Source organism: Bactrocera oleae, chromosome 6, assembly GCF_042242935.1.
Source record: "Bactrocera oleae isolate idBacOlea1 chromosome 6, idBacOlea1, whole genome shotgun sequence".
NCBI lineage: Eukaryota > Metazoa > Arthropoda > Insecta > Diptera > Tephritidae > Bactrocera > Bactrocera oleae.
In genome coordinates, this window is record NC_091540.1 from 43,323,468 (window position 1) to 43,584,295 (window position 260,828).

A 260,828-nucleotide genomic window follows, 5' to 3' on the forward strand; every position below is an offset into this window, starting at 1 on the left:
TTGAGGTGTCCTGATAACGAATTTTAGTTTCAAAATTTTCCATCACGTAAAGCTATTTTTCTCAGAAAAAATCCCACGTGTTAGGAAATATTTACTACCTTTTTAGGTTTTAGCAACCAAAAGTTAGCAAGAAACAGCCTCTAACATCACAGTCGTAAAATGACTGTTAACTAGTATTACCTTTGAAACTTTCACTAGAAAATTCCTATAAAGCTCTTGTTTTTTAAGTTAATCCTGATAGAGAAACCTATTACAAATAGGGTTTGCGACTTCGCTAAAATACTCCTAAATGTAGACAACATTTTCATATACATTTAAATAATATAAAAAGGGTGTCTACATTTGGAAATGACTACAAATTTATATGTACATTTACTATCTGATCAAATTTGACCCGGATTGATCTATTCAAACTGCGTGCACAAACCGAATAGATGACAACATTTTTCCTAAATTGGTACAACTTTTTTTTTATCCAAACGACCTGAACCTTTGACATCAAGTAGAGATCGCAAAAGAGAATCTTAACAAAGCAGCTGAGGACTTTAAATTCATTAAATGCACCAGTGCTAATGACGAGATTGGCTTTGTGAATATGACGTCAAAACGGTTTAAAAATCTAGCGAATGGCGCCCTAAAATTGAGCCAAAACTGAAAAATCCAAAATCCCGCTGAAGGCTCTGAAGGCCAGCCGAGGCTTATTAAGGCTCTAAAGAATATTGGATTAATCATTGACATGGTTGTATTGTTTCGGGAGCTTATTTTGAAGGCTTTATCAAAGATTTGTTTTTAAATATGTGAAAATGTACTTTTATTGTCAGTCCAGGTCAAATTTGTTAGTATTTTTGATGGAATGGTAAAGGCAAGTAAAAAAATTTTCCAATAAAGGTGCACACTTTTAAAATTAAGAATTGTTGCAATAAATAAAATAACTTCGTAATTGAACTCATTAAATGAATTAACGAAGTCATAGTTTGATTAACTCTTATATTTTCTATGATTCCTGCCGCCCCAAATATTGCCCTTTAAATTATTGTTTTTATTACATATGGACTAGCCACTATCTGTCAAATATTCAGTTATAATTTTAGAATTAGCAAATGTTCATTGCATTTCATAAAAATTGAAATATTGCAAAGTTCAAAGTGGCCACAGAGCCAAAAAGAAATAAAATCGCAGCTTCACCGCTATTAGCATGCATTGAAGCACTTTGAAACGCCTCCTGCTTTACATTTGTTGCGCGCTGTGTACCATGAATTTGCATATCGACAAGCGTTTCCATGGCTCATTTGCATATGTGCGCCACATCGTGGCCATATTTGCACTTCAGAAGCATATCGGTTCGTATGGATATGAGTACGAGTGTGTGCAGCGGTAAATGCATGCAATGATTAGCGGTTTTATGGTTGTATAATAACATATTAAATTATATGGAAAAATGGTGTGTTGAGTGCTGCCGCAGTTTAGATTGATCGATAGGTGAAAATATTGGCATTCAAATTGCCAAACTAGACAGATCGAATGTACCAGCAGCACAAGCGGGCGGGCAGGCAGGTGGACGTGCTGATACATAGATACATATTATATTAAGCTCTTGATTATCTCTTGCAACCTAGTTAATTTGATTAGTTTTACCGATTGGCGTTTGTTCTTTGGATAATAACGCGACTAATGCGTTATAATTGGTCTCTGAAATTCAGTATTTTGGGTGAACCAACTGTGGCCCTAAAACAGTGATTATATTAGTACAATTTTTTAAGGGTGTGTATTTGTGATTGAAATTATCAGCTGCAACTTTATAATTATTGAACTCTGAACGCCCAGTTTGATTGGTAGCTTTAGCTATAGTGATCCAATCTGAAAAATTTATTTGCAGATTATAGAATTGCCTTGGATAATAATCTTTGTTACAACAAAAATTTTTTCATACAAATACTTGAGTTTCAGCGATCAGTTTGTATGGTTTGTATCTCACAACTCGCCATATTCTTGATTTATATATATATATATATATATAGGATGTCCGACGTATCTTTTTAGGTGATATAGTTGCATTCAATATTTACAAGCACAGACAAGAAGATACACTGTTATTAAAAACAGTGATTTAGATTCTTTCTAAATTTCATCATTTTTTACATATTGACCAAGGGGTGCGGTATTAAGGCAACAAGAAGTTCGAAAACACTTATATATATTAGGAAGTATTGATCCGATTTTTTGGCACAAGGGCATGTTGTCATCATAAAAATATTTGCCCTGAATTTCAATGAGGAGGAATGGTTGGATGACATTACGTACCAAATTTGCTTGAAATTGGTGAAGTAATCCTGAGTTTAGGATTTCACCATGGTGCCCCGCCCATCGTCCCATTTTTACACATGCTCCTATAAATATCTCCCCCACCATCTTGGTTTTGAAATTTAACGCTGGTGGCACATTTATTTGGCGAGTTATCACACATCAAGTAGTTTTCAAGATAACAAAGGAGTGCGTGGAGCAACTTTCATCAATATATCCCAATTTTTACTCAAATTATCGCTTGCCGGACGGACGGACGGACGGACAGACTGTCACCCAGATTTCAACTCGTCTTGTCATCCTGATTATTTATGTATATATAACTCGATAACTACCCCGATTCGTTTTAGGTGATACAAACAACCGTTAGGTGAACAAAACTATTATCCTCTCTGTTAAAAGAAATCACCTCACCTATTCTAAAATATAACTAAGGTTATTATACATAGTTCATACGCATCATCTTGCAATATAGATACAAATTATGGCACTAGTCAGATTGCAAAAAGATTGGAAAAATCTCCATATGCATGAAAAAAATGTATATCTAATTGCATGTACACTCGTTCATCGCAATATAATTGTAATAGAAAGTCAAAAAAATCGACACCTCTCTCTTACTGTAGTGCCTCATAGTTGCCTAATTTTCATAATTATAAAATAATTCAAAAATATCCATAAAATTAAGGAATCACCATGCTCCCAATGTGGTACAGGGACGCACCTAGACTTGAAAAATCAAAGGTCGCACTTGTCGCATCTATATAAGCGCTCCTCTTATGGGTGGTTTATGGGAAGGAGTTGAAAAAGCTTTAAATTAAACGTGAAAAAAAGTAGTTTCTCAATTCACGGCCATATTCTCAAAGGTGCACCCATACTGACCACATCTCAGCCAGGCGCGGAGTCGCCATCCTTAACAAGCCAATGATAAAAAAATTTAAATAAAAATACACTAAGTAGAAAAAATAACTCCTAACTCTATAAACCCGCAAAATGAAGTTACTTTTCTCAAGTATCAATTCTTACAACTACATACGAGTACATAACATCAATTGTAAACAAATATTGCTTCTTAGCGATAAATATGGATATTCAACGACTCCCTTGGCTACTTCCCCCCAGCAGTATGTCGAAACATATGCAACAGCATATAGTAAGTATGTGTAATACTAGACAAAAGATTCGCCTAGGGGGTTCAGGATGTATAAATGAGCTTAGCCTTCTCTATATATACGCACCACCCTACTCGGGAAAAACTGGTGCATCCTATTACCACCACGCACCACACTCAAACACTACCACACAGGACAACACAACACATCACAACACAACGCTTTTACACCACCAGCTAACAAAACGGATGGTTCCGCAACTTTCTCCTCACTTCAAAAAAGCAGCGATTTTGTGCGCTACATGCCATTCGATTATATACATCGAGGTGACACACGTTTTCTTAACTCGATCAGTCGAATGAGAATCGGGACATTGGCGGAATTCAAACTGACACATCGTTTCGTTCACCATCAGACCCGTTTATTTATAATCATTTTAAATTTAGCATAAATTGCTTTGTTATAAAAAAACTTTTTAAATGCATATCCGAGATCAATCGCATTTCACTTAAATATAATATTTAACGCGAGTTTAGGTAAACTTTTAACAATTTAAATTCCCTCTAAATATGGCATCCAATTATTCATGTATAATAAAAATGTGCTTTTTGAACTCCTAAAATCTAAAAAGTTTCTAGATAGTAAAAAGAGCTTAATTATTGATCTTCGAGTGCCTTTTTTTTGATGACTTTGAGACCCCAGAAGTGAATTACTAGAGTCTCAAGTAAAAATATATTTGTTAAAAGAACACCTGATCGTAGTTTTTTTTTCATGGAACCCGTACTCATCTAATGCTTAGAAACAATAGGCAGTATACTCTCCTCCATGCGCAATCACATATTTTCACTGGTATAACAAATTTCAAATTGCAAGGCTTCAGCCAATAATATTTGTGGGTAAACTATCATTAGTTGACAGAGTACCTCCTTTCGGCGTAAAATAGACAGATAGTGTGTTTAAAACTGGCATGCAATAGATATCTATCGCCTCCCACTGAGACCTAAAGCCATACAACTGTTTAAAAAAAAAAAAAACATAAATATAATAAATATATTAAGAGGCAAGCGTGAAGCCGTAAACTAACTACTTAGAGACATATGCACATACACATTAAATTCTTCATATTACCGAGATCGTGACACATCGTGCGCCACTTCTGGCGCCCACCAGGCAATAAAGCAGAACCTATCCAACTGAAATGGAAACGAAAAGTATACGTGCGCAAAGAGCCGAAGCAAAGGTCGAATGACACCTGTCTCAGTTGCAGACTCTGCGCAGTACTACTATACATATATGTGTATATGCTAGATATTAGTGCGAAATGTAGAAACGTAAGCAAGTTAATATATTTGCTGTCACTTAAATCATGAACTAATAATAATGGCTTACACATGGAAAAATAACAATAATATTTCAAATCTACCAAAAATTGTATGTGAGTGCACCAGCCATGCAACGGCATCTCTCGTGTCATTCCATGGCAGTGTGAAGGCCAAGTGGCAGATCAGCTGTTGGATTTTCGGCTGGTGGCTTGTTTGTCTTGTCTTGGCTTGGTACTTTTTGTTGTTGTTTTGGGGTATTGTTGCTGTCCTTCGCGTTGGTTATATGCCCAAAACGTGCAACTGATATTTTTTTAAATTTCAGCTAATTACTTTCATTAGCAATAAATCACAAAAATAAAAACCACAGCAACATGCATGTGGCAGGCATTTTAATGCTTAAAATATATATTTATATATACAACTATATGTATACAAATAATTACTAATGGAACATGGCTTACTGGCAATTGGCCGGTAGGCTGGTTCGACAAGTGCTACAAGTGGTTGGTGGCAATTATACTGCAAGAGCGCCGAAATGCCATAAATTACCGAAATAATAGAAAATTTTAATCGCATTGCGAGAAAATTTTACAAAAATAAACGCTTATATTTTTATGTAGGACGCCATGTATGCATGTGTATATATAGCTGTTTCGTAGTTGGGCATTTATGTTGTAGCTTGCCACATTTTATTGCTGTTGCAGATTGTCTGCATGCAACGCTGGCGAATTTATAGAAAATATTCAATTTTTTGGCAGTGCACGGTAATCGATTTGTGTGCTGACATAATAAATACAACAACAAATTGGCAGAAGTTTGGCGGTACTGTTGGGTATTGCTGTGCTGCGGGTTTTGCAAGGAGAGTGTTGCAGCATGCGGCGTGTAGTGTCTACTGGAAATTAAAACCAATCTAGATTTTACAATAACGTTGGCGCGTTGAAAAAAATGTTAAATTAACTAAAGACACGACAAGCGCTCATAAAAAGCACGAAAAATTATAGTGAAACAGGTGCAACAATTGGGGGCGCAAAGCTTAAAACGTCAATGATGGGCGTAAAGAAAAACATATACAACTAATGTGGGTTACAAATTTTAATTACTTTCTTTTCTATTGTTGTTTCAACTATTTGTTTTATTTTCTCTTGATTTCTTCTATTTTGTTTACTGTGTAAAGAGTGTTTTTATACCTCGAGCAGGTTTGCCACGAAGTACCCTAATCCAGCTGAGTCGATTTAGCCATGTCCGTCTGTCTGACCGTCTGTACGATGTGTGTTCAAGGGAAAGAAGAATTTTGATTTGTCGCGGGCTGTGATTATCGATAAGTTTGTTTTTTTGTTTTTTATAATCGGCCACATCTATTAATCATGCACTTTCATTAGGAGCCAATTTATATTAGTAGAGTGTTTTTGACAACAGAAACAGACACGTTTTTGGGTGCTCTCCGATTTTTGACTTTTGAAAGAAATGGATCAAAGTATATGTATTAAATGTTGCGTTAAAAATGGAATAAAGTGCTCCAAGGTACGTGAAATGCTGACTGTGAGAATCGGTGAGTCCACTTTGTCTCAAAAAAGTGTTAATAAGTGGTACAAGCGCATTACAGAACGCCGAGAAGATGTTGATGACGATGATCATGCTGGAGCAGCGACCATGTCAACAAGCGAAGAAAACATGGATACAATGAAAAAAGTTGTTCTTGAAAATAGTCGAATCGCTATTAGGAAAGTTGCAGAGGATGTTGTCATATCAATCGGTTCATGCTATTCAATTTTCTCGAATGTTTTGGGCATGAAACGTGTGGCAGCGGAGTTTGTTCCGAAATTGCTGAATTTTGAGTAACAGCAATGTCGCATTAGTAGTAGGAAAAGTTCTTGTATGGAAACGTTTTTATTTGCCAAAATATAATGATGAAATTTGGCATTGATTATTCTTCAAGACAATGCTACAATACTATGAACATATTGTTTAAATTGGCTCATTATAGCATATAGCTGTTATACAAAATCAACTTTTATGGAAACGTTTTTATTCTTCTGCTCTTTCCATTATTTTTTCTTTTGAAACGAGAAAGTATGTTTTTCCCATCGCTCTACATTTGTGATTTATCCTTTTTCCCAATTCTTGATCTTCTATTTCAATCATTTCCTGAAAACTTTTGTGCCAGCTTGAGCTCCAAGCGGTGATCGCTGTTGACAAGATTGCAAGCCAAGAAATCACAACACAAACCTATTACACCAGAAAAATGTCACAAAATGTACAACAACTATGAAGATGATTCCATAGTATTACTCCAGCGATAGTTGGTCTCCGTGCAAAGTAATACCTTACTATACCCAGTCAAAATTTACACACACACTTACACCTGTGTACCTATGCTCATACATATAATATTTACGAGTAGTATTACACCAAATCGCTTGATGAAGGAAATAAAATTAAAGTCACGGCTGGCAGCGTGTAAATTGTTTGACTGCTGCTGTTGACTGCACTTTCGTATTTCTCTTGCGCCCGAGTGCCGTCTTTGCACTTGTTGTAATCGGCAACAGGTAACAGGCAACAAGCCACAAGCAACAACAGTGCCAAGAAATCTATCCGCCGTTGCTAATGAAGCGACTGAGTGCACATTTCGTACCGATAACGACCGATAGGCGAGGAATAGTGTATATTTCGTGCTTTCATTGCGCGACATAATCTTAACGGTATGCTGTTGGCGTTTGACTGTCTTCATCACCCTACGAAGGAAATTAGTTTCGTCTCATTACTTATTTGGAGGTCTAGTGATGCTTGAAGTACATAATTAAATTAGAAAATGGCTATCCATTCAGTTACTGTAATGACGATGGAAAAATAAGAAGATCAGATGCGTAATGCTATTCTGGTGATGTTTAGAGCAAAGTTTGATTGAATTATTATTGTGCTATGTCTGAGCACAATCTAGAGTTTTCCTGATATAATTTGCTGTATATTAAAATAAATATCTAAAGTTTGACTATCGAAAATGCCGATAAATGTTATTTGAGCCAATACAAACATGCCAACGTTTAATCCAAATTTTCAGTCAATTAGAATGGTGGTTTCGGCTTGTTTTTGGACCGCCAGTTTCACATCTTGAACCCACGTCTTGTCACCAGTAACGGTACGTTTGAGGAATGTAGGTCTTTCAGCTACATTGTCAACCATCTCTTTTGCGATCTCTACGTAGTTTTTGTAAAGATTTAGGTATTTTGGTACGAGTCCAGTATTGACAAGCTTCATATCCAAAATAATAACCGAAATAAGTTTCATCAATCCATAAGAGAACTGAGATTCTTTGTCGTCTCTCTGATGCCAACACGATGATTTTCAAGCACTTTTTTGTAACTTTTTCGAAGCTGTCGTCATTAAAAGTATTAGATGGACGAGTCGCATGAGACAAGTTTTTGATGATGACCTTTACTGAATGCCATATGCCACTGATATAATTATTATGGTGCTAGAGTAGACTCCCTGAAACACTAGTGCAACAAAATTTCAAGCAAACTCGTTGTATCAATCTAAAAACAAAATTTATCGATTCGGCTTGGGCGCGTAATTTAATAGATGAACCATTCCATGTAAATTGGAACACTTAAACCACAAAAACATTAAAATTTGGCAAAAAAAAAACAGAAAAAAATTAATAAATAAAGCGCGCTTATAAATTTTATCTGGAAAATTTTATAAATTCCAAAAACAAAAACCTAATATTTACTTTTCTCAGTTTTTTTTGATGCACACTATGGCTACCAAAACTTTTCTCCCTTCTATTTCTACCTCAATGAGGTCTACAACATCTGTTGCTGTGGCCTTTCACTAAATAGCCAACTCTAACGGTATGCAAAAAATAGAATCTGCACGATTTCAATTTGATTAAAACACAAATGGAAATTGATAATTTATCGGCTACCAAAAACCGCAACAAGTGTCGGCAACAACACTACAACAACAAGTGCAACAACACAACAAATAGAAGCAGCATCAATTGGCGGCGCAGTTACTTGCCACTTGCTTTGCAGTAATACTCCACTAAGATGTGAGTCCATCTGTCAGCGAGTGGCATGTGCACCTACTTATATACATATATCTATTTACAAATATAGAAATCCATTTTTTTCGAATAAAGAAAATTATGTAAAAAGCCAACGCCAGCCGTAATTGACTTGACGAAAACACACCCATTTTCAGAGTATCAGAGTGAGGCGAATTACTTTTGCGCATGTGTGTGTGTGTTTGTGGCAATGTAATAAACTGTTCGAAGTTTTCCAACTTGCTACAGTTTTTCTATAAGGATTATTTACCGTTTTTTTTTGCTGCAGACAGCTTACTTGTTGGGCAGGCAAAAAGCCAACGCTTGTAAGTAAAGCCATAAAAAATGTCACCCCGCTTAGTTATTGCTTATTTTTTGCTTGTTTGCAGCTATTTAGCTTAAGTCGTATGTGTGTGTGTGCATGTGTGTTGTTTTGCCGGTAATTGTCACTTAACATTAATTCACACTGCTTAGCGGTTCATTACGGGTTAATGCAATGATAAATTTAAGCCTACTTTAAGTTGCAAGTACAATGTTGCGCGATTAAAAGCTGACCATAACAACAAACACTGCCTCATATATACACACAAATGAATTTATATAGAAAACCGATCATTCAGTTTTTTATTTTGCTTTTTTCACACATTAAAGCTTGCAGTTTTCAGCGTTTTTGCCAGCAATTGTTGCCTTAACTTTTTCGTTTTACGCGTTTTCCAACTGCCGGCATTTTTATTTTCCCGTTAGTAACATGTGTGTGTCCACATGTGGATGGTGAGCTGCTTTTCTTGTAAGCCAGCCTATCAATTTATTGCTCCTTTTATTGCGGTATTATGTTGTTGTTATACGCGTTATGGCAACACAATTAGGCGCTGCGGCTTGTTGTTCGCGCGACACCACCAAAAATGGCCAAAAACACCGCTCAACTCCACAACGCCGCCGCAGCCGCCGGCGACTGAAAATCCAGCGACACATACAAAAAAAAAAACAAGTAAATGTGCACGTGTGCGTCTGTGTGTGCGAACTTCGCCTGAGATCTTGGCTGCGGGCGTCCATTCTAAAAATTACTTGTAACAATTGTTGTTGTACAACGCGTGAGTGTTGTAATTTGGTTGCATGTGTTAATGTGACAAGTTTTAGGTTGCCTTTTATGCAAGTGCCTGGCATTTGGCATGTGGCAAGCTGCTACATACATATACATATGTGGAAATGCTTATTTTCGTCTGTGTGTTGTGGCAGTGTCAATATTCGTCTGATAAGCATGCGACATTTGGTGGTTAAGGAAATGCATGTTGGTATTTAATTGAGCAAATGAGGTTCGTTACTGAAGTCTTTTGTTTCGCAATGACAGCCAACTTATTAACTACTAAAAGGTATTTCTAGTATGAATTAAAAAGGCGACAAGACAATGAACGCTATTTTTGCATTTATAGAGAAAATCATTATTTTGATTTAAATGTAGCGCTGTGTTAAATAAATATTTTGTTAAATTATAAATCTTCAAGTTTATTAAAAATTTTCGCAGAAAAATTCAGAACAAACATAATTTGTATGATAAAAGAGAGTGTGCTATTTTATGAAAGCACGATAAAAATGATAGGATGTTCAAAACGCGTCTTTAATCTTAACTTATAAATAAATATATATAAGCATTGAATTATTTTGAATTTCAATTACTCATCACTAACTTTATCTTTGTCTTAACTATCTCAGTTAAGAAATGTACCTAATATTTTATGGTAACTAAAATAATTAAACAATTCTAAATGTTCAATGTTTCTAGTAAAAGCTGCACTGAGCGTAGTACCATATCTTGTAATGCGACATGCGACATAAGACAAATGGACGAGAAAATTTGATACGATAGACAAAAAGTTGCGCTTTAATAACACATTTTTAAATTTCTAAAATAAGACTATTAAAGTGAGGTCTTTTTGAGTTTGAAACATTTGCTGACATTACTGACAGCCAAGGTAATCTAAGCTACTCTTTTATAGTAGTTTTGAAAGTATTTCCGGCTAGGTATGATACACGAATTGGCTCTTGCACTGTACAAATCATTAAACAATTCCTAGTAATTACTTTTTGTATGCGTAAATATATCTTTTCTGCGAATGATTTTTATAAATATATGAAGTGTATCCATTTACGAGCTATTTGTAACAGTTATGGATATATTTCTTGTAAGAATGTAATGCCATTACTATTAAATAGCTCACCAATTCCTGCGATAGCTTTTTAGTCTTTAAAAAACAGTTTATTTTAATAAAAACCAATATTATCGTTTTGAATTAACTTCTTTTCTTATTTAAATTGATGTTTTTTCCAGTATTTTTGGTTACTTAAAAAATATTGTTAATTTATTTTCTTAATTTTTTTTTCAGCATCCTACAAATAGAGCCCCAAATAAACTTTTTTTTTATTACAAAACAAATCTTAAAATTTTATGTAAAATTAACAGTCGAGTCTCATTTATAATAATTCCGAATTTTTCCAAAACTCGGTATTCAATTTGTTACTAATTTTTTCATTCATTTCATGATATTGGAGAGCCAACTGCGCTAGTATTTCATATTTATGTATGGAAAAGAAGGAAATAAATGAAAGAAAAGGAAAGGAAAGAAAAGAAAAGGAAAGGCAAAGAAAGGAAATAAAAGAAAAGGAAAAGAAAGGAAAAGAAGTGAAAGGAAGGGAAGGGAAAGGGAAAGAAGGGAAATAAAAGAAAAGGAGAGGGAAGGAATGGAAAGGTTAGGTAAGGAAAGGAAAGGAAAGGAAAAACCAGAAAGGAAAGCAAACGAAAGGAAGGGAAAGGAAAGGAAGGGAAATACAAGGAAAGGAGAGGAAAGGAAATAAAGGTATATGAGTCTACGAATTCCTAAAAAAAAGGTTATTTATAAATATTTTTTTTTGCCTATTCCAACTTATCTATATTAAAATTCTATAGATTAAGGCAGATAATTGTTTTTATTTAAGGCACGAAGTTCTTGGTAGATATGCTGATCATTTTAAATAATCAAGAATTTTATAAATAAAAGTGATCTTTCCAGTTGCTTATACTATGTGATATGCAAAAATCGAAAATAGTCTGATCAAGTTCAAATTTGATCTTTGAGCGAAATTTTATTTGTTTGGAGTGAAGGTTTTTTGAAGTTTTAAAAATGTATAGTTTTACAGTCGACCAGTCATTTTATATAAGCATTAAGTTTATTCTGACGACTGTTGTTTTTCACATAATCAGAGTTATTTCAACATAGATTTATTGCACACAAATTGCAAATAATTAACAATTTTTGTGTTGTGCCTAGATGAAAAATAATCTGTGAGGAGTCTCGGTAACTTTGCTCAAATCGCTGCAAGCACTTTAGTTTCGCTGATTATTATCACACTCATAGTAGTCAACGGTACTACTATTTGCGTTCACACATACACACACACACATACACAGGAACATATCTGGGCATCGAAAAACCACAATAGAAGATTATTCACCGAAATAACTAACAGAGACATGCAAATAACACAATTGGGCCCAAGGCAGCTGGCAGCTACTATTGACCATTGTTTCATTGCAAGTAAGTGCACTGCTGAGGATGTGCATATGAGCGTGAATGGGTGTGTGCATGCGGTGCAAAGACCACCAATGCCTAATGTTGCACAAGCAATGTTTTCAATTTTATTTCGGTGGCATCAATTGCAGTCGATTGTGCAACATGACTGCAGAGATTTACATTTCCTTGCCACTTTTTCCAACATTATATATACCGTTACAGAAAAATAAAACGCTCTCGGCGATTTTCTGCTGCTTTCGTTGCTACCGCGCGGTCGCCTACTTTGTTTTTGATACTTTGGTTGTTGTTGTTTGTTTGTTGTGCCCCCTATTTTGTGGCGACAGCAAAGACACATTTTCTTACCCGCCGTCAAAGACTTACAATGACCAACAACATTTTCGTGGCGACTTGTGAAAGTTGTTGCAAATAACAAAAGCCACAAGCAAATAAATGAAATAATAATACATATGTATGTATGTGTGTGAGCGTGTTTAGGAATACTAACGAAACTGCGCGCTTTCGGTGTTGTGTCCGAGCGCAGCGCACTTGCGCTTGCATTGATTTAGGCTGATAGCGGTGGACCACCGCCACCGCCACCGTCAGGCGTTGGCGATTGTGTTGCAAGTGCCTGCCATATTTCGTTTGTTGTTGCTATTGCACTGCTAGAAGCACCTGAGCTGCAACGCGGCTGTGTTTTGTAATACAATCTGTATGAACTGACCGAGACTCCTAGTGTCGGCAGCGCGTCGTTTACACTCGGCATTGGTGTGGATTATTGTATTTCAGAAGATTTTTTGACCAAAACTAGCAAAACGCTGACAAAGCACATTGTTGCACCCGCTCGATTGTTATAAACGTTGAGCGCAACATTTCAATTTTTACACCTGAGAAAGGGAAATAAACTCTCAGTGTCCATTTCGGCCGTTTGCCACATTACTGCAACTGCTACAATTTTTGTGGACTATTGCCGCTTCTATTTAACCGCCTTCGGTGGCTTTATCAATTGTTGTGGTCACATAAGGAACCATTGCGATTGCTTGTGGCTGCCAGCAACAGCGCCTGGATGCTTGTGTTGCTGTGACTTTTGCTGCTGCATGGCACTTCTGTGGTCACTAGTGTGCGCTTTGGGAATTGAAACAATTGCATTTGTTATTGTTCAACACCATTTCGGCGGATTATGATTATATGTGCCAAATCAACATGTTTCTTCGGTGGGTGGTTGTGTGAAAGGAAATAATATAATCAAGATGTTGTTGTGGTGCAGATTTGCCTAACGGTTGCACATTTTTACGTCAACATGGAGATTGGTGAAAATATAGTGATCAATTTGTAGATAAGCAGAATTACATGTTTTGACCATAAACAAAGGTAGCAAAACTCAAAGGGAAAGAAAACATGAATTCAATATAATCTCATTATTTGTAAATTTTTGGATTTTTTGAAATATTTTTGTTATGTAAGGTATTGGTATTAGCTAAGACTCTCACGAAGTCGGTTAAAGTATTTCTTTAAAGACAAATTTTGTAGACTTTTATGATTTGCTGAATTTTCGCTTACAAACTCAGGAGCCAATTTGCTTCTCTCAAAGTAAATGTTTAATATTGTGAAAATTACGAAGCAACAAGGTTTTAAGGCTTAACTCGTAAAAACATTGAGCGTTACAATAACTAAAAAGTTGTAAATTGTAAATAAAATTCTAAAATAATTTAATAAAACTTAAGAAAATGTATGCGGAAATGAGAAGAATGAAAATATTATACCAGTCCATTTATTTAGCGTTTCAGTTCCTAGTATAGTTCTGAAGACATATTGGACTAGGTTATACTGCATTTTTTATGGTATTGCAGCCATAGCTCGTTTATGTTCTAAGATTTTCATTGTTTGGATCAAAAGTTTAAGGTTAACCAAATCAGTGGCACAATTTGGAACAATGTTGCAGAGGTATATAAAAGAGATTCTTTGTCAACTACATCATGGAAACAAGTTTATGAGGCTTAACTATCGACTTTTGGAAGGAGCATATTATATGTAGTGGACTTATATTTATGTTCGTTCGGAATATGTCTAGAAGACATTTCCAAACGTTTAATAGCAGTCCGATACATTTAAAAGCAAGGATATTGGGTGCCATATAAACTGAAGCCAAGAGATGTTGAAAGTTGATTTTGCGTGTCAGAAATGCTGCTGGAACGTTACAAAAATAAGTAATTTTTCCATCGGAATGTGACTGGTGATGAAAAATAGATTTATTACGGTAACCCAAAACGCAAAAAATCTTATGTGAAATCTGGCCAACCAGCCAAATTACCGGCAAAGCCGACTGACCATGATGTCAAGGTGGGTGAGATCAAAAGGTGGTCTAAAACCGCGTGACAACAACTCATTAAATTGAAGCTACCGATTTCCGAAAAATGCCCGGAACTCGCGACCAGATACGATACAATAACTTTCTATCATGACAACGCTCAGACTCATGTTGTAAGAGCGGTTAAAAACTATTTGGAAAACAGCGGATGTGAAGTTTTGTATCCTTATAGCCCAGACATTGCACCTCTGCCTATCATTTGTACCGGTTAGTATTTGAAGAAATTGCTTCACTGTCAATATTTTTATAGTTATAATTTTTGTACCACAATATGTGTTACATTTCGTGATATTTGACCAGAAATGTTTCGGGTAATCGATCGATTCAGAAAAGAGAGTATACAGCGGCGTTTTAAATCCTCATTTTGTTCCAGTGAGAAAAAACTTTGTTTATTAATAAGAAAATTTTTCAAATTGACAAATATATGTCCCATAAAAATAACGCAGCTTCAGATATCTTTCTTGAACCCCAACTTTACCTACTCCACTAGTCTCAATCGGCTGCATGGGGGCGCAGATGCCTTTGAAGCCCACTAATCACTCGTACAAACATGCGAGTGAACTGAGATGTTGGAGTGGGAAAAAACTCCCATTATATTAATTGCTATTTTGTGTAAGCTTCGTACGTGTTCATAATTTCAATGAAAACCCATTTTTTGACAAACCAAACCAAACCAGAAAAGGAAATTTATAACAAGCTCCGTGCTGCACATGCCACGACATCTCTAACACTCATAAATAAAGACCGCATCAGCGTGTAGCCATCTGTGAGATGAGTACGAAGAGTAAAAAGCGCAACCGATTACAGTTGACTGCTGACAGCACTTAAAGTGGACTGACGGACTACCTGCCTGCCCGCTGCCCGCTGGCCTAACTGACTCGCAAGCAGACTGGCGTGTGAGTGAGCACTGGATGGACGGGTGAAAGCGGAAGAATTTGTTAGAATCTCGCGCTCTGATAATTCCTTGCTTCAACAAGCTTTTGCTTGTTTGTTGTTTTTGTGCTTGAACGTGAAAGGAGGTGGCCAATGAGTTGTGTACGGGGTTGTGATTTCAAGTGCAGCTGAGTTTGGGCGTGTATGTGTTTTGACATCGTCAAGAAGCAGATGGCCGCACGTGAGGTGCACAGCAGTGCAACAACTTTTCCAGCGATGCAGAGAATGCGATGATGACCAACGAGTAATCGCACATAAAGACGATGCTGTTCGCAATTATGCACTTCGGCACTTCCTCTTTCACCCAGCTTCTGCATAGCATTTGGTAAGTTATTTGATAGCTCATTATGAAGTTGAAGTTCCTTGAAAGCCGGCGTCTTCCATCGCCGTGACATTGAGTGAGAATCGCTTGTGTGCCCTGCTAGGTAAGGTGCTGACAAGCGTATGAATGAGTTATGAGTGGTGTGGGGGACTAGACAAACAAGCTTCACACCAGGTAGTCAGTCAGTCAGTCAGCGTGTCAGTTAAATAGTGAGCTCAGTTGCCTAGCTGAAGTGCAGGAACGTGCTAGAGCGCTCCGGTACGTGTGAATGGCCGCGTAAAATTTATGAATGAATCATTCTCAAGCGCTATAGTGGCGTACAAGAGCGTGTATATGTGTGTTCGAGGAACATGTCATTTGTACACGTACGTTGTTGGGATATGTGTTATGATTTTAGCCTTGCACATGTTGTTGATTAAGATTTTTTAAATATTTGTCAGTCGTTTGAACTGAAATGGAGTTAACTATTTTCCCAAGAGTTCAAGAGATTGTGCGAATGAGAAATACTAACATTTTCTGTGGAAAGTTCTTCACCTATTTTGTGAGTTGTGTGCTAAAAGAAAGTCGATCATCTTTAAGGAGTTTACAGAATGTAAGTTTGTTGTGTTGTATATTTCTCATAATAATATTTCTTCATTGCATTCCAGGTTCCTCTGTTTCTTTATGAAAAATACACTATTCCTATTTTGAAAGTTTTAGCCACTTGCTTCATATACTCTTATGGAAATATGATGATGGTGAGTTGGGTTGAAATTATTTTAACTGAAAGTTAACTCAATTATTTTCTGATCAAATTTGAACCGGACTGGTCAATTTAAAATGAGCGCCCGCACTGAATCGATAAATTGATACAACCTTTCTATGTTTGTGTGAAGTTAAATCTCTACTTATCAATTTGTGTCTGTGTGACAGTTGTTAGTTTACGACAAAGTGGTTTTATGGATATGACTTCGCAACTGTCCAACAATCTAGCGAATAGTGCTCAAAAAAACCACAAACCAAAGAAACCACAATTCGCTGGAGACTCTGAAAGCTATCCTAGCTGAGGCTCAGAACAAGTGTATGAAAAACTGGATTAAGCGTTGGTATGCTTGTATTGGTTCCAAAATATATTATTTTGATGAGGATAATAAAGATTTGGATTAAAATACGTGAAAATGGTTTTTTTTTGTCAGTTCGGTTCAAACTATGTAAAAATACTTCTTGAAGGTAATTGTTTACTTTTTACTTTTTATTTCTTATTACAATTTGTATTCTACTCGTACATATATGTAATTACAGAAATCAAAGATTGGAATTCATATCTGCAACAAAAACCCTTGGCCACAACTATTTTGTTTTGTTTTTATTTAATTTTGGTTTTGCGTATTAACCATCTACTTTTCTGTCTGCTTGCGTGGGTTAATTGAAGGTCTTCAATAAGAAGAAAATTGTAATTGTTGAATCTGCGTGGGTCGCGCTGAAGGTTTTCGTACGTGCACCGAACCAACTGTAGATGCATCAAAAGTTGTTGCTATTTCCTTGGTGAGTTCAGAAATTAAAAGCGAAATGCTAAAAAGGCGCGCTTTCCAAGTTTTTAAGCTGTTTTTAGTGGTGGGTGCTTTCTAATGAAAGAACCTTGTGTCAGGTAAAAAATCTAGGTTTGACAAAACCTGCTCAGTATCTATCGCCATAAAAACAATGTTCTTTTTAGTTTGCTTTAACTTCAGCTCCAGTTTCACCATGTCACAATTAAGTTCCTAAAGCACTTAGCTCCAGCAGCAGAAAAAATACACATTCGGTTGCCATTTAAATTTTTTTCTGACCACATTATTTCACCAGCATTTTAATAAAGCAGAATGTGCGTATGGAATTTTCATGTATGTGTAAATGCTGTGCTATGCTATGCTATGATAGACCATGTGTGTTATGCGTGCGTATCTAACGGTGTGTACTTGTGACAGCTCTTAACATCTTAATTGGATGATTTAGGTGTATCGATGATAGCGATAAAAAGCTGCGTGGAATTGAAAATTAACGTAAATAAGGTGAGACAAGAAGGACAGGAAGGTGTTAGATGAAGCACTAAATTAAGTATTAATTGAAAATTTTTGACTTGCCTACAAAAATAGTTCATACATTTTATATAGTTATTATGTCAATCTTAATTCTCCCCTCTGCGTCGCAATTAATGGCAAATTTAGAGTCGGGTTGAAGCTTTCAGCCATTTAATAATTATTAAGAGTATATTTTATTGTAAAAAAATCTTTTTATGCTTTTCAGTTTTAGTCTGCTTCGAAAGCAAAAGAAATTACAAACTTGTCGTTGCTCATTTCCTCTCATAGCACCCTTTAATTTTTATCCATTATTTGTTTTCATATTTATAATTTCATTTCTGGTTACATCAGGCCGACTTAATTGCTCCAGGATATAAATCATTTTACCAGCTGATCACTATCGACAGCACGCACGCGCGTTTTTACCCGCAACGCGAATAGCGACAAAACTAACAACAACAATAACATTAGCAAAACCATAATTGTACGAACCGTACAACAGCAAAGTGAATGTTATGAGAGAAGTAAAAAATGTGGTCCAAGTGCGTCAAAGTAAACAAAGCTATAAACATATGTATATAAAAAAAATTATAAACCATCAAAGGCATATTTACATGTGGCTATGCGTATGTGAACAGTGTCAAGCAACAGATAGGAAAAATAAAATTTTGAAGACAAAATATATTAAAATAATTTACAAAATTCAACTGGGTAAGTAAAATTACTTAAAACTTCTTTTTATTTCGATATTTAAAAAAAAAAAGTCTCGAAAAATTGTATAATCTGCAGAGATATTACCAGTTACGTACCATTTTGGAAAAGTGCCCGGTAAGAGAAAAAATGTATTACGTATGCATACAGACATACCTTTATATACGTAAATTTACGCTCAGCTCGTCCTTAATGACAGCAACAATTTTGTGTATATTTCTAAGTTTAACAACTTTCTAATACCCTAAACAGTTATAAAAAATGTTGCCTTCATTTCGGCGCCCAATTTTTTCGAGTATCGCAATCGCCCAATTCTTTACTGATTGACTTGTAAGTTTGATAGTCTTTTTCGATCCAAATTGCTTAGAGAGACATGTAGTGTCTTTTATATATAGTGTGGGGTGGAGAAATCGTTTTTAATACTAACTGGTGTTCAAAGCAATTAATACTAACATGCTTTTGCGTTTTTCAAGGTTTTTGTGTACGAAATTGTATTTTTATTCCAAAGTAATTTGACTAAATTTTTAAAATATTTTATTTCACTTGAATCTAGTTTTTATACAAAACAGGTCTGTATATATGCGAACTAATCCCTCATTTTTTGAGGTATCGATTTAAAATTTTGAACACGAACCTTTTTCTTAAAAAAAAGCTGATCATTTATATATGCCCACTATATAGTAGCTGCCATACAAACTGAACGATCGGAATCATGTTCTTGTTAGGAAACTTTTATATTTGTGAAATTTATTCTTGGTTCGGTGCATCCAAAGCTTACGTTTCTTCTTGTTTTTTGTTTGTTTTAAATATGATAATTTTGAATTAAAAAACACTAAAACTGCAGCAATAGATTTTTCTCATATTTCAGAGCTTCCAACTATACGGAAGTTTGAATTAAGAAAATTCTCATGAGATAGATTTTTTCAGGAATTTTATGCGATGTAAATATTTTTATCCTTAATGGTTCAAAGGTTATGATATTAATATTACACAAAAAAAATTGTTTATAAGTTTATATGAGATGAGTTTAGATGCTCTCCGACAGCCTTCAAAATTAAAGTAAAAGTCCTGCCTGTGAGGGATATTTTTTCTCTGTATATAGGCTAATTTTAACCCATAAATTTGGTATTAGTTTTTTTGGCTCACCTTACTGTTCAATCGTAATTTTGTTTAAGATCTATGGATATTATTTAAAAAATTTTATTTAAAATTTCACAAAGGCCTAAGTGCGTCGTCAGGCATCCACCATATCGACTTTATATAAAATTAAATATATAGGCAATTATTTCCCGTAAACATTATATAATTTGTTTATCAATTGTCTGAAAGACAACGCGAAATTAAATTTTCAATCAGTTATTGACGAGCAAACCACTGTGCGACTTATAAAAAATAGCTCTGAAGCGAGTGATGGTCACCAGCAGTGCACAACAATAACGAACTCTTCGCTGCTTACACTTCAGCTTCGTTAAAAATGTGCCGAGAGTGCTGTTGATTTTCAGTGATAAGAAATGAAAGAAATGCTTAAAAATTAAACAACAAAGTTGAACAGATAATTTTTCTTCGCATACTCATATGGAAAGTCAAATAGTACGTGTGTGTCGAAGCTAATTGTTCCAGACACAAGAGCCAGGCTGGGGGTTAAAATAAATTGTTGTTGTTGCTAGTTGCTATTTCTGTTTGCCGCGCTGTGGCATCCGAAAAATGTGTGCAAAATGCATAACACTTTTTATTGTTCTAACAAGATTATGTGCATTTCTGCATATTTGTGCATGAACGTATGTGTATATGTGCATTTTGGCACAATGCAACATTGATATATGTCCAACACACGTTTGCACTCATTTCAACAATTTGTCAATCGCTGTATCAAATCATTTTCGAGCATTAGTCAGCGTGTTTGGTGTGGCAACAATAGCAGCCGCGGCGGCGGGCGGTGGCAAACCATCAGCAAAACGGTCCACTAGATATTGCTGCTGCTGCCTACAAAGACTGTTAAAGTGTCAAAGCGAGAATTGCTGAGAAAACACTTTGCGAAAAACAACCAACGAGGAAGGATACAATTTCGGCCGCGGCGGCAACGGCAGCCATTGGCCGTCAATAGGCAACGGTTTTTGTCGCCAAAAGCGCGCGCCAATGCGATAACACAGCGACACAGCACTTTGTTACAGTTACACATTTACAGTTGGCAGTCGCGGCAGCGCACACAGTTAAGGCGTCCGAAGTGCAGCGCCGCAATAATGGAAAAACCTGCGCGCGCCACAGTCCGCTGACAGTAGTAAAGTGAAGAAAACGAGGAAAAACGAACGCTTTTGACATGACAGCATGTGACACATTGTCACCGTTACAGCTCGTTGTATATAAATTGCTATTTTATGCCGCTGGTCGGCTGTTACTCTGCTGCCATGCATTGTTGGTATCGATGTGTCGATGTGGCAACGGCAGGCAATCACTTAGCGGTAATCTAAGGCAAAAACGCGGCATTTGACAACGCTTTTCATTTATTGTCCCACAGCCGGCAGGCGGGTGCTGTTGCTCATGGAATTGCAACATTGTTGCGTATGCCCTTCGCTCCGCGCTTATGCATTGGCACATAACACTCACATTGCATTCACTCACATCCCCGCTGTTGTTGTTGTTGCGAGCAATTGCAAATTGTTCTAGCAATCAGCACAGCAGACAATTACAATTGATAGTAATGCAGGAATTTATAAATTTGCTATAATTTCACACAAATATGTGCTATACACTGAGTCGGTAAGGAGAATTGCATGCGCGATGGAAGTGCAAGCGAAACAAGTTCGTCGCTTAAGTCTTTGGTTTCCCACACACTTTGCCCTAGAGAATGCTTGTAACACATATACATATGCATTTATTAGTTAGTACAGAATGTATTGCTAGTGCAGCGTATAAAATATCTAAATAATTATTGCTAATTTCATTTTAAAATTTATGAAAATGGCATGAAAACTGCATCCAACATGACATGAAAGTAATCGATACTTTACTATTTAATTCAAAATGATATCGCTATGCAAAAACACATAAAAATAAATTAGTATGTAGTTAATTTTTATATTTTATTTAGATTTATAATTGTTGCTTTGTATAATTTGCTGCTAATTTATGCCAGCAATTAGTTGATTACTAAAGGCGCAGGTTTTTTTTTGCGCTAACTAAGTGCTACGGTTATATATTTATATTAACGCGCATTAATTTATCATTCTTTATGAAATCATATTTAGTCACGTACTGACATATTTAAATTAATCTGTATTTTATTTGTTTGGAATAATAAATTCCACCAATGAAAATAATGCATATATTTGCCATAAAGCGGGACTTATTTTGTAGTTGCGATATAATAAATACTAGATCTATTGCTGGGTTTCCGCTCATATTTGTAAATAATATGAATGGCATACATTATAAAATTATATAATGTAAAACTCTTGTCATCCACCTTCATAAAATTTTATATTTCGCATTAACGGGAGTTTCAATTTAGGGTATTGAAGTGACAATCTTCTAATTGTATGCCCTCACAAGTGTGTGGAGTAGCATATATGTACTGCAATTTCATATTTCATAATTCATGTTTAATTTTTCATATTTCATATTTCACATATCATTTTATTTCGAATTCTATATTTAATTTTTAGCAATATTATTGTTCTCATTTTCTATTTGTCTTCTGAATTTCCCACCTTTTACATATTCTATAACCACTTACAACTGTTTTTTTTTTTTTAGCTACACAACAATAATTTTGCGAAATACATTTTGCTACTCAATATTGCTCACAGGCACTCACAACAACATCAATAAAAAATTTTTTGCATATTAGCGGCATTAAGTGTGATTTATCAACATCACATAGGTAGTCGACTGATCATCAGCTTTATCAGTTGCAACAGACTGCATCTAAATCGCAGAGTGATTCAGCAACGCGGCTCACACGAGGCATGTTGATGTTGTTGCAATCTCGTTAACTGTTTGCTATTACTATTTTATCTACTCGGCGAGTTTGCGAAGATTTTCAGTTTGCATAAAATATCGAAACTTTTATGCAAATATTCACATTTTCATATGACAGATAAAAATCTAAACATCATTAGTTAGATGAAAATGTCGTCGGTCGCCTGTTGCCGGTCTCAGGCTGTTGCTATCGGCTGTTGTTAGTGTATCTCAATACTAATGGAAGTCTATATTGCATTTGCATATAAGTGCCAGTACTTGTTGTTTCTGCTAATAGCGATTAGAATATTAAAGCTTGATAAATATGAATTTTATCTTTGACTTTTATATTAATTTATTTCTTTACTTTTGTAATGGGTAGCGCTTAAAAAGTTACAGGTAATTTTATAATGCAAAAATTTTGCGAAATTAATAAAATATAAGTTTGAATATGAATTATTAAAATTAGTATTGAACAGAAAGGTTTGGGTTCGCCGAATATACCACGCATGTATTAAAAAAACGTTATGTGGTGGTGTTAACTGCTTGATTGAGATTTTCATATAACCAAATAGAGGTTGCGGCTATTCGAACTTTTATGTCTTTTGCTATTATCTTGCTGGAACGCAGATATTTAATTTTTTATCGATTTTAAATAATTTAACTATCTTTATTCTATCTTTCTTCTGAAACTTAAGTAATAAAAGCAAGTATTGATAACTAGGTTAGGCATAAAGTAGTGATATTGCGTTTACCGGCTCGTTTTGAAGGTACTCCAGGAATAGTTTAAGAAAAATCATTGAGCTATGTTGTTAAAATCCACAAAAAAAGTTTAGGGTTTCGGAGATTGCTTGAAGCAATGCACCTCAATTTTGTGGAATAACAGCCAAGCAATGTAGATTAGGTTAGGTTTAATGGTCCGTCCAAAGGAAAAAAAATGGACATTATTTGGACAGCTGAGAACGTCAGTCCATTGTGGCACCTAAATACTCTACTCTACATTGCATATAGTCTAGCATTTAGTAGGTGTTCGAATAACATATTCAGTACTAAACTTGCGGTAATTGTATAATACATATTTGAACTTTTATCTCAGCAAATACAGCATTTTGTTGTATTTGCCGTTTGGCATTGGCGCTGAGCTGTGCTGACGGTTAGATTTTTATGAGGGTTTTAATTGACATTTGTTTGGTTAGATTAATCTTGTTAGTGACGCGTTTGTCAGCCGCTAGCGATTCGAAGTTCGACAATTGACGTAAATCTAAGCGCTAAATTTGAAGCGAACGCCGGCGCTTTAGTGCGTTTGCACCCTATTTAATCGCTTTGTTGACGTGTGTGTGTGTGTGTGGTGCTTTGTTGCAAGTAAACCTCCGCGACATTGCCACGGCAATAGCGCATATTTCATTTGTTGGTTATTGCAGCTGTGGTTGCTGTTGTAGTTGTTGTAGCGGCTGTAGTTGCTGCTGCCAGCGCACTCCAGTTTCGCTTTGTGCGCGATGGTTTGGTGCCGCTATGACACTCCGGCCTTGCCTTGACCCAATTGCGGCATTGCAGAATGCGCACTAAGATACGTAAAGAATACGGGTACCAAAATGTAACAAAAAAATGAAAATAATAAAAAAGGTTTAAAATTCGCAAAGGTACTAAAACGATTCAGTTCTGTGAAGTTCACTTCATTTGTTCAACTGCTTTTGTTTTTGTTTTTTTTTGCTTTTGTTACAGTTATTTATTTTAGCTTCATAGCGCCATGTTTTCAAGTGTTGATTCATTTCCAGTCGAGTGTTGGCGTCTGCGTCATCGTCGTCGCACAAATCAAATGTAAATTGTGGGCTTTAAGAGCCGCATAAACATAAAAATAAATGGTTCACGAGTATTGCGTGTTGCCATGAACTTTTACCGAAGCAAAAATGCCACAGATCTATAATTGTGCAATGATTAATGAACTTGTAGGCCATAAAATCGGTACATAAGGGCTGCTATTACTTAGAAAACATTCCTCTATCTATATATTTGTTGTTGTTGCAAATAAATAAAGTGTTTGAAAGTATTTGCGCAGAGAAATAAGTTAATAAATTGAAGGCCAAGGCGGAAAATTGATTCGCACTCATGCAGAAATGTATAAAAATGGCATTCGTTGGTTGTAAAGTTTATAATTAAATTGCGATTGAAGTGCTATAAATTTAAATTATTAAGTATTAGAGCTATATTAGAGAATTAAATTTCAAAATATGGTCTCAAAGCAGGAATTTGTTTTTTTTTAGTTTCAAGTTATTGAGTCTGGTAAAAAGAAATTAATTAATTGTGTATTAATTTGAAGATTTTATTTGGCATAGTTATACCGATCCGATTGAAGTTAAATATGCGCCGTGTTATTCTGTAGCTTTTTGCCATTTGAAGGGTAGTTTCATAATGACACCCTCATAGAAGCCTTTGTCACTATTGGCTAAGAAATATGATGGTCTATTTCCACTAGCTTATTTTGAGGCGAATCACTATCACGGTTTGATCACCAAAATCAGTCATAGACAAGAACAGATAGTAATCTCTTGTTGTCAGGTCCGGATTATAAAGTCGATGCATAAGAACCCCCCAACTAAGCCCCCGGAGCTTCTGACAATTTACTATGATTGTGTGTACCCTGGTGTTGACCTGACGGAACACAATTCCTCTTATATTGTCCAAAGCTGACTACTTCTGGTGATTGATTCCTTCAGACGATCCAATTGTTGACAGTACAGGTCCGAATAAAGAGTTTGGTAGGGGAACATACACTGTTTGTGTTTTTGGACCCTGACCGCATCGTTTGGCGTTGTCGTAAGTGACCCATTTTCCATCAAAAGTAAACTTTCGCTTCAGAAATGGATTGAATTTGTTGCAATTCAGAAGCGATTTGCAAAGGAAAATAAGTCCATTAGGTTTTTTTTCACTTACTCATTTGGTGTGGAATTCATACACCGAACTTTGTATCCAGCCTTATTTAAGTGGTTCCAAAATGATTTTTTGTGCAGAATCGACAATTTCCATTATTTTATTGATATTTTCTACAATTGGCCACGACAATTGGTGAGACCAAAATTGCGCGTGATTGGCTGTTAAAGTGTCAGGACCATAAACATTACTCACATTTTGAACGTCTGCCTTATGTTTTCGCCTTAATCGAAGAAAATTTGTAAATTATGGTGAATCTTTTTTTTGCTGCTGTCCATATTTGACGCGTGCTAAAACAATGCTGAGTCATAGTAACACAAAATTGTCTCAATTTTTTTTGGTAAGAAATCCTGTCTTTCTAACGCCATATAGCGAATCCAAGTTTCACTTACAAAGCTATATTTATACTTATTATATTATTATTCTTTTTATAGAAGCTTATATATAGATTTTTCGAAGTTTATTGTTCGCAAACATGTAGATTCTTTATGCTTATTTAATAATATGAAATCTGGAATAGAGATTATTTGAGATTTTTAGGTAAAATTTTAAAAGTCATTCAGTCATTTTATTTTACTTTACTCTATACACAGTGTCGTCAATAGCCATTGCAAATTTCCAGTGAGAAATTTAACATATCGGACCATTAAACTACTCATATAGTTTTAATCATATAGTTTTAATATATGAGTTAAGATATAGCCAACTTTTTGCACTATTTATACTATCATTATTCATATAACTCGTTTTTTGTTTGTTTAATTTTCGAATTCATTAATACTATACGAAACTCGGCAACTGTGTACTAGCCAAATCAATTTTTTCGGGTAAAAATGTCATTTCTTCGGTTTTCGAACTTTGCCTTCAAATTCGAAAAAATTGACTTCAAAGTGGAAGTTTTTTTGAAATATAAATTTTTTAAATTGCTTCGAAGACCCAAATTGAGCTTCTCAAAGCAGCTTTTGAAGGATTATGCTAGCAGTCTTTATTCACATTTATCCAAATGTGTTCCATATACTTTTTCCCCAGAAAACCCTGTGCTTTTTAAACGAATTCGGCCAAACACAACTAAATTTTCATTTTAGTTTATCAACAGGAATTCACTGCCATCAAAGTTGCCCGCCACATGGCCACTTCACCCACTCGCAGTGAGCAACACAGTTGAGCGCAACACAATTTGCAGGTCAAAAGGTTTCCATTTTTAATTAACCTATTTTTTAGCGCGTGTTCAGCAACAACAAAAAACAAGCAAAATGCACGAACTTCCAAGCAAGCTCAAATTAATGCAAAATAATCCAAATAATAAAATACAAAACTAAAACAAATTAAATGTCAGTGGCGAGTAATTGATAAATCATATCAAAGTGGCATGCACTTGCAAGCCGTTATTTTTGCACTGTTGCATTGCACCGGCCAGTATTTTGGGAGCTGGAGAAAAAAACACGAATCTCAGATAAAAGCTGCAATTTAACATAAATGATAAAAACAACAAAAAGGCAAGAAACAGAGCAAAGTGTAAGAGGCAGGGAAGGTGTGTGAGTTTTGCTCGCATTTCTTGTTGTTGTTGTTGATTTTTTTTACGGCATATGCATAAATTAAAATGCCAGTGGCATTACAATTGAGAAATTTAATTAACAGCAACGCGGCATACTCACTGACACACACACATTCCTGTCTACATGCTTGCCACGGCTTGCGGCTGTAATAACTGCGGCATAAACAAACTTTCCTATATGAGTTGTAAGCGCGCACTAATAACTCATGTTTTCTTGTACAGGCTGTTGCCAACAACAACAAATTGTAGAACAACAGCAATGTGGCAGCCAAACACTTTTTAAGGTGTCAAAAGTGCGCGCTGCACCACCCCACCGAAACGTGTGCGCAATCGCACCTAGCAATGAATTAATAAATCCTTATCAGCCGCAATCAGCTGTGTGCGAATAAAGCAGCGAAGTAACATTTTGCCGCGTTCGATTTTTAATTGTGTTGATTTTGGGGCGCGCAACACGCAGAAAGCGTTGTAGCGCTGCGACTGCGACGGCTGTTGGTAGCAACAAGCGGGCGGTCAATGTTGCCACCTACATTGTGGCCAGCGGAGTTGTAATGAATACCGTTGTGGCGGTGGCAATCGGGGGCGCAGCGACCAAGTTCGGTTCAAACTAGCGACTGGTTAACAAGCGGTTGTGCTGAGGCTCAATTACTCAGCGCCCAAGAGGCCAGTGAGGCTGACCAGTTAGCAATGAACTTTTGCTGTACAAAGCCAACCAACAAACAAAAGCAACAACAAGTAGACAATTTTAAATTTGAATTTGTATTTTGTTACAAAAATCGAAAGAACCTAGCAACGGGCTCAAATCAAAAATCCAAAATAAAAAAACAACAAAAAAAAACCGTTAACATGGCGGCGCTAGCCATTGGTGATGGAAAATACACACATTTGCCAGATTTTGACTTTGAACTCAGCGCCGCCGGTTTGCATGTGCAATTTGCCTTTTTTTTAATTTTTTTCTACCAAGCGCTGCTGCAACTACGCCACACCAACACCAACAACTTCTTTTCTTTTATTATTCATAACGGTCAGCGAGAACAAGCTGCCAGCGTTTGCACAGAAGTGGCAAGTTGGATTTTCAAAATTGCACAAATTATATTTTTTGAAAAATTTATTTAATTCTCGTTGTTATTGTTGTTGTTGTGCTCGTTTTAGCTCCATAGCATGTTGCATTTTTAATACAACACCTACAAAAATAAATTGCAACCGATTGCAACATTACCGCTTGCGTTGCTGTGTGCCATTCATGGCTTTTGTGTGCAGCTGCACAGCATAAAACAACAACAACAACACACGAGTTAACATAAATAAGCGTCATTCAATGAGTTCGTTGGTGGTCATTAACGGCCGACAAGAATATACCATTGCCTGCTGTTATTGAGATGGCTGCGCGCTGCCGCAGTTGACTGTTGTTGTTGCTGTTGTTGTTTATGGCGTATATAACAAGCGTTAATTTGTTGCAATTCTGTTTGTTGTCTGTTTTTTTCAATGTTAATGGCGGTTACTTAAAATAAGCCACTGGGCATTCCATCATTTTAATTTAAGAACGTTTCATGAACGGAGGTGTTACTTGCAGAGCTATCCAAGGCACGATCAGAATAGGCTGATTTAATTACAAAAAGACGTGCAGTTAAACCGAGACAAAAGCAATAAAATTATTGAAAATTTATATAGATAATAGGGAGAATGTTTGAAAAATTTGTTTTGGATCTGTGATCTGGTAAACTAAAACTTTGCAGAAGATTTATTTAGTTCGGTAATGGCTCGCTACAATTTGATTAGTTGTTGTCGGTCATTAATGGTTTCACTCGATTTTAGAAACAGACGCAATTCTGATCCCAATTCTGAGCATTATCTTAGCATCATACTTAGTCCAGGTTTCACATATGAAATTTTTTAATTAGGGTTGTCTTAATGGATCAAGTTCAAGTTCCAGACAAAACCTCCACTTTTAAATTGTGCAAACCACTTTGACCGCGTTGACTTGGCTAGAGCATGGGCACGCTAAATTCCACTAAATATTAAAGTATTGAAAAACTACTCTCAGCAAAATACATTATTGTTAATTACGCTTTAAAAGATAGACACATACTAAAAAAGACACACAATAAGAGTAGATTGCAATATATGTTAGGAATATTGGAGCAATGAAGTTTTAATCAAGCTATGCAATCTCTTGGCAAACCGCGCGAATATTGGAATGCAATACATAAAATAAGAAAAATATGTATTTTAATAATTTTTTTTTTGCGCTCTTAATATTGCTCTTTTGATCTATAATTCAATATTTGACTACTAAATGGATAAGTGAAAGAAGTAAAAGGTAGAGATCCATGGCAAAGTCGCACCAGGTAATGGTCGTGTAAAACTGGAACTACTACAAGTGCTATTTTACAATAGCACCAATAATTGTAGAAAGTACGCCAGCTTTTTAGATGCCAAAAAAAAACGCGTATATATTTTGAGATTTTTTTTTGAATTATAAAGATAATGATCTAAAATTAGTTTAGCCTTTAAATAACTAAGTGCTTTGGGGACAAACATTTATTTGTAAATCACCTCGTTTGCTTTCGTTACTCGACTTTCCATTTTAAAAAAGGGTTTATTTCATTCTACAAAGGTCCGATTGGATATTCGTGTTTTAAATTTTTCCAATTTTTCGGAAGAGTCCGTTTTACGAGTTTTTTGACGAGTTATCTGTTATATCTATTATCGTAAGATATAACAGCTTCTCTGTGCCAACATCGTGAGCTACTTAGGAATAAGTAGATTATACTTTAGAAAACAAGTTGTTTTCCAAAAGTAGGTTATAATCAAAAGTATAGCATAATCAAGTATTTACCATTACTTCGTCTTACTCAATGACCAGAACTTGCTCTGTAACTCATTGCTCAGCCATAATGTCCCTTTTCTTCTAAGAAATAAAAAAGCCATAAAAACACTCAAAGTTAACAAAAACATTAAACACTTTTGCTGCTTTGAAAAAATATAAATGCAAATATTATTTGCGATTGCACAAACTTTTCTATTTGCTTGAAACCCACATTTTTTATTCCCCATATTTCATTCATCCATTATGATTATTGTTATTATTGTTATTACTATTGCTTGTGCATTCCTATTCTGACCAGTTGTTTGTAGTTGCTTTTGTGATTGCCGCAATTTTAATGATTATTTTACATGCGAACACATAGTCCGCTGCCAGCAAATCAGCAAATGCAACTTTTTGCATACTATAATAAGCAGAATTATTTGTATTGCCACACGCAAAAGCAATGGATAAAAAGAAGGCTATATTTATAGATATATATTTCCACACAAAACCTTGGCAAGACCGAAACGAATTGCAATATGAAATAAATACAACAACAAACGCTCGGTTAGCATGTAATGCATATAATAAGCCATTATAGTTTTTGTTCTTTAAATTACTAAATCGTGGGAAATCTACTTAGATAGCTGCATATACATACGTCAGCCGTGGCAAAGCAGTAGTAAATGTTGCATAAATACGCTGGAAAACGTGCTCAGCGGCTTGCATGCGCTGTTAAGTGTGAACTAAACAAAAGACTTAAGCGCCGCACTCGGCAGATGTTAGACACAGCATGCGTGTGTATGAGTGGTTAATCCCAAAACAGGGTCTGTTAGCGTTGTTATGAGTAGGTTTGCTTTTGTTGTTGTTTTACTACTTACTTAATAGTTTTGTTTTCACTTTTTTTTGCTATCGTTGTGGTGAAAATAGTGTAAAAGCTATGCAAATACCTCGTTTATTTACCAGTTTAAGAGTGCGCTGTTGCACCTAATACCTTGCTGAGACATTAAAAAACTCAAAACTAATTGCAATGTATGTGTACGGAAATCATCATAAAGATTTTAGTGCCCATTTGACATTTTGTAACCAATTTTTTATACAAATTAAAATATTATCTGAAATTTAAACGCTTAGATTATGATTAATACATATTTTATGGGTATAATTCCATCGCTGTCAACTCATGAGTGCCCACTATCCGGCTTAACAAGTCTTATTGCAGCGATAACTAAATACTACAGTTTGCTCTGATTGCCTGCTGTGTGGCTTAAAAGCTCACGAGGCAGGCATGTGCCTTCATATATAGCGACGGCGCGCATTAAATGCGTACCGCAAATAGCGTGAAGCACGAGGAGTGCATTTCAATAACCGTTACAAAAAAATATACAAAATTGCAGAAAAACGGCAACGAAAGACTTCTGCAAAAACCAAATAGTTCAGAGTAAAAAGTGTGTAAGCAGCAGCCGCTTGCCACCGTAGTTGTCTGGTGTAGCTGAGCGATATCCAATTCGTGGTAGCGAAGCACTTTTTGTCAACCAAAATGATGGAGGATGTTTGCTTCGGAAAGCGATTTAATTGAGATTGATATATTTGTTGTCACTTACCGCCTGCACGGATGCCAGTTACTACAAACACACACAATAATCTTGTTGTAATGAAGTACCTGCCAGGCTGTTGGTTGTAGGTGCTCGCGTGGCAGTGTGACAAGTGCGTGGTGCGCGTGCTCCATCTTCACACATGCTGTCCGTGCCTGTGTGGTTGGCAGTTTGGTTGATGGCTAGCTGATAATTCCATTATTTTATGTACTTGCACTTGCATGCTGCATGCCACATACGCTGACTGCACAATACATGCCTTTGGTGTGGGCAGTATTGCCTGTTATTCTGTGTTCTTCTTGTGTGATTCTGCGCGGGCGTTTGCGTTTCAGTTTGCTTAGCGCTGTGTGGCAGGAAGCAGGACTGCAGCGTGTCTTCATTTCATAAGTGATTGTGATTTCCTGTGAAATTATTTCTGTTACAATGTATTTCAGTGATTAATATCGAATTCTTTGGATTAATTTAACGTTTTTCTTTTGGAGCGCTAATCTTGTCATACACTTGTCATTATTTTGTGGTTGATCGGTCTGTTCGGTGGTTAATTAGTTGCATATAGCTGTTGCTATCTTGGGTTCTGCACTCTTGAACTCACATATATTACTATTATTGGAAGCAAAACTTATTAATATAATTGTTGTTGGCAGGAACTTAAAGTGCGAGGGATCCATCATTTAGGTACTGTAGAGATTTAAAGTGATCAGTTGGCTCGATTTAGATATGTCAACCAACTAAAAGGAAAATGTTTTTATTTCTTAATTTATTGCTTTTCTGAGACGGAGCTTGCCGTCAAATATAATATAATATATTAGATTGACCATGAGGTGAGGTATGCAGATAAGTAAATTTATTTTGTACTTTTCTAATGAAGATAGTCCATTAGTGCATATGACAAAATTCCGGATATCACTATTTCTTATATGAAGATCAAATTATAGAGAAAAAAATTGAAATTAATAAGCTTTGAACATTTTAGGGAGCTGGATGATAATTTTAAACAGCCACTACACATACAAGGTCCTGCCATAAGTCGCGTTACAAGTTCAGGCTGATATAAAAATGAAATTATGATACATTTTTTAATTAAGTAAAATTTATGTAATAATGTATGTACTAAAGGAGCAATGCACAAACTTTCATTCGAAATCGTCACCTTTTTTCACACAAGAAGATTCGGCTATTGAACATCATTGATAACAGCACGCACATAAACTGGAGTCTAATGGATTCAAGTCTGGACTTTCGGAAAACCAGTCATCTACAGCAATGAAACCAGGGATATTGCTTTTAAGTCACTGCTGGATGTTTAATGCCTTGTGGGCTGGAGCAGAACTTGCTGGAAGATCCAATGACATTTAAATATCCTTAACTGCTTTATCACGTTTTTTAAAACATTCTTGGCTGTTGACCGCGTCCCACTGAAGGAGGCCCTTTCAGTTGTTGAGCCAAATTTGATTCAAACGCATTGCCTTCATATGGAGATCATCTCGAATAAGTCCTGATATTGACTTGTCGATATATAATATTAATTTCCCTTGACTTAATTTTCTGTTTTCTAAGGGAATTTCTGCGAATGCTTTCGGACGATCACTTCATTTTCTGTCATCAACTGCAGATGGACGTTTGGAAAAAACGATCAGCAGTTTGGTAAACAGTTCGGAATCTTTATAATTTAATAATTAGGTAAAATTGTGTTCTAAAGGAAGAAAATAAAACACTGATAAACAAGTATTTTTAATTTACCTAAAATTATATCTTTTTTCATCGCTCATGCATATACCTATATATACACAGGCCTTATGCACGTCATTTTCCACCTACAAACAGAGACGCATTTATCAGACCTGATATTAGTAGGTGCTACTATTGCGCAATTTATCATCCTATACGCAGGCGCAGGCGCAGCACATTCACGTGTATGTATAGGTATATGTCACATGCTCTGAATTGCGCACTGATTTCGATCTAACTGAGCCAATTTATAATAAATGATTTAATTAATTTACTGCTTCGATGCCGGCAGAAGAAGATAAATTGATTTCTATATGCACCACCAACTGAGACAGAAGGCGAAAAAGTCTATGAAATCATAGCTCAAGCATTTTCTGACGGATACCACGCACACCCGCCGCATATACTGCATACAAACACACTGGTCTGTGACGCTGCAGGCGGATCTAACTAAGTGGGCTAATGGTGAAGCGTATTGTAGCATTGTGCTATGATTGTTGTCCGTTCGGAGCGTTCTTGACTTGATTTCAAAAGATTTCGATTTTTCATAATAATTTTGTATTAATATTTTCAACAACATAATTCTTTTAATAAGCGCATGTGGCGTTGCCACAGATAGTGTTAGCTTTAAATAAATGTGCACTGACACCGGTTACATACTGACACATGCAACATACTGACCAACACTATATAAATTAACCATATATGTATGTATACGTATATATCAGTAAGCACCTACATATGTATTGATAACTTGTAATACACTTTAGTTTAACCGCTATGAAGTGAAATAAATTGTCCAAAGGTACATTTTTGAATTGACAGCGGACATGAAATGTAGCGAACGTGCAGCGCATTGTGATTCATATGCGCCAGTCTGTAACAAAATTGAAAAAACAAAAACAAAAAAAAAAAAGGCGAAAAAATCAATTCATTTTTAAATCAGCCCGCATAGCGAACTTTGGTGTTGCTTTTCGCCAACGAAAATGTGGAGCGATTCATGTAGCTCGCAATGTTTACGGCAAGAGATTTGTGTTGCCGCCACAGAAGCGGCAACCACTTGACTAGCAATTGATATTTAATTAATTTGTAGCAATTGCTGCATTTAACATGAACGCTTACACATGCAAAGCCTTTTATAGACATTTTGCGGCGCTTGGATGAGAGCAATGGCCAGATGCCAATGTGAATTGCCAGCGAAGCACAAGAGACTTAAGACACAAACTTGATTGCTGTTTTGTGATAGCTTCAATATCTTCCCATACATTTTTAGAGCAGCGGCAATTATAGTGAGTATTGTCAGCAGAAAAAGCATATTAATGCACTAACAAAATTTGGTATTATTGTGCTTTTTGTGACATATTGATTATTATTATGAGGATTTGTATAAATTTAGAGCAGTTGATGACTTTAAGGTAGTAACTGCTATACTTATGTGATTTTTCTCCTATAAAACATTACAAAAGAAAAGTTTCTTAGATTTATTTTTACCTTTTGTTTGCTTTTCAATAATTTCAAAGTTAAACTGCTTCCTCATTAATCTTTAAATTACATTTCTTTTTGATATAAAAAGTATGTATAAAATGTATTATTTTTGACAGACTCAAATGATAATCTTAAAATGTAAAGAAAGCTTTTGCTAGGCACCCACTGAGTCTGCTTGACGTAAAACTAATGAAATTGTGGTCACCTCGGGTATAATCCCGCAACATTTTCCACAGAGTTTTACTTCATTCGCTTGCATTTATAATTTTGGTTTGAAGGGAGTACGAAATAGAAACGATTTTTCTCGAAAAAGCTTACTTTTTGTTGAAGCTTTTTCTTTGACTCGGCGGCTATGTAAGCATGTTCAACTTTCGAGTGTAGCGATGGAGAAATTTGGAGCACATCTTGGAGAAGTAAAATCATCAAGAAAATGTGAGAAATTACCACCAGATGAATTACCAGTGATAGCATTGACCCAGTCTTGTTTTTTAATTGGAAGGTGCTCCAGGAAATGATATAAATAGGGTGGCATTAAAACATTTTTTTAGCGCAAGCTGTTCGGGTGATTCGGATTTTCAACAGAAATTCAAAGTTTGCATTTCATGTCTGTAAACATTTTTGAGTGGTATTTTCAAAGAAATAAATTCATTCAATATTTAGACTTTTTTAGTTTGGAAGAACTGCAAAAATTGAGTTCTGCATAGCTAGCCAAAGCTTCTGTATGCAAGATATCAAACTATTCAAGTTTTTGAAATATGTTCGCTTTCAATAATCTAGATGTAATTGATAATAGCGTTTTTAACTTCTATTTCAGGAAGGAATCAATAAAGCGATCGTGAATAATATTTAATTATTTTACAGTAAACACTCAAACTAGAGAATGTGGTAAATATAATTTGGAGTACTACTTCGCCATTTATCAACAATTTTTGGTGGGAACATGCTTCAGTGAAGCCAACTTAAAGCAAAGCGCTTTGAAGCCTCGAGAAACTGTGCAAACTGTCTGTATACAAACTAGACCCAGACATACCAGATGTATATTTTGAATAAATACCATAGAAGTCTAAACGATATTTATCACCACTCGATATACTCATTGAAGCGAAAGCGTCTAATGCCGCTTTTCTAATGGTTCGTTTCTGTCGAAACATCTCGTCTATGGTTAGAATTTTTGTAATCTACGGATGAAAACACATAGCACATGATTTTAATTGGTTGGAAAATTATTCAAAATAATTAAAATTAAATTTATTTAAAACAAGAGAAAAAAGGGTTACTTTGCTATACGCTATAGTGATGATATCAAAACAGTATGTTCGGAGATTATAGCACTGTCTAGGAAAATAATCTGAAATTTAAATTTGACTCAATTTTGATCTATTAGCTTGTAAAGCAGTTTTATGCTGTAGTGATCCGTTATTGGCCATTCTGACATATTAGCAGCTTCTTGGTAAGATTATTGATAAGAAATTTCTGATCGACACCTCAAAAATTGAGGGACTAGTTTATTAGAAATATCGTAAGTAGTTGTTGCAAGTGTTGCATGCAAACAATTTGCAATCAGCAAACAAGGCATGTTAGCAACATGTCAAAATCTCAAAACAAAATCAAACAGAAGCAATTCAATCAGCGATTGCATGTCATGTCAGCTGCGCCGATGACGCTGACGATCTCGTCAACGCTGACAGCCAGTCAGCCAGCTTTTAAACCGTCAAATTAAGAGCAGAAATAATTGCCTGGCCAAGGCGGGGAAATAATACAGATTTCTTGAAAAAATCGCGTTTATAAATTAATGCATTTCTCAATAGAAAAAATCAATAATGCATAAAGAATTTTTAATCACCCGGCAAGCGCTATGGCACTGGCAGTTCCTGCACAACTCACGCGGTAGCCGCAGGACTACAAGGTATTGGCGTGTGGTCAATCGACTGGACAACAACAAATTGAAACTTCAAACTGGTTTCATACATAAATTGAAGTGCAAAGCAGAAATTTATTTTTCCTGCTTAAACTTGTTGTGACTGTGTGCGTGTGTGTATGTGAGATGCGGGGAAGGGAGCGCGGGGCTGCATGGCATTGCTTTGAACCATTGATTAAGTTATTAAAAACGTCATACAAACAAAGTCGCGAAGCGCTTAGCACAATACGTCGAATGGTCAGCTGAGCAGATGCCAAGAGCAATGAAATTGCAGCTGATGTGTGCTACCCGTGTGTGTATGTGTGCAATATATAACTTCTTATTGACATTCCATATGGGCTGCTCGCCGCGGTCCGTCCGCGTTTTCGGACGCCTTTTAATGGAAGCAGCAATTGGTTAATACATTTTTAAAATCGTTTTGTCAGCATTTAACGAGTTATTATTGCTGCGAGTCATATCTTGTTTATTAACATAAAACAAAAACAATAGCAAATGCACACACACAGGTAGTTCATTGCAGTGTTTAGACTCGGTCACCTGTGGGCTCCTGCTTAACTGCGAGTGTGTGGCGCGCAGAGTTTTTCAAAAATTTTAATTACGCTTAATTTGCTGTTGCAGCCAATGCTTTCAACGCTCAACCCCACAACGCTTAAAATACAAATCATAAACGAAATAAAATATTCATGTGGTTCAGCGCGCCTCAACAGCGTGACAAGCACGCGTGGTGTTTTTCTTGTATTTGTAATTGCGAATATTGTACGCGTGCTTTTCAGATTTTGGTGCTGGCCGCAAATAATTTAATAAGCAGGCAGTCAACATATATCGCATTAAACATGCGCATATAACGTGTCAATAAATCATTAAATATTGAAAATATTTCTGCTTGGTGTTTGTCTTTCGGTTGCTCGTTAAAACCGTTAGTGGAGGATGAATGCTTAAAATGTTGTTAATTGACTAAGCCATTGTAAAGTATGTGGTGGTTTAACAGTTGGTGGAGATTTTTAACTATTTGCTGGGCTCAATGCTTAAATATTACTGTCGTTTTAAGAAAGAAAAAAAAACATGAAAACAATAAAAAAAAGGTCCTTGTAAGCTGACAGTTTCATTTTTGATGTGTTTTTAGGCATCAAATAACAGTATATATTTTTATATATTGACCATATAAATCTGACAGATTTATTCATACAAAATTGAAAACTAATATTACTCACTTCACCAGTAAACCTTATTATGCACATAATTAATTTCTAGTCTTAAATAACACTGAAAATCATTCTAATCATCTCATTTCTCTCAGAGAACTTCAAATTTTGCATTCGATAAAGTTGTGAAATTTTTAAAATTTAGCGGATCTGAACATGCCATATATTTTATAATATTGCTGAGCTAGAGTGAGTGCACACCCCTCTGAAGGCAGCTGTGCTTCGGAGCAGTATATCTACTACTACATTGACAGCAGCCACCTCCGCTAGAAAGAACACCTCCGCTGGTCTTGTTGCTTAAAGCTGGAGTTGATGGAGAGCTCCCGACAGGAAACTCCCCTTGCCACCTTCCTCTTAAGCTACGATAAGTCCGAGTAAAAGTTCATTGCACTTCTTCTCCATTAAGCACCTAGCTCAGTTTTATATTGATGGCTGAACCAGAATCTCGTTTCTCCAGTTATTTCAACAGGTCGTTCACGACCACGATTCAGAAAAATTTAAATAGTGCCTCTATTTGTCTTCCGAATCTTAATTATTCTGCCCATTTAATTACATGATGAAAGTATAAAAAGAAAGTATGTGATAGTCATTATACTCGTATGGCATTGTAAACATAATTTCGCCCATTTCACAGAGCAGTAGGTTGGCGAAAAATGTAATGCCTAAAGAAAGTAAAAATACAAGTCTAGACAGCCACGGTGAATATTCGAAAAAAGTTTTTTAACAATGGAGTTCTTATACTAGTCTGTACTATTTATTAATTTTAGTCGTATTAAGGTTCTGTTAGAGAGACATAGGAATGTGCGCAATTTTTAGTCAGAAGCAAACAAAAGGAAGCTGTTATTGATGCGTCTAGGAGGAGTTTGTTGAAAGAAAAAGGCTCTATGCCTCCTCGATGAATTATGGTAATTATCACCAAATCACGCTATAATATAGTAAATATAATAAGTGAATGATAGTTCATCAGAAGGCTCAACTCGTCCTCTTCGAATGGAATATTTAGAATATTTAGCAAAATTACTTAAGGGAGTTAAAGCGTTGTTCATAAGAATATTGAATAAGAAAAACATTATGAATGAAAAAGGTCATGTGTCATTCATCTCATCATTATTCTTTAATTTTTATTTACATGATGAAACTAAGAAAGTCTATTGGCAGGAAATATATTATATATTATACTAAATATCAAGAGTTTATGTACACAACTAATAAAATAATTCAGCCATATTCATATATTTATACGAATGGTATTAATTTTTTAGTTTTCCAGTTATAAAAGTGTCGCTGCCTAACCTTCAGGTCATAACTTTGCGCAACTCTTACGCAATGGCAGCCAATACCCAAAAAATATAACCGATTCAAAGCAAAGAGCTTGCGAAATCTATGCAAAATGCCGTTGGCAGCTGTCTGTAACCATCAATATAAGCAAAATGATGTGTTGTTGTAGCGGAAAATGTGTTTGTTGTGGCTCGAAGCGTCAAATGTGACTTCTGTAATTTCTCACAGCAACACTTTAAGGAGCGTGCAACGATCCGTTGCAAAAACGAGCATCAACATTATGTTCACATGTGTACAGTTTATTTGTTTATTTACATGTGTGTGTGTTAGTGTGTATGTATGACTGTGTGCAGTTGAAATAAATGTGCAGCAGGCGGAGGAGGACATCCCACGCGTGTGTTTTCCATCAATTTTCATTTGCCTTGTTTGGCTATCAGCGTGCGCAAAGACGAGCATAACCAAGCGTTGCAGCAGTGGCAGCAACTGTAAGAGCGGCAATGGCAGGAAAAGCAATAACAACAATAATATGGCAGTTAGCAGTAGTTGGAGCAACATCAATTGTTGCCACCAGTTGGACGCTCCTTGCGCCCACCGCTGTGCCAAAAATATATTGTGAGTCAGTGGTTATTTTTGTTGCTGTTGCTATTGCTTTGACTGCATCCATCAGTTGTGCAAGCGATCTCGATTCTCATTTATGATCGTTTTTTTTTGTTTTGTTTTTTTGCTTTTGCTCTTGTTGTTGTGCTTAATGCGCAGGCGCACAATTGTTTTTCCGCCAACTAATAGCCTGCAATTGCCATTGTTATTTTTGTTGTTGCTAATGTTATTGTCGCTATTAGTTGGTGCGCACACTTACTATACGCGGCTACTATATAAACGCAGCGATTTCGCTAAATCAACAGATGAGGTGTTGGTAATTGTTTTATGTTGCTTCTTCTTCTTCTTCATTTCGCTTCCTCCATCGAATTTGCCACGTTCGTACTGTTTGTTTAATACAACAATTATGATTGTTGTTGCTTTGATTGAATTGCTTGTTTTCGTTTTGCATTGCTGTTATAGTAGCAACATTTAGAACTTCCGCTTGTTGGTTTTTCTTGGCGTCTCCAACAGTTGTCTTCAATGTTGCCACATCCGTTGTTCCAGTGAGCGCGGCCTCAAGTGCGGACAGCTGCCGTAGTGACACAGTGTGGCAGCGTGTGAACTCATTTGCGCAATTGCAGCGCAGCTTTTAGTTGTTTTTTTCTTAAACTTCTTTGCTGACTTGGGGCGTTGAGTAAATGCAACGCCTGCGCATAGTTTTGAGTTATTGTTTTGGTTACATTAATGATTTGGTTGTAAAAATTTTAAGTTGTTTTGATTCGGAGTTTAAGTATATGTAAATCTACTCTTTGGTTTATATGTTACATATGTAAAATAGTTGAAAGCAGATTTTGAAAATGTGAAGTTACACAACGCAGTTTATAATGTTGCATCTTAAAATTTAAGTGAGGTCATGTCTAGACTAGATTCAGTCAAAAGGTTATTCCATTATTTTTGTGACTGTGTATAGAGTTGTCTTCTCGATGAGTATAGGTTAGGTTGGGTTAGGTTAAAAGGTCTACCCTAACAGTGGATGTCATACTTAAATCCAATTTGTGTTAACAAAAATTCCTGTTTTACTCCAACACTTTTCTAAAAGCTGAAAATTACTTTAACCTTAAAATATATTTGACCATATTCTCCAAAAATAAGAAGCGTTGCTGGCTGATTGGCGTAAACCTTTGATTTAACATACCCACCGGAAAAATAATCTATAGGCGTTAGATATAATGATAATGACGGACATTTGACTGGCCTATTTCTCGAAATTAAATCCCCAAACTTTGCACCCAGTGTGTCAATGTTAAGACGTGAAACATGAGGCGGCACACTGTCTGGTTAAAAATAGAGATCGAGCGCGTCGATTTCATCAAATTCCGGGGAAAAAGTCGGGCAACATCGTACCGCACTAAATAGTAAATTTTTGGGATACGATTGCGTTTTCTCAATCGCACGAGGATTCCTTTACCCCAATGGGGACGATTTTGTTTGTTGACGAAGCCATTAAGTCAGAAATGGGCTTCATCCGGGAAGATGTTTTTCGACTTACAGTAGCCACCAAAGAACGTTAATTTGCATAGTAATCTTGGAGAATTTCCAAGCGTTGTACCAAAGTGAAACGTGGCACACTGAAAAAATTTGACACAAAGCCGTAAACAAACATGGCCACCACGAGTTGTCAAAATCACGTCATCTCTATTGGGCTGTATTTGTCAGCTAATGATGGAAGGCAAACGATTTTTGATAATTATTTTGATTTTTAAGCCACTTGAAGCATACGTTTTTTACAAAAATTACTTTTTTTTGGAAGCCTCCATTTTGTCAAAAATCAAAATCTTAACTGGTCCATAGATGATTCCTTGTATTCGTCTGTTATAAAATGTTTTTTAGTGCTTTTTGGTTTTCAGATAATTTAAAGCATAAATATTTTGCTCACTGCCAAACACTATTCTTCGTAGGTTCTCATGGAAATCGGCTGCGGGATCAAAAGAATGCAAAATGCTTTCAAAATGGATCATCGATTGTTAAATTACATTATATTTTGTAAATGCACATTACTTTTATTTATTTATTACAGTTTTTCACTATTTTTTAGTAATAACATGACGTAATTGCTGTTTTCTCTGTGAGCGGCCCCTAGTCAATGAATGTTAAATTCGAAACGTTCGCATGTGCCCAAATATCTATATTTGGTATTGAGACATTTTTAATCTTACATATTCCGATATATAGCATACTGTTCTTTCAACCTCTTCAGCAAACATATTAAAATGCACTATGCGGTACCATACCGCACACCTTAGCTGCCTAGAACTTGGCAAATGTATTTGTGTCTATTTTTATAACCGCAAGAATTGGGTTAAGCTTGTTGACTCTGGATGCCGTCACCTTGGCTTCTTGTCATTGTTTTTCTAAACGTGCAGTTGTACAAACATTCGTAGGCAAAAATAGACAAAACTCGTGAATTGACACCAGATGAGTCACACTGACAGCATTTGGTGGCAGAAATTTTCATTCTAGTCGCAAATGCTGCCGATGCTGTTGACAGACTGTTGACGGTTCTTTGGCAACGCGTTGACAGTATGGGATGACGTTTGATTGCCGAGATGTTGTCGTTTACCGAGTGAGTATGCCGGCTGTCGTTGTCGGCCATTGTGCGGCTGTGTGTGTGCCACATTGTGGCGTTAGTTGACGCTTGGTTTTCCCACGTTCAATTAGATGCATAATTGCCATATTCGAAATGTATATTTATTGCGCAATCGGCTGAAGCTTCAGCTTTGATTTTAAGCTACTGATTAAAAGCGCATTTTTCGGCCGCGATGGCTTTCAGCGCTAACACATTGCAGTCGATTATTTGCATGAATTTTAGTGGAATTTACTTTGTATATGTGGGTTTGTGTGTGCAGCGGTTGCGCCGCACCAATTGAGCGATAAAATTCACGGCTTTTGTCACTTCTGTTACATTTGTCATTCAATTTTCAAATTCGCATTTGATTTGCGCCGTGGCTGTTGATCTTATCAATGGGTTTTCGGTCACGCCTTCGACGCGGTGACACACTGACACAAGCGCACGCATGCAGATGCAGGCATAAACACATATACACACCACACACATGCACATGTGGATAGCTGTCAGCAGTTCATATGCATAAAAGTGACGCTGCCGCTGCGCGTTGCCCATTTATGGCGGCTTTGGGTGGGTGATTTGCGGCAATCGTTATTACTGCTGTTGCTGTTGTTGTGCTGCATATGTCAAAGCAGTTGACATTTTTCTATTGCATATATTTAGCAGCGATATTGCCGTCGTTACCCATATTGCCTGCGGCGCGTTGCTCACTTCATGCATTTTTATAGATTTTTCCGTAGTTTGTTTGCCTCTTTTGCTGCACATGTCGCGTTGTTCGTGTGACATTTTACACACATAATAAATTAAATTTATTAATATTTATCGTCGTGCAAAGGGTTGTCTTTGCTCACAATGTTGCTCAAACATTTTTTTTATTTTAAAATTTTTATTTCAAATTTAAATTGTCGCACTCCTGTTGGTTGCTGCGGCATGCATGTGGTTGCTGGAATGTTAATCGAGTTCATGACAATGCGATTACGCTGAAAATACCAGTACATGTTGTATCGATCATTTATTGCTTTCGATTGTTTAAGCGAAAATTTATTGCAGCGCAATTAACCTGTTGCAGTCTCATTATCATTGACCTGCGCGTGTGTGATATACTCACTCTGGCTTGTAAGTGCGCTTTTTATGTGACAGCTTCCTTTGAGGTTGCGTTTTTCACCTCTTTAATTGCGAGCAATAAAATCTATCGACAACTGTCCGATTATTCCATTTACAAATGCATTCGAGTAATAATTTGTCATTTAATTAGATTGTTTATAGTCATGAGTGTTCATGTGTGTGCTGTTTTAAATTCTTTGTTGAGACTTTTATGAGTAACGAAAAGCTCGTAAAAGAAAAAAAGTTTAAGAAATAATATTGGATGTATGCATTAATTCGTACGGGTTTTTTCGAAAATTAAGACTTTATTGTGAAAATATTGTTATAAATTGTTCAAAGTATTACCCATCGGAAGCTACGATGTTAGCCCATCTTTCTGGCAGTTTGTGGATCCCATCCCAAAAGAACTTCTCCGGTTCGGAGGTCAAGAAAGAATCGAGCCGATTTCTGATACCCTGTTCTGCAGTGAAGCGTACTCCGGTGAGGGCATTCTGCATTGATCTGAACAAGTGATAATCGGAAAGTGCTACATATGTCTGGGCTATAAGGCGGGTGAGGTAGAACTTCCCACCCACAGTTTTCCAAATAGTTTTTAACTGGCCTTGCAACATGTGGCCGTGCGTTGTCATGATGAAAAATTATTTATTCGACGAATCAATTGTTTTCGGTAGAGATCCCCATTGATCGTTTGACCCGATTTCAATAGCTCATAATAGAGCACACCCTTGTGGTCCCACCAAATACATAGCATAACCTTGGCACCATTGATATTCGGCTATGCCGTGGATGTCGAAGGTTGGCCAGGCTTCACATACGATCTCTTCCACTTTGGGTTATTATAATGAATCTATTTTTCATCGCCAGTGACAGTCCGATGCAAAAACGACTTCTTTTGGTGGCGTTGAAGCAACATTTCCGACATGCAGAATCGACGTTCGACGTCTCTTGGCTTTAATTCATAAGGCACCCAATTTCCAAGCTTCTGGATGAATCCTAATGATTTTAATCGTCTGGAAACGGTTGCTTGATCAACTCGTAATACTTTTGCAAGTTCTTCTTGCATCTGGCATACATCTGCGTCGAGCAATGTCTCCAATTCTTCGTCTTGAAATTTTTTTGGCTGTCTGGGTCGTTCTCCGTCGTCTAAGTCGAAATTGCCACTTTTAAACCGTGCAAACCGCTTTTGGCACATTCGTTCGGCTAAAGCATGGTCACCATAAACGTCTAGTAAAATACGATGGCTTTCGGTAGCACTTTTCTTCATGTTAAAGTAATGAAGAAGAACTCCCTGCAAAAACACTTTATCTGGTATAAATTTCGACATTTTCAAATGAATGAAACAAATTGTTGTTCATCTATTGAAAACGACGCGAAATGACAGTAGCTTTGAAATAAATATAGACACAGACGAACACGACGCGAAATAATACTGGTACAGTCCTCTCTTAGAAAACCGCATGAATTAATGCATACACCCAATAATAGTAGTCAAAACCTAATTAATATACATTTCTAATTTGTGATGTCCGGCATATGTGATGGCAATTTTTTGTTTTAATTTTGAAGCTATTCATTTCAGCGTCATGAAATTATTTGAAGAAACTCGAAAGGTTTTAATTTATTTATTAAATGCTGTCTAAAACATATGATCTCTTTCAATAAGAATGATCTGAATTGAAGTTTGAAAATTTGCTCCAAAAATATTAAAAGATTTGCCAAATATTTGGAAAATTTGTGTAAACGCTTTTCTCTGCTCGCATTTCTTTGCTCGGTAAGTTTGGGCGCACTTGTCAAAAAAAATGTATAAGCAACTGCAACAACAAAGTTACCGTAGTTTAATTTGGTATAACGGAGTTGACATCTAGCTCTTTAAAATAAAGTGGTATACCTCTAACAGCTATCGTTCTGTAGATTTGGGGCAGCTCGTAGCATTGTGAATAGCTCAAATGACAAATTACTTAAGAAATATGGTCTTATTGTTACAGAATATAATCATTTTGTTCGTCTAACGGTTTGTTGTATCACCTAACCCTAATCGAAATATATATCGAGTTATATATAAGGGGTGATCAATTTTGAGATTTCAAGTTCGATTTAAAGACATAAACACAAACAAATTTTTTATCATTCGAAATAACATTATTTGGCATTTATTGTGTGAAAATTATATTTTGCAAATGTTGAGTCCAATTTTCGATGACTATTTCGACAGGTAACTGGCGAATGACATGCGTGATGTTTTGCTCAAAAGCCTGAATCGAAGCGGGATTATCTGCCTAGACTTAGAACTTTACCTATCCCCACAGAAAGTGGTCTAACGGTGTGATATCACACGACCTTGGTGACCAATCGACCTCAAAAAGTCTCACCGACCGATCACTTTTAAAGAAATGTGGATCGATGATTCCAGCGTCCCACAAACCACACCAAATCGTGTTGTCTTCTCAATGAAATGGCAGCTTTTGAATCTCTTCAGGTTGCGCTTCGTCCCCAATTCGGTAATTTTGCTTGTTTACATACCCATTGAACCAGAAATGGGCCTCATCGCTGAACAAAATTTGGCTCGAAAGCGTCGGATCTTCTTGGAGTTTTTCAAGGACCCATAGAGTGAAGCAATGTCGCTTGGGAAGGTCGACCGGCTTCAGTTCTTGCACAAGCTGCATTTTGTACGCTTTCAATTTAAGATCTCGACGTAAAATGGGCCAAGGTATTTCATTTCATACGTCAGTCGGAGTTGCTGCGAACGGCGCCGAATCGACTCTCCACGGTCTTCGTCTACACTCTCAGCTACGACCGATTAATTTTCTTCACTGCTTGCTAGGACGTGGTCTATTCAGTCGAATATTATTCAATAATGAATGCTGTTGACGATTATGTTTACTATAAGTAAAGTGAAGCTCGCGAAACACATTTTTTACAGAACGTGAATTTTCCTAATTAAGTTGAACGATTTGTGAACGTTGTTCAGTCGTTGTCTTTCAATGATAAAATTCCAAACAATACCAAACAAAAATAATATGACAGCTTAACACGTTTCACGCGTGATTTGTCAAAAAAAGGCTATTGAAAAAAGTACCTCTACTTGGATCACCCGTTATATAAATAATCAGGATGACGAGACGAGTTGAAATCCGAGTGACTGTCTGACCGCCCATTGAAACTTGTTTGATCATTGTTTCAGATGGGCGGAATTGGACCATTATTTTTACGCCCACAAAACGCCATTAATCGAAAACCTATAAAGTGCCATAACAAGCTCTAAATTAAGAAACAAAACTGGCACTTGAGGTTTAAAAATCTTTAAAAAAAAGGGTTCGATAGTAAAAAAGGGCTTAATTGGAGCCGGTTTTAAACTTAAACGATGGGCGTGCCATCGCCCACATTTAGTTGAATATTCATATCGCGAGACGTACTCGACCGATTTCAATCAATTGCGTAAAATCACAAGACGAAAACCACGCCTTCTTCTCATATAATACAATTTTATATGCCACCTGATGAAAGCACTGTCCATTTTACAAATAAAGAACTAATCAATGTATTCGATTAAATCTTTGGACGAATAGTGCTATTAAGGTAACCAAAAATTGTCTAAATCAAACTTGAGCTATTTAAGCTCCTAAATACCGAACATGTGACCCACAGTTCCTATTGCGATCTTTTTAACGAAAATATCGGTCAACCGGTGAGATATATTATACAAATTTGAGATAATCCTTTTCTGATAATAATGTGTCTATACCATATATGAAAAATTGGTTGAATCGGATCAATTATTCCCTTAGCCCCCATATACCCAATAGAAAGATTTTCAAACTTCGGGCTAATTTTTTTATCGCATATATCGGAAAGTAAGTAAGATATCTTAGTAAAATTGACTGAACGTATAACATTGGATATAAAGGGTGTTTTTTTTAGAGGTATAGAACTTTAAATTGCAATAAAAGAACGATGGATTATTCGATTGACATGCATTTTATTTATCCGAAAGATAATCTTGTGGCATTACAATCTAAATATGATTTCTGGCATATGACCGCCACGGCTGGCTCGGATGTAGTCCAATCTGGACGCCCAATTTTCGATGACTTTTTCCAACATTTGTGCCGTGTATAGGCAATAACACGTCGAATGTTGCGAATGGTTAAGCGTTTGTAGTTAGCTTAGTTAGAGTGTAGCGCTGTTAAATCACAAGATCTTGGAGCGCAATTCACAGGTCCAAAACGTGAAATTAGGCAGTCACTAAACGTGTCTTTCAATAAATCCATTGTGGCACGAGCTGTGTCTTGTTGAAATAACAGCTCCTGGACATCATGTTTTTCTAAGTGGCAGACATTATGTTTATATAATTAAACTATTGAAAGAAAAGTGCTTCCTTTAATAGGGTTCTGATTTTAGTGGAAAATAATTCAATTGTTTTCAGCTTTTTAATCTTTTTTCTTTAATATGAATATAAACTATAGTCAATGGATATATCAAATACTTTCTTTTGGACAATAGGGTAGTTGAAAAATTCATATTATTATCAGAAATCCAAAAAATAAGAACTTTTAAAATTTAATACTGATTGATTATTTAAAGAGTGATAAAATGCCTAGTTCTTCCTTCTTTTTGAAGTGAACGAAGTTTAATTGATCGATACATCAGTTGAGGGCGGAAAAGCCAACCAAAACTGCATACGCAATTCATTGGACGTAACTTTAGTCTGTGATATTCGTATGTGAATTGATTTGAAAGTCATTTCGTCCCAAAAGCTCGCAAAGTAGATATAGAGCTCTCACTTAGATATTTTTCTCGTTTACAGTATCATTTTTTCTTAGGATTACCCTTTGTAAGTGTAGTAGTAATTCGATTGTAAATAGAGAAACCAGCGGTTCTCATTAATATGTAGGTTAATAGTTAAATGTCTTCGGTTGTGGTTATTCATAGTCCTGTGGAGTTCAGAGAGACAAACTACATGATTACTAATAAGGAGAGTCCCAATATTGTCGCGCCAAAGCTTTTTATTTTTCCACTTTATATGAATTTTAGCAAATACCTGACAATAATAGCTTGTATAAATTTAAAAAACATATGTTATAATAGACCGCTAATTGGTAACGTACAGATGATGGTTGTTTCCCCTTTTCAAAATAAAACCGACACATACAGTTAAGAGAGATTTATGCCGAATTCATTCAAGTTACAATACTTATTTTAATAATATTTATTCAGAATTTCAAATTGAAATTTGTTCCCTGCTGATGTACTTATTGTATATACAAGTTTATACAGGCACAGTCCGTCGCAGTTATTACCGATGTGAAAAATTCAAATTTCTAAATTAAAATAAAACTAAACTTGTGTAAGTGGTCTTACGTCAACACTACCGATAAACCAACTGACAATACCGATTACTTAGCTTAGTCGAATCCCAGTCACAGAGGTTAAAAGCATCGATTGTGGTGAGTGGCATCTGTGCATGCTTCAACTGATTTGCGCTACTACAAGTTTTTTTTGGCTATGGCTAAAAACTATATACAAATATACATATATACAATATTATGTATTGTGACCAGCCATGCTTCACTAGTGTGTATGTAAATATGTGTTTGTGTAGCCTGTGTATGCTAACAGTTTAAAGCGTGCAGCGTGTAGACTGGAGCATTAGGTCACACTTGTCACGTTGCATGTGACGCGCGCGTCTAGTGCTCATTTGAGCAAATTGAGTAAACCTACAAAACGGTACTACCTGCACTAGAGGTATATGCCTCGAATTTATAATATATTTCTCCTAAATATTGATTATTCATATATTTTTATTAGTTTTATTGGTGTTTTTCCAATAACCATTTATAATAAAATAACGATTTATTGTTGTTGGCTCTTTCCTTTCCACACCAACTGCCACCATTATTTTGTAAACCAATATTTATGCGCTTGAATTGTCGGTGCACCTGCAGGAACCCATACATACAATTTTTAACAAACAGGTTTTGATTTTATATGAAAAATTCATGAAATTTTTAGTTAGCTTTCAAGGTTGAATATTATTACAATAAATACTTGGTTATATACCTATTAAAATGTTGAAATATCAGAGAAATATTTGAAACTTGTACTATCAAAAGTTTAGCTATGGTAAACTGAACTTGTTTATCAGATGTTCTCGCTTTACACCCTTGAATTATAGTTTAACCTTTGATTGATTTTTTTAACAAAATGTCAATATAAATTTTAGACGCTGTCTAAATTTTACATACGCAAGATCTTCGGAATTTCTTGAATTACTAAGTTAGCTGGGTTCTGAACATGTCTCTGCTACATTTATACTCTATTTTCTCATTGGTCCTTTTGGTTGGTCTTCATTTCGAAATCTAAGGTTATAATGTGTTCTTTTTATGGACATTTCAGTCGAGTATGGATTTTCAAAAGCAATCATTAAAATAAAAATTTGAGCCATATAAAGATAATTTAAAAGGAAATATTGTACCTTGAGCCAAACACCGATATCTCTATAGCTAATAATATTGGCCTAAGTTAGCCGGTTATTGAAATGTATAGGTATTAAGATTAATACCTCCTCTAACGTTCTCTCCAATTACCTATGGTATATATTATGTATTTGGCTGAGATATTTTGAAATGAATACTTTCAAATCAACGATTCGTTCAAATACTATGGTTATAGATTTATAGCTATCAACGCGCGATTCGCCAAAAGTGGTTTGGACGTTTTAAAAGAGCTTGGAAACGAAGAAGAGGAGAAACTGGAAACATTACTCGATGAAGATTGTTTCCCCAAACAAGAAAAGTTCGCAAAATATTTTGCAGTCATTCAAGCAGCCATTTAAAAAAAATTAGAAGCAACCGGATACATTCAAAAGTAAAGAGGGACGCCATATGATTTGAATCCCAGAGACGTTGAAAGACGATTTTGTTATAAGAAATATTGCTTGAGCACTATAAAAAGAAGTCGTTTTCGCAACCGATTGTCACTGGTGATGAAAACTGGATCTATTACGATAACCTTACGTGCAAAAAATTATATGTGAAACTTGAACAACCAGTTAAATCAAGGACAAAGCCGAATATCCATGACACCAAGGTACCCATGCTCTGTATTCGGTAGGATCAAAAGGTTAAAAATTATTTGGAAAACTGCCGATTTGGAAGTTCTGCCTCACCCGTCTTACAGCTCAGACCTTGCCTGTCCTGACTGCCGGTTTTACCGGTCGGAACAGAGTATCAAAAATTGGCTTAATTCGTTCTTTGCAGCCAGTTCTTTTGGATTGGAAAATGACAATTATTTCAACATAACTAATAGTTAACATATTCCCCACTGAATACTTAGTTCCTTACAGGGTCCGGTTCGCTCTCATCTCACTTGCTGTCGCCGGCAGTTCTCCATATTATTCACCATATTACCAACTGTTGCTACAGAATATTTTGTCTATGCGCACTTTGAACTCCATTTGCGATCAATTCGCTATGATTACAATTGTTATGCGGTGACGAGGACGATGGTGAGCGTGTTCGTGGTGGCAGTTGCAAGCATGTTGCTGCCGGTGCCAAAATATTGTCGAACGCTTGTTGTTCAGCCTGTTGCCTTGGCGAGGGTATTGTGGGTGCTGCTGTTGTTAGCGTTGCCACTGCCGTTGCTGGTACTGCTATTTACATGTCGATCGTTGGTGAAGAATTGTTGTTGCAACACGCCGTTCGGCGACGGCAGACATAAATAATGCAAAACAAATTTGGGCTGCAGCAATCCTTATGCAATTTCACTTTCGTTCATTCGTTTAACCACCGTTGATGCGGTCGTCGCCTAAATCGATTTTTGCGTTGGCACCGTCGATGGTGATGTGGCACGCGGATGTGTGTGTGTATGTGCATTGCTATCACTACTTCTCTTGGTGTTTGCTTTAGTATTGGCATTGTTGATGGTTGATGTGCAGCCGCCGGCGCAACTAAACTGCTAAGCATCACTGCTGTATGTGTGTGTTGCATAATCACGACAGTGCCACGGAGGTGGAAAGTACCGGCCGTAGTGGCGGTGGCGGCTGGTGTAGCAGTTCACCTCGGCAACAGGTCGCAATTACAATATTTGCAAGCGGAATTTCCATTTTTCTAACCAAAATATTTCATCGCTTGGTAAAAATGTGGAAAATAAAAGAAATTTATTGGCTAAGTGGCATAAACATTGGCCAAAAACGAAATAAATAAAAACATAAAATATATTGAGGTGAATTGGAAAATGTTCGCCAAGTGACATTTGCCAGCGATGTGAGTGGGTGAGCGGTCGAACGAAGTTATGCATAAATTTGCAGTGTGAAAATTACAACAAATTACGTAAGCGATCGCTACTAATCGATAACCGGCATATTTGCACGACAACTAATCAAGGCAAAAGCAAAAAGAACACACAAAAAGATGAAACTTTTTTCTTGTGAATTATTATTGCATTATATATGGTATTACCTCGGTTTCATAACTGCCACTATGTCATTTCACAGTTCAAAGCAATTGCGGCTCACATTGTTGTTCTGCTATGCGGTTAAGTGAGCAGCGTGTAACGCAACCGTTTGGCGGCCTGTCAGCAACTGCTGGCATATTAAGAAATTAAGCATTTAATTATATGTGATTGTTGCATGTAGAACATGCCGCAAACAATTGCATGCCACACATCACAAATACAGGCGTAAAGCGCGAACTTGTCATGCTGTGCGCATGCGTTACGATTTTGCACTCTCTGGTGCCAAACGCTCAGCTGCTGAGTGCGCTGCTACGATTGGCCACTGATGTTTAGTTGAAATGACTTAAACGTGACGCTTCGAGCGCGTGAAACTGCATGCGTCAAGTAAAAAAACTAAGCAATACAAAGCAAATGCACACATAAAACCATATTGTAGCTAGCGCGCTTAAATGTTGCACTTTAAATGTTATATAATGCTTAGCAAGTCATAACTTATAAATTCATTCGGTAAGTGCAACAACAAAGGGGTGTCGGAACATGGCTACGGGCAGCCAACAACAACAACCATTGGCATTACTCCCCCAAAGTAAGAATTCGCTGCATGGCGACACCAGTAGCTGTAACGGGCAACGGCGGTCGCAGCACAACAACAATGCATCGGTAGCTGCTGCCGCGCACAATAAACCAGGTTAGCGCCATTTGTATCGCAGCTGCAATACCTTGACGGCACGTCAATTCAATATTACAACAACAAATTGGCTATTAATACCTTTATTTCTGCTCGTGGCCGCTCTGACTGCACCGCATTGTAATTTTGCGATAAGCGCTATTGTTGCGCGCGCTTGAAACAAAAACAAAATTAAATCGAAAAACTCGCAATCTCAATGCGGCTGGCAAATACAATTATGTGCATGACTGATATGATATTTCAAAAAATCATAAATAATACGCAGATAACTACCCTCTCCAAGGAAAAATATAGTCAAGTGGTGTAGAAGTCTTTTCTTGAAACTGAAACTGGCCACCGGAGTTCAGTGCAAGATATTATGGGGTTGGTCGTAGGTTCATATCCTGAAAATGTATAACAAAAGTGTGTTCGTGAGCATTTTCGAAATATGAAGGTCCTTTACTTGATAAGATTAAGGTTGAGTTTAGCTAGATAGCAGATTGCCGAAAATGGCGGGGGATCATACTTAGAGTGCTACATACTGTACTTTATGAGGTCAACTTTATTTTTTTTCGCAATTTCACCTAAATGTCTAAAAGTATGAGATCCGAGGTATTTTAGCCTTGATCTATCAAAGGCGAGACATTTGTGAAAGAAGTGTTGATATTCGTCTTCTCATTTTCTTTCAAGCTGCTTATGCAACTGGCATCTGGTGAAATTTCCAATCATACCGAATGAATCCCTTTGCTGAGGGCGAAGAGCTCAATAGACCTATTGCTATTTATTCTAAGTAAAAAGGACCTTGTGACTGCTCCTGGCTAAATTGTTAGTGGCTGACTAGCGCTTGCTGACCTGGCGCTTGCGAAGCTGGAGAGCAAAAATATTCATAAGCATAAATTCTATTGCATTAAATTTCAAAGACACTAGCTCAAATTAATAAGGAAATTATTAACTTATACATTTATACATATTATACACTACGATTTATTATTAAAAATAAAAGATCTCATGAGGCTTAATGTATTATGTGAGTATGCCATAAAAATATTTAATATGGTTGCGACGGAACTTCGATGTGTGGTTGATTATACCAGAATTATTATAACTCTTTAAAGATGCTTTCTCGAATAATTACTGATAAGGCCAATCCGTTTGGATGTACCAAACCAAAAAAAAAAAACGGCGAGCTATATGTATGATTCCAGAAAGTATGGAGCGATCTCGAATCACTATATTGGCGCTTCTGTACGAGTGTGCATGAACAGAAAATATAGCAAACGCCATACATCAGAAAATATATAAGTTTTCATGATTTAATGATTGTGATGACCTTTTCCAGAAAATCCAAAAATCGTGAACGTAAAAAAGTTTAATGCGGTCTAGGCGGAGACATACGTTTTATTTTGCTGACAGACAGACGTATTTCAAATTACCATTTAATTGAAGAAATTGAGTTGCTCGATCTTTTGTAATGAAAGATATTAGTTCATTTAAAATTATTAAAATTTTTAAAAAAATTAATGAATGAAATAACAAACTTAATAAGCTTATATATATTTTATGGAGCTTTTTGGAAGGCATTTGCTCGTTTGCTACAAGCATACCGGAGCTGCTCCTTATACCCTGTTGATGTCCGTTATGGGGGGGTCATACATAAAAAGTTTAAAACTGACTCTTAACGGCTGGTGAATTTTAGGATAAAGACAAATATTACAGAGCGCTAGTCAGTTTTTGTAGAGGAGCAACCGCTTTTAGTAAGATAAAATGTTTTACGTATATATGTATTAGTAGAAGTTAAGGGCCAACTCAAGTCTTGCGTCATGATAGTGCACTCGTTTTTCTGATAATTAGGAATAAAAATGACATAAACTAAAAAAGTTTAATTAAAATCGTTTTTTTTTTTTTAAACTAGCAACAATTGACTTGAAAACCTCCTGTTATTTTAAACGTTCAGCTGTCTGTGCACATTGCCACAATTATAATATCGCTGCACAACAATAGAATTGTCAATTGCTGACCGTGAATAAGCATAATTGTAGTTTATTTCGTGTTTGTTGTTGTTGTTTTTTGTGCTTTGCAGATATTTATATGCTTGATTTATTTGCTTTTAATTTTATTGTTCGCTTGTAAAGCACAGCGCGGAAAGTTATTATTATTTGTTTGCAATTAAATTGTCAATAACACGAAATCAGCTACCCGCCGGAGGGGATATGCTGCTGATTGAAGGTTTTGCAGCACCACCATTCATAAATGTGGTGGTTGTTTGTGATGGCCGGAATGGTGTGTGGCGCACTTATAGATCCGTTTAAATTTCTGGATTTCTAAAAAAACCCGTAATCTTATGTTTGCTACTAAATTAATGGCTTGGTAGCGCGGAATTAGCGCCTATCAGTGCAGATAGTGGTATGAATAATGCCTTTTCTTGAATGAGCTTACATAATAAAAATATATTATTAGAAATTATCATTGGTTCTGAACCAAATGTGTATAATAGTAATGCTAACGGTTAATTCAGTTTTTAATGATTATGGTTGTATTTTAGGTTGGTTGTTCGAAAATTATTATTATAAAATGAGTGTATTTATATAGGTTTGAAGCAATGAAATTGAGTTTGGTTAGTTTTAGGTTTCAAGTAAGATTATTCGAAAAAATTAGGATTGTTATTGTTTGTCTCCGCAATCTTTTCTGTCAAAGCTTAACACGACGATTTTCGAGTGCATTTTAACTTTTTCGATTTAATAATAGATTTATACAAAACCGTTATATGGGGATTAGTCAGGGTTGTGATCAGAATTCATTTTCATATAATTAGTAGCGGTTCCATAAAGATATGCTCTCAACGAATTTGGTTCTTATAGCTTTAATGGCTTAGGAGATATATTAAACTTATATGTTTGTTAATCGCCACTGTACTTCTCTGCACCGACTTATAGTTTTTTATCTTAATTTGCAGCTTAATTATGGCAATTTATAGATTTTCAATTGATGGCATTTGTGGTCGTGGTAATGGTCCGATTCCGTCCATTTGCAATACCAGCCCTCTTTGGGCAAATTTTATTAATATATCTCAAGTTTTACCGAAGTTATTGCTTGGACGGATAGACGGACGGACATCGGGATTTAAACTCGTCTCGTCATCCTGATTATTTATATATATATATATATATATACAGCTGCTACTATGAAATAATAATATGTTGCAAGATCTCTTAATGGAATAAGGATCTATAATAATAATCATCGCGGCAAATAGCCTGCTTCCATATAAGGTATGTATAGGGCATTGAACTCCCAACAAAGTTGCAGGTAATTAAAGTCGTGTGTGTATCTTTTCGCCACAAATTTCGTTTACACCTAAATAGATTTTGTCACCTAGGGCTTTTATGAGGCAATTAGCAACTGCATTTAATATGACGACAACCTAAGCAAAATCGTATACAAACATACACACATACAATAATATACGCACGTGTATTTGCGAAGTCACCAGCGCCATAAGCGCCTTGCTTCAACAGCGACTGAGCGAGAGTGTGAACGGGTCAACACTCGTAAACGTCATAATTAATGCGCATCGTTACGAAATGAGTGTTTTTTAATTAGCGTTGCCGTGCAAAAGTAAGATCATCCTCCGGTTTTAGACTTACTACACACAAATATATGTACATACATGTGCATGTGCGTGTGTATTCGCTTGAGTGCTTCTGCCATTCATTCGAATGTAAAAGTTTGTGCGTTGTTTGCTTGAGCAGCTGCTAGAATACGCTTCACAATTGCATCAAAATGTTGCAAGTAAGAGTCCAAGCGCAAAGGGGAAACATTTCAGTCGATGGTGCGAGTTACACATTGCTCAGGTGGCTGGTTGTTGGTCAGCTGCAGAGCTACTATTGCTGTCGCTGTATTTATTTGCTGTTGCTGTTACGGTTAGGCATGCAACAAATTTGCTGAAAGTGTCATTTTGTCAGCAAACATTAAATTCAACATCGCCGAATTGTGTGTGTGTGTTGCACAAATGCAGACAATAACCAATGTGTCGCGTGCACAAAATCAGCCAAAAGGCAAATAAATATTGGCCGAGTTTAATAGCAGCAAAATGTAATTAAAAATTGTAATTTATGCACGTGTGGTGTTAACGACTTAGCACTTCATTCACTTCATTCATATTCGTATTCATTTGCCTTTGCCGCAGTTGAACATTTCTAGTCAAATTTTTAATGTGTCCTTTATGTCACTATTAATGGGAAGTGCTGAGTTGCTGAGGAAGCGTGGTAGCAAGCGGTTATGGTAATTAAACCTCATTAGTTATAGCACTATGTTGCACATGTGCTTGCACGTATGCCTTAGTATGCATTAAGTAGCAAAATAGAAGTGTATATTGGTATTGGCAACCTGCGTTGTGTTGCATGATTAGCGAATTTATTATAATGCCAGTTTCATGGTGATTGCGCAACGAGTTCGTTGCTTAAGTCTTTTGTCGAGCAGCAAATCGATTTTGTATGAGTGGTATAATCAGACTACATTATTCGTGTTCAGTCTTTGGATCATATAATGATGTGTTAACACAGCAAAAAAAAACTCAATCTCGGTATTAACTTATTTTCGATTGAGAAGCAAAGCAGGAGAATTTTGTGGATCAAGAGGACATTACTTCTTTTCACCTGTAATCAAATAAATCCTTAACACATGCTAGCCTGTCTTCTACATTAGTGTGGAATGCCAATATATATATAAGTTTTTTATTGTCTCATATTTCTACCAATTTTGGAAATTTCGGAGTTTGAACTCCGGCAAATCTCAGAGATGATCATAAAATCAGTATATGTAAAAATGGTATGAGCGCCTACAAGTATTTGTAGAAAATACGATACCGCTGGTAAGTGGACTCCAATCTGCCAGAATAAAATACGAAATTATAAAAAAAAGATACGTGAAGCACTCGGGGAATGCCGCGGTAAAGCTATTGCATAGCATTATTTTTATCAACTTATGCAATTATAATTATTTATTTATTTTTTATGCAGTACTTTTTTGATATTAATTCAAGTTACACTTTTTGAGCGTGGTGACCATAAGTAAACAAATTTTTATCTTTTATTGAATAACTGGTAAGCTAATATTGTTTAATGTATTTTTATTATCTAACAATACATGTAGGTTATTCAGGAATTTTTATCATTCAAACTAGTTATAAAATTCTCGTTTTTTAAAACATTTTCCATTGTAGCCAGATCGGGCAAAATAATAATTTTTAGGAATTTAATAAAAATACAAAAATTTAGTAAGTTTAAATATTATTATACATGTATGCGTTAAACATATGCAGAAACTATTTAAACTCTTTTTTGTGATGTAACCAAAAGAATAAATGTATTAGCTCCCAATAAATAATTGTTTTTTGTTATAATTTTCGATTGAAAATCAGATCAGATCACTACTAAGCATGGCATCACGAAACATCATATACATTTCAATTTCGCGTTTTCTTTCATTTTCATTGTTTTCCATTTTTTGTTAGTGATCTTCAACAACAGCAACAAATCTCTCTGTTCAAATATTTTTCTGTAGGATTTCAATCTGGCCATACCTTTTTTCCAATTGCTAAACGTTAGACCTCCTGAACTTTGACAGTTGCCTGAGTTCAGCAGGTTTTGACATTTAGCAATTGCGCTTCCATTTCCAGTTGGGGATCTCTTTATATCTGACTGAAACTATAGTTTTATGGTAACTGAAACAAGAAACATAAGTTGGGGACTTGATATTCTCTAAATATCTGGAAAATACCGCGTCAATGGTGGTTGTGGATCATTATTCATTTTTAAATTCAATTATTTTGAAAGAAAAGTTGTCAGCCCAGATAAGTGTAAATTTTTTAGCATGTTTCAAAAGGTGGGGTATCTATTACCAAAATAATAGTAATGTTACTAATACTATGATTCCAAATATTGAATAATTTATTTGTTATAATAATTTTTATTATTACTTAATATTTTATTTTATTAAATATGAAAACATTTTGAGCATACTTTGTGATCGTATTGGATTTATTTCCGGTCGATGCGCTCAAAGCCCGCCATAGAAGCTATGCAATAGCTTAAAAATATTCTAAAGATTTGGTATGAAACAGTTGAAAAAAGTAATGTAATCGTGCAAATAAAGTTCAAAACCGTATTTTTCTTAGTTCCTCTTAATTTTAGAGTATTGTGTTTCTCAAAGGGCACTTAATGTGACAGTCTAAAAAAATACGATTTTTGGAAAGTTCAAAAAAATTACTACTGTATTTATTGTTTTAAATTTTAAGAGTATATTATTTTAGGAATACAAAGTAAAATTTTTGATGAAAAAAAGTGTTTTTCGAGTTCCCGCGATTTCCCGTGGCTATAGAAAAAAGTTCTCCATTGCGGCAGTGTTTCTGGTTCTGGTGAATGAAATATAAAAATAATAAATATCGCTAGAATATTAAGTATGTTTGTACAATGACCTATGGGGGGGAAAAAAAATTAAAAAATGATAAAATGTCGGAGTTGAAAAAAAATTTTACCTAAAAATTTGTTAGTTTTTGGTCTGTCAAAATGTGATCAGATCAAAATGGTAGGTACTTGTATAGAGATCTATATGCATCAAATTCCAAAAATACGGTTTCGAGACAAACGTGTTCACAGATAAACTGTTTGGACTGTTTTTACTGAGCAGCTACAATTTAGAAGCCTGCAACTCTTGGAGAATTGAAGAAGGGTAATTTTAAAGGTATAGACTATCGAAATATGTAAAAACTTTCTTTTTAAAAATTTACGGTAGGTGTGCCTTTTAACTTGAATGAAATATGATCCTTAACACTTTAATCAAGGAACATTTGGATTTGGTATGAATATCTGGGAAAAATATACATTAAAATACGAAATTCTTGTACTCTCAAACACTTGGTAATATTTAAAAGGGTTAAACAGTCAAATTTGTGATATTTCACAGCAGTAGGGCATAGAAAAGTTCTTTATTAGGAAAACTGGTTTAAAAACAAAAAATATTGAAGAGCAAACTTTACTAAAGACAGACCGCCACAAAAAGACCTTTCGAACTAGAATTGCTTCAACTACCACGGACTATAAAATCTATAAATTGATAGAACTTGCATCAGAATTCTCTACTGCTAATGGCTTACTTTTATTATTACAAATACCAATTAGTTCTAGATAATCTGTCAAATCGGCTTTATCTAGATTTATTATCCATATGAGTGAATTATTTTTTATTATATATTGCTTAATAATTTTATATAATTAACAAAACATCTCGTTAAAAGCTCAAAACAGAGACAATTTTGTCCTTATCAAAAAATCGCAACGACTAGACAAATTATTACCGTTACAAAGAATAGTCAAAGCAGCTGCTTTGGTGGCATTTATGCAAATCCAGCTACAAATAAAATCTTCTTATCGGCTACAATATAGACGGAGATAACAACAACAATTAAATTACACAAAGTAGGTAGTGATGGAAAAGCATATCAGTTACAGCGACAGTACACACATGAAGCGCGCGGCAGTTAACTGTACACACGCTCGTAAACTCATAGAGAGGAGGACGAGGTGTAGGTAATTTGTCGCGACGTCGAGTTGGAACTTTATGTCCGCAGTGAATGGATGTAAAATTAAAGAGTCTTGGATTGTGGTGGTCAGCGCGCGGCGATTGAGGGTGTGTGAGAAAAGGAAGTGGGTACCGGTGTAGCATGGCGCATGCGCATGCGTCACGGCGCGCAAGTGCACGGCGGCGCAGCGACGATGAACAAGTTGACGGCGATAACGATCAAACAAACACAAATAGTGCATAAATAAACACGAGTGTAGATGCAAATTGATAAGCGCCATGCAATGCCAGCCAACAGACGCAGCACGCGGAGACGCTGACGCGCAGTATACACGCGGACGCGCGCAAAAAGCTAGCTAGTGCTGCCGCTGGTGCGCAATTCGCTGGTGGCATGTCGTGTTAGACAATCTGTACGTCAGCGCGCAATCGCTTGACTGAGCGAAGAACATAGGTTTGTGGGTGTGTGTGTGTGTGTGCAGTCATCATCGTAAGCATCTGGTGCGGCGTCAGCGACTGCGGCAACAGCGATGCAATTGAGAGATATGTACGTGCACACTGATATGCGGAGTTGTGAGAGATACTGAAACTTGCAACTATCTGCTGGCACTAGGTACGATAGTGCAACATGCAACATGCCGCGCGCACCATGGCGTTGTTAGATGCTGTGTGTGTGCGGTGGGAGGTGGTGGCATGCACTTTGGCGATATCGTCTAGGCGATACTTAAGGATAACAGCGCAATAAATTTGCACTATGCAAATTAAATTATCAGTGTAAACGAGTTTACTTGTACAAATTATTGTCAATTGGGTGGTGGTGTTTCATTCTTATTTTCCTTTTGTTTTCGATGTCTTTTGTTCTCATTGTTGGCAGTTGCGCTTTAATTGCAAGTGTAGTTGTTGTTGCCGTGATACATGCAAGCGCTGTGCTTAGTTGGTGGCAACAGCAGCAAAATAGCTGCAAATCGCTGCAAACTGCTGTGCTCATTTGTAAAGATTTCAGCAGTGGCTCCCCCCAATTCGAATAAAAAAAGTCCATGAATTACCCGTTTAAGCGTTTAACAACCGGTTGGCAATATTGATGGAGTGCCATTTATGCATACAACATTATTGGGAGAAGAAAACGGGGCGGCGGTGACTAGAATCGCAATTGGTTTAGTGGTCAAACAAAAAGGTTATGGATTATGTGCTAAATCACGTGATTTATTTTATGTGGTAAATATTTTACAGCTTAAAACGCTTTGAAATGTTTAGACATCAGCTTAGTGCAGGCGATTTCAAAAGCAATTACACTTAGTGCCGCAAGCGCGTGTTATTTGAGGTTATGTATCAATTCAATATATTAACAGTGGTATGTCCGCATATATAAAAAGAGTATTTCAAAATTTTGTGAACAAATTAATTGCTGATTCTGTTTAACTTGAAGCAATTGTTACAACATTTTATTCAACAGTTTTTGACACCATTGAAACTGTAGTATTTATGACTAGGTAAGATTTTTTAATTTAAAATTTTTAAAGTTTTATTTTCAAATTAAGTAGTCTGTTAAATTTATTAAAATTAATAGCCGGCATCAAATCATGTCATCACGTGCCTTACCTATGCTGAATCACTTGTTTTCTCAAAGAGTGTCGTAACTCAAAAATAAAATTAGCTTTGCAAATAAAGCTTACCATTCAATTATTTGCATAAATTCTTTATATATTTGTTCCTGTACAATTTTTTTTTCGTTCTATTTATTGAAATTTACTTAGTCGAAAACAAGTGGTATGCTTTTCCATAACTGTTTATGAAGTGTGCTATATACAGTTCTTTAATGAGAGACAACAATAACAACTTCTTCTTCTCTTCGTACTTATAGAGCATAACTTTTGTTCAGCGAGAGAGATCTGTTTCTCAATTGCCTACCGATCCCAAAGTAGAAAATTATTCTGCATTTTAATAACAATTAGATATTTTTACACTCTTAGAGAATTCGATATTTTCTGCTTTTCTTTTTCATAAGGTCTTCATAATTTACTTAGAAGTTCCAATACTTCACTTTTAGACAGAGTTCTGTGTTAATACATGTTACGTGTTAATTTCTCTGATCAACTGTACTCGTAATATTTTATAGGTACTCATTTCTGACGCTACTTTACGGTTGATATTGTGCTCGCCTCATAGCCACCCTTTAAAATGTGCTATTCTGTCGGTGTTTTTTCTTTAACATTGTTGCTACTAAAAAACAGTCATGGTTCATGAAGAAATATCAATGGTTTTGATAAAGTCTTTCAATTTTTTTCAATAAAAGTCAAAAATGTTAAAATATTAATTTTAGTAGCTTTTTTGGCAAGGGGGCTATTATGTATATATGTTTCTATATATTCGCAACAACAAAATATTGTCATGCAAATCCTTTATTTCTTTATTACCTAATGTAATGTGCGATGAAATTTCACAAAATTTGCTTTTAATGAAGCCATTTAACGGTGTTGTCAATTATGTGCAAAGAAGTTATCAAATAAATTTTCCATAACCCATAATTTTTTGACTATTGCGTGCGGGGTTGTAGCGCAAGCTGATTAAAATCTTTTTGATAAACATTAACCCTTCTGCGGTAAACGAATATTATATTGCTAGACCAAATGCATGTTTTCATTTATACTTTCATCACTTTTTCAAGCTAAGAAATAAAAGATTTTTCGAGGGTCGGAGCATTCTTCTTGTTTTACAAAATTAGCGATTTACTCCATTTGCTCTGATATACTTGGATTTTTTTTTAAATCTTCTAAAGCCTTACAAAATTTACGTGCTTTACGATATTTAGAGCCTGATAGAATTTTTCCGCATTTAATAAACGTCCAATCTAGAAGTTAACATTTTAACGGCAGGTGTCGTTAAAACCAGTTTGCTCTCCGAGTATTCGCAAAATAACACTTACTCTGGCATCTGGGCATCTGGAGGCCCTATTATTTTTGTATTTGTACTCTTAAACTTTTTTTCTCAAAATTATTTATTCGTCAAATAGCTTTAAACTTTTAAGTCTCCTAGCAATCACTTAAGGGTTAAGCGTACTGCTTAAACACACTTCCATCTGCGACTGAATTTCCTGCAGGAAAATCACAGCAAATCCATGCCACAAGGTAGTATAAGAAATAAATTCAATGATACCAACAACAAGAATGTAACTGTAATCGCATGCAACAAATCCTCAACGGGCGTCTGCGCGATTGTCTTGCATGGATAATCTGTGATTTAGCAACTCCTACAGGTCAAGCGAACGCATCAATTATTGCCGCCGGAGCGCAAATGCACACACACAAAAGTAAACATGCATGTGGTAGTGCAAACCTTGAGCTGAAGTGAGTGTGGGCATAAGTAATGTGGCAGTATTGTACGTGCAACAACACATGTGCCTTGGCGCTAGCCGGGAAGTGCAACACTGACGAAGCGCTCAATGCAACGCCAGCAAAGATTAACGCCAGATGCTGCACTCTTTGTCTTGTTTACGCAATTATATGCTAAGTAATTTTTTAGGCGCTTACACAAGTCTACAAATGTATTCGTGTTGCACTTTGCTTACATATTTAATAGTTGATATCAAAGTTTGTATGGGTTTGACCTTTGCTGCTGATATTAATGTGCTCACCTCCTGCTTTGTGGCAACTTATTGGCGCGCATGCAAATGCCGCAGCTGTGGAATAACTTCTTCTCGATTTCTACTAAATTCTATATACATGTGTAGTGTTGCTACATGTTGCCGGTAGTCGGCACTATTAGCCAAAAGTTTCGCCAGATAACTTATTTATCGGTTCGAGTAATGCTCGCATGCGCAACTGTAATCCATTTTAAGGCCGTCTCTGAGCTTTCGTTGTTATTTTGCTCTAAGCACGTGTAAGCGCTTTACAATCTATGCTCATATGGCTGTTTTGCTTTGTTGCATGCAGCATAAACGTTTTTATTATGTGGGGCGTAGACTTTGATTGCCATAAATTTTTTCACACTTGTTTTTAGTGTAAATATTTTTTATTCACTTTTAGATTGCCTTATGGGGCCACTTGAAGGTGGTGTTGTGCCAGATGCACCGGCGCGACGAAACAATTTACCTTTTATACCTAAACAACTAGAAAAACAGAAAAACAAAATGGAAAGTGCCCACCTCCATTTAATAACTTAATTTCCTGCTTTAGTTCATTTTTCTGTAAGTACTATATGTCAATATGTTTATGTATACTCTATGGAGAGACACAACAAAATTTCATGGATTCACAAATATTTCCATTTATTATTTATTATTATAAAATATTCTTTGAGCACTGCACTCTTTTAAAAAAGGTTAGTTGCCTTCACAACAACAAAGTTAGCGAGTTGAATTTGATAGAAGAGAGTGTGTATCTACCGATTTTTCGTTGCTGCCAAGGTTTGTTTCGCACATTTGATACAATTTCTACTACTTTGAATTGCTGAAATGATAAATAACTGTCAAAATTACAAACAACATTTCCTTTAGAAAAATATTAGGTCTTAAATTTTTTGTTATTTTAATATACTATTTTTCCAGTTTTTCTGAATATTCTTCTTCGTAAAATCGCGTTTATGTCTAATCGCTCATTACTTCTTAACTTTTTAACAGTTCTCTTTCAGTGCTGTCAGTTTCTTTGAACAACTAGTATAATGTGTTCGATTCCTTACATACTAGATAGGTAAGTAAGTAGGGTGGATATCTGACGACGCATCTAGGCCTTTTGGTGGCCCATTGCGATTGGTACTAAAATCCTCACGCTCTATATTGTCCTCTCTAAATCACTCTGTGCCCCTGATGAAGTTCATCAATTCCAAAAGTTTTGTATGTGCAACTTCCAAGAAATCGCCAAGAAATCCTCGAGCGATAGTTGCAATTTTTTACCTATACAAAGCCTTGCATACGCATAGGAGATGTTCTATACTCTATTAAAATCAGAAACGAGAAGCATACATAAATATCTTGAATTTTTGCAAATTTAAGTATAAGAAAATATTTAATAAATCATATAATATGTTATTACAATATGATTACATACAATATATCTACTAACTTTATGGCAATAACTCAGTAAAATCGCAAACTCTTAAAGTTTTGGGAACACCTGCATAATGTGGGTTATTTCAGCATCCATAAGTCTCACATCCCGTGTGATTATTTTCACATACTCGGTCACATATTTATGTAGGAATATACACGTATCTCATACTCGTTGATGTGCATTAATTTGCCACACAACCCACGCTGCGAGTCTGTTGCATTAAGCATGCTGGACAAAATGCCATTGATGCGCCACAACAGTCAACTGTGGCACATTCGCATACTCACACGAGCTGTGTGTTGCACACGCAGATACTCACACTTTAAATATAAGCAAAATTTTTTTGGCTTAACAGATTTCGTAGAAGAGCGCAGAGTGTTTAAATTTTTTTGTAATAAAGACATTTCGACGCTCCGCCTTTCATATGTGGGTAATAAGTTTTCGCCGTTGCAAAATAAATTACACGTTCGCATACGGTGACTCCCTATCCCCCGCCACACACAATTTCCGCACTACGCGCAACGCTGCCATGCGGCATGTGAAGCGATTGAGCGCAATTTGTGTAAATGTTCAGCTGTTTAGCCGCGGGCACTTAGTTGTATGTAGTCGTATTTGTTTTTAAATAATTGTAATTAGTTAGCGAATTAACAAATTGCTGAAAATTCATGGAAATTTAGAAACAAATTAGTTATGTCGTTAATAGCCAAGCGACGTGTGTATATTTCCGCATACATTTCATTAAATAAATTGATGTGGTGCGAATTGCTATCGTTTAAATATTTATTCATTCCTTCTTTTTGGTTAGTATTGCTGTAATATACAAATACCTATATATGCATTCATAACATAACATAACATAGCATAACATAACATAACATAGCATAACATAACATCATAACATAATAAAGCATAACGTAACATAACATAATTTAGCATAACATAATATAACATAATATGAAATAATATAACATAACATAATATAACAAAACATAACATAACATAAGATAACATAACATAGCATAACATAACATCATAACATAATAAAGCATAATGTAACACAACATAATTTAATTTTTAACATGACATAACATAACATCATAACATAATAAAGAATAACGTAACATAACCTAACATCATAACATAATAAAGAATAACGTAACATAACATAACATCATAACATAATAAAGAATAACGTAACATAACATAATTTAACATAACATAACATCATAACATAACATAACATAATATAAAATAATATAACAAAACATAACATCATAACATAACATAGCATAACATAACATCATAACATAATAAAGCAAAACGTAACATAACATAACATCATAACATAATATAAGATAATATAGCAAAACATAACGTAATATAAAATAACATAACACAGCATAACATAACATCATAACATAATAAAGCATAACGTAACATAACATAATTTAACATAACATAACATCATAACATAACATAACATAACATAATATAAAATAATATAATATAACAAAACATAACATAGCATAACATAACATCATATAGCATAACATAATAAAGCATAACATAATTAAACATAACATAACATAAAATAATATAACATAACATAACATAACATAATATAACATAATATAGCAAAACATAACATAACATAAGATAACATAACATAACATAGCATAACATAACATGACATAATATAATATAACATAACATAACATTATATAAAACAACATAACATAACATAATATAAAATATTATAACAAAGCATAACATAACATAACATAATATAATACATACCTATGTATATAATGGATGAATAACACACAGATGATGACTGCGAGCAAAAAAATTGTTATATAATGTCATACACCATATATTGTGTCTCAAAAAGCTCTTGGAAATGTAGGGCATTAAGTTACCAATCTAAAAGTAATTTTTCCACTTGGAATTTCATTCTAAGTTGTTAAATTTATTTATAACTTAATACATAAATACATACATACACGTTACATAACATAAATTAACATAACATAGCACAAAATTTCAAAAAATTACATAAAATAAAATAATATAATGATCTACTTACCTCATCAAACTATTTTTTACCAAGTTTTGCCCTGAAGATGACCTAATAGTTGATGCTACCTACCTTATGTAAGAATTTTTAAAGCTTTTTGCTGTTTTTCCACAGATAACCAGGTCTATGATTGTCAGCTTGTAAAAAATTAATTTATAGACCTTTCTAACGCGCATAGTTGCAGAGGCCTGCTTTGGTTCATATTTCTGTCACGGCTGTCACACAGAGAAGTTTTTCAGTTTTTCACCCGACCAAACCAGACCGACCACAAATCGGTAACATGCAAAAAATAAAAGACTCCATTGTGGTAATTTTAGTTGCTGTAGTATTTGTTGTAGTTGCTCAGTAGTAGTTGTTGTAGTACTAGTTGTACATAGTAGTTTAGTAGTAGCTAGAGAGTGCCGCAGCCATTCACAAAACGTAGCGAAAACTAAGTTGACGACATTTACTTTAGACTATGCGATATCACTAATTGTGAGGAAAATAAATAATTGCTGAACCGAGCTGTCAGTGACATTTTCACGATTAGGCGGACGCATGCATTATCGAAAGCCGCTAAATTGTTATCGGCTACGGAGCGAGCGCAAAACGGCGAAACACCTTCGTCAATGTCAATGGGCGGCGAGTGGATAGCAGAGGCCGTTACTTGCAATCGTCAGCTGGAACAGCGACGGCAATTGTAATAGCAACAACTACAATGACAAATGTCAATTCAACACCAGCAACAGAAATGTCGCTGTCCACCACCAACAGCAGCGGCAACAATCACTATAACAACAATTGCAGTGAAATTAGCCGCCTGGGCCGCATACGTTAGTCAGTCGTTTAACTTGTTGTCACGCCATGTGATGCCGATGGTGTTTGCTGCCGTTGTTGTTGCTATAGTGTGGACACTGGTGTAGACCATGCGGACATGTTGTACATTTAGCACAGATTCACACTCAACATACCCGTTATACATATGTAGTCGTATGCATGCACCTTCAAGCATAACATAACACAGCCTGGCAGCAGCAGCAAGTTGCTCAAATGCATTTGTATGCAGGTGTATAGGCTTCCACACGCACACACACACACATTGCATGCCTTGATCAAGCGAATATGTCGCTGAAATTGACATTTTGACAAATATTGACACTTTGAGTGTATGGACCATGGATCGCCGACGTCGCCATCGCCAACACCAACACCAATCACCAAGAGGTTTTGTGCATGGTCGCCGCTGCGTTTGCCGCTGCTGCAACACTCAAAAGCAATGACAGTCGCTTTTGTTGGCTGCTACTGTTGGCAATGCTAGCGCTGTTGCCACGAATTGTGGCGATGCCATTTGTGCTGCTGCTATCTGTGGCTGGTGCAGGTTGTGCTCCACAGGTGCTCCAGTTTATGCGGCTGCGGCATGCCTCATGCGGTGGTAGTCTAATCGCATCTCGACGGCTGCTACCGTTTGTCCGATCACCTACAACAATAATGTGCAAAAGCAGTAGCAACAGCAAAAATGGATTGACAAAGGCAAACACCAACAAAAACAAAAAGAATTGCAAAGGCTTTCGTGCGCAAAAACTGGATGCGACTTTTAAATACGAATAAGGACGAGAGAAAAACTGGCTTTATTGCTGTTGTTGTTGCTATATATCTTAATGTTGCTGTTGCACTGATGCTGCCGTTCCCGTGCAGCTTTGTTGCTGCCTCTGGCTCGCTGTTGCCTGGCTTTACAGCGCTTTGCAACAATTTATTTATGTGTGCAACGTCACCGTTTGCGGCGGGTGGGCGCTTGCGCAGCAAACGTGTGTATTCCCCATAGGGTAATTAGTACGTACGGCGCTTTTTCTCCTTTTTATGTGCCGTCTGCTGCTGTGGCTACAACACGCAATATTGCATATACATAAAAGCGCCGACACCAATGTGCCGTCATTCAATGAAAATTTATGTATGCACACACATACACACACTCACACAAATTTAAACACATACTGGATTGCTGTGGTCTGCATAGCAGGTCAGCGTAAGAAATTGCTGCGAAAATGTGGCAACAGTTGTTGGCAAGAATTGCAAGTATAATTTTATGCAACAATTGGAGTTAGCGGTAGAATAAAATGCCAGTGCCACAGAAAAAAGAAAATAGTCTAAGCATGCAAGGTGACTAACTTTAAGTGGTATGGGGGAGATATTGTCTCGCAATTTTTCGGAATTTCGAAGGAGTATATATTGTACCGTGTAAATATATAGAAGAAGATTCGTATATCTCATCTATAGTTTGTAGTTAATCGCGCGAACTAAAAGCTCTACTAGGGCGTTATTACCTGAGCTCGTCTGGAAAATCTCCCTTACCAAGTTTTATTAAAGTAGGAGATATCTCTTGTTGTTTAATATACATAACTTTTGAAGGGTCATCTGAGAGAACTTAAATATTTGTATATATTTTTTATGAGAGTCAGTTGAAGCTACATCTATTTTGACCTTTGCTGTCCAAGGTGTATTGTAACGTGTATAAGATTAAATATTAGATAATAATTAGATTCTGAAAGCATTTTCTTAGATAATAATTAGATTCTGAAAGCATTTTCTTGTAAGCTCTCTCCTCAATTAAATCTTTGTTTCTTACATTATTAGTTAGATTAACTATTAACAAGAAGTTAATCATGAAGGCTCTTAGCAGAAGGTTTAGTTTAGGTTAGGTTAGATCGTGGCGCTGATCCTCTCGAAAAAGGAAGGATCTCATTTGGGCAACTGTAAACGTTGATCTTCTGTAATTCCAAAAAACTCCTAAAAACCATCAGTTGATAGATCAATCTCATAGATCGACGAAGCATTTTGAGCTTACCACATATTTGCTAAAGCGGGTGCACCGAATAATACACATCTCTCTGAGAGAACCTGATGTTTGGAACAGTACATTTACTGCCACCTTGGTGGCACCCAACGTCGCTGGAAAGACACTTTTAAAGGGATTATCAGAATAAGTTTTATAAAAAATGCTCTACTGAAGATAATCAGGTAGATAGTGAGAATTTTGTTATTTTGAGTAACAAGAGACAAGACAGTTTTGAAAACACTACCCCTAGCGATTGGCATATGACAATCGACATTTCTAGAAACCAATTCACGCAATAATACGACATATGTATAAACCTTTATGTATTAAGAAATTGACTTCCATCCTTTCTCTCTTAATGCTTTTGGTTATAAAAAGTCTAAACATACTATTTGTCAGGTTGGGGTTCGATCTAGAAGACCCTTAGCTCGTTTTGCTTTGGATAAGGATTCTAAAAAGGTATAAAGATCAAGGTTGAAAGTGATTACTAGATCGAAACGGTGAGATGATGTGACCTAGCAAAAGCATTTCCCCCGACTTTAAGGTAATATTTCGTCTCAGGCTAAAATAGGCTGCAGGGGACAAGTTTTTGGTTATAAGATCACAATTTTTTGCGTGATTTTAAATCAAATTAGCACGGTTAGCATGCTACCACATTTATCGACCTGAATCTTGGACGACTTCTGTTTCAATATATTAAAATATTATCAATAAATATTAATCAGCTTAAAAATATTTTTTAAAGGCATAATAACAGCTTATTAGATTTTCTACATTTCCTTTCTCTGTGTATTTAATTACCCTTTGCATTGATTTTCCAGGCAAAGTTGTTAAATTTATTTGATATTCAATATATGTATCATTAAATTAAAACCTCAAACATACAGTGTTGGGAGCTCTAAGCCGACTGCAAATGGTTAATTTTTTTAAGAGAAGCTATGCAATGGCGAAAATATATTCTTTTAAATTTATTAGGGTTGCAACTTTCTCCACCACATAATGGCATTCGCCAAAGCTTAAATAATATTGCCGCTCATAGGCTTTTTCTATTTATCGATTCGCTAAATTCTCATATTAACAAAACATGATTATTTCATTTCTTTCTTCCTAGCTATTTCGGAGCACCTTTTTAGTTAATCGCTGTAGCTACTATTCTCTATATAAAACAAGGAAAAACGTTAACTTCGGTTGCACCGAAGCTATAATACCATTCACAAATACAAAAGATTCCCTACAAGACTTCATTCCGATCGTTCTGTTTGTATGGCAGTTATATGCTATAGTGATCCGATCTGAACAATTTCCACAGGTTACATTTTTACCTTAGATGATAATCCGTGCCAAATTTCGTGAAGATATCTTTTCAAATAAAAAAGTTTTTCATGCAAGCCCGTGATTCTGATCGTTCAGTTTGTACGGCAGTTATATGCTATAGTGGTCCGATATCGGCGATTTCGACATCAGCTTTTTGTGGAGGCAAACAGACATTTTTACGGACAGACAAACAGACATTTATTTCTGAGTGTAACAAACTTCGTTGCAAACTTCATATACCCTGTTCGGGGTATAAAAAGTTCATAGTTGTGTTGTCCCTATTCGGTAGTAGAATCTTGCAGTGCTTGTTGACTTCTTCCCTCTGCATTTAGCACATAATTTGTTAACAAATTAGATTTATGTATGTATATTGTCAGCGAACAAATTTCTTAAGCTGCTGTCACGCGACTCTACTAGTTGTTGTTATTATTATATATTGTTTTTACGCTTTATTGATTTTGTTGTTGTAGTTGTTATTTAAAAATGTTCCATGCAAATTGCGCACCCATAAAAAATATTAAAATTTAATTGGTTTATAATTTCTTAGACGTGCGCAGTCTGCTGCACATAGCGATGTTGCACATTGCCGGCCGTCACATACAACAAGTTGGCTCCTGCTGTTGCACGTCCATGCCAATAAGCCAGTTAACGTAGCTCGTAAATGTTGCTGCGTCTCATGCTACCAGCTTGTCGAACAATTTTTATAAGCACTACATGCGACGTGCATGCGTCCGTTACAAGAGCAATGACAAAAATACAGCAGCAAAAACAACAAAAGAAGCAGAGCAACAAGAATATCAATAAATGCAACATCTCTCACCGCTGCCTGCAATATTGGCAGCTTATATTAGAAGTGAGCTGTTGGAGTGCAGAGGAGCAGAGTAGGATCAGTGACAAAAGCAAAACGACAACAACAAAAAGCACTTATATGCAGGCATGCATAGCAACGCGGAAAAACCTAGTAAAACGAGTCAGCAGCGACGGCAATGCGGCAGCGAAACAACGTAACAATAACAACAGTACAACAAAAAAAAGACGTTCCGCTACATCAGTCCAAGTGGCTTCGTTGCAGCAATCGTTACCCACTAACTAAGCCGGCAGTCGGCCGAAAAACGCTACAAAATACCAAAATCGTGACCAATTTGGTTTATTTACACGTATTGAACATGAATCTTTAGTGTTGAATTTAGACAGATTGTTCAGACATTCAAATATTTACCCGTTTTTTCACCTATCGCCCAAGCGCACACACCGACATACAAGCTCGAACTTTCCACTCTTCTTCTGCGTGCCTGATTACAAGCTTGTCCATTAGATTTGGTGTAGCGAAATGAAATGGACAGTGAGGCTTGGACTTTGAAGCGCATGTAAGGATAACTTATTGTAACACGGACTGTGATGAATTGATGTTTTGAATGAAAGTCTGGATTTTATAGTCGTAACAGACGTTAAAGATTTCAACTAAATAAAACACATTTGAAAGACATTGACAGATATTAGCCGTCATAGATTCGCCATTTCTCTGTTTGTTCACTTTGGGTGTTCTTCTCTACAGCTGCCAAGTTATGTTCTACAAATCGATCTTAGACGAGTTTTAAAAACAAATGAAATACAAATGCGTATGTGTTAGAGGAGATGTTAGCGCGGATGTGCATCGCCACTCGATAACTTTCGATCAGCTATTATGACCACACTAACAAACTCAACAGTATTATGCTTAAATTTTAGTAAAAAACTATTCTAAATATTTTCCCAAAATTTATTTATGGTATAATGATTTCATAGATATATTTTCGTAATATTCTGTCTACAAACGATTTTAGCTGGAAATGCCTTGAATGCATTGTCGTGAACATCTCAGAAGTAAAATACATATTAGAAAGCAAATATCAATTCGTTTTGCCTCTTGATGCAATTTAGAGATTTTGTAAGTTATGGTAAACTTATCAGTGCTTCACATAAATAGATTCGATAGAGACTAGTCTAGAAGAGCTCATATTTTTTATTTTCCAAGCGATGACGCCTTGAGTTCTACAACTATTATTACTAGTCTACTGCATTAGATTTGAGACTTGGAAATTATTATTGCTTCTTTCATTATTGAAATATATGACAATAGCAAATAATAATTGATTCACTGTATCAATGATAACGATTATGCCTAATTACAAAGTAGTACCGTATGACCAAATTTGACTCGAAGAGTGTCTATGCTAAACTTGTACCAAAATATCGAATCCTTTGCAAAAACGACAACAGTACAGTTCGCAAAAGAGATGGTAGTCAGCATAGCTGAGGATCTTAAATCAAGCGGAACGTCAAAAGTGTTCAAGTGAATCGAAAAAAATACGTTAAAGTGGGTCAATAAAAGAGGTGTCGCTCATTGATTTCATTGATAACTGACTTTTTGGGCAAATATTATCATAATGGGCCCCTTAAAGGCCTAGGTACGTCATTATACATCCACTCTACCTACCTCCCTACTTTTTTCGGTTTTCGAAATTGGTAGATCTGCTTCGGATGCAAGAAAAACAAATTGAAAATGCTGTTTCACTTTTGTCAGTCCGAGACAAAGTTGATCAAATAGTATACCTTCTCTTAAGCTTGGTAATGTTTTTATACCGAATTAAATATAATCATGTATAATATGATTTCTTATAAATATAAAATGTTGCAACATACCCAAGGCAGTGTGAACTTTTGCACCAGCACATACTGAGCAAAGTTTTACAACATAATACAAAAAAGAACAGAAACAAAAAAGTAATACTAAAAAAATTTCCGAAATTACTTGAACGCAATGAAAAGTGCATTTGTCCGAAAATTGCCCATCGACGCGTCACATTCGTGACAAATTTAACCTAATGATCCAAAATTATCCAACCAACGAACCGGCCAACAAACAACAAGGGGAATAAACAAAAGCTATCGAATAAGCAAGAATTCCCGCTGACTGGTCAGTAGTTGGCCGTTGGGCAAGGAGCAGATGGTGAGGTGGCTGATTGAGCGCCGGCATTGCTCCAGCCTGCTGCACACGCGGTCAGTGGCATGATCATTCGGTCAGTCAGCCAGTTAATAGGTGAATGGCTAAATGGCTGAGTGGTTCGGGTGAGCCAATAAACACTGAAATTGGCAACGGTAATTTGCAAAGTAAATTTATATATGTGTATGTTGTATATACTATTTTTCTCAGGCAGCAAGAGTGGGTGGTTGATTGACAAGGAAGGGATTAACGGGGTATAAAATGAGGCATATTTGTTGTAGGTAAATTTTCTGGCTCACATAGCAGCCAAAAATAAATTCTGAGCGCACCAACAACAAACTTAATACTACTGGTAGTAACAAAGTAGTTTGCAACCACTTGTTGCACATTTGCTTTTATTTTATTATTTGCGCAAATCTACGAGCGGCATTCTTGTGGCTATGAAAACAGCTGCGAGCGAAAGTGGGCTTTGTGGCAGTGGCTGCGCGGCAAAAAAGCTGAAACTTTATCTTATTGCCATTTTTGTTGTTGTTGCACTAACAGTAGTAATCGTTGACAGTTGAATGCGCGTCGAATGTCGAATTTGACAAAATGATAAATGAGCGCTCAACAACAGGAGCCGCAACTGTTTAGTTGTAGATAGTTGGAGGAGCATTCGCAGATGCAGAAGAAGAATAAGCACAAAAAGAAGCAGCATTTAATGCACAGAGCAAAAAATGTCGCTGTCGATTTGCTAACAGTATCTAGCTTGAAGTTAGCAATAGATGTGATCATCACAATAGACTTAAAACCAAATAGCAATGCCAAAAATAGTAACACCAACCGGCATTACCACAATAAACCATCATATGCATATGTAAATATTTTATTGTTTGTTGTAGAACAACCGCTGACCTCTTGGCATTTTTATGGGTCAACCGAATGCGACCAAGCGATCAAGGCGAAGCCTCCTTTATATGTGTATACATGTGCGCATGCGCTTTGAGTCCGCGAGCCAGCGGTTAGGAGAACAACAATCCAACATTAGTGCAAATAACACAGCAAAACATGCATTGGCATGAAAATCACCGAGTGCCACAGCATTCGCCAGCGTCCGCAACAAATCACAAATCGTCCGCATTTAATCTAAAACGTTTTTTAACTGCGGGCAAATTTTTTTGCTGCTTCAAATCGATTTTGCCATGCTCGTCGTGGCAACAATTCGAATCGCAGTGGTACGCAGTTTGTGACTGTGCAACAACACAAATGCAAGACCGCATAACAGTTACAATGCTCGTACACATCTTGCAGTTTCACTTTGGCGCGTTTTCACGTTCGTTTTCATTTCGATTTGTTGCGAGTTTTTCTATGACTTTGTTGTTCTGTCGCTATGTTGATAACATCATTATGTTACCGCTAGCTGCCGCTACATATGGTGTACTTTGTCACATGTATGTGTGTTGTCTGTTTTAGTGCGGCAGGGTGGTCGGTTAGGTTTGTGGGATACTTCCTTACTTGATAAACAAGAGCAGATCTGTAGGAATGCCAAATATGCGGTCAAGTAAAGATTTTCCTTTTTTTTTTTGTAATAATACCAAAACAGTATTCAACAATTATTACCATAAGTCAAACTCCAAGGTTTATATTGCGTAACAATTCAGCGCCCTACTAGTTCAGCGATGAGCATAGTTTGCTGCAGTAAAATGTTTTACTTTATTATTCATCTAAAGGTTCTGAGTTTCTAAGAAAGAGTAGCAACCATAATAGGATATATATTTTGTTTTCCTTTTCCTGGAAGACTTTGGCATGGGTTATTATCTGAAGCAATAATGAGATCTTCTAAGAAATTGTTCATATCGGAGAACAGTAGCATACAACTGCCATACAATCTGAACGACCTGAATCAAGTTCTTGTAAGGTATCTTTTGTATTTGTGAAAGATTAACCTTTTTTCTTGTTAATCCTATTTATATGCATATTTAAACTCCATTCAATATAAGTATAAACTTATTTTAAGGGGAAAATATACTTATACTTATACTTGTGAAAAAACACATTTTTTTATATTTTAAAATATTCTCCGAATATTTGAAGTTGATCCGGCAATAGCTTTGGTAGATAAGAGCGTATTTTTATGAATTTTTCAACTTTATCTAATTGTCTTCCAATACTTAAAGCGCGTCTTCTGAAAACGCTGTTGTCGGAGTCGATGAGAAACATTTATACTAAATGGTTGGACCAATCAAACTAAAATTTTCACATGACCTTCTTACCATAAGCCAGGTAATGATCGATAGAATAAGGTTTTTGATAATAATTTCGAGTAATTTTTAAGTCTAAGTTTTTTTCACAAAAAATCGAATTTTTTTTTTGGAAACCGCCATTTTGTGAAAATCAAAATTTTAACTACTACTTCGTTTATTACCTGTGTTCACTTTATTGTAATAATAATTTCTCTCGGTTTTTAGATTCACAGTCACACGCTTTTTTTCGGAGTTGCTATCGTATATCAGATACCGGATGAAGGGAATCCAAAATTTTCAAAATAAATCAGCGATTGTAAGAGTACATTAAATTCTATAAGTGTACTTTATTTTATTTATATATTAAATAAGATGATAAAATTTACATAAAAAATGCTTTTTTCTGAGTTACAAGTGGAATAATCTTTTGAATTGACTTGGTCAATTGATAGTGTGAAGTGTGTAACACTGCAACTAACACATTAACGATATTTCCAAAAAATTAAAAAAAAGCCCGTCTTATTTATAGAATACACGGAAATATACTTGTAGAATAAAAATTGTTTGATAAATGCAGTCTTTCTTGAATATATGTGATAGTTTTGCAGATAAACAAAGCCCACGAATGACGCTGAGTGTATGTGTTAATAAGCTTGAAATTAGAAAATGACCTTCCAGAGGTAAATAAAAATGAGTAAATTTTTTAAAAATATTGGTTACATTTTTATTGGTTTTAAGATAATTTTAATATATGGGGAGAAAATAAAGGATACATTTGGAAACTAAAAAAATATTGTTATAAAGTTCACATAAGAAGTACTTTTGATCCTAAGGGTCACCTTAACTATTATATACAAAATGATGTAAATTCGCATTTCCAGAAGTTCTCAGGAGCCACCATTTCACAGCCAGAACACCTGGTTGAAGACTTTTTCCAAATCAATACCAAACGAATGTCGAATCCAAGACAAATACCTATATTAGACTCCAATTAGAAACAATAGAGATAAATAATCCACTTTTGCTTATAAAAAAGCGTCTACAATTTTAACTCGAATTTCGTAAAGTTTTTGTCATCGAGCACCCTAGTACACACACATGTATGTATACACACATTTTGCATTTTTCCAAAAATAATACACACGGCGCTATGTTCCCAATCTAGTCGATTTTCTTAAAATTACGTGTCTCCGCACTATCTAGGCATCTGTGTAGAAGACTTACACCAAACCGAAAACATCAGCGTTCGCATTACATGTGCGCCGAGCCGTGCCGACACATGTGGGTGCTAAAATACATAGGGTTTTAGTGGCCAACATTAAAGGTTTCGCATGCATTTTACAATTTTTATATTATTTATTTATTTATATATATCGCGTTTTCCAAGAATATTATACTGGTAGGCAGGCTATCGCATCGACGTTTATGCAACAGCAAATTCCATATCAGCCGGTAAACGGCAACAACAATCTAAGCTTATAAGTTTAAGTATGCAAGCCTGCGCCCGCACAGCGTTCAGCCATCGGTCAGACCGCCAGTGTCAGCTCCAGCCAACTGACATGCCATGCTATGCCACGGTATGCTATGCCATGCCGTCCAGTAAGCAACAAAATCGGCCAGCAACTTGTCGCTGCTGCTGTTGCTATTACACAGTTGTATTGACGTTGGTAGGGTGCCCAAACTGTTGGCGTTGGCGTTGTTGTTGTTGGTGGCGTTTGCGCGCGACAAGCGTTAAGTAGCAAAGATCACCGGGGTGAGATGCTGTTTAAATTTTTATTTTATGTGAGAAAATTTGGCGGACCGTGTTTGAGTTTGATTGGCGCACCTGATAAAAGTGCGCCGATTGTTGCAAATTGTATGTGTGTGAGTGTGTGTTGGTGCGCTACGTAAAGCTGTCTGCGTTCTTTTAAATACTTTTGGAAAATATTTTTGTTTCATTTTGTAAATAGTTTGCCTTAAAAGCTTCAGTTGTCAGATAGTGGCTGGCGTTGGCGCTGCTGGTAGCATATCTACTCACTGATATCAGAATCGTGTTGGCCAAATTGTTGTATTGGTCTTAACCAAATTTTAAAGAACATCTGTTCGATTGCGTGCCTTTAAGCACTTTGCCGATAACAGTGAGACCCCACTGTCCATTACAATTAAATAATTAGCAGAAACGTCTATTTTGATACTTATCTTTAAGTTTGCGCTCAGGTTTCGGTATCTTCTTATGGCCGTGAACGTGCCGAAACGTATTTGAGTGCAACAAAATAGCGTCAAGTGCAAGCTAGAGAAGAGTCTTAAACAAAATTGTATTTTAAAGACATTCAGTTGGAAATTTTCTTAAACAAAAAAAAAAAAACAAAAAAAAAACGATTTTTTTAATGTCTAATGTTTGTCATTACACTTTACGGTAGAATCGAAAAAAATAAAAACTTTATATTTCAAAGACACTTTCACTTGAAGTCAAAGTATGAGAAGAATTACTGAAGGCGCATATTTGGTGTACTAGAAATATCCAATATTCTCAACTACATGTAATGTTTTTATCTAAAATAGTGAAATAGCACTCCCTCCTATAGCAAAGCGGCAGTACGAAGTGGACCTCGCTTACTATATGCTCCACAATAGTAAATGAGTCACTCCAAGCTACTTCGTAACAAGATTTGTAGTATAGGAGTAGCTGGCTAGAGAAGAATTCCCGGAAACTGGGGAATGCTGTCTCGCCTTCCATCATTACATCAGGTTGAAAACCTGTCAGAGCTCCTGTATTATGTTGCGGCCCAGCATCTTACGGCTGAACGTTGCATGAACTCGGTGTGCGCTGGTTAACTACCAGCACTTGCGGATCTGCGAGATCTTGTGGTTCTGAGCTGAGCTCAACACGTCAGTTGAATTACTTGCTCTAACCAATGTTCATAGGTATATAAGAAATACTGTAATCAAAAAGGTAAGTGATTATTGTGGTGTGGTGTACTATTGATTCGTTCCGCCATGCCAAGCATACAACATATAATATTAAGCATTACTACTACTAGTCCTAAGAGCCCTATACTCTAGTGAAGTAAAATAATGTCAACACACTCAAACCACCCGATCACTTTAGTAGATTATAGCTTTTAACCCTTAATATGGACGAACAACTCTTGGTTCCTTCATTACTATAATGACCTTTGTCATACTGTATTGGTTCTTTGCGATTTTTTTTTGCCAAAAACTCGACTTTTGTCGTTCTGCAATCATTTTATTTGCCTGATTTGGCTCCGTGCGACTTCTATATATTCAGCAAACTCAAAAGACCAATGCGGAAACGGCGTTTTGATACGATTGAAGAGATAAAAACCGATTAGAAGAAGGTCTTGAAGGCTGGAAAAAAACGTTGCAAACGAGTGTTTTATCGCACGGACATTACTTTGAAGTGAATGAAATTGATACATTTTATAAACAAATTCACCTGATATTTGGATCACCTTACGGTGAGGCTTAACATTTTGATTGATGCCAGTTCTCAAACTTGTCTGGAAAAAGGTGCTAAAAATCTTAATGTTTTCTACTTGATTGTAAAGCTTTCTTTAGACTGTGATTGAAACATCTTGAATGTCATACCAATTGGCTAATTGGCTGGAATGGAAACTCTCCACTGTGGTCACCATCGAGCGAAACACCCTTAATTTGAACCAACCAGTTAGGTTGCTAAAAAATAGTCTTAATCGAATATACGTTCACAAAATGTGACATTACAGGCACTTAGGCGTAGATATTTAAACTATCGTTCGAGAGGTTGCAAGTTTAAGTCGTTGTCAAAGCAAATTATAAAATTGTTGAGGTAGTTTTACGTGTGGGTTGGTTAGAAACGTCAAAGATCTGAGTGTATATCTAACAGCAAGAGTCTTCGTATAAAAACCCATTTGAAGAAGAATTATTGTATGCAAAAAAAAAAGGACAAAAAAAAAACACCAGATGATATTTGACGTAAATTATAATAAAGTATTGGCGGTAATTTTATAGTAAAATGTAGATGTATTAAAGTGTAATACAAAATTAACAAATTGTTAAAAAAATTTTAGTAAAAAGCATAACTATACGGAGTACCCTCATAATCAGCAATCTTGGTGACTCCCATATCGATCGGGTAATAACAAGTTGGGGTAAAGTACCAATATTTTCACAAACAAAAAAGAAAAATAACGTTAATCATAACTTCCCAAAAGTCCAACAATTATGAAAATCCCACATTCCCAGAGCAACAATTTGAACCTCACGATTTTCGCTTTCAAAAATTTCAACACCACCACCTGAAGGCTAACATTCCAGAACGTTTCCGCAAAAATGAATTAATTTCCAAAAACTGCTTTGAATTAGTTTTACCTTCGCAAACGTTTTTGCGCAACCATAACAAATTAATAAAAAGTCGACAACGTGCTGTTATGCTATGCTGTACTATGCTATGTGTGAGTATGCTGTGCTCACATAAGAAACACAACAAATTCGCAAGAAAATCAAAGCTTCGTCCAATTTAGAGCCAGTTCACAAAGCCATGGAGATTTGCTTTGCTTTTATTTTATTCCGAAGCTGCAAATAAAATAGGGTGAAGGCCCTTGGCCCAGTGCTGGAGCGATGCGAATTGTAATGTGTGGGTAATGCATGGCTATAAATATTGCTTGTATTTAATTTTTACGTGTGTATGTGTGTGTGTCGTGTGGTGCGGCAAACGATTTGTCACAGCCGCTGCCTGCCGATATTCGTATTGTGTCGCCGCTTTTCGTTTACTGCTGTCGGACACAGTTGATGAGCCAACCAGCGACGCATTTGTTGCTCATTTGAGTGCCGTGTTGGCCTATGTTGTTTTTGTTTTGTTGTATGTGTGCGGCGCTCATGAGCGGCGTTGGTGTCGTACACGCTGGTGACACGCTTGTAGGTCACACCAAAGGTCCTGGCGTGAATTGTCATTGTCGTGAGTTGCATAACAACAGCGGCAACTTGCATTGAAGAGGAGGTGGCAAAGGTTTCCCACTCCAATGCTGCCAGATGGCTAAGCGGTGCTGTTAGAAATGTGCTTATTTCTTTAGTAGATATCGAAAGTGAATTTTTATGGTGGCATTTCGGTATTATTTGTGCATGTATGTATATATGCATGTCTAATGGTGTTTTATTTCACTTTTATTTGGATAGTTTTGGGTCAATAGTGCAGGTTATATCCATTATTGATTCGCTGCTGTGATGACACACTTATTGGTTTACTGAGAGGGGACTGCTTTTTCCTGCATTCGAAATAGGTATATAGCGAGACTATCTTTGACTGATTTGTAGTGACCACTGTTTTGAAACTAATTCAGTGGTTTCAGAATGAAGTAGTATTTTATCGACAATCAAAAACCGTTATCAGAGAAATAATTAAGAACCATACATTGGGTCTACAACTATATTCGTGTGATTTGCTAAGAAATGGCGTAACATGACTTTTATTCCATTGTTCAAGTATTCCTACATGCGTTGAAAAGCTACTGTTCGTCTTCTTCAACACTTATTTCTTTCACTTAAATATGTCAAACTTTGTGCCTGAAAAGTGGTTTTTGCCGGAGTTCTTATTCTTTACTTTAATATGAAGAAAATGTTAGCCGACAGTCATCGCACTTTGGTGGTAGTTTATAGTGAACAAGCTCTATTGCTTGGAAGACGAAAAACGTCCCTGGCGGCCAAAAGAGTTTGAAGATGATGAACCGGAAGAATTACTAACATAGATAAAGACTGTGGCCAAACATAAAAAAAGCTCGCGAATTTTTGGAGTCACTTAGGCAGCAATTTTAAAACATTTAAAAATATGATTTTTGACGTTGAAAGACGATTTTGCCTATCAGAAATGCTACTTGAACCTTGCAAGAAAAAATTGTTTTTGCATCGGATTGTGACTGATGATAAAAACTGGATCCATTACGACAATCCTAAATGCACAAAATCAAATGTGAAACCTGGGCAAGCAGTCAAATCAACGGCAAAGCCGAATATTCGTGACTCCAAGGTAGGCTCAGAATTTGGTGGGATCAGAAGAACGTGTTGTATTATGTTTTTCTAAAATTGGATGAAATTAACAACTCATCAAATTAAAGCGAGCGATGGCCAGAAACACCCCGAATTCGGGACTAGTCACGAGGCAATAACTTTTCTTCATGACAATGCTCGGACTAATGTTGCAAGACTGGTTAAAAACTATTTCTAAATTAGGGGCTAGAAAGTGTTGCCTCATCCGCTCTGTAGCCCAAATATTCTCTCTTCTCGCCACTTTTGGTTCCAGGCGATGCCGAATTCATCACTAGATTACGGTTTAAAGAGGAAGAGGCCGACGCAGTTCTTTTGAAATGAAAAAAACAAATTTCCAGGATGATGGGAAAATGTTATAGCTTCAGATAAGCAATACTTTTAAAAATATTTTTGGATTCGTGCTCATTTCCAAAGATAGACCATACAATTTTTCAATGGTTATAAATGCTTGAGACTGATTTTAAGGATTCATGTAGTCTTGTAAAGCTTTACGAACTTAAAAAAATATAGCAATCTATTTTGTTACGAAAAGATATCGACCAAAACTATCTATATTAACAATTTTGTTGTTGTATGAACCTGAGTTGCTTAGTTAATATTTTGAATAATCCAATAGAAGCGACATTAAAGACGGCGCACCCTCTACATAGTCCATAATTGTGTACTTTATGGCTCATATTCGTATCTTACATATCGTAGATTCTTATCACTATCCGTCTGCCTTTTAAATAAGTCTTAACTTAAATATAACAGAAACGCCTGACTAAAGGTTTGATATTTTATGCTTTTTTATTTTAATTTATCATAAAATTTGTATTTTAAGTGCTCTGGTTAGCTCTTAATATTTACGACCAAGAGTGCTATCTTTTTATTACCGTAATTACTGTTTTACTCAAGTTTTCCGAACCGCTAAAAGCGCCGTACTGTCATCAGTGCTGCCACATTTAATTTATATCCACATTATTTTGCTGCCGTAAATCAACTAATTGCTAAGCCATCAACGACAATAAAAACGGCGCAATGACCTTGTCACCGCTAGATACTCTCAAGTTGGTGGCATTAACAGTGTGCTTACAAACTAGTGGATGTTGCATGCAACAAAGTGTTATTTAGAAAAAAATCGTAAAATTATTCTTGTAAATATTTTGGTTAGTGTTGCCAACGACAATGCAATAAACCTATAATTTATGATTGCTGTATTGATTGCCAGCAACTCGATAACAACAACAATGTCGGCTGACAGCGCTACAAATTAGAAACCAATTTAAAGGCTCTTTGCCACCAGCGCGTACAAAATCGCCAATACGCTCTTCGCTGAGCAAAAAGTTTGGAGGTAGTGGCATGCAACAGATTCAACAATAGCAATCGCAAGCGAAAATATAAGTTTTAAGTAAAAACTTATGCTATCAGCGTACTTGACTTTTCGCCTTGCATTACCTGACAACAATGCGAGTTGCAAGCGCCGAAATATTTGTGCTAATAAAAGCAATTCAATTGCAGATAATTTACGAGCTAATTTTTTCAAGTGTACAGCATTAATGAAAAGCTACAAAAACTATGTATGTTTGTGCATTCCACGCCAGCAATGTTGGCCAACAGTCACCATTTATTTCGATGGCCACTCCGGTGTCTCATTGGCACCAACATAATTGGCAGACAAATTTTCTGCAATTCACCCAAAAATTTGCTGACTCGGCTGTGGGTTCAGGAATCAAGGTCGTCAGATGCTGACACAGCTCAACCCTGCACCCGCATACAGCAACAAGGAAACATGCTGCACACATACATATATGCATTCAAAGATATGGTAAAAATATATATAAATAAATATATAGATATCAACATATATGCTGCCGTGGCGACTTTGATCAGCAATATGAAGTTGTGATTTTATCGCCCACCAATACATACACAAACAATCAGCTCGGAATATTGTAAAATTAGTACTTATGGTACAGTTATACCATATCTCTGTGTATGCTATAAGTAGTGCTATAGAGAACACTTCAGTGGCAACATCATTATCTCCACCGCAACCAAACATTATTCTCTTGGCCTAACGCTTGGTCGGACTCTTATTTCATTGCAAAATCGTCTGCAGGCAACAATCAGTGGCAGTTAGCAGCTAACAATGGTGGCATTACTTGCCAACTTACTGACGACCCTGACATCAGTATCGATGCATCGCCACCGTTGGCGGTTCAACTTATGGTGATTATGTGCTCAGTGGCGCTTTGAATGTGCTAAATAAGTTCACTTTGGCTGGAGGTAGAGAACTGTATTAAGTATTATATATCGCATTGTTGTTGTAATTTAATGAGCGCTATTATACACTGAAAAGATTGAGGTATGAAATATAAAATAAAAAATAATAATAACAGTTTCTAGTAATAAGTTAATATCTTTAAGTCTTGTTTATAATTTATGATAATTTATTATTAAATAAAAAAATATTTTAGACATTTATTTTAAATTTCATACGCAGAACAGGGTATATTAATTTGGCACGATGTTTGTATCCAAAAGGAAACGTCAGAGACTCTATAAAATATATACATAAATGATCGGCGTGACGAGCTAAGTCTATTTAGCTATGATAGCATATAGATGATCAAAATCAAAATAAAGATCTGTTTATACTCCTTTTTGTTATAAAAAATGGACCTGTGAATGGTATGCTAGCCTCGGTGCAACCGAAGTTAACGTCATTTCTATTTCTTATTATAAATTATATATGTAGTTTTTGAATTTTTCTTAAATTTTCACAATTTGTATTGAAATAGTCGCACACAGAACACATATAATGAGAGCCTATTTTTCATTTAAGCGTTAACACATTTTCCAGAGTGTACTAACAAGTCCTGTACTCAAAATGTCCGCACAGTGTATTCGTACCATTGAACTTTGCACCGAAACGTGAGTTTTGAATTTTTTAATGAGATCGATTAGAATTAATGAACTGAAAATTTTCAATCTAATTCCACATCAGCAGTACCATAAAGAATTTCGAATCAAAGCTTGGCCCACCAAAGCACCACTACACACACACGCACACACACACAACCCCAATCGCCATTGACTAATCGTCGCGATTATAGTGATTAGCCGCCAGTTTACCGCTTGCTGTGGCTGGAATTTGAGTTTATATTTTAATTTTTTTCTATTTTTTTGGAATTTTGCAAACTTATTTGCTTGCCTATTTAGTGTCGATCAGCAGTTTCGGGTAATTAATTTAGATTTGCGCTTAAACCGCAGCGCTTGTCAGCCATCAGTTAGCTGCCAACGAACGGCTGCCGTGTCATTTGCCAGTGTCAATGCAAATCTGTAGCAAGAACCGAAGAATTTCTGCGCTTTTGTCTGTGAGTGTTTGGGAATTCAAGGAGCAGCGTTTTGTGCTGTGACAGCAGCAATAGAACAAATTGCGGCGACATTTGACAATTTGCAAAGTGCATTGCTATTCCGACATTTTCACATGATCTCTCGGCTGCGAAGCTAAAGGCTTCCATAAAAGTCGTCGCCGTTGACAATGACTCAGCAGCGCCAACAATATATTTGCTCAGATGTAAGTATGTGTGTGTGTTTGTCGGCTTGTAGAATTTTAATTGCAAAATCAAATAAGGTGTCATTGTGGGAAATGTAATAAATTCATATTAGCATTTTGCATGCGCGCTCAGAAACAGAAAAGCCGCTTTATACAAGACACATTTGTATGCAAGCACCAAAAACATCCACACTAACAACAAGAACAGCTCTCGCTTTTATTAAGAACAATAGTAAATTGTATGACAACTTTATGTAAAATAGTTACGTCGAATTGTCAGTGGTTTCACTTTTTTATTTTTGTTGTTTCTTTAGTACAAGAAAATCTTCATTGTCGCCAACTCAAAGTTTACATATGTGTATGTAAATAGAAAAGTGTTTGGCTTTGCCAATCGACTGGCCATGATAATTGCTCAAATGCAGATATTTACGCCTACGCTTTTGCTCATATGTGTGGCCGACACTGACTCCTATTGCTATGAAAGGTGTCGTGGTAAATTTGCATTCTCTGAAACGTTGAAGCAAATATACTTACTGGCTTAATTGGTGGCCTTCAATTGAGTTTAAGTTGGACGATTAAATTTTTTTCAAAATTTTAGATAAATAGAATTTTTTAAACTAATACGATTAAGTTGCCGGGTGACCAAGATGACGATACAGCAATTCTTTTTTTTTTATAAAAAAATGCTAAATATACTATTTCATTCATACCTTCTGCTCAAATATAAACGAGACTGGCTCAAACAACAAAAACGGTTAATTATTCTTCAATATTTATTTTATCCCCTTCAAAATAGTCACCATTAGAGGCGATACACATATGCCACCTTTTTTTCCAATCTTCCTATGCCTTCTGCAACATTTTCATTGCGTCCGTCGCACTTATTCCATTGGAATAACAAAATTTAAAACAAACACTTTTTGCTCAACGTTAATTTCCATAGTAAAATTCGAAAAACACACTCGAGGTTGACTTGTTTATAGTGCCTTAAAAAAAAAACTATGTGACAGATCGCGCTCAAATTTGACACGTAAACATATAACAGTCCTGCCAACCTAAGCAAAAAAAAGTATGGCCATATGTCATATCCTTGTCGAGTTTGTCTTTTGCGTTGAGCAGAAGTATACAACCTTCAAGTCATTCCGCATTTAAACATCTAATACTAGAAAGTTCGATAAATGGTCCAGATTCTGATTATCCTAAGAAAATTTTGTTTAGCGAAGCAGCTCACTTTTGGTTGAATGGGTACGTTAATATATAAAATTGTCGTATTCGAAGTGATGATAATCTACAAGCTATTGTTGAGACGCCGTCACATCCTAAAAAAGTAGCTGTTTGGTGTGCTTTATGGGCTGAGCAACTCAAAGGACCAATGATCTTCAAATCAAATCAAATTAAACCGGCCATAATATTACAGTCAATGGGGAAACCCTATAGAGCCATGATTAATGATTTTTCGTGTCTGAACTGGAGAATGTTGATCTAGACGATCCTTGGTTGCAACAAGATTGCGCTACGTGCCATGCAGTCAACGGTACAATAAGTTTATTGAAGGAAACTTTTAGTCATACGCACTCAATCTTACGGGGCCTGTGTCATGGCCTCTAAAATCGTTCGATTTAACACCGCTGGATTTCTTTTTGTGGGGAGATGCTAAGTACTTTGTCTAAGCAGGTAAGTCCGTAACCGTTTTCGAAGAGAATAGAAAACCTTTATCTTTGTAATAAAGCCAAATTTCTGGCCGTTATATTAAATTATATGCATTTTATTTCTTCTTGAAAATCAAAACCAGAAAGCAACTAAAAAATCGGAAAATTTATTCAGGAAAAGGCTTAATTGTTCGAGTTTGTAAAATTAAAGAGCAAAGGGCAGCAAGGAAAGAGGTGAGAGTTCCAAAATTCAATTAAATTCAAATTTAAAAGGCGGCTATAGAAGAGTTGAGTCATCAACGTGAGTAAAGTATTCTTGTGAAAAACATTAAATTTTATCAGCTTTAAGGCAATAAGAAAAAACCATAACCTTAATATAATAAGGTCAAGTAAAAAAGTTCGTTCGGTTTTTTATTGATTTTTCAAAAGATGATAACTTTGTGTACATTTGTCCGATTTAGGTCAAATATGAGCCGTTTTGTTCGCAAACTTGTTGCCAAAGAGAAGCCTCTCGTAGAAGGCTGCGACCCTATAGGCAAAAAACTCGGAGAGCCAATTTTCACAGGCCTCTCTTGATGCCAACTTCTCACCATTAAGCGCGTTCTCCATGGACAGGAAAAGATAGTAATCACTTGGTGCCAGGTCCGGACTATAAGGTAGGTATATTAGGACCTCCCATCTGAGCTCCAGGAGCTTCTGGCGCGTCACCAAAGACGACTGTGGCCTGACATTATCCTGATGGAACACAATTCGGCCTCTGTTGATCAAAGATGGCCTCTTATGGATGAGTGCTGCCTTCGAGCGGTCCAGTTGTTGGCAGTAGATGGCCGAATTGAGCGTTTGGCCATAGGGGAGCAGCTGCTGGTGTCCATCATTGACGAGCGCTCACGACTTCCTGATTCAATCAATCGAAAAACTGTCAAAGACAAACTTTAAGCGCGAATAAACACGTTTTCAGGGCCGTATAGTATTCTTATATTATATACACATTATGTTATAGTTGCTTGGAACTTTTTGAGTTTTTTAGAACTTAGTTTTTCTTCAGAAATGTGTGCACTCATGAGTTTAAGAAATTATTAATTAATTTGATCATTAATCATTAAATCCCCCCAGTTTACAAGGTTGTTGCAACTATCGAGTAAAATAGACGAAAACAGAAATGAAAATCTAATGAGCGACATTTTCTATGTTTCCAAATTCTTATATTCCGCTTTTAATTTCGAAAAAAAAAACAAAAAGGAATATACTCGTATGTAGTCGAAAAGCAGTGTTATCGTTTACAAAAGTGATTCATTAAATTACTGGTTTCCTTTATATAAATTTAACTATGCAAGATGTGGCATATTTATGAGTTTTATGTTGCATACAAGTTTATATCTCTTTAACTCAGACATAATCGTAAAAGCTTTTTGTTGCTGCCATTGTACTAAACCGAGCCGTGTGTGGGTTCTCAAATGCTTTTATTCGCCAATTCTACAGCGAGCAATTTAAACTTGGCTGATTTGCATATAATGATGTTTGTTCGTTTGCTTGGTTTTGTGCGCTTGCGACGCTTTAAAACGCTGTGGAATTAGTGCTCATTAGAGAGCAGCGCTGGTGGTGGCCTTTATGGCTGCATTTGTATGCTTAAAGACTTGCCACACGAGTGGACGTCGAGAATTTGTTCTCTATTATGACTTTGACAAATCGCTAAATTAACTTGGTGGTGCAATCGACTTTTTTACTTAAAATGCTGTTAATATTTTCATCGTCCACTTTATTTTTGTGTTTTTTTTTTCCTTTTTTTCATTTGCGCGATATTCTGTTGCTTTTTGGGTCGCGCGGCGGATGAGTAATGCGCGACATATGCGCGTCATAAATCCAAATTGACGCCAAAGTAATGGCGCGTTGGCGCGGAAAGTGCGCGCCGCTCAACAAACGGGCGCAAAAATAAAACCAAAAATAGTGGAAAAAAAACGAAACTTTAAAAATACAAATCAAGAATAAAACGCGCTGAGAAATGTCGCACACGCTGCGCTACCTCAGGCTGCCTGCACCGAAGCAACTGACTACAACAACTGCATTTATATTTGTGATGCTTTTCGTTTTTTTACTCACCGCTCAGCTGGTGACAGTCGCGCTCAATTAGACAGTGTCTTTTAACAGTGTTTTTGAGTGCATAAAGTGCTTTTGCTTGTGGCTAACAACTAACTAACACTTGTAACTAATTAAACCGCCTAAAATATGGACTGACGACTGTTTAACAACACTACAACAACTACAATATGTTCATACAGAGCCCGCAGCTGGCTAGCTCGTCCTTTGTGCGGCTTGTAGCAGCAACATGTAAATCTTTTGGTAACAGCTGGCGGGCGCCGCCGCGCGTCCTCGCTTTCTTGTAGCGCTCCGTACTTGTAGCGGTGAAAAAGTGCGCTCACTTCACCTACGAGTTCGCTGCTTAAGTCCTCTGTTTGGCGGTGGCTGCGTTGGCGGTTACGCTAATTTGTATTTGCTGCCGCTGGTCGATAACAATTTTCCTGGTTATAGGTCGTGCTAATATTTTTCTTGCGCTTCGCACTGTTACTCTTGTTGTTGTTGTTGTTGTCAAAGTTATTTAGTGCAATTGTGGCATGTCGCGTTTGTTAACATGTGGTAGTTGTTAGCACAGCCATACACGGTGGTGCAAATGTGTGTTCTGTCTTGTGGCAGTAGTACTCTTGTGCCGTATATGCTTGGCTTGTGTTAGCTGTTGCTCTTGTTGTTGCCATTTTTAGCATTGCATTACCAACTTATTTACACATGTACATTTCGCTGTAAAGTTTTTGTGTAATGGCGCGCTTCCCGCACTCTACAGTTCATTTGCATTTATTTTTATGTCTCAATTGTGTGTCTTGCAACATGTTGCATAACATGTTCTTCTGCATTGCACGCTGTCGTCGAAATAAATATTTTCACTGCGCGCACACATTTGAATACGCAGTGGTAGGCAAGTGGATGTGGATATATCAAGGAAATTTATTTACATGTTGTCTAATTTTATTTAACAATATTTTAGTCTACTGAATTCTTTGGCCACTTTTGAGTTTTGCTTTAAAACTTTTGACATACTAAAAGTATTTCCAAGATGTGTTAAGTTGTGTTTGATAAAAGTTTTAACTTCATATTTAAGAGTCGACTTTTTGTATAAGCCTGACACATGTTGTGCCTGACAGATATCGGCATAAATCTGAACAAAAAATTACAATTTTCACGTATTTTTGTACAAATTCTATTCTCGCTTTCAAAATTGGCTTCTTTTGAGCATGCCGCTTAATTCAATTTGCCATATGTGGATGAGCGACTCGCTTGAAGTAAATTTTCGATTACTTCACGATCTTCACAGTAGGCTTTATGCCACTCAAATACATGTATTTGTGATAAAGTAAACTTGCTGTTCAGTTTTCTTCAAAGCAAAATCAATCGCCGGACAAACCTTCTCGGCCAAAACAAACAGCTGTCAAATATACTAATTGAATATAGAGATCGAAGTACACACGAACATAGAAAAAGTTGCACCAATCTAGAAAATATAATTTTATCAGATGTTATATCAAAATGATCAAGAGAAAACGACTGATTTTCGGATTCTGTATTTAATTAAACTTTAATTTAATTAAGATATCTTGAAAAGTGTACTTCAAATTAGTGAGAGTGTTGTCTGATACCAAAAATAGGTGGAGGCCGATTTCTGGAATTTCCTTCTTCAGACTTTTTTAAAACTACATTTGAGTTTGTAAAACAAAATTATATTATTATTTTGATACAAAATGATGGCTGCTGCGTCAATCTTTGGATTCACCTCTTTCATGAGGACATTTACAGACGGCGGTGACTCTAAAGACTGTAACTCTAAAAAAAAAGAGATCTTAATAGACTTGAGAGAGAAGTGAATTTCTTAGCTTTATATAAATTTTTCGCAAAATGCGCAGCCTAATTAAAAATATTAAAAAAAACAGACGATTTTCAAGTTGACAGCGGATTGAAAAGGAAAATGACTTTTTTCTATTCTACCAATTTTATAATGTTTCTACGACCCTTAGTATACGCTAAACCAAAATGAAAGAAAATAATATTTTTTAATATTAAATTCATTAAATTAACTTCAAATACTCGATATATCCCTGGTACCACATTATTTAAATTATTTCAGTTTTCAATTTTCAGTGCCAATTTAAGAACTATAACTGTGTATAAAAAATGGGTGAGGACCACAAAGAAACATATTAGGGCCTCTTCTTGCTGAATGATTGGATTATAAATGGAAGATGATATTACTACGTCCTAATACTTAATTTCTGGATTACTTATTCAAAAAAATTTTAATAATGAAAAATCTGTATTATGCCAAAGTCACTTTTTGAAATCTATTTCATAATAAATCCAGCTGCTTACCGTTAACGTTCGTGGTTTAAGCAAGACGTCACTTTTTCGATGCCTCATTACGTCCATTTCGTGAAATTATTATTCTTTTATATCTAAGAGATGGGCGTTAATTGGCGATTTCTTAGCTGATACTTATTGATACAGATCTTTTTGTATAAATTGAAACTTAAATTAAATCAATAGCAACAACTCAGTGTACCTTGTTTAATAATAATTAAATTTATATGTAAGTTCGCTAAAAAATTAAAACTAAACAAAACAAAATGAAATAAAATAAAAAGTTCCTCACTTCCAAAGTCAATGTTAATCTCCTTCAATTCGTGATTATCTTTGCATCTCATTCATTGTCGAGTGCTCAAGAAATTTCTTACGATTGTCAACATTGAAACCAAATAATATGCCACATGTTGCATGCAACATATTATTAGCGCATATTTGTCAGTGAAAACAACGACAATTGTGCAGCAACCAAGCAACTCCAATGGCAAGGTTCATATTGTTCGCGGCGATGACGACGCTTAGTTAACAAAATGGCCCGCAGCATAGCCCTGGGCTATACGCTTGTATTTAGCGACAAAACAAATTGCCAGACAAATAGTACCAGGCACCCTTTGCGGTCCGTCAGGCAAATTTGCGCTGTGCTGTGTGAGAAATGCGTCTTATCGCTGCACTGACAAAGCGGGTACTCCTTGGTTTAAATGTCTGTGCTACAGACATAAATGCCTTGACGTGGCCGCCGGCACAGGAAGTCGACGAAAACTCGCTTGAAGTTGATGAGCGTCGCTGCAAAAGCAGTTATTACAAAGCCTGGCTTAACAAACGACAGTGCGGCCCAGCAAAGAGCGCAGAGAAAGAGATACGATTGTGTTGATAGCGCACATTTAATCACCAATTGTTTATCGCAACAACAATGCGGCATAACTGTGTTGGCTGTCTGCCACACCGCCGGCGACTGGGCGGCAAAATAAAGCGCTTAAGGACCACCGCGATGATTGGCGGCTGAGCTGAGCGAATAAAGGTTTTTCGTACAGAGAATTATGTTGTGGCGAGCGTGCAACTGTGATGTGTGTGGGTGGATGGGCCGCTGCGCTGGCTGATTGCTGTGAATTTGCTTAATTTGTATTTTATTGTGCGGCGATGCGCAGGATAAGCGCGAGTGAGTAAATAGAATGCTGCTTGAGAACTGCAAGTGTGAGAGATAAAGGGGGAAGCGGAGAAAGGTTGCTGACAATACAATGCATTTGATTTGAACTGTATCTGTTATATAAATTTATTTTTATTTTTTTATTTTTTTTTATTTGCCTCAACAATTGTGCTTCTGCTGTGAATATCTACTATTAGATCCGCATATCGATCGCTGATCAAATTATATAAAATGTGAAAATGCATGAAAAAGGGTATTTGGGAAGAAGCAGCAGGCACAATTTTCGCAGTGTTGCATCATCACTAACAAAACTAAAGAAAATTTAGAGAAAAATAAAATTGAAAGGTAAGCCAACAGGCATTTTCCCAGCGCCAAATGCAGCGTGGTTGCTTAAAAAAAAAATTAAGTATATTTTTTATATAAAAAATTTTATTTTGTGCTCTTCTTTTTTCGAAATTTGCAACAGCGTTTGAACAATGCAAACGCTTGCAGCTTCGCAAATTGTTGCAACAATAGCTGACAATAGCGCTAGCGACAGCAATAATAACATCAAGCTTATACATAGCTTTTAACTTATTTTCGATTTTTTCTTTGCTTTTGTATTTAAATTTATAAAGTGTACTTTGCAGGTACGTTCACTCACCTCAGCTGCCAGCTGCTCTCCGAAAGCAGCCAACACATGCTGGCCGCTTTCGCTGCAGCGCTTATAGTTAGCGAATGTCCAGCGAGGAGTTACAGCTATTGTTGCAAATAATAGAGATTTGCTTTAATGATTTTGCTGGTCAATCTCTAGCGTAATAATAACGATGCGCACCGGCATCCTTTTGCACTTTGTCAGCGTTTCTGCTATTTTTCGGTAATTTTTATTGATTTTTTGCTCCAACTTTTGGTGCACATATAACTTATTTAGCTTTTTTATCTTTACTGGTATTTTATGAGTCCAATCAGTCGGGCTATAAAATAAGACTCTGCAACTTGTGTGGTTTTCGGTCAAAAGTTTGCGAGCGTTGGAGTTGAAAAATAGCTGCGAAAAAAGTAAAAATATATTTTCCATGCGCCTGACTACTTTAGTTAGTGGAAAATTATTTCACTAAAGATTATCATTGCGATCGGCAGTTTGCCTAATAGACCGGCATTTAAGTTTATATGGAAATGATGTAAGTAAATAGCGCATTAAATGCGCAACTGCACCGAAACGTACAATCAAAGGGGAAGTTTGTGGCTTCAGTCTTTTGATTATGTGCACAATCAGTCAGCTGGCAACAGCTGCAGGCGTCCACCATGTGTATTTGTTGTAGGCGCATATAGAAACCATCAAGCGCTTGTGGGTGGTCCAGCGCTGACTAACCGTTCAGTTAGCAGAGCGGAGCTGATCGCGCGCACACAAGTGATCACTTAGCTGCGGGTGGACATAAATACGTAGCCACATTATACCTACTTGCAACATTCACTGAAAACTTTTTCAAATTATGGCAAATTAATAGCAGATTGGCATTTCGCTGAGATTTATCTCACTTTTTATTTGTTGCTGTTATGTGCTAATGAATGTGAAATGTATAAATTGCATGCTTTTAAATCGCCACAAAAATAAACACCACTTCTGTATGTATGTGTGTACAAGTATAGGTGTGCACTGAAGTAGTCGCCAAATAATGCCAGCAAAGCGCGATATTGAGAAATTAAATTTATATTTTGCTAAAATCCAGCTGTCCGAGGCAAGTTACATACACGCACGCACACGCTGATCGTAGACTTAAGCTTCTTCGTCGTTTGTGCGCCTCGTCACGCCACCGCCAGCAAGCAACACGAGCCAAAAACAAAGTTTCATTTTTCAAATGCTAACAAAATTTGTTAAAACAACAACAAAGTTGGCGCAAAAATCACACAAACAACTACAGATATGCAAAAACGTCGCAGCAAAAACCAAAAGTTAAAATTTCAAAACAAATGTTTCAATTTCAGGCAAGCGAAAATGAAAATGAAAATGCGCACACAAATCACACAAACAGCATTGAACTTGAACAGATACCATTACATTTTGCGCATATTTTTTTCAGCGCTGAATGCTAATTTATAGCTACTTAAGTGTTGTTCCAACAACATTTTTTAGTGTTCCCGCATAATTTCTATGTTTTTTCGTTGTTGTTGCGAAGTTTGCTTGCAGTATTTACCTGCCAATGAGTCAATGGACGTGTGCGCTTGCCGTGTGGTGCGCAGCTTCATTAATGTGCCACATAATTTGTAGGTGTTGTCAAACGATGTTACTTAGCTATAGGTATGTATGTGTATGAGTGTAAGGCTATTTGTAAAATTTGCAGTGGCGTTCCGAAAAATATTCTTTTATTTCTTTTAAAAAGTGAAAACGGTTTAAACTTATTTGAATGATTTTTTTAATAGGTAAGGTGCACTTATAAGTGTTATTACACTTTTTCCAGTAGAGTTGCTGTAGTGGTAAACAATATCTTGAGCTGTGCTAGTCGAGATTTTCAAATAACATTGAGTACTGGATACTATAGTAAAGTCAAATTTATTTGCTTGATTCGGATTGGATGAGTTCGACGATACTTGATTGACATTTTCATTATATTAAAACCATAAATTGATGTATTTCATTTATCACTTTCCGAATATTGCTTTATTAGACTCAAGCCATGGGTCAAACCACTATTTACATTTAATATTATATTAGATGTGTTGAAATTACATAGTAGAGTGATTAGGAAATATAATAGCTTACAAAGGTAAGAATATCCATTTATTCAGCCGACTAGGGAAATGTTGCTGAAGTTTGAAGGGGTAGATTGAACAATGAGTCACACTTAAACGATCGAATCGAATTAGAAATTTCATTAACCTTTTGCTTTACTCTACTAGTACTAAGTTTTCCATACCTTCATAAATATCAAAAGTGGTAATAAAATAAACAAGTGACTCTGCAACATTTGTGTGGTATATGTCACACAACGAGTTATTGATCGGATATTTTTGACGACAAAAAGCACAGCGTCGTGCGAATCAAGGTTGAGTTAAATTGCTTAAGTTTAACTAAGTTTAAATAAATTTTCCAACAGAAGCTTGACCTTGCTACATATATATTTCACTAAAATATGTTTTCAAATAATACTTCGGTTATGAGTCAGTTCCTTTAGCTATTACAGATACTAAGTATATAAAATTAATTTTGGAAGAGAGTTTCCGAATAATGACTTATATCAACTTCCTTTCGATCTCAACAAAAACTTTTATAAAACGACAGAATGCATAATTAACCGGCAGGAGGCTTAAAAAAATTGTTAATTCACATATACATGACAAAAATTGTGAAAGCAGGTGCCTGTGCGTTAGATCTGATTTTATTGAAAAAACGCTCAGCAAAAAAATATAATCGTAAATATGAGCTATTTATAAGTTCCTGATATCTAAATTCTGAATAGTCATCAGAGTGAAAAAAATGCCTTTCATTATGGTGTAGCTGGATCCTTAGTAATAAAGTTTTAAGGTAAGACATTGAATAAATTGGAGATAACATAAAAAGACAGAAACTTAGTTTTTAAAATAATTAGATAGAATACTTTAAGAAAGATTGATAAAAAACAACTTGAAAATTTTAATAACCTCTACTTTTATTAATTCAAACTTTGGCGGTTAAATTTCAAACATTTCAAAATGTTCTATTTTTTATAACATTTAATCATGCCTTTTAGTTTTACATAACTACACCACTGGTTGATGAGCAAATATACACATATACATGAAAGTATTAAAACACCTACTCGATAAAGGACGCTTTAAGGCGACAGCAACTTGTGTGTGTATGTGAATAATAAAAAACTTCGAAGCTAATAAACTACAGATCAGCTAAGCGACTCAAAGCGAATTGAGCTCAAGTTCAAACCGACACATAAAACATACTTTTCGTATAGGCGCGTGTGTGTGTTCGAAATGCGCAGCATCAATAACACAACGTGCACGCGATTTACTTGTATGCGACAGTGCTTTTAATTTCATTCTCAGATATTAAGTGCTTGCGAACGCCCCAAACGCGGAGCGCGTGGTTTAGTGCCACAAATTCAGGTTCAGGTTCAGGTGTAAATTAAGGCTGAAATACACGTACATTTATGCCATTTGCATGAGGATAAATATATATATTGTAAATGCTTATATATACATTCGCAGTTTCACGTACCGCGCTGAGCGGGTGGCCGCGTCGCGTAGCCCCACGCTGTAGTCTGTGCTGTGCTTCAAACGCAATTCCGTGAAATTCCTGAAGGCATTTAAATTGCCATAAATTAATAAGTACGCGCGGCGGCTATTAGCTCGAGACTGTGTCACATTGTCGTTCGTCGTTTGTAGAAATATCTTGCTTACTATAAGAATATACATACACATATACATATGTAGTGTGTCATATATGTTTGCAGATCAACAGTCATGGCTTGGGTGTAAATATTTGGAATTATGTATGCAGATCAACATCCGCCGACTAAAATTTTTGGAGGTGCATAAGTGCATATATATACTGCCGACATATATAATATACTTACCGATTTGCCGACAAATCAGCTGAAAATCACCGTAAATTAATAAAAGCTCTCTGCGAGAGATTTGTTTGAACCCAACTAAGCGGAGAATAATTATTGGCGTTTTGTTTCACTGCGCCCTTGTCACGCCTTCACCCACAACAAAGCAACTCGCCAAATGAGCTAAGAAAAATGACCACTGGTCAGCTCAATAGCGATTTTGGCGAATTCCTTTTGCCACCACGATTGTGGCTACTCAATTAGCTTAGTGAAAAATTTGCAAAAATTCAAATGTGCCGCTAAGAGGTGGTAAAAAGACCGGGGGAAAATGACTGCTACTAAGCGGATTTTCGTGGAATGTCAGCGACATATCAAATGCAATTAATGCATGTTGGCCTCCGATATGCTGAATTATTTGTATGTACAGCATAATAAACAAAATAATTCCTATGAAATGTATTCAAATCAAGTGGTAGCTCATACATTTTTTTATTTTATTTTTACCGATTCTTTAGTGCCACTTAATTATTTAAACGAAATATATTTCATTAGCTTGATTTTGAAATATTTAAATTCTTTATAGTTTCCTGCATATTTGGCATTCAATTTTTTTCTCTTTAGTTTCAAACGTGTATTTCTGATTCATTCACTTCGTTATATTCGAGTTTGTTGCTTAAGTCTGTAGTCGATCAGCGCCACCTTTCTGTTAATTGTGGTTAATTGTGTGTTGCATATGAAACGCCTACGCTTAGTTTTCTTTACAAGTGATTTGTTGTTTAGAACGGTGCTGCTCGAAACAGTCGTAATAAATCAAATCGTGTTAAGATTTTTGCATTTCAAAGTAATTCTTGCTTATGACAACAAAAAGTGCAAGAAAGCTTTCAAAAGTGACATTTGCAATTAAGAAAGCATGTCTGCACTTTGTCTTTCCTCTACTGTGGCTTGCACTGGAATATATAATAAATAAATAGTGCTTAAAAATATTTAAAATAATGTTTTATTTTGCCCTGTATAATAATTTTCCAGCGCTTCGTTTGCTACTATTGTCAATTTGAGTTTTTTGGGTTTTAGGTGGCTATGAAAATATGTAAGGCATATTAAAACGAAATCCATTTATTTTGTCACTAAAATGATCCGATCTAGGCCAAGTACCAACCGTCATTGACATTTGTTGGTAATTTCACTTTCATGAAAATTCTCGTCTCTATTGGTTAAAACCTGTGAAAGTAAATTTTCTTGAAGCGAATTTTAACCAGCAAAATTAGTCGTAACAGACAGAAAAAAGTAACACTAGGTCACTAAGTTGGATTTAGAAGAACGTTCTTACTATGTTCCCGTTGCTTCTGGCGAGCCACTATCGTTGTGTGTGACTTGGCGTTGTTCTGATGGAACACAACTCCTCTCCTTTTAGCCAAAACTGGCCACTTTTGGTCGATTACTTACTTTATATGGTCTAATTTTTGAAGGTACAGGTCTAAGTTAATAGTTTGGTCATAGATAATATTATAGTAGATGATGCCTTGACAATCCAAGCAAACCCTTTTTGGTATCAAAGCCTTTCTGAAAGTCTGCGCCGGCTCACCGTGATTCGATTACGATCTTTTGTCCCTTTCATCACCTGCTTCAGAAATGAATCCAGTTTGTTGAGAAGTTCTTTAGCGTTAACTCGTGTGGCACCGATACTTCAAAACTTATTTAAATGTTTCCAAAGGGTTGTTTTTGTACTTTTTGGCTCCGAAACTCAACGATTTCCATTATTTACCGGTTTTTATTGACAATCGGCCTTCTACAGCATGGCTCATTTTTATACTCTTGCAACATGTTGTTACAGAGTATAATATTTTTGTTTACCTAACGGTTATTTTTATCACCCAAAACTAATCGGGCTAGATATAGGGTTATGTATATATAAAAGACTAAGATGAAGAGACGGTTTGAAATCCAAGTGACGCCCGTGTAAATTGCGTAAAAAGTGAGATGTCTTGATGAAACTTGGTGCACATATTTTTGGCACCGTAAAAGAATTGGTATTGTTGTTGTAGTTGGGCGTAATCGGACCATTGCCACACCCACAAAACGTCATTAATCGAAAACCAATAAATAGTCACAACTAAGCCGCAAACTAAGATAAAAATGTTATATATATATACTGTTGGTATAACGAATTGCATTAGGGAGGGACGTCTTCAGTTTAAAAATTTTAGGAAAAGTGGACGTGGATCCGCCCTCTAATAGGTTTAATGTATATATCTCCTAAGCAGCTAAGGCTATAATAACCAAATTCACACAGGAAAATATGAGCACCTCTACCGACGTTATGAAAATAGGTGAAATCGAATGATAACCCCGAACACTTCCCATGTAACGGTTTTGTTAAAAACTACTTAAAGTGCGATACATTTAAAAATAAGTGCGTCAGCTACATAAAATCTTACTCCCGAAAGGGTACAAGAGGGTCTAATGAGAGCTTCACTTTAGGTGTGGCACCGCCCGCATTTAGGTGAAAGCCCATATCTCGGGATCTACTCGACTGATTTTACCCAAATTATTTTGTAGGTAACATTATTCTAATATTTTTATGTTTCAGTGTCCCTATGTACTTACCTAATAGAAAACTTTTCGAACTTCCGACCACCAATACACCATCTCCCATAATAAAAAAAATGTTCAAACGTTAGGTTGATCTTGAACCGTATATATCGGTCAATATGAAAGTTATCTTTGCAAAATGAACTAAACGCATAATATTGAGTATACTGTAAGAGAGTAATTTTCGCAAACCGGAAGTAAAATAGAGTTTTAAACCTAAGTGAGTCTATTTCCTATAATAAATGTTAATTTAATAAAACATCAAATTCAAAACTCGTTTATCTTAAGATTACAGAAACGGAATTGATGTAGAATATGGAATATGTGTCTTTGTTGGTGTCCATGTTTGTTGCGCCTTCAATCAATGTTGAGTTAAACGATCACAAAACTATCTCGAAAGTTCAATTTAATACAACATTTTATTTTTCTGACGCCATACAGCGTATCCCCGATTGGACGCCAGTAACATATTACTAAAAACAGCAACTGGAAAAACAATGGATTTATTTTACTACTTGTAGATCCAACATCAGGGAATAGACAAAAGTAAGATTATAAAATAGAATAATAATATTAAAAAAGCTTATTTTCCCTATTTTCTCATATCTCTTTTTCACCCCTTTTTCGTGCCTATTTAGGCTATTGAGCTGCTGGGCTGTCCTGAACCTATCAGTTGAATAAATAGAGTTGAAAAGGGGAAACTTTTCATAATAACCTAAAGAACTTTTGTTTAGAGAAGTATGTAAGTAGCAGGTTTTATAACTATTATATAAATAGTAAGCTTAATTAAAGTATATTTAAATACTTAGTTTTGAGATTACATATTCATACCAAATAAAAACGTAGCAGAAGCTTTAATTATATGTTGATAAGCAGAAAAGTTGCAAATAATTTACAGCATCGAAACTGTCAAACAAAGGGCTAGATATCTGTGGTCAATCGGAAATTGCGCTTGCAATAATCTAAAAGTTGAATTATTTTCACACAATTTTATTCAGATAACGCATACTAACAGATAAATGTTTTAAATTAAGCGTAGGGAAAGCAACTCGGTTTTTCGTTGAAAATTATTCTTCATAAACAATTTCATCCATTTTTAGAATGGAACCTACCATACATAGGATATTTGTTATGTATACATTTTTGGTGATGCTGGAGTTATCTAATGTATATTAAATAAGCCGCTTACTACCTATTTTTCTTCCAAATAATTTTAAATATAGGGTAGTTTTCGTCCAGGAGCTTTAACAGATTGAGAAATACAGATTTATTTCAAGACTTATTATGACCAATATCATGATGGTCTCGAGCTATAAGTGATCGGAGTGGCAACTAAGCAATTAAGGACATAAAAACAGCTGTTGTTCCTTAATGCAAATGTTTCTTAATATGCAACATATTGCGAGGATAAAAACGAATAAGTCACATTGCAATGCATCCATATTTAGACTAAGAATACTGCATAAATATTTTGCACTGCTTTTAAGGCGACAATTTACAACTGAATCGGAAACATGAACACGATTTAACATTTAGCAAATAATAGCCACAAATCGCATTAATAATGTCAGTAACTCATTAAGTACATTTAGCTAAAATTAAGTGACAAGTGTAGTTAATTAGAAAAAAATATTATTTGCTAATTAGAAATCAAAATCAGAAGTGGCCAAGCAATAAATATTTCAGCGCATTTTAATTTGCCAGCACCAAAAATTTTTGCAGGTGCTCATACCCACGCAGACTTCAGGCACGAATTTCGGCAAAACGCCGAGGTGTCAACACTCAAAGTTAAAATAAGTATGATTAAAAGGCAAGTATATGCTAAGCATATAATTATATGTAAGCTGTTAAAAATAATAAAAGATAAGCATAAGGCAACGCTGCGTTCATAAAACGAATTTGCGAAAATTTTCCCAGACAAATAACTGCCCACACACACACATGAAATGCACAATTCGTCGTATTAATATTCGTATTTGCTGTTGTTGGGTTTATTGTTATTGTTGTTGTTGTTGCATTGCGTTACGCTGTTGTAATGATGTTTTGCATAATTTATGGTTGAATTAGCAGTTGGCGGCTGGCAGCTAACAAAGTTGGCAGCTGTGTTAGTCACACTTGCGTCCGAGCGACAGTTGCGACTGCGCAGCGATTGTACATAGAAAAACAACAGAAAAAGCATGTTCGATGTTAATCCCGCGCAAGCGACGGCGTGCCACGGCAATGCTGTTCACCGCTCTTTTGCTAATTGATTTTTTGAAACTAACTATTTATGGTCTGCTTCATAACTGTTTTCTCCCTGCAATTGTTGGTGACTTTTATGCGAACTCGTATACTGTAGAAAAACAAAACGCAAACATTTGCATTGCTCTGCGTGTAACTGCAGTTGCGATTATTAATGAACTGTCAGTGGCGACAAAATGCTCTGCACCCAGTTGCGGCATGTTCTTGCGCCTGCGTGGCAAACAGCCTGCCGCAGCGAAACAATTCAAATTTTTAGCTCAAAATTGAAAACATGAAAAGGTAGGAAAAACATTTAGGTTTGAACACGACAAAACACGAAAATCGAATCAAGAATGAAATACATTATTTTTTGTGTCGCTGGTGGGCAGGCAACATAAAATACCACTGTTGCTACTTGGTTTTGTACTAAGTTTGTCTTTGCTACTGAGCTAAGCTGCGCTTGTAATCTTAGTTCGTTCATATTTTTGTTGCGGTAATTGCTTATATTTTTAATTTTATTGCGCAGTATTAAGTTTGTTAAGAGATTTTGTAATAAGAGTTTCAAAATCGTACTCTGAGAAAACATACATTAAAAAGCGGTCGACCTTTGGCAAGCTTTTTCAAGACTCTGTATGCTCGGTGAAAAGTTTTTCATAAATTTCCTCTAGTCTTCGAGAGCTTACTTGATTCCGTGTCTGAAAGAGTTTTCACTTCACTTACTTCTCTTTTTCCCTGCAGATTTCCGAGAAGATTTGAAATTTTCAAATATGTACAATCCCAAAAATAGATTCGCATGAAAAGTGGTTTAGACTTAAATCGATTTTTACAATTCTGTTGGACTTAAATTTACAGTTGAGTGTATCAAGTCATCTTATATCTATCTCTGGTATTCTTTTCTCTGAATTAAGATTTTCTACATTTATATAGAATGCCTCTACACATACGTTTTTTTGTGAACTTTTTTAGAAAAGCTTTTTTAATCTTTCGAGTAAAAGTTTTTCCAAAGATAACTAGTCATACTAGGCTTGAGAAAAACTAAGTTATCCTCAATATTGTAACAATTCTTCAATTAAAAATTTTATTTACAAAGTTAAGGTATATTCTATAATACTGTAATATATAAACTTTATTATTTGTTACCTATCTATCAGAATTGAGTAGTAATTCGGAGCTTTGATCAATAAAATTTGTTTCTTTTACTATAATAAAAATTTGACTTTAAAATATCAATCCTTTCCTTCTGATAATGATTTTGTTCACTGACCAGAGTTGAAAATAATGCTTTCAAAAATAATTTAATTAAAAAACCCGCATACCGGAATAAAAAATAATAAAACAATTTTAATCCCACATACCGGATTTTTAATCCAAACTACCTGATTGGAAAATAAAAAAGAAAAATTTTAATCTTAAGCATATAATTAAGACTTAAGAAAGGAATTTGCTTTAGAATTAACATTTATTCGTGTTCATTCAAATCAAAAATATTTTCAATTTTCAGTTTTTAATCTCAAAAATCTTGGATAAAAACATGAAAATCTAATTTTTTAACTCAACATCAGGACTAAAAAATAAAATTTTTATTTGTATTATAATTTTTTTAATTAAAAAATTCGCAACCCTACCACTGGCACTACTACTTAATAAACTTAATATTCAAATTATATTTTTATTGTTATATCATAGTAAAATATTTACTAAATTGCCTCTTACATTCACTCATTGTACACACATGCATACAATTGTAAAGAAAAAACACAGTTTTTTTTTTATTATTTTCGAAAAATGTTTGTGCCAGCACTTTGGTGGTTTATTCATACTAATTTGTGGCGCTTGAAACGCGCGCCAACCAGCTTACAGTATTGTTTGCGCAACTACAATTAAGTACTTAATGCCTACATATATGGATTGAACAATAACTTCTTTTACATATAGACCCTAAGCCATGGCTTACAATGTTATGCAGATGGCGCTGCAAGCGTTGAAGTCGTCAACTGATGGCATTTCAGCATATATACGTACTCATCTATAAATGTACATACAGCATATATTTACATATGCTTTTAGAGTTCGCAAGCGCGTACAATACTTTCCGGTTCATACTTTTGTAAAACATATGCAAATATGCTTGTACATTAATTGTCATGAACAATGATTTACATGAGTGTTATCATTAATTGTTGTAATTTACAGCTAGAGAAGAAGCGCAACGCACTCTCTTACAAATTATTTATATATTAAATTTAAATTTATGGTTTTAAGTACAGACATAAGTTTTGTAGACTTAATTACTTTCATGTTCACCGTTATAAACTAAGTAGTGGAACGTATACACAAGTATTTTAGTATTTCAGCTTAGTTGATAGGATTTTGAAGCAGATGGTCAGATAAAAGGTATTCTCACAAGTGTTGGTAACCACCTTTGAAGTTATGCTTTAGTTGCTAAAAATTGTTTAAAAGCAAAGCAAAGTACTTTTATTTAGCTTAAGTTACGTTTTGTTAAGTACAACATAGTATAATGTATTATTAAGGATACTTTAAGGACTTTTTGTGCTCGCTAGTTCACAGATCTTCCATTTGTTTAGTAACTATCGCAAAAGTGCTGATTAAAAACTAGTTTAAGGAAACAAAAGGTGAAGTATGCATTTAAAATGTAAGTATGTTTTATATTATGGCAAAAGTAATACACGTTGCGGGAGAACTGGTTAACCTAAAAACTCGTACAAAAACAAATAACAATTACTCACTGGTTCCGTAGGTACACAGACATACTTACATGTCTAACAATTTGAATTTTACTAAATAAATTTAAAAATTATCGTTTTTTGCAATATTTTTACTTACATACATATTTACATGTATATATATATAAAGTATGCAAATACTCTGGTTCCATATGTCTAACATAATTATACGATTCTCTATGTATGAACAACATAAAACTTATAAGGCTTGCGTTTGTTTAGAATTTATTTGTTTATTAAAAAAAAAAAATTGATTTTATTTTTTAATAATTAAGGTTCAATTGAGGCATTGGCGGCGGTGTTGGTTTAAGTTGTTTGAACTTGTCAATTAAATTAATTATTTAATTAATTTTATTTGTTTTGTTTTTATTTTTAATTTTATGCATTTTGTTGCAATAGTCGTATTAACTAAAGTCCTTTGGATTTGTTTTGTGTTCGCCCACATTTTTGCTTAACTCTTAGCCAGCTCGCTTATATTCTCACCATAACTTATATGCTAATAGTTGCTTGCTGTGAAGCTATTAATTTATTTATATATATTTTTTTATTATTTGCGCGCTTTTGTCTCTTCGCTTCAGCTTGCTTTGCAAAGTTCTCTCTTTTACCTTCACTCGGGCTTCTACTTATTTTTGGGCAAATGTCGTTTCATGTGCAATGCCAGATGATCGGAACGCGCAAAACTGCGCTCGCAGACAACGCATTTGAACGGTTTGGCGCCGGTGTGTTTGCGATAGTGACGCGTCAGTTCGTCCGAGCGCGCAAAACGCCATTCACACTCAGGCCATTGGCAGGTATAGGGCTTCTCACCTGGAAGAGATGAAAGAAATAAGTGAATTAGAAATAAGAAACGTTTTTAGAGGATAAAAAAATTGTCATTATTTTCCAAAAAATACAAAAAAATTAAGGAAAATTTCAGTGTAGCCATCGGTAGCAATGTTGTATCAATAACTTGGTGAGTTCATACATTTCTTAAATATATACAATATATATAATTTTCTGTGGTTAAAAATAGTTTACTGACTAATGGTAATTTTTATGGACAAAAAATAATAGAAATTAAAAAATGTTGACTGCAATTAGACGTTGGTTTTAATTTATCTCTATCTAAACTTATTGAAATCGCACACTGTATTACCCCCTTAACAGTCACCAAAGTATGTAATTGGTACAAATTCCGAATAATTCTGGCAGAGGTCTTGAGTTTTTAAGAAAAAAGTGGTTATTACTTACGTTGTTTGATTAAACAATATCGGAAAATATAATTTATTTTTGATATTTGCCCTTCTAAATCTTATATTAATATGGATGCTTATAACTACTTTTGTGGACTGAAGAGTTTTTTTTAAGTTTATTAAGGCTCGTTGCTGACTCACTGCACTAAATTTTTCAAGTATGTATTTTTCTTCTTCAGCAGTTAAAAACTGTTGCCTACAATTAGATGCTTATTTTATTTAACCCTTCTCTAAACTTAGCAAAGTCGCACACCAAGTTTTATTAATAAAATGTATAGGCACAATGATAATTAAAGTATGGAAATAGTACAAGCTCGGAAAGTGCTGATATTTGTATTCAGATTATAAAGTTAGTTATAAGTACTGTGTGATTAATCGCTAGCAGACAAATAAATTTCTTTCAATCACTTTAGTTCAAATTTTCTTCTAAATTAATAAAAAAAATAGAAAGGAGTTTTATATCTTAGAGCATAACTTGCAAATTGATTTTATTCGACAGGTAATAATATAACAAAAAATAATATATACGAAAAATTTAGAATATTTCGAAAAATACAGTCAGCAAAAATTTTAAATCTAGTTATATAAATTTTTACCTCTGAAATAGAGCACTACATAGTTTCATAGAAAATATCAAATATCATTCTATAATAGTAATATTTATTTTTTACATTTTTTGCAAGTTCATTGCAAAGTTTAGGAGATTTGTGCCCAAAAGTCAGCACGCACAGCCCGCGCATTACCGAAATACCATAAATCGCGCGGCGTACTAAATTTTCACTTAACCAAAAAGTTCTAAAGCTACCGCCATTATTTGCAATGCAGCATTACCATAAATTTTTGGTTGCCATAATGGCAAGAAACAAAGTAAAAATAAATTTACCGCACCAAATTGTCATAGCGCAGCTGCCGCCTCCATCAAAAGCGCACAGCGACACTTAGCACGCGTGAGGCGTTTCTCTACTACATACACACATATGTATAAACTACGCGTGCCAAAAACGCCTGCAATGCACGTACACAATAAATATTGACGTCTGTATGTATGCATGTGTGTACTTGAATAAATACGGTTCTTGATTGCTACGCGCTTGCCCTGCGTCTTTGCTGATGGCGAGATGCCGACGGCGGTTTGGCAGCAATCACAACCACCGACAGCAATTCTTGCCAGAAATTTATGCTTTGCTGTTATTTACCTGCGTGCAATTGTCATAATTTCACATTTTTCATACAACATATGCAACAACAATAACAACAGCTCGCATTGCATTACATTATGACACATGCGAGCATTTGCACATTCAAGCACTCGACATATTTCTCATTCTTCGCGCCTTTTGATGAAGAACTGCCACAAATTACTGGTTGCATGCGAAATGCGTTTGTGGCATACATATGGCAGCACATTCATGAGCCGACAAGAAACATGGCAGAGCAACAGCTTTGGAGTGTAAAAAAAAAGAAAATCAAAAGCCGGAATCTAGCAGAGTAAGTAAAAGCCAATTATTAGAATTGCCGCGTCTCTTATCGAAAATTGCCGTCACTGGGCACACGCTCAGTGAAAAAGTCTGCCATGAACTGTTGGAAACCAGCTAAGGAAACTGTGTCTCTTAAGCTTATAAGCTTGGTTTGGCTTGAACCGCCGCATGTCGGCATGTCAGTATGCCACAACACGACTCATCGCTTAATTATTTGAAATTCTTGAAATTGCCGGCAAATCGACATGCTAATCACCAAGCAGCAATTACGCTTAGTTCATATAAAAAATATACAAAAGATTGTGATTCTGGGATGCATTGAAAATTCTATAGATTGACGGAGATAAGTATGTTACTGAGATGAGAGTATGGCACAGTATGGTGACTTCATGCAACAAATGTGCAAAAAATGTATCCTTTGTTATTAAAGCTTAGTGAAGACGTTCTTTTGGTATAATAAAGCTGATTTATAAAAAGCAACAAAAAGACATTTAGGAGCTTCTTTCTCATCGCTACGTAGAGTTGCAAGGATTTTAAAATAGAAGCCACAAAAAAAAAAGATATATATAAAATGTATTGTTTGACCCATTTATGTCAAAAGCTGTCAGTCTTTTAGGTAAAAAAAATCAAATTTCGTCTAAAGTAGCTTCAAATTTTGACTCTATTAATCACTTTAGTTTGATTTCCAACTAAATTATTTGCTCACTAGATCTGACTTTTTATAAAACTCTCCCAGGGAGCAGGTCAGCTGCTCATTTTCTAAGAAAATATGAAATATTCTGTGGTAAAATATTCAATGACAGCTTCTAATTCACATCTACAATATAACAAATAGTCCTTTGATTTGATGTAACTTTTACAAAAATTCGTACATTGCCTAAAGGCATGCTATATTTTATGCAAGTATATTTTTTATAACATTAAAACTATCAGCTAAATTATGGCTTTATTTCTATTATCAAAGTTATATGACAGTTTTGTTTGAATTTTCACAATAATTTTCAAAGGAAAGCGAGTATCGTAGGCTTTCGTATAAGCCAAAGACCAACAATCGAAGACCGACAAAGGTTGAAAATAATTATCATGGAACTATCACCATTTGAAACCGGCTAACAGTTAGTGGAGAACTAGATTCCAACTTCAAATCTCAAGGTTCAACAGAAAATGTTTCCAAAAATATCGAGGAGTCTGATCGTAAAGGTTTCGAAATTTCAAAATTTCTCAAATGTATAGGGAGAAGGGGTAGTTAAGCTTTTTCTGTCATAGCATTTAACAATAAAACAACAACAATAATGGCAAATATCCTCGGAAGATTTATTTGAAATTAAGACTTAGTATTACGTGTTCTAGAAAGTCTTTTAAAAGAAATTTTGGTCAAAATATTTTGAAGACGATTTATAGGCTACTAATTCGAAGTGTAAATTTGCAAATGTTCAGTTTCTCTTTATCAATTTGTTCAATGCTTTGGAAAAAAAATGTTTACAATGAAATTATAATTTTTGAACACAGTCTTTCTGGCTGGGGTTAAAGAAAAAAATATTTTGACGCTAATTTGTGCGACAATTACGTAAATACACGATGTGTTGCCCAACAATGCCGCAAGCGATGCACGCTGTGGCCGACCGCCAAGACCAACAAACGAAGTGAGCTGCGAAACGCCAAATGATAAAGACACAAAAAAGCCGCGGTCAAATTGTTGTTGCCTCCACACATGACACCATGTAATTGAATGTTTTAGCGCTGCATGTCATGTGCAATATTGTCTTACTTTCAACACCCGCTTTTTGTTGGATTGTGCAGCTTAAGCCGTTATGCACGCTTATTTTTTCATTTGTTTACGTATTATCGGCTATAGAAGCGCTTTAATTAAACTTGCGAAATCGCCATTTGAATAACTAAAAATAAGCATAAATCTATCATCACCAATATTTACACACACACAAACACAGTGTCGCATTAACAATTGCGACGTAAATGCGCTGGCGTGCTTGCAACCCAGGGCGCAATAAAGGAAAGACATGCACGCCGTCTTACATACATATGTACAAGTATGTTACAAGCATACACAATTATCATGGATTCTAATTTATTTGGCGTCAGCATTGGAGCGCTTGAACACTGCATGCAACAAAGCATTCCCAAACTGCCACCAGGCAATTGACAGTTGTGTTGCTGCAACCATATAACATTTGTACAGAAACAACAAATGCTTTCCGCTCCCTGCCGCCGCAGCGCTGACCACACTTCACCACTATGTGTACTGTTGACTTGCACACTTAGCTCTGTGTTGTGTTCTAAGCATTCTAACGGTGCTGCAGCGCAATCTTTTCATGCGGCTGTCCGTATGTCTGTCTGTCTGTGGCACACGACATTTCTATGTTGACATTTGTGTTTCATTTCTGTTCGACAGCTCGCGAATCTGAATATATTTTTACATATATCTATGTGTGTGTGTTTCATATAATTTGTGATTGTTTCGCCGCGGCGGGATATGACTAATATGATTAATGTTGGCATTAGAATTAGAAGCTGTCATGCCAATACCGACATTTTACACAACTTTTGATTGATTTGCGTTAACTGTTTTTTGCGGTGTTTACATGTCCGCGTGCAGTTGCAAATTGTAAACTTTTATTTTCCAAAGTAAATGCTAAACTAAAGACTTAAGCGACAAACTCTACGCTGCTAAATGTGGATTAACATTTGTAGCAGAGAAATAACATTAATTTTTTGTTGGTTTTTTCTTTATTTTCTTTTTGTTTTGTTTTTATTATGCTTTTTTACTGTACATTTCCAGTTGGTTGACAAGATGAATAGATTTTAAATCAGATTACAAAAGGCGTGTGAGTGATGGATTTACAACTGATCACCTTTCAGTGCTGACTAGCACAGAGAATGGCACGCGAAGCAAGAAAACTCTAATTTTAAATAAAATAAAATAAAATAATATATAATAAACTTAAATTAAGAGAAAAAAAATAAAGTTTTAAATAAAAATTAAAATTAATAATAATCTCAAAATTAAAATTAAAATAAAATTAAAATTAAAATTAAAATAAAATTAAAATTTAAACTAAATATAAAATTAAAACTAGAATTAAAATTAAAATTAAAAATAAAATTAATAAAAATTTAATTTTAATTTTAATGTAAATAAAAATAAAATTAAAATTAAAACTAAGTATAAAATAAAAACTAGAATTAAAATTAAAATTAAAACTTAATTAAAACTAAAACTAAACATAATATATAAACTAAAATTAAATTTAAAATAAATTAAAATTAAAATTAAATTTAAAGCTAAAAATAAATCCTAAACTAAATTGAAACCTAAAATTAAAACCAAGTTTAAACAAAAACTAAAAATAAACTGTAACCTTAAATTAAATTATAATTAAAATTAAAAATTAATTGATATTGAAAGTAAAATGAAAATTAATATATAAACTTATTATTAAATTTAGAATTAGAATTAAAATAGAAACTGAAAAAAAATAATGTATACAAAAAAAAAAAAAAAGATACCGTTAGATTGAAAGAAGGTAAATAAAAAACGGCTATGAAGCAAAAAATCTGTCGGTAGTCATCCATTCTCATTACTAAGAATATTAAGAAATACAATCTAGCATTCAATTAGAACAAATTCTGCACCATTTACCATACAACTACTACATTGCCACATTGCATGAAATAGCTCATTTATTACGTGTCATTACTAGGATTAAAGCACAAACTGATCTAATCGGACAGCAAATCATTGTTGCTAATCACGTTATACCACACACAAGTAGACGCACAGTAAAAATATGTGCATGTGAAGTATATTATATGTAGCATGCAACACAGCTGTGCGCTCATAAATGCCTGCCACAATGCAGCAGCCATTCAATTCATTCAATATTCGCAACGAAAACGCACATACTTGTATATTAATATTGCAAGCAGCACATACAATAAAAGGCAAGCCACAGCGGCGCTACGAATATTTATCTGCCGCTCTAGTCATCCATTTAACTTAGCCGCCAATCAAGCTACTCCCCGACGCGTATTCGTTCATTCATACATCGATCATTGGCTAACAGACACCCACACTCCGCAATGCAGCCAGTCGGCAAAAATCATAATAGCACTGCTGCTGTTGTTGTTGCAATTGTGTATAGAAAAGTAAGTAAACACAGCTTGAGCCAAGCTTTTAACTTGTGCAACACCCGCGCCATCAACACAAGCTTGCTTGCTTCTCATCGCGACTGCGTGGCAGTCTGATTGTGCCGCATTATGGGGCATGCTTATAATTCTGTGCAGAAATTATGCAGTCGCTGAACTTATTAGAGATTTACCGAGTATCTGTTGCTTATGAAGCTTGTTAATTTCATTGTTATTGTTATTATTATTATTAGAGGCTCATTAGGTTGCCTGCCAAGCGAAATGGTTGGCAACTCGTTTGACGATCTGTCTCAACTGCCGACCGCTTATTGCAATTTCTATGGCTGTCTATCAGCGTAGCCATATTTTTCGGCTAACTGCAGCCATTTGCTACTGTGCATTGTTTGTTTGTTGTTGTTGTTATTATTATTGTCAATATTGCTGCGCGCTTGCAATTATGCGCCTATTAATGCGCTAAATATGGCGCGCATTGTATCAAATAAACATTTGCGCACACACAACAACAAAACTGACAGCATCGTTGCCTTTAAGCGGCCCTCGGCAACTGTGGCAACTTGGTTCGACGCAAGCCGTTTGCAACCCTAACGAGCTGACTTGGAGGCTAGACAGACCGTCAGATTTGTTGCAAGTGCACGCTGACATGTATACACAAACATTTACAGTCACTTTTACTTGCAACGCGTACATGATTGCGGCTGCCACGTGTGGGCGGCGCATTAGCTTCAATCACATCTACAAGCAAAAGCGAAAAAAATGGCTGAAAATTTCAAAACCTAAAAAGGCAACGAAAAAATCAAAATCAAATTCGAAATTTGAGTCTGTGTAGTGAGCGAATAATACGTACGTTCGCCTGCAAGATTTAGGTGGTGCATGTTGGCACATCGAACGGTGGCAGTGGCTGCGTCACTTAAACCATTTCGGGATTAATTTGCAATCTAAGTAAACAAACAAAGTGTTCACCACGCAACAGTTCAAAAAAAGGAAATTGAAAGCAGCAAAGTAAGCGTTGTTGCCACATGCAGCTTATGTGGGTGCCACAAAGTACCTATGTAGATACCTCTATACGTACTACTCAACTCAATTTGCGGTGGCTGCCGCAAGTGACTAAAGAAAATACTCAGTGCTCCACAATCACTAATTTGTTGTTGTATGCCACACATTTTGTTGTTGTTTTCGCTGGCTGTCACCATTGTTTGTAGGCCTGCTTACTGGTTTCTTACTTTTTGTTTGTGTACGTTCACTTGCTGTTTGTTTGTGGCAACCGTGATGACTGCTGCGTCGCTTATTTTGATTTGTTTTGATTTGCTCCATTTACTTCGCTTCAACATCGCATTCAGCTGATTGCGGTGGACAGGTGGGTGGTGTTTGGTGGTTTACTCTCTTGTTGTTGGTTTGTTATAAGCAGCTCAACGACAAATATGTCGCAAAGTGACATTTTATATATTTGACATAAACGAGGCAGTTTAAATTTTTAAGTGGGCCACGCGAATTAGAAGAGATTTTAAATTATATTCTGTAATTATGTCATAAATATGCAATATTTTCCATTTTCCATCCATTCACATAATCAATGTGGCATGTAATTTTAATACCTTTTGCTAAGTTATAATGCAGATGTTAGTTATTTGTAGAACAGAGGGTTAGAGAGGTATTTTTTGATATTACTGTCACTTGTTGAATGGAAAAAACACCCGTTTTAGCTGCTGAAAATAGTTTTATAGGTAGAACCAGGTGTATTATCAACTAATTTTTATTAGTTTTTGTTGCCTCATCTACAACAGTGATGCTAATTAATAGCAGAATGAAGCACGGGCACCTCGAAATCATATCCAGATCGAGTATAGGTCTTTACTAATACAGCTAAGTTGTAGGAAATGAGTGTAAATACCCGCATCCTACACAAAGTTTATTTATTTTTGTCCATCTTGCCACCCATATCAATAAAATTTATATTTATTATAATAATCGAAAATATAGAGTTGGCTTTTGCCTGCACAGGGACTCCAACGGGCTCCGACTTACTTAAAGCTCCGAATTCTTTGCATCACTTAAATGATTATTTTAGGTCAGTAATAGACTCTCAGAATACATATATCAAGCTATAAATAAAATGTCAACCAAAATAAGCAAAGATAATACCTAATAATTTTTGGAGTCCTTTGAAATTAAGAAAATATCTGCGCAAATACCAGATGTAACGGTATGAAAAGGTGGCATGGCTTCTGTCAAATTGTAAAATTTTGTACCGGAAAGTGATGATTTGCGGAAAGCATTAATTTTTTGTTTCTAATTGAAGAAAAGTGCTGCAGAATCGTATCGAATGCTTGTTGAGGCATATAGTGATTATGCTCTATCAGAAGCGACATGCAAGATGCAGATGGTTTAAACGGTTCAGAGATAATGATTTTGATGTGAGAAATGAAGAATGTGGAAGACCTCCAAAAAAGTTTGAAGACACCGAACTGCAAGCAATATTGGATGAAGATGATAATTTGAGTCAAAAGCAAATGGCAGCCAACACACAATTTCAGACCGTTTGAAAGCTATGGGAAAGATCTAAAAGTGTGGAAAATAGGTGCCACGTGGATTGAATGAAAGACAAATGGAAAACCGAAAAAACACTTCTTTTTGTTTAAAAGACACGAATAAATCCGTTTTGCATCGAATTGTCAGTGGCGATAAAAAATGGATTTATTTTAAGAATCCTAAATGGAGAAAATAATGGGTTAATCCGGGACAACAACATCACATCGACTGCGAAAACAGATCGAATCGGTAAAAAGGCAATACTCTGTGTTTGGAGAGATCAGAAGGGATACCACACTCTTCTGAGCTTCTAAGACCTGATGAAACTGTTAATACTAATCGCTACAGACAACAAATGATCAATTTGAACCATGCATTGATCGAATAACGACCAGAATGAGCCAGATGACATGGCAAAGTAATTTTGTTACACCACAATGCACCTTCACACAAGTAGGTTCAGGATACAAACAAAGTACTTGGCTGGGAGCTGCTACCCCAACCGCCGTATTCACTAGACTTGGCACCTTCCGATTATCATTTGTTTTCATCCATGGTACACGCATAGGCTGAGCAGCACTTCAATTCCTGTTTGCTTCAATTTGGTTTGCTTCAAAAGGCAAACATTTCTATTGGCATGGTATCCACAAATTGCCAGAAATGTGCTCAAAATGTGTAAAAAGCAGCCAAAACTTTGAATAATTTTTTTTTTACTTTCACATTCAAAATTAGTGTTTTATTTTCATAAAAACATACCGGTACAATGAGAAACGTTTGGAGTTTAGGACCTTACTTTTCCACAAGGACTTATCAAATATGAGGGAAACAAATTTAGTTTAGTCTTATGGAACAAAATATTTTTTATACTCAAGATCAAATTTGATCAGAAATGGTCTGTATAAACTACGCGTGTAAACCGTATCGATAAAAAGTTTTTGTTAATGTGAAGTTTGATCTCCATATGTCAATAAGTGTGTCTACGGCAGCTGACTTTTGCGAAAAATCTGACTGCTGGGGTTTACTTAAAAAAAATGGGACAACAAGTTTACTGAAAAATTTGTGTTACCAATGGAATTGCGACTCAGAAATCATTAGAAGAGTTGCAGAAGTGATTTGGGGAGTGCTTGAAAAACGTGCTGTTGGCATCGAAACACATTTCGGTTAATGTTTTGGGTATGAAGCGTGTAAGTGCTAAATTCGTACGTTTTTCTGCAAAAACGACGTCAAGTAGTTGTCACAGAAATGATGCTTGACAAAGTAATTGCAAACCCTTCATTTATCAAAGGCATCATTACTGGTGACAAGACTTCAGTTTAATAATTTTTTTTAAATTATAACGAAAAATTCTAAAATTCGTTGAAGACATTGAAGGCCATCTCAGCTCATGCTTATAACAAGTGCATGGAAAATTGGATTAAGAAGTGACATGTATAGTATAGAATTGTTTTAGAAGCTTATTTTGAAAGTCATTTTAAAGACTTGTATTAAAATAAGTGAATATGTAGACACCTTTGTCAGTACAGGTCAGTTCTGATCAGAAGGTACATATTTTTATTTACAAGTGATTTTAGAATTTTTAAAAAATATTTGACCCAAGATTTTACAGCAAACAAAAATACTTTTCAGACCGGCTAGTCTAAAAGGATTCAATTGTCAAAATACCTAGTGTTGGAAATAATTCATAAAGGATGGCCAGAAATAGAGGTCAATCCTTCATATGCTCACGAGCATTAGTGCGCACTTATTAGTAATAAGGTATTATATTTAGAAATATTTTGCGCCGTTTTAAGTATTTTTAAAGACCTAAGTACGAAATTGCATTATTGAACTGTTTCAATGTTTTAAATACCCTGTTCAGTACCTGTTTGTAACATAAGTTGAGTTCCAAAAATCGTTTGATAAAAATTTACGATAATAATATTTGAAAGCATTTCAGACGATGTGCGAAAAACAATACCCAAAACATCAAAATGCTACAAAAATACGGTAAATGCTGTAGCTTAATGTTATAAATGCGCAACAAACCAACTGATAACGGTTCCTACATGCTCATGTGTGTGCTCGTAAACAATAAAAACTGGAACATGCGAACAACTGGACTAAGCACGGCCTGCCAAAACAACAATTGCCGGCAACAAACATCATCATTCGACTTTTCTTAATTCTCCACCCGCTCCGCCTGCAGCAGCGCGCTGTAAACCTAATGATCCAGCTGATTAAAAGCTTAAAGCACACAATGACAGTTTATGATCCAATCAAAATTCCAGCACGACTTTTGCCTGACATCGCGGCAACAACGGTGTGACAGCGGCAGCACAGCGACGTTTGAGCATCTCAATCGCCAGCGGCCTAATGGAGCATGAAGTGTAGGTAAAAAGCGCGCGCACACAGGGGCACACATACAGGTATATGTGTGTATGTATGCGTGTGTATTTGGGTGCTAGCGACATTCCCATAGCATGTTTTTGTTGTTGTTGTGTGTCACTGTTTCCAGTTGAACTGTATTATTACTGTTTTCTCGCTCTGTTCGCCATAGATTTTTGTTAAATGATTTCGCTTTTGCTTTTGTTTTTTCCCCAATTTTTCGATTATTTTCGCTGTTATGACGAATATGTTTTAATGTCACCCCAGCTGGAAATAAAGTCAACAGCAGCCAATAAGCGCGAATGTACGTTCGCCCCGTTGTCCGCTGGCAACTCCGTTAATGGAGCGTTGAGGCTTTTGTGATTGTGATTTCGTAGAAATTCAATGTGAAGGCATGCCACATGTGTCGCGCTCGCGAGTATAGCACGTAGCAGCGTGATTTGTTGTACGCTTTATTTGAGCATTGACACAATTTTCGAAAATCCTTTATGTCGCTTTTATGAGCACATTGGGGCATTGTTTTTTGTTTTTTTTTTTACAACTTTATGATTATTATTATTATTATTTGTGTTTCTTTATCGCAACAATTTTTATTTTTAATCATTAAAGTGAAATCAAAAGGGACAAAATAACAGAGCGAGTACATAAAAATGTAAAAAAATAACTGAAAATTTCATTGTTGCTGCTTTATGGAGAACAATGCAGCAAATGCGGATAATTGCTAACTGTTTCGCTGTAAATTCTAGTGGCTTATTTGTCCTACGTGTCGACTGCCTTGTAGTGGTCAATATGTTTCCTCCATAAAAGCTTACAAGTTTACTGCATTTTTATCATTTGTCGCGCTTTTTATTTAAATGCCCCATAATACGCGTGGAAAAACCGGCGCTCATCAATGACTTTGCAACGTGCGACCTTTTTTCCAACGCATCCCACAACAATGAAGCGCTCACATATAAAGCACAATATGAAAAATATATCTGTAATTTTCCCTCTTAACCAGTAGCTTTAACTTACATGCTGCCTGGCTGATTGCTGCAATCGTACACGCACATGCAATTGCCATTATTGTTATTATAGAGCCGTTAAACGGAGTTAGCGCTGCCACTGAGCTGCGCCTGCGCACACGTTTATCTTGTTTCGCGCAGTCGCCGTGCGCCGTTTGCCTTCTTGGACAACAGCTGGCGAGCAAGCATACACTGCCACACACATATATATTATACTAATAAACATACACATGTAAACACGAATGTGTGCACGTGTTGTTGCAAAGTAAGTCAGTGGCATGCAGGTGACTATACACAAATCATAAAATTAAACAGTGAATGATAATTGGAAAATTATAACTTCTCAAATTGCAATCTATCAACTGTGCTCATACCATAAATAAATTGTATTAAATACCCCGCGCATTGCCGTCGCCTATTCTCGCTTTGGGGAAGTGTTCATTGCCAGCGCTGAAATCTGCTGCAATGGCTGCGGCGACGGCGGTAGCAGCGTGTTGCACATCACTTATTGCAAACACACTATTATTAGCGTACGAGTGTTCGTTTACACTACACTTTTTGTTATTTTAGCTGGTGTTCAATATGACTCTCTGCTTGCAGCGTGCTATTGGGTTGAAAAGTAAAGACTGATTTACACTGAACATAAAAAAGTTTTAATAACCATTAGTTTTTAAAATAAATTTTATGTTTGAATAAGTAAAAACAAATACAAAATTTAGTAAACATTTTTAAAAACATTAAAAATACATAAAAATATATGAAAAAAGTAAATAAAATAAATTTAATAAGATATTCATGACGAAAAGAAATTGAAAATTAATATAATATTACACAACAAAAATAAAAAATAAAATAAAAACTTTTCTGAAAATGGAGAATAAAGATTTTTAATTTTACGAAAATTTTAAATTTTCAAATATTAATGGAGAAAGTACATGAGTTCGAAATAGGAAAGAAATTTGTATATATTAGGGTGGGTAAAAAACAAGAATGTTTTTTTCACTTGGTACTCTTAAAAACTGGTTAATAGACACCTCTAAAAAAGTCTCTCCAAGTAGGAGCTCTTAATTGTAACGGGAAGGTCCTCCGCTTTACGGTTTCATTTTCACTTAAATTTCAGATAGAAAAATACAAGTATGTCGCCTTCAACTACTTGTAAAAATATTTCGTTTTATGGAATTAGAATGCTTTTACGATTTTTTTGTAAACCTAACCGTTTAAAAGATATTAATGGACGAAGTTTGACTATTTTAAGGCAAATTTGCTTTCTCTTTTAAAATTTATGTATCAATTAAATAAAATCATTAAATCAACTTAAATTGCAAAGTTCGCAGTCTTGTAGGAAATTAACTGCTCAAACAAATTGTCTCTTTTATCTATTTTTTGATTGCTTTTTTTTCTTTTATAGGCCTTGATGTTTGACGATGAATATCTCGTAAACGCTTAACTTAATCGAAAAATTATAAAGTTGAGAAAAATTTGCAATTGTTAATCAAAGTGAAAAAATATGCAATGAGATTTGAAAGTTAAAAAAGTTATTAAATTTATACGAAAATAATTCCACTTTTCTAAATTTACTATCATGATAAGTAAATATTTTAATGAGAGAAACCACAGACTATAACCAAATTTCTTTCAAAGAATATTTGAGATAATGCTTGTCAATAATTCTTAGTAATAAACAAATAAAAAAGTAGAAAAAACTATTTTTAATTAAAAAGTGATGAATAGCTAAAATGCAAAATTAGCAAAAAGGTGAAAATTAATTTAAAACTTAATTAAGTAAAAAAATTGTGTCCAAATGTCCAAATCTAATCGTGATATACACAGGTATGTATTAATATTTGACTAAGCAGCATTTTTTTATGAACCAAGCTGCATTGAGGGGAAGTAAGAGCAAGACGATTAGAAAGGTTTTTATTTTTTTCATTTTATTAATTGTTAGTAAAAATACTGAACCTATGATTCTAAATGTATAGAATAAATATAACCTATGATTCTAATTACTTAATTATAATATAGAACAATACGCTAAATAAGATCCAAAAATTTTATAATTACTAACCCATCTGGTTTTGCAAAAATTGCATTTATATAAATTTATACATCATTTGATTTCAAAAGAAAATTGGGCTTACATGATTACAAATGGCCGAGTGTGATTGTGTCCTGTTATATGGGGCAACAGAGTTATTTGGTTTTCAAAAAATGCTTCAAAAATCGTATAGTAAATAGTACGTTATACTTGTATGTCATATATGAATGAAATATTCTCAAAGTTTCAATAAATTCCATTAACTTTTTATAAGATAAGGAATAATTGAGAGTTATTGAGAAAGCGCTGCCTATTTCCCTACACAAGTTTGGCAAAATGTAATGAGTGAACCTTTAGAATTAGTGTTTAATTCTAACTTTGTTTTAGTAGTATAACATTTTTCCAAGTGTTCTCCTGCACTTAAATTACGTCTATCACTGTGAATGAATGCAGCGCCAGCACGAATTACTCACAGCTCACAAGCGCTCACTCGCGGCGCATAGCCTACAAGCTGTAAAGGCGGCAGCAAATCGCAAAATCCTAATTAAAGTGCGCGTTCAAATGTTGGCATTTGAGATTTATTTGAATTTTATGCGCACATCGCTCAAGCCACGCTCACGTTGCGCCATAAAGCGCGCAGTCACCGCCGCAGCTCTTCAATGGCTTCAACTGTTAGCTGCTGGCGTAAGCGTTGCATTTATTTAGCGCTCAATCATGGCAAAAGTGCATAAATAACGCTACGCAAGTGCGGCAAACAGACGCTAGAGCAAAGCATAAATGTAATAATAATAAACAACAAAATGTAGAAGAAATAGTAAGTAAGGAGGAAAGATAAAGTAAGTATTGTAGTTGCTGTGTATTTTGTATTGTGTTGCTGTAATTATTGAAAATCGATTAGCAATTTAAGTGTATCTGCGTCACAAATCTTACAAGTTCATAAGCGTGCAGCTAACAGCAATATGCCGTAATGACGGACTGAGTTGTCGCTTGTCTGCAAATGTGTGTTTTCATTATTTATTGTTTTGGTAGCGAGCGAGTTGCGCGCATAAGTCTTTTGTTACGCGCCTGCATATGACATTCTACTTGTGTGTTTGTGCGCCACGTTACTCTAATTGTATGTGTGCATTACAGTGGTATTTTGTATGTAAGCAACTGCGCTTGTCATTTGCCGCCGGTGCTAATTTATCATAAATCAATTTCGTACGAAAATTACTACCTTTGTGGCACATTTCCAATACATTTCATTTTCATATCTAATTTATGTAGATCTTATGTTGTTCAGATAAAGGTGATATTGAGTCGATAGCAGTTACGCTGAATTTGCAACAACAGTTTAATAAAACAAGTGTTGTCGAATTATGAAAAAGTTAAAAAGAAAAAGTTATGGTTAACTTAATGTCGTGCAACATGCAAGTGCCTCACCGTACATGCTGCTCTAGTAGTTAGTCGAAAAATCTGTGTTTGCTAAATTAAAAAAAGAAAATTCATTTGCAAACACGAAAATGTTGTGTTCAATTAAAAAATGAAATAAAATATAGTAACTGAAAAAAAAAATGCTCTCGCAACATGTTGCACGAAACATAATAATTATGTTGACTTACGGGTTTTTTAATAACCTAGCATAATCGAAACAGATATCGGCTGTGCTTATGTGTATCAGCATGTTAAGATTAAAAATATCACACATTTCGCGATGTTTGTCTCTACGTTTATCAGATTTAGAGAACTTAAAAAGTCAAAATATTGAGTGATGTTATGCTAACGGTACGGAGTGCCAACGTGAACAGAAAACAAGAAAAAACCTTATCTTCGGTGCCACCGAATCTTTAATATACTTCTCAAATAAAAGAGTTTTTATAAAAGACTTAATTTTGATTGAGCTTGTATGGCAGCTATATGCTACAGCAGCCCAATCTAAACAAGTTTTTCATATATTTTGGCTTTGCTCTGGACAATAACTAATGATGAAATTCGTGAAGATATCTTGTCAAATAAAAAAGTTTCCATACGAGAACTGTCTTCGTAATGATCATTCAGTTTGTATGGCAGCCGTATGCTATAGTGTTCCGAAGTTTCCTTAAGGTTAAATATTTATTTAGAAAATATTCAAATGCCTTATGGATCAATAGTTGGATCAAAACTGGACTGCTGTTATGTACGCAATAAATTTCAAATATTGCCACCGATTATAAACTCGTCAAAATTAAGTGAAACAAGTAAGGAAGGGCTAAGTTCGGATGTAACCGAACATTTTATACTCTCGCAAAGTCAAATGGTATACTCGTTTGAGATTTCTTTGTGGATTGACTGATATTTTCGGTAGAAGGTCAACTATAGGCACTGGGGTCCACATATTTAGTACTTAGGGGCTTGAACAGTTTTGGTTCGATTTAGAAAATTTTTGGTCACAAGGTGGCATACTTTAAACGTATTATTCACGCAAAGTTTTACGCCGATATAATCATTGTTGCTTGATTTGCATAGTGGAAAGTGAAAGAATCAAGTGGTATTTAAAATGGTGTCATATGGAAAATAGGCGTGGTTGTAATCCGATTTTGCCCATTTTCGCACTATGACATAGAAACATGAAAAGAACGTTACGCACCGAATTTGGTTGAAATCGGTTAAGCAGATCTCAAGATATGGGTTTTCACCTAAAAGTGGGCTGTGCCACGCCCACTGTCTAATTTTGAACGCGGTTCCTATAAAGTCATCTTATACCATCTCAGAGATAAAATTTAATGTCTCTGGCGTGTTTAGTGCTTGATTTATCGCGCTTTTAGTAGTTTTTAACAGTACCGTTATATGGGGAGTGGGCGGAGTTGCCACCTGATTTCAACTATTTTCACACCGTCAATAGAAGTGCTAAAAACCTTTGCTTCCAGTGAATTTTGTTATTATAGCATTAGCGGTTTAGGAGATAAGCACATTAAACCTATTAGAGGCGGGACCACGCCCACTTTAAAAAAAAAATTTTAACTGCAGATGCCCCTCTCTAATGTGATTCTGTGTACCAAATAACAGTCTTGTATCTTATTGCGGAGCTTAGTTATGGCAAGTTATTTGTTTTTGATTAATGGCGTTTTGTGGGCGTGGCAGTGGTCCGATTACGCCCATCTGCAATACCAACCGTCTCACGGTACCATGAAACATGTCTACCAAGTTTCATAAAGATATCTCAATTTTTACTCAAGTTAGAGCTTGCACGGACGGACGGACAGACGGACAGACGGACGGACAGACGGACGGACGGACAGACAGTCACCCGGATTTCAACTCGTCTCTTCATCCTGATCATTTATATATATATAACCCTATATCTAACTCGATTAATTTTAGGTGATACAAACAACCGTTAGGTGAACAAAACTATTATACTCTGTAGCAACAGGTTGCGAGAGTATTAAAAGTTTGAATCAGCTGCTACTAAGCAACTATTGCGCACTCAAATCATATTTACATACATGCATACGCACATACAAATGACCGCCACACAGTAATATATAGTATAAGTATCAGCTTGAGCAACTCACAATCGTCACCTCAAAGTCGCCACCGGCGGGGCAACTGCTGGCTGCATAGCTTTACTCAGTTTAATATATGATTAAGTGCTGTGATGGCAATACTTGCCAGCAACAACAACAATCGTAATCTATTGGCGCGCATATATTATCTTCACATATTTGTTTGCTCTAAAACACAACATAATAAATAAATTTATTTTATTTGCCTCTTTCATCGCATTTTTCAACGCTTGAGATCGTGGGAACTTTTTGTAAAATAATTAAAAGACAACGATTTGAAAAATTAAATGAAAAAGGCATGAAATAAAAAAAAAAATCGAGAAAAAAATGGTGAACAACACAAAACAAAGCGAACAAAGCACGCATATTGCAATGAAGCGAAGCTAAGAGCGCCAAAAGCGCTCCAACGCCTGGCCCACACATAACGACACACAAATACATAAATGTATGTATGTAAATATATATATATATATATATGTATGAGTGTGTGTATGTCCAGCGCTAGTTGAAAAAATATGCAAATGTCATTAGTAGATGCTGATAAGACCCAAAGCGGTAATGTGTTCGTCCAGTGGCTGTGTTTGTTGTTAGACCAAAATGTGTTATTCGTTACATATGTATGTATGCGTGCGTGTGTGTGTGTGTGCTTTAGCAATGCGTTTGGCGCTGTTCAGCACTTGGTTTTGTTGAATACGATGCGATTTTCATTTTTGCTGCGCTTACATAAGCACCACGCTTGTAGATCGCCAATCATCGTGGCGCTGCGGCGGCTAATGCGTGCGTGGGTATTTTGTAATTTTGCTTAATTGCCGTTATAAATTAAATGGGCAATTATTATGTTAAAATTCCCTTGTTGCGCTGATGCATGCGAGTGTGCGCAGCGTGTGATCAGCGCGTATGCAGAATACATATTTTATGGATTTTACTAAAATTCTGCTTCAAAGCAGTAATATACTTAAATAAAGATAAACCGTTAATATGTAGTTAAATAAATTAATAATAAATATTGCCAATATGAGTTATGCATTTGAGTGTTATTTTTGAAGGCTATTAATTGTATATCTATATAGTATAAAAATGTGTATAATTTATTACTTCTATGAATTTTCAAAATGTCGAAGCTGTAAAGCCAAAAAATATTGTAATTACGAGAAAAAACATCAACGAAATATATATAAATTAATATCGCTATGATTTATGTAATTGTGTGTTTTTTAACTAATTGCAAGAAAACAACATGTATTTTTTGAGTGATGTTTTTTCGAAAAATAGCTTGTCGGAAAATGCTCAAAAACCATTTAGTTCAGAAACATGCTAGAAAACTGAAACGAAAGAGCTGTGAGGGCGAGTTTCAGTCTTCTCAAGAGCGAAAAATTTTAAAAGTTGTTGTACAATCAAAATCTTATGACAGCAAAACCACAGGAAACCAACCATAATCTTAACAGTTGCAAGTTGAGTTGTTAGGCCAGTTTTGGTTTTTAAAAAAACCAAATTTCAAATGTACGCTATAGAATCCCTAAAACATTATTAAATAGGTATAATGGTAAAACAACGATCCTTGTCCAATCCACTATTGTGGCTAAGCTTTTTGGCATGTCAGACGAGGCACGTAAAACTTTAAACGTTTTTTTATCGAAAATGCATTTCTAAATCAACTACTCGTACGTATGATTTTCTATTTATATGCATATTAAGACAACATTTTTTATTTTCAGATAAGACTATCTAGAATCGTCGTTCTCCATAGAGGTCTTCTACGAACAGGAAGAAAATTTACCCAGACACTGCTATTTTGATTTGAGATGCCAATTTAAAAATCTGTTTACACTCTAATATAAGCTTAACACAGCCTAAAAAAGAATAGTCCGATATCTTTTTCCCTTCTAACATAATAAATTGTCAAAATAAGATTTTTTAGAGCTCTAGTGTGGCCTAACGACTTAAAAATCTAAGCATTAAGCCAGAATGCTCTCTAGACATCAGAAACGCTAATCACTTACTCTTCTGCGTTTTCTTGCGCTTTAAAAAAAATTACGGTCTTGATAAAGTCACTTTATTTTTAGTTAATTTTTGTGTTGCGAATCGTTTTGTCGTAAAAAGTCTATTTTCGCTTTCTTGCTTTTAAGTTGACAGAACATATTCGTCTCTTCTTAATAGTGTGCTTTAATTGAAACCTTTCGCTTCTATAAAAGCCATCATAGATGTTTTAAGCATCGCAATCTGCTAAACAAATAATGCTTTTATGTCTGTCTGCGCTAATGGCGTTCAATCGCAACCTGAAAAATGCTGACGACCGCCTCCAGCCATCAACCGCTGAATCAGCTAAATCACTTGAAATGCTCGTAGGCACTTGACAGGCACTTTGAGACCGTTAAGTTGGCTACCGCCACATACGGTAGCATGTAAACTTTACTTTTGCATCACTTTCAATTGCCACCAGGGAGCAATAATTGCAGCAACAACAGTGACGCCAACAACACTATTAATATGTATCAACAATTTGTGGCACAACTTAAGAGCGCTCACCATAGCTTCACCATCGTCAGCGCCATCACACTGGAGGCTCGAAGCTGAACCTCGTAATCGGCGCAAAGTCAAATTGCTGTCAAACATTTGAAAGCATAGCCGCAGCAACCAGGCAGCCAATTGGTAATTGCCAATATGACCAAGCGGCTATTAGCGCGCCAGCTACAGAGCGTTCACCCGCGCCATCAAACGGCGCGCTAACCGTAAGTGCTACATGCACACACACATACACACGCGCACATTTTTACAGGCAATTGACATGCATTAGTGATTCAATTAGGTTAACGTGTCTCAAAAATTTATGTCAAATGTATCGTTCGCTGTACAACTAAAGTAAAAAAAATCGTAATGCAACTGGCAAAAAAACAAATAACAAAATAACAAAATGAGAACAAATGGCAAAAATGTGCGACAAATGTTGGCAGACTAAAAATATTTTTCTCTAACAAATGTTCGTTGATTTTGTTTATTCTTCAGCAATTTGCTATGCACCTTTGGCCATTTGGTGTTGTGTGTTGCAAGTGTCTATCTGTCGCATGTATGTGTGTTCACGCTGTTGTCGTCGTCGGCGGCGCTGGTGGTGGCACTCGTCGTTTAGCTGGCAATTTGGCATTTGCTGCGCCTCGGCAGCAGCTGTCCACCAGGTATCTCAACACAATTAAGCACTTTTCGTTAATTTCGCTTTCTGCTCTTTATTTTATTTTTGACATGTGTACTCTTTTCCGTGCTGCAGCACATACATAAGCATACACATGTCTATCGATTTATCTACCGTTAGGTTTGATTTTCCTTGTTATTTATCGCTCTCTTTCTCTCCTGTCACCGCGCACTGCCATCGGCGCATGCTTTTGTTCGCAGTAATTGACACGTGCCCGTTTGCCTTTTGGCGCTCACATGTACAACATGCCGAAAAGCAAATAATTTGTCTTGTTCAAGTTGTTCGAATTGTGCAAAGAGTTCAAATTGTTCGGCAAAGCGTCATGCATAGCAATATTTTCTAGCCGGAGGAGCCAATCTACTTTTCGCACAAGTTAAAATATTTTATATAATTGAAATATTTACTTCGATTCTGTTTATTTTCAGTTATAAAGTGCGTTCATAATAAGGACAAGAAAAAACGGTTACTTCGGCAGCACGGAAGCTAAGAACTTGATTTCAATCGTTAATATGGTTAATATGGCAGCTATATGATATAGTGATCTGATCTGAACAATTTCTTTCGAGAATACACTGTTGCCTGAAATAATGAGTCATGTCTAATTTTGTAAAGATATCTCTTCAAATAAAAAAGTTTCCCATACAAGTACTTGCTTCCGATCGTTCAGTTTGTATGGTTGCTATATGCTATAATGGTCCGATATCGATCGTTCCAACAAATTAGCCGCTTTTTAGTAAGGAAAGGACAGGTTCAAAATTTAAGTTCGATAGCTTAAAAACTGAGGGACTAGTTCGTATATAGATAGGACAGATAGACAGACAGACGGACATGGCTAAATCAACTCAGCTCATCATGCTGATCATTTGCGTATATATTTTTTAGGGTCTCCGACGTTTTCTTTAGGGTTTGACAAACTACGTGGCAAACTTATATATATACCCTGTTCAGGTTTTGAATTGTAGTATAAAAGACTTAAGACACGAACTCGGGGTGAATTATACTCGTGTGTTTTAATTTGAAGACACAAAAAAATATATATTATATATATAAATATAAAACAAGAGAAGTATTTAAAATTATAAATTAGAATTTCGAGGTTCTAATTATGTATAAGTATATAAAAAATTAATACAAATAAAATTTATAGCATTTCATTCATTTGAAGTAAATTGAAGCAATTTTCTGCTAAAAAGTCGGCTATTTAAAAATTATTTTGAATTTTGACACCGAAAACTCTTAAAATAGCGATATTATTTTGTTCAGGTAGTTTTGCAAACAAAATAGCGTGTGAAAAAATGTACAATACATGTAAGTAAATACATATACTGCATACTATAAAAATAGAATGAATCAAGCTGACAGTTTCATTGAAGAAAAAAAATAGTTTTTCCCAAATTTAATTTCTATATTCAACGTAGTTGCAGTGTAGGGCATGGCAGTTTGGTTTATAACTGAATTCCACTCTATATGCTCTTGAAAGCACAGCAGAAAATATGTATCCTTTCAAAAATAGAAAAAAAATCATTACTGCACTTGTTTTCTATAGTGGCCTGATACAGCGCTTCGGCAATGAAGTGAACCGCACTTTATCACTCCTGATTAGAGTAATCGCTGCGCCACCGCCGACTTATCTTTATGCGTACACAAATACATAAATTAAGTAAAGTGCACTTTTCGCGCAACACAGCGGGACTACATGCGCATGCTCATGGGAATAAATACTGGAGCATATATTTATATGTAAGATAACAAAACACTCCAATTTCTATTTTCTCTTCTTTTATATGCGCACTTTATTTGTATTGGTATACATTTTATTATAGCAACTGATTATTGTTTGATTATTTTCACAGAAATGCCGCAGCAGTACAGCCTTTTGGTCTGCAGGTCGCGCGGCGCTAAGCAGGTTGTGTTAGTTATTGCCGCGCTGAAATGTTGTCATTAATAAGCTGAAATCAGCAATAACGCAATCTACAATATTGGCGCTATTTGTAGTTAATAAGCGCGATATGGCGTCAAAAGATATGCGCGCGCACAACAAGTGGGTAAAGTGGCGGCCAAAACCAGGAGAAAACAGTGCGACGCAACAACGAAATTGTAAGAAAAATGAGTGCGGAAATGCACACGAACGAGTTATCTAGCATCCCAGCGGACTGTATCATTCGCTGAGCGACCTAGTGCTTGCAGCTGCGCCGTTTGTGCACTTTGCGGCAGGTTCACGTGCACCATTTTTGAGCAAGTGCACCGCTTTGCGCTCAACTGGCCCGCAATTTGTGCATTTTCACTAATGCGATTGTGCGCAATTCTCCTCAAGTGGTCAATACAATTTTTCTTTTTTTTATGTTTTTCTAATTTATTTATTTTAATTTTATTTTTGGCTTTTGCGATGACTTTGGTTTGAGCTAATAAAAAATTTGTAGCTGCAGCACTAGTGTGGCGAACTTGCCGTGCTGTTGCTTGAACGAAATCAAATGTGCAATAAATGCTGTTTGGTTGTTGTTTTGTGAATTATGTATTTTTGCAACGTTTGCTAATATGTTCGCGCGGCTATAAATTAGGTGCAGATTTGGATTTTAATGTGATTTAAATTGGAGCATTATGAATTGGCGGTGCAGCTTCAGCAGGTTGCTGTGAATTAAATGTTGCAATTATAAAAGACAATTTTATCAGAAATGTAAAGTGTTCTACTTTGATTTACCTAATTGTAAACTATTATTATTTTGAACTATTTTTTCTTATTAGTAACATTATCTGATTTTTGCAATGTCTTCTAAGTAATGAAATATTTCGCTACAGGTTGTTATTAAGGAGTTATATTTATATCTAAATATATTCTCTGAAAAGTTTAAAATGAATCCGGAAAATAGTTTCGGAGATATGAGTCTAATTGATCCCAAAACTTCGAACGCGTTCTTCTCGAAACGCTGTTTTCAGCGTCGTTTAGGAAAGTTCCTCCAAAATGATTAAACCGGCCTTCTCAGATATACCATACTCAGTATTTGTCAAGTTATGATCGCAGGAATAAAATATTTGATAATAATTTAAGTCTTTTAAGAGTGGCTAAAATATTTTTACAAAAAACGACTTTTGTTGAGAGGCCGCCACATTGTCAAAATTAAAAATTGTACAGGACTAGTATCTATTTCTAGTCTAGTCACTAATTATTTATTTGAACTAAAATATTATATTTATATATATAGATAGCTAAGCGGCTTTGATCAATGATAGTGAAAGAATGTCTAATTCTAGAAGTGGAGATAACATCCGATTTCACGATAAAGCAATAGGTTCCAGCACATAGTGACATACCTGGTAACATTAGATGAACTAGACAGAACATTCACCACTCTACAACTAGATCCTTGTAAGGAGAACATATGAACTCTAGTAGAAGTACTAACAGGCCACTGTCGAGTAGGCAGACATGCAAGTAGACTTGCTACGCCATATAATGACTATTGCAGACTTTGCCGGAAGGTAGAAAAGAAGGAGACTATTCTGCATCTTCCCTGCGAATGTAAAGCTCTATAAAGCAAAAGAATCGCAACTATCGGTCAAAGGTTTCTTGACGACGTCTCAGATGCTGCACAAATAAAACTCTTTGCATTGATGAATTTTATCATGAGCACACGGTGATTCAAAGAGGACATAATAGAGTGAGTGATTTTAGTCCCGGTGGTTATAGTATCAGACATACAATCATATTTCGTATGAAACTACAAAGTTTATTATGATTTGCAAACAATATAGAGCTTAGATTACGTGCACAAAACGTTAGGATGCCTATGTTATTTGAAAAGAACTGATTTTTATTAATATTTAAAAGATTTAAACAAAACAAAAAACCACTATTCGATAATATATTTTAATGTTCTAATCTTTAAATATTTCAGTTGCAAAAATATTTTAATTTTTAAAAAAAGATTCTACGGAATTTTTTCTTTTTACATAACAGTATAAATACTTTGAACCATTAATATTTAAGTTTACCTAAGAACGAGGACGCCACACACATAAAAGTAGCGCAGAACCAACATAAGTATTTGGCAGAGCAAACACTCAGGCTAATATTATATCAGCGCATGCGTAAACGCCAATATTTGCATTTACACTATTATTTCCATTATTTTTTACTCTTTCTTTATTTGCATTTAATTCGGCGCTATGTTTACGTCTAAACGCTTGTAAGTGCCATATTAATAACCACTTAAGTGCTACTTGTAAAGCGTTTCGAGTGCAGCTCCACAGACATGGTTGACATGTGTACGATTTGATTGACTGCAAAAGCGCAAATGTAGGCTGAAATGTATGTGCCGACAACGGCTCACTCAACGGGTGACCAGCTGACATATACACAAGAAATATTGCCAATAGCTTTGCGTTATTATTTTGGCGCAAGCGTGTGGGCGTTTAGTTACATGCATTTAATTAATTACACCAAATATTTTTAATTTCATTAAAACACAGCTCGCATTGGTTTTTGACATGCGCATGCGCGCTTGCTGAAGTTGTGCGTTTAAAATGTGTGGCTTGCTTTTACTGCTTAGCAATTTATTTTACAAATATTTCGATTTACAGTGATCAATGTTTACATAGCGCGACAAACTCATTGACTGTTTTAATTATGTTGACGTTGGTAGTCAGCGGTTTTTGACCGCAAAATGATGCTGTGCTGCGGTTGGCTGTAATGCGGGCGTAAACATCAAATAGCTCGGCATTGATATTGGCTCTTAGAATGCGCGCGCATGCTTAGACAATATTTACATAAATAACTGCTTATATATGGTTATATATAGATATATATGAGCTTTTTGCATATTTGGAGTGTTTCCAGTAGTCCAATATGATTTGTGTCAACATTGGTAAGCATTTATTTGCCCACTACTTCATGTTGCGTTAATGTGACTATTTGCTCACTTGGCTGGCGAGCGAATGCTTGTAGAACTTATATATAACTGGGTTGTGGTAGCTACAAGTAAGCATGCTTAGCAGATCAGTAGACTTATAGGACACATACATATATTGTAAGTATGCACTCATATATGTGTAAAGTGGGAGTAAGGCCGAATAAATGGTTGCAAAGGGCACAAAAAAAAAAACAGTTTGCAGCTATATTTGTAACAGAAATGTCCTATCGATCATTTAAGGTTATTGCGATACAATGAAATACACAATTATATGAGACTGTCTTGTCTATCCGATGTATCGATCAGGAATGAAGATCAAAACTCTTCATACATGCCAAATAAATTGGAAAATTGACCAGAGTAGAGTCAAACTCTTATTTGTATAATATATTTGTCAAAGAAAAATATTGTTTGAAAAAAATCTCTCCGATAGGTGGCATATTTTTTGCATGAAGTCAAATACTTTGGACCATAAATATATCGCATCGATTCTGCTAGATTTAAAGTATATGCATATTTCAAAATAATGATAAAGGCGCAGAATAAGGAACGGTTCATATTATCTCAATTTTACTGGCGCTAAACTGACGAAGGTAAAATTTCGTGGACAAGTCTTCTCACTACGTAAGTGACCGTTTTCACTAAGCAGCAATGTGGCTTGAAAAATCATTAATATTTTATAATAAAATATTTGCTTTCATAACCCAAAATAATTTATTGGCGACTAGACCGGTTGGCTAACGTTCTAGCTCTAAAAAATATAGCACTGCAAAGCCAACTGGTCACTAATTGGCAAATAGTTTATTTCATATTATAATTTATATGAGCTTTTTCATATTTTGTGAACTAAATTTAAATATTTTGTGAAATGAATTATAAAACTAGATAAATACTATAATATTGTGATAAAAACAAGAATATTTTTTTTTTAATTAAAAATTTTTTTTTTTAATTTTTTTCTTTAATTTTTTAGGTATCAGTAAACAGACTATCATTTTGAAGGAAATTGTTTTGTCTTTAATTTTTTTTTTTTTGATAATTTTTATTAATTTATTTAGAAATTGTCTGCGCTTTGAAATTTTTCTTATGAAAATATTTATAAGACCAGAAATGTACTTAACTGATGTATATATGTTAATTTTAGGTGCTGGCTTTTAAATTGTTATTAAACAAATATAATCTGCTTAAATTTTAAACTTGTTATACTCAGCAACAGCACGTTCTTAATAATCACAAACATAAGCCAATGCAAGATAATTAATTAAATTCCATGTAATCACTTAAGCATTAACTACTAAGTTCATCCAAATTGCTAGTTACAAATATTAATTCGATATATGTCAGTTTAATCGCCGAACACCGCGAGTGGGACGATAAGCGAGTGAAGCACGCAAGTGCAAAAAATTACTTCAACGCATGCGCAGTTAAAGGCGCAGCAGTTCGAGTACCCTGTTATAGACCGCAAGTCGCTTTGATTAAGTACAACACAAATTCGATTAATGTGTAATTTCGGGCACAAAAATAAATAAAAACCAAAGGTAAACACTGCCTTGGCAGCCAGCAGTTTTATTACAAGCATAAATTCATAAATAGTAAATAGTAAATATGAATAGTAATTAAATTTTCAGTTATGTCAGTTTGGATACTTTATTTTATTGGACCGTACTTTATACGCATGCGCACACGAACATCATAAAGTACTATGCCAAACCGAATTCATTGAAATTTTGACACATTCAAATGGTAAATTGTGGCAACAACGAGCCGGTGCGCCGGGGCGTATGAGTACACAGCGTGACACCTGCTGCATTGAGATAGATATTGAGGGTAGATATTTAGATAGTTAGTTTGTAATGCTAAATGCATTCCCGAATAGACAACGGACTGGGCGCAGTTAAGCGATCGCATGAATGGCTCGCTAAAAAGGCGCCGATTGTTGAATGACTGTGCGCCGTTAGTGCGGCGATATGCTAAGTCGATTCGATGGACAGTGCTGCAAAGCTGCTATGCGATTACTATTAGTAATTTTGCCTTAATTTTTGCCGCTTGACTTGGCTGACTGCTTAGTTGTTGGTTGCACACATTTATTTTCCGCTGATTGGGTCGAATTGATTTAAATAGCCTCATTGTGGCTAAATCTTGTGACGGCACAAAAGCGCGCGCTGCACATAAACACATACGCACACAAATGCAGACGCACTCAAGTGCATTTACACTGGTCGCAATGCTTTTAACCCCACAGTTTATCGTTTTAGCGGGATATCATATCACCACGCCATCAGCGAGAGCCAAGCGAGTTGAGCGCTCGTTTCAGCTCTGACAGCACAGTGCAGAGTGCAATGTCAGCCAGCGTTTTGAATTACGCCTCTCAAACATCCAACGCTGCATATGCATATGAATTTCAAAATTTGCTTAGTGTTTTGCCGCTGTGACACACATACCATGCTTCCCATGTAACCAAGCCTTTTGCTATGTCAAAATGTTGCACTAAGCAAATATCACAAATATTGCCAACACACACACGAACAAACAAGTGCACAAGATATTAAAATTAAACAGCGCATAGCAAGATATTGCTGAGGCAGAGGAAGTTGCAAGCTTTTTGGTAAATTGGAGACATGAAAACATACCGCTGCGCCATGGCACCATAAAGTTCGGTGTAGATGTAAAAAAAGTGAGCGAAAATTGCCTGCAACAGCGTCATTACAAACTGTCAATTGACGCAGCGCGGACAGTCGCCTTGATTGAGTTATGCGCACGCGCATGCGCCGCCGCATTTGTCTACAAACCGACTAAACAGCCAAGTGGCGACGGAAATGCACTGCCGTTTCCTTTTGCATGTTCGATTGCAGGCTTTTATTTGCAATTCCAGCGCATTTTCCGCCGGTGCGAAAACGGGAAAAAATACAAATATTCAAAAGTGAAAAATTTAACCTTTTGTCGCATTTCGCATGCGAATTGTTAATCGCTATTTTAATGGCTCCAGTTATGGTAATCGTGATAATCGCGTTTGTGTGCGCCCGCAAAATATCAGCGCATGCAAATTTGAGTTTTTGTTCGTTTTTTTGTTGTTTATTTTTTTGCCAATTGCACATTTTTAATAGCTCTTGGAATTGCTGGTTCGCCGCTTTGCACTCTTTGCACTCTACCTTTACTTATTTATTATTAAAATATTTATTATTTTTGTGCATAATTTTTCATTTGGTATTTTCCTTCATATTTCCTACGTTGATTGGACGACAGACACGCACGTTGATTTCTGCGCAGTTGAAATGTTGATTTACGGCGACTGCTGGAGGGTAGAGGTGAGTTAATCGCAATGCAACTTGGCTGGTACTGTTGCATTTTATTTAAGATTAAGATTGAATTACAACTGCCGCAATTGCTGCTGCCAGTGGTGCAAGTGGTGAGGCGGCAGTTTGCATGGTATGTGAGTGCGCTTAAGGGTGTCAGCGTTCCGTTACTCAAGTGGCATAACACATTTGAAATGTTGCAAATTTGTTTTTTGATGTAAACCTCTTTTTTGCGCTGTTGATGTGTACATTTGGCCCCGGGTGTCGTTAGATTTGTCGTTGTTTTGTAGACTTGTCCATAGGTGAGAAATCGATAGTGACATTTGTCAATGTTTAGCAAGTGATCGCGGGGCAGATATGCGTATGTATTGCTTTTGACCGCATCGATGTTGTTGATAAACCGCTTGTGTTTTGGGTATAATCGTAATGAAACATGAGCTGATAAATTGCTGAGATAAGATCAGCAAATTTGTAAATGCACTAATTTTTGCAGCTAAATAATTTCAATATACTTGTAGTCCATATATTTGTGAAAACAGTTATTTAATATCAAAACGAAACGCTTATTAAACAAAGTCCTTGAAGACAAATAATTTTATGGAAAGATGTACAAAGCTTTTTTTTAAACAAGCATTTAAACTAACTTTTTATTGGTGTTAATTAAATTTTTCACGAAATTACTATTGAATTAAATTTTATTAATTTGCTTTGATTTAATTTATTGTAATTTTAATATTATTTAATTAAATATTTTTTATTTTATTTGAATTTATTTTATTTTATATTACTTTATTTGATATTATTTGATTTTATTTTATTATCTAAACACACTTTATTTTTATTATTATAAATTTAGCAGGGAATATTAAGTTTACCAAGAAGTTTTTATCACTCACAAGAAAACGTCTGACTCGAAAGTAATCATATAACTGATCAACAAGATGAGTTTAGTCGATTTGTTTGTATATACGCGAACAAGTCTCTCAGTTTTTGAGATATCGATCTGAAATTTTGCGCAATTCTCTTCTATCCTCCGCTTTTGTCAGTACCGCCGATATCGGACGACTATAGATTTTTTTAATAAATGCAAGCTTGAAGGGTATTATAGCTTCAGTGCAGCTGATTTAAAAGTTTTTTCTTGTTTTTTATATTTATTTACCAATTTTCTTTAAATTGCTTTATTCAATATTCTCTCACAGGTGCATATTCGAACCGAATTCGCAAGTACACAATTTGTTGTTGTTGTGATTACATCTCGATTGTGCGACAAAAGTTCTGCATGCCGGCGTGAATTTATAATGAAGTGTCCAGCGCTTTTGTCGCGCAGCTCATAAACCACTCGTAATCATCACACCATCGTTAAACTTACTTGGAGTAAGCATAATTAAACTGCACATAAAAATAAAAAACAGTGCCAGCATACATATATATATACGAATAGTGTATATACGCCAACTTATCTCATGCACTTTAAATGGAAGCCATAAAAAAGTAATAAAAATTGTGCTAAAAATATTTCTTCAGACAAATGAGTTTCTTTCTTCTTGGTGATAAGATCCTACATTGCTGATGGGTTCGTAAATGAGATAGAACATCCACTAATATTTAAATGCACCTAGCATAAACTATTAGTCCAGGTTTATATATAGGTTTTGTGATGTGTTTTACGAAGCTTTTCTATAACTATAGCGCTGCAAATTCCTGCCATAGCCTATTTTTAAAAATAATTTATTAATGGTGTGTGCTTTTGCTAATATATGTAAATTTTACCTAAATATAGGCAACTGCTCTCAAGTCCAAAAAAAAATTGCCTACATTTAGGATGAATTCGAAATTGTAACACTATTAAACAGAGCAGTAAAAGTAATTAGTTTTCTTGTTGTATGATAAATTATTTAAATTTCTGCACAAAATGTATAATATCCTAACCAAATCTATAAAGCAAATTATAATTTTCTGAAATACTATGCGCTACATCACTGTGTTTTTTTCATACGAAATTTTTTATCAAAATCAGAACTCGTAAATTTAATTAAGTAATCAGATACTTTTCAACAGCAAAGGTTAATATATCATATCAACAGTAAAATGCTTTATTAGTCTTGCCATCGCGATAGCGATACACCAGCATATCAATTGCATGCTGTTCCGTACACTTTTGCCACTTAACCCAGTTTAGAAGCATCGCATTAAATTGCCACTGGTGCGCGTGCGCGTGCGCAACAGTGAACCAACTTAACACCCTGACCCACAAAAGCAGCAACAGTAATCCTTTAGAGCAATAAAGGCGCGAGATTTAAAAGGCTCACCACAGTTGATTAACGAACCACAAAATGCACTAACCAATACGCTGACCGAAAGCACCACAAACCAACACCAAGCAAACCACACAAATGCGCAGACATGAGTGGTGCGCAGCAGATTACCGCCCATGCGGGATGGGCTGCTATGATTATTTCCATCATCATCATCTTCAGCGCTGACTGTTGCCGCTGCGCTTGCTGCTTTATTTAAAGCTTTGTTTTTCCGTATTTGCGGCTGGCGCTCACGTTCCACCGGCCGCAACGTCATAGCTTTGCAAACGCGCCCAGCTGCCAACATCAACTACGAGTTCATACAATTCAATTCATTTTCAATTTCGATTCTGGGTCTTGCGGTCGGCATGGTGTTGTCCGTTGTAATGGTTGTTGACGCTGGTTGCGGCGGTGATAGTGTTGGCGGAGATGCGAGCGCAAGTCGTGAGTTGTGATTTTCGCGCATGCGCGTACACTTGCGTCAACCGCAACCGCAATTACAGCTGTGACCGCGAACAGCTACTAGCCACATTCACAACACACACAAAGCTATAAACATACATATACATAAATATGTAAAAGTGCTGGTATGGCAATCGCCTCGTTGCAGATGCGCACAGTCATTCGCAGATTCATTTCGTTTTATTGGCTGGTGAGTTGGTCAGAAGTGTATGCCGTCCACTCGCTTTAATTTGCCAATCGTGCTTTTGAGTAAGTAAGGCAGCAACAATAATAACAACAATAAAGCAATAACAATTAAAAAAAGAAGTAAAACAAAATGGAAACACTTTAGCCAGCGACCGCAAAAGTTGCATCATCAGCAGCGCATGCGCAGTGAGAAGTGAGAAAAATCTTTTATATCCGAATGGTGCTGCATTTCAGTTGTATAGATGGAACAACAGTAACAAAAGCAAAAGAAACCATTTCCAGTTGAAATATTGCAAGCGTTGATGGTTGTTGGGTTAGTTGTTTCCTCGTTGCTAGTTGCGGTCTGATCATGATTACGGACACGCGGCAATTGTGTGCCACAATACACTTGCCAAGGCGGAAATAATGAAGGAAATGCATAGGCGACCTATTGAGCATTCATTGGCTTTGACAGTAATGCAAAAAGCGTGAGCGGTGGACTTATATAAGAACTTCATGGGGATGGATTTGATATATGCATATATATATACGTATGTGCGTTATATACGAGATCTTGGTAGTCGACAAAGTCATTTTACTAAGCAATGAAGTCGGTAAGCTAATACTTTGCGAAGCATGAGTATGTATTGTGGTTGTTGCTGTGATTAAAATATTTTAGTTGTTCACATAATGAGCCTTTGCAGTCATTTTAACTAGGAATAGGATAGGTTCAGTCGATCCAAATGATGAAGATTGAAGAAGGCACCACAAACGAAAATTGCGCAGTTTTCTTACGGCTAAGCACTTATCATTAGCTAAATTTTGAAACATAAAATTAAATAAAACTCATTGAAGGCAAATTTCGAGCTTCAAATGCTACTAAATCTCATATTATAGTTATTTAGTTTGGTTTAAATTAAAAAAGGTTTATTGTAAAATTTTTAGTGGAAACTTAGTTGTTGATATTTTAAAAAATTCTATAACAAATACGTTTTGATTTAAATACTCGTTATAAAATAACATTAAAATAATATTTTAAACACGAATTGAAAAAAAATCCAAAATGTCTGAGTTTTGAGGTTAAACAATCTCCGTTTTCTCATTACGAGATTAAATTATATCAAAAAGAATTTCTTTTAAAATGTTTAATGCTTAAATGATCTATTTAAATTTAGAAAAAATATACAGCAACAACACGTTTTGGTTGAGTGTTAGCTGACTTATTTGTCCAGTCAAAATCCGGGATGTTTTTTTATTCATCGATTTTTTCCACATTATAATTCACTGAAAATCGCGACATATAATAGGTGAGAGAGCAACATAATTTTATTCAATTAATTATTTTTTTTTTAACTTCTCAGCCAGCCTTTTCGGAATCCGGACTATCCCAGCCAAACAGGGCGAATGGTCAGCTAAGTTTAATGCTTTTGACAAGTGCGAAAATGAAATAAAAAATGTCAAAAATAAATAAAGGGGAACTGGACACAAAAAATAAATGGATTTTTTGAAACCAAGATGAATTATAAAAATTACATCTTAAAATTATATATCTGATAAAACAATTACAATTTATGTTATTGGGGTTATATATATTATACTTTGCCTTGCATATTTTTTTTTCAAAAATGAAGTTGTATAACAAAACATATGTTTGTATTTCTGAAACTCGTATATTAAAATTATTGTAAACAATCCTTTAAGTATCCTCACTAATGCTCTTCCCCCATTTCTGTGGCACTACATATGTATCTAGTTGGACCAAGCACACATGCACGCACGTATACTCACTTCCATACATACCTACATTTCTTCATACAATTTTCTAAAATCACTAAATTTATTCCTCATTCCCCCCAAATGAATCTACTGCCCAAGGGCATTTAAAGCGCGCTAGCAACACTCTTTAGGCATGCCACACTACGGTGTGTAGCAAAATACCTACTAGGAATATAATTAATTTCAATGATTTATGAACGATGCTATTGCAACTGTGCTTGTAAAATTACCATTTGCTCGCCGTTAAATTCGTGTGTGAGTGTGACAGCTACAATGGTAGCAACGACAGCAAATTCGGCGAACAACATTATTATGAAAATGCTGCTACATACACACACTTACACACATATCCGTAGTTACAAGCAGTTGCTACTCATTATTTTGCCATAATATCATTTTCCATATTCACATTTATGCCAATAAATCAAAAATCCACAGAAACTACAAACGTTTAGGCACACATACAGCTGCAAACAAACACATGCACAACTCCGTATGCATATTAATGTTAGCGGCACTTAACTTCAACGCTAAAATGTTTTAAGTACACAATAAACGTTGCCTTAATGGCTGCTTTTGTGCTCTGAGCTTAGCAACAATTGGTGCATTTGAAAGCCTCCCTTCCCTGGCCTGCTGCCGCTTGGCTTTATTGACGGAGGCTGCCGCGTTTATTGTGCTATGCTGCTGCTGGCTGCCTTAGCTTTGTGGCTGATATCGATGCTGCCTCTTGCAGCAATTTAATGTTTGGCATTCTGCTGTTCATGTACGTGGATTTGTTTGTGTTGTTGCAATTCTAGTTGTTGTTTGGCGCTTATGGTCTGCCCTAACCGCAATCTATTAGCCATATTTCAAAATTAATCCAACTGCCAACAGTGTGTACATATGTAGTATAAGCTGTGGCAGGCATTGGTTACAAAGTTGCCGCACATATTTGCCTGCCGTTGCATGTTCAGCAGTCATTGATATTTCGTGTGTGCAACATGTTGCTATATCACATATTGCTAGTATCTTGAAAAATATGAATTCCATTTGTGCGCTTACGTGTGTGTGCATGTGTGCGGGTATCCAAGCACTTGTGTGCATGTTGCACGTTCATGTTTGTGTGCTGCCAACGACATGTGGCGTTAACTAAAATAAATCAATTGTCTCGGTTGCAGCAGTTAGTGAAGTTATTACTCAATTGATCGCCCGCAGGCTATCTTAGCGGTATCGACAAATCAACCTGGAGACCGACATGATAGCGCATAGTTTATAAATGGACATTTTTGGGTTTAGCATTGCATGTCATGTCAAACTAAACTTTTATATTTTTTTCAGTCTGATATGCAATATGGTAGCTTTTTCGATCTCTTGGTGAAATGTGCCTTACATGTTTTTTTTGGCAATTTATAACAAAATATTGGAAATTTTGAAATGGAAATATTTCTAGTTTAAAAACAAAATTTTAAAAGTAAATCTTGTGGTTATAAATCTCGGTAGAGAGAATATTAGTTAGTATTTAATAAAGAAATACAGCTTGAATTATATAAAACTTTAAATATGTTTTCATAAACTGTCTTTGTAATAAAATTTTAAGAGTGATAAGTAACGGATTAAATTCAGTATTTGTAAAAGGCCTATAGAGGTTATATCCTCTTGCAAGTCATATAAAAACTTTTGTTTGTGAATTTTTTTTTTGTTTTTTGAACAGGCATTTTATATAATAATGAAATGAAAGTAAAGTACATTTACAAAATTTAATGTACTTTAATAATCAATAAAAAAAACTTCAAATAATTTTGGACTCCAACGGGATCAAGTTGCCGATATTCAAGAGTAACTCCGAAAAGGATGTCTGGTGGTAAAAAAAAGTCTCTACCTAAACTTATCTAAACTAAATTAAATTCTAAACTAAATTAAAGCTAAAATTTATTATAGCAATATATATATATACATCTAGATTCGATACATATTCAATAAAAAAAATTGATGTTTTGAAAATCACAAGTGGATACAACCCTCTAAGTGTCTTCAGTGAATCAACATTTTGGGCTATACTTTTAATATTAGATAATAATAATATTTAAAAAACATTTCTAATTTCAAAAGATCTGAGTGAAAACCTATTTTACAAGTGGATAGTGTTAAATAAATATATTGTCTGTACTTATGCACTAATCAAACATGCCCGAGATCCGAAATTTTCAGCAAAAAGTGGGGCTGGTTCGGGCATGTTTTGAGACGAAAGCCAGACACAATCATCCGAAATCCTATCGACAGGACCGAAGTTGGAGTCAAATCAAGAGGCTAGCGAAAAATGTAAATGGTGGTGGTGGCAAGGTGTTCCGATTAAGAAAAATCAGAATCAAGTTTTTTATAATTTTTTATAGAAATATACCTTCTTAGAAGATTAAGTGAGTGGCTTTATAATCATAATTATTACAAATGAGATTGTGATATTTATGTTGTCTCAAATGTATTTTTACGCTAATGAGCATCTGAAACTTGTATATTGTAAAATACACTAAAAATACGTTAGAGAAAAAGATCTGGTTTATATAATTAAAACTTAGCTAATTTTTCATAGAGAGCACATTCATAGTGATTTTGACTCTATCTAGATAGTTGTCCTTTCTTCAATACTAGAATTCAGTGGAACAGAAAAAATTGTAATAGTAATAAAAGTCCCAAAATTCAAAAGTCAAAGTGTTAAAAAAATTATTTAATAATATTTTTGTGATAAACATTTTTTTTGATTGGCCTACTTGTGAATTTTATTGCTTTATATTACGCATACTAAACCGATGATCGTTGATTAAATAAAAACAAACTCAATTACTCAAGTTAACATAAAAAAAAAAAATGGTGCTCAAGTAATTAATCATAAAATGACCTACTAAACTGGCTGTTTTTAATTTTTTATGCATTTTTTCGAAGAATAGGCCTACAAATAACAAAAATGAAAACTCAAGAAAAAAAAAACATGATTAAGCTCCACTTTCGACACCGTATAAAAAATTACACACACACATTACAGCAATTTGGCATAGTTGACTATACCTCTTAGGTCAGTTATTCGCTATGAGTCAGCGAACGCGCATAATTTGCCGTTAGCGATGTTTCTTTTTTACTGTTTTAATATGTCTGCATAATGTAACAACTGTGTATAGCTAAGCTGCTGAGTCTATAAAAGTTGTTTGATTTAAATTAATTGTTTAAACCGATCGGAATTTTTTGTCAGAGCAGACAAGGTCTATCAAAAATTGAGTGGAGCTACAAGCTTTCAAAGTTTTGTTGTAAATATGTGGTATATGGTTATAGCTTTAGATACTTTTGTAAGCATATAATCTGAGGTATGCAAAGGGGTTGCACTGTATTAATTAACACCAAACTATTAGCTTTCTTTGACCACTTACCGGTATGTATACGTTGGTGCGCCTTCAGGTGTGAGCTCTTCGTATAGACCTTGGTACAGCCTGCAAAACAAAACAAAAAAATATTACGTTAAAAGTAGATTTTTTAGCGAAACTATTTTCTAATAAAAAATTTAAATCATTTTCATACAAATAAATTTAGTGTGGCAAATTGGAATTAGTTGCGGTTTCACCCTTGGGCAAATGAGTCCGAAAAGCCGCATTGAAGCAAAGTGCTCGTTCGTACAACATGCCAGCAATGTCTAAAAAAGAATGTTGCTGCCACTTTAGCAATATGCGGTGTTGTTGCAGGCTTGTTGGAAGTGTGTTGGCAGACAACATATTGCTTGGCAAATGTTTAATCTTCGTTGCTGCCACTTGTTAAATTTAAGTTTTATTCGTAAAATGTTTGCCTCATTTTTCCGTGGCGATTGTGTTGCCAGCGTTTGCTCTGCGCAGCAATTGCGCTATAACCGAGGCGAACCGAACGTGCGATCCTTTAAGCTGTGACAGGCAAGTAATGCGGGCAATGGCACTAATAAGCGCTATCGCTTATTGTTGTTGTTGTTATTGCTGTGGCTCATTTGCCGCCTAATGCAATTTATGTGCTGCGGCAGGCAAATTCACAGCGATTGTTGGCACCACCGCGCGCCTGCCTCCGCTTTCTGCTACCAATAGCGCGGCTCAACTGCGCTTGTTGGCGCAACGTACAGTGAACTATCGATAGAATTACCCTTTTATATAATAAAATATATTTTGAAACAGTTTTTAAGGTTTCTTCAAAACTTTTTGCAACTTTTTGTATCAAATTTTCAGAGTTTCCCAGTAATTATACTTATATTATATATTTTTATATCCTGATCAGGGTATACTAAGTTGCCTACGAAATTTATAACGCCTAGAAAAAAACGTCGGAGACCCTATAAAATATATATATAAATGATCAGCGTAACGAGCTAAAGCGATTTAGTCATGCGAAGAAAAGCTATCAAATATAAAATTTTGCACACCCACGGAGCTTCTCCTTTGCGAGATCTGCTATTATCGGACTACTATAGCATATAGCTGCCATACAAACTGATTGTTCAAAACCCGGTTTATGTATGGAAACTTTTTTATTTTATTGAAATTTTGCTTTATTATAATGACATTAATTAAATGTTTTTTATAATTTATTAAAATATATGATAGCTTTACTGTAGCCGCCGTACACATGTACATGCCACATGGCTGTCGCTAGTACGCCTGCCAGTTGGTGCAACTAGCAACCTGTTACCGCCGTCGTGCTTTGTGCCATTTCTATGGATTTATTTAAGATTCATTTATTTCCTAGTCATTGTACGCCTTTTGTTTCTTTTTCCCTGCTTTATTTCTTCTTTATTGAACACGCTCGGCCAACAAGCTTGGTTTGCTGCCAATTTTTTGCTCATTTGAGTCGAAGAAAAAAATTAAATTGAACAAAAATACGGCAGGCATCTTGATACACGTTCACTTTGTTGATTGTTGTTGTTGCTGTTGGTTTGTAGCTCTATTTTAATGCAAGCATTTGCTGTTGTTGTTGTTGTTTCGTTAAGAGCATTAACAAAATGCGCCAAAATAACACAGATTAATGCTGTTATTAGGTCAATTGGGCGGCTGTTTGCCAGCACACCAGCACACCAGCTTAGCCGCCTGGCGCTGAACGCTCGGTGAATGGCTGCTTGTACAAACGCTGACGATCCGCTTGCCCACTCGCCTGTTGCCAGCAAGTACTGTCCTTTGGATTAAGCAAACTTTTTACCCACTTTGCTAGTGTAATTTTTCACAAGCTTGATTGTTGGGAAGCATTAACTACTGGTGGGCAACGATTGTTGCTGGTGTTGGCGGTTGCGGTGGCTAACCGGTGCCAGCAACGCTAATTTGTAGCTTAACATTTGTTTTGGCTGAGGGCTGATGATTTATGGCGCAATGAAAACAACAATAACAACAACAGTAGAAACAGCAGATATTGAGATGAGCAAAAAGCCAGCCATGATGAGTCTACAACAAACACGGAAAAGGTGGCTTACCGAGAAAATATTGCACAGCAGCCAGCGGTGGCAGGTAGCAGCAGAAGGGAAACAAAGTTGCTCAGTGGATATTAAAGAGAAAGATTGTAGCTAACATATTAACCAACGTCACGTTTAGGAAAAAAATTTATGTATATATATATATTCACAAATATAACAGACATATGTATCTGCAACAAATAAGCGCACTGCAACCTTTTTCTCACAGTGTAGCGCCACATATGCCAGCGGCAGAAGCAGAAGTAGCGCATAACCATTAGCTGCCATTTATGTCCGACATATGCAAGGCATAATAACATCAAACTCATGTTAAAGCCTTTTGCCTAGCACGTTCTTGCCACCCCACGTCGCAGCCTTTTATTGCTCCAAATGAATAATAATAATTTCATGTTGTATCTACAGCCACTAGTAGACCCACTGGCATGGATGAGCATGACCATTTAGTTGCGCTCACAAGCAGGAACTGTCCGAGACAACGTCGCAAGCACTAGGCGCCACTAAATAGGCAAAAAATAACAACAACAGCAAACAGCAAATATGCATAAATAGCGCAGCAAAAAAAAATTAATAATAAATCGCAGCACAAGACAAAGTAGTAACTTGGCTGCTCGTAAAGGCGAATCTGCATATGTAAACACAGCATAAATAAAACGTAAGACTATTGTGTAGGCCATTGCCTGTGGGCAATGTGTTGCAACAACAATACCATCACATATGTATACGCATTTAGCGTTCTAGCCGTGCTTCGAAGTCAGTGCGTCAAAAGCATTCTGCTCGGACATTTGAGTTGCAACGAAGCAAGTCTGTTTGTCGCCGTCGTCATTCACTCATCCAGCTGGACAAGATGTCGAACGAGCAGACGATTTTGCATATGTACAATCAGTTAGGCGATATTCATATGTCTCTTCTATGACGCGCTACAAGTTCTTTAAGATTCTTCAAAGAACAAATATTTTAAGGATTTCAGTAAAAATAAAATTTACTCATTGTAACTGTGGAATTTGAAGAGAGGGCTCTATGCAAATAGAGCCAGGAACTTCTAATGCACATGTTGGTTACTCTCTTGACTTTGGAAAGTGCTTTTTGGCAAAATTAATGACTAAAAAGAAAAATAACTGTTCTTTGTACTATCTAATAGAAAAGTGAACCTCTTACAGAGATTTAGCAGTGATTTAAAATTCAATATAAAGCTTTCGTGAGGCAAACCCCATAAAATGGTTTATTTTTTATCATCATAGTTAAACTAGATATTACAATCTCGCTCATATATATGGTACACTCTAACCCGGACTGGTGCATATGAACCGCTCATCCAAACCGAATCGTTATTACGTTCCTCTTCAGCTTTATCCCCATATGTCAATTAGAGGTCGACTCAACACATTTTGGTTAATGTTTAGGGTATGAAGCGTGTCATTGCTAGACTCATACCAAAAAAAGCTAAGGACTCTATATTCTTCAAACACATCGTTACTAGTAATGAGACGTGGGTTTAAGAATTTGATGTCGAAACTTTCCAATAATCTGGGGAATGATACTCCAAAAATGAGCTTTGGCTGAAGGTACTGAAGGCCGAGGCTTATAAGAAGTGTATGAAAATTGGAATAAGCGTTTGCATGTTTGTATTGGCACAAAATTAAAAAAAAAAAAATATGTGAAAGTCTTTGTTTTGTTATTGCGGATCACATGTTATATGAAAAAATGAATAACAGTATAATTGTTAAGGTTGAGTCTGTTAGTTTCCTAGCGATCGCATATGTTTTACTATAGGTACGACAAAGGCTGGTAAAACGAAAAATATATCTAAGTTGATGAACTTTTGGACAGACATAGCTCCAAAATAATAATTAATAAATAAGAACCCCCCGATTGTTTAGTGATGGAGTTAGAGAAAGATCGATTTTTGTACTCGTGATCTCGTAGATCGCTTGGGATTATCTTCTTTATATACTCGGTAATAACATTTTAAAATGTAATATAATAATAATTCTAATATCTACTACTAAGTATCTTTCTCCGACTTTGCGATAACCTGAACTTATTTTGGATAAGAATCATGCATATTTCCTTCACTGCTTCTCCTGGCCCGAATTAGCTTTTGTCTAAACCCGATATCGTAGCTCTAAATTCCGATAGCTTAATTGCCTCATAAGCTTGCTTAACCTCAAAACTGTTCAATCGCCAGTCAATTAACTGGTTTGTTGCATAACTGTCTCGCTTGTATCTCTTATAGTAAACGAGTGCGCAAATCACAAGACAGATTATTAGTGACGAGCGGAAAAGCGCGCATACTAATGGAAATTCATACACACATGTGCAATGATGTATGTGCGCTAAAGCGCAGTAGCGAAATATGTTATGAAGAGCGTTCAACCGTAGTTGCCACTTGGCCTGCCGTTAAGCGATGAGCCATCAATTAGTTGAATTAAAAGGCGATTTCTTGCTGCATCACCCATAATTTGCTCACTCATTCTTCTTTCAGTTTTCCTGCCGACAAGTCGCCTGTAATCGAGCAGCGCGGCTGAAAAGGAAGCGACACTGATTTGTAGTCGCGCACTTTTGTAGGAGCAGACTCTTGTAGGTATGTACAAGTATGTATGGATGTATGGGCGGCTGCAATTTTAGCTAATTAACACTGTTTGATGGCTTGCCAAAGCGACTGGTTATGTCCACATATTTTTCAGCTAGTTAGTCGGTTGTTTCGGTTATTTTTTCCCTTTTTTGCTGTCCGTTTATTAGCACTTGTTACAGGCGGATGTTGCTGGTGGTTGAGTTTATCGATGCAATTCTTCTTCCCTGCTGCTGCTAGTTGCTGCTTGAACGTGTATCTACACCATTAACAGTTCATTAAATTAATGTTATTAAATATGTTATTTACTTCTGCAAGATGTATTTATTTGGAATGCCAATATTTAGGCAGAAGGAAATTGTGTTCGCTCTTTTGAACATATAAGTGCATGTACCATAATGAACTTTTGATGGCATTTTGTTATGTTATAAGCTGTCTTCAATTTGCAAAGTTTAGAATAGTGTCCAATCGAGCAAGCAACTGATATAATTACCATACAAAACTGGCATAATCAAATATAAATATAATATCAAGCGATTATATCACTCTTATGTAATGACCAAATACTCCTCTCTGTTGAATTGAACTCGCTAAACTTTTTGTTATTTTCGCATGCAAATTTTTTTTCAGAAGAGAGCAGAGACTGAACGCAGTGAGCACGGAAGTGGCGGATTGAGTTGATAGTGTAGGTACGAATATATTTTTTGGATCCACACATTTTAGGTTTAAATTATTGAGTTGAATTAAGTTGATCTCATTTCAAATTATATTCAGGAATTATTTAATCGGAGCTCTCTTAACAAAAAAAATATATATATAAAATATACTTTCTCGTAAAAATTCTTAGTAAACCTGCTACTAATTATGCTACATGAGTACATCGCGTACGCGCATATCTAAATATGTGCTTACATACCCACATACATGCGTTTATGCATGTGTTGAAATATGGCAAATATTAGTAAAAAGTTATTTGTAGCACGTAGCGACGGCTTGACACACCACTTGACTGACAAAAGAGTAAAATAAGAAGACAAGAAAATCAGTAAACATATAGCATAAAAATTGCCTGGCAGTTCAATACAACGAAAACATGCAAAAAAACATAAATATGCGCGAGCAGAACGACAGTTAGACAGGCAACTGAATGGCATTGCAAATAACTGGATTAAAGTAGGCAGGAAATCCCACAAATACCCTTGCCTATGTGGTAAGCGCGGTTGTTGGAAGGGGGGGTGGTAGTGTGTGGCCAGCCGTTGGAAATAGCAGTACTTGGCGAACGTGTACACCTAGAGGTCAATATGACAAGCCACACAAACACTTTATCATTTGGCACTTGAACATATGGACGCTTGTATTTGATGTGTATGTGTATGGCAAATGTTGGCAGTAAGCTGTCAATGAAAAAAGTTATAGAAATGAGTGGCTGCGTTGAACTGTTAGTGGAAATGGAGTTGCCATATTAATTAAATGTCGAAGTAATTGTATCGGCGAAGAAAACTGTGCGTAATTTATTGAAGTCAATGTCATTTAATTATTATTATAATATATAAATTCTAATAATCTTGCCACCTGATTCAAAATATATGTATGTTTTCTAATTTAATATATTTATTTATTTCTGACTTATTTATATATTCAAAATATCATCAAAAAAAGTTGCCAACAACTTCTGAACCTATGAAATATTTTAAATTTACGTTTAAAACGGTGAACCAATATTTTATGAGACGTAGATCATGCTTTATACTTACAATTTTCCTCTCAGAAAATCGCTTGCTAACAATTGTGACTAAAAATAATAATTTCTAATAGAAAATACCCACAATATGCATATAAAAGCTAACCTCACCCTACCTGCATACAACAACACCACATTCAAACACATGTACAATGTTGTACCGTTTCTTTTTTCCCATAAGCCCAGCAGTCCGCCTCGCATATTTAACGCATTAATGGCAACGTTACAGTAGTCATAAATGTGTGTTCTGGCGAATTGTAAGCAATTATTGTGGTGCCTTAAGTGGAAAATCGAATATTTAAACATTTTTGTTAAACATAAAACGCGTTGCAAAACCAACATTGTAGCACAGCAGCCGGGAGGTCAACCATTGTCAACAGGCATGCAAATTTGCGCAGAGTACACGCGATCATACAACGAAATTACCAGAAGCATATAAAAACAAAAATAAACACGAAAAAGTACGAGAACCAAAAATCAATAGAGTATAACCACAAAATCCGAGTTGTTGGCCAAAAAGAGATGCCAACAAATTTGCTACTGTAAAAAAGGAAATAAGAAATAAATTGCAAAAACACAGCAATTGTACGCGCAGCAAACACATGTGTTGTTGTTGTATATGTATGTGCCTATATGCATTTTTTTCTTGAGTATTAATTTGTACTTGCTTTGTTTGGCTAGCGACCACTACACATGCCCATGCACACACGAAGGCACATGAGAGCAGCGTGCAGCGTGCAGCATCAACCATTCAACATTTGCTCAGCTCAAGCATAAATGCGCAATTGCAAGTTATCGACACAGCGAACAGTGAGAGAAATCTGAGAAATGTTTTCACTTCTAATTTGGGTTAATTTCCTTGCAACACCCAGTGGTAATGGCAATGGCACTGGCAACAATGAGGCATGGCCGGCAACATTGTGTCACACAGACACCACTACTACTTGTATGTACTCTCAACAAACTCAAATACACGCATACACACATAATTGCGCCTATAACATTTAAAAGACCTAGCGTAAGCTTAAACGTCAAAGCACGCGTGTATGTGTGTGTGTGAGTAGTTGTGTTAAATACTTTTAGCCAAAACAGGCACAAAAATCTCGACAGCCAACCGCAAACAGTTCAAACAACAGCTACAATGCCAATAAAAAAAACACCAGCGAAATAGAAAAAAGCTGAAAATAAAAGCAAAACACAAATACAAACACAAGCCGGCAGTGTTTACACCGCCACAGGTTGTTAATAGGCATAAGAAGCTACTGCGACACGTTTCAGGAAAAAAAACCAAACCGATGTAAATAAATGCGTTTACAATTTTAGCACACGAGACAAAGAGCTGGAAAAAATGTTAACGAAATACGCTTAACGACAAATACCAATACGCGCAACAACAACAGCGGCGTAGCAATGAACTTGGCGCAGTACACGCACGCATTGTTGCCGCAGTTGTTGTGGTTGTTGTTTGGTGAAGAAAATAGCATAGCTGAGACCTGCACAATATAAATGGTTAACAACAACAATAACAGTGGCATTTGCTGATCGTCAAGTGCAGCTGCTGACTCCTTTACGGTTGCTACTACCAAATGAAGTTATTATGCCATAAAGGCACGCAACCAACACATTGTTAAAACGCGCATCGAAGCACAGGCGCAGCCGCAGTTTGTACGCTATTTGCTAACTTACACACACATAGGTACTTGCGCATAAACGCATCGGCATGAATGTGCATTCGGACACTTGATTGACATAGCAGCGAGCAAAAGCAAGCAATTACATCGTCGCAATTATGGGCAAAAATGTGTCGAATGCGCATGCGCAATGCACATTTGATAACGGAGTTAGGAAGCCAAAGGAAAATTGCTTTAACTCCTTGCAAGTGGTGTGTGAATTAGCTGAAAGACTAAAGCCACAAATAAAAGCAAGAGTGAAGAAAGTTTTTACTGGTGTGGCTTACGCTCCAGAGTGCCGTTATAAAAGTACAACGATGAAGTAGATACTACAGTTTTCCCACAATATAATCGATATCTATTTCTGCAGAACTTTGATGTCTCAAAAGTTCTCGTGCACTCTTTCGGCCAGCCTTTGGCATATACAGCGGACATGTAAATCGGGTTAAACTTGCATGACAAATTGTCAGCAATGGGTTGTAAGTTTTCGAACTATTATCAACCCATTTGAACTGACTCCGATGCTGCTTACTGACATGACGCATATCCGCTAATTTTATATACAAAATCATTAAGCAAAATAATGAAAGCCATCTTAGAGCAGGGAATGACATTTTCATCTGTTGTCTTTAAATCTTTTCAGCAACCAAAATGATCGAACACTATTACTCCGAAATGGGAACCAGTAGTCTATATATCTATGAATACTTTCAGAACTAGACCATCAAGAATTCTCAATGCCATTTCTTTTTACCTACCCTTATATATTTTTTGTTCATTTAACACTCAAAGTCCCAAAAACCTTCGAAAGGAAAATAACTTTTTCAATGGTAATAACATACCAAGTGCAAACTGGGGTCCCTATCTTTAACTCAAATAATAAGAAAAATCAAAAATTGTAGAAACTTTTTAAAGAACGCATTATCCGTTAATAAGCAAAAACATTCATAACGAAATTACACCAGTTTAAGTTGAGATAGTGCCATTAAGCTTGTTATGACTTTTCTTTATTATCTGCTGCTCTCATTACTTTTATTATGTTAAGCACAGCTGCCTCTCCTGTGTTGCATGAGCATGTGTCTGTCATGTATATCGCTTTCAGGCAGACAGTCGACAGCAAAAATAACAACCAACGCGAGTTGGAAAAAAAATCTTAATGCAACGTAGTAGAAGTAGTAATGCAAGGTAGCAAGTCTGTAAAGCATGCAGCGCCGCAATGTGGCAATAAGGCAGTGGTGTTGTCTGACATGACAGTAATGTGCAACATGCTTGCCACAAGAGCAGCGCTCCGCCAATGTGACAGTTACAGAAAGTAAGGTACAAAGGCACAGCACACACAAACATCTGAGGTTGTTAACAGGGCAGCCAGCAGCCGAACGAGCCAAATTGTCTGCGCTCCGTGTGGGAAAGTGAAAATTCAACACTACCAGCGGTAAGTTTGTGGGTGTATACCCCGGTTATTGTCTTGAATTTGGAAAATTTTAGCAGTTGCATAAGCGTATGTGAACTTTTACAAACTGCTTCGTTGCACTTTTATGCGAAGCGACGGAAACAAAAGCGTTGATATTCTGCTAATATTACCTTTTCACTGGAAATTTGCGTATTTATAGCTGTATATGTGCATGGAATTTGTTAAGTTCTTTTTAAAATCAGTTTTTGTCAGCGTTTGACGCTTTGGCTATCCGCCAATCGAGCAGTTAACCGGCGGTTATGTTGGCATATAGATTTAATGCTAATATGCGCGTTGCATATTAATAAAGAGATAAATTAGTTTAGACTAGGAAATGTTACGATTGAGTTCAGAGCAAGCGCATAAAAAAAAAACTTAAAATATTGTGTCTAAAAAATATTGCTTTATGCTTTTTAAATATCAAGTAAAAGCACAAAAGTGTAAGAAGCTGATAATTTCTGTTCATATATATTTTGTTTATTTAGTTTTAGAAACATTTTTTTGTGAAATTTAAACACGAAGTAAAACTTTTTGTACATAAAAAAATTTTAACAAGAAAAAACGTTAACTTCGGTTGCACCGTTCCCAAAAAATATATATAATTTCACAAAAAGCTCCTAAACTCTGAATAAATACCAAAATTATTACTGAAATTACTTTATTTGAACAAAACTAATTTTTTTGAAGAAAATTATCGTTTTCCTTGATATTTGAGTGCAATTAATATTATCGCCTGTCTGCGCATATGTCATTAATCTAGTGCTGCAAGCTGAATTCATAATTATATACTAGACGCAGAAATTGTTTAGTTTATTTTTTTTATTATGGCATACGTATATACTCGTATGATATTTATTTATTTACAAAAAGCCGAAGAAAAAAATTTAAATACTTGAAAAACTTGGTGACGGTTTTGACAGCTCAGTTCGTTAAATATTGCCCCACACGCCGGCATGCGAATGCATCCGCTCGAGCATTTAGTAGTAAGCGGTCAACACATGCAGCACATGCTGAAATAACTCAATTTTTCTTCTCTCTCTTTTTTTTTGGCAGCTAGTATAAAACAGCGAGCGACGAAAGCGACGTGACAATTTTGACAAAACGACGCAATTCAAACGTAAATTTTTTTACTGCGGTATTTGAGGCTACTGAACCGGTGCTTAGAAGCAAACAAGAGCGAGCAAGAGTGAGTGCGCGAGAGAGAGGCGAAGTGTGGGGCACGTCAAAGAGTTGCCAATTTGCGTGAGATACCGTTTTGAGAAAAAAGTAAAAATTCAAAAACATTTGTGTTCAGATAATTACTGCTGCAGTTGCCAGTTTTCATAGCGGTTTATGGCAGACACACACACACATACATGCGTAAAGTGTTAGTTGTCATTTAATAGCTTCACGCCGCTTAAGTGGTAATATTCATAAATTATAGGATTGACCAAAACAACCGTCATCCTTGCGGTTATGTATATTAATTTAAAAAAAATAAACAAATTAAAGTCTTTAACATTTAACGCAATATATAAATGAAGTAATATGTTAAAATACTCGGTTACTTTTTTCTTGGTTGATCATGCTACATAGGAATTCAACAACTTGGTCGTTTTTGGGCGGCATAATTGGTGCAACTAAGCCGATGTCTTAAGCCTTATATTAATTGTGCAAAAATATGTCAAAATTGCGCAATAAAAGAAATAAATCGTGCGCCCATGTGCCCAGGTGGCGCCAATTGAAATGTCAGTTTTTCATTTTGAACGAAATTATCGCTTTGATTGCCAAGCTAATCATAATTATTATAAACGAAAATTATTTTAAATGCTACGCCATATCGGGTAGTGCGAATAATTATGAACATTGCGTGCGAAGTTATGCAAATAAAATAAATAAGTATTAAACTGATTTATAAAAATTCAAATTATATGATAACTGTATATATGTATGAACTGCTATAGCTAATTAGTAAGATTTATGATTGATTTTCCAAGCCACCGAGATTAATTTTTGTACTTTTTCGATTGTTTAGATATAAAATAAAGCCCATACTTATTCCAAATTGAGATTAAAGGCATATTACGGATTTATCGATCTAGACATTTTTTCTATCTAGAGATATTTTATTCTATATTTCAAATCATTTTTATTCAGAACGAAAGAAATAAAACTTCGAGTTTAAGACTCCCTTCAATAAAAAATAATCTCATTCTTAATTTCTCATTTAATAAATAACCCACATGCAATATTAAAACAGAAATTTAAAAAAACTTAAGCGCCAAACTCACCCTCAAAATCACAATGATGTATGCGCCGCTTCTCCAGCTCCGGGTTGTTGCGCCGATTGTAGCGTATCGTGCGTATCGTCGGCACAATCAAGTTGGACAAGTGCGCCGGCCCGCCTGCGCCACCGGCACGCCCCCGGCCACGACTGCCACCCAGGCCACCAACACCAGCGCCACCATTGCCACCAATACCATGCAGGCCGCTGCCCATATCGATGCCAGTGCCAACACCGTTCACGCCGAGTGTGGTCAACGTGCGACCGGGACTTAGGTGGTGCATAGCACCGCCGTTGGAGGAGGCGTTGGTGGAGTGTAGTGGTGTCATTGCTGACGTTGTGCCATTTGTACTCGGGTGTAGTGTCAAAATGTTCGGGCAAATACTTGAAAGTGGACGACCCTGCTGATGGTGAAGGTGGTGCTGCTGTTGTTGTAGCAGTTGTTGTTGCTGCTGTTGGTAAGGAGGCGGTGGTGTCGTGCGACGTGCTGTATGTTGTTGTTGTTGTTGTTGTGCATTGCCACCAGTGGCCGCAGCTGCCGCCGCCGCTGCTGCTGCTGCTGCTGCTGCCGCTACCATTGAACTACCCGGACTTCCGGGATCTGAGCTAGGTGGCGTCAATGGCGGCACAAATATGTGTCGCGTTGACATTGAGTTGCCGCCGGTTGGTGCAGCAGGTGGGCACAGTTGCGGATTTGATTGGTTTGGCTGGTGGTGTTGTTGTTGTTGTTGCTGCGATTGCTGTGATTGCTGGTGCAGCGCCGAGTTCGTTAGCGGTGGTGGCGGTATTTGGTATTTGGGGTGGTACGACTGCCGAGATAAAAAAACAAAATAATAACGGTACAGAAAACGTGGAGGCGATAAAGATAATTGCATTTTAATTGCATTGTATTGGAATTGCGCTACATTTCATTTATATGTTATTATGGTTTCAATATCATTGATTATTTTAATGGTCCGCAATTATTGCACTGTGCTACAAATTTTGGAAAATATTAAAATTATTGATTCTTAAATAAAAAAATACTTTTTATTTTAATAAACAAAGTATTAAAACTTAGTTATTATTAAAGAATTAAATTTTTTTATAAATTTTTTTTAAATTTTTATTGACGTTATATTTTTATTTAAAAAAAAATTTAATAATATTCCAGTTAAATTAAGTTTTTCTTAATTTATAAGAAACAATAGTAATATAGTTATTTATAACAATTTTTAATTGTTGAATAAAATTAAATATTTTATTTTAGTTAATTTGTGGCAATTTATAAAAATCATTATAAAACTTTTTTTTTAAACGATAATTCTTAAAAATTTAATTATTTTTTTTATATAAAAAATTTAAAGAATTAATACTTTTATTTAACAAATATTTAAGTTAAAATTGTTTATATTTAAACAAAAAAAATGAAACAAATTTTCCGGTGATTTACAGCGGATTTCGAAATAATAATTATTTTATTTTCTTTTAGCAAATATTTTAATAATTTATATGACAATTTGTATTCAACAATGTTGAGTAATATTTTGATTACGATTTAAAAGAGTTTGAGGTTAGTTTTAGTTGACCGTTTGAACTATTTTTCAAATCTCCTAAACACTTCTCAGGTATTAAAATATTATGTAGCACAGTGTAAGTGTGGAAATATGTAACTTATGCCAGCTGCGCACTCACCTGATTGTTGTGCCAACTGTAGCCGTAGCTGGCATTCAAGTTGTTGTTCATAGTTGCATTATTATTGTTATTATTGCTCGCATTGCCGTCCAGCGTTGATGCCGCCGTTAGGTTGGTCAGCGTTACGGACGTGCTGATTGTCACATTCGCCGACGAGGAGGCCACGAGCGCGCTTTGACAACCGCCAACACCACCGCCGCCACCATTGATGCCACCGCTGCCATTGAGATAATTGCTATTGCTACTTAAATGTGGTTGAGATGCATATTGTTGATAGGAAATATTGCTACTACTATTATCACTGCCATTTAAGGCGCTGTTGTTGCCGCCGCTGCCACCACCTGCGCTCGCATTGCTGCTGCTTAGCTCGGCATTGTGACTGCTGGCGGTGCTGCTGCAACGATTTGGTTGATTAGGACTATTGCTACTACTGTTGTTCAATGAGGCGCTGATATGTTGCTGTTGCTGGTTATGATGTTGCTGTTGGTGCTGGTGTTGCTGATGCAGTTGCATGAGCGTCATGGTATCATCCCCGTTTGTGGCAGCGAGATCCGTTCCACCTAAACTCGGATGATGTTGGTAGAGGTGTTGCTGTTGTTGTTGCTGCTGTGCGTGATGCGTATGGTGTGATGGCTGGTGTTGTGGTGGCAGTTGATAATGCGCATAGTGTTGCTGTTGTTGTTGCTGTTGTGCGTGCAGGTGTGTGTGTTGTTGTAATGTCGGTTTCTCCGTCTTGATCTCCATGGGACTGAGCAATGGTGTGGACAGTGTCTCCAACAGCGTATCATCGATCGCCTCCATTTTCACTTGCGGCAACAAGGTGTTGCCGCCCTCTATACTAGTGCCACTGCCAATAAGCGCTAAGTGTGATGTGCTGCTTCCACTCACCGCTGCCACCGTTGAATTTGAGCTGTTGTTGCCTAACATGAGCGCATTCTCGGGGTCGATATTTTGTATTGAGCTGGCGATGTCCTCCCACAGTGCCGGACGCTGGTAGGGATCATCGAGGTCAGCGTAGGGGTTGCAGAGAGCCTCTTTATTTTTGGTATCTGAAAAAAAGTGGAGGTAATTTGGGTTATAAAGTGGTATTCGAGTGCTGTGTGTGCGCTTAGTTGATGGCTTTAATTAACAAATTCGAAAGAGAAGAAAAAAGTAAAAAAATTTCACTCAAGTCATAGTAAAGGGTCATAACTGTTCATATGTCTAGATACTAAGCAATTTAACAGGCTTCACTCGCTCATTGGAGCTTCAGCAATTTTTTCTCCTATTAATCATATGCCAAGGTAAATATTGCTAAGCAAATTTAACAAACAACATTAGTTACGCAATCACAGCAGCAGCACTGAAGGCATGAAAGTAAATTTTAGACTCCCTTTAAAGAGCTGGCGAGCCTCCACACGCCAATTCGGCGCGGCAACACTGTGCGAACTGCTAATAATAAAGGAAAACATAAACTTGTAGAAACCCTCATGCATATACATACATACATATATGTGCATATGAATAAGTAAATAGCTGTATATAGAGACAAAGATTGGAGAAAATAAGCAGACGTTTTTTTCCAGCATTGAGATTTGGTTTCAAATTTCACAGCTGAATAAATTATTTGTGACTTATTTGGTGAGCTGATGTGAGTCTAGTTGGTTTGCCGAGCCAAGCATAGTTGTGGCGTGTGGTGCTGTGTCGCTAGGTGGGAAAAAAGTCTTAAGCTTATGCTTGGCTTTGAATAGAAATCAATTTTGTCGCAATTTATTGAATAGATTTTACCTTTTAATATTGTTTGTTATTGCTTTCAACAAATAAGCAGTGTAACAGTGACAAAAATATGTTATAATGAAATATTTGCTTTCGGCTGTTGACATTAGTGCTCACATAAGCTGTTTATGTGGCATTGATTTTACAAACGGCTTTGTGTTTTTCTTTTTTTTTTTTTGCAAATGAGATTTGACCGAGTATATATACACATATGTAGCTAAGAGTATTTTCTTTTGTGTGCTACCAAGTTCTGAATTACTGAAGTAACGACGAAAAAAATTTAAAAAATGTTAAGAGCAAATGAAATTTTGGTGTTTCTACATTCTCGTGCATAATAGCCTCCTTATAATGCAATACATCGAACTGAAGTAAAGGAGGTTATTCTTGAATGGTTCAAAAATGCTCTACGGATAGTTTTAGTTCGTAGTTTCTGAGATATAAAATTCCGCGAAAAACATACTATGCCACAAAAATGGTATTAAAGCAAGGAAACTCATTCACTACGGCTGCAGTGAAGCTATAATATTCCTCACAGATGCATTTTTTCGTAAAATGGTAAAAAATATATTTAATCTGATTTTTTTCGGTTATTTTGTATGCTAGCTATATGCTATAGTTGTCTGATTTGAACAATTTACTCGGAGATTATAGCGATGCTCTTAATGATAATCTATTCCAAATTTCATGAAGATACCTTTACAAATAAGAAAGGTTTCCATATAAAGATTTGAGTTCGATCGAACAATTTGTAAGGCAGCTATATACTACAGTGAACGGATATCGGCCTATCCAACAAATGAGCAGTGTTGTGATAAGAAAAGGACGTGTGCAAAATTTCAGAACGATATCTCAGAAACTGAGGGACATGTTTAAATCGACTTAGATCGTCACGTTGATCACTTATACATATTTTGTTTATAGTCTTCGATATTTTCTTCTAGGGGTTACATACGTCGTGGCAAACTTAATACACCCTGTTCAGGGTATGTCGTCCTCGAATAGCAGCTATGTTGAATAATAAAGTCTAAATATGTCGAAAATTGCTGTTCGGACTTAAAAAGTATTTTCTAAGAAAATGTTTCGTGCGGTAGAAAAGTTCCTTAGCGTATTCTATACCAAGTTCAGTGAAAATAATTTTGAAATCTAAGCCATGGATTCAAAATCAACCTATGCATAAACCGGAAAGGACTGCAAGTATTGCCAAAATTGCTTAGACAAACTCACCGAATAAATATTCCTTATCGGCTACTGCCACCACCGACGCCGCAGCATTAGTTGCACCATAGGCGCTCGCTATTTCATATGCCACCGCTGCGCTGTTATCATATGCCGTATATGTGTGCGGTGAGGTTGAAGTGTCGGCGGGTATATCACTGGCAGAGGCTGATGAGGTGGCAGCTTGTCCGGCACCTGTTGAGGATGCGGCTGCTGGTTGTGGCAGTGCGGCAACTGTGGTTGACGCTGACACCACCACTGTGGCCGATGCCGATGAATGTTGCACATAGGCGGAATGCTCATGATTGCTACTGTTGCTACTGCTATTGTGTTGTTGTAATTGTTGTTGTTGCTGCTGTTGCCAATGATCAAGCGTATTACTGCCGCTGTGATTACTTTGCGGTGAATACACTTGATGCTGATGCTGATGCAAGTGCTGGTGATGATGCTGATGATGGTGCAGGTGATGGTGGTGATGATGATGCGGCGCCGCGGATAATACTTCAAGTTCAACATCTGGCTCGATTTTGTGCAAACGACCCATCAGCTCATGCCGATAGTCAAATTCGGGGGACTGAAAGGCAGGAGAATAAATACATATTATATTATTTAAAATACTGATAACTAACGGTAATTTATATGTGAATAATTAATATAGAATGAAACGGGTTTTACTATATACCCTAAATACTCTTATTTTTATATAGGTATGTGCTTCAGCTCATTAAGCAACAATGAAAAGAGTTGTTCCAAGCGCAGACACTAATTCCCATGCCACATGTTGCACCATTTAACACCAGTAATGAACGGCCATTGTTGCCACATGAATGTAGGTAATGTGCACAGCAATTAATGCAGCCGCTGCTTTTGCCGTCACTGCAAATGACCGTCGCTTAGTGGCAGCTGTCGGCCGGTCAGCTGAGGTGTTAAATTTCTTGTTGTTGCAACATCGACAAGATAACATCCGCAGTGGCAACATATGCGCGTTGCGTGTTCACTGACTGCGTCATCCATGCCAATATCGATATTGCAGCCTCCACCATGCAACAACTTGCAACAACATTAGCAACAATATTGCCAGCATTGCTGTGATTGCCACAGCCCTAGTGGCCAACATGCGCCGAGTTCATTCATTCAGTGTTTTTATGGCCGTACGCTTTATTGACAGCGCGTAATTTGTTGTCGCCACTCCTCTACCTTACCACTATACGCTGTCACGCAGCAGTGCGCGCTTGACTTCACCTGCTGCGGCATGCAACGGCGTTCAGCTGCTGCTTGGCGTTAAAGTCATATCGGTTTATTAGCGCCTTTTTTCGCTGATTTTATTTGCTTATTCAGAAAACGTCTGCGCGCACATCACGCACTCGCCCGGGCACCGAGCACATAACGCGCCGCCGATCGTAACGATGCTCATGTGGTAAGCGCTCATGTGGCAGCCAACATGGCTTGTATCTCTATGCGCGCAGTGGCAATAACTATAATCATAACACAAGAGTGGTGTTAGCGCAACAACAACAAAAGCAACTAGTTCATTATAACAGTAGGATTGTGTGCATATGCAGCAGCAGCATCCGCTACACAACCACACACACGCGCTTAAAATACATATTTGTATACAAATGTGCCACGCGCTGTAAATTATGAGCTCTTCATTTGGCGTTGTTGCTTTTGCTGTTGCCTTCGTGTCAGCGCTCTGCAAGCCTTGCATACATGCATCTCTGCCACGGTGGTGGTGCCGCTTTCATTTCTTACTCATTTAATTTTATATTCTTTACTTTATTTTTATTGTTATTGTTGTAATATTCATTTATGATTATATTGTTGTTGTTAATTTTAAATGATTTCCAAAGCGCGCTTCGTTGTAAATTCTCATTCTTATCTGTTCTGTTTGAAAATTCTTTATGGTCGCCTAAACGCGTGGCGTGCGGCATAAACGGAGCTAGAAGTCGAGAGAAAAGAATCAAGCGCAACTGCAAAGCTGTGCACATTCACCGACACATGCACACATGCCGGTTGGTGTGCCTCCAAGTGTTGCCGTATTTTGTCAGCAATCAAGTAGCGCAATGATAGCCGTTGCGCTGTAGCACTATGGTATCTTGGAGTTGCCTCGTTTCTGTGCGCACGGACGTGCATTTCCGTTGCCACTATGGCGTTGGGAACTCCATTTGATTATCTCGCTGTACAATATTAATTAAAATGTTTATGTCTTTAATGCATTTCTTGACATTTGTGACATAGATTCAAGTAATTAACGCAAATGAAAATGAGTTCGAGATGCAATTTTCCGAAACATAGTTGTGTAAATGTTGTGCGAGATAAATTATTGAAGTTTGCAAATTCTTGTCGACCCAGATATCACTAAAGTGTATCTTATATATAATAAATAAAATCAATTAGAGGCATGTATAAGGAGGCTGAAATTCCAATAAAGCAGATTTCAGATGTACGCATGACTGCAGCGAAATAATTATTTTTCATTTTAGAGTAGCGTTTTTGATACTTATATATGGCATGCGATTTCTGCGAAATGTAATTTGAAAAGGCTTCAGAGCTTTTGTTGCCTGTTTGATGGTGGTGGTGGGGGTTGTGGTGGGCTTGGTGATGCGTGTTTGATAACTTTAATAAGTTGAGTCTGTTATTTCAGTTTTTAAGAACTTCAAATAGTTATCTAATATAATATAAACACCATCATTTCTGATATAAGTTGTCTTCGATCTTAGAACTATAATAACACACCTTCTTGTATTTTATTAAACAAAGCATTTTTGCACAGGTGAAAAAGCACAAATATGTCAGAAGATAACAAATTATCAATATTATCATATTGTGGAGGTGATTTATATAATTTAACGCATTATTACTGAGAATAATTGGAATAATATTTAGTGTAGAAATTTTTACTTAAAAATATTATACTAATTCTTAAAAAAAAAATCCATACTACTATTAAAAACTAAATGAAATTAAATTATAAGTGATGATGTCTGGCATCACTTCAAGCTTTAAAATTCACATTTTTTGAACTTGTGAAGTTTGGTAAATTTTTGATCATAAAGAATATGTAAATTTATTCCTATATTGCCGTATTTTAAACTAAAGTATAAAATAATTATTCAGCAATTAAATCAATTCACGTCCTGCAAACATAGCTTTTATTACGAATTGTAGTAGGCAAACTGGTTTATATTCTCTTAGTTCCACGCCAAGGACAACCAAACCATCATATCAAAATATATTCTTAGTTTGGAAAAATATATTTGTAAATAATAACTGCTGATAAATACGAATTACACTTAAAAATATTATGTAGGCAGTTATAAAATAGTACAAAATTCTTCAAAACAAAATTATAGTGATGTTAAAGAAATTTTTGAACAGAAAATGGTTTTAAAAGAAATGTATAAAAAAATTAAAGTTTAAAATTATCATGGGATTATTTGAAGATCATTCGCTCTCTTACTTGATAGTCTATGTTCAATGTAACTATTTTAGCAATAGAAGTTCATATAGGATTTTCTAAGCTCTCTAATTCTGTTATTATGAAACATTTTAATTTTTTGGTAAGATAATGAAAAACCAACAAAATCGATACAGCCAGTCACGACTTTTTTACATCAAAAATGGCTCTAAAAATTAATATTATATTGTAATGGAAATAAGTAAGGAAACTTAAAGTATTATTCGCTTTTTAATAGAATTGTGCCTACTTTTTTATGTCTAGATTTTTCAAAATTTAAAATTTATAATAAAAACTGAATATTAAGGCATTAAACGCTTTTTTTCATTATTTACTTTAACTTTGAAAATGTCTTACATGAATATTAAAAAACTTTTTTGTACTAGTTTGCTTTTACAGACTTATAACATTGTATTAATATTCATATAAAACTCATATTATATATGTATTTAAATAATATTTATAATCAATAAAAATTGTAAATTCAAACATCAGTGCATTTTTTTAAAATCATGTAAATTTCGTGTCTGAAAACTCACAAAATTCAATTTATTCAATTAATTTTCAAACGTGATACTATATGTTTTAGAAAGCAAGTTTCGCGCTTAAGTCTTTTGTACGGTCAAACAATGGAAGCCTCCGTTTATATGGAGATAACTTTTATTCAGTAGCATAAACTGTCACTAAGGATATGCCATTTAAATAAAGCCCCAGCGTGTTATATATGCAAATATTTTATTTTTATGAAATCAGCGTTTTAGCTACCGTATTGCGGTTCTCTCCCTTAGGTGCACCATACAATATAATAAAAATCCAGCAAAACATTCAAAAGAAAGCATTCTGAAATCAATTTAATACAGCGAGGCAAAAACAACGGCAATTTGTTCGAGTGACAAATTGTTTAGCTTGCAGAGGGCAACCATAAAAAAAAGCTATAGAAATTAGTTGATTGACACAACAACAAATTGTTTATATTTCTAAATGGCACACTCAGAAGTTTAAGCCGCCACAAGTTGTATAGTTGTCAGGTATACTAGCTCATACACACACACACACACATATGCCTGTATGTATTAATTTACATGCGCATATTTATGATTATTAGTTTTGTTGCATAAATTTATGCAGCTGCGTCAGCGTTTGCGATTTCAACACCGAACAAGTCGTGCTGACCCAGAAATTGTTGCGTATTGCGTTCGAAACGCCACTAAGCCAACCAATTCGAAGAAAATGAATTGAGTTAAGTTGCATGTTTATTTTAATATTTCTAGCATTGCAACAATAGTTTTCGTTTTCGTTTTCATTTTCATTTTATTGTCCATTTTTGGCGCATAACTACTTTTAGGGCATTGTGGCAATGGTGTTGGCAGTGCTGATGTTGTTGGCGGTGCTGGGTGCTGCTGCTGGATGTCCGCATAATAAATTCTTACACGCCATTGTGTCCAACGCAAATGCTCAAGCGTTGCTGCATGTCTGCCACACGGCGCCGCCAGTTGTCCCAAACACTTTGCAACATAGTGCAAGCGCACATTTGCTTACTGAACTTCTACGCAAACGCTACTGTTATTCGTCCCGGCTACTGCGCATGCACACACACATACTCGCCTCGCTGTTGTTGACTCACTCAGAGCTTAGAATAGTTTCGTTGAGCAAACGAATATTTATTTCTGCACCAACTCAGTGAAGACAATGGACAAGACATTGGCGAGCAAAAACGTGGAAAGACTACAAAGACAACAACTATAATAAAAACAATAATAATAGCAACAACAAATAAAATAATAGCATAATAAAACTATTGCATAAAAGCCACGCGCAGGCGCGCGCATTAAGTCGATCATTTGCATGCAAATAGTGGAGCAGTCGAACAGCAGCGCGACAACAACAGGCACAAAGCATGCTCAAGCGCATAGCTGAAGTAAACAGCAGCAGCCGCAGCACGGTAGCATTGAAAGAAGCAACAAATCTCTTGCAGATTTGAGCTTGTCAGAAGAATTGGCAAAAAGTAGTCGGAAATGGCGCGCGGCAATAAACAAGCAATGCGCATGGAGTTCAACATATAGCCGAGATACCGAAAATGTATTCCAACTTACACACACATACACTTTTGTGTATTTGTAGATCACAAAGGCGCTCGTAACACATACGAGACGACAGCAAAACTTGACAGTTGACTCGTGTTGTAAGATATATTGATCATTTGTTGGCGCAGAGTGATGTGTTAGTCGTGGAGAAAAAAAAACAAAAACAAAAAACAAACACAGAAGCATTAACTTGCTTTGAACAACGTAAAAATTTGCATCAAGCCTTTATTTATTTATATAATAGTGGACCAAAGCTTCTAAATAAATTTCGAAGGTTTATGAAAGTGGTTTAATTTTCTTTTTGTTGCTCCTCATTTGCTTATCGCTGAAGTTGTAGAAATGAAAGTAACAACAAAAATTGCCAAATTTTTTTTTGCTTTATTTAATATAAAAACAAATTATTTTTAGCACTTCGACAGTTGCACGCCTACTTTTAGCGTTAAGGCGCTGCAATTGCCGTTTTAAACACTTTGCAGATATTTTTCACAAGCTTCACGCTTTACTTTTCAAGCCGCATCAGCGATTGGCACTTAATTTTTTGACGCGCCGTGCAGCATGCAACCCTTTTCCAGCACAGCAACAAATATTTCCCTTCATTAATTTTCTTCCGCGTTTGCACTTTTGATTTCGTGCTAAAATTCAATCGATTTTTATTGCACCTAATGTATTTGGTTGAAGGAAAACAACAACAACAACAATAAGAGCATTTCACGTCAACATCTTCTTTTAAGGAAGCAGCACGCAGAAGTCAACAGCCGCACAAAAGAGTGTGCGGGCGGACGGGCAGCGCGGCGTGTTGGCATAACGGCACAGCGGACAAAGCCCAAAGTGAAAAAGACGCATTGCTGTGCTGCGGTTCAATGGGTCAGCACCGTCACGATTCTATGGTTAAAGTGAGTCTCCGTTTTTCGATTTAGTTTCTATGGAAACAACAAACTTCTTTGGCTGCGTTGCACTGCTAGTGACTACAAAAAAAATTTAAAAAAAAATAACAAAATAAAAATGACAAAGAAAAATAAAAACCATGAAAAATAGCCAATAGCGCACTTTAGCTGAATTGAATTTTAGAGTACGCTATTGATATGTCGATGGTGTTGTAACAAAAACCATTCGAAAATTTTAAACAATACTTTGTTTAAAAAAGGTGTATTGAAAAGTAGATGTGTACCAAAATAGTAAAAAATTGATTTTTTCCGCTAATTTCCATATAATTCTTACGCTCGTGCGTTTTCCTGCTTGCACCTAAACAACACACACACATGTGCACTTCAGCTGCGCCGCTTCTTTCCACCTTCTATGCACTTTCCATGCACCGTTATGCAGCTTTGACTTTCCATTGAATAGCAGCAACAATGAATCAAGAGAAAAAAAATGTAGGAAAAAAGTTCTGCAACTTAACTCAGGCCATTGTTAGCTTTGTAGTTTTGTTCGGGTCACTTGGCATTACACCATTTTCTTTTACGGGGTGATGATGATGATAATGTCATTAAGTTTGGAGTGCAAAAAGTTACATAAATTGTATGGCGTGCACGATTTTCCAGCGCGTCGACGCTGCCGCCGACGTTGCAGCCGAACATCAGCTGCCAAATCGAGCGAAACGTCCGTCCATCCACAGCAACGGCAAGCGCTCGTCTTCCCCTCCCCCCCCCCCACTCTCTTACTGCAAAGTTTTCCATTTTCGATTAGCGGCGCGAATATTGGTGGATTAACAAGCAAAAAATTACAAAAACAAAATTGAAATGAGGCAAAGAGGAAAGAGAATAAACAGCAATAACACCAGTTAATCAAAACGAAAAAAAAATCAATGAGAAAAACTGAAATTTTACAAGAAACCAAAAGTGCAACATTTGTTGCGCTGTTCATTGCTCACTTCTGTCGCCGCTGCTGCTGTTGTTGGTGGCATGCCGACCGCTATGCTGGCGGCGTGTGGTGGGGAGCGCAACGGCACAAATCCATCGCTCACTTCGCTATTATTTAATGATTTAGTACAACAGGTTGCTGCCGTGCCTTTGGGGCACTGTGAAAAGTGAGTTTATTTGGGCAAATGTTTTCCGTTAATTTAAAGCCGAAGTTGCTCGTGAGACGTGTAAATGGTCTGCACGTTTGCGGCTGCCGACTTTTGTTTTATTACAAATCGCAGCGCACTTTTCCATCAATTTACGATTACCATGTGCCGCCGCGTGAGTTTGAATTTGTCCTTAATTTTTTTTTTTTTTAGTTTGCAATTTTATATAATATATATTCGGAAAAAAATTGTCTTCAAAAGTGAAATATTTTTGAGTTGAAGAGTGCAGAAAAAATGTTTTCAAGTCTTTAATGTTGGAAAAAATAATTATTTTGCAAATAATTTTATGTATTTTGGTTACTTGATCTTTGTATTTTTTTTTTGCTTTTTATTTGGTTTATTCCGTTATAATGCATTATTGATAATGAGATGCATCAAATATAGTCAGTTGGTTGCAAATTACAAAGAGTTTTAATACTAAAGAAATATATCTATCAAAAATAAATTCCAACTGAGCAATATTAGTACTGGGAAAAGAAGTATAGAAGCTCTTTGCGATTCCCGATAGTTTTAATTAAACTACAATGAAACTAGTTTTTAGGTCGATATTGGTAATATACTCGTAAATCACTCACTAATTAGTGCTACTATGACTGAGAATTTATTTATGAAAACAAGACTTTCTAATCCTTAAAAAAACATGAATTTCGATACAGATATGTTATATCTTTAGAATATTTAATATCTTTGGAATGTGTGGGACAAATACTTTGGAAAGTATTTATACATATTCATTGACTTGGACTGGTCTTTATTACCTGCGCGCCCAAGCCGAATCGATAAATATTAATTTAGTAGTTTATTAGTACAACCTATGTTTTTGTCTATGAGAAGTTTAATCTTCATATGTCAATTAGTGTGTGTTTGTTTACGACGGGAACTGTTTGTCCGTGTGTGTTTTGGGAGATCTACTTTACCACGAACACAAGTATCTTTAGTGGCACCCAGCATTCAGTGAAGGTCGTGAAGTCACCAAGAGCTCCATCCACCTCTGTTAAAGACGACAATACCGAATAAGTTAAAAAAGAGACAGTGCTTGAAGATCGTCGAAAGAAAAAATTTCGTCGAGTAGAGGTCGAAAGAGAGATGCTTGACAACGGAGCGGAGAACCCTACTTTCATGAAACACATCATCACTGGTGACGATATATGGGGTTGTGAATATTACGCCGAAACTGTCTAACAATTTAGTGAATGGCGCTCCACAATTGAGCCGAAACCAAAAAAGCCAAAATTCGCTGAAGGCACTGAAGGCCATCCCAGCGGCGGCTTATATTTCGAAGTTGGTAAAATTTTGTGTTAAAATACATTTATTGTAGTCCGGGTTATTTTGAATTTGCTTTAGACGGGGAAAAAGAACTCCTCTTCTTTATGTTTTATGTTAGATCTTTAACAGCTTGAACCCTTTTGTTCGGCTCTATAATATTCTTACTGCATGATGGAACTACAAATCACATGATCAAACTCTTAAGCAAAACACAGACCTATTGTTATGTCAAAATTAGATGCAACTCCATTTTTACTAAATTTACTAAATTTAGATTTCACCAAACCATAAGCTTAAAGCCAAATATTGTAAATTAGTAATATTAGAAGTAATGTTCTTCCAAAAAAGCTGCATCAACCTTGAACACTTTTAGTAAACCCGAAATTTTTTACTTGAAGTACTCAACCACCTAGTCCAAACTGATTTCGTTTACCAGCTTAAAAGAATTTTCACCCCATTAATGGATGGTTCAATTCTAAAATGTTGACCTAAATAAAAATCACTTAATGAAATGGACGATTATCCTAAAGCAGCGCAGATTTGAATTTGTATAATTGAGAACAGAGCTCAACAACCTAAACTGAATTGAAGGAAAAATGCTACAATATACATTTGGACTTGGCAAAATCACCGGACTACCAATAAACTGAGAAAGTATGCCAAACAAGCGCAACATCATCTCCCTGCCGCTTGAAAATGTGTCCAATAACTGCGCAAGTGCAGTGAAAATAATAAGCGCAACACAACAACAAAAGCATAAAGAACAGCAAACATATTGATTTTGAACGCCGGTGTTTGTTTTTATTGCAGCTATGAGTGTGTCTGTGTGTGCCAAGTGTCTGCACATTTAGGAATGTATGTCTAATGAACACCCTGCACAGATGCCGCTGTCGTAAAATTCGCTCTAGCCGCATTCCACGGACAGGCGTGCAACTTAAGTACGTACGTACGGATACATAATAAGCTACAACAACAACAAATAAAACTATATTGCAATAAGAAAATGAGAAAATAATAAACAACAAGAACAACACAAACAACTTAGTGACCAACACTGACCGACCAACACAGTCGGTCGCTCGCACACACACAAACGCTCAGTCGACGGGGCGAGTGTGCCACTAGAGCGCACCAACACCAGCACACACGCACGCCAGCGCGCTGCCTCATTGCTTAGTCAGTGTAACTATGCGTTGTCTGCTAGTTAGTTGGCTCTTAGCCGCTGACTACGAGGTGCTGGTGGCTCGCTGGCATACCATTACATCTTATTGCAGATCAAGTAATTCGAAAGATGCCAGACGTGCGCAGAAATCGCAATTCGATCGAACGTGCAAGCGCACAAAGTACGCGGCGGCAGTGACGTGGCGGTGAGGTGAGGTGAGAGCGCAGATGATGTGTATGCAGTCGCATTGGTAGCAACAATGCAGGCGCAGACGTGCTTGGGAAAAACGTTTCACCTGTGCGCGCAGGCGCGTTAAGTAGCTGTCTGCAATTGCTGTTGTTGCTTTAGCACATGCATGCAGTATGCTGTCGGTATGTCAGTGCTTGTTGTTGCTGATGACATCAACCCCCATCAACACTAACGGCAGCGCTTGGTTAACGGGCTGCGCCGCGGCGCAATGCGGAAAGCGGTGCGCGCTTGCTGCTCGAGCACAACAAAGAAATGGAAAATGATGCAATTTTTCTTATAACAGCATACAAATTTCATTTTTTTTTGTTGTATTATTTGTAGCTTTTAAATTTTTTATTTTTCTGTGAATTTTTATTTTGTTTTGCCAGCCGCGCTGATATGAATGCGCGCATTAATGGCATCGTTATCACCATTTTTGTAACTAATAAATTCAATACACTCACTCAGTCACTCAGCCACCGCATGTCTGGCGAGCCATTGCGGCTACTCGCGCGGACTTGTTAGCCGGCTCTTGCACTCGTGCGCCAAGTCACTATATCACGCGCCCGCAACACAGGCTGCTGCTGCGCGGTCAAATGATGCACGACACAATCGCAAGCATAAAAGATATTGCTGTCATTTGTGCGTTTAAGGTGACTTCGGTGGTGCGCGCGCGCATGCGTAAACTCCAATGAATGCCACAGTGCGTCGCACTGTCAAACAGTCGTCTGTCAACGATCCTACAACTTCACTTACCATCCATTTCTGCCTGGCAAGACAGGAAGGCAGCGTTGTTTTTGTTGTTGTTGTTGTTGTCGTAACAGCATTCAGTTTAAAAATAAATGCAATTGAAAAGCTCAAAAATTTTATGGAAGTTCATTTGTGTGACGACTGCAACAGTGCAACAGCCCATCAGCTAATGCCATCAATGGCAACGTGCAGCCGCACAGCATACACAACAACAACAACAACAGCAAAGCAAAGCAACCAACATCAAATCAGCGCTCGCATTGACATTATTAGCCAACTCTGCGGCAGTCAGCAGCTATATATGCACATGTGTATGTATGCGGGTATGCAGCTTTGGGCCTAATCAGTGCCATAACCAGGCAATGATGATAATCGACAGAAAATGTCACATGAGTGTAAAAATTCTTTCTGCTATTTGGAGTGACGTTTGAATGGTTGTGATATTTGAGACATTAGTAGCGGGTCTCCGCTGAATTTGTATATATTTTTGGTAAGCTGACGACCATACGCACACACACACACACAAACACATACCAGTACAAAAGTGCACGTGAGTGCCAGCTAAATGCGCCTTAGCTTAACGCAGCTCGTAAATTGAATATGAAATGCCTGCTATTACCGCTAACAGCATAAGTGTATGACATTAGAGGCAAAAAGGCAGACCTAAGTGGAAATCGGTCGCAAATCATATATTGTTGAACATTTTTGTTTACAAATTTTTAAAATTGTTTTAAAATAATTTAAAAAAAAAATTTGTTTGAGAAAATTTTTAATATTTGTTTTGAAGAAATTTTGAAAAGTTGTTTTCGTTTGCTTCATGAATATTTACTAGCAATTCTGCTATTTCAAAATAAATTTATCTACAGCGCTACTCGATTTGCGATTTCCTGTTTTCCTACTAGGTTAGTGCGCACTTTAATGTGTGTTTATGTGTACATATGAGTCGTTCGAGCGTGCATATGTATGCGTGTGTTTCGGGTCGCTTGACATTGCATTTTATGGCATTCAAAGTTTTTTGTATTTATTGCTGTTTCCTACTATGCGCTTAATTTGTTGTCTATTTGCCTGTTATTCTATGCTGTGGTTTTGACGTCTTAGCTTTTAGCCTTTTGCTGGCTGTTCGGGGTTGGATATTGATTTACCAAATCATTAAGTCACATAAATTTACATTGTTTTCTTGGGGGGCGACATATTTTTGGCATATATTGTGTTACCGTTGGTTATTTCTAATTGGTACGGTACCGTTATTTATTTACATTTAATTTTTACCAATTTGCTTGAAAAAATTTATGCATGAGGTAATTGTAATGTTGATTTGGTAATAAACAAGTATTATATACATATTTAAGTCTTATGTAATAAAAGAAAAATTTAAATAAACTATTTTAAACTGAAACCTTTATGATGTGATTTTTTATTAGAAGATGAAATTGGCTATTCAGACTCATTGCAAAATTTGAAAATATTTAATAAAGATATCAACATAATTATTTAAATAATTGAATCAAGCTGATAATTGCAGTTGTTTTTGTGTTAAATATAGGAAGACATGAAAATTATTGTGTATCGCTAAGTAAGGCATTAGGAGAAATTGATTTTGTGAAAGATTGAGTTATAAGTAAAAGAACAAAGTTTATTTCGAATACTATATTTCGAAATTGAAATTTCTCCGAAGCCTTAAATTTGGCTTATTGTAATAAATTATCATTAGTTAAGACATTAATTTTAAGATAATAATTGTAATTATGATTTTGAGGTAAGTTACATAAAATAAATAATAACATCTGTATTTTTTTGAATAAACCCGTTTTCGAATTTCGACAGTTATCGACTTTCAAACTTTGCAATTTATAGCTTTTCCAACTGCGAAAATGATCGATTTTCGAATTTCGACTACGAAAAAAATATTTTATAAAAAAAATTGCTCTGGTCCAATGTCCAAGAAAAAAGTAGCTTTCGCCGCATTTTGCAATCTCTTGAGTATAATAGCGCCTCCATTTTTCATTCTCAGCAAGTTCGTTGCTTAAGTCTGTAATACAAATGCCAATCGTGGTACAAAACTGTCTATTATCGGAATATAATATATGCTAATAATATTCAACTGATTAATAAATGCACGTATATATGCAAAAATTAATTAAAGTAAAGAGAGGATAATTAATTAATACATTTTTTAATAAAATATTCTCAATTATTAATTGTCCACTTCAGCTTATATAAGGTAATCATTACTTAGTTGTATTTAAAAATATATATAACCCACAGTTTTCAAAATTAAAAGCACTAATGACCACCACCAGCAATAAATTTACTACTCAGAAACGAAACAATAACAAAATACATGCAATAAAAGTGGCGAATTGCAAACCAATCGCATCTTTGCAGCACACGAATCATGAAAATATGCATAACCACTGCAAATAATAATTCATAAACGATTTGTTTTGTCTCTTTGACTTTTGCATAATTGCTAATAATTTTCATTTTCAATTCAATTCACTAGACAAAAAAGTAATAACCACTTTTTGTGGCATGGCCAATGCAGGTTAAGTCACAGTGTGCAACAGCGAAATGGATTTTACACGAAATCGTGCAGCCCGGCAACTCAAAAATGAGTTGCCACCATTTATTAATTTTTTATTTACATATTTATTTATTTCACTTTTATCGAGGCATACAAATTACATAAATAAGTTAATAGAAATCCAATGCAGCCATTAAAAAAACTGTGTTTTTATTTGTGAATAAATCTTAGAATGGAGCAAAGTGCAGAGCGGCGATAACAGTCGCTGAGGCAAGTGTGACCGGAGCGCAGCCGCAACAGCTAACGGCAGCGTAAAAGAATTTTTGCATAATATTCATATAAAAAAATAATTTAGCTTAATTTTATGCCAATGAGCACAACCGGCTTTCTGACATGCCTACCAACATAGACAAGTACATCATACACAGAAACACAGACAAACACAGCTACACATACAAACAAACATATAGACATATGAATGAATGTGCACATGGCACTTGCTGGTGGTTCGCTGGTGTCGCTAAACGTGGCTGTGTTCTTTTTTACTTTTGTCCATTGTGTCGTGTCTGCACTTGTTTCGCGCACGCAAATGACCTCATACGCATGCGCAGCACGTGAGTAGGGAAATGTTGCGTACGGCATACAGAATGAGAAGCCAGCGCGTACACATACGTGAACATTTAGAATTTTATGCTGTGATTTCAGCCATAAATAAATTAATGGTGGTAACATAGGTGTATATTTGTATTTAATAGAGAGGGCTGATGGAAAATTTTTGTATCGGAAGTGAGGAAAATCTCTTACTGGAAATGTAAGCATTTTGTGGAAGGATATTTTCAGAATGAAACAAGTTCATGTTATCAAATATTATTTTTTAATTTAATTTAATTTAGACTCTACATTTATTAACCGTACCTCTACTGAGCACGGCAAATTATCGATGTTAAGATCCACAGCGAGTCGAAAGTTTGCTACAAGTGAAATTAGTGTCTGTTTTTTTTTTTTTTTTTTTTTTTGAATTGAATACTTTTTCTTGATAAAAAACATATAATATGTACTATAGTAAATATTAACTATATGACGAAATTTAGTATTTAAAGGGGTTAGGTCAGCCTATAAGCTTACAGAGGCTTTATTTGATCAATTCTTCTGGTAATAAGGAAAAGAGATTCACATCTTCCCGGTTTAAACTTTATAAAATTTGTAGTTGAGTGTGAACATAAAATGTATTTGTGTCTACTGGGGCAATCTTTGGAATTATCTTTTTCGATGGTGCAACTATGGGTTTTGGTGATTATACGAAATCATGTTTTTCACAAAATAAGTAATGTATTCTTATTATTTTTAGTTAAAACTTCGTATATTTTTAAAAAAATATCGAAAATTTTCGCAAAATGGTGGATTTACATAAGAAAAGGTAACATTTTTGGTCGCGAAACTGGATAGTATATTTTACATAAAAATAAAACGTGTAATAACAATATTAAAATCTTACGTAACTTACGTAACTTACTAGATCGATAGCCCTTGAGTGCATACGTTACCGATTTAGTAAATTCAGTTTCGAGAAAAATTAGTTTAAAATTTTACTCGTCACTGACTGACTCATACTCAGGACTCGAAAATGTATTTGTATTTTATTTTATTGATAAATTGGTTTAATCCTTGAAAAATTATTTTATTTCAAAAATACATATCTAACATTAGCAGAGTCAAATTTCAAAAAATTTACTAAAATTTTATTTACCAAAGCCTCAGAGTTGTATAATATTTCTCAATGGGTCAACTTTCCAGGCATAGTACCTAGCGCAGAACTACAATGCATTCTAAACGCCGATGACGATGAAAATCGAACGGTACTTGACGTCAACATACATAAAACAGGTACGAAAGAATTTATAAGCCAACAAACACAACCAGATAAAACACGCAACAACACGCGTGACATGCGTGTGTGTGCGTATGTGTGTGCCCATGCAACATATGGATTTATTGACTTTCCGAATGAATTTTAAACAAAACAGCGAGACTTCAACTCACATCATTATAGCTCAACTCAACTTCTGCAAATCAACAACGAAATTTATAACCATTGAAGCTGTTTAGTTTATCAACTTGTGTCCAAAGCGCCAATTACAAGCTGCTAAAGAGCTTAAAGCTTTCACAGAAGAATGAAAAAGTTAGAAAAATCATAATCATAATGTCAGCGTCAAACCGATAATCGCATTCCTACTTGCTTAGGATTTGTTATGCTAAAAAGAAAGCCGCCGAGCGCAGGCTGCAAATATTTAGGACAAAAAGGTAATGTTTTCCTAAAAAAATTTTGTAGCAAACATAAACGCCAAATTATTACTAAAGTCCGTAAAAATAGCAGCAAAGACGACACACGGAAAAGTGCGTGGCAATGGCTTGACTCTTTCGTACGCCTCTTTGGCTTTTAACACTTGCTGCGCGCGCGTACGCGCTTCACACTTTTATTGCCCATTTTCTGCTTTCAGCACCACAACACAGTGCACATACGTACGTACTGTTTACACTCATAACTGAAAATATTCGCCGATCTATGTGTTTGTTGTATTAGTGTTGTTTTTATAGTTTTTTGTCAAAAATTTGCGTTTGAACACAAATTGAATATCTGCTTTCTTACTAGCAGTCATATGTGATCTTTTTATTTTTGTTGTTGTGGTTTGTCGTTATGGCATTCTTTATGGCCCGTTTGTTGTAAGTTTAAGTTAAGTTGTCATATTGCGAGGCGTTAACATGCGCCGATGGCCTCAGCGTTTAAACATAAAATTAAATGTCGATTTTATGTTGTTGTTTTCACAATCGGCTCTTGGTGCTTTTCGGTTTGTTTATCTTCGGTTTAGCTCTCTCCCTGTGGAAATTTAGTTAGCTAGCTTGAGTTTTTAGTTTGTCTTTTGCTTTTTCTTTCAAATTTACGTTTATCTTTTTTGTCGTTGCTGTTCAATTGTCGTTTTGCTTTTGTTTTGTTGTGTATTTTTTCAGTTGTTACTGATTATTCGATTCTGTGTGATTGATATGCAAAGCGGTGATATTTATTGTCATTAATAAAAATGCATTAAATGTGGAAAGAAGAACGAAATAATGGAAAGAATATATTTTTAACAAGGCACTTAAAAACGCTTTGCTGTTGTTAAATCGTTTTTTTTTTAACAATATTTCGAATTTTTTGTTGTAGTTTGGAACTAGCATTTTCAAGCTCCTTTTGTAGCATATTTTTTTTTGACATTTCAATTTCATACTTTTATTATTAACAAGCATTTATTTTTAGTATTTTAGTATTAAAAAACTAACTCAGAACAGCAACAAAACAATCCGTATATACTGCAACGTAACCCATTGAATTTAAATTAAACGTTGGAAAGCGTTGTAAGCTGTTAATTGAGGTAGCCGATCTGTGGCCTCTGTGGAATAACTTTAGCGCAACAGATGCACATCTATGCATCAATCAAATGATCAACCCAAGTTTTGAAGGAATGAAATTTACGTTACACAGTTACTCTCTAACTATCGTGAGATCAAGCAATAGTTCTACAAAATTTGTAAAAGAGGAGACCTGAGTCATATATGTATGTGGCATCTGTAGCAACTTGAGAAATATTGTACATGTTTGATGAACAAAGTTGTATGTATTCGATTATAATATAATATACTTTGAATTTGCAGGTAATCGTTTCATAAATATAAATTTTCGGTTCCTTTCGTATTTTTTGAGCCAAAGTTCTTTAATCCTTCGTTATTAGCGTAACGTGGAAAAACAATAAGTACATACATGGATGTTGATGTTATCTGATAAATGGCGACTCCTATGAGTTTTAAGTCACTTCGGAACGAGTAAGTTGTCATAATCCAGATGTCGAATGATTTTCTATTTTCTGCCGACGGCCCACTAGCATTTTTTTCACATTGGCCAGACCTGCGGCCGAATCTGATGGTTTGTGAAATGGCTATGAGTATCTCTAACACTACCGTAACAAAAGGAAAGATAAATATAGACTGCTAAAACTAATGAAAGAGGAATGGCGTCATGTTATGCTATGGTTTCGATTTATATACATAATTTATGAGTTACTTTTTATTGTGCATTACTTGAAAGAGGCTCTCTTTATTTTAGAGAATGGCCGTTATGCATAAAAATAGTTTCATATGAATAATAAACAACCTTCTGCCATCTTATTTATTTCTAAATGTAAAACACATACAAAAATACAAGCACTTAATTACAAGTACTGCGACATTTCCGAAAAATGAAATATAAAATTACTCATATGTCTCAATTCAACACAAGTAATGATTCATTCGACTGTAAACAGGTCACTATCTAACCTTGCTCCAAATACAAAAACCACAAGTGTATATACATATATGCATACTATATATTATCTATTAAAGTGTGCCACATTTATATATATTATATTTTAGCAAAAAATCAATAGTTAAACACCCTATTTGCCGGTATGATTGTACGGGAATAAGATGTTAAGACTAAGTACATATGCATATATTTATTTATTTATACATATACAATATAGAAATTTCATTTCGCTGTTTTGTCGGAAAGCAATGTTTAGTATTTTATGTTGTAAATTGTTAATTATTCATAAAACAGGCAAACATGAGAATAAAAATTTACTCAACAAAAGCTTTTTGACTCTACGACATTATATATTAAGTTATCTTGATGTAAGTTACTTATATGATTAGTACTCTTTGTTTCACCAAAACTTGCACCGTAGCGTGTCGAACAGATAGCTGGTGTAAATCACATGTACTGGCATAAAACGATATAAAAAAACATCAAGTGAGAGTTTGGCAGTCAATATTTTAATCTGATACATACGATAAAAAATAAGTTATTTTGGATTTAGAGTTTTTCGCTGCACCAACACTAAAAGGTCTTTGAAAATGTCCACAAAATAATTTTGGCAAGCAACCTTATCGAAAAAGACCACAGAAAACTTGCACAATACGAGTCAAATATCCTCTTCTGACCACAACGATGGCATATTAGATGGTCGTTTGAACTATTTATTGTATAAGGATTATAGCAGCCTGATTCGCACAAGAAGATAGTGATCGAAAAAATGCTATAGGTCGAAACCATAAATAAGTCCTTTTTATGTTACTATGTTTAACTCCCCTCCACATATGCGAGTAATTCAAATGTTTATTCCGAAAAATTCATAAGGAAATTCGCTGAGGAAATCATGGCCAAATGCTTTCGGAGCGTATTAGAAATGTAAAGCACGTTTTTATCAACTCAAAAGGAGTATATTTTTAATTTGAGCAGACAACTTTTTGGCATATGTAAGTATTTAGCTCAAATTGAGTAACTTTTCAGCTCAATAATTATTAAAGTGCAATAACTGGTATTTTATTGAATTAAAAATATTCAAGTCAGCTCATAGTTGACGTAATCAATTTTTATAACTTTTTATTTATTTTTTGGTATAAGTATCTTCTGTGAAAATATATCTAATTTCTGATAATAAAAAAAATATATTTTTCACAAGTAATATTTTTTGAAAAAAAGTACGACTCAAATGAGTCGTAATACTAATGAAATAATATTCTTTCTTCTAGACAAAAATTATAAACACACTCATACAACTTCAAACACATTTATGGTTATAATAGCATAAGGATGTGTACCATGTGTGTATATATGTACATAAGAACATAAATGTTGCAAATTGAAAATTGTTCGCATCACCAATATGCAACGACCGCAAAGTGCGTCCGCAATAAATGTTTTGCTTTCGTTGTTTACCTCAATAAACTTTGCACATACACATATGTATACAAGTACAACTCTTTGTACATATTTGCTTTTATTTTTAGCTCACACTTGTTTCACACTTTGTATTGCGCGTGTGTGCAAAGCAAATATTCTGGCCGGCAATTGCGTTGGCGAAACGGCCGCACCACTTGGTGGAGTATTTCTTCGTTTTTGTTGGAATTGTGGAGCGTTGGCAATGCAATGTCGATGCTGATGGCGATTTGCACATTGACCGCGATTTCGTCGTTGGTTGCACTTTGCATGCGCGACTGGCAATTAAAACGCTTGCCATTGGCAAACGCAACGCTCAGCAGCTGAAAGACATATTCGTTATTATGGCGGGAGCTGCAATGAGCATGAATCATGCAAATATGCGGCCAACAGACCAATCAGCCAGCTAGCCAGCTAGCCAGCCTGTTGGACGACCGAGTGACCATCCGAGCGTGTAGCGGTTGCGCAAACGTGTGCGACCACCGAAAAGTAATCGCGCGTCAAGTGTAAAATGTGTCACAGTCAACAACGCAGCATTCGCATCGAAGTGCACATAAAAAATCCAACAATTTTCCTAGAAAAACGCTTTACAATCAGCCAGCGCTGATGAAAGCGCGCAGGCCGCAGCTGTAGAAGCGGTTACGCAGCGTTAGCGCGCAGCTCACACACACACGCACACACATGCATATCTCGTTTTAATCATTTTCACGCCTTTTCTCACCTTCAACAGTTCACTAAGGCCGCTCAAGTGCATTTGTGAGGCAAGCGCGCCGATATGTATTTGTATTGCGCGCGCCAATATTTTTGAACACCATACCAAATCGGTGGCACACATTGTAGCACTCAAAAAAACAACAAGCAAGTGCATGTGTGTCGCGCTTATCGCTGATAAATTGCGCACAATTCCGTTTTCATTGTAATGAAAACGCGCAGCAGCGGCCGCTGCCGCTACCGCTGTTGCGGAATGTGGCGCGAGATAAACATCTTTATAATGATGGAGTCAGCGATGGCTTGCTGGCACTGCCATTTATTCATATGTTGTTGTTATGCGTTGGTATGTATATGCAAAATATACAAATTCGAAGCTGTGAAAATGTGAGGTGTCAATATTTGAGCGCTTCGTTAGATGCACGGAGCGCTTGCCTATCGTCGCATCGATTGACTTTAGGCGATTTTCCATTTCAGCTGAGCGTGGATTTGACGAATGTGCCGTCGATTATTGCAAATCTCGGTATATTAATATGCAAACAAAATGTTGTTCTAGTTCTTTGCTTTTCTTAGATTTAGTTGTCAAGTGTGATATCTCAAGTTTTATTTCTAAATATCTATATATTTGGTTTATTGACTTTTAATTGAATTCGAATATCAGTTTCTAAATTTTTTAACGTTATGCCGGCAGTTCTTGTGCACTTTTATTAACGCTTGTATATAGTTTGCTGGTCAAAATTTGGCTTTGAACTAGTTTACTTATGATCCAGTTAAAGAATTAATTGCTCAGACTTTGGCAATATTTTACTTAAAGGTAAATATTCTGATTAGTACAGAATTTTACATAATTAATTTCTTTTTAATTGCTATATACTTGTATGCCATAACTCAGATACCGCATTTTATGTATATTTTAACAAACTCCAGGTAATATTAATACTATATATTTATTTTCCTAGTTCTTATTTAAATTTGTAAAATTTGTAACCTCAACTAGCCTAAGGAAAATTGAATGAAATACCTACAAAAGTTGAAGGAGCTGGCATATATCCTTTAGAATATTAAGAAAACTTACCGTGCGACTGTGTTATGACCACATGCAACTACCAAGCGTCAAATAATAATGAACTGCTAAATTTCTCAGCGAAAAAGCGCGCTAAAACATATCTCTTCAAAATCAGTACTTTCCTTCCTGCTATTTCCATAAATATTAAAAAAAAAAGAAACCTGAACGATGGTGATTAGAGGACACCTTTCGGTGATATCTCCCCATCAGAAACTATTTAAAGTGGGATTTCTCGAATATAATGACAAGGGCTAAGCATTAGTTCTGTGCATTCGAAAGGTTCAATTTTCCTTTCTAAGAGATCGGAAAATCTACAGTGGTAGGCCTTTACTTTTGAGATTAGATTTTCAGAAATAAAAAAAAAAAAACATATAGAGAACATGCAGAAAAAAATTTAAAATTTAATTTCCAAAGCTATAACCTTTTGAAATATAAAAAAATCCATTTATTTTAAATTCACTTGCCTCTTAAGTTCCGTAACAGCGAGACACTTTTCGACTTCTACATTCAACCACCAAATGGATATGATCAGATCTGTCAAATTACTTGTATTACATTAGACATTAGAAATGATCAAAAAAAAATTGAGATAATTTTATGACGCCGCTCCACAGCATCATATGTATTTGCTATACTGCAATGAAACCCACAAAAGCTCTTGAAACAAGTTCATCAAAATCAACTGATATAACCCACAACCGAATTGACAACCTATAATATTATACTTCATACTGTACATATTTATCATTATTTTATGGAGTAACTCATACATGCATACATATTGTATTATATACATATCTCCAGTATTCAAATAATATCCATTCTTAACAAATTCGTTGCGGCTACTGCGGTTGAAAGCTCTGCACATTAATTTTGTCATTTCGTTATTATTGAAATATAACCGCAATTGTTGTGTACATTGAGCTAAGCACATTTTAATAGCGCGCTTTTGTTTAATAAGCCTGGCTCAAAGCTTCTTTTCACAAAGGAGCGCAAGAGAAAAATTCAAATCCGCCATGGTTTTGGAGCTTATTTTGGATTTGTAGATATGATAAATTCGTGCATGTAGCAATCTGCTTTATGGGCTGCCTGAAGAAAGCGAAAGCTGGAGAAAAAGTGGTTGAAAATCAATGAGAGTGGTAACTTTTGCAGAAGATGAATAATGATGACTATTTAAAAAAAAATCAATATGGAATATGGCTGATTGTCTGTTGGTTTTCAATGTTTTATCTTTCCACATGCAGAGTTTTAGTATTTTAGTCACATATAAATTTTTTTTAGTAGAAGTTTGTTGCTTAAGTCTTTTGTGCTTTGCATACTTATAATAGCAAACTTTGATGTTACAAATAAATAATATCAGACCAAATTGCAATCCAAAATATTATTTTTATAATCGTCGAAATGTGGACAAAATCACTCTTGGAAAATACATACTTTCAAGCGCTGAGTCAGCCAAACGCAAACAATTTAAATATTTTGAAAACAAAGCAAACAGTGGGTCGTTACACACACTCAACTAATTGGAATTCGCATTAAAATCACTTTGAAACAATTTTTACTAGTCCGCCACACGTTATCAGTGTCCGTCATCTTGCGTGCGGCTGCCCTTCTACATGGAAGAATTATAGTAAAAAAATTCAAAAAGCCTTAAAAGTTAAGCATCTAAAAATTTAATAAAAAAAAAAATCGCATTAAAATATTTTCTTTTTACCAAAAATACTCGCAAATCAAAACAGCGGCCTTTATTTTCGCCGTTAAAGTGTGCGCAATTACCGCTGGCTCAGCGCTTTTTTCGACCCTCATCAAATTTAAAAATCGTAAAAATTTACTGGCAATGCGACCTTAGCTTTATGGAGATATGGAATTGAAAAATAAAACGGTATCTAAAAATTATCAGCAAGCGACACCAATAATAAAAACCGAAAATCACATTAATAACAAAATCACAAAAAACACAAAAACAACAAGTATAACAGCAGCGTGAGCAATCACACAAAATAACAACAACAACATTCGGCTGAGTCAATTCGACTCATTCGTCTAAGCTATTCAACCGATTCAACCATCCGTACGGCCATCCATCCATCTAACTGACCATACAGCCAGAGCCAGCTGACAAAGCAGCCGATCAGCATCAAGCAACATAACGGCGGAGCGTGGCGCTGCTAGGCAATTTGATATATGCACAAGAATATATGCGAAGCGATTTATGCCACTATTTTTATTTGTCTTTTATTTATTTTTTTGTGTTATTTTTGTATTTTTACTTACAAATGCGCGTACTCGGCGTAAAGCACCAGCGCTGCGCTGTGCCATTAAAAGCCGCCTCACAGTGCTATGCGCACACTACGCTTGACTATGCGGTGAAAATGTGCGCAAAAAAAAGCATAGATGAAATCGTATGAGTCATAAATAAGAACATAACAATTTGCATTAAAAATCGTTCGCAATGATTTTATTGGCTTGAGCGATCGTAAATCTTTTGTTGTTACAATGCTCCACTCGAACTAGCGAGTATGCTCGTGTAAATAAAGAGTGTATTCAGCTATTTGCAAATAGCAAACATTTGCGTATGCGCATTTGTATGTGTATATATGTGTGTGTAGGTGCCTATGCTTGGCGTAGTGGCGATTTAACACGGTGAGAAAGCCTTTGGGGTATGTGAAAAAAAATTCGTTTATTTTTTTTAATTTTTATCCAAATTTTGTTTAAAAAATAATTATTAGAATAAAAAATGTTGAACTAAAAATTAGATTTCAAAGTTCAATTCTAATTTTACTTATATATTTTAAAAGGAAAATTAAATTTTTAATCCCAGAAAGTGTTAACTTTTAAACCAAAAATTTTATTTTCAAAATATACCCTAATCGTTTCAATATGGAAGTTTGTCGACCATTGCTGCAAAGTATTGGAGGTGTTGGCGCTATGCGAGTTTTTGTTGAATTGTTGTTATTCTAACGCAAGCTCGAAACAATTTTTTTGATAATTTTTTAATCCTCAGTTACCAAAATTTTTTTATTCTACGATCTGGATTTCGGAATTAAAAAATAATTATTAACTTTACAATCCAGTATTTGGGATTAAAAATTGTAAAATAATTTTTGATAAAGATTATAGGGATAAAAAACTAAAAATTATTTAAATGTTCAATAACTTTTTAATGCATTAAATGCAACTCTATCTTAAGATATTAAAAAAGTTTGAATAGTTAATTGAGAAATGGTTAAAGGATATTAAATGATCTGAATATAAATATTATGGTCTAGGTTAATTTTTGTTTTTTTGAAAACTTGAAATAATGATCAAAATTAAAAGTATAATTAATATATTGCTAATACTTAGCATCCATACCTTTTAACAAATTTTATTATAATTTAGTTGTTATATATAATAATATTATTAGTTTTTTATATTTCGTATTATTTGTTTATTTCTTATTTTGTTTTATTCTGTCTTAATATTTATTTATCATTTACATATTACATAATTCAAATATTTTTAAATTACAGTGTTGCGAAAAAAATTTTTGTTATTACAAAAAATTTTATAATTTATTTATTTTATTATGGATAGTTTTTCCTGCACACTAAATCACATTTTCCCGCCTCTCAAAAACCCATTTTTCCAAGTGCATCATTAGCATTTTTACTTACTATCATTATTCATTTGCAAAGTAAGTGCTCAATCTTGAGTATATTTTGCAACAGACAGATATGCACATAAAAACAGGGAATTTGTGCAAATGTTTGTACTAACCATTGTTGTTATTGTTGGCGTTGTTGTCAAAATGCCGTTGTTACTTTAAGCGCCATTGTTTTTGTAGTTTATGTAGATTTAAAAAGCGCATGCCAATATTTCGCATATAAAATGATAGTCATTGCAAAAGTGAATTGTTAACGGTTAGTTGAGAAAATTGTTCAAACCAAAAAGCCAAATAAAGCAAAAGTATAAACTCCAATGAGTAGTTAGGCAAATAGTAAATTCTCGAAAGAATGATGAAGGCTATATGGGAAAATATGCAACCAAAAACGAATATTGGTATTTTTGGCAAACAGTGTGTGTAACGGTACATTCCAGTGTGCATATTTGCATAAAAGCATAAATTATGGCAAAACTATCTAAGTAGCGCCGAAACAAGTACACCAAATATTTTGGTTTAATGACTAGCGAGGCGAACGCAACTTGCCACTGAGTCAACCATAATCAGAAAAAGCGTGTTGCATGATGACTTTGAGAGAGTGCATTGCATAAAAATTTGTTGCATGCATCAGGTATGTGTTATGTTGACATTTTGGGCATTTAATTTTTTTTTTTGTTTGCGTGTATACCTTTTCGATATTTTGCATTGATTTCTAAATTTGTACCAATATTTTTTGTTTGTTGCATTTTCTGCATCTGCATGTAAGCATTTGTTCAGCAAATCAGTGTGTGCTTGTTACATATTTGTCTCGCTACTTTTGCTATTTGCCGTCAACGCACTTGATGACTGAAGCCTTACGAAACTTTTTTGTTGTTGATGATATGTTAAGTGCTGAATTTTGTTACAACAAAAGTATAGTATAGTATATACATATTAATAGAGTTGAGAAGCTCCTTAAAAAGTACAGAAGTATTATATGAAGAAATGCAAATATTTTCGGTGATTTGATTACAAAAAAGAAATAACAAATCGTTAAAAAATATTTAGACATGAGAATGCTCTGTGCAAAGTGTGTGCCGCATTAGCTCCCAATCGGACGATTCAAAAACGATGAAAAGGGTATCGCGCTGTTTTGCATCGACCATATTTTTCGGATCTGGCTCCGAAGGGCCATCTTATTTTTGAGAACTCAAAAGCTGCTCACTGTAAAAAAATCGCCTCCGTTCGTTACTTCCAATTTTCTACTGCAAATTTAGTACAACTCAAATGTAACATATATAATAACAACAAACACTATTATGGTATGAGATAAAACACGCATCTGAACCAGTTAAACGCCATTAATTTCTACTTTTGTATTACGAAGCGAAATTTTCTCATCGCACCCATTGACTCGTTTTCTGTTTACGTTTTCTATTTATCAATGAAATATCTTCGAAATGTTAGTCATCAATTAAAATTTGCCCATAAATATTTATATGCGATTTAGCTATTGTTCAGCACGAAGCACTCAAAACGCTGAACAAATTAGAGAATTATATAAATATACAGGTTTTTCCTAAAGCTTATGCTTGCTGTTGTGCTTTCGATATCTTTGCTTAATACAGCTGAGTTTTGTTAACACATGTAAAAATTAATTTTCACTGTCTCGTTTATCTTATCGCAAGTCGAGCTTCGTACATGATACAACAAGCAGCGTTTCAAAAGCCGAAATAGTCGAACTAGCAAAGGTGTCAACTGATTTTAAAGTTTTAGTAATAAATTTTATTTTAAATGGCTTTAACACGTAACCAAATAGGAAAGAGAGATAACACATTTGAATAGCTATTTATATATATATATATATATGTGTGTGTGTGTGTGTGTGTGTGTTAGGTTCACAGTAGTCTGCAGCGAGATCTGCATATGTGAGTTGTAGGAATGAGTTAAAAGTTCACGAATAGGCGAGAAAAGTGTCAAAGAACATGTGTTAAACTCCAAATGGATGACCACAGCTTATAACCGTGCTGTTGGACACACAAATTTAGACACTTGTAGTTATGCAAGTGTTAGTTTCTTACTAATGCCTTTACATCCATTAATTTTAATTTAAATAGTCGCCTAAATAGGCTTAAAAACGTCGACAGGTACGCATACATTTTAAGACTTGTACGTGTTGAAGGCTGGGGGTCAATAGGGAGAGCGTCGGTTAATCTGGAGTATGCTTTTTATGTATTATGTGAAAGTGTTATATGTAGTAAACTTGGATGAGCCTATATTATGTTTATTTTTTTCTCAATTGATTGTTCTTTGCCTCAGAGAGTCGCTTCGAAATAGCCCACTAAAAATTGATATAACCGTTTTTTTTTTTTTAATTTTCCAATAACTACCATATGTTTGGAGGAGTAATTGTTCATTGAGGATCCGCACTAGCTGCATGTATTTCAAACTGGCACTTTTAATGAATTTTTAAGGATCACCTAGTGGTTGGAAATATAAATTTGTTTTACTTATTATTTCTTAGTTTTCTGGATTTTCTAGATAATGTATGAATTCTTAATTTCTTTTTTTTGACCTGACAGCAAGAATCCAATTTTTTAGTTAAAAAGTTTTGAATTTAAAATTTTAAATTTAATTAAAAATTTAAATAAAACTTAAAAATTTATTTATATAAAAATTTTTTTTAATTTTATTTTCAATTTTAATTAATTTAAAATTAAGCTCTTATTCATTTAAGTTCACATTTTTTATTCAACTTTTAGGTATTTACAAATTTCAAATTTTAGTTACTTAATTAAAATTTAAAATTTTTAATGAAAAAGTTTATGTAGTTAATTAAAATTAACTATAAATACAATTCAGTTAAAATTTAATTTTAACTTTTAATTAATTTAAAATTGATTTTTAATTATTTTAATTTACATCTTTATTAAAGTTTTAGTTTTTAAATGTTTAATTTTTGATTAATTTAATTTTTTATTTTTAATCCAAAATTTTTTAATTCAAAAATTCGGATTCCTGCTGTGGAATCAAAGAGAAAATAAAGTAAATCATACATTACTTTCAGAAAAATATATAAATGGCTATCGAAACCTCGAAAGGATAATCCGAAATTAACAATATGAAGGCTCTGTGTGGCTTTGGTAGAACGAGAGGCACGCAAGCGCAAAATATGTAAATTTAAAAACAATTTTTTCTTTTATTATTTACTATTTATAAACTTTTTTATTTTCAGTTCGGTAATTTAAATTGAAAACTTGAAAATTATTTTTAATTTTGATTTTCGGGAAATAAAAATTTGTAAAATTTCAAGTTGAATGTAAATTCAACTTTTTCAATGCATTATTTGGAACTCAATCTGACAATACTTTTAGGGGAGGATTGCTGATAGTCTAATGTAATTTTTTGATAATCAGATCTATAAAACACCGGCAGAGAAAAAATTTCATACAATTATTCCGTTTTTCATACATAAAATTCAATATATGCTAATTTCTACCTTATTGACTAAGTTGAAAGGGTTAGCCTATTAATCCTGCAACAACCAGGATACCAACTAATAAAGAAAGAATTGATATTATCAAAATCTTCGCCATTTATCACGTTCCACCCCCAGACCTTTATTTATTTATGCATGTAATTCCCGAATATCCGAACCCCTCCTGAACGCATATGGCAGCTCATCCTTTTAACCTCAATTCACATCAACTCAACAATTTATCAATTTCTCCGCTGCTGCACTAATTAATGATAACGTCAAAAATATGTCCACTTCATCATACGTCGCACGCATTATATGTAGCGCTAGGACGCAATGTTACAAGTTAACAAAGTCATTAAGCGTGTGTCATATGCGCAACATATCAGTGAAGGAGATCGGAAATGTTCCACAAAAAGCGTAAAGAGCAGTAAGCAAGGATATTTGTGTACCTGTGTATGTATAAGTGAGTTACTGTAAGTATATTTATGTATAAACGTACTTTCAATTTACCCTAATTGACCTCTAGTCAACACGACTATCCGCGTAATCACCACCAAACTGTGTGTCCTTCCCTGTTGCCTACCATATTTTCTGTCGCACCAGTTCAAATTAAATTATGTGGTCGCGTGCCCACGTACGATTTACCTTCCGTTTATTATTACACTTTTATATTCTTTCATTTCTTTTTGTTGTTTTTTTTTTTTTGCTTTTAGACTGACCACTCACTCACCCCGCGAAACGAGTGGGTATACAAAATTGCCGAGGGCGAAGGACTACCGACAGCCGCCAAGAGTCCATAAGACCCAATGTGGATTTAAACACAAGTATATGCATCTAGCTGGCCAACTGTCTTGCGGCGCGCTTGTGACTGACTGACAGTCATTCACGGCCGCTAAAAGGATGAGTCGATTAATGGTCGGACATTACGCGTTTGTTTATAGTTCACATAAATTTTGCGTTTAGGGCGCACTTTTTCATTCCGCACCAAAAAACATATGCGTCCATATCTATGTGGTTGTATGTGTGTGTGCCTACATGACTCGAACTTTGCAGGCAAACAAATATTGTTCTGCTGTGTATATCCTTCTTGATGATTTTAATACACACAACTCCGCTGCCCCTCGTGCTGTATCGTGCTACGGTGTCTCGATCGCTGGGGCTGCTGCTAACTCGAATATGCTATTAACACCGTTTAAACAGCGCATAAACGTGTGCACGCGCTAAACCAACAACAAAAACGACAACAGCAACTCTAAAACTCATTGAACAAAGTAATGACACGGGCGAAAAACAGAAAAAAAGCAGGCGAAAATAAATACAGCAAGTCGACAGGATAACGTTTCATTGGCGTAAAAGGTGCTAAATGTGTGGCAGGATATGGTTTGTGGTGGCGACGGCACTAAAGACCCCCAAAATGTGAGTAGGTAATGGCGTTGGCAATTGTTGTTTTTGTCCGAAACAAAAAATTAATGAAATGTTGCACCTCTAATGAAAGAGCAGCGAAAGCCCGACAATGACGTCAACCAAACTTACCTTCTTCCACCACAAAGCTTGGATGTGTAGGTGTTAGCTTGTTACCAGTGTGTATGCAGTGTTTCTACACTATTTTTTTTTTTTGCTCGTTTTAAAATTTTGTTTCTGTGCCGTTGACGTTGAGCGTTTGAGGCTCACTTTGTGGCACAGCCTAAGTGTTCATGCTAACCGCTGCCATTCTGCAAAATTTATGGCATGATTATAGCTGTTGTTGCATGGTTGTTACTGCATGCTCGTACAACTTAAAATAGTTCCTATTTGTATGCTTCTTCCTCACACTATTCGTTGCGCCTGTGGCAGCCGGCACGCGATGCAGTGTGCTGTTGCACGGTTGTGTCGCGTGCGCATACATTTGATAATAAAAAATTGGTGAAAAGTAAAAAAACCGAAATAAACAAATCGACTTAGAAACACTCACACACAACACCAAAAGCCATAAAAAGGTGAAATGTCAGAAAAAGTGTGGCATATGGTTCTTCCTCTCAACATTGTCTTGGCCTAATAGCGAGGTGCCTGCATTACTTTTGTGTTGAAAGAAAAAAAATTACGAAAACCAAACCAATATTTTTATATCTTTGTTCTTGTTGTTGCTCTTTAGATTTTCGTTCTTCTTTTATGTGCGCTGACTTTGTAGTTTTATCACTTTTTATAACATTTCTTCACACATACCTATATATAATACATACTTACATACACACATAGACATGCAGCCGCTTACTGCATTTTTATGAGGTTTTCAATTGCTACACACGACATTTTTCAAATTTATTTCTGTGCCAGCATACATTTAAATATGTATATGCTTTAATAATAGGTTACCTATGGTAACTCGCTAGTTTTGAGGTGTTGATGTTTTGTGTAGTTATTGACGAGCAGCTGATTTATTAAACTCCAGTTTGAGGGTGTCGAAAAGTTACTTTTGTATAATTTGCTTTAACATTCGTGTATATTTTTGATTCCTTCGACGTCTGCACTTACAACTTTCGTTAAGTAGTTATTTGTTATGAAGTCAGGGTTAGGCAGGCACCTTTTCGGCAGCTGTTTCCTTCTGGGCTTGACGTAAAAAGTTGCTCCCTTTTCAGCTTGAATGAAGAAGTTATAGAATACTATAGATAATAAAGCTTTGAACAATCGATTTTTTGGAAGTGAAATTTTGAGCACCTTCATTTCCATATTCTTAATAAAAAATCATATATTATACTTATTAAGTGACGTTGTGAAAACAGATAATTTTTTTACAGCGCAGCCACTTTTAGAAAGCTATATTTATACCCTGAGTAGAGTATATGAAGTTTGCCATGAAGTTTCTAACACCCAGAAGAAAATGTTGCAGACCTTATAATTATATATATAAATGATCAATTTAACGAGCGGTTTCGATTTAGCCATGTCCGTCTGCCCAACTAGAACGGGTACCTCAGTGTTTGAGATATCGATCTAATACCTTGGACACGTCCTTTCTTTCCTCCCAAAAAACCCGCTCATTTGATATAGCAGACACACAAACTGAACAATAAAAATCAAATTTTTGTATGGTAAACTTTTCTATTTAACGAGTTATCTTCACAAAATTTGGTATGAATTATTGTCCAGAGCAACGCTACAATATCCGAACAAATTGTTCAGATTGGAACTTTATAGCATATAGCTGCCATACGAACTGACTTAACAAAATCAATATAAAGAAAAGTGTGAAGGGATATTATAGCTTCATCGCACTCGAAGTTAACTTGTTTTGTTTTTTGTTGGTTTACCATACAATTGATCCAAGTCAGCTTTCAAGCTAATTTGGAGCAAATTAAAAAATAAGTATAATGCGAAAGTTGCAACCTTTATAACATAGCAAGGAGACTTAGCAGAATAATCAGCTTGTTCAAACAGATTGTCAGCATTTACGGTGGAACCTCCCAAATACACCAACATCAGTTATTTTTCTTTCATTGGGGAAGAAATTCTTTTCACCACATTAAATAACACATTATTATCCGCTTTTACATCAAATTCAAATCGCTAACTTTTTTGTTGATTTTACATGTAAATTTTTTTACAAGAACGCATCGAATTAAAATGGCGAATCTATGACAGCTACAAATATACAATTTGATATAATGTTTTTTTTTTGTTTTTATATGTATTATACCCCTTTCATTTAAATATTTTGCTTATAGTTCGGAATTCGTTTTGAGATACAGAAAAAGCTACTGCTATGAAATGAAAAGAAATATGATTCTGCCTTTCAATTTTCGGAAGCTCCATCGATCTTATTTATTCTTAAGCGGATAAGCCCGATAATAATCAATATTGAACTTTCTATGTGTTGAGTACGGTAAAACTAACGGTTAACTGCGCTAAGAGAACTAAATGAATGCAAAGTTGATAATAGAAACTAAGTTTATTCAATTTAAATTGAAGAATGATACTTATTTAGCGCTGACAAAGATTAACTATATACTACCATGTCTACTATTATATTTTAACCAAAGAAAATTACGTGCATTTTTGTATTGCAAAGTATTTGCAAATTTTGAAGCAATTTGAATTTATATTCCAAATAGGTAAAAACTTCTGTATTCAAAGATGAGAGTCAACTGTGCTACTTATAAATTCGCATATGTTGACATAGATCTACAGCAATGTCCAAAAGACCATATGGTTTTGTAAAAATCTGGAATAATGCAATTCTGTATATTTTTCTGAACTAAAAAATCATTTTACGCAAATGCTACTGCTAGGCACACATAACACGCCCACATACCTAAATATACGCACATGACACATAAATGAATATAAAGCGAAAAGAACATGCATATTTTGCTGTGCATAAATTTACATTAAATTTAGCGTTGGTCAAACTAGCAAGCAAGAAGTCAAAAAATAACAACAAAAAAAGTTATAAAAAACCCGAAAAGGAAAAAACATGAAAACGTCAAGTGCAATCAAGCATTTTGTCAGTGGCAACACCAGAAACCAGTCAGTGACAACAGCAACAGCAACAACACAACAACTGCCCGCAAAGTATGCGGACACACGGCGAACGAAATGATAGACAGCTAGGCAGTTGGGCAGTCGGTTACAAAGGCGAAATTGCCAAAGTCCACGTTGAGTGATGAAAATTGGCGCAATTTCGAACGCGCTGCGAAAATTTTTATTAAATACAGTTTCAATTAAAATGTATAATAAACATAAATCATGGCTTTTAAGACATTAAATTAGCGCGAACAGTGGCGAGCATGAGAAAAACAATAACGTTTGTTGCGCAAATGACAATGGTGGCATGTATTTTGTGGTTAAATGCGTGAATTTGGCACTCAAGTGCTAGTTAATGTGTCAGGCTGACGAATGATTTAAATAGCTTGATTTTATCGTTGAAAGATATCCAAAATACGCACTACTTTCAAAACAGATGCTGGGTTTTGGAAATACTAGCGTAATTAAATAAAAACAGGCTTTAATTTTTAAGTAATTTTATCGATTATTATTTATATATACAAAAACCTGCAAGTAGTACAAAATAATATACTCCAATAATCGCAGTATTCGCTGCAATATGCAAATGAGCCTGCGCGCACACCTGTTCGCCTTTACAGCGATATATGTGTTTGTGTGTACTCTCGCCTGACAATATCTCGTTATAAATTGACACAATTGAATTTCAGTTTAAAAAGCTGATATTTTAATTCACACAGATATGTATACATACATACACATATATATATATAAGTATACATATACTTTTCACACACTTTCACACATATATGTAAAAGCATGTATACGTGCATATATATATAGATATATATTTATTTAAGTATACATATATATTGGCATGCAAATGAGCTTGCGTTTGGCGGCGCTGGCAATTTAGTCGCTCTCGCTGCAGTCATTATTCAAATATTTTTACACATGATTATTGTTATTATTTCTTGCCAAGTTTTCCTACCACCCTTCCTGCCTCTCATACTCGCTTGCGTTCTCCCTGCATACCTGTCTTCTGCTGAAACCGTTAAATTAAAATAAATACTAAAGCGGCGTGGGGAAGTGATTGCGACAACAGCTTCTGAATCGCAATTTAAAAATATCCACTTTTCTGCCAGTTTGTAACCGCATAACAACAACAACAGCAACACCAACAACCGAGTGCTGCAAACTGGCAAAATGCGAGCAATCTGGACGACAATTTGCGGTCAATAAGAGGAATAATGATGCATTCATTGTGTTGTTGTTATGACTGTGCTGCTGATTGTTATAATTTTTTTTCATTTTTTTTTTGTTTTTTGTTATTATATAAGAACTTTGGTGGCTTTTGTTTTCCTGTTTAACGACATTTTTCGCCGTCGCCAAGTTTGCTGCTGAAACGCGATTTTTAATTATAATTTTACACATTTCTCCGTTTTAAGAGCGCTTTCATTTCGCCGTGCATTAAGAGTCACGCTGCTCTCTTGTGTATTGGGTGAAAATGAAAGCAGATGCAGTGTATTGGGGAAATTTGCCAGCAAGCGGGTTCGTTTCGCTGCTCATGTTGAATGAGTGGACTTGAAAGTAATGCTTAGACTGCCTTGAAATGCAACAAACTTTGTGTGCGATTTTGTCACCACTAAAGAATTTTCTGGTCCACGTCTGAACTCGGCCTCACAAATGTACTGTATTTATGTTGTTTACAAAGCAATTAATGAATTTATGTTATGAGTCCTTCAAATATACTTAATATATAGCCTCGTTAGATAAGTTAAAAAAACACAGAATAAATTCTAAATTTTTAACTTAAATTTAAACATACATACATACAAGTATATATTTTTACTGAATGCACTTGAAAAATTGTTAACTTATTCAAACTGTGTTTTAAAGCAGTATAATAATCAGTGCCATAAGTTTTTCTGGTTTCAGGTCTTTGATAATGAAACGACATACATGAAAAAAATTACAATATAACCATGATCACAACTTATATGATCTGATAAGTAGGTTTTATCAGAATATAACATGAGATCCTACTATTATACTATCTTTAAATTAGAACTATAAGGAGTATATGCTTTCTAGATTATATCTTTAAAATCATAAATATTGTTATTATTGTAAAATAAAATTATATTATATAACTATACGAAAGCTACAAATAAAACTGGCTTAGTGACGGATTTTATCTCCATGACCATGTTTTTTTACCCAGGAAAGGGTGGATTAAGTTTGCCACGAAGTTTGTAACACCCTGAAGAAAAATATCGAAAATCTTATAAAGTATATATATACATATATATATGAATGATAAGCTTGATCAGCTAAGTTGATTTAGCCATGTCCGTTTGTTTGTCCGTCTGTATATATGCAAACTAGTCCCTCAGTTTTGAAGATATCGTTCTGAAACTTTGCACACGTCCTTTTCTCTCCAAAAAGCTCCCTTTTGTCGGAACTGCCGTTATTGGATCCTATAGGATATAGTAGCTATATAAATTGAACGATCGGAATCAAACGCTTGCATTAAAAAATTTTTCATTTCACGAGATTTCTCCAAGAAATTTGGAATAGTATATAATGCAATAATGCAATCTCCGAAGAAATTGTTCAGATCGGATCACTATAGCTTTAGCTGCCATTTAAACAGACCGATCAAATCAAGTTTTAGTACGGAAACTTTTCTATTTGTAAATGATATTATAGCTTCTGTTAAAGCTGAAGTTAACATTTCTTCTTGTTTTTACACAGGTTATTAGAAGGCATCCAATCTCCTTCATAAAAGTATTTTCAAAAGAAAGCAAATTTGGAGACCATTCTTACAAATGGAAATTTGATATAGTTTTATTTAGCCACATTGGTTATGAACAATTATTTTAATAATTTCCTTATTTCTTATGCAACTTGGAAAATAATTAATTTTTAGATATTACAAAACAAACAAAAAAATTTTGAATCTTCAAATATTTTTTAATAAAAGAAATTAAGTTGTATACTTCTTTCTTCCTATCCTGAAAATTATATATTCATAAAATTTTTTACAACAACACTGTCAAAACTTGAATTATTTGCCGTGTACTCAAGCGGCGAAAGTATGTATTACATAATCAACCACCGATTAATGGAAAAAACCACTGTTGCATTAATTAATGAAAATAAAAGTTATATTTTTAAAAGAAAATAAACAATAACAAGTATTTGATATTGCGAGCACTTCACTTTCTATAAAAAGCCTGCCAAGTAAATAAGCAACAACAAAAATAAAAACTTTATATATAAAAATGCAAATTAGGCGACAAAAGAATACTACCAAGAGCAGCTGGCACTCAGCGACCATCACGTGCCATGCCACTGGAGCAGCGGAAATTGAAGGAGACCGAATCAGAGCGCGAATTATTGAAAATCTCAGCCCACAAACATACATCGGAGCAACACAAGCCAGTCGCTCTTACCGAACGCGTGCCGATGCAAGCGTTCAATGGGCGATTTAATTGGGGCAATTGTGGATGATTTTACGGTAATTCAACTAAATATGCGCACATTTAGAAGAAATAAAATGAAATGAAGCATTAAATAAATAGACCACAATGAAAAGCTGTGGGAAGTCGATGGCTGACTAAATTGCGCAGCTGTGCCACATTTGTGCCAATAAGCGAATAGATGAGAATTGCTCGCTGGCAGATTGCAAACTTCCGCTTTCAATTATGGGCAATCGCCAAAAACACAAACAACAACAACAATACGTTTACAATAACCAGCGTACAGCTCCACTGACTGACTGGTAACCACGCGCATGCGCAGTAATACACAAATTAAGCACATCGGAAAATTTGAATTTCAATCGAATGTAGCACACAAACACACACGCGCGTATGAGCGATGCTGTGTGTGTGTGTATGTGCGTTACTATCAGTTAACGCGACACGGCAGAAGGCAAGCAACCATTTATTGTTGATATCTTCGCAATTGTACAATTATATTGCGCAATAGAACCTACACACGACACACAGCGGTACCCGTGCTTAGCAGCCAATCATGCAGCTGCGCAACTGCGCTAAAATCAATAGACCTAAGCAACGAACTCGCTGATCTTTGTGCTTGCTCTAAGTGTACGCAGTGCTGCATGCGGGCTGACTGTCGCATGCGACGACCGCATTTGAAACCCACAACATAATGATGCATGCCAAAACGACAACAACACACAACACTAGAGTGGCTGTGGCCATTTAAAATGCCAAAAAATATGCGCAAAAGCACCGAAAAACCGTGCAACGCAACAGTCAGCCAGCCGCGCCGCGCCGAGTGACTCATATTCCATGGCATAGCGGCGCGGCCGATTGTACCACTGCAAAGCATTTTGCAATGCAGGCTGCGTTGACGCGCCAACAGCTGCCAACGCTTTGGTGCGTTTAGAACAAATTACACGAGCGCGCGCTGTTGCGCCTGTGTGTGGCGGAACGGCTAGTTTGGCACGCCGCATATAAGCAAGGGAAAATTGGAAAAAAATTTAAAAAAATATTAAACTCGCGCACATATGGCTCTGTAGTTTGGCTCGCGGCGCATTTATTGAAATGGAAAACTGTGTGATTTTGCGTTACCCTTTTAGCCACTTGCGTTGGCTGCGAATGCGACTGCGCACCAAGCCACGACAAACACTTTGAGCTGTGGCTGCCAGGGCTGCCGCTACACTCGCAATATAATAATAATAGTAATAGCCGCAACGTGTACATATACAATCACAAAGCAAACATGAAATTGAAATTTGACCGCGCTGGCGCACAAGCTATGTTATAAATGTAGGAAGCTGCACAGCTAGTGGTGTACGGACAGTGGCTGGCTTGGTCTTTATTGAATTGCCATGTTGCATGGTTAATAGACATTTGCAACGCGTGTGTTTGCACTGCAATGCTTGCCTAGTGAAAAACTACAATGATTTCTGTACAATTTCCATACGCACACATACACGCGCGCGCGCTTATGCACTTTTTTTCTCAGCATCCTTTTTGTCGCAAGCAAGCAACATTTTTCACCGCATTTGCGTAGAATGTGTGGGATTTTTGCGCAATTTTGATTAAAACATCATTATTATTCGTTGTGTACTTGCAACATAAATGTTGCAACCCGCTGTTGCACACTTTTTTGGCGTGCTGCTTATGACCATTTTTGTCGTTCTATTCGCACCGTGTGCACTCGTGTGTGGGTTTCGCTAAGTGTTGAGAAACATTCTTTCAACAGACGCACACACACTTACAAGTATGTGCTCGCACATGGGTAAATAAAATCTATGACTGGGAAAGCCGATAAAATGAATCACATAAAGCGCAGGAAGTCAATTTAAGAAGTTAAAGTCAGAAAAACGGGATTTTGATTTTTTAAAGCATTTTCTATAATGAATAAATAAAAAAAGATAATTTACAGAATTTAATTTGCTTTAATAATCGTTGTTGTATTTCGAAAAATGTGTTTTCTCTGATCTCGTCCAGGATATACCTTCGAAGAAAGGCTTCTGCCGGTAAGGAAGATTTTTCTGCTTATAATTATCTCAAATGCCACAAACAAAAGAACTTTGATATTGTACTATCGATGAATACAGATAATTATCAAAGGATTAGTCAAAATTTTGATTTTTGATAATATGTTGTTTTCGTAAAAAAAGTTCGTTTTTGATAAAAAAAATTTCAATCCAAAATGGTTTAAAAAATCGAAATGATTAACAAAAATATACTTTTTTTTATCATTACCTGAACAATATATTTAAGAAGGTCGTGTACAAACTTCAAATCGATCGATCCCTCCTTTCAGAAACATTTTCCTCGCTGACTCTGACAAAAGTGTCTCTAGAAAAATGTGTTTAAAGGGTTGAAGTTGTAGGTGAAAGAGTCGCTAATTCTATATCCGATACTGTATGTTGTGTTAATTTCAAGTTTTTAACAAAATGTTCTCAAATATATGTACATTCGATATATACAACAGAGACAGCCAAAAAATCGCCTCAAGAAAGTTACGAAAATTGTTTGTATATTGTGTTGGAAGTTTCTTGCTTGTTGTGTATGTTATACAAACATAAATAAGTTTTTTATAAAAAAATTTCGATTCAAATATATTCACAGAATTTTTTTATTAATTGAAATAAGTTTTTAAAGATATATTTTACTTTTGTTTTCTTTTTCAGAAACAATTTTTTGCGATGACTTCATTGTTTCAAAATTTATTGGCTTATGTTAACAAAATTACTCTCGCAGCTCAAAACTATAAGTTTTTCGACTCACAAAAAAAAACTAAATATACAAAAATTTTAATAATACAATACAATAGTAGTTACCCAAAAGTTTAAAAATTTTGTTACGAAATATTTTCCAAAAAAAATTGAAATTTTTTTGAAATATATATAAATTATTAAGTCATAAAAAATTGCATGTACATATAATTCTATTTGGATAAGTTGGCGTTATTTTTATATTTAATTGAATTATGTGGCAACCTTATTCTATAATTTTAAAAATATTTTCACGTAATACCATCTAATATGTCAAAACTTATGTTTTTATTTTTTATAAACTTAAATAGTTTTTTTTTTGAGTTGGCAACCCACATAAATAAAATAATTTAAATATGTTTAATAATAGTTTTTATTAATAGAAAATTTTATATTTTATTTCATTATTTTATTATTCTTGTGATTTATTTTTAATAGCAATAATAATATTATTAATTCAATTAATTTATTTTTATTGATTTGTCAACCCCAATATGAGTATTTAACACTAAACCTACCACGAGCGGTCAAATGACCGTTTTCAAATTTTCTTTAAAATTTTCTAAGCACCACGTTATTATACCGCCATTAAACTTCATGACTTTTCCTAAAATATGCATACAATTGTTTTTTTAATATTTACTACTTTTTCGATTCTTTGATTTTTGAGATAACTATGTAGACCGTTTTAACTACCACGAGCGGTCATTTGACCGACTGAACGATTTATATGTTTTTGTAATAGAATACTCTCGAAAACTCAAATCTGAAATTAAAAAATAGATACTGTTAACGATTCATCATAAGTTCCATTAACTTGAGAGATTTATGCTATACAATTTGGCAGCACCATTCTCTAGGTGCAATCTGGCATCATCATTATCAGCTGACGCACTTTAGCTTCGGCATTTTTACCGTTGTTTGGGTCAGACCATTGTGAAGCACACAAGAACAACAGGAATCACCATTATCAGGTGATGCGTTTGGCTTTGGCATATCATACCATTCTACTGTTGTTTAGTCAGGCCATTTTGCCGTATGCAATAACAACTTTGTTATTTTCGTCAGTTCTCTTACATACTAATTTTCTATATAAGCATAAGTTAGCATAAGATTGAGTTCAGTTGTTTGTAAAAGGATTTGGATGGTACTTGGAGCGTACCAAAGAAATAGTGGAAATAGTGATGTTATAAATTACTCTTTCAACGAACCACATTTTTTAGTTTTTATTTCATTATTTGTGTGCATCTATATCAGCCTAAAAATGTCAAGGCATTCGATAAATATCAAATTATTAGAGAATATAAATAATATTGACGAAGAGTGTTCGGAAGATGAACGGGAATTTTCTGATAATGAAGATGACAAAGAGGAAAATGATTTTGATTTATTTGGCAACGACTCTGACACCGATAGTGACCAAGAAAACATTTTGAACATACGTAGAAGACAAAAGAGAAGGATATTTGTAATTAGTTCCGAAAGTGAGAATGAAGAAGAGCTAACCGAAACTGCTATAGACGGAACTGAATGGCAAGAAATAAAAGAAGGGTCTAATCCTGGAAGAACAGAGATGCATAATATTTTTAGAGAAACATCAGGCCCAACCGGGCATTCTAAACGAACTATTATGAAAGATAAATTTTTTACAGCATTTTCTCTTATTGTTGATCATAATACAATCGAACATATAAGAAACTGCACGGAAGCCGAGGAATTTCGAGTGTTGGGAACTAAATGGAATCTATCTACTGCAAAATTATATGCATTTATCGGATTATTGTATGCACGAGGTGCATATGAGGCAAGAAATTTAGATATTTCACTCCTATGGAACAAAAAATGGGGACCAGCATTTTTCTCAAATACTATGAGCAGAAATGCATTTACGGAAATTATGAGGTTTATTCGGTTTGATCAAAGAAATCAAAGAAGTCATCGCTTACAAACCGATAAATTCGCTTTGATTTCTAAAGTTTGGAACAAATTCAACAAATAATTGTACTCTGACAGTTTATAAGGCTAAACAAAATAAAAAGGTATTGATTCTTAGCTCAATGCATAATTCGGTGAAAATTGAAAAAAATGATGCCTGTATACCCGAGACAATAAGATTATATAATAACACCAAATTCGGTGTAGATGTTACAGACCAAATGGCCAGAAAATACTCTGTAAAATCTAAATCTCGGAGATGGCCACTACAAGTATTTTTCAATATCCTAGACTTAGCCGGGATAAATGCATGGATATTATATAAAGAAACAACGGGAAGTCTAATATCAAGGCAAAACTTTTTATTTCAATTGGGAGAAGAACTTATAAGCGAATAACAAAAAGAGCAACACCCAGGCAAGGAAGAAGAGCCAGCAAAAGCAGCCAGAAACATTAGTGCACAAACAAGTGATCGGAAAACATGTCAGATAAGATATTGCAAAAAAAATAAGACAAACAAATTCTGTCTAAAATGTAAAAAGTACGTATGCGGCAAATGTGCGATTGAGAAGCCTATAATTTGTAAAAAGTGTTGTTTATAAGGAATAAAATGTAGATGATTTATTTTTAAATAAAAGAAACTATATTTTTAATTATGAAATAATTATTTTCTTCATTTTATATTAAGAGATATAAGTAATTTCAAAATCCGTCATTTGACCGCTCATGGTAGGAATAGTTATACATGCAATGCTGGTAGGTTTAGTGTTAAATAATGGTTTGTTATTAAGGACGAATAACACAAATTTGTTTTTTTTTTGTAAAATATGAAAATATTAACTTAATTATATTTTTACTTGATTTTTATTCGCCAGCTCATATTGTCCGTACACAAAGTTGAAATAAATTATTTGCTCAGGAGCTTGATGAAATCCATTTCTTTAAATAATTTTCTTCAAACAAATTTTTAAAGCGAAAAAATTTTTAAACTATTTAAATATGACAAATAAATAATTTACTAAAATAATTTTTTAATAATATTTATATATATAGGTGGCGACTGTCGAAGATTTTTATTAGATTTTTGTCCTAGTTCCTTTACCAAATTTATATATTTCCACTTACTTCATTCCAACAAAATCTGCAGCCTATATATTGAACTAAATTTTTAATCCGCAATGAATATTTATACCCTCTTTAAAAAAAAAAGACTATACGCAGCGATGAATTTTGTATTTCTGTAACACAATACCGTCTTTTACTATCGCCTAATCACTCACATAAAACTATTATTACTCTAATGATTAAAATATTACAAGTTTTATTGCGTTTAAATGTGTCGCTGTTGATACTGCCGTTCAACAACATATCGCTGCTGTTTTGAAATCAAGCCGACAATGCTTGTAATCAACAACAACAATAACAAAGGCAACGATCGTTACGACTCTGAAGTGGGCGTTTAAAAAGCGATTAAGCGACGTCTCTGCCTGCCAGCGCCATAACTGTGCGTCTGCGTCCCCATATGCGGTTCGCAAGCATCTATTAGAGGCAGCAAGCAACAGCTGTGTGTGTATATGTGTGTGTTCAGCGGCTATTTTGCATACAAATTTATAAGAATTATAAACATTAAAATATGGCAATCAAATTAAGTGCGCGATAGTTGCAGAGGAAAATTGGCGGTTGAGGCGATGGGCGAGCAAAAATAGCACTCGTTTAGGCGATTGCTCGCACATTAAATATGTACACACATACATTTGTATGTAGTGCCTACCAGTTGTACCAGCGCTGTTGCCCACACGCAAACGTTCAGGCGAAAAAAAAGTGCAAGGAAAGCATGAAAAAGCCAGTGCAAGGAGTTGAATTGATCGTCTTCTTTGTTGTTATTGTTGCCAGTGGTTGTCGTTTGCCATTTACTGCTTCCGCGTGACAGTTTGATGCGAGTTCATTAATTAACATTTCGCCAGCAAAAAATCACAGAAACAACAACAAAAAATCCGCACAACAAAAAGCGTAAACGTTAAAACGCATGCGCTGACAAGGCAACAGTAAGCACCGACTTGCAGCATGCAACTGCCGTCGCTGATGTGTCTGTGGCAAGCTGCTGCTGTTGATGGTGCGACTGACTGACTTTTGGGCTGCTTGGCTGCCGTTCCAACAACAAAGTTACTTATACTATAATGCGACAGCGTCAGCGCTACAAACGTCAGTGCAACAACACAAAATAAGGGGCTTGTCTGTATGTCGACGAAAACGCACAGCAATTAATCAAGCGACTGCTGTGCGACGCGCGTTCGTTCATTGCGTCCGTTTTTGTTTGTTTGTGCATCACGGTTGTGCAAAAAAAGCGAAGTTGTTGTCAACAACAACAATTTCTATGCAAATGTAAATCCTTGTAGAGTGCGTGCGGTGGCAAGAAAAAGGAATAAATAGGCTAATGGCAAAAGCAAACATAACAACTTGTAGCAAACCAAACAAGTAGTTGTATAAATGCATTGACAACAACAATAATACTCAAAACAGTTATATTGACATGATTTTGCTTATGCTTGCGTTTACTTTATTTTCCTTGTTGTTGTGTTATGTTTTGCCCGCTGTGAGGTTACACAAGTGCACTTGGGCTGTCGATTTATAACAACTATAACACGAACAATAATCACACTATGTAGCGGAATTGAATTGCACTTGAATATAGAAAGCATATTTAAAATAGAACCTCTCTAAATTTTATAAATTTTGAATAAAATTTACAAAAAAAATCTTCAAAGGAATGGAAAGGAGGAATGCATTTAATTGTGAATTTCAAAAAATTCGAGTTTTTGCTTATATATCGAAAACAAATATTTTTCTAGAAACACTGATTTCGGAGACGGTTCTTCAAAGCGGCTGGATCGATCGACCTGAAATGTTTATGAGACCATGAAAATAAGATTCTCGATAATAATTTCGATTTTTTAAGCCACTCAGGGTGGACATTTTTTCTCAAAAATCGTCTTGTTTTTGGGAGCCGCCCTTCAGCTGAAAATCAAAATTTCTCCTACCCCTTTGATCATTTCTGTATTCATCTAAAATAACAATATTACTTGGGTTTTTGGGTTTTTGAGTTAATTTTAAGCAGAATAATCTTCCTCTCCGCCAAACATATTTTGTCGGAGGTTCTCCAGGAGATCGGCTACGAGATCAACGGAATTCAAAATTTTTCTAAATGAAACGCCGATTAATCGCACTTAATACAGTTTTTCTATTTAAAAACGTATTGGCAACACTTTCTAGCATTATCTTACTCAAAAATAAAAAAATTTGAATGTTATACTTTCGAAAACCGGCTAAAATGTTTAATTATCAGTAGTTTTAATAGTTTAATATGAAAATGAAATTTACTTCCTTATAATTTGTATTTATACAAAAAAAAACAAGCATCATAGCAATAATTAGTAATTTATAATATTGTTGTAGTTAATATTATAATATGAGTTGACGTTAAATCTTTTTGATTTGCTCTAAATTTTTTGTATAATAAATCGATTCCACCAACTACAAAAATTGGTAAATCGACGAAATCAAGAACCTGCTCGCGTAAAGAGTTATATATCTACAACATCTATCGCTTATAATCCACCAACATCACCAACACCAACACAACATCATCGATTCATCAGCGTACAAGTTGTGTCATGTAATTGTCACCCGCTCTGTCACTTTTAAATGTATCGAAGTTATACAATTACAACAACAACTGCTTCTTAGAGTTCTTCATATGTAGTATTTTTTCAGGCAAAATGTTCGACTTGATTATGAAAAATAAAAACAACTACTTGTAAAGCGTTCAAGCGAAAGTGCCACCAACAGCTATAGTTGACAATGAGAAAACTACAATTTTCAGTGTGTTTAAAGAACCTATATTGACATGCGAGGTTTGTTTCCGTTTCTACGCAACAACAACCTTTAATGACCTAAACACTCTTTCTGTTCGCGATGCTTAGTCGGATAGGAGCCTGCTATCGCACTGAGTGGGCAAACATGACGCTTGGCAGAAAAGTGGCGACACCCACGCTAAGAAGCGTAAACATTGCGTAATAAAGAAAAAACTTGTTATTGTCTAGTAATTGCTAAATGGGGATAAATGAAGGACACGATGTGTTGCAAGAGGTGTAGGCTTTAGACATAATATATAAAAATAAAGACTGATAAATATAAATTTTCGAAAAACTTTTCTTAATAAACAGAAGAAATAATAATAATTAATATTATCCAAAAATTTAAAAAAAAATTTATATTTTTTCATGTTTTTTTTTAAATTATCTATCATCGCTCTTCACATCCAATGTAATTTTTTTACTTGGCGTATCACATAAAATTTTATTTTCATACACTGTTTTGATTTTTAACTTCAGTTTTGTATTGATTTAATATAGATCAATATTAGAAAGTCCTTCTATGCAAAAAAAAAAAAAAATACCCAATGCTGACAACAAAACCCATAAATTTCCTGTAACAATTAATTTTTTTTTCATAAATTCAAATATTGAAATATTTTTATTGAATCATGTGAATCTCACTGGCTGCTAAATTATTAAAGACACATCTAGTGTAAAATGTAACAAAAAATTAATTTTTTTCAATTTTAGTCATGTTTTTTTCGAAATATACTAGTGCGGAAGCCTTTGAAAATGATAAAAAGGGATATAAATTCATAATAGAAAACGAATGATATAATAAATAACACTCAAGGAAAAATTTATGAGCGATCTGATACCTTGAAAAGGATTGGGGTTGGCAATGTTTTAGATACTAAAAAGATTTAGAACTTTTATGTATAGACTTTTTTCACATAACCTCAAAATTTTTGTTAAAAATTCAAATAACCAAGTGTGTGGGCCTTTTATTTTTATCTTATACCAAAAAAGTTTTTCTTTTACGAAATTTGGTGTAAATTACCTTCTTTTGTTCCATTTTTTTTATTATTTAAAATATTTATTTTTTATCCTTATATTGAAATAATATCGAAAAAAAATCTAATTTTCAATCAAAAAATTCCAAGTCAAAATTTCCAATTTTTTTAAAGTGTCAGTAAGCTTTAATTACGAAATTATTTTTTTACTTCTGATGGTATTAAAAAATTCTACAAGTTACTATAGTAAATTTTCACAGAAAACACCAAAATTTGATCAATATAGGTTCGTGCATCGCTTCTTCACTGATATCTGACATACTTAGCTAATAGCGTAAGTGCATTAAGTATATCTAGGAGCACCGATCAAAATCAAGTTCTTGTAAGTAATCTTTTGCATTTGTGAACGTTATTACAGCTTCGGTGCAATCGAAGTTAACGTTTTTTTCATGTTTTTAGGTTTTATAATTAAAGAAGCCCGAAATACCTGCAACAGTGGAGGACCCTTTTTAGCGCCATTAAAGATCGCGTGTAACTCGACAGATATTAATTTTTTTCATCCAAAATTTCACTGCGCACTCTCAAAATATATATAAATAAATTATACATATTTTAATGAAGTTGATTAGTAGTTTTTTTAATTCTCAAAAATTGCAATTTTCTTAGGATGCCACACTAGGTGCCCCATAATGATGTGAGAATAAAATCAATGTCATGCTAAATAATTGATATGCATTTCTTTATTGCTTTAATAATACTAATAATAAACAATATATTATTAATAATATTTATATTAAATCGATTAATATTTATATGCAACTATCATGTATTTGTTTCATAATCAAGTAATTTCAAACGTAACGTAAAATATTTCAGGAAACCTTTTCCATATTGTGTAGTTTCATAACATTCTTAACATATGCAAAGTTTAAAACTTCGTTGCTTTTAATACTAGCTTGCTGAGATCAATATTCTACCCTAAACATTTTTTTTACAATGCAATGATGTTGCGCCGCTCTCACACTGTCAACAAAAGTAATTAACTAAGCAAGTGTAGAGCTTTATATAGCTTATAATATTTTATATATAATTTCCATTAGTTTTCTTCATTATAAAACAGAATTATGTGCACCGACTTCTTAACTAGTTCATCCAATTACTTAAGTTATTTATGCAAATAACCATTACTGGCACCTTTTTATACAGTTATTTGCATATATAATTAACAACTATGTATGTATATGTCTGCTTGCTAACACCCCCACCACCCTTAATCATATTAGCTGCTCAGCTAATTAAACGTATATATTAAGTACTGCATTGTGTTGGTACGCTCAACGCCCGCGCACCCACACACACACAGATGCATGCATGAACGCTCACATTTCTTGCCACTAAATTGCAATCGCTCGAGCTGAGTCACTATTTTGTTCGTTCGATCAATGGTATCGACACCCAAACTCCATGCGCCACATATATATTTATATATGTATATATATATGGGTGCATACAAAAATACACACACATAGTTACTGAGGTGCATGCCAATGGCAATGCAAATGCCAATGCGAATGCACAAGACTTTGGATGAATGCGTTTGACAATCGCCGCTGCCGCGAAGTCCAATGCACGAGCAACTGCTGCCGGCTTCTGTCACTTCAAGTTGTCAAAAGCAATGAAGCCTCAATTAAAACGCCAGCAAGAGCAAGGGAAGCAAGCACATATATATACATTTGTAGATAAAATAAGGCAAACGCACATTCACTCGTAGTTCACATTGGCCGTCAGCGTTTAGTGTGTGTGTGTGTTGACAGCGCCTTTCGTGCAACTAGTAACCGGCGCATAACTGCACTCACATACACAGATACATACATACATGTATATGCAGTGGAACGCAGTTGTCTTGCCATTTAAGTTCAAGCACTTGAAACCGTTAATTAAACGATTAATTTGTCATTTGAGTGCCGGGCAAAATGGCAACGACGAGTCTACTAACTACTAGCTACTAACTACTAACAACATATCCAACGACTTTTAAGTAAAGTAGAAAGAAGATAATTAAATATAAAGTAAATTAGTTGAGCGCATTTGCATGCGTGTCACCTTGACTAGTGAGCAAACTATTATTCCAAAGCGAAATAAGCAGAGAACACATACTTACTTGCATTATATTTGCTTAGTTAATATTTTATTTAAATGAAATTTAGCTCATTTAATGCACATTTGTGCGCTGATGTCGTACTTATCTATGAAATGCACAATCGGAATGCTTAGCTGCACATTTGCTAAGTCAAATCTATTAACACTAAGATAAACAAAAAATTAAATTAAGCTAATATGACAGCTACAGTACGGCAATAGGTCTCTGCCTCACAACTGAATTACTGAGATGCACACACTATCTAATGCACATTTCAATAGTGAATTTAATAATGTAAATATTTTTTTATTTTGCTCGATATAAGCCCAAAGCTAATTAAATTACTTTTAGCTGAATGGCCAGTCAAAATATGTAGTCTCGTAATTAGTGCAAGGCGTGCTCCGGTACTTTGACGAGATAATGTGACAGGCAGTCGAGGCGTAGCAGTGTTATTATTATATAAATGTGTGTGTGTATGTCGCAAAGATTAACGTTTATCTTCTATTTTTTATTTAATTTAATTTCATTTTATTTAATTTAATTTAATTTAATTTTATTTTATTTTATTTTGCTTGATTTATAGTTGTATTACTTTTCAGGTTGGTGAAAAGGGAGAAAAGAGCGTGTGCAAAATTTGAGATTAATATCTAAAAAACTGAGGGACTAGTCGTGTGCAAGTACAGATAAGAACAAACAAACGAACCAGGCTAAATAGAGACAGCTGACGCTGGCCATTTATATATATGCTTTATAGGGTATTTAATGTTTTGTCTTGTCTTGTCAAAACTCAATGCACCCTGTTCAGGGTATAATATAGTGAATATTTTTATCAAAGCGGTTAAATCTCTCTGGAGCGTCAAAATTCAGGAAAACACTAAGTTAATAATTCTTAACAGATTTCTGAAGTGTATAACAAAATAGCGATTTGCTGGTGGTAAATTTGCCATCATTTAAAGCTTTTTCTTCAATCTTAATGGCTACGAAAAAAATGCAAATTTATTATTTCTTTTTATAATCGTATCTAAAATAAATAAAGAACTTTATGTTTTATAAATGATATAAAAAAATTTAGTATATAGCTATCAGAAATTTACTACATTCTCTTAATTTAGATTTTTCCTTACATCCTCAAATTTTTCAAGCGGTTAGGCCAGTCTGCAGCCTTGAAAAAATACATAACTCTGACATCTAATTCTGGGAGTGGGAAAACAAGAATAAAATTTCTTTGTTTCAGACGTCATTACATTTGTATTTGGGCGTAGATATTTTATTCCGAAGTTTTAATTAGAAAAAATGGCGGCTAATAGGCCAATCTAAGGGATCAGCTTTCTATGTGAGCCTCTATGAACAACGGTGATTCTAGGAACTCGTCCTATGCGAAAAAAAAATAAAAGCTAATTGGAGTACTCGTATGTAAGACTTGTTAATAAATTGTAGCTGTGTTATTCGCTACACATAAATGTTTCGCAAAATAAATAGTAAAAAAGTTTCAAAAATAACAAAAAATTTGTAAAATTACCAATGATTGCGAGCCGAATTGACATGATTTCCTAATGTATACTTTAAGCCAAAATATATTATAGAATTTTTTAAAATCCCATGCTGACCTAAGCTTATAAAACTGACGTTATTTTAAGCTTTAGAACTTTTCATTTGTTAGTCAGTCTGTAATCAATCACAAGCGTAAGCATTATTATAACTGCCTCTCTTTTATGCTTATTCATTCATATTCCGAAGGCATTTTATTAAATATTATTTCTAACTGTTCATCACTTACATCTACGCATATTTGTGAATTCTGATTCTTTCTGCATAAAACACAAATATACTCAATGAACTTAAGCATACACACACACACGCGCACGCATGCATATGTTTGTCTGCGCATCCAAAGCATTGGCTATGACCACACCTCACGCTGGCCAAAGAATCGGCAAAAGGCCAATATGCTTCGCTGGCAACGTCTAGGCCTCAATGTGTATCGATTCAACCCGTTTGCCACCTTTTTTCCTCAATTATATTTTTTATGCTTATACGTATAGATGTTGTTGTTGTTGTTATTTTTATAGGCCCGTGTGTTTTTTGAGAACGCGCGTACGCACAGCGTGTTGCCCATGCGTAAGTTGTTAACAAGATTGCCACACGTAGCATGAATATATACATACATACATATGTAGTGTGCTTGTGCATATTTGCATATATTATTAAATCGGATACAAATAATCAATAGCTCGGTAATCGTTCTTTAACCGATTGCTTGCTGTTTAATGTTGTTATTGTTTTGATTGTGATTCTTGTCCGCTAGGCGCTGCCACGACGTTGTTGTTGTTATTTAAACACCTCAATAGCTGGTTAAGATTTTTGTGAATGAATTTCATATAAGAAATGCCACAGGCTGATGGTTTCCATTGTTGCTTTTTATTTTATTAAAGTTTGTTTGCCTAATTTCTTATTTTTATATATTTTGTTGCTTTTTTTCCTTTTAATTAACATAGGTGCTTAAGCGCGCTCATGTGCCTGTTGGCATTATTGGCATACACACACAACTACATACACATATGTGGCGCTTGAGTGGATGTCTGAATGAAAAAACAACAATATTTAATTTACATAATTTTATTGATTTTTAAGAGTATTTTTCCTTTGTTGACCAGCACAGCCGGCTTGGCAGCCCCATTAAAAGTATCACCGCTTGCTGGAAGTTGGGCTCATGGCTTGCTGCACAGCCAGTTATTGCTTGGACAGCCAGCGACAGCCGGTCGGTTGGCCATTCGGTTGGTTGGTCGGTCATCTCTTGCCCGTCGGCTGTTGGCTTTTCGATTTGAAATATTAAAATTTTCGGCATAAAATTCAACCAAGAAAGAGTGTCAACGCAACATAATGACTCTGACATTATTTTCAGCTTTACTTGTATATGGCTACGCATATTTATATGTACATATACATTCATATATGTATGCGTAAAATAGTTGTTGTTCGCAGGTTTCTTCTAGCATTTCTCCATACAAAGTAGAAGCGTTCCATTCACCAACACAGCTGTCACATTTAATTTATTTTCGCTGCCTGGGTTAGCAAATAAATTAAATTACATTATTTATTGGCAATTTTCGATGCGTCAAACCTGTTTGCATCATAATAGTATGACAAAAGAAAGTGCCAAAAATATGAATTTCATTATTGGAGAAGCTGGAGATTGCTTAAATCTTGAAAACAGCTTAACTTTTGCTACAACAACAACCTACACAACAATAACAAACCTACACAACAACAACAACTATTTTTACTTATGTCCAAAAACCTATACTTCCACTTATGTACCGTTATATTAAATTCTGACACTTTGGCTTTGCCTAGCAGTACATTATTGTTTTCAAAATTATTGTTTTTGTTGCTTTTCAAAACAATTGTTTTTATTTCGCTAATTTTTTATTTCACGGTTCCATATGAATTTTATTTTTATTTTTTTTTTTTAATTTTCTAATTTTTTTGTTCCACTTGTTTTCTGTTGGATTACAACAATCTGCTGAAATTCGCTGTTGGCCATCACGACGGTCGACGGTGTGTTCGTCGTCTGACTGACCGCTGCCATGGCTGGGGTTGGGGTCGCGCTAGTGCCCGCAAACACGTACAACATATAGAGAATTGCAATTCACATATCTACTAATTTATTATCATTATTTTCTTGTTATTGCCTGCACAAATTTTGTGTGTGTAAATGCTTTATTGCAACTGTTATTGGTTTTGAAAATCGTGCGCGTATGTTAATTACCCTGAGGGGGTGTTGTGCTTCTCTGTTTATAGTTGCCAATTTGGTGTCTATATATTAGTTGCAAAAAAATAACAACGATTGCACACACATATCTTCATATTGGCATGTTGCAAGTATATTCAAATTATCGATTGTTGCTAATTTTAGCAAATTGGTTTTCCTTTTCATTTTGATTGCTACATGTCAGAAGAATGGCAACGGTATAAATTCTCAGCTGTGTGCAGTATTTTATTTAAAATGTTTATTTACAAACTTTGTTGTCTTGTAGATTCTTTAGAGATGGCTTCAAAGAAACGTTTAACGTGTACATACCTAAAAGAAAATGAATATGGCTTTATTAGAATTTTTGAATTATTTGTAAATCAGTTTTGATAAAAAATAATTAAAATAAATAAGGTTTTAGGTTTTTTAAAAATAATCAAACAACTTTTTTTGAGACTTTATATTATTACATATTTTCATTAATTTTACAACCTAATTGGTATGTGGTTAATAATAAATTTATTAGAGCTGGGTGTTACATATTGATTTTTAACTAGCCGGATAAGCCGAATATTGCAAACGTATGTTATATCTAAATTATTTTTTCGGGTAACGGAATATATAAATATAAACCCTGATATTTGGATTTCAAAATAATTTTAACATAAATATATTTCAGCATCAAATATTCAACAAATTATGAGTTTCGTCTCAAAACGTCAACTCATTTTAATTATCATGTGACAAAATTTTTAATTTTATACAGGGTGTATTAAGTTCGCCACGAAGTTTGTAAAACCCAGAAGGAATCGTCAGAGACCCTATAAAATATAACATGTACATGTCCTTTTCTTACTAAGAAGCTGCTTATTTGTCAGAACCGTCGATATTGGACCACTAAAGAATAACATATGTATATCTGCCAAACAAACTGAACGTCCGAAATCAAGTGCTAGTATGTTAAACGCTTTCATTTGATGAGAATCTTCACGAAATTAGGTATGAAGTATTGTATAAAGCAATCGTCGAAAAAATTTATCAGATCGGCTCTATAGAGCATATAGCTGGCATAGGAAAGCTGTAAGGAACCTATTGTTTTTGTGAAGGGTAACGTTAACCTTCGGTGCAAATATAATCGTTTTTTCTTGTTGTTAATTTTTTGGGAACAAAAATATTAATTTGGTATTAAAAGTTTTATTATATGTGTTAAAATGCAATATTTAAAGCAAATCTATTTTATACCCGACGACTTTTGAAGTGTTAAAACCTAGGTCCAACTCAAGGCCGGTTTTCGAGGAATGAAAGTAAAAAATTAGGCTGGACCAGTTCTTCAAAAATAAATATTTACTTCAAGCTGCGATCACCTCGTTTTGTGTGTTCCTTTTTTAATACATTTCCAGAAACAATTATTATTTCGGCTGTCCTTACCGATTTGGCAACCTCAAACAACAGTTGCAAATAAAACTCGAATCAGGCCACAATCGAAACGAACTTTTGTTAGTAGTAAATGGCATATATATTATTTTGGGGTTATGAGATAATCCGGCTGGAAATCTCAATATTCAAATGGTCCTAGGTCCTAGATAAATTTTAAAATTAAATGCTGGAAAAGTTTAGTATTAAGGTGCATGTCTAAATAAACGTAGCGGCTCAAATTTTTTTACCCAAGCTACCTCAAACAGCCTGAAGAGATTGGAGATGTCTCCAATATTTCATCATTCAACATCTTCATTGGATTTCCAATCCATACTGGCAACATCATTTCACTTAACAAAAAAAAATCTGACTAACATTAACAATTGGTTCTCAAGCACGCGAAGTGAGCAGTAACAAAAATCAGTCTTTAGTCTACATTTAAATTTTTTCAGTGTAAAGGAATAAATTTTCCACTCTGAGTCATTTTTCCTACAGGGCGTCTGGTCTTAGGTATATAAATATAAAATCTTACGCATATACAAAATTGTACATACATACATATGTATTAGCAATATATATGTATATATATTATGGATATATTACGCGCACATGTGTATTTGCACGTTCTCAAATTGCGGGCGCTCGTCATGCGCAAAGAAGCAGAACAGCAAAAACAACACACCAATGAAGTAGCCAAAGCAATTATTTACAACCACCAATGTGAGAGAGTTTTTATTTTAGCATGTAACAATATTTTATAGTAGCAGCAAAAACAAATATAAAAAAGTAGAAGTGCAACAACAATAACGCCATTGCTTATTAAAGCAAGGCCCAAAGTCTTCGTAACGCCATCGGCAGCGCCACCACTAGCGTCATTGATTTCTTTGTTGTTGTAATTGGTTGCTGATTGGCTTAAGTGCAAATATACATACAGTTATGTATATACTCGTAGTATAGTGTTTTTAGAGTATATAACTACATAAGTGTGCATATTCTGGGTATGTATAAGGTATACTTTGTTCGTCATTAATTATAGCAAAAACAACAACAATAACTATTTACCATGACAATAGTGAAAACAACAAATTAACAATACTAATAGCTAACATTTCCTATTTGTTGCTATTGTTATTGCCATTGTCATTTTCTGTTTATTGTGCAATGTTATTGGCAATATATGTGTTGTTGCTATCGTTAGTTGTTGTTTCGTTACTGTGTTTATTTTTCATTTTTCTCAAATGCGTATTTCGCCGTTAGCAAAATATTTGCGACCACAACCACATACAACTCTCTATGTATGCGTATGTGTATATGTGTCTGAATAATATAAAGTATTTCATGGTATACAGACATACATACACACACATAAGCATAGATACAAAAGTTATTTACGCGCGTTTGTAATTATATTCGCCGCTTTATTATATGCACATATCTGCTATACATACATATACATATCTATTTATATATATAGATACAATTCTCTGCGCATATGAATCCGTCCAACCGCTGACTTTTGTTTCGACAACTTTTGTCTCGCTTCTTCTACGTTTTTTTCCGCTATTGTTGTTTTTGCGGTTCACATTTTCTGTCATTTGCTGTTGTTGGTAGTTTTTTCTAATTTTTTTGTCATACAGCAGTGTATATACAGATGTGTCTGTTTGTGTGCTTGCGCTTGCTACCACATTTTATATTTCACGCTGTCTGGTTGTTGCTGTGATTGTAGCTTTTTTATTTTGTTGTTGTTATTTTTGTTTTTATTGTTCGTAATGTTTTAAAATGAAATTTGATTTGCTGCCGCTTTGCATGCTATGCTGCCTCGCTATTAATGTCGGCATTGCCTTGACGTTGCATTGTTGTTGACGTCTGACAGAAGCTGCTTCAGTCTCATTTCGCACGCCATTTTTCTATTTTTCATATCGCCTCTAAATGCGACATAAACTTTTTGCTTCGTTTTTTACTGCAAAGCGCTTAGGTTCCATGAAGCGCTTTTTCATTTTATTATTTATTTGTTGCTGGCATGAATTTAAATAAATTAGATATTTTTATGCAAATGTTTAACATGTGATAAATAGACTTGTATATAGAAATATGTATGTAGTATATGCACTATAATATACGTATGTATATGCATGTATAAACATAAGTAAATGTATATATATGCGGGTTTATGAGTATATGTATTTGTTGTTTATATGTGTGTGTAAATACTTGAACTATTAAATATTTCCCCATAAAAAATGCCTGTCTATGTCTATATAATATGTTTGCAAGTACATATACATATATACATTTGTGATACAGCATTATATCTTGTGTAGTGCGCATGACTTTTAAATGAAGAGAAAAATTGTTATATATTTACTTTTTATACGATACTTGCACTCATGGAGACTGAATTCTGACAATATCTACGCCATTTTGAAAATTTTATTTCTCTTACAGTACGTGTTTTAAGGTAGCCAGCCAATATTTGGAAAATGGTGTTTTTGTGTTACTTATTTTATGGAGTTACTTTATGTTATATAGCATATATACTATAAATATAAATTTTGTAATTTATTTTCATTTTTGGCTAAAAGAAAAAACGATAAAAATGTATTTTAAATGGTTGGTTGAGAGAAAGTAAGAAAATATATATTTTTTATTATTATTATATTATATCATGCTAAATTTTAAACGGATATCTCCAATAGTTTCTGAGTTACAGCCCAGTTTTATCAGCTCCATAGTTTATATGTAAAAGGGTTTTCTCAAAACTACATATTAAAAATTTGGTTGAGTGATTGATTACTCGAGGACAAATGATCCGATCACTATCAAATTTTTCTGCCAGTTCTCCATAAAATTTTTGGATATGATCTAAAATTGAATTTTAGCAGGGTCAAAAGGATTAAAACTTTCGGTAAAAAACAACGTTATTTCTAAAGCACCGCTATTTTGTAAATTTTTGGAATTTTTTTATTCGGAACATAAGACAATATCTAGGCGAAAATAACTAGTCGAGAATTGTTTTATACAAATAACTTATATCGAAATGTCAAAATTTTCAAAACAAACCCGCTTTTATATATCTATCGGCCAGTACATTTATAAATTTTGTGCCATTTTTTACTACATGCGACAAATGGAGGTTCTTACAACCTTTAAAGAGTCAGAAAAAGCTATTGGATTTCACTAGAAAAAAATTAAATCGCTTTCTCAAACTGTTCAATTAAATGAATATCGCCTTGTTGAAGCCTCGGTAAATTGAACCGAAAAGCTACAATTTTTTAATAGCGGTGTATATTTTAAATATGTTTTCTACAGATTTTTAACTTGCCAAATTAACTGTCAGCGACAAATCCCTGTAAACACGAGAAAACACGTTAACTTCAGCTGCACTCATAACTATAATATGCTTCACTGGTGTATTCCTTATAGCTCAAGATCATTCTCTCAGCTTGTATGGCATGTACATGCCATAGTTGTTCGATTTGAATAATTTATTCGTAGTTTATGCCATTGCCTTGGACTTTATGCTAAATTTCGTGAAGATAGTTTGTCAAATAAAAAAGTTTGCCATACCAGGACTTTTTGATTGATCAGTTTGTATGTCAGATATGTGCTATAGTGGTTCGATTTCGGCGTTTCCAACAAATAAGCAGATTCAAGGTGACTTAGCTCGTCACGCTGATCGTTAATATACACATATACTTTATAAGTCTTCGTCGTTTCCTCCTGGAAATTATAAACTTTATGGTAAACTTCATACAAGTATGTTCAGTTAAAGTTATTAGGTGAAAATTGCACCAGAACTCTTAAGATTATACATTTTATATTGTAGAGGCAACTTGAGTGCAGACGCACGGCTTTTAAAATAAATATAAATATTTCTACATATTAAACAGCCTTTAATCATTGCCTGCAGTGTCATGATTGCCATTATATAACGCGGAAATTTTTTTAAATCAAATTTATTAGAGCTACCTTATCGATGCTTTAAAATTATTTTGCATAAACACTTTAGAGGCAATTAGTTTTGCTGTGATCTTCGATATTTCCATTTACTAGCAGTCCTACAACCATAGAATGCCTTTGAAAGTCTTTCCTTTCAAAAGCTTTAATTTTCGACAATCCATCGAGCACAACAGCAACAACTGTAAGCCTACTACAAAAGCTGATATGATTAATAGCGCCGCCGTTTAGAGAAGGGATTTTAGCGCAGCCGACATACGGCTACTCAATTGCACAAAGCTGTGTCAAGCACACATTCCACAGGCAGCAAGCACACTTCAAAGTATTTCCACTTATTTGCCTCAAACAGCAACTATTGGTGGCGATCATCTGTATATAGCCGCACAAGCACATTGTTATATGTGTATATAGTTGCATGTGTGTTGAGCGAATGCGATTAATTTTGGCGCAGGTCATGCGTTGGGTCAGCTGGCAATCACAAACGGCAGCGGGGTAGCGCTTTAGCCATAGTTGGTCATAATAGTATGGCTACTACAAGTTCGGCTACTTGGCCGATACCGACTGACAGTCCATCATTTACTCAAACGCATTCAATGTGACGTTCCACACACACATATACTTGTACACAGAGAGGCACTTGATGTGCGCGTTGAGTGATGGCCGCCGAGCAGGAGGTCCACTGTCAGACACACCAACAAGCAGCAGCATCCAGCGCACAAATTCATCACCCTCAACTACAACAAAGGCAAACAGTTGCAAGTGTGTGCGTATGTGTGTGCAGGATGTATGAACCTGACTGCTGGACTTTTATTTGTAAAGTGACCGCATTTTTGCGCACGCTTGTAAAGGTTCTCTAATGATTTCTGATTAAATGAATTGTTGCGCTTTGGCGTTTGGCATCTTTGATTTTCGCTTAAGTTTCATTGCTTTATGCACACTTTTTGTTTCTGCATTTTGCTTTTGTTTTGTGCAGTGTCAAAGGTGACACATAGCTGATGGACTACGCAACTACTAGTGTGTCTAGTGTGTGGCTAAGCGTGTTGGCAAGTAGCAGCAATTGCTGCTCATAAATGATTGCTGGCAACTCTTGCATCTCGATTGGCCGCTACCAGTTTGTGGCCATGTTGGCTGCTGTTAGACGCTGAGATTTATGCGCGATAGCAGTAGCCTTTTTGAACCGCATGAATTGCCATTTAATAAATCAACTCAACTACTCACGAATTTGAAATGAGTAATTGCATAAATTTCGTACATGTAAATGCGAGTGCTGCAGATTTAAATACCGTAACGCATACACACACACACCCACACACATACAGGCATATACTCAGTTGCTGATACTTTAATGCCGTTGGTTTTTATTGAAAGTCGCGAAAAAGAGGTGGAATGCTGTAATTGAAGATTTTTTTCTAATTTGCCACCTGCTTCTTGAGGCTGTTCCGAAAATTAACTGGAAATTATTATACGAAAATAAAAATATATTTCAAACTTGGAGCTTTTTGCACACTTGGCTTAAATGGTTAATTGTTTTTGTTATTGTATTGCATTTGAAAATTTTTTAGAAATATATGTCTATCTTCATTATTGGAATTACTAGATAAAATGTATTTTATATTTTGTCGAGCCTTACCATATTACCAGATAAGGTATTTAAATGAAAAAGTATATAATACCAAAAAGTATGTATACATATTTATATAATATATGCAGAAATTTTCTGAGTTTCGATTTGGTCAAATTGGGCAGAGTTAAAATTAATTGATGCTATTGATTTTTACACCAAAGAGTTTTTTATATCTTGAACAGGGTATATTAAGTTTACCATAAAGTTTGACCACCCAAAAAGAACTCCATATGTCAGTATATACGCTAACTAGTCCTTCAGCTTTTGATATAGCAATCTGAAATTTTGCCCACATTCTTTTCTTCCTAAGAAGCTGCTTATTTGTTTGAACGGCCGATATCGGATCACTGTAGCATATAGCCGCCACATAAATTGTTATATCAAAATAAAAGCCTTGTATGGAAAACTTTTTCATTTGACGAGTTATCTTCGCGGAATTCGACATGTATTATTATTGTTCAGATCAGACTACTATATAATATAGCTGCTATACAAACTGACCGATCAATTTTAAATTTTTTTTTTGTTAATGCATCCTTCAGATATTGCAAAACGATTTTCTACCGACTTTTCTTTAAAAACCAAAAACTTCAACTTTTTTTGTATTAAACTAGATACATTTCATTAATTGCTCCTATGTTCTTCCAGAATTAATTTTGACTCAGACATTAATTTAAATGACTATAGCTTATATCATCATCTTATCGATAATAAAGGTTGTTGTAATATAAACTTTTAACATATAATATATACTTTTTAAATTTTTAAACCTTTAAAGTTTTTCATCACATTTGCTTTCTGATATAAAAATAAAAATAAAAAATAAACAAATTAAAGCTTAAAAAGCTAAACGCCACATGTTCTTCTCTAAAAACAAACCTCTCACCTAATTTTCTCCTTTCGCCCTTAATTATACTCTTGCAAAATGTTGCTGATGCAAACCCCATAAAATGATTTCCGTCTTTACACCTGCATTTTAACCGTTTAGGTTGGTCAAAATGTCTGATATTTTAATGAAATTTAATAGACAAGTTTTCTTAAAAATGATATGGTTTAGCGCTGAATTATTAGATTAGAATTTTTCTATACCTTGTTCTAAACCTCATATCCCTAATTTTCATCCTCTGGTTGACGTTTTCCACATCATCTCAATATATTACATTTAGCTTCTTCAGTTCGGTTTATATCTTATATATCTCATTTGAAGGTGTTTTTAATATAACTTTAGCTGACGTGAACTAAAATATAGCAATAAAAATAAACCTAAGTTTGTGGCAACACAACACAAGTAGTATATTAACCAAATTTAATTGCAATTTGTTCACGATTTCATCGAATAATTGATGTTTTTGTAATATGATTTTGCCAGCACTTGAAGGAATTTCCCGGTCTTGGATCCTTGCAAGTTGCAAGAATATAAAATGTTTGAACTTACCTTACTTGTTTAATTTAAATTTGATTCACTTTATGCAAATATATTGTGTTATTGTACATATAATAAATATACACATACATATATTAGACGAAGTGTGTGAAAATCAAACAAAATTTCGTTGAGTAAACTTATCGATAAACTCGTGCGTGTGTGTGTACAAGGAAACGAAGAGGAATCAACAGCAATTAAGGTTTCATAATTTATGCACCGCATCGGTGGTTGTCAAACAATGGAGGGTGGCTTTCTTACTCAAAAAGGGACTATTATTCCAGCGATTATTGCAGATATTGAATTACAAGCGGCCAAAATAGCTTTTCTCACCAGCTAACTGCTTGGTTAGACCATAAAAATAGTGACTGCTTGTTGATTCAGCAAAACTTTTGTATTGAAATAAATATGTCTGTGTAGAAGTGTGTTGCTGCTATAAACACTAATAATGGAATTTCAAATGTGAATTATAATTTTCCGGTGCGATCGGAAGTTCTCTCGTATACTCGTATGCGGGTGTCAGTAGTTCCCAGTTCAATGAAAATCGATTTGCGTTCAAGCGCGTTATTTCCTCTCATAGTGAAAATACAAAAAGAACATAATTATTTCGATCTCTGTCGCAGTTGACCAACTGTGCTGCTCATTCAAGCCTGACGTGGTGCGCAGTGACCAATTTTTTATTTTTTTGTGTTATTATAATAAGTTATTCTATTGACTCCCTCATACGCTGCTGTTAAGCAAATTATTCAGTTTTTTATTTTTCTTTGTAAAAATTTTATGTTCATTTGTGAAATGCATAGTTCTGAGCATATTTGAGCTGGACGACAGGATTTGCGGGCAATTAATTTGTGTAAAAGTTAAAAGCTGTATATCTTTTTTGCCGTGTGCTGGTATTTGCTGCGAGGGTCACATCAAAACTTGTTGAATGCGCACTTTTTGAGAGCTCAGCTGTGCAGCACGCCGATTTAATTGATGAATGAAGTCATGCATGAGATATTTGAGTGATCGCCGAACGAGATGCTCAAACTAAAGTTATTATAACTGACAAAAAGCGATAATGTAGATATATACAGACATATATGTATATATCTCGAATGTGGACGGGATAGCGTTGATAAAATTATGAGGGCTTACATGTAAATTTTGATGGCCAACGGAAGTAAAGGCATTATTTTACAGAATTTACAAATAACAAAAAAACAATATTTATAACTAGTATATACAAGTGAAAAATAAATATGTATAATAAAAGATTATATAATGATAAACAAAAAATATATTGAAGGCAAAATGATTAAAAGCAAATGAGTAATAATATAACAATTTTGCATAATCTAAACCAAATAAGTAATTAAAGCAACATAATAAGATATGTATTTTTGAATTCCGTGAAATATATTTTATTCAATAATTTTCAACAACCATTGAATTAATAGCAAAAATTAAGTAAAATTGCAATCTATTCAATTTGTTGCATGCATCAATCAAAGCAATAACATCATTGATGAACGAAATTAGCGCCATAGGCAGCTATTAATCGGCGCAGTAGGGCACAGCAGGAAATTAAAGCAATATTGTTGCAAGAAAACTAAAAAATCCAAACATAAATAACAACATGCACAGTAAATACTCGTTAAGAATAACTTTTAAATTTAGGGATTACTGAACTTTTATTAAGCGGCACACTTAGTATGAAATTTTTATAAAGACATGTTTTTCCATAGTTTAAAGATATAAAAAAAAACATTCTAAAATTTTAAATCGATATCATAAATAGTTTTTAAGTTACTGCCTCCTAAAGTGAAGCCGATCAGTTCAATCAACTCTAAGAGTTTATCTTTTAACGCGTATTTCTCAAAACATAATTTTTAGAATTTGCTTGAATGATTACTCGGCGACTTCAGACGATCACCGCCCACTTTTTTCTGCATATTCTGTATATGTTACTGTACACAATGACCTGCCAGTCCTTTCATATGATCAAAAATCAAATTTTGGCTTGGTTGAAAAAACTAAACTTTTTTTTTAGAAAACGCAGGCACTTTGTCAATTTTTGGTCTTTTTTCTACCGTAGTTTGTTGCTGGTAATATAATATTTATATTGTAGATGAGGTTTTTAGCGCCGTCAGAGATCAATTATACTAAAAATATTTAATTTCTTTCTTCAAGAATTTTGCTGTGTATTCATAAAATGTGCATAAAAATATCCTGTATAATTTTAAAACAATTGATACCGTATTTTCTCCCCCAAAAAGCGCAATTTTTAGGCTGTCACAATAGTTGAGCTTCTTAAAATTATAAAAACTGTTAGAATATTATTTTTAAAGGTGAAATTGAATATAAATCTTCATTACAAGGACATTTAGAGTAGAAAATATATAAATAGCTGTTTTTTTATCTTTTTATAAGTCCAAAATAGTTATTCATTTTATTTTGTTATTTTATATTTATTTATAAATAAATATATTTTTATTATTATTACCATTTTGCCAATAAAACACTTATTAAAATCAGTTCAATTTAACGTTGCTGCACAACTATTGACCTACTGTGAAACTACTGGCCCAATTTATATTTTATCACCGGCACACCATTTAAATAACTACAAGATATTACATGTTTTATTGCCATTTTAAACTCGTGCTATAAAGGCAGAAGGAGAATCAAGAAGAAAGTAAAATTAAACCAGTACTCAAATGTTTATTTGTATATATGTACATATGTACTATAAATGTCAGATCAACGCTTTCTATTCACAACACAAACCTTAAGCGAGTGCTTAGACACTTGTTGTTGTTGTTGTGCGTTTTCAATTTCATTCATTTATATCTCTCTAAGCATGTTGTAGTATATGCAGAGCCAAATCGCCGCAGCAGCTATTGAGATTTTGTTTGATTTGATTTGCTTGTTTAACTTTTATTACCAATCAATGAACATAAGCCATAATAATAAAAAAAATCGAAAAATCGAAAATAGAAATCGCTAAGCCAAGGCGGCAACAAAAAGAGAAGCGGGCAATAAGCGGTAGTAAAGAAGCCAAACAAGCCTATCGCCATAAACGCTCGCCGCATTCACGCCGGTCATTTGCCTATGAATCTGGTCTAGTCAAGCGTTGAACGCTCCTAGCTTTTCGCCCATTGTCTAACTTGGTAAACCGAAGAGCGGCTGGCTGCCCGGTGACGCTGATGCTGTGGACTGCGGTGACGACGGTGGCGGACGGCTTGACTTTTGCTGAACTGCTTGCTGTTGTTACATTTGATCGATCACTTATGGTGGCTCCAAGTCAATACAATAAATATGTGTATGCATGTTTGTGCCTTGCGCTCAATTTTGCTCAGCTTTTCGGTATCTGTGTTTAGTTTTTTTGGCACGTACGCCAGAATGTTTATTTTATTTATTTAGTTACAGTGAATCAAAAAAAAAACTTGTACAGAGAAATGTTTTGACTTTGAAGGGACCTTTCTCTTAAACTATCTCAGCTTTTAAGCTGCAACTAAGAGTAACAGTATAAGAATCTTATGTAAGTTTTACTACAAATTTTAACAATAAATCATTTTGATATTAACTATTACGAAAAATTAAAATATCACACCTTTCAGCTGCCAAAGAAAAACTGGTACACTTACGTAGGCAACACTTTAAATGCAGTTACAAAGTAGGTACCGCTATTTTTGTCTGGTAATATTTGCATACAGTGAAAATGTATTATTTGGTAAGCGAATTTCATTTGTGCGATTGTAGTTTTAGCAAAAATGGTGAATAAAAAAAAAATCTAACGATTTACAGTTTCTCGGAGTATCAAGAAACACGGCAAAATATCCGACGGCTTTTTTTTTTTTGGATATGGCTCAAAAGTTTTAATAGTTTAGGAGATAAGTCACTGCAAAAAGAAACCATCTCGCTGTACAAGTTTTTCTTTTTTGGTTTACTGTATATATTTAAGGAAAGGTGGCAGCAAGAGCAGTGGCATCTTTATCAGCAGAGGGATTTCTTCACTATGAATATATGTTTCTGATTTGCATTATTCATGCTATTTTTTGTTTGATTTTCTTTCATTTTTGAGAAATCATTGCTCTTTACAATAATTCACAATTTCATCCGGCCGCCTGTACACGCTTTATTGCTTCTCTACTATTTAAGTAATAGTTTTAGAAAGCGTGTCCGTGAACATCAGATTGCCATTCTACGTTCACATGTGCTTCATAATAAACAAGTTTGTGTTTTTGTTAATATTTTTTAACTTTGTTTTGAGTATCCCTCGTAATTTGCTGAATATACAATACAAACATTTTCGGCAATACTACTGATAATTTTATGAGCAAATAAGTCTCGAGGACTGGATACTACTGTAATTTAAATGGCAGCCATATGATATAAGATAGCACAAGATCTGTGTTCAACCTCCGCTAAATAGGTCATGAAAAACCTTCGAGCATAGTTCAAGGCAAAAAAAAATTCTCGTAAAATCCGACTAACGTTCGGAGACACCTTACAACTATTAGCAACATAAATTTATCGGAAGAAATTGAAATAAATATGGTTTTGCTCAGAACATCGCGATTCTAATGTCAGTAAGAACTAGAAAAAACATCACTTTCCTAAGCATCGAAGCTAAGTGAAAAGTATTATCACAGGTGTATAAAAAGATCTTTATTCTGATTTTGTTCTGTCAGTTTGTATGGCAGACGAACGTGGCTAAATTGACTTATGTTATTTTAAATTATATTCGAATAAGTCTTTAATGACAGAGAAGGGAAAGCCATCACAAAAGTATAGGATGGAAGCAGATCCAAGAATAAATTCGGATTTAAGAAGTATTTCAAGGGTTTAGACCCTGTTCACGAATTAAAAATCTCTTTAATATTAAATTAAAAAATATATCATATATGTACATTATATATGAGCTCACAAACGCTCCTAACGCTAAAGCGTTTTTCATCTATTTATATGATATTATATATGGTACATACATATTTACTCATATTCACCTAAAGATGGCATGCTTGTCAATCACAAATGACGTGGTATATAAGATTTTATCAATTTCCATATTAATAAAAAATGAAAGAAGTAATTTTTCACTTACGCTTCACTTATCTAATCTAAGTGACAGTGCTGTCATAATCAAATCGCTTCAAATCTAACTTGTGTGTAGGTATGTGTGTCTAAGTTGTTCAAAATTCAATGAAGTGCGCTTCAAATTATTGTTTTTCTCGCCTCGCGACAAGTATAGCTTACCGACCCTTATACAATATACATATATATATATGTATAGAAATGTATGTGGGCTGGTGTGCGTACGTGGAAGACCTTTTCCACTTAAATACACCTCACTGCTAATAAACTTGAATGGATTTTTGTCACTCTGAAGTTAGGGATTTTAATAAGCTTAATAACGGTATTCAGTATGTACCGCTTCAGATTTGGGCACATGTGGGAAGAAATTCAATTTGAGTATTATAATTTAAGGAGTAATTTTTAGTGAAACGCACTTAAAACAAGAGGCGAATTTATAGCTCTTTCCTTAAGTATGACAGACAAAGATAGAAGCGAAGTAAGTAGAAAGCTTAGACAAGATAAATTATTTATTAAGCATTATAAATTTGATAAATTTTAAATAATTTATTTTATAATAAATAAAAATAAAATAAATAGTTTGTTTGAATTTCATATATGCATCTTTCGGTTGACAAAAAAATATTTAAAATCGGCTTTTGAGTATCCGAATATTTTTATTTTATCTAAATTGACCAAAATTTAAATTTTTATATTATATTTTTTTTTTTACTTTTTAACTGTCTTAATATAATTTTTTTTCTAAAGTCAAAACCAAGTTGCCAAATTTGGTCTGTAACTTCAATAAATTGAAATGCAACCGCTTTGTATGAGTGCGTTCAAGAATTTATCAAATAAATTAATGCAAAAAATCCGAATCGAATTCAGAGTAAATTCACAGCAAAATACTTTCGTGTTTTTCTGACTAAGTCTTCAAGAAATTGCATGCAGATTTGATTTCCAAATGAAATAATTGATCTTAATGCGGCGTCAAATGAGGCTTTGCAGATCACGTTGCCGGCGAAAAACCTAAAAAATCAAAACACCGACGACAGCAACAAAACCCACCAACAGTTAGAGCATATCGGAATTTTTGTAGTTGTTGTTGTTTTTTATTTTAGCTCACCACCGCCAACTGGTAGCGCAACAGCTGGCGACTGGAGGACTACTGCATGCATGCATAGTTGGGGCAGCGATGACGTGACCGTAAATTGTGGATAAAATGTTAAATCCAATCAAATGTAAACTTAAACTGCCACAAAAGCAACATTGTATGGCATGGACGTATAGCAAATGAAAAGCGATAAATAAAATAAATAATGAATAAATCGGATGCAGCGGCTTAGATCTCGTTTACTAGACTTTCGGCGGGAGCTTAGTTAAAATTCGAGTGAGAGATTCGAGCTGTTGGAAGAACATGCTACTAAATTAATACTTTCGAGTCAACAAGAACAGATGCAGGTAGGGGTAACAGGCTTTTCATCACAAATATTTATCTACAAGAAGCTGTAGGTCAAAGCAAATAGGTAAGCAAATGTTGTATAAGCCTGCTCAGAATCTGTTGCATGTGGCAAGTATGATGAACTGAAGCGAAATAGTCGAAAGTACTTAAATTACAACGAAAAACAATTAAATTATTGCTGATTAGATAACTTAAAAAAATATATGGAATAATATCGAAAATCATCGGTAACGTTTTCAGTAACTAGAAGCAATAAAAAACACTGCCAAGTCAAAAATTAAATCGACACGTTTAGTTGTGAACAAACTAGCCTCAATCAACACACATATTTCTATCGAAAACTGAAAATCGAGTCAGCTCACGTGCAACTTTCGTTCGAAATAATGCTGCAAGATCACTTTGCCTTGCGCATGATATTGAAAATATTCACATTGTATCACATTGCCATTGTTGTTGTTATAGCTGTTAGCCGTAACGAAAGTGTGAGTGATTGATTTTCATATAATTAATGGCAGTGCGGGCAGCTTAACGATCTTTTTTCTCTTGTTGCTATAGAAAAAAGGCTTATTTCAAATATATCAGTTTTGTGTAGCAAATTTTTTCGCATGAATTCCAGTTAACTCGTTTTTATGACTTTGCTGCAGTTGAACTAAACCTATGGTGCGCATTAATTTTATTTATTTAAAAGTATTAATGTAATATATTAATTTTTATTTCTTTCTTGTCGAGGTTTAGTTTTTTGTTGTGATTTTTAGTTTAGCTCTTGTTGTTGTTTTTTCATGTTTTGCCTTTGAACACGTTGGCCAACCTCTAACGCGAGTAAATTCTCAAACAGCGTTGTTCATTGGCATTGCAATATTCGGTAAATGATCTTCATTAGTCTGCAACATTGTTGCGTCGCATGTTGCTGTGGCAGCACGCAGCATGCAGACCAACCTTGTCAGCATTTTTGGAGCAATTTAATTTTTTATGTGTGATCTCTTTCGCTTTAGTATTATTGATATTGCATAATTTCCATATATGTATGTACGTAAACATGTTATTGCTGTTTTGGTGCGCGCTGCCTAGCGGGGTTTTCTCCATTCATTGCCGTATTACGGCGCTTGCTCTTTGACATGGTCCAATGAGTTGGCTAAAAGTAGACTACTACACATTGCTTTGTGATATTTTTGCTTATTTGTGAGTGTGTATGTGATTTTTATGCTATTTTTTGTTGAAATGAAACTGAAAACAAACGGTTATTTTCGCTTTTTTCACCTTTTTTTCGCAAATTTTTTGAGAAATTGGCATTTAATTGATTTGTGTCCTGCTGTGCATGGGTTCTCCTTCAAGAGGCTGCGAACTTCTTTTATCGCCGATTTTTGCTTCACTTCTTTCTCATATGCAAAATTGTGGGTTTCTTAAACTAAATTTAATGAGGTTTATGTAATTTTTGTTATTGTCTTGTGTTAATGAAAAGTGAAACTGGTATCTTTTGTGCACTTGCTGGTGGTTTATTGTTTTCATTTTCATTTTCATTTGCCTTTGCGTTTGCGTTTGCGCTTTTGTTATCTTCTCCTCCTATGACCTAATTTAATTCTTTGTGGTTTTGAATAATTGCCATTGAAAGCATGTCAATGGATGCAAATCAGCAATTGTTAATTTGTAATTGTTATGATGCACACACATATACTATGTACATCTATATGTATATATACATGTCAGGGTACATATCAGATAGAAAAAATCATATATCGCTTCCAACTACTTGAAAACATATTTCGTTTTGTGGATTTTGTGCTCTGAAATATGTTTTAAAGTAGTTAAAAGCGACATATGAATTTTTCTATTTGATATCTGAAAATTTTTTTAATATAAATTTTTTTTTAGCGAATTTGCTGCTGCGCTTTGAGCGATGGCATTGATGTGGCGCTTTTAGCAAATTTTAATTTATGTATTATACATTTTTAGATGTGTGTCGATATGTGTTAAAATACACCCACAGCGCATTTGGTAATGGCAATGGATTTCAATTTTGTTTGAAATTAAACAATTACTACTTAAGAAATATTTTCTTGAAATTTATACAATAGCAATTTTTTACGGTTAATTGTGAAATGCTTGTATGCTGATTATTAATATTTTTTTATATTTATTTATTGAGTGCTTTAAAATTATTGATATTTGATGATTTTGAAGATAGTTTTGAGCAGTATCACATGTTGACTTCAAAACTAATTCTAAAGGCAGAAGAGTTGACATGCTTGTTCATAATATTGTTGCGCTGATTTATTATCAAAAAAACTTAAAACACGCTGAACAAAACATTATTTCTAAATATACTTTTCTCTAACATACATATTTCTTTCTGCTATCATTCTCGCTCTATTGTTAGCAAAGAAAATTTATCTATGATATAAAAAATGCTAATGCATGCTAATTTTGTCGAGTGCCAGCTCCGAAATCGTAAAGAATTTGAAAGAGAGCTTGAAAGTCTTAATGTAAAATATTATGTACATAAATATGCGAATCGAAGAGCACTTACACATGCAGGCATCTTGGCCTTGATCCGGAAGAAAATTACTGAAATTTATACAGTTTTCAATATACTTTTCAATTATATTCCAAAATATTTTTATTAGACCAGAATTGACATTTTTGGAAAAAAAAGTAATCGTAATAGAAGGATGAAACACATTGGAAAATGAAGAGATAATTTAAAAATATCTACAACTTGCAACTTTTTCACAAGATCTCAAAATTAATGTGAAAACTTCAAACAACCAACTTTTTTGCTTTTTAATTTTATCTTCTAAAAAAAAATAAAATAACAACCTTTTTATGTCTCAAACACACTGTAATTGTTTTGATTTAAAATATTTAGTTATTCACCTTCTTTTGACTTAATATCGGAAAAAGACCCTAACTTTCAATCAAATTCTCATGTCTTCTGATTGGCACAAGTGCTATTAAAAATAAGACCGTTTTTTTTCGCCAAAAACCGTTATGTGCCAATAAAGGAAGAACATAGTGTTCTTAATATTTCCTTATAGAAAATTAAAAACGACATTGCGACATCAGGAACCTTTAGAAAATTTGGGTATTTTCTAATACTATTTTCTATTATCTAAACTATACCTGAAAAAATCATGTTCTTGAATATTTGGTACGTTTTTTACTTCATGTAGCTGGACTGCTATTCCAGATTCCAGAAATTCATAAAATATATGATATATACATATATACTTGTATATATATGATCAGCGTGATGAGCTAAGTCGATTATGCCATGTCCGTCTGTCTGTCCGATCGCCTGTCCCTCTGCCTGTATGTATACGAACTAGTCCTTCAGTTTTTGAGATATCGATCTGAAATTTCGCACCCGTCCTTTTGTCACCAAGAGGCTGCTCGGCCAATTCGGAACACTATAGCAAATAACTGTCATACAAACTAATCGATCAACGTTTTTGTAAAGAATATTTTGTATTTGTGAAGGCTATTTTAGCTTCTGTGCAACCGAAATTAAAGTTACTACTCGTTTTCTAGTAAAATTAGAAAATTTAAATTCGAAAATATATTATTTATTTAATAGTCTACTTTAAAATTAACAATACGGTATTTACATTTTGCTGCCAGGTGTAAATAACTCAAAACATGACTCTTTAGAGGATCAGACATAGAACTGGTTGAATGAACCGTGACATATTATTTCAACATAATAGCGGTAAAATACAAAAGTAAATATCTAAACATTAAAAAAATTATTTATACCAATATTAATAATACGAAATTTTTCCTGCTCAAGCAAACTTATATATATGCTGTTTGCTTACAATTATATATTATATTTATGTACTTGGATACCTGTTATCAAAGGAACTGAGTAATATAAATAGATGTACATGAAATTATTTGCTCTACTATTTAGTAAGTGAATCGGCTCGCAATATCTATTTGTCAATCGAGGAATTGGGGTGCGCGTAGTAGAGAGCAATAGTCTAAAAATTTTATTGACTCATACATTCTCAGCTTCTGGATGATTCCGGTTATGTTTGGCGATTATATTTTTTACTAAAATTAATTAACAATAGTAATCGACTGAAATGAATATGTTACTGCCATAAGTAGGTCTCAGTAAATTTGAATAATCATTTGTTGGAGAAAGAATATCAATTAGATTTTATTAATCTGCAAAAAGAAATTAATTGCCACGCCATTCACATCACCGCTAATTGAAACGAAATTTTATAAACCATATGATTTATGGTTTCTATTATGCCACAGAAAAATTTACTTGATTTCCTATATTTAGGGATCACCCTAGTAAAGACAGCATGTACTGTCACATAAACTACAACACTTCGCATAGTATCACAGCTGCTGCAACTCGGCATCCATTACGTAATTATCGTTTAAATATAAGGTCTCTTCGAAACTAAGTTTATAGTAAAATAAAAATATGGCTGGGCGCAAGTTAAAGGAAGTCATTTAAGCATAGCAGTATATTAATATAATTAAAATCAGCAAGTGTGCTAATTAAATTTTTAAATTATACAAAATCATAACAGCTCGTTAATAGAACTACTTAAATAATGCTCCAGAACAAATCGTCCCTGCAAACGATTGCGGGTGGACACCGCGTGAACACGGAACTGGCATGGAAGGCGGCAACGACAAGCTGGTTTTCCTATTGTTTTTTTTTATGCATTTGCGCTAATAATATTTAATACTTTAGTAGTCATTATTGTTGTTGTTGTAACTTAATAGTTGGTTGCATGTGCAGGCAACGCAAAAAAATGCTTATAAATCAAAGTTATTAGATTATTACTAACTGATTATATACATAAATTATCATTTATATATTGTTCTGTTGTTTACACACACACACACACATGCACACATATATACACGCATATATACATAAATTTGTATAAAATAAAATCCAAACTTATTTGCTAAACAATCAATTTAATGCTTTATGACTTGTTTGCGGCACTTAGCAGCATAGTTGCATTGCTGATTGCTGATTAGTTGGCAATCGCCATACATAAATGCACAAAAAATTAAAGAATTACCGCTGCTCAAGTGCAAACGGATGTATGCATGCGTGTTTGGACAACTATTGGAGGAATATACAGCTATTAATAAAGTGTAAATACGAAATCTGTGATGTTGTCGAATCTAATTGGCAGTCAAGCGATGCTCGATTATGTCTTCTGTTTAAATTTATGGCGTACTAAAATACTAAATTATATATACTTGTATATATGCATATACCAGAAATTTAATATTATCAAAATAAAACCAATAGTAAATTCAAATTAATTTCATTATTACAAAAATGATAGGTTCTTAAGGGGTTATATACACTTGTGAATTTCAACAATTTTTTTTGTTGTTTATCCAATGTACATATATGAATTTGAGAATATTCTTCGCAAATTTGTTGTTGATCCCGCAAATATTTTCAGAGATATGAGCGTATTTGTAAGAATTGTCTAGCTTTAAACGCGTTTTTCTCGAAACGCTGCTTTCAGAGTCGGTAAGGAAAACTTCTAACAGACGGCTAGGCCAATTGACTTGACATTTTCACACAACCTTCTTAGATATATTTCTGAGGTATTTTTAGAAGAAATCAATTTTTACAATAATTTTAATTTTTTAAGATACTCTGAAATGACAAAAACCACTTACTTTTGAAAAACCGCCATTTGGTTAAATATCAACTATTTTGACTAGTCCTTCGATCATTACCTTTATTTATCTATAGTAATAATAAATTTTTTGGTTTTTGCATTTGAGATAGATTTATGCAGAAAAATCTACTTCACCGATAGACAACATTTTTTCGGAGGCCCTCCTGAAGAGCAGCTACAGGTTCATAGAAATCCAAAATTTTACATTTCATTCATATATACACATTAAATTCATATATACACTATTTTAATTTATCCATTAAATAAAATGCCTCTTCAAAAAAAATTCATAAAAAAATGTTTGCTGGCTTGCAAGTGGTTATACCATTTTAATATAACAGACGCCTTCGATTTGCCACAGCTTTGCTCGCTAGCTCAATCTACTCCCTTTTTCCGAAAAGTTAACACTTGGTTGAATTCTGTACAAGAGGATATATTTATACTTCCCTCAATTGTCATTATCTCTTTTATACCAACTAATTCATAGTAAAATGTGGTTTGATAAGCCACAAATTTCGACATATACGCACGTTTGTATATATATCGTACCATATAATTTATTCTTGTTAAGTCTTCAGTATTTTACAACAACAAATTTCTAGAATCCCCCACACAAGTAAGAAGAGTCCAATTTTAAGGGTGGAGTTTGCTTTAAAATTTATTACTATATAATTAAATGAAGTTCAGAAACAAATATTTGGGGCTAGGTGGAGACAGTATGCGTTTTTAAGTACCGAGCGACAATTTATTTATGTAACATAAATTTTATTTACATTTTTATATATAAATAATAATTTAATTGCAACGCTTTTGGGACATTAATTCTGCTGAGACTTATTTCGTCAATTTTTATATACAGAACAAGTTTATTTATTAATAAAAATATATTTGTATTCAAATAGAAGATAAGATAGCAGTTTTATTGGTGGTAACAAAAAGTTTATGGTCTAAAATATATGCTTTTTTGGCACAGTTGACAAGTGGAACATCAAAATACACAAAGTTGAGCGTTAATTTTTTTTTTTTTTGTAGAATTTCTTAATGAGACGATTCGTTTCATATTATTTACAACTATGCAATTAAATAACTTATTTGTATGTGTTATTGTAAAATTAGATGATATTTCACAACAAATTTATGGGTCGAGTGGATTGCATAGACTACAAGTATCACCACGTGGTGGAGCATCTTCCGTGTAATAAATGTTGTCAAGTAAATATAAATTTAACAAACAATTTCAAGTGTTTATGGATTGCTCTATTGAAATGTCCTATTTAGCATTAGTTGGCTATTTTTAATTGAAGCAGTTAATAATTTATGACTTTTTTATTTAGAATTTATTTCACATACTGACGAAAAAGTGTCACAAGATATTGAAAAGGTGAGGTTTTTATTGGAAACATTTTTATTTAGTTACTTAAGAACTTTTTATGTACCGACTTTTAACCGAGAATTTGTAAAAGTCCATTGCGTCTTCCGTCATATGTGGATAAGCCCTGCATTTATAAGCCTTCTAAAGCAAGTTTTCTATATTTCCGATAACTATTTCTGCATATTTGTAAAATAATCAGTTAAGTATATTTGGATGAAAAACAGCTGAACTATTACATTGAGTTAGCAGAATCGTCAGCAATTTCATAAAAAACTTTCTTCGCAAAATCTTTTTCAAACGAAAATGCAATAAATCTTTTTATTGTTTTTGTAACTCTCTTTTGTATTGTGAAAAAGGATATTCTTAGCTTTCTATGTAGTGCGAGCTTAACTACATTGACTGACGTCTGATAATGACAATGAGTGAAGACCACATGACTTAATATGAGATTGAGAGACTATTTATTATTATTGTCAGGTGTTTTTTTTTCTATAATCTACGACATACGAGTAATTCCTCAAGTACTTACGCCATCTCCGAGCCGCCGTTGCATTTTATAGACAGCTCTGTCGTGTGATGTAAATGTATAGAGATTAAGCAGTGCATTCAAAAAGTAAATTCTATAATATTTTTATATCCCAAACAGGATATTTTAAGTTTGTAACATCAAGAAAGAAACTTCGGAGACCCTGTAAAATATTTAAATGCTCTGCTTGACGAGATTAGTCGATCTTGCCATGTTCGTTCATCCGTCTGCTTGTATATATGTACGTGACCTTGAAATTTCGCACACATCCTTTTCTCCCCAAGAAGATGCTTTCTTGTGGAAACCGCTGATATCGAACCACTATAACATATAAGTAAATGCTGTCATACAAACTGAGCCATGGGAATCAAGGGCATGGGTCTAGGCAATAATGCAACCTCCGAAAAATTGTTCAGATCAAATCACACCACTACCGAAGTCAACGTGTTTCTTGTTTTTTTTACCATCGGCTAGATATATAAAAATCTAATCTAAGCTAAGCCCTCACTAATTTATTATTCATTTATTTTAGATTCAATTCGTAAGAACAAGAACTTCCTCACAAGTGGACAGCAATTACGCATGTTACATGTATGCATGTGTGTACATGTGTTTTTTTATGAAATTTCATATCAGTAGTTGCTCTCAAAGCCACCCACATAGCGAGCAATAAAATTTGAAGAATGTGAACATATGTATATCATAAATAGACAAACAGTACTCAAACTTAAATGCACAAGCATATCTAGATGTATATATTTTTAGATATATGCAATCACACACACATTTTTAAATCTATAAAATTCCAGGAAAGCCCTCATAAAATTATAAGCCTACAATCTACAAGCGAATTTCCATGCACAGAATAAAAAGTGTAAATACATACATACAAACACATTGATATATACGAAAGTCTGGCGTGGGAACCTTTACATTGCACAACAACAATGAGAGCAAATGCTCGGCACTGTAAAAGCTACAGCACATCAACTTTCTTATCTCAACATTTTAATTTACAGAAATTCTCCATGTAGATAGTAGATAGGCGACACTTTTGTAAGAACTTTTTGTATTGACACTTCATTAGCTTTTTCCCCGCGGGCAGCCGCAGCCATATTCAGAACGCCAAAACAACGGTACTCGGCAATGGCAAATGCACAAACGGCTTATTGGTCATATCAGCGCCACACACGATGACAATTGTCGTATTGACAGTTGGCACACACACAAACACACACACAGTCCGCCAGATGGCAAGTGAACCGCTACGTACATGCATACAACTTGTATATATGTATGTAACTCAAAGCAAATAGGTGATGATGTTGTTGTACCATACACACTTGCATGTAAGTTTGTACATGTGTATCAGTGATGGCAGTGATGACTCCGGCTGTCTGTCGTTTATTGAATGGCTTTTGTAGTTTAGCGGCGCAACGAAAAAACAACAACAACAACAAAAGCCAAAGTAAATATTTGCAGCAATATGCTTAATTAGTTCAACAATTGTTAAACGGTTGTAAAACTTTAAGCGCGCAAGAAAACGGGATGTGGCACAGAAAAGGAAGTGTTCCGGCGGAGATGTGACAGAAAACATTGAAATTACTAACAAACCGATTGTACTATTTCTGAGCGCCTAGAGAAAACGGGCTTATCTCTTGCTATTTACTTTTTTTTATTGACTAAACATACATACGTATTTACATATGCATACGTGTGTGTGAATGGAAAATGTGGCACATGCCGTAGAGCCTTCGGGGAATACCACCGCTTAGTCATCTAGTTGCACTCAATAAGTCGCATATATCGTTGTTGCTGTTTTACACATGTGAGAGTTTCAATTCAGCGTCGGATTGGAAAAAAATATTTTTTTTTTCGAACAACTGCTGATATTCCATTATAAAGATATTATTAGTATGTAGTAGTTTTTAATTCGATATTCATAATGTAAACAAGTAAAATTGTTTGTTATAAGTGAGTTGAAATGAATTAGTGAAATGTTCTAATTTTTCGATTCCTCGCTAAAGCTCTGAGTTGTCCTACATAGAATCTCCTCAATGATGGACAATTTTCTTCCCAACAAAAAAACTATTTTAAATGATTAACATTTCACACGAATAGATTTCATCAGTGATACCATTCATACTAAGTACTTCCATTCCAATTTTGTGTCTAGTTCATGAAAGCTTAAATACTAACATAATGATCCGATTCAATCAGCTTATTAGATATCTTCCATGGCTGAACTTAAATTATTGCAAATTGTGAAGTTCTTTTTCACAAAATCGGTGATTGATTTTGTAAAATTTGGTATTCATTTGGCGATCTCCTGAAGAACCTAAAAACAAAGGTGTCTGGCGGTGAAGAAGATTTGTTTCCCTAAAATAATTTCCAATCCAAAACCAAAAAAGTTATTATTACTAAAGATGAATACAGGTAATGATCCAAGGAATAGTCAAAATTTTGATGTATGACAAAATGGCGGCTACCCAAAATACGTCGTTTGTTGTGAAAACATTTACATTCCAGAGTCGCTTAAAAAGTTAAGTTTGTTAACAAAAATTGTATTCCTTCGATCAAAAGCGGGCAAATATATCTGAGAAGCTTGTGTGAAAATTTGAAGTCGATCGGCCTAGAAGTTTCGGAGGAGTTTTCCTCACTGGCTCTGACGTTTCGAAAAAAACGCGTTAAAAGTTTTGGGTAAATCGAGTTTTTGAAATTCACAAGTAGTTGTAACCCCTTAATGCAATGATTTCATAATGGCACTACTTAATTCAATATTTTATAGCGAAGACAGAAAATCTATGCTTAGACACTTGTTTTTATTATTATTTATTTACTTAACCAATTTTAATATGAAGAGCAAATCAACTTTTTAGCTCTGCCTTATATTATTTTTCTCAAAATTCGAAAAATATAAACTGCGATAAAAAGCTTTTACTTTGTAGGAGCATATTTTCGAATACGTAGAGACAAATATATAAAAGAGTAATTTCCAAGAAATTTCGTATTAAAATGCCGAAAGTTAAATATTTTGTGCGTCAACTCTTGATAAGAGTTTCCTGTTAAAACCAGTTTTAAGAAAACCCCAGAAAAAAAGTGTAACTTCGGTTCCAACAACTAGTAATACCCTTCACAAATACAAAAGATTCCTTAACAGCTGTATGCTATAGTTTTTCGATCTGAACAATTTATTCGGGAATTGAATTATTGCCTTAGATATTAATCCCTGCCAAATTTCATGAAGATATCTCATCAAATAAAAAAGTTTTCCATACAAGCACTTGATTCCGATCGTTCAGTTTGTATGGTCGCTATATGCTATAGTATTCCGATATCGGCAGTTCCGACAAAGAAGCAGACTCTCGGAAAGAAAAGGATGTGTGCAAAATTTCAGATTGATATCTTAAAAACTGAGGGACTAGTTCGCGTATATACAGACGGACGGATATGGCTAGATCCACTCAACTTGCCGCGCTGATCATTTGGATATATATAATATTTGAGAGTATCTCCGACGTTTCCTTCTAGGTGTTACAAACATCGTGGCAAACTTAATATTCCGTGTTCAGGGTATAAAGATGCGAGTATATATTTTAAATATTGATTATTGGCAATATTTGCGAGTTGCGGACGTCCCGTGGCCTTATAAATGCAAAATATAATACATACAAACATATAAGTTTCTAAATACAAGCGTTTATATATGAAGCCTGTTATATATGCAAGCAGTCCATATTTACGCACGATTCATATTTAAATAAATAATTAAGTGCCTTTTGTCACAGGAAACCGCTTAACAAGCGCGATAAGTAAATGAAATATTAACACTTTTAAATTTACACCTTTTTTCGCGAACTTCAAGCGTACCACTTACAACATTTCATTTCGCTTTTCAATTTTTTTATTGTGCTATTTTCGCGCTTCATTTGCAAAGCGACACAAGAAAATAATAATAAACACAGCAGTACAACAGCAGCAAATAAAAGGATGTCCGTTGGGCAGCAGCAGCAACCAAAGGTGAGCGCGCATTGCAACATCGCAGTTGGCATTAAAGAGGCATTAATATGACAAGTGTGACAATGGCGCAGCAAGGAATAAAAGACGCAAAAAAGATCTCAACGCTGCATTCGGTTTGCTACCTTGCAGATGATGATTGAGAAAAAAATGCATAAGGCAACGGGCTGCAGTCGTAGATACCTTGCCAACGTCCATCCGCCGGCCGGACGGACGGACGAGTAAACATTTACACGAAACTTCGCGAGCAAATGCACCAAGCAACATGTGTAAATAAACAAGTTGGCTTTGTGGCTCGATGGTCGGGCGAAGACTTGCATATAGACATTGGTACACAGAAGAAGAGACTCCCTTCCTTTCGTAGGTTTTGCATGTTGGCTTTACGTATGTACTCGCTGCGTATAAAATGCAGCAAAGAGGATTGCACCGCACGCGTTTCAACAATTAAAAGGAGAAGACATCTGTGTGTGTGCCAGCTTACGTGTTTACAAATAGGACCTGCTTGGCAACAGCGCTTAAGTTGTTGATATGCGCTGACAAGCGATAACGCGCGGACACCTACAAATTGATTCATGTTTTGCCGACGGCTTCACATACCCGCGAAAATAGTAAATAAAAAGCAAAAGCGTTAAAATCGACTGCACCGAAGCAATAATACCCTTCAAATCAGCATTTCTTATGGCATAGTGGGGTATGAAAAAACATTTATTTTTATATACTAAGATCAGTTTATATGACAGCTATACACTACAGTGGTCCGATCTGAACAATATATTCGGAGATCATAGTGTTCTCTTAAGCAATAAACTGCGCCAAATTTTGTTAAGATAGGATTTTAATCGATCAGTTTATATGACAGATATATGCTATATATATTGATATAGGCGGTTTCGATAATGTAGCTTCTTTGGGAGAAAAGGACGTGTGAAGAGTTTCAGATTAATATTTCACATTCGACTTAGATCGTTACGCTGATCATTTATTGATGTACTTTATAAGGTCTCTGACGTTTCCTTCTGGGTGTTACAAACTTTGTGGTAAGCTTAATATAGGGTATAGGATATAAAAAACCAATCACGTACGTAACGTAGAGCATGTGTGACTGAAATCGTTTTATAGTGGCGAGAAAATCACAAAATTATCTTAACGGCAGCTCTGACATATATTTTGATTTAAACCAAAAAATTCCACTATTGTTATAAAAAAATGATTGTTACAAGAAGAGGCAGAAGAAGCATTTACTCGCCACATTGTTTTTGTTACCAAAATGTCAAGTATAAAATAGTACATTCACTTTTCGATAAATGGAAAATAAAACCTTTAACTAACTAAAATCTTTTTATACCCTGCACAGGGTATATTAAGTTTGCCACGAAGCTTGTAACACCCAGAAGGAAACGTGGAGACTCTATAAAAAATTTATAATACATAAATGATCAGCATGATGAGCTGAGTTGATTTAGCCATGTCCGTCTGTTCGTCTGTATATATGCGAACTAGTCTCTCAGTTTTTGAGATATCGAATTAAATTTAGCGTATGATCGTTTCTCACCAAGAAGCTGCTCATTTGTCGTCCCGGCCGATATCGGACCACTATAGCATATAGCTGCCATACAAACTGAACGATAGGAATAAAGTGTTTGCATGGAATACTTTTTCATTTGACGAGATATTTCCATGAGATTTGGAATAAATCTTTATTTAAGGCAAAAATGGAATCTTCGAAGAAATGGTTCAGATCGAATCACTATAGCATATTGCTGTTAAACAAGCTGAACGATCAGAATCAAATTCTTCTAAGGAACCCCTTTTATATTTGTGAAGGGTATTATAGTTTCGGTGCAACCGAAGTTAAGGTTAATTCTGGTTCCATCTAATCGAAGGCCATATCGACTTTTTGCAGCAACAGCAAAATGTAAACAAAAATATACACAGCTTTATGACCCCAATTAAATTGGTGAATAAATAAATCTGTTAATGGTGCTAAACGCAGGTATATACTACATATCGTCACTTAAAATATAAAACGACGTAGCAAAAAAATTAGGAAATTGAGTTTTTTATTGATTACAATTCACTACATCATATTACATATATGCACAAAATTGTAACCGTGTGCTATCAGTTATAACCAGGTTATAAGCTATATTAACATTTTTGAGTAGTTTCCCTTTTACACAGTTTTTTTCGTCTGCAGTAAACTTTTAAAAACTGATGTTATGTTATTTTGCAGTTTAGGTGACGACTTATATTTATCTATGTTGGCAGTTATAACTGATTAATTAAGTGATTACCCTGTAGTCAATCAAGCTATGCTGGTACTATTTACTTTTGCTGAGGTTTCTGCTGTTGTTTTTTTAGAGTTCAAATGCATGTTCGTTTTCCGACGGTGCATCTACAATTAAAATACCTCGAATTGTTAATTGTATTTCAATGGTTTATTGAAATTATCTTGGCTTTTATTATTTTTTTTTTTACTGCTAATAATTTTTTAATTATAAATAGTTTTATATTTTTTATTAGACATTTTCAATATCTAATATATTTGTTTATTAATTAGTTGAAATAACAGTTTATATATTTAAATAGTAATTTATTTATAGAAGTTTTATAGTTTTATTAATTTTTTTTTCTATTTTTTTTATTTGGTGTGCTCTTTTCTGTTTGTTTTTATTATTTAAATTTGTTTACATATTTTCTAAATCAGGCTTTTAAATTTATTTTATTTGTTTTTTTTTACATGTTTCAATATATGTTTGCAAATTATTTTTACATATTTTCAGTTTAATTTATTTTTAATTTTGCTTCTTAAAAGTTAGTACACGAAATAATTTTATTTGCATGTCATAATTATATTACTCGATACGACGCTTACACTTCATTATAGTATTTTATAATGATTTTTTTTTTAATCTTATTTTATGTTATACAAATTAGTTTATCTTTTTTATATTATTTTTCATTTATATTTATTTGTTTTATTTTTAGAAATATATATTTTACTGTAACTTTTATTATTTTTAAAATTTTATTTTGTTTTATTTAATTATATGCATTTTTTTATTTTTGTATTAATTTTTTCATTGTAGTTATTTTTTAATTCATTTCTTATAATATAATTTTTTTAAATTTTATTTTATTTTTTATTTTTTGTTTTTTATATAATATTTTGCATTATACACATTTATTTGATTTTTGATGTTTTATTTAATTTTATTTATTCGATTGTTTCAATGTTAATTTAACACTTGGCATAGTCTAATGTGATTTATTTGTATTTAATTTTCACTTAAATAAAAAAATGTTTATGTACTTCATTTATTTATTTATATTTTTCCATAACTCTGTTTACTTAGTTGAAACTTGAATTACTTCCAAATTACTAAATTTTTGACTCACCTGCATTACCCAATAATTTGTTGATGGCACAAATTGATCGCCAATTATAATATCCGTATGCATTTAATACACTTTTCTATAAACTCCGTTACGTTTGCTTCTGAGCTTCGCAGCAGCAAGCTGCCACTTTGACAAATTTATCAGTAATATTTATTTTATTTTATATTTTTAATTTTTATTGAATTTTTCAAGTATATAAACACCAAAGTCGCCACTACGTTTTATTTCATTTAAAAAATATTAATTTGTTTTAAAAACGCATACCCGAAAGGCACTTGATCATTTAGAAATACATTTGTTTATTTTAAAAATCTTGGTATTCTTCAGATCACTTAACGCTGTTATGTCAAAAAATTTAATACACACATTTAATACATACATACATGCATACGTTTGTGGATTGTAAAGCACTATTAAGGCACATTTGCTGTGGGGAAAACAATTATTTATAAGAAATTATTACTGTTTAGCGCGTCGGATTTTGGAAAATTCGTGTCTCGCTTTGTTGCTGTCAACATAATTAGTGTATTTCAATTTCAATAATTTTTCATAAAAATTACTCAAACGCGCCGAAGTATTATTTTGGTTGAAAATATTTGCTTTTCCTTGGCGGCCGTTTAGCGACGGCTCGGAGTCTGCCTGCTCAAGCTCACCCACGCAAAAGCACAACGACACACAAATTCGCATCCAACTTCCTGCGTTTACTTTGTCACTTTGCACAATTCATTGCATTTGCTTTGGGTAATTATTTCCTTACGATTTTTTCCCCCTTCAGCAATCAGATAACTCACTTTCTTTACTTTCGCAGGCATTCATGCAAATTACGCAAATTGTTGTTGCAATTAATTAATATAAAATTATTCTTTTTACTTAAACGCGACGGCTTGCAGGCGCTGCAAACACCGAAAGCGCTTGTGGAATGTCAATTGCAATGCAAAATTTCGAAATTCACACAAAAAACACTTCATTGAAATATGGAATATCGTGAGTACGTAAGGCCAATTGTCGCCCCTGTGCTTGGAGTGATGGTCGGTTGATTGGCGAGAAAAGCGCGTCGAAGGTGTACGCGACGCGATCAGGAAATGAACGAAATGCGAAGAAGAACCAACCAACGAGTCCAACTAAAGCCGAATAGTAAGTCACTCAAGCGCCGCCGTATGTTTCATCGTTGTCGGTAACCGAGTTCAGACTGATTGGACAGCAGTGCTTTGCCGCAGACGAACCTCGCAGCGCCGTGTTGCTGTTGCCTTTTGCTTACCTGCCGTCAACACACATACACACATATAATAAATGTACGCGCTTACATACACACACATGCACTCGCCTGCACGGCTGGCTGACTAAAGTATGTGCTCGTATCATACGCGCTGTTGTTGTTATTGTTTTGTTACTTCTTCTTCGCGTTGACTCAAAACGGTCGCTTCTGCTGTCCGCCGTTGTTGTTGTGTGTTGTTGTTGCTCACCTTTTCCATTTTTTATACAGGTGAAACATATACGAGTATTTTAATTTTATCCACTGTAGAGAGCGAGAGTGACCTGACAACAACAGTAACGCAAATTATCAGAGAACGAAGCGATATTTTTAAACGTAGCAGAGTTTCGGAGCGTTGATCAGTTATTGTGCCTCTTACCGGCCGCACAGTTAGCCTACATCTGTAAGTCAGCCTGAGTAACCACCCTAATGGCTATTTTAAGCCAATTCACATTGCAAAGAGCAGCTCACCAGGTGAGTTTGTTTTGATGTACTGTGGGACAAATGTGCAAATATCAGCGCGCTAAGCCTTAAAAAGAGAATGAGAGTACCAAGTATTGGTTTGAGAGCAGCGAACTGGTTTCCATCGTGTATAAGAGAATTCCGTAGTATGATAATATATACAACAGTAAATATATAGAAAGCAATGTTTGAGTATTATCTACATATTTGGACAACAGCTGAACTTCGTTTATCAAGAGATCGAAATGATTGGTAGTTGAGGCAGACGAAATATACATACATACATAATTTGCTTTAATAAGTATATACAAATAATCATGCATGAAATATATACATAAATATATTTAATTTATAATCATTATAAATATTTAACGTAAATTTTACTCCTTTCTTCCTTCCTAAAGGAGAGTGTAAAGCTGAGAAGTCATAAAACATATAGTTACTTGTGAGTCAGTACAAAATTTTACTGACTAAAACTTAAGTGTAACACTTCATTATAATCATTTTTAAAGAAGAAAGCGCTTGAAAGATGAAATCGTTACTATAACAATGACTGCACTCCCGAGGCATAATGACTGCCATGTGGAATCTTACTTGAAAATAACACACAATTTCGAAACTAAAACATAGGTGGGACTATATTCTATAAAAATATGTATATATATTTGTATATAATTAGAATAAATCATGGTTCACGAGGAAGGCTGTGAAGTAAACATTAACTTCGGATATTTTAAAAATTATACCTTAAGTTATGAAACATATGGTTCCAAAATCACGCTTACACATCTAAATACATATATGTATATGTATATAAGTATGTATTCGCCTTATTTTTACATATTATTTGCTTTAAAAAAACCATCATCTACTTCTAGCCAATTTTGTATTAAGTACATATCGAAGAAAAAATATTTTGATTTCATAATTCAATCTTATTTTGGTGTTTACGGCAACTGACTTTTTCTTGTTTGAGCAACACAATCTGGTTGATCTTAGAATCCAATCTCCAAAATCTTCGCCAAAATCAAGCAGATTTTTTTCGCTTGTTCGGTTTTCTTTACCAGATTAGTTTTAATGGAATATCTCAGTAGGAATGTCAAATATTTTCTTTTACCAATTTCTCCATCCGTATCTACTACTTAGTCTTTATAGACATTTTACTTCCAATTGGAAAGAATTCTGGTGACTTATTGTTGCCAATTCAAAATTTTAGATTCAATACCTCGTTTTCCAAGCTTTAAAGTACGAGGTGTACTCAAAAGATAAGGGGAATTTTAAAATTTTAATGATATACATGCCCCTGAAATGCGATAAAAATTTTTTCTGTATTAATTGCGTACTTAGTCTGTAGCAGCCGCTAAGGTAAGAAGTGTTTTTATAAGCTTGGTGATTTTCCCTTGTTAACAGCTCTCACCAACTCGATTATTCGTAAATTCGTGAAAAAACACTATATAGTAACGATGCCGCAGCCTCTATATTCGCCAATATCATCGCTTCATATTTCCAAAAAAAAACAGATAACCGAAAGAGCTAAAGGCTATCCCAAAAATCGAGTTTGAGAAGTGTTTCGACGCTTGGAAAATGCGCTGGCATAAGTGTATAATAGCGAATGAAGACTATTTTGAATGCAAAAACATTCATGAATAAATAAATATTTTTTTCAAAGAACGAAAATCCCCATTATTATTTGAACAAAGTACTTCGTACATCCAAACTAAAGATTCTTCCACAGCAACATTAGTTTAGAGGAGGCTTATACTATTGGACAGCTTTACGGATATGCAAAGCTTATAGGTGTAGGATGCATATACAGTATATATTAGTTTTTTCAAGAATTTTTTATATACAAATACGATTGTTTCTATTAGAAAGTCATTCGTTGAACCATATATATCTATATACACGCTGTGCAAATAATTTTCTGATTGCGAAAAAGTTCTATTTTTCTATTTCTTAATAACAATTTAAAAAAACTATTAATTTGATACTTTCGATGTATTTAAGTTCTAAAATTTACTCACTCTCCGACTATGTATATTCATTAGAAACCTTTTTTTTTTAAGTTGACTGTCACAAGTAGATTATATGTAACTATACACATATATAATATATTATATATAAACTTAAAATGAAAAATCGATAAACCGAAATTACTTGTAATCATGCAAGGCGAAATTAATAGTTTTTCACTTGGAGTTAACTATCTCCAGGCAAGCACTTTATTGTCTGTATGTACATTAACAGCTACAAAAAATGTAACTGACTTTTTCATGAAAACAAGCATTTTACATATCGGACCAGCTATTAACTTACAATAAGCGCTGGTATATACACACATATAAGTATGTATATACATAAATATGTATCATAAGTATATATGAACGTAGCTGCTTGTGTTGAACCGCACACATTGCCGAAGTGAAAGAAAAATGGTAGCATTTAAAACCAAAAACACAACAAATACGACTAAAACAAAGCGAATGAAATGCATGGAGAAAAAATTACACGGAGCAGACGCAGCCAACGGAAAAGTCAATAAGGGAGTGGCCACGAGCGAGCGCTCAGCCAATCGCAGCGACCGGAATCGCACACATGCAACAAGGGTGAAGATGCCAAAGAGAGGCGGTAAAACTTAGCCACGCACACACTCACACACATACACACGTGACACATGCATGCATGTGTGTGTGTGCGTGTGTTGGCTATTGGCACGTTGTTAGTATGTCTGGCTAAATATTGGGGCTTTGTGGTGGCGACGTAGCGATACAAGTGCGCAGCTATGCTAGAACGAGAGCAAAAAGAGCGAAGAGAGTGAGCGAGTGCGCAATAAATACAAAGCAAAGTTTTTAGCAGACAACAGGCCAGCGATAAAACAGCGAAGTAGTTAAATAAAAAGGTTGTGGATTTGGAAATGAAATTAAAATGAAAGAAAATACCGAAAATGAAATGTATTGTGTATGCAGCGTGCTGGTGGTGGTGGAGAGTGGGGTGCGCATTAGTTGGGGGTGGCGTGAGCGGTGGCTTAGTAGTTTGACTAACTGTACATATTACTTATACAAATAGTATATATTTGTGCATACAAATTAACAACAGTTACTTAGTGCTATTGGATGAATGAATGTAGCAGTTGGGTAGCAAAGAGGGACACATAGAATGCTAGCATACACATGCTAGTAATGGCTTTTATAATATACACACATGCACATATGTATGTATGTCTAGAAATGTACTGCATATATAATCGCGTCTATTCACATTTACGAATATTTGTAATTAAATGTGCGTGCTTGTATGCAATTTATTGTCAACTGTCAAATTGCTGTTGTTGTCGAGCTAACGAATCGAACGCCAAATGCATAAAAACGAAGTAAAATAACAGAAAAAATTACTCAAAATGTTGCACGTTCACTCGCACTTTACACATCCGACAGATACGTCAGACACAAACAAATGTGCAGTCTTACTCTTGTCATATAGCAACTACATTTAACCGATACTAGTACATATATGTACATACATATGTATGCCTGTAGGTCTAGGTATGCATCGACACATACTAAGGCAGCCACAAGCGTGTGTGTCTCTCTGCTTTATTCTTACGTTGTTCACGTCGGCTACCGGAGTTACGCGCCGCGCAGCAGGGCCAAATCAATTTGTTTACACATCCATGCAAACACCAACAATTTCATATACACATATGCACATACATATATACATATACCATATACTATAATATGTACATAGGTACAATGTACTTACAAATTTTTATTAGTTTGCTTTTCTCATTTACTTGCTACTGGCTTTGTGGCGTTCGTTGTTTAATTTGTTCTTATGTTATGGTTGTTGTTATTGTTGTTATCGTTGTGTGTATGTGTGTGTGTGTCGTTGATGTTTTCCAGCAGTTTTACCTTCGCTGTCAATTTCGCTGTTCTCCATCATGCTTGTTTGTATATAGTACACAATATTGTTATTGTTCTTGTTCTTGTTGTTGTTGTTTTTACGTGTACTCGCAAAAATGCAATTTGCATTTGACATTTCTGTAAATAATTGCAAATTGTGCAGCACACAAATACAAGCGCAGCCACAAAGGTACAGACTAAGCTGCTAATATGCCTTTATTCACATATAGACATTCCAAAGTATATATGTATATGCATATATGTGTGTATATATCTTGTTTTGAAACTAATCAATTGTGCAGTCAATATATATAGAAATGATCAGCAACACTTCCAGTATGCCACCCGCTGCAAATGAAGTTGCATTTTTGATAAATTTATTTTTGCATATGAAGCCAATATTGTTGTTGCATTTGTAGATTTCCCGGCAGATAATGTGTGTTAATATGAAGGACAGCTCTGTGGAGCGCCACAGAACTTTGGGATTAGAATAGATGGCCCGCATTCCATCTAGCGTGTAACGACGCGTCAAATTTATTTCGGCATCGGAATTTATTTTGCATGTATCCATTACAGTATTTGTATGGGTGTGTTGACATTTTAAATGGAGTGTGACCTCGTTAATTAAGCGGTTATTTGTATTATAATTATTAACTGCAGCGTTAAATTTATGTATATTTTACAGTCGAACTTCCATATAGCGATTCTCAAGTGGTCAAACTTCGTTATATAGAAGGTTCACAGTATTTAAAGTTAAAAAGTTCGTGTTTTTATGTGTGTATTGTGTATGGTTTTATTTGAAATAATAAACAGGCTTATTAACTTTCACTTGCGTTAAAGTATTCTGCAAAACCTGCTTTCTGTAGCACTATTTTAGGTTAATGATAATACCTAGGTCCATTGGCTTTAATACTGAGGTCATGTTGGAAGAAAAATAAGCAAGCTCTATATTTTTTAATTCATCTTTGGTGCACTTGGGACGCACGGTGTAGTTATCAGCGAGAGTTGAAATTTTTCTGTTTTGAGAACTCAGCTTCAAAAGCCATTTTAAGGTGCACACTTAATGGTGAAATAACACAATAGATTATACATACCTTTAAAACTAACATACCAGAAGCTTAAACGCTTGGCGTATCCTATCAATATTTTTGTCTTAAGGGTGCACTTAGTGTGACACACTAAAAAATCTTAAATCGATAACTCATATAGTTTCTGGGTTATAGCCTTCTAAAGTGTAAGCGCTCAGTTCAATCAGATCCGTCAATTCATCTTTAAAAGCGTTCTAAGCTATTGCTCGCAAACAAATGATCCGACCACTATACAATTTTTCTGTATATTCTGGGTATAGTTTCACATACAATAATCTAACAGCTTTTTATTTTGATTAAAAATCAAATTTTGGCAAGTTAAATTCAACCAAAATTTTAGGTAAATATTACTTTTTTTTAAAAACTTCAGCATTTTGTCAATTTTCGATTTTTTTCGACCAAAGGCCTTTGTACTGACTATCGCTCCTACTGGAGAATTTTGCTTTGTTTTCGAATTTCGGCTTTTTTCCACGGAGAAGGCTGGATTCACTTCAGCAGTGTAGAGCTTTGTTTAGCTCCGTCATAGCACGGGTGTAACTCTAAGAATATTTAATGATTAAAAATATTACTGTTTATTCTTAAAATATGTACAAATATAACTTTAAAATTTTAAAACAATTGATACTTTAGTATTATATATTTTTTTTTTATTCTCAAACATCGCCTTTTTAGTAGGCTGTTACACTAAGTGTGCCCTTTGAGTAGTTTTCGATTGACATCCATTTATTTTTATTGTACTCAAAGTCTACATTCAGAGATTTTTGAGCCTTGACGCATTGGAAACTTTTTGATTTCCCAATAACAAGTTGTTTAAGCTTCTGTCATATTACAAGCCACCATAATAGTTGTAGCGATGATATTCTCTTTATTTATAGCAAAAATTCGCTATAATGAAATGCGTTAAAAGAAAAGCAAACGTACCAAAAATGTATAAAAATTGCAGTGTTATGGAAATTAATTAGAAACTTTGTTCTACAGAAGTTCATAATAGAGAAGATCGTTTATACTAACATAATTATTTACATTCAAAACATAATATTTAGTTATATTGGCGTGTACTACCCATATATTAAAAAAAAATATATATAATTATTTATCATAAAAAGAAGTGATTTAAAACTATAATATCACCTGATGTTTTTTATAACACTTTTTAATATGCATTTTTACATACATACATCTATATATTTGTGGAAAATTTTCAGATATCTACGTTGAAAATTATTACGAAAGTCATTGTGTCATAAATTTGCATACGTAGGAATTGACCTTATTTGTAGCTTGTGATTTTTTTTTCAAGTGTCCTAGACTTGTCAAGCCCTTTTACGTACTTTTTAGGTGTATCTTTCAGATTTTCACCTATGATTAATACTAAATCGGCAACTTCAAAGAAAATTATAAACAATAAGTTGATTATTATCTCAATTCGAGTAAAGGTGTAGAAGCAATTGTTAAACTTCCCATGGGTTGGATTTATAAGGCTACAGATTTTATTATAAAGATATTGTAATTATATGAGACACGTGTTGTATTTATTTAATTATTTATTTACTCACATTTCGCTTATTAAATTTGAATTGAAGGATTAGATTAACATAAACTTTCGATTTCATTATTGACACATTTACACAAAGAAAACTTTTTGCTATAAAAGCTATATGTTTAATGCAATAAGTTCATGGAAAAGTAGAAGCCATTAAGAAAACTAGGCACCAACAACTTTCAGGTATGAACACTCTCTTCCTCTCACTCTCTCTTTCTATTAGTCAGACGACAGTTAGAATATAGACACATTTCTCTAGTGCTAGCTCTTTCTGAACAAGGATCAATCAAAATTCATAAAATTATTTATTTTCCTGAGACTTAATATTCTGAGCACAACTTTCCTCTCTTTAAACGTAATATGCTTAAGTGCAGTAGAAAAGGGCTGTCATATAAGTTCTTAACCCACAAAAGAACCAGGAGAATTTTGGAACATTTTAAAGCGATTATTTTTTACAGCTTTCGACATGAATTAACTCAACAACAGTGCATCGATGAACTCAATTGAATTTTTGACGATGAAGCTCCACAATATACCAGTGTTTATCAATGGTATGGTGAATTCAATCGCATTTGTAGATCACTCCAAATCGAATTTTGTGAAGTTCGTTCAAAATCAGTTGTTGTTGCAGAAACTATTGAAGCTGTGTCAATTATCTTTAAAAAAAATCCGGAAAACCAAGCACCGAACACCGTTCACTCTTCACCACGACAATAAGAACTCTCACACATCGACTGAAACAACTGCATTTTCGAGCACTCAAAATATCGATTTGATGAGTCATCCACCGACTTTCTTTTATTCCTAAAAGTAAAAACAAAAAAACATGAGATTAACGTTTGTCGACACCTGTTGACGGTGGTTGATGCGTTCAGAACGCATACTTTGGAGATACCACAATCAGAGTGGCAGAAGTGTTTCGAGAATTGGTTCAAATGCATGCACAAGTGCATAGATCTTAATGGAGAATATTTTGTAAAACAATAAAGCTATTTTCGATGATTAATATTTACATGTATACTTTACTTAACGAGGCACCAACTGCTTTCACCAGTCTGAAAAAGTCCGTTTTTGACACAAATTTCCTGGCAGTTTTTCAAGAATGGAAATATAAATCTGAAGAATATTTCGGAAGAGGCAGTAGTGCTTATGCAAGCGAATTGGGCATGGTGATGGTGGAGGTGTAAGCCGGTTAGTTGTCAAGTTGGAAAAACACCTTTCGCTCCGCATAGAGCCCTGCGACCACTTTACCCTTCTCAAGGTAGTCGATGCAAATCACTCCTTAAAAACAATGGACATCACCTTTCCAGCGGATAGAACAGTATTCACATTTTTCCGGTTCGAGCAGTTGCTGTGTCCGAGAATGTACTACACGATAGAGGTCTTTAGCAAATGTGTCATCATCGGTCGACCAAGCTAAGTTCTTATCGAGTCACCCTTGTATTTAGAAAATTCGTAACGACACCATTTTAAACCACCTTAGATTGTACTATACTTAAGTTTTATTTTTCTGCCATGTTTAATTGATGAAACAAAACCACAATTGCACCGTTATGACGCCTACGCGCCTACACTGTATGATTTCATCAATGAAATTTCTTCATAAATACAAAGAATGGAAAAAAATTAATTTTCTTAATAAATACATACGCAACTCAATCAATCATTTAAATTTGGGGGATGTGCACAGCTCTCCTACCCAAAACAAATGAAGGAGTGAAAATAAAAGGCATCGCAGCCCACGTATTTATCATCAACAGTTGCCAACAAAATAATAAGCAATACCAATGGGCTTCATAAATTGAAGCGTGTGAGTTTTAACAAAAACAACTAAAACAAAATAAAAATACGCAAAAATAAACTTAAATAACCGCAACTCATAAATAAAAGTGAGCAGAAGAAACGATAGAAGACAAAGTAACAATTAATTATTTTTTCTAAACTGTTTTACAAGTACGCTTAAACATATATACATACATATGTATGCAATCATCAGCAATATATAGCGCGTTGTTGCATGCATACATGTACAGATATGATTTTGATTTATATGCACTGATTTTCACTCCTTTTTCGAAGTGTTCAACTGGTGAAGTCTGCACATCACCTAATTAGCGTGGGTTGTCATGACTTTCTCCTGCCGCCAGCAACAGTAGGCCAACAGCAGGCAACAACCCGGCCACCAGTACAACGAACGAAGTTAAACAATACATGCGTAGCAGGCAGCTTCGGCACCATCATCATCATCAACATCAGCCTTAACACTGTTGTAACAGATTTCATCATGTCAGCATTGTTGCCGGTAATATGGCTTTTGTTGCTGGCGTTGAGCTTTTTGCCCGAAAAAATTGCCTAAAACGTATAGTGCATATACATATTTATGTATATCCAAACATAATAGATATTTACTTTAACGCATGCCACATCACGCTGCGCCTGCCACACGGTCACACTGCATGAATTACAAAACCAAAATTAATCAAAAATTAATTTCATTTCAATTGAAATGAGGCGATATTGAAATGATGCCATTGAGCCCTACAGTGTGCTAGCTTAGTATTCATACGCGTAATAATTGATTGAGTGTGTGCGCAATGCGCAACACATATCTACATATCATTAATTAAGCTTCATAAAGCTCGTAAAAATGTATTTACTTCATACTCACACAATAATCAAGTTTTTGGACACAATTTGCTATTGAAAATTAATAGATTTATAATAAATGATTGGAGAAAAAACTTATTTAAATAGTGTACCTAGACATAGTGTATAAGAAGGGAGTTCGTAACTTCCATAGTACCTCCATTTAAGATATTACTACTAAAACCAAATTAAAAATCGATAACATTCTTTAATAACTAAAAGACCAACCAAGAGAAAAGTCAACCTTGTCCATTAACTTTACGCTTCTGCTATAACCAAATATTTATATTCGTGGAGGAAAGAGTTACTTCCGTTCACCTTCATCGATTCCTACTGTGAAAGGCAACATTGCGTGACAATTTTCGAATAATGCGTTTACAAATCGCCGGAGATATATGATTGACCTTGTTTTGTCATTTCAAAATGGCTTTTACTTCCTTATTTATGACATGGTTGCCCATTTCAAATTCTCCACGACATTCTTGAAGTTATTTTCTGAGTATTGAGAGCCGATAGGTCCCATTTATTAAAACTGTAGGGTTCCCTCTTTTTGCCCCTTGGTGTTCTACATCTCGGTGTTAAGTATGCCTGCCTGTGAATTTTGAAGAGAGACATTATTTTATTTAACATTAACCACAGCTTCTGATATTATTTTATGTTAAAAGTAAAGTCTATTCTTCTAAATACGGCTTCAGTTGCGATTAGACTAAAAATCTTATAGGTTTCGCGGAAACCAATTTTTCCGACTACGTTACCTGATTCCATGAACATGGCTTGTTCGCAATTCGGCCACAACCAAACTACACCAAAGAAATTCATAACAAGAAAACCCGTAACTTCGGCATCTTCACAGGGTGTAATACGATTTTTATCTGATTTTGATCAGTCAGTTTGTTCGATAGCTATATCCTATAGTAGTAAAGTATAGTTCGATTTGAAAAATATGTTAGAAGTTTGTAGCGTTGATTTGGACAACAATCTATGTCAAATTTCGTAAAGATATCTCGTCAAATAAAAGAAGCTTTCCATGAGCAGCGGACTGACAGATAAGCAGAGATATGGCTTAATCGAATTTGCTCGTCATGCTGATCATTTATATATACATGTACTTTATTGGGTCTCCGACGCTTTCCTCTGGTTATTACAAATCTAATATACCCTGTTCAGGGTATAAAGAAATACAAAAAATAAAAACTACGTTGAGCCTTCTTTCATTGATAATATATATATATTTTTTAATGATTTAAAACATGTTTAATTGATAGGTTTAGAGTCATATGCTTGAGAAAAAAATAAATTTACTGATCATAAAGCAAATACAGCAATCGACTCAATTCGCAGAAGCAATTACATAAGCTTCACTTACGTTGCTAACTGAGCTAGACGTAGGTTATATACCGACATATATCAAGTCCACACCAAATATTAAATTTGGGCTCCGAGACCAGCAGTCCGCACAACGGTATGGCACATCAAAACTGCTGCCTCCGTCTGGCTGTCGAACATGCTGAGTAAGCACTGCTACAATAGAAACAACAACAGCAGTTGTGACCCGTTGCTCGACGCTCACCGCCAGCCAACCACCAACAGCCGCCCCGCGTTGTAAGTGGGCATAAGTGTTACCAACTCATTAAGCTGCACTCATTGAAGCCATGTTCGAAAATCTTGCGCGATTATTAACAATCCGATTTACTTATTCTTCTTTTGCTTCTTTTATTGTTCACAGTTTTTTGCTCGACTTTGCTTGCCACGCTCAGCGCACTTGAAGTGTCAGCTGCGTTGCTTGCAGATGCCTCATTATAGAATGCTGCTTTACACACACATACACACACACAGACAAGCAGGTATATACAATTATACGTTTTGTGGCTTGTGCCATCGATTGCTTGTTGTTTTTGTTGCAGTGTGTTTGCTGTTGGCCCAATTCATTACTGCATGTTGGCAATGACAGTGGTGTTGATGATGGTGATGATTATGTTGGCGTGGGGTGATTTTGGCGTTGAAAACATTTAGCTAACGGGCGGGCCTATAAACTGCAGCAAAGTGTTGGCAGCCGGCTTCGTGTTGGCGTTGCTGTTGCTGTTGCACACCTAACATGTTACCAATGCTGCATTGCTTACAAGCTTGCTTGCATGCGGGCTTCAAGAGCCCACTTAAGGTTGTGCCTGAGTGTGTGTGAGTGTTTATAAACAATAGAAGTAGTGGAAGAATAACATGGAAATGCCAGTTGCTGAGGTGTTGAAACTATCTGCTGTTCAATTTCCTTTCATTTCGTTCTAAAGCTGTTAACCTATTGTTGGCGATGAGTTCGTCAATATGATTGTTGCTGTTTTCTATGAGTCATTCAGCATGTGCTAGAAATTGTTAATAAGATTTGAACAGAAAAAGTCACATGTTCTTGTTTAATAAAAAAATTGAATATTTCTAGTTTAATTTTTACATTGTCGTTGTTCGGATATATGTAGTTTACTGATTAAAAAGCCATCGAACTTTTCTCTTTTAGAATTTCGAGGATACATGGTTACATTGCATTACAAAAGATTGGAAATTAACATTTGGCAATTCACATACTGCCCATATCTTTTCCTTTACCTCGGCAAACCGACCAAAACCGGCCTATTCGTTTTTACTACTCTCCCATATATTGAATTTTCTGGGTCTGCCTCAGTGATAATTTTTCCTGCTCCTCTCGAAAATATCAACAAATTTTATTGGTGCTCTTAATAAAGTGAGTTAAAATGTTATAATTACTACAGCAAAATTTGGTGTCAACAAGAGAGAATATTCGTACATACTATAAACATTTTTGAAGAATGCTTGGGATAGAAAAGAAATGTGATTCTAAGAACTATGTGTCACCCATAAGACCATTTTATGTAGATAATAAGTTTTTTTTTTGTACCATATGTATTAAGGTGAACAAAAAAAAAGATATTATTAACGATATTTGTTAACTATTTTATTTTGTTTAAATCTAAGTTTTCTTGTAAAATGATAACACTTAACTTACATGTATTCAGATTTTTTCACTTTTCGAAGGTTTAAAATATACAAATTTTCGAATTGGAAAAAAATCCCCTACAAAATTTTTATCCTAAATGGTTTAAAAGTTATGGCATTTTTTATGAGAATGCTCGAAAACTTTTAAAATTTTATCCGTCAGGGATATTTTTTTCTCTGTATATAGGTTTACAATAACCCATGAATTCGATAGGTCAGTTTTTGATTCACTCTAATATACCTGTGTATATATCTTCCTAAAGGTTTTGAGATTATGAATTAATAGCTGTAATTTTTGGCAGCACTTTCGTTTTACATTTTCTCCTCTCTTGAAGTTCATCTTTGATGGTGTGTGCAGGCCAACTGCAAAAGCTTGCTACGGCTCTATCGAGCATAAAAGCATTCTCTTCTGGCTCTTTCAGCTCTGGCTAAGCATCTGTGACCAAAAACCAATTGGCATTACCCATTATAAATTTTATTTTAGAAAATGAGATAGAGTGCTCTTAAGCGCCGTATATCTCGTTAATTTTCAGTTGATACAACTAAAATTCTACCTGAAAAATCTTCGAGGAAGTCATCTGACTTTCGGTGAATTGTATTTAAGGAAAAACACGTTTTTTGTGAATTTTGTTTAAAGAGGTGTTTAATTTAATAAATAAATCACAACAATGTACATTTCCAGAATTAAATGTGTGTTAGCTATCGGCAATTCTCCACCAAAAGCTGTCTAGCCATAAGGAATATTTTTCTGCCAAAAAAATACAAAAAATTTTGATGTTTTTTCGGCTTCCAAAAAGAGACGCCTTTTTTAGGTTAATTTACACTTCACAATGACTCAAAAAATCGAAATTTGTATCAAAAATGTATTACTCTGATCTTTACCTGCCAAATCTATCTAAGAAGGGGGATTGGTCGGTTTCTGAGAAATTTTCCTTACCGACTTGGAGTACAGCGTTTTGCGAAAGAGCTTTAAAAGTTTTGGGAGCTGATTACACTAAGTTAAAGAATCATACGAATACGCTCATATGTACGAAACTATATGCCTGGTAGACTTAAAATTTTTGAAAAATATTTTGAAAAATATCGATATTAATGCAAAAAAGCGATAATTTGAAATTTGCAAGTGGATATAATCCCTTAAAGTAAAATCATTCGAATCAATTTTGCATGCTATAGTGAAACGTCAGAGACAACTTTTTCAAGAATCATTCTTTTGATGACGTAATCCGTTGTTGAAGAGTTCTTCACTGATGATTGATTTAATCATTGCATTAGACTCTACTCAGTACATATCAACACAACTATTTTGCTTAGAAAATACCACTAAATTGGTTCTCATCAGGTTAACTGTAAGTATGAAAAATAATAGTCATGACAAAGTCACAATAAGTTATGAAATAATTAGTTCTCCTATGGAGGAAGCCGAGACGTTAGGGGAAAAGCCGTTCAAATATGTAAATAAATATACTTAACATACTACTAGCAACACTAATCAGCGCTAATATAATATATTACTTGTTAACTGCTAAACACAGTGTCATGCAACCGAGAAGAATGCAATGGAAGATGGAATAAATTTCAATTAACATTAGGATGCGCATAAAAAATCAATTTGCATGCAGACAAGCAATTAATGAAGCGTTCAAAGATGTACAATAACAAAAACAACAACAAGAACAACACAAGTAACAAATGCAAAGAACGTAAACTACACAGAGCAATAGAGCAGCAACAGTTGACAACTGACGTCTCTAGCGAATGACTGAATGAGTGTGTGAGAGAATGACTGCTGCGGCGGCGGCGGCGGCGTGCAACAACTGACAGTGTGACACTGACGCCACGACATGTTTATGTGGGTTAATATGCAGTCTATCATGTAATGTGATGCAAATGTGCAACTGGAAGTGCGAAGCTTGTGTGTAAATTAGTGTCTGAACGGCGAACGGCACAAGAATGAGTGAAAAATGACGTGACAAACGGATGATGACTAAATTTATGCGTTTTGCCGAAGGAGATGCAATGCAGAATATACAGTTTTACGAGTACGTATGCAGAATATTTACAACAAAAAACAAACAAATAAGCAAAAGTTTAAAGATATTTGAAGCAAAAAATAAAAATAATTATTTTGAAGTCCACGCATGCGTCTAATATTTGCCTAAGCGCCAAGGACTTCCAAAGCCATATTGGTTGCGTCATAAAATCTGACTGGCGCTGAATCTACAATATAAGTGCGCAATAAAAATGCTTTATAATTTTATGACACTTTAAAAAAGTTTACGATTTTTTGAATGTCAGTTCTGAGAAGAGCATAGTTAAATGTCTTGCAAGGGGAGAAATTTGCATTGTAATCGCTAATTGTCCAACCAACGCTCAATTCACAGAGCAGTGGACGTAAAGTCTCAAGTGAATTTCAAAATTTCTCCTTTATTAGCGACAATAACAACAAACAAACGAAACTTTTGTAAGACTGAGTGAGAGTAATGTAGGTCCCCTTTATCGACGAATTATACAGAAACCCCACAGGCAAACATATGACATTCTCGTTGTCGCATCACCTTTTGTTTCACACAATTTCGTTATTGTGTTTTCGAGTGCCGAATATCTCGGGGGAAATGCCTTGGAAATCAATCAAGAATGCACTTAAAGCGAAATCTCAACGACAATCGCTACTAATTTTTTATTTCAGTCAGAGTTAAAAAATTATTTCATGCTGTGTATGCATATTCGATTGTATATGTGTGTGCTACCGCGGCGCATTTTGGGCCAATTTGGCTTAAATTGATTACATAGTCACACATATAGAGAGAATCCAGGTTCGGGACCTGCGCGTATTATCAACTCATTTTGTTGTTGTTGTTGTGTTGCATAAAAAATCAACAATAACATACGCGCTCATGTTGGCGTGAGCGAAGTGCCCGCTCGCCAACAATAATGCACCACAACAATCGGACATACTCGTGCATTTAACAGCGGCAAGATCGATGCATTTACGAAGTTAAAAAAAATGTCATGCGACAGATTTGTAATTAATCATCTGCTAAGCGGCGCACTCTACACACACTCGCATACATAAAAGCACTCGATTCCGTGTGCAACAGGTTCTACATTGGCGATGAGGTCAGCATTGGCGGTAGCAACGGCAGTCCATTGCTGACGCGTTAGAGCGACACCAGATTGTAATTATTATCACTTCGATTTGATTTTAACATTTAACTCAATGGACGTAATGTAAGCAAATAAAGGTTGACAGTGAACGACAACATTGCTGACTTCTTTTCTTTTATTTTTATTTTATTTTAAGAAATTGTGCGTCCTCACGGGTTACACAATCCCAATCAACCCGTCAATTGACCCGCTCGCCGCTGGGACTTGACTTGACAGTTGTCAAGTTTACTTGGAATATCTGTTACATGTGTGTGGTATAATGATTTTGATTTTTTGAAAATGCTTCTAAAATGCGGCTTGATACAATATGAAAATTATTATTCCGGGAAATATCTCTAATAAAAACATATGTAATTTGTGGGTAATGAAACCATGTCTAAGCGCCCAGAAAAGTTTTTTTCAAAAAAAAGAAAAAGTCGAAATAATGCCTCCTTAAATATTAATGTGTGTGTGTGGTCGAAATTAGTAAAGTTCAGCCTTCTATACCCAATATAATTAGTATATTTTTGTATCCAAAATAGCTACAATTTATTTATATTTATTTTTATTTATATTTTCTGTTAGCCCATCACATAACTTAAACAATTTTTTTGTGCAATCCGATTGTTTTTGTATCTAAACCAATCGGAATGACAATAAAAAACACCAGAATTAATAAAAATAGACTCCTTTGAGCCAATAAAACATGCCAATTTTAATCCAATTGTCCATATTCTTGGCATAAGCCCCAGCTGAGATAGCCTTCAGTTGTTTAAGCGAATTTTAGGTTTTTTAGGTTTCGACTCATTTTTGGAGCGCCATTCGCTAAACCGACGTCTCGTCACTAGTAATGATGCGTTTGGGGTTTAGGGTCGCCAGCTATGTTACATTGTCAAGCATCTCTTTTGCGAATTCTACTCAATGTCGTTTTTGCAAAAGATTCGATCTTTTGGTAAGAGTCTAGCATTGACATATTTCATATCCAAAACATAAAACAAAATGTATTGAGTTGAGCCACAAGAAATGTTGAGATCTTCTGCTATCTCTCTGATATCAACACGAAAATTTTCAAGTACTGTTTCTGTAACTTCGATGTTATTGCCATTAATAGGTATGGATGGACGACTCGGATCAGACAACTTTTCGACAACTTCACAAGCTTCCCTGAATGCTTTGTGCCACTCAAATACTTGTGTTGTGATAAAGTAGACTCCCAAAACACTTTTGTAATATTTTCAATGAGCCTGTAGCCGTGAATTTTTAAGCAAACTAAGTGTTACATTTTTTCCTTCTTCTTTCCGCAGCATAACATTCCAAGGGGTAAATTTGAGCAGCGTCTTTTCTACAACATTTTGTCATACCAACTTAATTATGATAAATAAATATTGTTTGTCTTATAACATATTTCGTATTCGTACCATTCTCAATAGTAAAATGTATCTAAAATCTATCAAACAAAACTTGATACCATTGAAGAAAGCAGTTATATTAATCTTATGAGGTAACCCTTTATTCTTTTCGATCGCATTTAGCTTTCCAATGTGTTGTTGCAGCAGAGAAATAGCAGATCGATGATGGCTACTACAAAATGGAAGGCAAGATTGTATTTGCGGTAAAAAATATTGATATATTTACCTATCAATATTTTTTTAGTATAGACTTGCGTACTAGAAACGAGCACTTCTTTAATAAAATATATGTTTGCCTAATTTTTTTATGATTCCGAGTGAGAATCATATACAAGAGATTCGTAGTGAAAAAGAAAAGGGCGTGAAATAAATACTAGTTACTATAAAGTTTAAATAAAACTAACTTTGAGTAGGCTGGGTTATATAATAATATACAATACTTATATAATATATTATACAAAACTGCATTCTCATTAAAGGGGACATGTCTGCAAAATATGAACATTTGGGCGCATTTCTTTATCTAATTATTAAAATCTGATATATAATAAAATCTTGTAAATATTATAAACTTTATTATATACTTATTATGGTTCTTTCTATGAAAACGATAATGTCTTCGGTTATTCAAATAAGAGAAGTGAACTAAAAAGCCGACAAAAAGCCATTGAAAATTTCCTGGTGCCTAATTGGCGCTTAAATATTATTTTTTATGGCAAGTGTTTGCTTAAATATTAGATTGTATTGTGTATGAATGTTAATATTTATATAGATAAATGCAAGTGTATACATGTATGTTCAAATATATGAGCGATATCAATAAATGGTCCGATTTTGACATTAAATAACATGATAGTATTATATAGTTTACTCACGTACCAACAAAAAATATGCTGCACATATTTACATAAATATATAATATATAGATATACATAGATATATGTACAATACAAAAGTGGAGATATTTTTACTAATAATAATAAATATAATAAAAAGCTTTAAAACTTTTCCACTACCTGAGACTACATACACACACATATATATACATATATATAAGTACCTATCTGACTATTCGAAACGGTGATAGAAATCACAAAAAATAAATGCTTCAATACAAAACGCTAAGCAAACAAATTCCCCCCTTCTTTCCGCAAATTAACATTTACTCACAAAATATTTGCCAC

General features: G+C 35.0%; 1 protein-coding gene and 1 long non-coding RNA gene across 2 annotated transcripts; one reads left to right on the forward strand and one right to left on the reverse strand.

Annotated features, from left to right (window-relative positions):
* Positions 1 to 105,961: 105,961 nt before the first annotated feature.
* dar1 (dendritic arbor reduction 1) lies at positions 105,962 to 242,378 on the reverse strand. Its single transcript, XM_014239265.3, has 6 exons — positions 241,196 to 242,378; positions 159,623 to 160,187; positions 156,644 to 157,692; positions 154,977 to 155,778; positions 143,232 to 143,291; positions 105,962 to 106,235 (listed from the first exon to the last, which is right to left on the reverse strand). Exons 1-6 carry the CDS (start codon positions 241,256 to 241,258, stop codon positions 106,048 to 106,050), a joined length of 2,727 nt encoding a protein of 908 aa, XP_014094740.2. The 5' UTR covers positions 241,259 to 242,378; the 3' UTR covers positions 105,962 to 106,047.
* On the forward strand, positions 180,247 to 181,169 carry LOC106620705 (uncharacterized). The gene is made up of 3 exons (XR_001330843.3): positions 180,247 to 180,462; positions 180,541 to 180,575; positions 180,646 to 181,169. It is a non-coding gene; the product is annotated as an uncharacterized lncRNA (long non-coding RNA).
* Positions 242,379 to 260,828: the final 18,450 nt, after the last annotated feature.

Bases quoted from the DNA above. Each gene is read 5' to 3' on its own strand.
- dar1 (XM_014239265.3), bottom strand. From the start codon at position 241,258: ATGCATACGGATATTATAATTGGCGATCAATTTGTGCCATCAACAAAT. The intron at 160,188-241,195 runs GTGAGTCAAAAA...CCTGCCTTTCAG, and splicing joins CAAATTATTGGGTAATGCAG to TCCCCCGAATTTGACTATCG. The intron at 157,693-159,622 runs GTGAGTTTGTCT...ACTTTTTTTCAG, and splicing joins CGATAAGGAATATTTATTCG to ATACCAAAAATAAAGAGGCT.